Source organism: Melanotaenia boesemani, chromosome 18, assembly GCF_017639745.1.
Source record: "Melanotaenia boesemani isolate fMelBoe1 chromosome 18, fMelBoe1.pri, whole genome shotgun sequence".
NCBI lineage: Eukaryota > Metazoa > Chordata > Actinopteri > Atheriniformes > Melanotaeniidae > Melanotaenia > Melanotaenia boesemani.
The window spans coordinates 9,356,427-9,644,784 of NC_055699.1; the positions used below are offsets into that span (position 1 = coordinate 9,356,427).

Genomic DNA, 288,358 nt, shown 5'->3' on the forward strand with positions numbered 1-288,358 from the left:
AAGAGATAAGAAAGCTGCTAACAAGAAACATTGAGAACTTCACACAAGCCACCAGCAGATGTTTGTTATTGTAACTGTAACCAGGCATTTTTACGGTATTTTTGGCATCTATACAAAAACAAAGTTTTAAGCAGTAATATCATAATAATTTTTTACTCACCAGTCACAAAATTATCTGAACAAATTGTTGAATATTTTGAAGGACTCCAAGGTTGTCAGCATTAACATGTGTGATAGCTGTTAGCCAGTTATCACATCTTTCTGGACCTTTGTGTCATTTGAAGAATGAACTGTTGTCTGTGAAACAGCTTTATGGCAGCCAGCCACAATACAACTTTTCAGCATATTTAAATTAAACTAATCTATGAGGATCGACGCTGAAAATCCACTGGTTTTACGGTTTAGCAACCTTTTGTTTTTAAGGGAGAAAAACCTTTATGTAATGAAGTTTACCAATGTTCCCTTATGTTTGTGCCTGCCCTGCATCTGCAAAGAATCCTTTAAAAAAATATTCCTGGGTCCAGGTGGTGATCCGGATCACCCCCATTTTGGAGATTTCCTGAAAATTGATCAAAATCTGTCCATTACTTTTTTTTTTTGTTATATTGCTAACAGAGACAGAGAAAGCAACGTTGCAGAAAACTTAACCACCGCCTTGGCAGAGGTAACGATGCAGTCACTTGCATTAGAAGTGGCAAAAGCGAGGATGAATTCCAATCACCACTCCTTCATACTATCACAGTTAAATGCAAACTAAGTGAAAAGCTCAGAAGTTATGGTTGTGACATAGTTTATATATCAATTTCCATAAACGAGCGGGGGGCACTAACTGAGCCTTTTGAAAAAGCACTGCTTGAGTTTATTGAAAATGACAGCTCTGCATACTGTGGCTCGTTCAGCAGTATAGAGTGTATTGGGAGCATTAACATCACTTTCAGTTGTATCATCATTATTTGTGACTTTGAGCCAGGCTTTTGATTAAAGACTGCTGTTTAACTCTAAGATGAAACTTTATAGTCTTTTACTGTGGCCTACAAGACACAGTGTTACTTTAAGAAATTGTTTAAACTAAACAATGTGATGGCTTTAAATGAAATTAAAGTGGTTTTCTGGGCACAGAGACTGATGGAACATGATTCATGGAAAGTGCTTTACCATGTGCAGACAGAAAGATCACTTTGATGGGAGCAAGCAAAACCCTGTGCTGGTGTTTGACTCCAGAGGGGGCATACTTTTGCACACACTCCTGCCAAGTTGCATACCTCTCACATATGTCTGACTGTACAGTGGGCCTGGGAACGTAGAGTTAGTAGCTCACCTGCAACAAGTCTGAACACTTTGTAATCTACAGATTCTCTGCTTCAGGGAGTTGTGGAAAAAAAAGTCTCAACTCAAAAGTGTAAAAAAAAAAGATAGATGAGAAAGAATGTAGTGTGGGCAACAGAATTATATTACCTGGTGGGGAGCTAATAAGATGCAGTCACATACAAAAATAAAGCCACACGTGACACATGTGCACATGAGTGTGGTGGACCAGATCCTTTACATAAAGGGATTAAATGGCCAGCAATCTGAGCGGTAGTTTTAATTGAAGATTTGCTGATCAAGACACACTAAAGCTTAAATGGTCTATTTTTATCTCAACACACCCTCACAGACCTTTAGTTGTAAAAATACTGAGCTATAAACGTCAGAGCATGATATGTCAATGATATTGTACAATTAAAACAACGTCTGAAAGCTGATATTTTGATACAACTAACAGAAAGTACTGGTAGTTGTACCAGATCGAAGGCCAAGACAGTACAGGTGCATTGCATTTTTTAATTTGCATGAAAATTCATGTTTTTTTTAAATAAAAAAGCCAACAAACAAACAAAAACAGCATGTTAGTAGTCATGCAAAAGACACTAAAGTAAATGCTGTTCTTTCCTTTGGTCTGCGCATTTTGCAGTTGGGGTTTCATGTGTCACTGGGTGTTGTCATGGGCAGGTTCTCGGAGGACAAATTTGTGAATGAAGCTCCTTCCATTTATGGTGCTGTGTAAGTTGTTAGGAAAAGAGGAATGCAACTAGGTTAGGGTTTCCTCTCTTCAGTTTCAGCTGTCATTTTCAATGAATTATAAAAACCACTGATGCTTGAACACACTGTACCTGAATGCTGAGATAAGGAACTCATTTTGAGCAAGGAAAATAATGTTTAAATGTGTAAATGCAAAATTATGTTCAGGTAAAATGTTGCCTTGCAGTCACAGCTTGAAACAACCGGGGTTTCGTGCTCACTGCCCATAACTTTGTGAGTTTCTGTTCAGTATGAGTCATCCAATTATTGTTTCTGTGCCTTAAGAGAGATCTGGAAACTTCAAATGTAGATTTGTTAACGGTACTTTTACTACTCTCCACACGATAGCGGGATGGTGTTAAAACTGATCATGATCGCTGTTCATCATTTCATGAGTAATTAAAAAACTATGAGTGTATGTGTCAGTGAGTGAGTCATGGCTTCAGGTAGCTTGTGCTTCTCATTGTTCAACATTTGAAACTTTAGCTTTTATAATCATTTGAGTCAGAAGGCAACTTTCCCCTCTTGCAGTACAGTAAACTCAAACCTAACTCTGAAAAACCAAACAAGTACTACCGAGGTACAACTTCTGAAGATACTTCCAGAACAAAAAGGACAAAGGAGAACCTGTATATGTAGAGCAAAGATTTTTATCAATATGTGAAACCAAATAAAAGTGGCACAGAGCTGCCAAAGACAGCAGCTTATCAATTATCTCTTTGTAATTCATACCAAAAATTAAAAGTCTATAGTGTAATGACTGTCTGAGGGACTCAACGGGCCAGTGACAACAGAATAAAAGGATAATGTTTTAATTGGTTTAACAGATGCACAGGGCTGATGATCAGGAACTGAGAATACTGGTAGTGTTGGTGGGAAGGCGATTCTCAGAAGAGTCTAAAAACAGAGGCAATTTAGAGAAGTCTTCAATCGGATTAGAATTTACATCAAATTCTGTAGGAACTCACAGGTAGAGATGTGCTGTGAAGAAGGTATAGGTTGCAGGAATGCTGCAGCAATGGAGCAGGTTAGTAGCTGAGCCAGAGATCATGATGGGTAAAGTTCAGTCAGATGGCAGGGAGAACAGAGGGATATAAGCTTACAGAGATTAAACAAGGTAATGTCTAATGTAGGGTTAAATGGGTGAAGAGTAAAGAGTCAGCAGTATCCAAGAAGTGAAAACCGAGGTCAAAATCCAAGACGAGATTCAAATCCTTAATCCGTTAAACTCAGCCAAGTCCAGAAGCCACAGCAGACAGAAACAGATGACCCAGATCCAAATAAAAAAGTACTCACAGATCAAGGGTCAGAGCCAGGTTTCGCACATGACGACAATATCGATGATCAGTCAGAATCTGAACATCCACAAATCCAAAACTCTTTGTTCAAGAACGTTCAGGGGTCAGATATCAGAAGTCACAATATCAAGGGGGCCAGAAAGAGAGATCAGGGTTAGGTCTGGAACATATCTCAAATCAGACCAACATTAAGGTGCAGCATGAAGGCTGGAGAATGGCTAGCTGAAGACACACTTGCTGATAATCTGGTAAGGGACTGGGGTTGACACTCCTGCTTATAAAGAGAGAGAGACAAGTGAAAATGGTTTGGTTAATTAGTGGCTGATTGCTGTGAACAGAGAGGTTATAGAAGTGACAGGAAAGATGACCAAAAAAGGCATGGGCCAGGGAGCCAGTCTGGAAATATGTCAGCCAGCAAAGTTGACAATTTGATGATCTTCTGTTTTACCTTTTACAAAATAAGCATTATTATAACCTTGGGAAACAGGTTTATGACTAAAGTGAACTCATTGTAATTGATCAAGAAACCAGCTTGAGATGATGTGAGCTTTGTAACATAGTGCATTACCCTTCTGGAAGTAGCCATCATAAGATGGGTGCAGTCATAAAGGGATGGAAATGGTTAGCAACAATACTTAGGTAAGTTGTGGCGTCAAATCTAAAGCCTAATTTCCACCAGTGGGTGCAAACAGGATGGTTAGGGTGTGGATATGGTTTGTAAACTGTAATCTCGTTGCATTCCCACAGCCAACTGTAACCTTACCTGAGAGGTATCAGTCAGATAGCGAACGATGCCTCAGCTACGTAACAGCACGATGCCATTGCATCGCAACGCCTTTCATAAAGTATTACCAAACAAAGGAAGAGAATGGCGATCATCCAACAGTTTGTGTTCTTTCTTCTTGGCAGTGCTTCATAACGCCATTTTAAATGGTGACTTAATCAACAAAAAGAAAATATGTTGCCCTAAACAGGAGCCATTCCTGCTTTATTTTAATGCCGAGTCACACAGGAAGTGACTTTTTCCAACCAATCAACGGATTGCAGTGTCAAACTCCCCCCTTTTTGGTTGGATTGGTTAGATTGGTACCCCAATGGAAAGGTCCCAAAAAATTGGGAAGCTGTTTCACCACCACTAGCCTACTTTAATTCTGACCCTACCATTTGATTGTGGACATTCATCAGACCAGGCAACGTTTTTTCAATTTTCTGTTGTTCAATTTTGGAGAGTCTGTATGAAATTGTACAAATGAGGCAGTTAAGAAGCAGTGTTATGGTAAAGATTTACACCTTTAATATAGACTTCCAATCTTTGTAAATTAGCAAGTTAAAAAAAAAATTAAATACAAACAGTAATAGGAAAGTCTCAAATAAAACTTAAGAGAAACTAGCACAAAAAGCTTCACGCATCTGATAATGAGAATAATTAAGCGCCAACACTGTTGTCTCCTGAAATTTTCCTTGGATGTTACAATGCAATACACTTGCTTCAGATTTGTCCGTCTACTATTTGTTTAACATATTTTTTCTACTTTGAGGACCAAACAAAAGATGCCTGTTCTTATCTTGTCAACAGCTGTGCTTGTCACAACTCAATCTTGACAGCAGGAGGGAGAGGTCGGTGTATGACACAATATGTTGGAGACAACAGTACAATGAAATGGTCTTATGCAAGTTATGCTATTAGAACTAACCCAGCTATAGTTTTTTTTTTTAAAGGTTAAACAAGGGACAATTTAAGAAGGACTAGTTTTGGAAGATTCAGAGAGATAATTAGCCCTGAGGAGTTGCCATGTAATCTGCGGTCACCTGGAAGACAAACTGTGGCTCATTTTCATTTTAATGGAGTTTTTGAGTTTCATCATCTTCAGATTAACATTATTACCATCAGCATTTACTGTCAAAGTCAATTCATTCACACAAACAGACTTCACTGATCAAACATGCTTTGGTAAAAACAAGCACAGGGAAAACAAGTTATATATATATATATATATATATATATATATATATATATATATATATATATATATATATATATATATATATATATATATATATATATATATATATATATATATTCCTCTGTACACCAGAGCAGCTGCATGAAAAAGTTTAGATGCTCTAAGATAAAATGCAGGGTGTGGCCTTATTTGCTTTATTTATTAAGAACAATCTGGGGAAAAAAACAAACAATTAAACAACACAAAAAAAAAAAAAAAAAAAAAAAAGGGTGCTTAGAAAAGACTGAAAAGGCTTATGTGAACATCTGTCATCATCTGCCATTTTTGAGCTGGTGTAAATGAAACAATGATTTGCAAAGTGTACTTTACAACGCATCCTGTTTATTTTACAAATCTCCCTTGCAACATCAACACATAGTAGCTCCAGGAAGAACTGTCCAGTGTTGATGTGTGCTCATGTGAAACGACTGGACAGACACTAGCTGAATCATAATATGCAAATGAGAAGTCACACCTGATTTGAGCACAGCAGCTGCTGAGCGACTTGTGAGGTGTGAATGAAATTGCTTGTTTCTCACCTCCTGCTGTAAAAAATGCAAACAATGCTGCTGGTGCTGTCCAGCCAGAGTGAGGGATTTAGCAAGTGGGCAGATAGTTGAATGGAGGAGAGCAGACCACTGGCACTGGTGAACAAACAAAGCAGCCACATCAAAAGACAGAGGACGTGAACACTAGTGATGAGGTCAGACTGTCAGACATTTCTCTGTACTAAAACATCCTGGTTGATGATAATGATCACAATAAAGAAGGTTGTGTGTAAAATACCTTTTTAATTCCACTTAATAAATAAAATCGTGTTTTTTAAATAGCAAAACTATTATATATAATACGGATAAAGATTACTGACATTTTCACTGTTTTAAAGCTGGAAAGTCTAATAAATATTTGATTAAAATTGTTCTAACCCACTTTGAACTTCTATAAATTATTCCCAAAATAATATAAATAAAAAGGGATTTTAATTTAAGTGTGCATTTCTTCTTGTCCAATATACTCTTTGCCATTCACTCCAACCTAATCCCTTTCATGACCCAGTTAAAAAAACAAAAAAAGAGACATGTCAAGCATGTTTACATTTAAACAGGTTTACTGGGCTGTAAAACACTGGAGCACATTGTAAGCACAAGCGAAGTCACCTCAGCTACTCTAAAATTTCACTGTGTTGCAAGACAGATTGAACCCCTATCAAAATATGTATATATTTTTTTAAATGTATCCTTAGCGATGTTTGAACAGCTTTTTCAGATTTGTGGATTAGTTTTAGGCAATAAAAAAGTTATTACAAACTTTAGGATTGTGTGAAAACAGGTTAACATTTTCCAGTCATGTGTTTATTTAATCAAATATACTGTATGATGAGGTGAGACAACAGAGGGAAATCCAGTTATCCCTCATTAGCCGTCTTTGTTTTCAGTTTGCTGGGTGGGCATCCCCTGTTCATTCATAACCTGAACTCCTGCAGCAAGTCTGCGTAGGATTTGAAGAATGACAGCAGATTTCTCTACCACAAGAAAAGGGAGTGGGAGTTGACACAGGTTTATTTTAATGAGCTTTCTGTTTGTTTAACCTCCTTTCTGCTCATGCAGATACAAATCCAGCTTCAAATAAAAAGTGAGCTAAAGAGAGAGTCAGACAGCTTGACCTGACACAGTCTGTGGTTATCTTGTAGAAGCCTTCTTAGAACAACCAAAGTTTCTCAGTGTAAGTGAAAGCTGAAGCAGAAAAAATTGCATACAAAGTAGAATTAAAGAACAGCTCTGAAAAAAGGAGATTAAAGTGGAGGTGGGCATTCAGTTTAGTGATCACTGACTAACTGCTCAGCTAACCACATCCAAAGGTTTTGACTAGGCCAACAAGAGAGAAAATTATGTTTAGTGAAGTTAGTGATACATTTAAATCTGATCTGTAGTCAGACCTAGAAATACCAGACAAATAGTCAAACAGTTAGTATCAAAACAATACTGTGTTAAAGGGAGTTACTCAGCGATTACCAGAAATACACTGGCTTACTTTTTCTCTTAGATTCAGATAAAAAGCAAACTCATGTCTGTGCAGTAAATATGAAACCACAGCCTTTCGAACAGTTAGCTTAGCTTAAGCCCTAGAAACGAGAGGAAACAGCCTCTCTGTGTTCTTTCTAGGTTCATGGTTAGAGGCAGGCAGGCAGACAGGCAGACAGACAGACAGACAGACGGACAGATAGACAGATAGACAGATAGATAGATAGATAGATAGATAGATAGATAGATAGATAGATAGATAGATAGATAGATAGATAGATAGATAGATAGACAGATAGACAGATAGATAGATAGAGGCTTTGAGTGTATGAGAGGTTGGTTGACTTTAAATAACTTGTAAACTTCTTATCTGGACATTTTTCAATCCTAACCCTCTGGAAAGAAAGATGGTGACGTCTACTGTACGTGAAGCAAGATGGGATTTTTCTCCACAAACTATATGTTTATGTGCTGCTTTATTTTGGCCTGACTTGCTTTAATATAGTCAAGGACTCATGTTTTATTTCAGTATTTTCAGATTTATCTGCTGTGTAATTAGAAGTACAGTAGTACACATCTTTTCTGATTTTTATGCTAAGTAACTCAATTTATCCAGTAGTTTTGGCAAGCCCCCCAAAATTTATTCAATTGGATGCTAATATGTTTAGTGAAATCCTATTGCTCTCAAGAAGATGCTTTGAAACCATTTGTAGTTATGATGGGTGCAAAGGTAACATAAAAGTCCCTAAAATAAAGAATTAAATGTCTGTAAATGATCATACCAGGTCCAAAAATGTTGCTGCTGCTGATTCAGAAAAAGAAAGAGCAAAAAATGGCAGCAGCAATACAGACTCTAAACACATTTAGCTTGATTATTACCACCAGGCGTTCGAAAGTGAAAATGAGAGCTGCTGTAATATTTTTAATAACCCAACGTTGAAAAGATGCTATCTTAAGTATGGTTGTGGGTCAGTTATATATCTGTTAATTGACAGTTCAACATTGTTTCACCTTCACTTTCATTTTAAAATGTTTCCTCAGGCACATTTAAACATGTCTACAGTTACATAACTAGAGTGTTTCAAGGATTCAGAGGGTGAGAAAATCAACACAATAGCTGGTCTATGGTACACTAAGCCATTAAGATTTTACAAACAAGAAAAAAAAATTAAGTGTAAAGAACATGAACTCTTTACAATGGCAGGAACTGCTTGCAGAATTCTTTTTCTTTCAGTTTTTCCGGCCAATAAAACTTCTTATGTGTTTTTAATTGTTTGCAGTGACAACTCAGTGCTCCATTATGATAAACTTTTAACTTTATTTGAAGCATGTTTGAGTTTCTCAACCCATCTTTTTCAGTAATGTCACCACTTTTCTAGGATTATCCTTTAATAGCTTTCACTGGTCTGTGTACTGCAGGTTACTCTAATGAATGCACCTGACCAAATTCAGATGCCAATCAAGTTTGAAAATATTAATAAATTGTGCAAGCCACCTTGCAAGAAGATTGCAGAATGAATGCTATATGTTTTTGCAGCTGTAAGCAGAGACAACTAATGCAGAAGACTCAGTACTGGCCTCAGAGTAACGAACATAGTTTGCTTGTTTAGCAAATGTCGAAATAAATAAATAAATAAAAAAGAAAGAAAAAAAAGCACAGAAGATATGCCAAACTGAGAACTTTATTTAAGCAAGTGTGCAACATTCAACAATTTGGATGGCAATAAAAGTCATTCAGTATGAAAATATGAAACTAAAGATATATGTTGGGTTTTAAATTATGTTAAAGCATTTTTTTCTGTTTTTTTTTACCTCAAATCTGCAATTCAAGTTTAAAATTCTCACGATTCCATCAATTATACAGAAAAGATATCATTATAAAACTTAAAGAACATCCAACAATATGACCAACAGTGAAGGTAACTGAAAGTCTCGCTGTCCCTTTAAGCAGAGCATCATGACAGTTGTAACATTAGGTACTTCCCAACCACAAAGCACCACTGGGGCCCACTTAGGGTATAGCTGTGTCCTTTCTGAAAAAGGGGGAAGTAGATATTACGAAAACCATACAGTGCTGTGCGATTGTTCCAACTATAAGTCTGTGTGTTCAATTAAAATGGAGTGAAACTGAATCCAGTACTGACTGCTTCAGCCTTTGCATCCTTCCTATTCACACCAACATCTTTAGTCTTCATAGCACAGCAGCTGTGGGAAGATTCAGCCTGTATGAGGGGTCTACAACAGCAGTACCACCAGCTGCAGCAATAGCCTGCAAAGCACAAAGAGAACACAAGGACATGTCAGAGTTCTGATATGACTGTTGGCAAACCAAATTTAGTTTCATAATGCAAGTTAACAAAAAAACCTTATGCAAAAGAAGGGCTCCTTTCAATATGAGTTGAAGATTAAATTGTGATTAAATTCAGATAGGGGAAATAACTGAAAAAGAGCAACTCAGATGCACCAACTGTGTAAGTCTGGGTCATGTGTTAAAGATAATGATTTGGCCAAAGCAGACAGCCCATGGAAACCGTTTTATCATTTATAGTAAATAAGTAAGTGAGTAAGCAAACAAGGAAGCAAGTATGCAAATAACTCAATCAATCAATCAATCAATCAATCAATCAATCATAATGTTCTCCTCCATTGAGTGATGGTTTCAGTGACTATAATGAATGTTCTTAAAGTTTTGTAGAAGCAAACCTTACTCTGTACCGAGTAAGTACATGTTTTGTAATTACTTTTCCAAGGTGGGATCACCTGTTACTATTCAATTATTAATCATTATTTATTGAAAACTACTGGCTTTGGATCATACTTATGTGGAATGAGCTTCACAGTTCAATGTGTGGGTAATGCCCTTCAAAAATTAACTAAAATCCACCGAAATATTCTCCTATTATTCATCATCATCAACATCATCTTTATTTGTCAGACTCAAGGTCCATAAAAAGAAACATCAAACAAACACAACAACAACAACAACAGTTATAAAAGACACTTATACCAGTGTTTCCACAGAGAAGACTGGTAACGTTATTCACGCTTGGTTAGAGATTCAAGAAATGACACATCCTGATTCATTGCCACTCCGCTAACACTGAGATTTACACACACCTGGATAAAACTAACACAGAACAGAACTGTTGTAAATTCCTCTTAAGATTATAATGTTCAGTTATTCATTGTTTTGAAGTGGTGTCGGATCAACTGTGTGGTCATTTATCTGTACTGTGCTATAAAGACATGCATTATTTCAAAATATTTTATCCACATGCATTAATAAGAATTAGCGAAGAAATACTGTTATCTGTGTATAAATCAGTGTGTTTGTCATATAGTTAAAACTCTTATGCAATGCTGCATAAAACACTTTTTCACCTGCATAAGGGCATTACATGGACACATTTGAAATGTGAGTGAGTTATTTTCAACAAAACTTAATAAAAAAACAGCATTTCTGGAAATTTCAACATTTCAAGGATGAAACTAAAGTTCTTAAAGTTCTGAGGTTTACAGGGTTAAAGCCTTATGCAGAAAACACACTGATTAACTTAACGCTGTAAATCACAAGACATTTTAGCTCAGTGTTTATAAAGCTAAGGGTCAACAATTACAAGAGTTACCGACGTTGTAATGCTTTGCTTTCATTTGGAGCTTCAGACTGCTCCTCCTCCACTTCCTGCCCTTGCACCTCTAACACTGTTGGCCTGTTGTGAAAAGTCACTCGGGAATGTATGCTAAACATGTCATACGTGGGGGTGTTGGGCTGTGTCACACTTGAGTGGTTGTTCTAGACTTCAAAAATGACATGAGGGGACGTCACCTTGTTTATTGTGGAAAAACTGATGTTGAGCTAAAGTACTTATCAGCAGTCTATGATGACACAAAACAGGTGCATGAAAGGGAATTTTATATTTCACACAAATAAAACAAAAACGACAAAAATAATATCTTGATTGCTGGTCTTAAACATAAATATGGCTTCACTTTTATTCCAAATAAAATAGTTTTCATCAATAATTTTAAATCATCTTAAATCCCTTAAAGAAGATGTTCTCTTTTAAAAGCACCTAGTATATTAGAGATGCTGAAAAATTAAAGTACTCCTGTAAAAACCAGGTTAAGCTGATGCCTGTGTATTGAAAACTGTGTAACAGCAGATGATCTCCTTCCTCTGCTGACAGATTTACATCACAGTCCTCTCATAAAGGCATTCGCACAGAGCTTGACTTCTTGGGCAGCTGAAGTGGCTTTAAAAGCAGGGGCTCCATGTGTCGGGAAAGTGTATTTCTATGGAGTGACAGAGTATCAAAAAGAATGTGGGCGAGGTCGTAACTAACACGACCCAACTGGCACTGTGCCCTCCTCTCGTGATCTCACCCTATTTGTGGAGGTCTGGTATCTGAGTTCATCTCGGCTAAAACGCCTGCCGTAAGTCACATGGACCTTTCCAGAATGCAGAAGCTCTCCAGGACGAGCCAGTACTGCACGGTCATATCTGAACTTGCACTTTCATTTATGCACTGCTGCTATTTATACATGATAAGCAGAAACCAAACTAACCACGGCTAACAAACTGAGGCATGCAGAGGAGCTTGGATGACATTTCCCGCTGTGATTCTGGTGCACTGTGGGAAATCCCTTTTCATCTGATGCTGAATAAACCAGGTCAGACACTTGATAACAATGGCGCTTGAAGGCATAGTCTCGTCTACGACGGGTCATGCAGGGAGCTGGTTGGCTGCTGTCCACCAAAGACTGAAATGCCACCAGTGGGATTTCTCGGTGATAGATTCTGTATGTTAACAAACCCATTACAATCAAACCAAATCTAACTTTATAACTAAAAGAACTGGAAGACATTCATTTGGTCAGACAAGCAAAGGATTCCCACAAAAGCAAGAAGTGAAACAACAAAAAAAATGATAAAGGAAGGAAACAAAATCTGCACATGGTCATCATTTTCTCATAGAACATATAAATTTGTAAGAATGTAGTGGCTGTTTTAAATGTGCTTTATAAATAACTACAAAATAAAGATTTTTATGTTTTTATAAACGATCATTGAACTAGGTAAAAAGCTGAGATTTCACAACAGATTTCATAACATGAAATGACCTTTCTCAACTTTAGGCCAATCTTTTTGTCTTGCTGACACTTTTCATGGGATTTACAATATATGTGAAAGGTAAACTATTGGGTAAAAACCTAACTTCTTTTTATTTGACTTCCTAGCAGTGAGCTGTTTAAGAAATCTTTCAACCCTCACGCCCTCCTCAAATTTACTACACTCTGTAAAAATGAACATACACAAAATCTACTAAAAAAACATCAAACATAATTTTTCCTGCTTTTTTTTTCTTGAATACCTTAATAAACTTCAGCCCTGATAAATATGGTATTTGATACTTTTTAAGATTTTAACCCTTTAAAATGCCAGTGATTATATAAGATAAAATGATCAAATATTTTCCAGAAACTTTCCATGATCTGATATCTGATCAAAAGGAAAAAAAAGCATGTCTACACTCATTCTGATAGTTTCTGTGTTTTTTACATTTGTTCATGTAAACGTAGTTATTGATCGTCCTCAGTGGATATGGAAAAATCCTCTATATGTAAATGGTGTCAAAAGAAGAGCAACAAAAACACTATTTACTTCATTATCCTTCAAAGAAAACAGATAATCTAGGCTTACATTTAAAAAAGACAGATATCAGCCATCTCTTTTATAACTGAAGATGACATTAAAGGTGCTGTGCATCAAAACATCTCACAAACATCAAAATCTAAAGCTTTTGCAACACTGAGGACAACTAGGTTGCTCAGAGGATCATCTTTGTAGTTTGATATGGAAAACTAATATATAAAGTTTGAGTGATCTATGTGTACATATTTTGTCAGGGAGTCGTGGGAGGAGGACCCAAGTGCAGGCAGATGAGGCAGACTGGTGCATGGAAAAGGTTTTTATGACAAAAACAACTTTACAAAACAAAAGACTGCTGGACAAAACTCTGACATGGACTATGTCTAACAATAACAAATAGTAAGCAATGGACTGGCAAGGAAGCACAGAAACCAATGGACTTAAATACGCTGAAGGACAAACTAGACACAGGTGAGGTGAATAAGCTAATCAGACCTGGTGAACTAATGAGCAGGAACAATAAAACACAGAACTAAACATGACCTTTAAATGCCAAAAATATAAACCAAAAACACAACAAAAACCCAGAACATGAAACAACATAAGTAAACCAAGGAACATAAACCAGGAATCATGACAATATTTGCTACAGGACCTCGGCCTGGACTTGGAAGGCTTTATTTCTGGAAACTACATTATAAAAATGATTTTGAACATTTCTTTTCAAGCAGTGTGGAGAATTTAGAAACACAGGAAAAGCACCCAGATAGCTTTGACTTCCAGCAGAATAGCTGCTGTTGACACAATACTGAAACAGTGGGAATAAAGAAACAAGACTAGATATGTGGACTTAAACACGCTTTCTTCTACAGACTATGAATATTTCACACTGACGATTAAAAGCCATGGAACTCATGCCAGGCTGATTATGTTTGAACAGTTAAACTATCCATCACAAAAGATGTATTTAGTTCTTTTTGTCTCATCTGTATAATGTAACGTTCAGTGAACGCATCACGTTGCGCTGTAAGATGAGTTGTACATTACTACAAAATAGCCAATGACACGATAACATTTCATTTCAATGCAACATCTGAGAAACATTAGTGTCATTTAACCGAACTACTGAACATTTACCATTAGCCTAAAAAGCTGGTGGTTATCCTATAAGTGGTGAAATGTATTTGATGTATTTCCTTCATTTCTCTGCAACTGTTTATGTCACTCTTTACAGACTGGTAAGCCGTCCTCCAGAATGACACCTTAGCTTCTTTTCTTATTCTACAACAAAAAAACAACAACAACAAAAAAAGTCTGACGTGGATGACTGTTTGTTTGGAGGGAATAATTCTTCTTCTGCCACAGTGTCCCGCCCTAAAGGCCTTTTAATGCTTGATGCAGAAGACGACTGGACACTTTCATCTGTCTACTGCGTTGTAATTTGTGCGTTTTCAGGGGCCTTGCGGATCCGTCGCTTGATGCAGCAAATGGAACAATGCTGCCGGAAACCACGGGGTCAGTGTTGAGCAGTATAGCTGACATGCAACCAGTGAAAGGAACACACCAGAGAAGAAGAAGAGGAACAGGAAGAGGACAACAACAGTAAAGATGGCAAGAGCTTTTGAAGAAAGGCGGTGTGAACGTGTGGGGTGGTTGCAAATAACTTGCAGCGGTGCATTACTTGCTTCTACAACTAATAGGGAACTAGAGATGGGATTTGTGGCTCTTTGAAGGGAGCCGGATCTTGAGGGGCCGTTCCTTTCAAAGAGCCATTCAAAAGACTGGCTCATTCTTAGAATATCTTACAATATTTCACAATATACAAGAATGATAAACAGTCAAAATATGTACCTATATAAAATCTACGATAAAAGATTAAAAAAAACTATAGGGAAAACATAGATAAAAAAGGATAAACCTGAGCAGTCAGTGCAATTCTGTTTTGGATAGAACTCACAGTATTTTTTTCCGAACAACACTCTCTGCTCATAGATGCTTCACATGAATGGAGCGTGGCTTGATGTCAAAAATGTGATGAAGGCAGTGTGGAAAATTTGTTTCTAAAAAGAATGGCTCACAAATGAACGGCTCACAACTGTGACTTGGTTTCCATGGTTCATTTAAAAGAGTCGTTCAAAAGAATTGATTCGTTCATGAATGTCGTATCTTTACAGGTCACCAAAACAAAGCAAAATAAGCAGCAACACTTAGATGTGGTATAACTTTGTTTTTGTTCAGTGCGAGTGTTTTTTATTTTATTTATTTATTTATTTTTTAGAAAGTGACAATGTTGAGGGATCTTTTACCCCTTTTTGACCCATTTGACCCTTCTAAAAGTTTACCAGAGTATATTTTTTCATTTTTGCCTACTGTAGTGCCATTTTTTGGATAACTTTAATTTGCTATACATCAATACAGCCCTTACATTCCATATTTTGACAAGCTGTATGAATTGAGTCCATATTAACTAAAAAAATTGCTTAAAAAGAAAGACTCAAGAATTATGCACAATATGGTAGATGAAACTCTCCAGCATTTAGGAGGAACGATTTAAAGAGAAGTCTAACAAACAATTCTGTGCAGAAGATTGCTTCCGGTGTGTATGGATAATAAGTTTTACAGTTCACGCAAAACAGTAACTAATTTCTAGGTTGTCTACACTGAGCAAGCTCCATTGCTTCTTTTCTCTCATTTAAATTTAAAAACATTACTGAAAAAAAACGCCACCTGGGAAGGACTTGGGTGGATTCTATGGAGGCAAAAATCAACCTGAATCATGTGTACTCAGTTAATTTAGATGGAAATGTAGAAATTATTTTAAGGTGCTAAAAGTTATTTTATCTTTTTTCTACACACTTGAAGCACCAAGCTTGTGTTGTAAGATTTACATCCTCTAAAGGCAGCTTTGGAAAATCTCCTTTTTGTTAATCTGGATTGAGAGCTACAACAGAGAAACACAAACAAATCTACATGGCTAACTGGCTTAGGCCTCTACAGTCATTCAGTAAGCTCTTCTTTTCTCTGATAAATCCACTGCAGTGGGTTAATGGGTCAAGAAGGTTGGATCTGCTTCTAACTAGCTGAATCAAACAACGTTTGAGTCACCAAAGCAGAGCAACTCCAGCTGCTTCATATCTCAGCTGTAACATGAACCAACAGGAATGTGCAGCATTGCTGATGCTGGCATGATCTGCGACCCATCTTTCATCAACAACGAGCTCATTACCCAAAAACCTCTTGAGCTGAGCTGAGAGGTGCGGGGGGCACCTGTTGGCGGAAACAATCCTGGAGGGAGAGGTTGAAGGTCTGACCGATATTGTTCCAGATTTGACAGACCACCCCTGACTCATCAGCCTTGACAGTGAGATCTCAAGGCTTCTGTGTGTCAGAAAATATTGGGAATGAGCAGCAAAATCAGACAGCTCAAGCTGCAGATTAAATTTTGCTGGAAAACATCCCCGTGATGTTGTACAGGGTGATGTTTAGTTCAGGGCCAGATCTTCCTGAAGAGTTCCAGCCTCATTAGCAATCTGTATTTTAGAGATTTACCAGAACTAACCCACAGCTGCATCCGAGAAAAGCCATCAGGCAAACAGAGGTGCTCTAAGAAGAGGTGCTTCCTAAAAATCTCCCTTTTACAAAGCGAACAATTCTTCCTCACACAGAAACACTGTTATCCAGTGGAAGTGTGCTGCTTGCTTCTTTCACAGTCAAACCAGAAATAAATTGGCTCAGACTTTTCAGTTATGCTTTGTAATGAGTCAGCATTGCTAAAGTTTCTCCTCACACAGCTGCTAGCCTCATAAAAAGTCCATTTTCTGTTGCCAAGGACCACACATATGAAAAACCAGTCTCTTCCTGCCTCTCTTTGAGCCAAATGAATGGCTACAGATGAGGCCACAAGGCACAATGAACGTCCCTTTCTGCTTCTTTGAAAATCAGTTTAATCAGACAAAAACTAACAGCTGATGGAGTCACCATGTCAAATCAGGCTGCTATCAGGTTCAAGGTGCAGAGTGCCCGATCATCGTCTTTTTACAGAAGGAGCCAGCAAAGTCGCCACAGCTGCTGCCGCTCTGCCACAGATGCCGAGTGAAAGGTCGTCCCTCCAGCTGAGGGTCGTAAATTTAAGATGTAAAAACGGGGAAGACTTACGCTTCCCTTAACAGGTGCAGATCCAGAATGAATGGTCATCCGTTTCTTGCCTCCCTCTGCAGGAGCAAGGACAAAGAGTGGTGAAACAGGAGCATTCAGAGTTCAGAACTTACGATGCTCGAAGGGTCTTAATTAAAACAAAGATATTCTCTCATGAACCCTCTGCAAAGTTAAGAATTGGGTCACAAACTTAAGTTGTCTAGACTTATTTTGGAGCATTATATTTTTATGAATGCATGAATATTAATAAGACACCTCTACGCATTTAGCAAGCATCAGATCAAAAGTGAATATCTAGCTGAGGGACTGAAACAAAGAGAAAACAGTTCTCATCTGTTAGCTCCACTTGTCAACTTACTCATAATGAAAGATTTGACACATACGCTGCATCTTATAAACGTGAAATAGTGACCATGGTTGTATATCTCAGTGTAGACACCAAGACATGAATAATGCATGAATGCTTATTTTCTTGTTTGGGATTTTCTAACATAAATTTGCTTACTGAACAACATTAAATTTCCTTGCTATTTGACAGTTCAACTATCATTAAAAATCAGTATGCATGCTCTGGGGTATTTGTCCTGTCATTAGAAAACATCTTCAAAGTGAAAAAGATGTCAGTGAGTAAACTGTATGCTCTTCTCAAGGTGACACTGCAGACTAAATCTATCTTTTCAATATCAAACACTGACATTACTTCTCAGAGATCTGCTGTGATCAGTTTGCATTCACATCACTTAGCGGGTATTTTTAAAGCAAAACACCTACACTCCCAGTCCAAACTTTGGGCATACTTTCCCATCAAATGACTGGTGGTGTATATATAAACTACTCCTTTAGCACCATCTACTCCTCTGATTTTCACAATGGCACACTTAGGATGCACCAAACTCTCCAAGCTTGCACTTTTATGAGCATTTCATTCACATGATCTTAAACGGATGAGTGCAGTTCTTGTATTTATGTGCTGAAATCATTGAACACCGCTGTGCTAGCTAAATCATGATCTTTTCTTTAACTTAAACAAGTATTTTGGGCTTTTAAAACCAAGAAGTAGTGAGCAGTGATGTGGACAAAGAATCCCCTACACAGGTTGGGAAAGCCCAGTCCCCTTACAGAAAGTCCTGCACTTGAGTTAAACAGTCACCATACTGAACCTCCCTCATGGCCACCATTTAAAATGTGCTTTCTCATGCAACAGAGCTAGAGCTGCTGTGTTCATAGATACTCCTATAAATTTTTTTCTTTACGAACCAATTCACTGAGTAATCTTTTCTTGATTTTCATCATGCCTCATGAGTGTCAAAACAGTTTTTAAAATGCTATTACACATATACTATGAGACTTTTCTTATTTCTTGGTTAAATCAATTAAATCAAGGGTTTAACAGGAGAAAAAGTCCAAAACTATTGTTGTTTATCATTGGACTCATATTAGACACCTGAAGCACATGCTCAGGTTTAATATTTTTTGGACACCATTATTGCCTCAAAATAGAGCCTCTCACAAGATGTTATGCATGTTTTCAATTCCCCATTTTTCTAACGAAGCGAAAAGACCATACCCATCTACAAAAACACAACTGTGCTGGAGATATGAAAGAAAACTTCCAAATGTCATGACTTAAATGAAAAATCTGTCATCTGGATGAATATTATGATTTTATTACATGCCTCTTTTACATTTAACCTCAGCTTCTTTTTTTAAGTGAAACTGTCAGACAGTATGATTGTGAAGCAGCATTGTAGCCTGTAAGTGTATCTGGAAAGCTCTCACTGCTGCTCTTACAACAGTTATAGGGTAACACAGTACACAAAAGCATCATAACTAATACTGTAACAACCTAGATGTTGGTCATAGTGAAGCTAAGGAGCCACTGCTAATGACTGCTTCCTGTCTGGACCAGTGCAGAGCTGAATAGACTGACATACTTTGAAAAATAAATATTTAATTTAAAAATATTTAAGCGGTGACAGTAGAAAAATGGAGATTTTTTTTTTTATGTTTGGCCATTTAGACATTGGCTGGGACATAACAAACCAGTCACATTGTTTAGTGTGCTGCTTTTACGTACTTTCTCCCGGAAATGAGCACATTTGTCCAGAATCACTCAACAGCACAGTTTGTAAAGAAATATGATTCATACAAACTCAGTCATGTTAGCTTATAGTGATATTAGGGTAATTGTTCTCAGTGACATTCACGAAATTCCACCCAGTTTACTCTTCTTTCATCTCCACAACCAGGCATTAAGAAACATCCCACACAAATCCAATAAAGGAACAACAAGCCCTTTTTTCATTCTGATGGGATGGTATTTATTTCCTGTTTCAAGAATGACACCACTATCCTGGAAACCAGGATAACAATTTAATTTGGGTCTTTCCACATTTTCTTGGCCCCTAATTTTCTGCTAACAGTAATATGATGAAAAACTCAGCGATTCATTTAGGAGAAACATTCATTTTGAATGAAAGAGTTAAAACTTTAGGAGACATTTTTATGAAAACTTATTGCCTTTAAAGTTCATCTCTTTCTCGCTGATGGCTTTGTTGGTTGACCCAACCGTGAACCATCAGATGCTGTAGATAATAAAGATACTAATTATTTGATTTATTTAAATGTCACAAGAAATTGTAGTTATTAGTGCCTAGAGGGAAACAACGGAAGCTCTGCATGTTCTGGAGGAAATGGCAATATAACTGAAATAGTCTAGGCATGAGCTTCATACCAAAGTGACACCTGATGAATTTACTTCAACAGTATAAAAGATCCTAATATTAACATATCTATAACAAAGTATAATTGCAGCTCTTTATCTGCATCAAATATAGGGGAAAAGCACAACAAATTAAATATTCTCTCATCTAACATCATCTTATGTAGGTTTTTATTCATTTTTTTTTCCATTTGATAAAGGAATCAAAATGAGGAAGTCTAATTGCATAACATTAACTGCTACTCTGACTTTTAGAGGGTCGTAACATCTCCGACAGGGCTGACCAGACAACGAAGAAAAAAAGTGTAGCTGTTGTTCTGCCCATGAGAACTTTCCATATCCCTCATGCATGTCCTGTTCTGCTCTGTATCCCTGCACGCCTGTCATTTCAGGTAATAACCAATAACTAATCTAGCTGCATAGGATGGCGGAATTTGAATTTAAGGCACTGCATTAATCAGCAGTTCAGGTTATGTGTAAAACAGGAAGCTTTGTGTGCTCTATTCCACATTGGCTCGTGATTAATTGCTGCTTCTTGACAATGAAACAGCATGTTTAGTTGTGAAGTTTCTTTTGCAAACATTTAATTCAACTTCTATTATATGGATTGAAGAAGTTGCAGGAACTTTCCCCATTTTTTTTCATCAGTTGCCTTTGAACTCTCCCAAACATGGTAGGCTAAATATTTACAAGTCAGCCCCTGCTTGTTTAATGTTAAAGACACACTCACACAGCAGAGTAAATGAATGAAAAAGCTTTAGACAAAACACCTCAGGCGGCTGATGAGTACCAGGCCACTTTACAATGCTGGTCCCACAGGTTGAACCTCCTTTTCAGGGCATGGGAGACAGGGAGCCAGAGGTCTGCTTGGGGGCTCAGCGGAGAAGCACAGCCCTGCTGACACTGCTGTCTTTGTGAAAAGAGGCAATCTGTGCTTTTAGAGTTGGCTCAAGCCCAAAGAGATTAAACCGAGGTGGGCTGGATCACTATGTGAAGGCATTATAGACAAAGACAACAAGCTATCTGATCAGCTGAGAGTGCATTCATCATCACAAAACAATGAGCTGAACAAAGACGTGCGTAACAGAGGTTTTAAATTTCTTTCTTGATGACAGTTTGCTTAACCCCTCGCCAAACCAGTGTTGCCAACTTGACAGATTTGTGACTATATGTGACTTCTTTTCAGACCCTTTTCTCAGCGTTTCCTTCGTTTTTTCTTTTGTTTTTGTTTGTTTTCTTTCCTAAATAAGTTTTATGTAAAAAAAAAAAAAAATGCTGAAGTCATTCTGTTGCTTCTTACTTTCTCTCTGGATGATCAGTGTGCATCTCGGATGGCAATTTTCTCACACGATGGTGCCGTTAAATTGGGAATTTTTTTAATCACAGCAGAGCAGCAGCCTTAAAATGCTTTGAAGGTGATTTCAAGTTGACATGTAATCTTAATGGTTCACCTTTATGCTCAAATTACTTTGACAGTAAAATATTCAAATAAGAGCATTTTGAAAATGACAAGTTACAGTAAAATTAGCAGTTTATAAATTAAATTTATAAAAAAAAAAAAATATCCCAGCCACTGCAGCCAAAGATCAAACTGCCAATGTCCCCAGGTTTGGCCACCAATCAATTCACAATGCACCTGGCCTTGATTTCCTCCTCACAGATAGTGAGCCTGCATGGTGGTGGCAACCAGTGGCTTGGACTGGACCTGACCAAGACTCTAATGCTAAGGCTTGACCACAAGGTGCTCCACCTACAAGCTCCCTCTGGCCTCCCTCCAGGAAGGTCCCCCAATTTCCCTGTTCCGGGCAAGGTAGTTCATCTATCTTGGCACTGGTACAGTAGAGGCTTTAGAATTGCTCGTAGCCTGACCCCTCCCCTGAAACCACTTTGCCTTGCGAGATCCGGCCAGAGGCTGATACCCCAAACAACACAGCCTTCTGATTCACGTAGGTACTCAAACCCCTCCACCATGTTGAGGTGGTGATCCCTGGAGCTTCTCACATGTTTTCCCTTTTAGATAGGATGAGAAGCTTGCTCAAGAAGGGCACAGAGTAGAGCCACTGCTCCTTTGCATGTGATTAGGATGTCTCCTGGACGCCTCCCTGGTAAAATGTTCCGGGGACATCCCACCGGAAAAGGCCTCAGGGAAAGTGTAGCCTGCAACAACTTCAAAAATTTCCACAGAAAGGTAAGTTTATTTAAAGGCTGAATAATTAGGATTTTTTTTCCTTAAAAATTATTTAAAATGTTCTCATTTGCTGCGAGGGATAAAAGGAAGCTTCCCTACAAACAATCTGTCTCCTACATCAACAATGTCTTTGTCAAGTTTTTCTCCTTCAAAATAAGAGTTCCGTGCCAGAATAACTTGGGTGCACTGTGTTGCTCTTTCCAACTTCCTGGTTCCTAAACCAATCATATGCGACTTCCTACGGTTGCCTAACAACAACAAGGCAGCGTTTGGTATTTTATGTCGGCAAAAGAGCAGCAGCGTGCAGGTAAGGAAGCTAGTCAAAGAAGCGGACCAGAAATAGTTTCAGAAAAACCTAAAAAGCCTCGACATCCTGCTAAAAAAGCAAACGACCACAAACGGAATAAAACGAGGATGAATATTGGAGAATCTTTTGAAAGGTGGAGAAGTCTGAGCTGGCAAAGTTTCTCCTCCACAGGAAAGCACCGAAATTTTGCTTAAATTAACCAAAAAGTTTATCTTGATTTACAAAGATTTTAGTCTAATTTATTTCTCGGCACTCATTAAAAGAATTCATGTGACTGTATGGATGTATTAGTGGAGTAAATTGGTGGCCTGTTAGTTTACAACAACAAATCTAATGATATTTGGGCCAGATGAGTACTGTGTTTGTCCTTATAAACTTATGAAATTACTATCAAATTAATTTATTAAGTGAGACTAAGGGAAAACTGCTGCTGCGTGGCATTTGTTGATTAATGTAGCGTTTGTTTACACTATTTTATACTAACGTAAAATTAGTGCGTGAAATTAGCGCTAGCATTGCAAAGTATAGCAACTTACTGTGTGTGTGAATCATCTTTGTTCCTCATCATGATGTTTGCTGGCGCTATGTTCTTCGTCCTTCATAGGCTGTATATAAAAGGGCAGTCTTCTCACAAACTGGCAACCTAGTAAAACTCTTCGAGGGGGAGGGGGGGAGAGAGGAAGAACGCTCTCTGTGTTTTTCCTCTTTCGACTGCAGTTCTCATTTGAGACACTAGATGTCAACACTACTTATTTTGCCTTTAAATCTGCAAGAGCATGTGGAGGAACTTGAGATTTTTTATATTTTTTAAATACTTTTTTTTTCCAAGAGCCTTTTTTTATTTGTCTCAGAGTACATTTGATTCATATTAATGATGTGGCGAACGCACTGTGGTATCCAGCTGGGAAGACCCAGGACACAGTGAAAAGACTACATTTCTAAGCTGGCCTGGGAACACCTCAGGATTTTCCAAGATGGACGGACGGACGGACAGACAGACAGACAGACAGACAGACAGACAGACAGACAGACAGACAGACAGATAGATAGATAGATAGATAGATAGATAGATAGATAGATAGATAGATAGATAGATAGATAGATGGGTTAGCATTGTCCTTTTTTCGACTTGACTTTGACTTGCACAGACCTGTGATTCCTCATTCCTGTATGCATTATCTAAATATCCAGTGGGCAAATCTGAAGTTCCACAAGCCATTGAGCGTTACCCCCAGGGTCTCAGTCATCAACCCAAAGCTGATGGATTCTCAGATTGCTTTGAAGCCCTTGGTAACTGAGCTATAGGCTGTTTATTGTGTTTGGGGAGGGGGCTAAAATATTTTACAACACCTTTAGTGGTCACCATGTTGTACAGGCCGACACAAAAATCATTAACCTCATTCAACACACACAAACACAGACATGCACACAAACAATCACTGGAAATGGGATCATTTGTAAAACAGGAAATAATTTATTCTCAGTTTTGCACGTGCAAAACGTTTATTGTTAAAACATCTATTTCAATAATAAGTCTAAAGGGTGTTTTTTTTTATCACTTTATTAATTAAAATTCTTGTTGGCCAAAGGCACAAGGTACAAATAGTGTGGGAGAAAATCTGCAAAAGCATGTGGAGGATCTGGCTACAAGGAAACATTTTTATTTTAATACTTTCTTTTCTAAGTGCCTTTTTTTATTTGCACCAGAGTACATTTGATTCAGATTAATGAAGTGGCAAATGCACTGTGGTATTCAGCTCTCCTTCTTACATCACTGGTTACTTCCAAGGTCAAGGATCATTACCTTGTAATAAAACAGATTATGATAACGAAACCCCACTAAAAAGTAAAAGATGGTCCTGAATGTTACTGTGTGAAAGTTTATATTTTCGTTTCTCCTTCAGTCTGGGGAAGCGTACAAAGCCACATGAGTGAAAACATGCACTGTCATGTTTGTAAAAGTGTGCAGATAAAGTAAGAAAAAGAAGTTATTAAAATATGCCAGCAATTTGACAAAAATTATTCCGAAAAAGTTATTTTTGATGAAGACAAGGCAAGTTTATTTGTATAGCACATAATGTAAAAGACAATTCAAAATGCTTTAAAAGGGGAAATAGCAGTTTCTGGCACCAGGGTGTACTTTATTATTCACATGCATCACCCCTGCAGCACAGACAGTGCTTCAAACATGTTGAAATGGTTTTCTGAATCAATTCACATAAGTGTAGACTACAATAGAAGGGCAATCTGTTTTCCACAGCACTCATAAACTGATGAGCATGTTACAATTTTCAGTTGGTTTTTTCTTGTCTTTTATCATACATGCAGCCAGTTCTTGCTTAAGGCCTTTACACAGGGTTTTTGTTAAATCTGCTTTACCCACAGGAAGCAAAAGGATTCACTGGGTAAAAAATAAAAAGTTGCTTTTCTATACATATTAAGACTCTATTTTTCTAAATTTCTGAAGAAATTCAGAGACAAATCTGTGATTGAAAGTCTGAAGCTGTTACCCTCTTAAAAGCTAGCAGGTGCATCGTGGGTGACTCAGTCACAGCAGGGGCAGAGCTAGAGGGATAACCAAGGTGGCACTGGCCATCTCCGAAATCTGCTTGAATACGCCAGGTGCCACCTTAGGTAATGGACACTAGACAAGGAGGTCAGAAATGTCTTTGCAGACCTGCATTTATCACCAATTTCCTAATTAATCGTCTTTTGAAAATATTGACATTTGGCTGCACATCTCTAGAACAGATTTAGTCCCTGTTCAAGAAAAACTACTAGTATTATGAAAGACTATTAACTTGATATTAACATAAAGCTACTTAACAGTGTTAATCTAGTTATATGGTGGCACTAGATTAGATTTAAAATAATGTGGGGGAAACCATGTCACATTAAGTTTTCAGTGAGTAAATTTATGTTAAGAACTCAGTTAAGAAAGATTTTCATACTGGAGCTGAAAATAAACTAAAGAAAGCTTAAATAGTATCTCAGTATCTAAGTTACTACATGATCCTGTTTAATTTAAACAGGAGGCTAGTAAGGCTGCCAGAGAAGTATAGAAATCTCTTGAATCTAATACCTTTACCAAGTAGAATGCAACCAAACCTTCTTCTGTGACATTTTTTATCCAACAGTCTAAAGCACCCTTCAACTGGGTAGCATTGTTTTTTTTTTTTTTTTTTTTTTTTTGCTGATATCCAAAATAAAAAGGAGGCAAGACTGAGAGGATGAAGACAGTTGAACAGCAAAGGGGAAGAGCTGTGAAGGCAGGGTTGACTCATCTTTCTTAATCACTAATCTGTTTACATACAGACAAATCCAGCTAATTCTCTTTAAATGAGGGATGCCCAAAATAGGTCCTCAAAAGGTGCTGTCCTGCAGGTTTTCAATGTTTCCGTGCTCCAACACACCTGGCTCAAATTAAATGGATACACCAACCTATGAAGTTCAGCACAACGACTCATTAAACTGAGTCAAATGTGTTGGAGCAGGAAAACATCTAAATTCTGCAGGACTGTGGCCCTTGAAGACAGGAGCTGGACACCCTTGCCGTAAATGAAGCATCTGTTCTTCCTGCCACTAAGTCCTAAAAGTGTCTGGATCAGTTAGAGGAAACGTACGGTGTCCCAGAAGTGTCACAGCAACACTAATATATTAGCCACAACACTACACAATCAGCCACAACACAACACAATAAGCTGCAACACTACACAATTATTTGATGGCTCAGGAACCCAGCAGCCACAACACTCCACAATTAGACGCAACAACCCATAATTAGTCGCAACACTCCACAATTAGACACAACACTCCACAATTAGATGCAACACTCCACAATTAGACGCAACACTCCACAATTAGACACCACACTCCACAATCAGACACAATACTCCACAATTAGACGCAACAACCCATAATTAGACGCAACACTCCACAATTCGACGTAACAACCAATAATAAGACACAATACCCCACAATTAGACGCAACAACCCATAATTAGACGCAACACTCCACAATTAGACACAACAACACATAATTAGATGCAACACTCCACAATTAGACACAACAACACATAATTAGATGCAACACTCCACAATTAGACACCACACTCCACAATCAGACACAATACTCCGCAATTAGATGCAACACTCCACAATTAGACACAACACTCCATAATTAGACGCAATACTCCATAATTAGACACAACACTCCACAATTAGATGCAACACCACAATTAGACACAACACTCCACAATTAGATGCAACACTCCACAATTAGACACAACACTCCACAATTAGACGCAATACTCCACAATTAGACACAACACTCCACAATTAGATGCAACACCACAATTAGACACAACACTCCACAATTAGACACAACACTCCACAATTAGATGCAACACCACAATTAGACACAACACTCCACAATTAGATGCAACACTCCACAATTAGACACAACACTCCACAATTAGAAGCAACACCACAATTGGACGCAACACTCCACAATTAGATGCAACACTCCACAATTAGACACAACACTCCACAATTAGACACAATACTCCACAATTAGATGCAACAACCAAGAATTAGACGCAACAACCCACAATTAGACACAACACTCCACAATTAGATGCAACACTCCACAATTAGACACAACACTCCACAATTAGATGCAACACCACAACTGGACGCAACACTCCACAATTAGATGCAATACTCCACAATTAGACGCAACAACCAATAATTAGACGCAATACCCCACAATTAGACGCAACACTCCACAATTAGATGCAACACTCCACAATTAGACACAACACTCCACAATTAGATGCAACACCACAACTGGACGCAACACTCCACAATTAGATGCAATACTCCACAATTAGACACAACACTCCACAATTACATGCAACACTGCACAATTAGACACAACACTCCACAATTAGATGCAACACCACAATTGGACGCAACAACCAATAATTAGATGCAATACTCCACAATTAGACACAACACTCCACAATTACATGCAACACTGCACAATTAGACACAACACTCCACAATTAGATGCAATACTCCACAATTAGACGCAACACTCCACAATTAGATGCAACACTCCACAATTAGACACAACACTCCACAATTAGATGCAACACCACAACTGGACGCAACACTCCACAATTAGATGCAATACTCCACAATTAGACACAACACTCCACAATTACATGCAACACTGCACAATTAGACACAACACTCCACAATTAGATGCAACACCACAATTGGACGCAACACTCCACAATTAGACGCAACACTCCACAATTAGACACCACACTCCACAATTAGACGCAACAACCCATAATTAGACGCAACACTCCACAATTAGACGCAACACTCCACAATTAGACACAATACTCCACAAATAGATGCAACAACCAAGAATTAGACGCAACAACCCACAATTAGATGCAACAACCCACAATTAGACGCAACAACCCACAATTAGACGCAACACTCCACAATTAGATGCAACACCACAATTAGACACAACACTCCACAATTAGATGCAATACTCCACAATTAGACGCAACAACCAATAATTAGACGCAATACCCCACAATTAGACGCAACACTCCACATTTAGATGCAACACTCCACAATTAGATGCAACACTCCACAATTAGATGCAACACTCCACAATTAGACACAACACTCCACAATTAGATGCAACACCACAATTGGACTCAACACTCCACAATTAGATGCAATACTCCACAATTAGACTCAACACTCCACAACTAAATGCAACACCACAATTAGACATAACACTCCACAATTAGATGCAACACTCCACAATTAGACGCAACACTCCACAATTAGATGCAACACTCCACAATTAGACACAACACTCCACAATTAGATGCAACACCACAATTGGACGCAACACTCCACAATTAGATGCAACACTCCACAATTAACCGCAACACACCGCAATTAGACGCAACACTCCACAATTAGATGCAACAATAAAACAACAAATCATTTTCAAAACATATGTATCTATTAACAAACTAAAACACAGGTTAAAACATCAACAGCCAAGAATTTATAAAATCACCAAAAACAATTCAACCTTAAAAAGTATTGCCTTAACTGGTCTTAAAAGTTTAAATAAGTGGGTTTTAAGTAGAGTTTAAAAAACGGACATCGAGGAGGCCTGTTTTTATGTTAGAAGGCAGCTGGTTCCACAGCTTTGGTGCTGCCACAACGAAAGACCGATCGCTTCTGCTTTTGATACATCATTTAAACGTACAGGTCGGCAAAAAATTATAAAAAAAACCCCTTTTGTTTGCAAAGCAGACTTGCGTCAAATTCATAAATAAACCCTTTATCAAAAAAAAGTTGGTTCACATAAATGTTCGGACATTTGGAAAGAAGCGCAAATGAGCTTTACAGAGACCCCTGACAAAATCACATCACAGTCTGGCTTTAAGACTTGTTCCTGATACGTGTCTGGATGGTGCATCAAATCTTTGGCAAGGAGTACACAAGAGCACAGGCCGTCTTTTTGTTCCCCAAAAGACCTAGAATTCCAATTGGTCTGACCATAACACATATTTCTGTGTGATGGTCCATCATAGATGATTTCTCAGAGAAATCGAGGTCACCTCTAAACAAGGTTAACATAAGGTTTCCTTCTTGCACAGCTTGAAGTGCCATTTGTTCATAAAACTCTGTTTATAAGTGTTTCAAAAAGCTCTCTTACAAAAATCCTTTGTCCATGATTGACGGATGTCCAACTCAGGCTTGTACTGGAACTCCCCAATTTTATTTAATCATTTAATGATGATATACACAGTAAACGGATACGTATCCAAATCACTTTTGATCTATGAGGAACATTGTTGAATAAATTTTTTTTACACATTTGTTAAAAAATGGTTGATTATTTCTTCACTTCTGCTCCCAAAAGAATCTTTAGCATACTGTGTTTGCACTAAATCAGGTTAACAAGACATTCTAAAAAAGGGAAAAAATCATTTACTTATTTCTAAATTTGCCTGATAACTGATGCCTAAATGTTTCAAATCCCAACTTTTTTGGAATGAATGCCTGAAATGCAAAAGTAAATGAAATTTTACAATGCAGACTAATCTCGCAGTTGAGGACAGAAATCTAATCTGTGTTATATCAGCAGCAGCTGAGAAAGTCTCCTCCTGCTTCTCCCTGATAGTGAAAAGAACAACAGCCATCAGCAGGAAGAGGAAACAATGTCCAATGTCACAACAGCAGAGACAGCAGGATAAGACATGCTAAACGCTCAGAATCCCAGGCTTAAAACAAAGGACTCGGTTTGTACATGTGTTACAATTAACAGAGAGTTTCGAAATTGTCTCCTTGATCCAAGATGTGGAATTTCTCATGAAGCAAAGACAATCTGCTGTTTGAATGAAAGGCTCAGGAGATACAGCTGAGCACAGGCGCTTTGGGGAGGAGGCATTTCTCAGTCTGGTGTTGCATTTGTCTCATTTTGGCAGAAACTGATGATTAGATTCACAATCTGGCACAGAAAATGAAAATGCACTGAATGACTGTTGGATGGCTGATTATACAAAACATGCCTTACTAGATTCATTGTGTTAAGATTAGAAAATAAGTTATTAATTCTTTCAAAGAAGTATGAAATTCATCAAAATTATAAATGTTAGAATTTACTGTTTTTGTCTTATGTAATTAAATCAAATCTATACATATTTTGGACTGATATTTGGAAAGAAGTAGGCAAATAGATCAGTTGATAAAGTTATCTAGAGATCTAGTCTGGATTACCCTCATACCTATGCATGTAATTTGAACCTATCAAATGTCTAACCCCCAATTTACACTGGGTGCGTGTGCACCACATTCCGGTTCAGTTTCCTTCCAACCTCCATGGCGGGTCAGTCCACACTGGTAGTGTGTCAGGTGCGGAGGGCCCGTGTGTGCAGTCCGTCTAGCTGGATCCGTGAAATCAAAGAAGAACTGGAAAATCTTGTGATTCTCCAATTCCAGAATAAATGTCTTCCATCATGTTGTCCATGAAAAAAAAAAAAAAAAAAAAAAGAAAAAACACTGAGACATCCTAACCAGTTAATGTTTACATTGTTCAGCGAGAGCAAATCTACAAGGGGGCTTTTATTTTGAAAATTACTGGAGGCTTTTACACTGCTCCTGTGTCAGATTTCCTGTTTGCCCCTATATGAACTGCTGAATTTGACGTGTTCTGGATGTGTGCTCCTTCAAAAATAGGCTCGGCGTGTATGTTTAGTGGAGAACTACGACAAGGCGCTTCTGGTGCGCTTCTGGTACGCTTCTGACACGCAGCGAAGTGGGCCCAGTGTGAACCAACCCACTGACTAAAATGACCACTGGTAGCTGTGGAGGCCACAATGCACGTGCGCCTGCTGTATGCAGCGATGTTGCTAGGTACATGTCCTGCGTCCATGATGCATTAAAATATGAAAGGATGCAGTAAACTCACACTTTACTGTTTTCCCAATATAGCGGCTACTATACTGTTAGCGCTACGCCTTTAAAATGTCAAGAAATAAATCATTTCACATGAACGTCAAAATTTCTCAATAATACCTGCATTGCCGCCTCCAGAAGCACAGCAGGAGTAGGCTACTCTGCTGTCAACATCTGCTTTGCACGTGAGCAAAGTATGCAGAATGCTAATGCACTTTTTTCATAGACATGTTTATCGTTTCTTTAATTCCAAAAGGGCCACATTTGAAAACACATGCAAGAAAACAGACCGCACGCACAATAAACACTGGACACGTTTACGTGATACGAGCGAGTAAACTACTTCAGAGTGAAAACACACATCGCCAGGAAGCATTTCTGCACTGCGAGGGAATAACACAGTAATTGCAGGCAGAGAGTCACCCTTGTGAGAGCCGATGTATCCACTTTGTCCATTTGGACCAATGTCCTCGCAGTGATCAGCGTGCTCTCAATTCTGTCACCGCACGCTCGGCTAAACAGTCCTAATTTGCACAGGTGCTAGAGTTTTGAGACATGTCTTATCCTCCGATTGGTCAGTTTCTGGCCGACAACAGAGCTAATGTCAGAAAGAACTTCTCTTAAGTGTTGTCAACACATGTAAATAAACCACCGAGATTTGCCGTATGTGTAAAGGGCAATTCCACTGAATTCTTGAGAACTTAGACCAGCTTCTGGTAAAAAAAAACTACATCTTCAAATCTGGACTGAATTTTTGACAGGCAGGAGTCACACAGGTGAGGTGGAGGGAGCAATAAAATAATATAAAATGTCAACAGCCAGAATGCAAACTGTGTCACTGACAAATTTAACTTTATTATATTAAAAATCTAATAACATCACTGCTTCTTTTTAGTCTTCAGAGACTGGGGGAATAGATCAGATTTATCAGTACCTTCATGGTCATATTGGCACATTCATTCAGACAGGATAGCATGTACCACTGAACTGATTGCTTAGAGCAATTAGTAAATCAGTTAATAAATACAATAATTAGAAAACATTTTCTACAAACAGTTGAGGCTGATTTTTTTTAACAGTACAAAATTTCCCTGAGCTTTATCTAGCTGCTTTGATAAAAATGTATTCACTATTACTTGGCCACTGATGATAAAATGTTTGTGACCCACCAATAAAATTTCTTTATCTCAGTAAATACCATTAATTTCACCCAAACTGCAAAAATTTGTGACTTTTTTACTTTGTTCTTTTCAAGGAAGTACAATAAGCAGAATATTTGCCTTTTTTGTTGGGGGATTTATTTTATTAACTGTCTATTAATTAATTTATAGACAATTAACCAAATAATATCCAATTCTACATCACTTTCAATATGTAGAAAGTAAAGAGGCACTTTACAGATAACTAGATATATCTGCTGTAAAATTAAGTTTTGCCAATACCAAGCATTAGCCCTATACTATTTGACTTTTTCATCAAAGTCTATATGTCTCATGCACATGTATGGACCTTGTATCAGATGTGAGTTCACCATGGCACTAAAACTACGTTGTCCTATAAAACTAAAAATCTGATATACTGATTTACTGATTAGTAAAGTAAAACTCATTTAAAAACTTTTTTTTTTTGGTTCATCCAAGCTTCCTACTTTTGTTTCATTGTGATATCTGGTCTCTTCATTAACGTTCCATTTTAAACTAATTTGTCAACCAATCAGCATTAGTTTGTGAGTAGCATCACTAGGAGATGTTAGCATTTTGGAAGACTGCAAGTAATATAATCTGCATTAGGCCTCAACGATTAGGGACAAAAAAAATTTAATTGCAATTTCTGACAAATATTGCAATAGTGATTTGGTTTGTGATTTATTCTTTTAAAATTCAGCTTCTGTTTAGTTTTCACACAGAAATATATATATTTTTTTACACAAGATGAAGGATTACCACATGATATGACATCAGAATATGAACGGCTCTATATTCTAATACAAGGATGCAAAGTAGAGATATGGGCAGCTTCACTTACCAACTGCAACATGCAACCTGCACCCAAAAGACCGAAGCCTGAAGGTTACACTTCCTCTAGAACAGGTTTATACTTTGTAATGCTATTTATTGTATTTATACCACAGCACATCATTCTCTCTACATGCTTCTGTATTGCACATGATGGAGTTTCACCCCAATGTATGCACACACAGGTGAGCAAATGCCAATATGTTCGAAAATGTCACTGCAACCACTTAAAAAGCAGACAAATTATGTTTTTCAAACCCTCCCAGGGAGGTTAAAATAGCAATACTCGTGTTATCTTAAGAACTTCATGCCCATCACAAAGATGCAGCTGAATATCATTATAATAAACCGTCTTTATTGCAATTTTGATTTAAAAATGATCAATCTTTCAGCCCTAATTTTTGTTGGCTGAATACCCATAACCCTCCTCTTTGTGTGGGATGAAAGGGACGCAGATGAATACACATGTGCTACCACGAATCCAGCTTAATGTGTGTCAGCCTTGCACTGACCTCACTTTTAAAACCTGTCTTCTCTATAATCTTCATTTTGTTTCTGAGATAATGAGCAGCAGATGGAAAAGAGCAGTTATGTGGCGCAAATAATATAATTTCACCTTGAAAGCTAACATTTAAATTTGTGTTTAACAGCCACACACAAGATCTGTCACTCTGCTAGTAGATCTTTCTCCAACAAAGTGAAGATAGAAAAGGAAAGTGCAAAACCTGTCAGTCAGGACCAGAGTATACTGGAGTAATGAGCCACTGTTTTTAGAGTATCTGGTGACTTTGTGAAGGAGGACAGGTCAGACTGGTCCCCTGTAGGGCAGGTAGCTCTATCTAGGAGCCCATTTACTGATTAAGATGAAGGATGTGGAGCCCATAAGACTGTAGAGGTACAATTGAGCCAGGGGCCCTGGGGGGCCCATCTGTTGTAAGCAAATAAACGAGAGCTTTGGTAAAACAGCCTTAGCTCTTCCCCCTCCGAGGCCCTGCAGACAGCACCATTAATCAGGACCTGGATGAGCCTGCTGGGCTCACAGTGACAAGTCAGCAGTGTCCTCCTGCTCCTCCTCACACTGCATCTCCATTAGAGGCTGGAGGTGTCAGCTGGCTGCCACTCTGTTGCCACTATCAATGTTTTTGCAACTGTCCTCCAAGAATGGAGCAGGATGATTTACAGGCTGCCATTTATCCCACCAATAAATAAACATTTGCTATAGGAGAATTGTCACCTCGAAGAGACAATATGACTCCGGCTTTGACACTTCCTGAATAAAAGAAACCTACATTTGAATAAAATTTCTTTGAATTATTCAGTTGTGACTGTTTAATTAAATAAAAAATAATTAATGTTTGTTAATGATACTGTGATTACAGAAGCAATACTTCTGAAAAGCTTTTCCACTAAATTGAACCTTTTTACCTAAAACCAGTGAATAACTTTTTCTATTTTGCAGAGCTCTTTCACTTAGACATAAGTGATCTACTTTGGGACCACAGATAACTGTCCCTACTCATAAAATTCAAGTTTCAAGCTGTTAATTTGTCACATGCACATGCGAGATGGTAGTAAATTGCAGTTGTACATGTATCCGAGGCTATGCACACCCATTTATTACCACTAGTAAAAAAACAAAAACAGCAACACAGTAATAACTAAAAAGACAATAAATATAAATATAATGAGCCACAGTGCGGTGATGTTCATGATATACAAACTGAGAATATATATTTATATATACAATATTTACAATGTAAATGGTAGTGCAAAATATAAACCAACAAAAACAACTAAATATTTACCATCCTCTTAAACCTTTGAGGGTATGCTACTTTATACCTCTTCGGAATAATATTTCAATCACGATTGATTATGAATTCTGCTCCACAGCATTTATTAAAGTATTATATATAAATTGAATATTTTTAAAAAGTGTATAAAAAGTACACAAGTTTAAACCAATAATTTCCTACTGATTTGGCCTCTCAAATATAAAAAAGACAGTGTAACTAAGGTTATAGATGTCTGAGAGCTATTAACATCATTTTCCCTCTAAAACTTAAATATCTAGATTAGAAAAAAAAAGTTTAACAACTAAAAACAGATGTGTGTTTAGTACTTACTCCTTCCTCTGCTAGACGTCATCTCACAACCCCTGAAGGTTTATTAGATGATCCTGCCTCCAGCTACTATACCCTGCTTGCATGCTGATACTTCATTAGAAATTAATTACACTGTCATACACCGTGATAGTTCAGTCAGAGGGACAAAACCAGTACTTTTAACTTAAATACTTTAACATGGAGCTGCTAGTTAGGACTCGGCAGGAATTTTCACAATAGCTGTTACTAAGTATTTCTACATACTTGTATTTGTACTTTTCCTTGAGTTAAGGATCTAAAGAGTTCATAGACCACTGGCTGACAAACTAACAGCACTGACCACATGCATCTACATCAGCTCGTGATTTTTCAGAGAAAATAACACCTATGATGAGCATCAAGAGTTGATTCCATTTTAATAAACAGACTGTTTATGTGGATGTCACTATAAACAATCAGTAAAATACTAGCTTATAAATTATTTTCAACATTTAGTGGTAAAGCATACACTTACAGTGCCTTAATATGGATTTTATAGAAAACAAGCATAAACTGAAAGACTGAGTACATCAAGTCAGAAAACCTGCAATTAGCATATGTACATGAGGCAAAAACTTCCATCAACTACAAGTAAGCAAACATGTTTTCAAGGGGAAGTTTGATGCTTTGCCTCCTCATGAATCCAGTGTGAATCCACAGTAATGGCACTGTGGCGTCAAGGCATGCAAGGCTGAAAAAACACAACAGCTGATCTGGCTCACTTCTTGCGAAAGCGTCATCTAGGAATATCACAGGATACGGAGGGCAAATTTATTTTTCAACGTCTCTGTCCTTAATGATGTGAAGTTTACCTCATGCTAACTTTCAAGTACCCTCCTGTTTTATTAGAAAACACTGTGCCATGTTCTGGCATCTAATAGCCCTTAAAGTCTTTATTCAAATTAGACAGTTTGCAGTAATGCTCACGCTTTTGTAACACTGTGCTATTTTCAGCCTGAAAATGGCCTTAGCCCCAGTTGGCAAATACATCTCCTGCATCCCCAGCAGTAAGATAAGACATGTACCGCCCCCCCTTCAGCCCAGCTTCAGAGAATCGGGGAGGGTTCGAAGGAGTGACAGGGTGCAGGGAAAGATAGTGGAAAGATGGAAGAGCACTTTAATAGTATGATTCAGCAAAGGTATCAGTTCCCACAGATGGCAGGATGGCTCCTATTGACTTACATAGGAGGGGAGTAAGGAGGCAATTAAAACCACCCCAGGGACGGGCAGTCAGCACATCAAAAGGGAGCTGGATCAGTGTGCCCGAGGCTGCCCATCAGACCCAATTGGGAAAACCGAAGGCTGCAAAATGTGAAGCAAATATACCCAAAAATGCCACAAATCTAATCAAGCCAAAGATTCCACTTGAAGATACATTAGTGCAGTCTTTAAATGTCACTGTAAACAAAGTCAATCTTTCCCCTCACTGGGAGATATTCTACTTGACTTTAACCTCTACTTTCCCTCAACTTCTCACCGTCTGGGAGTGTTTATCCAGACAGACAACTGGAGATTGCAAGTGACAACCCGACGCCGTCTGAACAAGGTTGTGTTTAGTGTAGACCAGGTGTCAGAGGATGTCCTGTAACATCTTAACACACTATACAGACAGCCACGGAGATGCCTCTGGACCTTTGTTTCCACACTTGCTTGAGTAACAACAGGGGAAGGTGGAAGAAAAAGCTGAAAAAGCTGTTTCCACCTAAAGATAAAACACTTCAACACTGATATCAGTTATAGACTTCAGCAAAGCCCCAACAGCACATATAGGGCTAGGCTGACCCAGGATGGAAATTACATTAACCTTTTGCAGGTACTCTTAATCAGTCTAATGAACACTGCCAGACAGACAGCAGCTGACCTCCACCTCTTAATGAACAGCTGATGGAGAGAGTTGGCACCGACAAGACGTATTAATATTTGATTCATGATGTTGCAATGATCATTAAACTGCACTAATGGCAACATGTGATCCTCTGTTGTCCTGTCTGTTTCTATGTGTAATAAATACTGAAGAAAGTGAATGAAAGGGAAGAGTGGTGGTTATGTTTTGATATAATTATTACTGTATATTGTTAACTTTAAATAAAGTCAAATCCCACTAATTAAAAAAGTCATACTCAAAAGAAAATATAGTCTTCATTCCAAAAAAAAAAAACACAATGTAAAATGGCTAATCAAATAAAATTTTAAGTCAAATTAAATTTTATATATAAAAGCACATTTCAAAAGTAGCACAAAGTGCTTTAAATAATAAAATACACACAAAAACAATGAGAAATGAGAAAACAGAAAAGATTATAAAACCGCAATTAAAAATCCACACCTATCTTTCTCACACACACACATGGTAAATGGTAAATGGTCTGTATTTATATAGCGCTTTTACCCAAAGCACTTTAAATTATACATCACATTCACCCATTCACACACTGATGGCGGAAGCTGCCATGCAAGGTGCTCAACCACGACCCATCAGGAGCTATTTGGGGTTCGGTATCTTGCTCAGGGACACCTTGACATGAGCTCGACAGCCTGAAGATCGAACCAGCAACCCTCAGGCTACAAGACAACCACTCTACCCAATGAGCCATGCATGCCCAAAGCAACCCACCCCCATCTCTTTGGAAATTCCAGGACAATGTTAATCCAGGTTTGTTTTTTCTTTAGAGGTAATGTCGGATCCTGGTTGTCTGCAGGTGAATGTTTTGTTCTACTTTCTGCCATTTTGCTTATATGAGCTGCTATTGCTCTTGCCTTTTGTAGGGAGGGAGGGCTGAGGGCTCCGGGAGGAGAGAGGAAGCAGCGATTCACATGAATGTACATGAAAGCACAGCTGGACTGGCTGGTCAACACAGGGCTGGAGATCAACACGGAGAGACGATGTGTGATGTCATGCTATGAAATTAAACCTCCTCCAATTAAATTCCACTAATTGTCCCTTTAAATATGGACTGCAGGCAGGCCAGTCAAGCATCTGGACTCCTCTACTATGGACTCATGTTGTTGAAGTAGATGTAGTCAGCAGCCTAGCACCATCTTGCTGAAATACCGTGGTGTAAAAAAAGTGTTTGCACATTTCTGATTTCTTATTTTTTTGCATGTTCGCCACACTTATACGTTTTAGATCATCAAACAAATTTAAATATTGATCAAGAACAACACCATACTATAACCTTATTTATTTATATAGGACTTTTACTGTAAAATACAACACATGGTCGACCAAAGTGCTTCACAACAAGTAAAACACAGGACAGAAACTGAAATCAAAGAGGAAACAATACAATCTGAAAACAGTAACAGCAATGTCAAACTCACACTGAGTTAAAAGCTTGAGAATAAAAGTATGTTTTCAAAGAAGATTTATGAACATCAACTGGGGTAGCTTGTTTTATGTTTAAAGGAAGCTCATTCGAGAGCTTTGGGGCTACAACAGAAAAAGCTTGATCACCTCTCAATTTCTTTTGTGATTTAGAAACCCCCAGCAACACCTGGTCAGCTGACTGAAGAGAACAAGAGGCATGTAAGGGTGCAGCAAATCAGACAAATATACTGGCGCAACACCATTAAGAGACCCCAAAACAAATAACCTTAAAATTAACCCTGAAATAATAGGAAGCCAATGCAATGAAGCCAACACTGTAGCGATCTGTTCTCGTTTCCTTATACCTGTTGAAAATCGCGCTGCCGCATTTTGCCCCAACTGAAGTCGTGATAAAGTGCCCTGGTTAATTCCTATTAAAAGACAGTTACAGTAATTCAACTGGGAGGTTGTAAAAGCATGGATTACCGATTCCAAGTCGCGTCTTGAAAGAAAGGGTTTAACCTTTGAAGGATGTCTGAAATGAAAATAGGATGATTTTAATGTGGTTATCAAACCGAGGGGCATCAACTATTTTTAACACTTAAGTTGGTGACAACATACATCAAGTATGGAGTCAGAGCACCGGGATCAGCACAAGGGGCACTGATGGAGCAGTTGGGACCAAATAAAACCACTTCAGTTTTACATTCATAAAAATGAAAATGGTTAAGATCCCTCCATGACTTAATATCACTAAGACATCAAGAAAGAGTTGAATAGAGCATCAGACTGCTTGAAGGGGAAATAGATTTGATAGTTGTTAGCATTTAAGTAAGGAATAACGCCTGATGAGGTGTCCATTATCATAAATTAATGGATGACGCAGAGGCATGAACAGTCCGACGTGAAGCCCATTAATTAATGATAATGGACACCTCTTAGGGCATTATCCCGCTTATACCATGGTCACTTGCGAAAGAAAAAAATATTAAATAAATTATTAATGCGTTAATGTTGCGTTTTACCGTTAAAACCGTTAAGTTTTTCACAAGAAGCGGCTGAGTGGACTATTTCATTGTGTGCATCCAGAGGATGATGCAACATTTTGTTTCAAATAGTCGAAGTCCACAGATAGTTTCCTACATCATTCAAAAAGCCTGCATGCTGCTCTGATCAGCCGTGTCTCCAGCGGTGACTCTTAACCGGTTCTGACACAGAACCTGCAGCTCGGTCAGTCAGCTGTTGTACTAGACCTGATCAGTGGAGGGAAGGGAGATAATTGGTTAACGTTATGTTACGTGACACAAAGTATTATTTCAGAGGGCGGGTGCAGCTCTTACAGCTTGTGTGTGTCCAGAGGATGATGCAATATTTTGTTTCAAACAGTCAAAGTCCACAGATAGTTTCCTAAACTGTTTATTGCAAGAAATATTATCCACCATTCACTCAAGTATGTAAGTAAGGTAATCAAGACAGAGAGACAGGCGACGACCTATTTAAAATTAAGTGCAACATTGCCGTTGATCGTGACATTTCATAAAGATACTGGCATGTCCATAGTGCCGTTTGAAGGACGGAGATTTAGCATTTGTGGACCCTGACCACTGCTGGTTGGGACATTGCGGTATGACAAAATGTTGCTCCATTCTTGTCTCTCCTGGACTGACGGAGCTCAATAAGCCTGCATCTGCTTTCACAACAATGTGCTGTCACAGACATAACCTGGTGTGTCTGCAGCCCGGCGTCTGAGTTTCTGTTGCCACGGTTACAACTACTGTTTAGTCAGCGCAATAATTTACAACAATAAGTCTATTTGACCGGAACTTCTTTCATAGGTGTCCATTATCACTTTTTAATGGACACCCTCCGGCCAATCAGAATCAAGTATTCACCCAGCCCATGGTATAAACGGAATGAACACACAAGTAAACACAAAATGCTGTTATTAAATTAAGGTTATTATTATTAAGGGAGAAAAAAAAATCCAACCACGGCCCCCTTGCAAGCACACATTTCATCCATGTTGCATGGTCACACATGCATTTGCACGTTCACACGTGCATGCTCGCAAACGTGCTCGTCCTCTCCATCTGCTTCCAACTAGATGTTGCTGATGGTTGTGTGTTGGTACGTTTCTCTACAGGTACGTTTGATGACCGTTGTACTTTTTCATGTCATCATTATCCTATTTTCTTTATGATGTAGTACTGTGGTAGTTTATATTGTTTTTGTGAATACTGATGTGATTTAGGCAGCCTAAACAACATTTATTTCACCATTTCACTTCTGTCCTTTTTTTCTTTTTCTCTCTTCCTCTGTCTCTGACAGGGATTAAGAGTATAATAAAAATATTCCAAACATCAAGGGCAGCCATTTATATAACATGTCTCCCTTGGTAGAGCAAATCTGTCAGATTGCTGTTCTGTATGTTAGGATGTTGGATAGGACAGGATACAAATAAATAAATAATCCATGAAAAATTTAAATAAATTGATCCATGAAATACTCGTTTTGTTATTTGATTTGTTTGATAGGTTTTTGTCATGTTTCTTTTGTTAATGAAACATTGCTTTATGAGATTTGCAAGAATTGCTTTCTGCTTTTAAACTTCACACACAGTTCGAACATTTCTTTTTAAATGGAGTTATGCCAGAAATCTATTGAGTGGCCTCTGAGCAGAGATCAGAGTTGTGGTATAATCATTAGTTGCTCTTACGATGGTTATTCATCAGTCAACAAAGATAAACAGTCATTTAGGTAAAAAATTAAGCTTTAATACCCCTCACTAATGCGGTGAAACATTAGTTTTTCCTTCATAACATTGTTTTCATCATTCTCACAGTCCCACCACTCCCTCTTTTCTTATTACACACCAGGTGCTATTAAAGTTCCATAAAGTGTGTCACAAGACTCAGCGATTTTAAAAATCTTATCATGCAAATTTTTTTTTTATTATCACATACCACCATGTAATCTTACACTAGTCATTTAAAATTTGAGTGTGAATGAAAGCCACTCTGTTTGCGGTTAGATTACTCATGTCTGGCATCGCTGCAATGCATGTGGGCTTCACCTTTCACCGGTGAGAGCGAACAAAAATGTGTATCTCCGTCTCTTGCTCCTCCTCCACTCTATCAACTCAACAATGGAATTTGGAAGCCGCCTTTTTAAACATGTGGGCATGTTTCCTTTCAAACACGAGCCCTCGCTCTTACACAGTGGCAGGACACATAAACACAGAATGTAGGTCAGTTAAACAGTTTGTCTGTTCTCTCCCTCCACGCCTGAACTAAACTGAGAGCAAAATCAAACACATTGTTTGCTCTCTGTGACTCATCTCACCAGGATAAGCTAAGAAATGGAACAATGTTCATCTTTGCCCCCTTTGATGTTGCCCTCCAGCAGTTTGTGTGGGAATATTTGGCACATCAACATGACAGATTTTGCCAACGCCTACCTGTCCACTTGTGTGGCAACACAGCCGTCAGACTGTTTGAAAGCAGCTGAGGATCACATTTCCTATCAGCTATGACAGAAGGCCGTTGCAGAGGTCCTGTGTGTGTTTAAAGCTGCATGTCAATAAGTTTGTACGTATTGTAGTGAGAGAAGAAAGAAGAGAGAGCAGAGTCGTGGGATGAAAATAATTCAGTAAATGGTGCATTTAATATAATACTACAGCTGTACAGATCTGGGTTAATGGGTCTGTGTGTCATGTGCGAGTATATTGGACCATATCATCCAAAGTGGAAAACTGATTTTTCTAACTATGAATTGTCTTAAATAGGAAGCTGGGGGATTCCTTATGGAGTTAAACAAGTTAAAGTTAATGACGTTGTTGACCTGCTCATACTTTACTTACATTTCAAACTTTTCTGTAAATGCATACTAAACGTTGGTGATGGGCAGTTAATGAAATCAGATGCAGGAGTTGTCAGTTTGGGCACTGACAAAGATTTTTGATATTTACACCTGATGTAGGTCAGTGGTTTTCAAACTTTTTGAGCCACAACCCCCAAGATAAGATGCACTGGTGTTCGTGACCCCCATCCTCACGTGATGACTTAGTGATTAATTATGTGATGTATCAAATGGGTCATCTTACAGGATCCTTTAAATGTAAGGCTGGAAAACTGTCAGAACTGTCATAAATAAGGAGGATAAAGTGGTTTTTGGTAGATTCTGTTCACCACTGTTTACCGCTGTGATAAGGTACGTACATGCTCTAAATCAGCTTCTCTCGTGGAGGTTATGTGAAATTCAGATTTTTAAAATATCATGTGTATAACTTTGTTGTTTATGAGTTAATGTGTTAAAAACTTAAGGTGTTAATTTCAAAGATTCATCTCTTCATTAATGGTTTATTTTGACAGCTCTAGTAAAAATCCCAAATTTATTTGATAAATTTTGGCTATATATTTTTCAAAATTATCTGGTGACCCTCTGAAATTATCTTGTGACCCCCATGGAGGTCTGACCCCGAGTTTGAAAACCACTGATGTAGATGACAACAACAATAAAGATAAGTAGATAAAGAAAGGTGAATTTGGTGTTGAGAAGTTATAACTTTATAATTAAAGTTAGTAAATAAATAAATAAAGGTGCACCTTCTTTCAAATCTAACCTTTTACATGTCAAGGCATGAAAAAAGAGGGGCGGGAATAATCAGGTGTTTACCTGGTCTTAAAATGAAGTCAGTTAAGTAAACTAAACCTCAGATGATATATTACACATTATGTCATCATTAACTAAAGAAAAGCTAATCCTACATGAAAAGGCAGCATTTAAAAAACTAAGTACAACAATTCAGTGGCCTGAAGAACATTTTTAGCAGCAACAACAGAGTAATTTTCTGTGTGACGTTATCAGTCTTTCACATCGAACTTTGGCCCAGTCTTCTTTACAACATTGCTTCGGTTCATTGAGGCTTACAGACATGCTTTTTAAGTCCTGCTACAGCATATGAATCAGGTTAAGATCTGGACTTTGAGTCATTGCAACACCTTCATTCTTTTTTCAGTCATTCTGCTGTAGATTTGCAGCAGCGTTTGGGATCATTGTCCTGTTGCATGACCCAATTTCAGTCAAGTTTTAACCATCAGTTGACCTTACATTCGACTCTACAATACTTTATACAGAGGGGTTCACAGTCAACTCAATGACTGTAAGGTGTCCTGTTTGCTCCAAAACAAGCCCACATCATCACCTGTCCACCACTGTGTTTGACAGTCTGGTATGAGGTTTGTGGTAAAAACCAGTCACAACATGATGCTGTAACTTACAAACATCTCTACTTTGGTCTTGACTGACTGAACGAGAATGTTCCAAAAGTCATGTGGTTTGGGCAAATGAATCTTGAACAAGCTTTTTTTTTCTTTTTCTTTTTTTTTTTTTAGAGAAAAGAGGCTTTCTTCTGGCAACCTAAAAAAGCCATACTTATTCAGCTTTTTCCTGAGTCTGGGATATAACGCTTCTTTTTTTGCACTTCAACTGAGCATTTGGTTTGATGTACCTTGTTTTAAAATGATTTATCTTTAAGTCTTGTCTGACATAAAATTCCAAAATTTAAAAAATAAGCTTTCTTTTTCCCATGACTAATGGAATAGTTTTAATAGAAATGCTTCATATGTTATGGTGTTTGTTGAAACCAGCAAGAACAGTGAAATGTTTATACTTTGCACAATATCTTTAATCTATTTTTTGGCAAGTAGCACTGGTCTGTACATCTGCTACACACTCTATGCAATTCCAGAGAGAGAAACCAAATCTGTGGACACATTCAGTTCAGTTTCATAGTAATGGGACCTCTGAGATCTGTTTAAAGCTGGACAAAGTTAGATGACATGGGTTGATGCCAACTGTCGATGAAGCAACTCCACCATTTCTATGAGAGGGTATACCTATGTGAATGAGCACTAATAGATTAGTGCTTAGATTGTCTGCAGTGTTTCCTTGCTATACTTTGCCGGGCTCTTTAAAAGTACATAAGAAACACATATTAGTTTTTAGTCCCACAACAGAAACTTAAGTTACTGTCCATGTGTCACATCAGTAGTATTTTGGTACACAGATTAAAAGTCCACAACCAAGGTCTTTAACCAAATCTCTGGTGTTGAGAAGTTCATGTTAATTAACTGATAAACACAATATTTAAGACACTGAACCATTTAATAGCAAAGTGTGGAGCTATCAGAAGCACAACAAACAATGCTTTACATGGCCAAAAACAATAATCCTAAATATTTGATAAAAGTGATAAAAAGCATAAAATACAATTCTACTAATGAGAGTCTGGAATTGTTAAATATTTGTCAGTCTTTCATTATAGAAAAAATACCTAAAATGATTTACAAATGTGATTTCATCATGTCCTAATATTTGCTTTAATTTCCATTTCTTCCTCATATAATGTAAATTAGAAATGCTCATCATGGGAATACCTTACATAATAACGTCACCATATGAACTTCCTTAAAAAACATGTGTGTTTACTTTGTCTGCAAAGCAAGTACAGTACGACATTCTTCTCCTGTACCAAGACTTGGCTTCAAATCTGCCCTTCTCTTGGCCTCCTTTGCAGACTTCTGAACATCCAGCTCTAGCTCTAATCCAGCCCATCTGTCCTGCTTTGATGAGGATTTTGGGACAATGTAGTGTGTGACAAAACACTCTGCAGTCTGCTACAGTATGCATTCATGTCCTCTTCATGTAGATATAAAAAAGGCTGACGAGCAACAGTATTCAGCAGCTTCACCATCTAAATACAAGTTGACCAGCTTGTTTGCTATGTGAATACAGGCTGTGTATCACTCTGAAAGCTGCATGGTGGCAGAGAGATGCTATATGTGAGGGGAAATGAGAGTTTGGGAGATGTATACAAATTTGTTAATCTTGCTTTTTTATGAGGACAGCCATAAATTAATTTAAAAATTACAAACAAAAAGAGTACTTAAAAATAATTTTTATTAGATTATGGTTTTTCATCTCCAGTCCTTGAGGATCATTGCCCTGCAGGTTTTAGTTGTTTCCCTGCTTCAACACACCCAATTTAACTATTTAAGCTCTCTCTGGTTAGGATAGGAATTTTTAAAAGTTTTTTTTAGGCATACTGTCTATATGAGAAAAAAATGTTGAATATGAACCTGAGTTTATGATGGCAGTAACATAATTTTTCTATGCCCTCAGATTGGAAGCCATATTAGACAACATAACTTTCCCTATAAACTATGACTTACATATATATATATATATATATATATATATACATATATATTAGGGGTGGGATTTTAACAGGTTAATTAAGATTAATTTATTACAAAAAAATTAACGCCTTAAAAATTTATGTATTTAATCGCAGCTTGCGTTCGAAACAATGCAAAATGTTAGTCAGTGCACGGTTTCCGGTACACTAATTAAATTGATGAACAGTTCAGACCTGGGCTAAATTAGTGTTGCCAGTTTAACTACTTTGGTGCTATATTTATCGAGTTTTTTAGACCCATCTAGTGCTTCTATTACAAAGAAGCCACTAGCAACAAATCTATAGACTTTTTTTTATGGTGTTACTGGAGAATTTTGAAAACTGACGTGAAAGCACGTTTACCTCTTTTCAATACGCAGCACTTCCGCTCCTCACCCATCCATTAGCGCTCACAACTACAGTCAGAGCAGAAGACGCTCATCTCTGCTTTATGACCAGACTGAAAGTGGAACGTGCAAAGCTGCTGTTGGCTGATCCCGTCCTGGCTTACCATCAGATATTAATGTCTATTAACGAAGACTGTGGAGGAAAAAATTTTAAAAGTTAAAAGTATTGTAACATGTTGTAGACTCTTAAATAGAGAACAGCTGAAGCTGTTAGTTAAAGTACTAAAAATGACACTTCAACTTTAGGTCTGTTCATTTTGGGCAAGGGACATTTTCTATTTCTTTTTCTATTGTTTTGCTTTGAGATGCAATTAAATCCATTTTTCCAGACATTACTAGAGCTTGAGTTTTCAATATTAATGTCTGTGTCTATGATTTGATTGAGTCGTCCACTAAAATCAATTAAAATAAAACATTTTGCTTTTGGGGGCAAATATTCTTATGCAATTAAAATATGATTAATCAAGATTATTTACTTACAAAGCCTCTAATTAATTAGATAATTTGTTGTTGTTACGTCCCCCTTTACGTCCAGGGGTCAAAAGGACTGTAACACAGGAATGGCCGGACCAAGGGTAAATGAAATACAATAATGTTTATTAACAAAAATGGGTTCCAAAACACAAACAACCCTTAACCGGCAAATAATACAAAATAAACAACTCAAAGTGTCCCTGTCGGGTATTTAACAATTAGTCTTAACTCTACTTAGTAACAAAACAAACAAACAAACCAAAAATGTCCCCAAAACGGGCTACACGCACACAGGCGGACTAATTAACAAACAAAATAAACACACGCTCTCAGGCGGACTTCTATCAAAACAAAACCAAACTCCTAATAAACTAAACACAAAAACCTCCTTCTTTCAGGCAGGGACGGCACTAAAGCTCAGAACACAAAAAGGTATTTATCACTAAACCAAATCGCTAACTCGCACAGAGAAGTCTCTTAAACCACACAATCCACAATCTTTCTCAAACTGGCAGGCATGTGTCCCACAATCCACAGCTGCCCCGAATGATGGTGATGACTCTGTCTTAAAGGAGGCCTCTTCTCCGGATTGGACAGCTTGTTTGGGAAATGAGTGGTAAGGCGGCCAATCAGGGATCAGGGGAGGCGGGTGCTGGGCATCCTCCACTGTCAGCGCCTCCAGCACGCCCTGCAACTCTCTCCTGGCAGGCTGATAAGCCGGCGGGCGTCACACTCCCCCCCTTAAGACATGGCTTCTTAGACATGTCAGTCTTCACCACCTGCATACACCATTCTTTTTTTTTTCACACAATGCAAAGTTTAAAGCACACATTTTTCACATTTCTCTAAACCCTGGAGAGGGCATCAGCAAAGAGATTCTCTACTCCCTTTTTGTGATGAATCTCAATGTTGTATTCTTGTACAATCAGTGCCCAGCGCATCAGCCGCTGGTTGTGATTGTACATGCGACTCAGGAAGGTAAGCGGGTTGTGATCGGAGAATACGCGGACCGGCACAGGAGAAGATCCCACATAAACCTCGAAGTGCTGAAGCGCCAACACCAATGACAACGTCTCCTTCTCTATTGTAGAATAATGGAGCTGGTGCCGGTTGAACTTCCTCGAGTAGTAACTCACGGGATGGTCAATGCCATCAGGACCGGTCTGAAGAAGCACGGCACCCGCCCCCACAGCACTAGCATCTACGTCCAACTTGAAGGGCCGGCCCAAATCCGGCGCCCTTAACACAGGAGCGTGTACTAATAACGCCTTTACACTTTCGAATGCATGTTGACATTCTGGAGTCCACTGGAATTTGCGTTTGGGACTCATCAGCGTGGTTAACGGATCAACCACTGTGGCGTAATTTCTGCAAAACGAGCGGTAATACCCGGTGACACCCAAAAACCTGCGCAACGCTTTACGAGAGTCAGGGACAGGGTAAGCTGCCATAGCTGCTATTTTTGCGGCTATCGGTCGGACCTCCCCTTGTCCCACCTGGCGACCCAAATATGTGACAGTGGCTTTCCCAAATTCACATTTAGCTAAATTCAGGGTCAAAGACGCATCTTGTAACCGTGAAAATATGTCAGTCAGCGTAGCCATATGTTCCTCCCAGGTATCCGTATGAACGACCACGTCGTCTAAATAAGCACTACAATGGGGAACATCTCCAAATAGGGTGTCAACTAAACGCTGAAAGGTGGCTGGGGCGTTGCACATACCGAACGCCATCACAGTGTACTGAAGAAACTGATCCGGGGTCACGAAGGCAGATATCTCCGATGCCCTGTCTGTAAGGGGAACCTGCCAATAACCCTTCAGTAAATCTAACTTGCTCACAAATTGTGCTGAACCTACAGCATCAATACAATCATCTACCCGCGGAAGGGGGTACGCGTCAGGTACGGTTACCGAGTTCACTTTACGGTAATCCGTGATGAACCGGGGTGATCCATCGGGCTTCATCTCTACTAAACAGGGGGAACTCCAAGCGCTATGACTGCGCTTCGCCAAACCGTGTCTTAACAAATACTCAGTTTCATTTTTCATTAATGCGCGTTTAGTTGGATTGGCACGGTACGGATGTTGCTTGATGGGGACAGCACCTTGCACATCAATGTCGTGTTTGACAATGGTGGTTTGTGTTGGTACGTCATTGAACAAACCCGAGTAGTTAGAAACTAGACTTAACACATCGGCCTTTTGTTCTTTAGACAGATGCTGCAGCGCTGCCGGCAAGGCTTTCAGCATCTGGGAATTTGGCAGACGAGGTGTCAACACGGCCTCCACTCGCGAGGGTAGTCCAGCATCCGTTTTAGTTGAACCAGTTACCACTAACGCAACACTATCCGAAATATCACCAGAGTTTCGGTCGCTCACCACTTCTATTTCACGGGACCGGTACGGCTTAAGCATGTTGACATGGCAGACTCTCGTCTTCCGTTTCCGATCGGGAGTCGCTATTATGTAATCAGTGTCACTTAGCTGCTTGCGAATAACATACGGCCCTGAAAAGCGAGCAGACAGGGCAGTACTGGAGAGAGGGAGCAACGCCAAAACCTTCTCCCCTTCTCTTAAATGTCTAGTGACAGCTGTTTTGTCATACTTGCGTTTCATGGTACTTTGTGACTCTTTCAGCGTAGCTGCTGCGAACTCACGAGCGTGAATAAGACGATTGCGGAAGGTTGTCACAAAGTCTAGAACGTTACGGTTCGGAGTTGTTCGTAGATCCAACAACTCCTCCTTGAGGAGTTTGAGGGGTCCACGAAGGCTGTGCCCGAAAACTAACTCGGCAGGACTGAACCCTAAAGATTCCTGCGGGGCCTGACGAGAGGCGAACAACGCGTAAGGGACTCCTTCATCCCAATGTTTGTGGTCGGCACAACAATATTTACGTAACATCGCCTTTAATGTTTGATGCCACCTCTCCAGAGCTCCCTGGCTCTGCGGGTGGTATGCACTAGAGGTTACGTGACGAATGTTTAGCTCACGCAGCACCTGGGTAAACACTTTAGACGTGAAATTAGTCCCCTGGTCGGTCTGGATTACACGCGGGAGCCCAAATGATGAAAAGAACTTTACCAAAGTTTTAGTCACTGATCTAGCAGTTATTCGGCGTAGTGGGATGGCTTCTGGATATCGCGTGGCTGTACACATCAGTGTCAACAGGAAAACATTCCCAGAGCGAGTTTTTGGCAATGGCCCTACACAGTCGATTATCAGTCTTTCAAACGGCTCTCCTATAGCCGGAATCGGGTGCAATGGAGCTCGAGGAACTGGCTGATTAGGTTTACCTGCCACCTGACAGAGGTGACAGCTGTTTATAAATCGCACTACGTCTGCCTTCATGCCCGGCCAGAAGAAATGCTTCAAAACCTTCTGATGGGTCTTACGGATGCCTAAATGCCCCGACCATAGTTCATCATGAGCTAACTGCAAAACACGTTGCCGATACGCCTGCGGAATCACAATCTGTGTTTCTACATTCCAGTCCGCACCAGGAAGCACAACAGGACACCACCGCCTCATTAATATTCCTTCATGCACGTAAAAGGAAACAGTGTCCGCCTCAGCACTCTCAGCACTCACCACCTTGGAGTAGTACGAGCGCAGTGTGGGATCCTCCTCCTGCGCGGTCCTCAGCTGATCACGAGAGAGCGGCAACAGAGGGACAGCAGGGGAGATCAGGGCTTTCCGAGCTTTTATGTCGGGGTCCCTGCTCTCCTCCACTGGCTCTGTCACGGCTTCGTCCGTATCTGTTGGAACAAGAAAGCTGTCAGCGAGATGAATTTCATCATCACGATGGTTACGTTTCTTACGTGATCTTCTCGCTTGTGCGCGTGTTACCACACCAGTCGGTGCTTCCCCCGTTACGGCATGAATTTCCCCTGGATTGCTGATCACCTCTAGGGAAGGCATCACTTGTCCACCTGCAATGTCGTTCCCTAAAAGCAATGTCACATTAGCAACGGGAAGTTCATCACACACTGCCATGGGGAAAACTCCGGTGATTAGATCAGTACTCAAATGTACTCGGTGCACTTCACGGGGAACATAACCCATTTCCACACCTCTCAGCATAACACAATAGCCTTCGGATGAGGCTTCAGAAAACGGCAAAGCACCCGCCAAAATGAGGGTTTGTGATGCTCCAGTGTCACGCAACACCTGCACTTCTTTCTCCTCCTCACTCCTGCCATTCAGTGATATTTTTCCGGCCATTATAAATGGCTTAAAACAAGGATCTATGTGGTTACTCCCCCTTTTCACCACTGATTCAGCTTGTTTTATAAAACCAACTTCTTTCTGTACCACGGGGTTTTGTTCTTTCTTAGCCAACAGTCGACAGTTGGCTATTAAATGACCCGACTTCTGACAGTAAAAGCATTTTCTGTCGTCAGGTTTTCTCACTTTCTCAGTTTCAGTGGTTTTTCTAAATGTGGGTTTGGTTGGAGCCGAAAACACCACTTTGTGAGTGAGCACGTATTCATCGGCTAACGTGGCCGCAGAAGTTATGTTATCCACTCGGTGCTCATTAAGGTGTACCACCAACCCTTCTGGTAAGCGGTTCTTAAACTCTTCAACCAGTATAAGTTCTCTGAGCTTTTCAAAAGTCGTCACATCACAAGACGCACACCAGCGATCGAAGAGCGTGCTCTTCTCTCGCGCATATTCTACAAAAGTTTGAGAAGATTCCTTCTTGTGGGCACGAAACTTCTGTCGGTATGCCTCCGGAACTAGCGCATACGCTTTCAGAACCGTGGCTTTCACGATATCATAATTCTGGCTGGCTGCAAGAGGGAGCGCTGCTACCACCTCCTGAGCTTTACCAGTCAACCGGCATTGTACCAATAATGGCCAGCATTCTTTCGGCCACCGCAGCGCAAGCGCAATGCGCTCAAACGCCGGAAAATAGCAGTCCACATCAGACTCACCAAACACCGGAACAAAAGGAATAAACTTTGCTATGTCATAGGGGGCCGCGGGACTCTGAGACCCTGACGGGGCAGCAGAGATCCACGGCGAGGTGGCCTTGGCCTGGGCATCCAGCTCAACCTGCCGCAAGCGCACAGCTTTGTCGGCTTCAATTTCCAGCTTTCTGATCTCAAACTGGAATTGTCGCTGCTGGGCCTTCTCCTGGGCTTCCATGCGAAGTCTGGCCAGCTTAAGCCTGTGCCGTGCCCCCAACGGGGAAGCACCAGAGCTGCTGTCGAGTGGAAGAGGCTCAAAACGGGGAAGCGTGACAGGTGTCGCAGGCCTATCACCGTCCTCGCTATCCTCCTCCATATCAACCAGATCCAGCTGAGTGCTCTGCTCAGCTTCCTCTCCACCCCCACTGGTGGAGGGAACAGCCTCATCAGGAGAATCCTCCGATTTCCCAGCAACTGCAGGCACCTGAAGCACCTGCCGTTCCACCAAGCCTGCCACCACTAATGACATTAACTCCTTTTTCCGCATTTGTTTCGGCCTTGGAATGTCGTAGTGGTCAGCTACTAAGGCTAAATCATCCTTCCGACACGCCTCCAGACAATCCAGAGTCGGTTCCACTATGAACCGATCCAGATCAAACGGAGTGCGCCGCATAGCCATATCACAAAACTACAATTAACCTTACCTGTACAATGCCAACAAAACTGAGTTCAAAATTACCTACCGTGCCTGAAAAGAGCCACACAAACACGCAGCAGTAAGAGCAACCACTCTCACCACGAGGGGTACTCAAACCACGCGCCACACACACGTATCTAAATCTAATAAAGTGATATACAATAATATATACTATAATATTACAAAAAAGATCCCGGACGAGCCCCCACTATGTTACGTCCCCCTTTACGTCCAGGGGTCAAAAGGACTGTAACACAGGAATGGCCGGACCAAGGGTAAATGAAATACAATAATGTTTATTAACAAAAATGGGTTCCAAAACACAAACAACCCTTAACCGGCAAATAATACAAAATAAACAACTCAAAGTGTCCCTGTCGGGTATTTAACAATTAGTCTTAACTCTACTTAGTAACAAAACAAACAAACAAACCAAAAATGTCCCCAAAACGGGCTACACGCACACAGGCGGACTAATTAACAAACAAAATAAACACACGCTCTCAGGCGGACTTCTATCAAAACAAAACCAAACTCCTAATAAACTAAACACAAAAACCTCCTTCTTTCAGGCAGGGACGGCACTAAAGCTCAGAACACAAAAAGGTATTTATCACTAAACCAAATCGCTAACTCGCACAGAGAAGTCTCTTAAACCACACAATCCACAATCTTTCTCAAACTGGCAGGCATGTGTCCCACAATCCACAGCTGCCCCGAATGATGGTGATGACTCTGTCTTAAAGGAGGCCTCTTCTCCGGATTGGACAGCTTGTTTGGGAAATGAGTGGTAAGGCGGCCAATCAGGGATCAGGGGAGGCGGGTGCTGGGCATCCTCCACTGTCAGCGCCTCCAGCACGCCCTGCAACTCTCTCCTGGCAGGCTGATAAGCCGGCGGGCGTCACAGTTGTCTTCACAGCATGTCAGCTGGTCTGACTCAGAGCAGAGGTCTAACTAAGGTTGGGGGGACGTTGGAGCACAGAAAGTTAGCTGTAAGAAACTGCTCGTTTAGCGGTGAATGTTTTGCTACAAGATTTATAAATAAACACCATACAGTTTTTCTAGTTACAGTAGAGTCCTATGTCTGCTTCAGCGCTGCTGAGTAAAGTGAAGGGAGCTAACCCTGAAGCTAGCTGCAGCTTCACCCAGGAGTAATCATCTTGTTTCCGTTTCTGGTTTGGAGGCAGAAGCAGAAATGTTAAGCAGTTGTTTCTGTCAGAGTTTTCATCAACAGTGGAGGCAACAGACCAGGGCAGCACGGTTACAGTGACAGCTGTAGCTCAGGAGGAAGAGCAGTCGTCTTTCAACCGGAAGGTAGGCGGATCGATTCCAGGCTTCCACTGACTACATGCCGAAGTGTCCTTAACCCCACGTTGCCTCCCGATGTGCCTATCGGGGTGTGAATGCGTGAATGTGATAAGTAGTGTAAAGCACTTTGAGTGGTCCATCTGACTGGAAAAGCGTTATATACAAGTCCATTTACCATTTACTAAACCTTCACAGAAATGTTGCACATCAGGACCGAAAAGACCAGACGCAAAGCAAAAATTCCCCTTCAGAAAGCGTTTCGATATGTGACGTGTTTTCTCTGTAGTCCACTCTGTTTCACAGACTATGAGCATTGCCTCATCAGTTCTGTATGGTGTCTTTCAAATGTGATTTCCTCATATGAATTAAGGATTCACATGTCTGCCATCTTCGGCATTGCGTGGACATCAGGGACAGTTCCTCTGGACTGGCAAAGTGGGGTGGTGGTCCCCTTTTTCAAAAATGGGGACCAGAGGGTGTGCTCCAACTACAGGAGGATCACACTCCTCAGCCTCCCTGGTAAGGTCTACTCAGGGGTCCTGGAAAGGAGAGTCCATCAGATAGTCGAACCTCGAATTGAGGAGGAGCAGTGTGATTTTTGTCCCAGTCGTGGAACAGTGGACCAGCTCTACACCCTCTTCAGGGTCTTGGAGGGGGCATGGGCGTTTTCTCAACCAGTCTACATGTGCTTTGTGGACTTGGAGAAACCGTTCGACCATGTCCGGATGGAGAGCTGGACCCCCTTGTACGAGCTGTCTGGTCCCTGTACAACCGGTGTCAGAGCTTGGTCCTCATTGCCGGCAGTAAATCAGATTTGTTTCCAGTGAGGGTTTGACTCCAACAAGTCTGGCTTTGTCTCTGACTTTATTCATAACTTTACAGACAGAATTTCTAGGCACAGCCGAGACATTGAGGGATCCGGTTCGGTGGCTTCAACATTGGGTCTCTGCTCATTGTGGATGATGTGTTTCTGTTGGCTTCATCGGGCCATGATCTTCAGTTCTCGCTGAAGCGACTCGCAGTCAAGTGTACAGCGGCTGGGATGAGAATCAGCCCCTTCAAATTTGAGACCATGGTCCCCAGCCAGAAAAGGGTGGAGTGTTTTCTCTGAGTCTGCACTGTCTAGCCTGCTCTCAGCTCATTGGTCAGTCAATGAAACCCTCGCTGATTGGTTGTAGTGCCATGTGACAGCAACAAAAGTCGAACTTTTTTTTAACTTTTATGCAAACCCCGCGTACATGTCTATGTCAACGTGTGCAAATTTTCACATGCACAAATGTTGCCTGTTGCTTGGCTGAAGGTGAGCAAGGGATTTTCACCTCATCGAGAAAGTTCTATAGAAAATAACTAGAGAAGGAGTGCCTAGCCCATGAGTTACCAAAAATATTGGAGCTGGAAAAAGCAATTTGTCAGCTGAAGGCTTAAAGTTGTTTCCTTGAATGAAAAACTGGATGAATAACAGCTGAGTCATGATTTGAATCAAAGGAAAAAGGAGCGATTATGTAAAATCAGCTGCTATGAGTTTTAAGTCAGGCCATTTAAAATTATGTTACTGTCACATACAGTTAAGGGCGGGACAGATAACCTAAGCCAGACTTCCTTGTTTCAATAAGGAGGGACGAACAGAACTCTGACAATAAAGGATGTTGCCAGAAAGTGCATTTGTATCCACTTGTATTTCCAGCTGCCTTATAAAAACACAAGTGTGAATACAAAAAATAAAAGGCTGACATAAAAAAACAAAACAAAAAGACATTCTTGACTGAGATGAAAAAGTTTATTCTAGTTAATAATTTAGTTTAACTAATGAGCAATAGCTTGCGCACAGACTGTAACAGCCCTTAAATAATTACATGCAAGAAAGGCCATATTTGTGTCATATTCTCCCAGCATTGTCCAGTTGCAGCTTGTTTTCTTTTGATTCCATCATGCAGATATGCCCTTAATCAAATATGTTACTTAATACATCCCTACTGTGGCAGCACACAATATAAAACTCAGGGAACATAGAAATACTGAGCATTAAAAGTTGCAGATGAGTAAAAAAAGGTTTTAGAAATAACAGCCATTTTACCTATGCTGCTTTAACTATGAGGTCTGTTTAGGCAACAGTTATGAATAAAATAGATACTCCGACCTCTTACAGACATATTTTAATAATTTTACTGCCTCTGGGGTAAAACTCTTCTTGCTCTCAATTTTATAAGCTGGAGTTTTGAAATGCTCTAATTTTAAAATAGTCATCACATTTTAGCATGTTGTTTATGCTTTTGAAATGTAAATCAACAATGAATGTAATGTCTCAGAGCAACCTATAGAATTTATATGGAATAAAGAAGTATTATATAGACTAAGTAATGCTGTTGTTAATAACAATAATAACTATTATTATTATTATTATTATCACTGCATAACTCCATCATTGTAATTAATTATTGTAAACTTACAGATTATATCAACATAATAATATCATTATGATATTGGTATCACTATTATTATTACCATTGTTGTTGGTGGTGCAATTATTATTATTATTGTATAACTTCATGCCAAAAATGTATTCTTTAGGGAGATATTGATTGTATATACTGAGTATAGGGCGGAGTGGCTCAGTGGGTAGAGTGGTCGTCTTGTAGCCTGAGGGTTGCCAGCTCGATCCTCCACCTGTCGAGCTCATGTTGAGGTGTCCCTGAGCAAGACACCGAACCCCAAATTGCTCCTGATGGGTTGTGGTCAAGCGCCTTGCATGGCAGCTTCAACTATCAGTGTGTGAATGTGCATATGAATGGGTGAATGTGATGTATAATGTAAAGCGCTTTGGGTATCATTCCAGGTACAGTAAAGCGCTTTATAAATACGAACCATTTACCATTTATAGTATAGTACTAAATTTTTAAAAAAACTTTTAAGGAAAAGATGTTGATGATACATTCCAAATATTACAAGAGATAGCTTTAAGTTTTTCTTTTTGCAGCACCTGCTCTTTGTTGTTATGACCAACCATTGTTACAAACAATTTCCATTATTAATACCAGAAAGAGTTCAGAACCTCTATAAAATGAAGAAACACTTATTGGAGTATGAAGTACGAGTGTGGTTAGTGCTGCATCCACAGTACATGTCAGCCTTTCAGCAGCATACGCCTACATAGTCTTGGAATATCTCACAGGAAAACAAGTTGGCAGTAAAACACAGGTTTATCTCCACCTATCAAAACACACTGACAACACAGAAACAGAATGCATATTAATCAGCACACTCCCAAAGAGGAACGTGATGTCACTTGATAAAATTGAAAGAAAAGCAGAAACTGCAACACAACTAATGTTTTTAGGAGTTCTTTTAATCTATTCCAGCTTCTAAGTTGGGAAAACACAGATTACATAAGAGCAGACTTCCAAGTATTCCTTGGCCTCTTAGCCTGTGTGCAGTCGTTGTTGCGAGATATTTGGCTAGTTGAAAGTTTGTCTGGACATCACGCAGGTTTCTAAGTTACACTTAGGTACACAGCTTTAATGAAAAACTGCTGCAGTCAGGAGCACAAGGTCTCTGTGTATAAAACAAGCTCAGAGCTGATGTAATCTTGGCAATACAGAAAATAAAAATTCCTTTCAGTACTCGAGGAAAAGAAAATAACTGGCTCTGATTTGATTGCGACTCTGTCAGCATGCGATTTATATCAAGCAGCAAGAACATACTTAGTTAAGAGGTGCGACAATAATTAACTATCTCTTTCAGAACACTGTCAGCTGCTATTTTTCTGTTTCAGTCTTGAAAATGTACATGTGTTCTTCTAATGTAAAGAAAATCCAAACAGGTTTTAGGACTTTAAGATTTAGTAACGTGACTGATTTATTAATTTAAAAAAGTACAATTTTTCATTTCTAGTGATTAAACATGTATTTACTGAGTTTCTTTTCTTTTTATTGTTTGTTTTGCTGTTTTATTACATTTTTAGAATAATTTTAGTTTAAATATCATAGACAAAATATGAATGCAAACAGTTCAGATGAATCCCCCCCCCACCAAACAAATTTCATTTGGATTAAATGATGAGTAAAACAGTATTAAGTTTGCATCTGTGTTATGTGGCTAATCCTCCTTTTGTCTAATGATAATATTGAAAAGTAGCACCATCTGATAAACCCAAAAGCTTGTTAACACTTTCAGGGCCATCTGGAAGACAAAACTGAATCTGTTGCATAATATAAAAGTTTTTTAATCCATTTTAGATGCGTAGCAGCTGTTTCTGAAACCTGGACAGCTGTAACTATGGAAACAGAAGGTGCAGCCGATTAATTCTTTTATTCTAAAGAGGAAGTGTTTCAGGATTCATTATAATCTGTTACAAACATTTGAATGTATATGTACAACAGTCACTTTGCCCAAACATGTGAAAGAAATAAATTGTGGCAGCTTAAACGTTTTAGGTAAGGTTTACAAGACTAATCCAAGACAAGCCACACCCTTTCTACGGTAATGTTTATGGGGACAGTTGGAACCCTGGCAGAGTTCATTTGGGGAGCACTGTATCAGTTTGTTTATAGGAGGTGAAGGAAAAGAAAACCCAATATACAGTAAAACATGGTGGAGGTTCTATCACATTGCCTTTTCTGCAAGAGCCATTAAATATATAAAAAAGCAGTGATGAAAAAATAAATAAATCACGACATTTGAAGTGAGGATTGTGGGTTTTTCAGCAGGACAACAGCTGGAAGCAAACATCCAACACCACCAAATAATGATTAAGAAGCACAAATTGACTTTTAAACTGACCAGACAAAAGAAACTGACCTAGATCCTTTTAAAAAATGGTTTAAAAACTTTTTTTTTTTTGTAAAGCTTCTGCAGACCTAAAAACAACTTGCACCTTGCACCTCTTTGCTGGTAGAAATTACAAGTAGGTGCAAGATGCTTCTAGACGGCAACAAGTATCACTCAAACGTTGTCACGACAGACTTCAACCAAATTTGTGCTTCTATTTTTAGTTTCACAGATTTTTCCCTTTTATTTTAGTTACATAAAAAGATTAAATTTATACAGAACTAGTTCATTTGGATTCTTGGTTAAAAAATAGTATCAGTTAGATCTGATCAGCAGCCTTTTTTAGGTAATAGGATGATGTGAGGTGAAAATAAAACTGGGCTAACCTCATTGGATGTGTCTCTGACAAGCAGGTCCTAACTACATGCTTCAGCCACAGAAATGTGGTTTAAAATGGCTGTTATTTGAAACCGAAGCAGCGTAAAGAAAAAAAGAACAACTTTTCATTCACATCTAACCCAAATTAATGTTCACTGCCAAACTGCCGTGGTCTTTTGTTTTGTACAAATCCAAACTTCCTTGCTGAGTGTTGATCCTCAAGACTAAATTTACTTTTAATACTGCAGCTCCACCAAACAAGGATTTGATCCTTTACTGGACAACACTTACGTATGGATGGAAATATGCAGGTTACTTTGAAGCTTTGAACCAGGTGAAACCAGATGCAGCACACTTTCCCTGCTCACTTTCCACTGCCCTGCCCACCACGATAGCCCACACAATACATTTACACTAATCCCATCTTCTTTGGTCCGACCACATCTTAAAGAGGCTACACATCATCTTTCAGACATACAGCATCACCAATTTATCTTTTCATATATTTTTTTATCCACACAGACAATATAGGTTAAATAATTAAATTAATTCTAAGTATTTATTTGTTTCTTTTACAAAATATTTGTGCAATCCATGCAATAGCCCAAGATTTCAGGACCCATGTGCATTACCTGATGCTGTCACAGACGCCTTTTGTTATCCTCTGTTGATCATAACTGTAGGCTATTATCCTCAAACACTTAGAGTAGAAATCTTTCTCCATGGAAAATTTGGGCTTATAATTACACAATCTGAGCTGTAATATACAACAAACATAAAAGCATCTGATCAGTGTGACCACCTTAAAAAACAATAGCCTGGCAGCACACGTGTTGTAAACATCCCAGCTTCAAACTACAGTAGTTGGACAGACAAAAGAGAAGCCAGACGCACGTTTAATACTTGTCCTGAGAACAATAGTTTCTAACAGGTTGCATTACATTTACCGCAAATTAAATCTCTGCAGAGTCTCTATCACCACAACTATCATTATTGCCTTTCCGTGTGCAGATCTGATTATATAATCATGCTTATTTGTGCATCTAAAGGTTTGCGTCAAAACGCGACAAACGCCACACACACGGAGCTCTTACCGGGCTGCCCGGACTGCAACCGATGCTGCCTCGTTCTGTTTATATTCCGAGGTTTTTATCCTGTTCAGTTGCGCGTCTCACAGACACAAACCTCGACCTCACTTCCATGTGCTCGCGACCAGGACCCCGCGCTCAGTGGAGAGCTTGGGATATGGCGCATGACGTCACGGCGAGACTGGAGAGCCGTATGAAAAATCGTCACAGAATCAGCTGTGATGCAGGTATGGAGTCATTTAAAGAATGAACTGTATGTGGAATTAACTAAGAGGTCGTCTATTATTCATTTGTATTTTCAATACATAAATGGAATGAATCTAATACATCATCTCATTTTATCAGAGAACTTATCATTTCTGGTTAAAAACACACAGTTTGACTATGTAATTGTCTGCAGAAGAAACTTTAATGAACGTGGTAACACATTTTAAGCAGATGGTTTAGTTTTCATGCACTATAGTTAAATACTGACATGATCAGCATTAGATAAACTTTCCTGGACATTGTTGAACCATACAAGTAATGTAACTACTTTCCAAGCTTATGGTGTACCAACACGAAGCTCCAAAAACAATATTTAGGAAGAAAACTGTGAGATAGTGTACCTACCTACCTACCTACATGTGTGAAATAGGTTTGGGAGGAATCACTATTTATGTACAAAATATCAGTCAAATTTGATCACGTTGCAGCTCAGATTTATTGGAAAGGTTTCATATATTTATCTGCTTACCTTGTTTTCTTTACAAACTTGTACCCTCACATGCACGCTAAATATCCTGACTTTAACCTTTAACCTCCTCTGAGCATCACCCCAACTAAAAACTATTCAACCCTGAATATTTATTCAAATAATTCAGTTATGTGACTATACCCCTCTTTGTGTGAATGTATGTGTTAGGTCATAGAGCTGTGTTGAAATGTTTGACAAGTGCCTTTTCACGGTAAGAACAAGGACACAAATTCAAGAAAACATTTTATATTTCAAATGAAATCTAGGAACAGAATGCAAAAGAACAGTGGGTCTGAACATCCAGACAATTGAGAAAATACATTTTCTTAGGAAATATTATATACAAAACATAAAAACTTATTTTAGTTTGAGCCTTCAACAGGATAGACCCATTTTTACCGTTTTATTAATAAAAATAAAATTTTAAATATTTAATCCACCCATAACTTCAGCTGAGGCAGTTTTAACCTTGAAATCAAACAAGATTCCAAAGAACTTAACCCATTTTGCATTTGCATGCAACAACTGTACAAGTCTTCAACTTGCATGAAGGTAAAAAAAAAAAAAAAAAAAAAAGCTGAAAAGTCTGATTCGAATTTCAAGCGCGAGAGCCTTGCAGCTGTGCAAGTTTCTGCTTTAAAAGTTCACTTTTCCTTCTCAGCTGCTCTTTAATTGAGAGGAGTCTCTGTTCATCTGACTTCATGCTGTAGATGCACTCTGTAGCTTTCTTCAGGATCACCACTTTGGCTGCCTTCTCATTGTTGGCCACCTCTGGGATCTCATCTCGCAGGGCGAAGAAGCTCAGCTTGAGCTCATTCCTCCTTTGGCGCTCCAAAACGTTATGAGTCCTTCTCTTGTCATAGTCCTCCGTGTCCGATGTCCGGGGGCTTGAACACTTGCGGTTGCTGCTGATCTGTTTGAGGACCCTGCTGTGACTGCTGCTGCTGCCTCCGCCACCTCCTCCTCCGCTGCCATTCTCCAGCTTCAGCCTCTTGACAGCCGGCTGCTCGTGCTTCATGGATGGATGGGCGGCGTAATTATGCTGGTGGGTGGAGACGTGGCACCTCTTTAACACAAGTGGGCTGGGATGTCTTGTCTCCAGTGGGCTGGGGTCACACCGCTTCACCGCCTGCCTCTTTTCCACTGTGACCACATCAATCTCCTCTTCCTCTGGGTCCTCTTCATCATCGTCGTCGTCATCATCATCATCCCCATCTTCATCATCTACCAAACACACACACAAAAAAAGAACAAAACTGTCAGAAAGAGAATCCTTACTTTAATACATGTCACAGCAACAAGGGTCCCTGCTGTCCGCTTCCCTCTCTTCTTCCATGGGCTGATTACTTAACATGCACAACATGCTTCCAGACCTGCAAGCTAGCCACAGCAGTCCAACATGACATGTGTGGAACTGGCAGCATGTTTTTTTTCATCCTGCCTAGTAATCTGGCTGCAAATCACTTTAAATCATAAAGATTTTACCCAATTTTGATCATAATAGTTTACTACAATGATCCATGTCGTTTACCATCATTGCCTTCTGAGCAGAAAGGGAAACTCTTGATTGCACAGAGGGGTGTGTCTGCAGATGAATGTATGTTCAGCTTACCTGAGTCACTACAACTGCTGCTGCTGCTGCCACTGTTGGGCGGCGTGTCCAGCCCCAAATCTTTACTAGGAAGCGTCCCTGCGCTCTGCTTGGGCGTCTCCGCAATCGGATATGGAAAAACCACAGATGGATCAATGCACTCCGACGCGGATGTGTTCAGGTCTTGCAGGTAGCTGCTGTTAAGCTTCCATGAGGCGGGATCCGCGACGTCCCCGGCCGCAGTCTCCTTCCGCGCAGCGTGCAGGGAGGCAAGACGCTCGGAGACTACTTTCTTCAGCTTGGCCGCGGCGGAGAAGCCGCTCCACATGCAGTCCTGGATGATAATGGACTTGAGAAAGGTCTGCGAATAATCGGCGTCGCAGATGATGCTCTGATTGACCACGTCGTCGCCGAGGAACTCTGTCACCATCTCCAGCTGATCCGCCGTGGAGGGGAAGAGACTGGACAGGGACGGCCGTCGGCTCGGGGAGAGGGGAGGGGTCGGTAGTAGTTCAAATTTCTTCCAGATGTCTTCGCTCGGTGCCGGAGGCTGAAGCTGTTGAGGGTAGAAATCCTCCTCCTCGTTGTCATAGTAGAAATAAGGTTGAAGAGAGTCGTAGTCGTAGTCATAATTTTTACACGTCAAACCTGAATGCAGTGGCATGTCGTCCTTGGTGATGCTCTCCTTATGGTGAAGCTGATTGAAGAGGGGGGGAAAAAGCTCATTAGTGGTTTCTAGAAGGTTTGGGAGTTCAAAGTAGAGAGCTGCTTGTCACTGATCCTGCAAACATTAAGTGTAAGCAAGATCACATGGTCGTTCCAAAACATCGACCCTATGTGCAGACACTGCATGCACCGGTGCTGCAGCAGGTGCTCACAGAAATTGGGCACAGATAGTAAAATAACTGCAATAGGGGAAAACCCGCCTTTACTACTCAGCTCCTGACGTTACACTAGCGAGTTTCGACTAAATTACCGTGGGAAGCTGCAGAAATCCGTTCTCTCCCTTACCTTTGAAATTTTAGACTGTAGGTGAAAGAAGACGTAAAAAAACGGCACAAGAACGGGGAGCAGAGTTATTCCAGTGCGATAGTACCATTAATTCCTTCCACAGAAGCGTTGTATTGGCTTCCAGTCAGGTTCTGTGAAGCATGCATGCAGAGTTAAAAGGCTGCAGCAGCAACTCGGAGAGGACGATGCGCAGTCTGTCATTAGCGGCGTGACACTCACAGCTGAGCGCCTAGTGGGCTGCAATAAAAACAGCCGCAGCACTCCGCCCTGCGTATCCTTCCGCCACAGATTTTTTTCTTTCCCGCTAAGCAGTCGCCGGCGTTGAAGAGAGCAACCCAAATGTTTTATTTTAGTTATTTGTTAGCTTGCAATAATCTTTAAGCTAAACTTAGGTTCGACTTGAACATTTATGAAAGTTCACATTTAGTCTTTTCCCTCCCATATGTTTGTCTTTTAATTTTTTTTTTACGCCGGGTCCATTTACAGAAGTGGGAGGGGTCATAGTAGAGTATTGACGGCATGCCAAAAAAAAAAAAAAAAAAAAAAAAATTACAGAAAGGACGTTATTTTACTACCCCGCCAAAAATGCACATACTACACTAAATCTGTAATCTGTAAAGCAGACATCATTCCGCTCGTCACGGCTGGAGCTTATAGATGTATTAATCACTTTTACGATAACCTCAGCGTTAGTGTATTTTTTGTCTCTAAATAGCAAATGTCTGTAATTAAGATTTACGCTAAAAAACGTCCGTTTTGTGCATCGATTTAGTAAAAGCTCACAGGTGCAGAAGCTTACCTCGGTCTGCCTGCAGCCTCTGACACGTCTGAACCGACAGAAACAGGTGATTTCAACAACATTAAATGACTGCAGTTTAGTGAGTTTATGCAGGCCGAAATATATACAGTTAAACAAACTATCGAAAATCTGTCTGCCTCCAAATAATAAAGCTCGCTTTTAAGTTAAACAGATTGGCACCAATTAACTACAGGAAGGAAGCAATTAAAGGGATCAGATCGGTACCGCAGTTGGATGAAGAGTCCTCTTCCCCCGTAGTGAGGATAGTGAAGATTGGGCAGGCTTAGAGCGCCCTCTGCTGTTTGAAAGTCTGCAGGACTGGACAGTAGTCAGGTGGGTGTGTGGGTCACAACAAACTGCTCAAATCATGCGAAAACCTAGAGATTGTTAAGGAAAATAAAGATGAATGGCTGACTGAATGGCTAAGTTTAGCTCTTTATCAAGGTCTCCTCTAAAGATTATGGATAATTCATTAAATTATTTGTTTAATTACTCATAGAACCTCTTCAACTGCCCTTGAATGGAAATGGAAAAATATGTTCCCAAACAATTAAGTCATTCCTTTTTTATATTTCTTTTAGATTAAGATTTTTTTCATTGTAAAACTAAGAAATGTGGAAACCAGAAATTATTACAGAATCCATACCTCACTGAATGTACATTTAGGCTTATGAGTACTGCTAGAGACTCTTTGCAAACAGTAGGGCAGTGACATCTGAAGAAGCTGGTACACTATGTTGCTGCTTTAATTTTTTGTTTTCTTGTCTTTTTAAGTGCCCATCCAACAAACAATAAATGCCCTGTGGTTTAAATAGTGACAATAATACACTCCTATATTTAATCCATTATATGGGGTACCAGTAATATCTCAAATTGTCACTTAACATCAGGGAGTACGTGATTGTGAAACTAATTGTCTAAACAGACATATACTGATACTGCAGCCAGCATTGACCTATAATAACTTCACAACTTAATTATGCATGAACTGTTGCTTATACTCTAATCCACATTCAACATCTTGGGTCTAAAGGCCAAGAGTGTCCTTTGTAATGTGGTTCTTGAAACTTTATAATGCTACATCTAATAAGCTGTGGCATCATTTAGTTTCAAGAAACCCATTCTTTATTATTATGAAAATAATATCACTTCTTCTTTCCAATTATTTCAATATCTCAAATATTTCAAAAACATATTTTCTTGCATGATTTTATGAGGGATAGACATAAGCTGCAGATGACTTGAGTAAGGCATGAGCTCCCTGACTTTACCTGTGATTGCCTCAGCTTAGATAACTGATCATCAAACCCAAAACTTTCAAACCCGTCCAATGAAGGCAATGAGGATGAGTCTGAGACAGAAAAGGGTGATTTTTGTCATTCATGGACAAAATATTTGACTTGCAGCACACTTCTGTGCATATCAGAGGTGATTTAGAAGCTGGTGTGCTTATTGCAGGTTGAAAAATAAGTGGGTATGCTTCACATATACCCTGCACTATGCCGCTGTGAAATGACTGTTGACCATAAAAAAGAATTGTCACAGAGGAAAAGTATTTTGTGCTGTTTGATGAAGTGAAATCTTTTCTGAAATAGATTAAATTTACACACTAATGCAGGACTACTCATTTCAGTCCTACAAGAGCTGCAGTCCTGCAGGTTTTCCATGTATATCTCCAACAAACCTGACTCAAATGTGATGCTGAACATTGGTTATTGAGTATATTAATGCTGGAGATAGCAGTAAATTATCATAAATGATCTGAATCAGAGTATGGACACTGCTGATTTTTATGTGAGTGAAATTGCAACCATTGTTCCTCTTCACAAATAGTTTGCTTTTACCATTTAAACTCAAACCTACATCCTTTATCTCACTATGCAGGCTGTTAGATTCATTTGTGTTTTTGTTTAGTAAATGTTTCATTTTCAGCCTCAATTCAACCAGTTTAAATATGGATTAGCATTTTCTTTTAGCCATTAAAGAACATGTAGTTAGAAACGAAACACAGTAACAGTGCACTGTTTGACCTGTTTGTTTTATTTGATCTTTTAATTCATAAAGAATCTCATTAATAAACAGACCAATAGAAGAGAGCCAAGAGAAGGAGACCAGAGGAATGAAGGAGAGGGGAAGTAGCTGAGATGCATTTCACGAGTTTCTGTTGTTATCTGAAAGTGGAAAAGGAAATCCCCAAACTGAAATTACACCCTGTCTTTTTCTTCGACACTCACTCCTTCATCCTTTCTCTCACGCCTCTCCTTTCCTCACAGCGGGATGCTGGGAGGAGGATATTGATCATAACCACTAGATTCTGTGTTGTGGTCATGGTGCTTATCAGCTCCGGATGTTTCTTGTGTTACTGTGTTTGGGAGCGCCTGGAGACACAGAGGGAAGCTTTGAGAGCAGCTGGCATTATTTCCTCTGATAGGTGGAGACTCAGGAGAGACTGGATTGACCCCCCCAACACACACACACACACACACACACACTTCATTTTATGCTCCTGAATTTAAAAGCACATCATAAATTAATTTACTATATAAGCAAACAATATCTTTGGGTGAAAATACTATACAAAAAAAAAAAAAAAACAATTTTTTAATTTTTTTTTAACACATGAGCTATGGGAAATTAATTTTAAGTGACAAATTCATAAATCTGTTTTATCAAAGCTAAAGGACCACCATTCAAGTGGGTTTACTTCACTGCCTTCTTAGATTTCTTTTTTCTAACAAGGCAACGTGTCAACAAAATGTTTCTAAAACAGTTTGAGTTTAAAATTGTGGTTTGAGGCATTATGACCAACATTAATGGTAAAAGTGCAGCAAAAATTGTACACAATATTTTTTTATGGCATTCTAAGCCAGGCATACGTGTACATTTGTAGGGAAATTTATCCTCAAAGTTGATTCATAATGTTTTTATGAAAGGCATCAATGAAATGAAAAAGAAATAGTTAAACTTTTAGTATTTAAATATGTATAAAATGATAAAAGTAAAATTATATTGAGAAATTAGTAGGGATGGGAATTGATATAATTATCAATTGTGGCTATCGATCAGGTTCTTTATCGATTCCCTTATCAATTCTTAACCTAATTTTTCAAAGAAGAAAAAAACAAATATCTACAACACAGATTTATGGTGTCAAAAATTGTCTAAATATTTAATATCTAAAAAGAGTAAACTCTGAGTTTAGAATCTTTGTCAACTCCACACAAACAATGTAAAGAAAATTAATCAGATCAATAATAAGACATCGTTTCCTTACAGCAGCATCAAGCCAGATATCGATATTTAATATGCATAAACTGTTTTTAATCATGTAAAGCACTTTTTGTTGTCTTTGGTAGGAAAAGTGGTTTATAAATAAAATTGATTTGATAATATTTTAAAACTGATCTGGATGCCAAAACTACAGAACTGGTCTGAAAAGGGTAAATAATGCACCATTTAATATAAAAACTCTGTAGATGTTTACATAAAGTCAACGAGAATGCAATAAAATCAACACAATGCTGTATTGTGGTTAGTATTTCTAGGATATCCAGCCTCTCCCTCTTCATCTCCCTCATTTTTTTTCATTTAATCACCTCACTAAATGACCTGTTGTTTTTTAAATCATATACTCAACCACTGCTTTAGACTGCACCTCACAGAAACTGTCACGTTTCATTTTACCTGCATTTCAAATCTGTAGTGAAGTATTTTTATGCTAAATCTTTATTTTGTACACATTAGACATTTAATTTCTGTATTCATCTGCATCTTCAGTGATTTTCACTTGATGTAGATGTTTAACTTTTTCTTCATTTCCTGAATAGGGAAAGAAAAACAAACTACTTTTAACATCTTGTCAGAAAGTTGACATGAAACCTATCAGAACTGAACTCAAGTCACAAAGGACAAAACTCTGTTTAGGTTTTACAAGCAACTAACTTTTAAAAGAATGAGTCAGTTTAAAAACCTTTGCATAAATTATACGAACTAGAAATCCAAGGCACAGAGCAACCTGCAGGCTTTATAATTCAGCTCTAGATGCTGCTCCAGGTTTGAAAAGTTAAATCCAGTAACTGACTGAATTGATGTTTAGTTTTAGTTTGTTTGTTTGTTTTTTTTTAACAATCTATAGATATGATTACATTTTAGTTATGATTAATTGAAGTAGGCTTATTCCATCACATAGCCAATTTGAGTTTTCAGAAAGGTGTTCATAAAAGCATAGTTTGTGTTACTGAGGTGTCTTTACAAAATAACCTCATTCATAACTCATAAATCTTTTTGTGAGATGCTTTACAACAGCTGCATTTGATTGCACTGATGCATCTATTATAACAATAGAAGATAGAAAATGGTGTCTGCAACCTGCATGCCACACAGCTGCACTGTATACCTGCTACAAAACTTTTGTGACTCTAAATCAAACGGTGATGCTACAAAACCATGATGATTTAACAGTATGTAAAATCTACGCTCATTGTACTTTACATTTTATTTGGATTATAGGTACCAGGAAATGAGAAAAATACAACTAAATCAAAGTCAGACAAAGAGAAATCATCACAGTTGCATGTAAAAGTATTCATCACATTTACAGACGTTTTGCTCAAATTTCTGACCACAAATTGAACAACCCATGCTACGTGGCCTCACACATTCAGCACACTCTATTCACAGGAGATTGTGCTGATTTGCAAATGTTTTTACAGCAATGTTAAATCTAAGGGAACTGGTTACTTTTATTCTACGTCTCTGGTACACAATATAATATACATTCATTTTATAGCTTACAACATGTACAACATTTCAATAAAAGGTCAACTATCATTTGAGTGAGAAATTAACAATTCAGTATATAGAAAAAAAATCTATTTTTAACTGTTACAACCAGCTGCAGCATTTTTTTACAGTGTACCAGATACTTTGAATAGCATGGATGTAAGTATCTGTACCAGAGAAAGAGACACCCGAATAAAGCTGATGGTTGGTGATCAGTGTTTGACAAGCATGTGCACAAACTGCATTTAAAGCATTTAATGAAGAGACAGACTGAAACACAGCGATACAAAGGAAACTGAGCACATCAGCAGACACATATTGATTAATCGAGGGTGTGCTCCTCCTCATACAGCCAGGACACGAGTCAGCATGATGCCTTAGGATGAAGAAGAAAATCAATAGTTGCTCAGCTTTAGACAGTGAGAGCAGGCTGCCAGCTATGCAGTCAACAATAAGAGAATGGAAGATCAATCAGACTGCTCAAGAGCTAATTGTGTCATTAATTATTGACGATAACTACGGACAATTATTGACACAGCCTGGATCAGCTAACACAGAATGTTCACTCTAATGCAGAGACAGTTTTTATTTTCTTCTTCAGGAATGATTTGCTTTTTCCTTGCACTGCAAAAATGTGCTAAATTTATTTTTCTTTTACACAAATATTGTAAACTCACATTATAAACCATGTCCCCATTCCTTCTGCAGCATCAGCACCATATCCCACCCATGCTTCCACCCCATCTTTTTTTTGTGATCAAATTTATATTGATATTAAATCAAAGAAAGAACAGAAACAATAAAACCAAAAAATGCAATATTGATTTGGATTTCACATTACAATCCAAAGTGCAAAGAAGAAGAAGAAGAAAAAAGAAAACAAAAACAGACTAGGTCAAGAAGAAGGTGAAGAAGTTATAGACAATAAGTAAATAAGATGAATGAATACATTAGAGGGAAATCCCTCTGTTTTATAAAGCTTTAAGATCTTCTAAAGTTTGTGCCCAAAATTGTCTTATTTAGCTCCATGAAGATGTGCTGTACAACCCCACTCTTTTAAATTTCCTGTTTTAATTAGGAATAAAAAGTTTAATGAAAAGTCAAGCTGAATTTACACATTTGCCTAAATCAGTCAGAAAGACACTGTTTATTATATAATTAAATAAGTATATTATAACTGCGTGACATCCCTTAAATTCAATGATGGAATATTTTAAACAATAATATTCAAAAGATAAAAAAAATATTTATACAGACTTATTTATATAGAATCAAAAAGAATTTAAAAAGTGCAAAACAAAATATGAAATGATGAAATGTTTTTTCCAGCATGCTCGTTTTGGTTTAAAGCTACAAACTCATTTAACGCATAATTTAGTTTACCACTGTGTTGCATCATCGCTTTGTTGTAGTTATTAAACTGAAAAATATGTCCTTTCTTATTTGATGTCAGTAGCTCACTAGTTTTGTTTAGGACCAACATACAGCACATCAGTGACCGCTTGACCCAGAATGAACCTACCAGACCCCTCAGGAAACATGGAGAAGCTGCACTCAGCTTCTATGCTCCACATGTCTGGAAAAAAACTTCCTGAAAACCTCAGATCAGCTGAAACAATCCAGGTTAAAGACCCACCTGTTCTCTGCTGCATTTGAAAAGAGATCTTCCTTAAAAGTCCAAATCTGCATGGTTTCTTTTAAGCTTGAATTTTAAACGTTGATCATGTTAGTAATACTTTTTATCCAATGTTCTTTATTCTTCCTTCATCTTGATTTTAATTGTAAATTGTGCTTCTTATTTTCTGATGTGTGATGTTGTGATGTCTCTGTAAAGCACTATGAATCACCCTGTCGTTGAAATATGCTATGAAATAAACTTGACTTTTATGTTTATTGTGCCAAAATGTTTTCAGTGGGTGACAGGTATGACCCAGTCTAATAGCCAGACTACATACATACATATATTTAAAAAAAAAAAAAAAAAAAAAAGAATTATTCTCAATTTGGACATTTGTTTGAATATATTTTTTAAAGACACCTCAGCCTTAACCTTTGTGTCTGTGTATACATACTATGTACGTTCTGGTGTAAATGCTGTGGATTGAGGTCAAGAATCATCCTGCTGAACAAACCACAGATATTTGTAGACCTTTATGGTAACATTTATTACTACAAAATTCCCATATTCACCCCTGCATCAGTAATACCTTCAGAGGTATACAAGTCATCTGGACCATGAACACTGATGTGGCCTATACCATCACAGCTGGGTGGTTTCATCTAACACACAGAACCAGACACCGGTTTTCTTCTCAAAAGCAGCTGGAACATGAACTTATTTGACCATAGAAAACATGTCTCTGTCCAGAGAATTCCTCTTTACATATTACAGTCTGGGCTGCAGAGGCAAACTGGGTTTAGTGAAAGATCTTTTCCAAGGTACTCCTGAGGTCATGTGACTGAAGGCTCTTAGGTCCTTGTGTCATAGTGGACAGGGAAGAGGACCCCAGATAAACGGGCAGGAGTAATTTTAATGTGGCAATAAAGTCTGTAAACCTCAAAAAGCTCTAAAAAGTCTAAAAGTCATGCCCAACATCGGGAGCACCAGCGCACCTGACAGGATCGTGACCATGCACAACATCAGGAATGGTGATGATGCTGTTGGGAACGCTGGTGTTCCCATAGGTCTCAAAGGATTAAAGCTGTGTTTCTACTGGTATCTAATTGCTTTACCAAAACAACTGTTATATTTTCATTCTCTGAGAATGAGCTGTTTATATCTACTTGTCTGTTTCTTTACCACTAGATGTCAATAATTCTTACACACTGTAACTTTAAAATTAGAGGCTGGTGTTTTCAGTTGAAGAGGGATAACAATGGCATGAGCAAGTGTCCTGTTTCATTAAAAGAAGCAGGACCCATCAAAGCCTGATCTTATTGATAGTGTATGTGTTGTTAGATATGTGTCTGTGCATTCAGACACAATGCAGATTTAGAGAACTTGAGAATACTGTTAGAATTCAAGAGTAACTTTATAGAAACAAAGAGCCTTTCCTATTAATTAATGTTCATTGTTGTGAAAAAATTTAGCTGTGCAAAAAAATTAGGAAGGTAGTAAATTTGCCAGTTCAGTAACAGATAACAGTGAGCTTCCCAATCTGATGCTGTAATTTGGGTAATGTTGGCACTATTAAGAATATTGGAGTGGAATAGGAGAGAAATTGTTCCTGCATCCGTTTTTTTTATACTGCGAGTCCAAAAGTCAGAGAGAAAGCTGATTACAAAATATATTCATAAATGTTTTCATTAACTAAGCCTTTAATGAATTTAGGCTCTCTAGCCATTCTACACTCATTTTAATGCATGAAACACCGATAAACAACTGTTCTAATTGATGCAATTTGGGACTCTCTCTCTTATTCACTTGTTTAATAAAGAGCTCTCTGAGCATGAAACCATATTATGCAAATTACACTTCAACATCATTCATGCAAATTACTGAATGACTTAGTTATTTGATCTGCAAGACTTATAAAAGCCTCATAATGAGTTCTCATCTTGACTTGCAGCAACTGGAGGAGAGTTCATTGTTATATTGATGCTCTGAAGAAGACTTTTCCTTTTATTTCTGTCCATAAAAAAAGTTGCACAATGATGACTTTAAACAAACTTATGATTAAAAGATGAGGAACATGTCGAAAAAATGAAACTATGACATCTTTGATTATATGACATCTTTTTCTTTTGAATGCTTTCTTTACTCATTGACTGCTTTGCTTTAGTTGTCTGTGTGATACATATGAATATTGGGGTGAAGCTGGAGAAGAAATTAAATTTTCCACTGCCTGAAACAGATGTTATTGTGGTTTTGAAGGCCATATCTATGCACATATGCAGAGTTAAGGGTTGGGAAATGCTGTTTATGTGAACTGCTATACTATTTTCATTTTTTAACATACTTTGCGGGTTCTTTCAAGGATCTTAAAGAACTTGCTGAAGTTTCTCTGGATCCAGGCTGTCTCATGTTCTTCTGTCTCCTCGGGTTTAGACTGATTTCAGGATGTTGAGATCAGCTGCTGTAACACTCTTCTGCTCATGCTGCATAATATGTGCAGTGAGAGACATGCAGCATAATCTCATTTAAACTTCTGGGTGTTCAGTAAAGGAAATCTGTTCCCTCGTGTTCCATCACTGTTCCGCTGTGGGAGAATACTTTTTCAGGTAGCTCTTTTCTCATTTAAAAATTAAATTTGAATCTTATTCTCAAAGTAAAAGTTAAACCCCTCTGTCTTTTTGGTCATTATCTCAAATTATCTTTCTTATTTGGAGAAATCACAATGAATGTCATCAAGCTTAGTTTTTAAACAAAGCTAAAGGTTTCTTGAACATATCAAGGAGTTCATGAAAACGGTATGTGTTTCAGATGATAGACAGGCAACAGTAACTAAAATAATTCCATAACCAGAATATTATTTCTGAATGCACAACATATTGAACCTTGAAGCACATGGGCTGCATGATTGCCATTCCTGTCAGCTCAGAACAGGACACTGAGGCTACAGTTCACAAAAGTTCCCCAAATTGGACAAAAGCAGACTGGAAAATTGTTATATGGTGTGATGACTCTGAATTTCAGCTGCCACGTTCAGATGGTAAGGTCAGAATTAGTCATAAACATGAAAACATGGATTTATCCTGTCTTGCATCAGTGGTTCAGGTGGGTGCTGGTGGTATAATGGTGTGGAGGATACTTTCTTAGAGCACTTCAGGCCCTTTAGTGCCAGCTGAACATGGTTTAAACACCACAGCCTACCTAAATATTGCTGCTGACCATGTCCATCCCCGTATAACCACTATCTTTCCATGGCTATTTTGGATAATGCACCATGTCACAAAGCTCAAATCATCTCCAACTGCTTTCTTTAACATGACAATGAGTTCACTGGACTCCAACGGCCTCCACAGTCACCAGATTGCAATCCAATAGAGCAGCTTTGGGATGTGGTGGAACGGGAGATTCTCATTATCGATGTGCAGCCAACAAATCTGCAGTAACTGTGGGATGCTATAATGTCAATATGGAGGAAAATCTCTGAGGAATGTTTCCAATACCTTGTTGAATTTATGCCAAATGATTAAGTAATTTCTAAAGGAAAAGTGTTACAACCCAGTACAAGCATTGTGTGCCCAATAAGGTAACAATTGTATATTATAATAACAATAAAATGTGACAACAAAACTATTTTAAAAAATAGTTCCATGATGCTTTACCTGTGGAAATAAAAAATAATTAAGATATTTACTTCTGCCAAGACAGAAGTCATGTATTAGACTGCATTGGTCTGTCTGTCTGTTAGCAACATAGCTCAAAAGGTTATGGATGGATTTTGATTAAATTTTCAGGAAATCTCAGAAATGGAATGAGAAACAAGTGATTAGACTTTTGGGGTGATCCGGATCAACATCTGGATCTAAAACAAAACAGTGGCTTGGTGGAGGTCTGTGCTCTCTGGGTGCTTTTGGTTATTAATGAGACGAATAAAAGTTCTGTTCAGTTTCTAAATCTATCTTTAGAAGACTTCCTTTATAAAGTAAACAAATGGGTGACATAAAGTAATGCTCAGTAAGGGCTTGTTCCATTTGTTAATGTTAATGAATGAAATTAATATTACAGATAATTTACAGTAAATTGTGGAAATTAGCTTTTAATTGAAGAGATACTGTAGATACCCTCTATGGCCACTAGAGGGCAAAGTATATCAGCTGCTTTCATTGAATGTAAAAGCTTACAGTCACATAAGTGTTAATTATAAATCCCATTTTACAGTCTCATTAAATGATTTCTCCTTTTGAGTTATGTTAAACTATGAAAATGCTTTTGAATATTAACTTCTCAATGAGAACAGCTCTTTAAACATCTTCTCTGGGGACCCTCGGTTTTAAAAAATTACTTTCTTGCTATTTATGTTCCTTGAACATCCTTTCTATTAATGATACAGCGGCTACGTTTGCTCCGAATTAATGTCATGGAGTCACAAAAAATGCAAGCTTTTACCATCATAATAACAAGACAGAAAATGCTGAGAGCATGTAGATGTGTGATAAGACACAATGGCAAAACAAAAAAAGAGAGCTTTCCACATCACATCTTCAAAACATGCAAAGTCATGTTTTATGAGGTTTAATGATCTGGGAAACTTTTGAGCACCATTTTAAGCTGTGCAAAATAAATAACAAACTGGGAAAGATTACACTCAGAAGGTGCCAACATCAGCAAGTTGAAAGACAACTAAACAAAACCATACTACCATACCATGTTTTAAAAGGCACATTTAATCCTCTGACTTGAAGAGAATTTTGTATAGTTTACTTTCAAAAGAAAATTACAAGACTCTTGTGGCCAGCTAGAAGAAAAAGTCACGAGACAATCCTGACATATATAAAAGAAGCAACACACTTGAAGGTAAGAGTTCCTCTACAAACATGTGATTTGAGTTACTGCTGCTAAAGAAAGGCATGTCTGCTTGTAAAAATGTGTCAACTATTAAAACCACTGCAGATCCTCCCTCAGGCACCAAGCAAAGGTACAAGCTTGTGTTTTTGACTGAAGATTGCATGGAAAGGCTTCACTTGCAGTTTTCACTGGCACTTGAGGTTAAAGTAGGCAAAGGAAAGGAAATTTGGTAAAAACAACAACAACAAAAACAAACTGAATAAAGAACTTGACTCAACAGTAGTAACTATGATTGAGAAAATCTGGTGAGTTACGGTTGTTTTTGTGAAACTCTTGTTTTTAAATACAAAAATATATGTTCACTTTCAAACAAAGGATGCATGCATATTTGCAACTTACAAACCTTTGACAAATAAATAATTCCCTAGCAGTGTGAAAGATGCAAAATTAGCAAAATGGTATCTTCCTTTAGTTTAAGACACTTAAAAAGTCTTTTTGTTAACAGAGCTAATATATATATATATATATATATATATATATATATATATATATATATATATATATAGCAAAAGCAAAATAACTGTAAGTCAGCATTTCTTTTGTCAATGTTTCTCAAGTACACAATATGCATAAGACTTAAACAAGAGATGAAACACAACACAAATGTGGAAAAAATCTAAATAAAATATAAATATTAATAGTAGCTATTTCAGGTTATTGAAAATAAAAAGCATACGATGATAAACTGACAAGCAAATGTAACAAATTAATACATCATAATAATACATTTACACATAATGTTTTTTGTCATCATTTTCTTTTCATGGTAAATAATTTTTTTTGTTTTGGTTAATTTCTCAAAAAGCATTACTCCTCTTGTCCACGAGATGTCAAGCTTTAGCTAGTTATTCCTTTTTCAGGACTCATCTGTTTGTCACAAATCACTACTGATAGAATCGTAACTACATTTATAAGGCCAAAATTAATTTCAGCGAGAGAATAAATTCGTCCTATTATTTATTTATTTATTCATTTATTTTATTTTATTTATTTATTTATTCATTTTTTTTATGTGTTGCTAACTCATTGTTTGGTTTAATCGTACCAGTGTCCAGTCACATTTGTTTATTGACTTGAACATACAGAGGTAATATTCCAGAAATGCGTATGTTTATTCAGCATGGTGACCTTGCTAGTCAAAACAGCGCTGCTTCTGTGCCCCTGCTGTAATTTAAACACACGCTTTCATGTGTGTCGCGTGCAGCACTAACAGAAGCCAGGTTTAGACTGGGTGATGATGTCACGACCGAGATGCCAGGCCCACGTGCAGGCAGCAGCGGGTTCTAGCCTCTGGGAGGGTCGACAGCTTCTGCCCAACTCATTGCGCGGTCAAATGCGGAGCTAGGGAACTTATCTAGCCTGTCTGGATTACTGGTTTTATTTAACTTACTACCGGTGACGCCCCCGGTAAGCCTCCTCGTTCCTTGCGTCTTCCCAGCCGCCCGCCCCCCCTCGATGATGATTCACCAAGAAGATGCGCCGGTCTGAAATTTTCATTGACCTTCGGATCTTCTTTGCAAAACCAAGACATTGTGACACGCTGCCGCCACAGGAGCGCACCGGCTCCTGTCGCTGCCCCACTTAACCCCCACCCCCCCCGATCTCGGTGGAAACACAGGTGCTTTGACTACGTTCTCGCCGCTAATCTTTGATTTTCCTTCCAATCAATCAAGACCGAGGCAGATGCCCCAGCTCTGTCATCCCGGCTTGTACTATGGTGGAGTTTCCATCTCTCAGTCTTTACTGGCCTCTCATCCGCTTTTTGGTGCCTTTGGCAATCACCAATGTTGCCATCGATCTCGGGGAACAGGTAACGTCTCTACTTTGCTTGTTATTTCCAGGTTAGGTAAAAAACAAAATCAATAAAGAAAAATAATATAATGTCATCGACTGTTGTACCATTGCTAGCAGCTGTTAACGGTTTTAAGCTGTTATTATTCAGCCTATGAGAGAAGTGTTGTTTTTGTGCGGCAACCGAGCATCATTTTTAAAGCTTCTGAAAACACCGTCTCTCAGAACTGACACCGTCCATTTCGGCTTCTGTTTTCCAGGCAGCTAAAGCTAGCTTAGCCGGCAGGCTGTTGGGTGCTGTGTGGAAGCTTCCATTAGGGTTTATATACATTTATTTAGACGGAGAATAGGCGTGTGGACCCCGCACTCAGAGGAAGGCCCTTTTTTATTCTGCTTTTACAAACACCGTCGTCATTGCTGCTATAAATGCAGTGAGTTCTATTAATACTACCCCACCAGCCTGTCATTTGCCAATAAATCTTAATCAATGAACATATGTGGATGTATACATTCCTTATCTTTTGTAGACATTTTAAAGCTTGGACATTTCCTGCCCTCTCTTATCCAGATGACTAAACTGATCCCAGCATCGGGGCCATGAACAGATAGTGTGAGAGTATTAAAAAAAAAAAAAAAACAACACTCACTGAAGCTTGGAGTTGTCAGGATTAAGCTTATGTAATGGTTCTGTTAGCTGGTATAAATAGCACACAACCCTGCAAATGAGAAGGGCAGCTGTAGTATTGCTCTTGAAAGAAAAAGTGAATAAATATTTCTGTTTTAAGGTGTTGTGTGGGTGTTTTCTGTCTAGATATTATGATAGAAATAGTTGTTTAGAACCAACCAAATGTTTTGAATCTTTAATTAAGTCAGAAATGTTTTAATGGTTTTTATGCAGGACAGTTAAGAGCGTGGTGGGGCATGCTATCTGCTCAGATTTGACATTAGGCTTAGTCATGCCTCTACAGAACTTGTCTTTTTGCTGACTCACCTCTCCCCTCTTTCTTTCCCACCCTATAACATCTGATCCAGGCCCTCAACAGGGGCATAGCCACAGTCAAGGAGGATGCAGTTGAAATGCTGGCCAGCTATGGCCTGGCCTACTCTCTGATGAAATTCTTCACTGGTCCCATGAGTGACTTCAAGAATGTTGGCTTAGTGTTTGTCAACAGCAAGCGTGACAGGAGGAAGGCTGTATTATGCATGGTGGTGGCCGGGGCCATTGCATTTGTCCTACACATCTTGATAGGTGTGTGTTTACCCTTTGTTTGTGCACACTTGATGACACGCTGTGCTTAAACCGCATTCTGTAAATATGATGTTGTTGTATTTGTGGTGAACCTGGAGTTTTTGTTGTGGCAGCTTTTTTTTTTTTCTGGGAAAATTCAGTCTCTAGGATGCTCAAAACAGTAAAAAAAAAAAGATGTTTTGTAATCTTTTCTCACCTGTTTGTTTTTCCTTTTTCCCCTATAGCGTACACAGATTTAGGATACTACATCATTAATAAGCTCCACCATGTGGATGAATCTGTGGGGCACAAGACAAGAAAGGCATTCTTATACCTGGCTGCATTCCCTTTGCTGGATGCGATGGTGAGTGTACTGAACAGCAGGATTAAATCCACACAAGAAGACACAGATGTGAACACACCTGACCTAGAAATGGGTGGTTTTTAATCCTCTGGTCATGCTAGTATCAAGCCTAATGCATCTCCATTATATGGCCTGCTTTTCAGCTGCCGTTGAGAAAACAGGCAAAATCCAGCTTTTCTTTGTCACTTCTGCCTGCATTTGTAACTAACCTCTCTGTCCATTGTTTGGTGTGAAGGCCTGGATTCATGCAGGGATACTTCTTAAACACAAGTACAGCGTCATAGTAGGATCAGCCTCCATCTCTGATGTTGTTGCCCAGGTAATGAGATCCTGTTTTTTTTTTTTTCGGTTATAGTTCAATACAGAGAAGCTGTCTTTATTGGAAGCAAGTACTGCTGTTTCTGTTTTTGTGCTTATTGTCACTGTTTTGTTCTGCAGATTGTGTTTGTGGCCATTCTCCTGCACAGTAATCTAGAATGTGTGGAGCCTCTTCTCATCCCAATTCTTTCCTTGTATATGGGTGCCTTGGTCCGGTTCAGTATTGTTGGGCTGGGATATTACTGCAACATTCATGACAACATCCCAGACTCCAGTGGACTTGATGTGGGGGTAAATGCCTCTTTTTTTGCATAACAGGAAGAAAACAAAAGACATCAATACAGGAGATTTTTTTTTTTTAATTGAATACTATATGTGAGTAAAACAAATTGTTACCTTAAGAACAGCTTTTCAGTAACAATTTATTGATCCTTGCAGGGCGATGCCACTATTAAAAAGATGCTGAGTTTCTGGTGGCCCCTGGCCCTCATCCTGGCCACTCAGCGCATCAGTCGACCCATCGTCAACCTCTTTGTGTCTCGCGACCTCAAGGGGACCACTGATGCCACAGAGGTGGGTGTATCACAAATTTAAATCCACTTGTCATAACTGTACCTCATCATTTCTTCCTTTTTATGTGAATGTTTTATTTTCACATCTAACCTGCCTTTTATTAGTCAAGCTGCCACTTGTAGCGTACTACTGGATGTAACGGATCATAAAGACGGATTTTACAGCCATGTGAAGTCAGTTGACTAATTTTCCCTTCAAGTTATTACAGATGAAATGCCAGATGCTAACAAACTCCCTCTGGAGCTTTCTGGCTTAGAGAGACCCCTAACTACTAGAGACAATACAAAGCTGTTTACCAGAATGAACTGGAAATCATTGACAACACTGACTGCCAGTGGTTTGGGTGAATCACCATGTACATGTGAAACTCAGGGCATGATTACACTGAGTGAAAACATTCCTACGTCTCTACTGTTCCTGATGCTGCCTATTGTTGGTTGGGACACAATAACAAGCTCAAGGCTGTTATCCAGTGTTACACTTTTAAAAAGTACTTGGAAAGTAAGAGGGACACATGCTGCTTTCATGCTGGCTATTGTTAGGCTACTGTTATTAATTTAGCTGTGTGTGGTGCGGGTGGTATTTTCCAAGTTAAGATGGCGGCGTGCTGATGACTCGCCGTTGCCGTGTCTTTGTCATTCCAGGCCGTGGCTGTGCTCACAGCCACATACCCTGTAGGTCACATGCCCTATGGGTGGTTAACTGAACTGAGAGCAGTGTACCCTGCCTTTGACAAGGTAAACCTGACTCCCCCCTGCGATAGTTTGCAACAGATGATGTTTTCTGTCAGTGCCACTAATGAGCTTTTCTTACCGACAGAACAACCCCAGCAACAAGCTGAACGCTGGCAGCCCCATCACCAAGACTCATATCAAAAAGTTTATATTCTGCTGTCTGGCGTTGTCGGTCACGGTAAGATGAGGGTCATTCTTTCTCCTTTTATTAGCTGTGTTTTCAGAATGTGGTTTGTTTTGTTGTTTTTGTTGAAACACTGCAGAACTGCTGGCTGAAGTTTAGAGGCTTCTGCACTCTGTCTCAGTTACTGCTGAAATGTTAATAAGAGATCAGACACCTGATGAGCCTGAAGAAGGTTGGACAGACTGACATGCTTAAGTCAAATAAACCTGTCCGCAGCATTTGAAACAGTATTTAAGAGCTCTTCTTACAGTTTTTAAGTTGTAAGTTCTTTCAGAGAGATTTCCAAAAGATGCTGAAGGTGAATTAGAAATACTTTATTAATCCCTTTGGAGAGTCCTCAGGGAAATTATTATTATTATTATTATTATTATTATTACAAGTTTAGAAAAATAGGAAACCCAGCTACTGAAGATTTCACTTCCAGTCTTTCCAATGTGAAGATTTGCATCTTATCTCCTTAGAAAAGCATCAGGGAATTATAAATGGATTTTTCATTATGTTCAGACCCGATTGATGACTCCAGATTTGCAGGCTAATGCGTCCTGTTCTGTGCTCTGGTCATTATTTAAATTCTTATCTTGGATTACTCTGTATTTCCACCCATGTGTTCATATTCTCTCTACAGTCTGCAACTAAAGCCTGATCAAAAATGTTCATGAATGAAAGTTCATCCCATCCTTCAGCTACTTGCATATGTATACACAGATATATTTTTATATAGTTTATGTACAGCAGCCTAATTTTTGTTTTTGAAAAAAGAATGCTAAAATAAGCAAACTTATAGGTTCTCATTGGTTCTTGTTTCTGCATATAGTTCCCGTTATTTTCCTAAGGCACAGCACCAGTCTTGCAGTGTCGCTGTTGTTTATTAAACTGTTGTTTTAATGTTTTTTTTGTTTGTTTGTAATTTTAATACTTTTTTTTTTTTTAAATCTGTTCTATGTCATTATGTTTGTATTAGATTCCAAAGTGTACAAAAAACTCCCTGACGTGTGAAACGTTTTCTTGAAACCCTGGCTGTTGTTTGCAGTGTTATATGAAACTGCTGTACTGCAGAAGGCTTGTTGGTCAGGATTTAGTTCAAACACTGACTCAACCATTCTAGTGTTGTGTAGAAATGTTTCACATAGTTCCTGCAATATGCAAATGTGTCCCATGTAAGTCTGTTTTTTTTCCCCCAAAACAAATGCTATAAATTCAGAAAAATGTTAAAGAAACTTACACTAATGTTTAGAATGATGGGGGAGGGGGGTCTATGCGACTTAAATGCAGGTAGAATTAGTGTACCTTTACCTTTCGTGTCTTGGTTTCAAGTTGCCAAGAGAGAGAATGGAATTTGTGATGAAGCGAAGGTGCCTTTGTATCCCACTACAGTTCTTTCCAAACCTTCAAGCTTAATAAAGTGAGCATTCACATAAAACATATCAGTTAACACATTCCAAAAAAGCACAGGTTTGCTTTCTGTTGAGCAATGAGTGCTGCAGTTACAGTACGAATGCTGCTGCAGTGTTTTTCAGCTATGCCAAAAATGCTTTCAAAGGGAAAACTGTGAGCAGTCCTTTTCCCCAGTTTGCTGTCTTAAAGGCTTGGATAAGAAAAACAGGAAGTTTGTGGCAGAGGTTGGGTCCTGGAGGAGGAGGAGGAGGAGAATGGCACACCAGATGTGGAATCCCAGAGTTGTAAACAAGTATGTGTGTGAGGGTGTGTGCTGGGCTCTGTAGGTACGGCCTGTCGTCATGCTGAAAACTATCCTTCAGGCCAGCACTTGTTTGATTACAGTGACACAAAAGCAAGCTCGGGAACAACAGTACAGCAGATGTTGTATATTTGAGAACGGAGATGAGTAATGTTTAACAAATAATTTTACCTTTTAAGAAAACAGACTTTATTGGGGGTGTCATGACAGCGAGTGTGGATGTGTCACTGTGTTTAGAGAGGCCGCAGTTGCGTCAAGGGAGATGTTTTTTTCCACATGAGCTATACCAATTAGTCACACACATTTCCATGCCTAATTAATGATGGCTGGTAAGGTCATGCCACAAAACATCATCATGTAATCTTTACCCATGTTTTGATTCAGGTGATCAAAAGTCACAAACCACCTAAAAGACCTTTTGACAGCTTCTCCTAGACATAGAAGATATAGTTTATATCTTTATTGTTATTCTACCTCTTTCCTTTCTGTTCAAGTCATTTTATAGCAAATGACATTTTACTTACAGCGAAGTTGGGAAATTGACTCCATTGGTAGGCTAAAGTTGGTTTTACCTCAGAGCAACTATAGAGGATATGTTTTTATGAACATATCCATCTTCTCAATGACAGTAGGACTCAGTAATTGACACACAATGTATGTAAACCTGAAAAGCAGGTTAGTGGGCCTCATGTCGGGATAAAATCTGAATGAGAACTGGTACAGGTTGCTGTAGGAGAGGTAGAAGTTAGTGACAATACAGGGTTTAATTCAGGGTGAAAATGTTCTTAAACAAAAGGTAATGATAGTGTTTTTGACTTTGTGGCCTGTTAGTTTTAACTTGATGGGTTTAGAGTAGGGGTGGGCATTTTAGGTGATTTTTGAAGTTGTGATTTTACTGATGACATCATCATGACTTCATCAGTAATAGAAAAAAACAAACTTTACCTCCAAATAGGAAATTGTAAAATGTGTATGAGATGTTATTTATGTATTGTGTGTGTGTGTTCCATAAACTAGTGTTTTTTTTTTTTTTTTACATTGTTATATATTTAACATTCTATGGGTTCTTTGTTGTTCAGCAAGTAGATGAGAAAGTGAGTCAGGAAGATGTTGGGGTTGAACCTGCATTTATATGGCGGTTGCTATGCTGCGTGAGCAAAACACCACACCCACAGGAACGTTCAGTAACAACAAAACCAGTTTTTTTCCCTTATACTTTCATCTGGCCTTTTTGCTCCTGAAGCAACATTTCTAAAGGGTTTAGTAACCGTGCTGCTCTGGTCTGTTGCCTCCACTATAGGTGAAAACAGAAACGGCTGTGAAATTTTCCACCTTCACAAAGAGGTCGGGAGGTGGATGCAGGGTTATTACTCCTAGGCTGAAGCAGCAATTAGCTTCAGGGTTCACTTTACCCAGCAGTGGTGGCACAGACACGGGACTCGGATGTAACTAGAAGAACTGTGTGGTGTTTATTGCTAAAGCTTGTAGGAAAACATTCACTGCTACACAGGCACAACTTTCTCTGCTCCGTCCACCATTCGGGCAAAGTTGTTCTTTTAAAACAAAACAAAAGTCGACTTTAAAAAAAAAAGCTGTTGACTTTATGTGTAGCTTTTGAGTATTTGTCATGCACATCCCTAGTTTAGAGTGGCTTCTCCAACAATAGAAACCTGGATCTGCTTAAACTCTGTAGTATCATTGTGATTGTTTGATACACAAGATGACTGATTGAATTTCTATTTGTTGCAAATTAGAAAGCCCGTCTCATATCTCCTAACCCAGTCGCGTGCAGAAAAGCCAGATGGGTGGAAAGCATAGCTTGAGGTAACAGACTTCCTGGATCTTTTCAGGTTCCAGTGAGAGGCAGGAGATGACAATTTCCTGCCTGACCATCTGAGAAGCAAGTAGAAGAGAGCATAGGCTGTGGGAAAGTCTGGAAACTATTAAGATTTGGTGGCTGTTTTACATGAGGTGGAGACTTGTGTTTGACCGGATTATTGTGGAAACATGTTATGCTGGGAATTGTAGAGGGTAGACGCTGTAAATGTTCAGTGAGGTTTTTTTCTAACCTCATTCAGCTCTCTTTAAAACAGAACAGGCAGGTTGAGCTGGTGTGTTTCATTAAAAAATACAATGTGAAAAATTTACCTTCTGAACCAATAAATTTAACACACATCACTAGAAAATCAGCCCATTTATGGCCCTTATCTGCTAGAATTTTCCCTTTTGACATAAAGAAGTTCTTGTGGATGGTTAGCATAATTGTGCGTCCGTCTCTGAAATTGGTTTGCTGAAAATTTGACCTTTGCTACAGAATTTCCTCAGTTGTAAGATATTAGTTTTCTTACTTGTTCTGCCTATTTATGCTTCATACTTCCATGACCCTGATTCCAAGAGTCAAACTTTTTTAGTTTTTCCCCTCTAAGAATTTGCTAATTTGATGATGGTTATTATCCATTTGAAGCTGAACTGAAAGTAGACCTTTCTTTTTTTTTAAACTTTTGAGGATATAGCCTCACATTGTCTTTACACAGTATGAATCTAAATTAACAGCTAAAAAGTCTCACTCAAGCAAACCCAAGCCATAACTTTTCAACCTTCTGCGGGTTAATGCACAGGCTAACCTAAGCCACAGCCTAGTGGGCTACATGTGTAGGGGGCCCTTATTGGCCAGAAGATGTTTAACCTTGACTGCTATTGGCCCAATACAAACATTTTCAAAGACAACCCAAACCTTATTGGTCAAATGTAGCCAGATCCCAATAACTAGATCCTATTTAATAAATAAATAAAAAAGAGAGGTCCAGTTACGAACCTAAACAACTCAAATGACTGCAACTGAATTATTTGCTGAAACTTTGTCACCTAACTCTGGCCACAGCAAAGACGTTAGCTAAGATGGATGCCACAATGCCTCACAACCATCACTCAGGTCAGGTGTCTGGACTGACACTTGACCTGCATGAACCACTGCTAGGCTGGTCCACCACCACTCCACAAGTTAGCCATGACCCAGCTGTTGTTTGAGGGCCACTTAACCTGCTGCAGCTGATGGAGCACTGGAGGGCAACAGTCCCTTTATCTACAGCAGTGGTTCTCAAACTGGGGGTTGGGACACACATGGGGGTCGTGACATAATTTCAGTGGGTTGCCAGATAATTGTGAAAAAAAAAAACCAAACATATATAGCCTGCATTTAACAAATAAATTTAGGATTTTTACCAGGGTTGCCAAAATTAAACCATTAAAGAAGGGATAAATTTCAAATTAGCACCTTTTTAAACACATTAATGCATAAACAATAAAGTTGGTACACATGCCATATTAAAAATCTGAATTTGACGTTATTGCCACAAGAGAAGCTGATGGAGGTGCCTTGTCACAGCGGTGAAATGCTAAAAAGCGCTTTATCCTCCTTATCTATGAATATTCTGTTTTAGTTTTCCTTCCATTTAGAGGACGGCTGCAGGATGACCCATTTGATACATCACACATTAATCACTAAGTCGTTGCTTGCGGGGGTCGCGAACACCAACATCTGTAGTCTTGGGGGTTGTGGCTGAAAAAGTTTGAGAACCACTGACCTGCAGCACTGATCCTGGATGCAGGGATAAAATTGATGAAATGGATACAGACATATTGGATTAAAATGGCACCCGAAGCTTTTCAGAATGAAGATGCAAATGTTGCAGCTTCAGAGAGACAACACAAATACCAGAAGAGGTACTTTTCTAAAACCCTATTTAAAATGAAACTGGCAAATGGTGAAACTATACCAAGGGAATGATTTCTTTATTCCCCTTCAGAAAATAGTGTTCTGTTTTACGTGTTAACTATTCAGGGACAGCGATAAACAGTCTGCACTAACTGCAGGCAACAGCAATTGGAAAAATGCAGCCTTGAGAACATGAAGGATAAGAGAGCCACAGAAAGGCCATGGTTACTTTATGTTATGCGCAGTGGTGATGCTGGTTGTTGATTCAGACTGAAAAACCAATTTGACAATGAATGTCAGTACTGGACCAACGTCCTAAAGAGGATGGTTGCAGTGCCAGAACCCTGTACATGAAGAAGGAAAAACTAGAGAATTGCAATACTTTCATAGGGCAAGTGCCGTTCTGCAGGCAGTTAAACTCGATTTATGTACTGCTGTTCATTTGATCAGTTCGTTGAGGGATTATGTTGTTTCCCTCCGACATGATTTTGACAGCTTTGAAAGTTATGCAAAAAGCATGTCCCCAACTGTGTCCCAAAACTAGTGGACACACAGACTGAGGGGGGAAAAAAAACGGAAAAACATGGAGATGAGTCAAATGAACCTGAGTGTGAGCTGTCAGGCCGTGACAAGTTCGGAGTTCGGAAACAACAGTTGTTATTGTTATCTCTCTCTCTCTCTCTCTCTCTCTCTCTCTCTCTCTCTCTCTCTCTCTCTCTCTCTCTCTCTCTCTCTCTATCTCTCACTCTCGAGAGAGAGAGAGAGAGAGAGAGATATTAGGTGTTGATAAAAATTTTCCGTTTCTGATTTTCTTTTTTTTTTTTTTTTTTTTTTTAAATTAAAATCTGGATTTTTTTTTTTTCCTCTTTACACTTCCTTCAGCATTAGAACAGTGTTTGTCTAAAAGCTCTAACAGAAATACAGTGAAGTGAACTGTCAATCACGCCTGCATTTTAGATTTTAGCTGTTCATGTAACTGCAGTGACAAATGCTGCTCTCTTTGAGATGCAAAAGACAACTTAAACTCACAAACTCATGTTAAGAGATGATCTACATCAGGGAAATTATTTGCAGTGGATGCATACGACAGATAGAAAGATGCATTTGTGTTGCATATCTTTACAAGATATGAAGCCGAGCTGCACAGGGCTGCACAGAATATGAGTGTATATATATACTTTATATTCTGAAAATGATTCAATTTTGCATATAATATGTTTGAGCAGATCACTTTCACTGTAAGCAACAGTATCAAAGAGGATCATTTGTTTGCTTTGCTTGTTCAAACTTTGTTGAATACAAATAGAATATGCTTTGTATTTTGACAGATGGGAGTGTATCACTTTACAAGTTAATGAGTCACTCAAAACAGTAAGGTATCTTTGAGTTTTTACCTGTTGGGATCTTATCTTTAGTGTGACTAGTTAACTAAGAGCTGCTAATACAAACAGCCCTATCTTGTAAGCAAGCGGCGCTGTGAGTTAGAAAAAAAACATCTGTTATTAGTCTCAAGGCTGCCCAGTCCTCAATACAAGTCTGGAGTGCTAACAAGTTGACAAAAGGGCCATTTTATGTCAATTTCAAACAAACTAATGTTTTATTCATGATCACATCAGACCATTTGTACCTCTGTTTAATCCCCTTTAATGTTGGGACCACACAGTAATTGCTTTGAGATGTTATGGTAATACAGCCTGCACCTCGCGACTGTCTCCAGAAACAATAACATTGTCATACCTTCCCTCGCTTGTCTGTTTCTATGTGAGCTTCAAAGGCCCACATTTAGCCCTAAATCCCCTAATGAACAAATGAAATCTGCGTAATGAGGTGTGCCGGACAGTCTTTTTTTGTGAAATTAATTTGCCTTTGTTCATTTTCCAGTTTTGCTTTGTGTTGTTCTGGACTCCTCATGTGTCAGAGAAGATCCTGGTTGACGTCATTGGAGTGGAGTATGCTTTCGCTGAGCTGTGTGTGGGCCCACTCAGGATTTTCTCCTTCTTTCCTCTGCCAGGTGAAACTCATCTTTTGCACACTTTTCATCATCAGCTTTAGCTTTACTGTCGCTCGGACCGGTGGCGTGATGTTTCAACTTTGTGTGCGTGCATGTGTTTACAGTGACTGTTCGGGCTCATTTGACCGGATGGCTCATGACCCTGAAAAAGACCTTTGTGCTGGCCCCCAGCTCGGTTCTCCGCATCGTTGTCCTCATCACAAGTCTGGTTGTGCTGCCTTACATGGGGTAAGAGACCACTAACAGGGTCGGCGGTGTGACTACAGGCTGTTGTTGCTTCCTCCAGGATTCACTTCCATTCTGCTAAAACTATAAAGTAATTAGTTCAAAAGGCATGACATTAACGTACCACTTTGTGTTTCAGGGTTCACGGGGCCACACTCGGAGTCGGATCCCTCTTAGCTGGCTTCATCGGGGAGTCAACAATGGTTGCCATAGCAGCCTGCTATGTTTATCGACAACAGGTGAGAACACCTGGGTTAAGATATTTGCAAACATGACAACGCTCCTTATTTTTTACAGAAATGTTAAACCAGGTGTTTCCTTTACTAAAAATAATAGCTGTTTAGTTTGAATGGGGATGTAACAGAGTGGAAATCATCCCTAAATATGGGCGAGACCAAAGAGCTTTTATTGAGCACAGCTGTCTGTCTGCACAGCAGGTTCATGTTTTGGGTGCAGAGTTTGTTTTTATCACCGATGTTAGTATTTAAATGATAAACAGAACATTTGTACTCACCGTGCAGAGTGATTGTTGAAAAAGCAAAGCCTGTTCATTAACAGGACAGATTAAAAAACATAAAACACATGTTCCTCTTTAAGCAGCAAGCAAACTCATTTTCATGTATTGTAAAGGATTTCCTGAATACTTCTTTGTTGTATTTAATCAGATGAATTTGTTTTCCGGTTAGTTATTATGGAATGAAAAGCTGAAACTCTTGTACCAAAATTAAAATATTGTATATTCCTCTAAAATACAGTAAAGTCTAATAGTTTCCTGCATGTAGAAGGTTAGTGAATATATATATTGTTGATTTTCATAGTAATAAACATAAATCCTTTAGGCTTTATAGCTGGGATCTCCAACTCCAGTCCTCGAGAACTGCTCTCCTGATGTTTCCCTGCAGCAACAACACCTGATTCAATTTAAATGTGTCTTCAACAGCTTGTTATGTTCTGCAAAAGCCTCTTAATGACCCATATGAGTCTGATGTGTCACAGCAGTGATACCTACAGAACAGTTTCTCTCAAGGACGGGAGTTGGAGATCCCTGCTATAAATCCTACAGAATTGCCCTTCATTGTTGGGGCTTACCACAAAAATCATTGGACAGAAAGGTCGATCATTTCTACAGTCCAATAAAACGGGCTCATAAAATAATCAACAACCCAACACACATCCTCCATCCAGAATTTGAACTTTTACCATCAGGTAAATGATTCATTGCTAGTAAATGTAAAAGTAATCTTTGAATCTCTGTTAGCTTAGCATAGCTTTAATACTGGTAACTTAATCTGTACATGAAGCAAACTGAAGACCATTTCTTGGATTTCAGCTGGTTGAAGCTTCAGGATGAAGTCGACTCCCCCCTGCAAATTGTTTTTTTTTTTTTCAACAGATGGAACAAAATATGTTTTTTTAAACCCTGTTTTCCATAATAGCTACTCTACTTAGCTAACCAGTGTGCTAAACTAAGTGGCCACTGATTGGACAGAATGTGAAGTTGCACCTGTTTACTGTATTGTAGTGTTAATGCTCTGAGGCTGCCTTTCATATCTATAGAGCTATAATTCTTAGTTCAAGCTGGTGTTTAAATGCTCAGACTGTAGGATCAGTTTCTAAAATTGGGTGTCATTTATAACCAATGTTAAACATGTTTGCCCACTGCATCTTTATTATAAATCATAAAACCTGCTACATATAACTCTATTAAGTAAATCTCTGAATAGACTTGGAAATATAATTTATTCTACTCAATTATCTAAAAAAAAGAAAAAAAGGGAGGAGCCTGTCTTTGCCAAGATCAGAATTGGGCACATTACTAGTTAATTATTAGATATTGTGTTCAGCAGTGCAATTCAGGTGCTCCTGGTAAGTTCCATCTTCTTTTTTTTCTTCTTTCTCTATCACTTCCCTTCTTCACTAAGTTTGACCATTTTTAGCCAAATAGAATAAAAACAGACAACAATTTTCTTCAATGGAGGTAACAGGAAAGCATTCTCTACAAGGCAGCCCTCCCATCTCAGCAGGCAGCACCTTCATAATATAATGAATAAAAAAATATATATAAAGCTCCTCATCAGAAAAGCTAAATGTTAATTCTTTAACCCCAAATATTGAAACATTATTAACATTTTTAATTATTTGTATCTGATAAAAGCAAGTACCCAGTAAGTCTGATATCTTATAATTGACCATTTTTTTCTGAGTTTTGGAGGAAACTAAATTATTTCTTTTTCTTGTTTGATGTCCACAGAGAAACAGTGAGATGTCAAACGAGCTGGTAGTGGAGGCTGAAGACTCGGCCCCAATAAGCGCCAGGACTCAGATGGACGCAATTGAAGAGCAACAGGAGGAAGAGGAGGAGGAGCAGGAGTGAGCAGTCTCAGTGTGGAATTTTCCCAAAGAGGGGACCGCTAGGTGTTCTGGTGCTGGAGAAGGGAGAGGACCTGAGTTTGGTTAGGTTTAAGAGGGTCTTCATCACGTCAACCTATGTACCATTAAAACGCACACTGTAAAGAAAGCCATGCACCTGTTCATCCATCTGTGTAAATACCATCATGTCTTCCGACTTTTTCAACATTTCTCTAGTTTTTGCATCATCACATCAGCGGCTGTACTAAGCATTTTCACATGTTTACCGGTTAACAAGGGCATTTGACACGGGAGAACTGTTCCTCCTCAGCGGCAAGAATGATGTCTGTCAAGTGGTGGTGGAGTTGCCAAAATACAGATTTCATCATTATGTTACTTAACTATGATTAAACAGCAAGGCCTTGCTTGGATTCAAATATAGACATATTGTGGAACTTATTGGGATGTGCAATCGTATTTTACATACAACGGTGTACAGATTATTGTTGTTTTCTATAGGTAATGCATTGTGTATATTTAAATACCCGGAGGGGTCAGGAATCCCTCATATCACTGCGTGTTAAACAATACAGTTATGATTGTTCACTTTCCATGCAGTCTGGGAGTCAGATCTACTTTTGTTTTGCCAAGTATTTTCCTGGTAGTATTCAGACTGTTCTATGTACTGTATATACTGTATAGGGATTCTTTTTGGCAAATAAAGTGCTTTATAATGAATCCCCTTTCTTACCTGGAATTATTGAGGTATATTGTCCTACATTTGTTTTTGTATTGGGTGAGTTTATGGCAGTGAAGTCCAACCTTTAGACCACTTACAAACATTGTAAAATACCACAATCATGTGAGAAGTAAAGTAGTCTGTACCAATAGACATGTAGCATGAATATTTTGCAGCTGTAGCCTCAGCTCTCTAACATAATTACTGCAGATTTTTTAAAACGTTAACAATAAATGTTCACAATATGTATAAAAAAAAAAAGTCAAAACATTTCCAGAAATTTCCATTTTATTCAAATTCCTTTCAAAATTGACAGTGCAAGAACATTCCTGCAACTGGCATAATCAATGTTTTCCCCAGCACCTGCTCTGAAATTAAGTTAAGGAATAGCCTTTTATCACAAATTACCATCATTCAGTTGTATTGTGCATTATTTCTAAGGCAACATGGAGGACCAAGCGAGCTTTTTTTTCTAATAATTCCAGTGGCTGGTGGTTGAAGCTTTTGCCAGTTTCTGCAGCAAAGTTGGCACATTTTTTCTTCAGAACAGCTTGGTTAAAGGCAACATGTTACTTGAGTTTAACACACATCTGCAAACACACACTCACACACATTAAAACTCACTTCTGACACACAGGCTTCTATTAATCTTTCAAGTCTCCTGATCCTCATCTGGTGTTTTCACCTGATAAAATTTCAAACCCTTCATTGACTAATTGAGCCATTTCACTTATTACACTTTTTTTTTTTTACAATAACAAAAAGCAATAAATATACAAAAGTGCCCAGATTCCAGTGTAAACATAATTCTCTTTTTGCTGCTGTTAGCTCCACTGTGATCTGAGTGGAGCAATGTCAAACAAAAAGATTGTTGAGGAAATTTAGTTTTTTTTTCTTCTTTTCCCTTCATTCTGAGATTCAAAATGACACCCAGTAAACTTATCTGGATCTAAATGATATGTACACATAAGTAGAAAACTATACAGTACAGTGTGTACAAGAGCACATGAACCACATCTTGTACGGGTCTCAAATCAGCATATTTTCAAAGGAATATGTTGGCATTTTGGGACATATGCTTATTTAGCCACGGGTTGCCACAGAAAGGAGAATATTAGTGTGTCTTACCATAAAGACTACAAACAGGAAATTAGTCTCTTTTTTGTTGTTGTTGTTTAATTCGCCCCAATAATTTGAACTATTTTTGTGGCATTTATGCAAACAAATTCATTCTTTTACCAAAAACTGTGAAAACTACCTCAACATTTTTTCCCAATTTTCTGAAGTTCTCTTTTTTGTCATATTTAATTTGTTACCTGCTTAACACACACAGCTAGAAAATAGTTTGTAATGAAAAGGAGAGGATAAAGTACTAATAGATCCTGACATTTAAACTAAGTAATCATAAAGCTAGTTTGATACCACCTCCTCGCACCCTCAGCATTCAATCCTTGAAAAGCACACTGCCTGGAAATACAAAAGAGCCACCAACATTAATACTTGGTTTCGAACCGACTACGAAACAAGATTTAACTTAATCATCCAGTTTTAGAAATGATGACAGCTGGATTTTCTACCTGAGAACAAAGCCTGTAAAGTTGCTCTCCTTTACTTTTAGATTTTTATAGCTAAGCTAATTTGTTACACGCTTTGATTTGATCTTAAATTAGGCTTAATTCAAAAGCATGCTAACAAGCATATTTCCCAAAACTATTCCTTTAATTGGCATAAATCTATCTTCATTGACCTGAGGAGCGTTTGTGTGGCAGGAGGTTTCTCTGCAGCCGCAATCAGCTGGAGGTGAGCATTTTTTGCGGCTCTGCAGCTTCCATAACTGGCACATTGTAGTGGCGGTCATCTTCTGTGACGAGGCACACGGACTGCCACTCATCCTTATGGTCATCTGGGTAGTAGGTGACAAACTCCTCCGTGTCCACCTTGTATAATCTGTAAACTTGAATGGTGCACTGCAGGGCATAGCCAAGCAGGAACATCTCCACCTGCACAGACAGACACAAAGTATGGGGATAATTGTACAGTTTTAGAGGAACTCCTGCAGTCTACTCAAACAGTGATGTTTCATCAGCTGTGCACAAATATAATAATTATGGGTGGAGTGTCTTTACAGAAGCAGTGCCTGTAAAAGCTTTAATTAATATCCTGAGAATAACAAATCAGCTCATCCTTCCTGAAACCTCCTTTCCTCCAGGGCTGATGATGAAGAACAACAACTCAAAAACCTCACAAGCATCAGCATGTTTGGCTGTTCAGGTCCAAGATAATAAAAATGTTACACCCATCTCATGACATCTTGCATTAACTTCTATGTTTGCTGCTCAGTGGTTTACTCAAGCAAAAATTACTGCTGGATTCAGAGAAGCAAAAAAAAATCCTACTAGTTACTTTCCAATAGTTCATTTACAACAAAGCTATTAAGTTAACAAACAAAAAAAATGCCCAGTTTCTTTCTCCTACCTGCTCCAGCCCAGCACTGAGGCCAACATGCCTGAGGTGGTTGGAGAGGAAGGAACGTGGACAGTCGGATGAATCCCGAGCAAACAGCAGCCAGCAGAAGAGAGGGACATCTCCTCCTCCCTGCATGCGGCTGTGCAGCTCCACCGCTCTGTCCAGCATCAGAAGTTTGAGCGCCTCCAGCAGCCCAAGCTCCTCTTCTCCGCCCTGGAAAACTTGCTCACACAGCTGCTGCTGCTCGGCAGCAGAGGAGCAGTCTGCTGCTGCCTGCCACTGGAGACAAATCAGAGAAACACAGGTCATTTAGATAAAGCAACAACTTGATGACAGCAGATTAAAAGTCAGGATGGTTTATTATAATATCCACACTGGATTTTAGAGAAATTCAGCAAATTGCATCAACTAAAAAGGAGAATACACTGTATTTATTAGTCATAAGTCTTTGTCCAGTGTTGCAGCAGTTACACAATGTTTCATCCGACAAAAGCAACATATTTGACTCTCTGCTGTCATTTGTCTTTGCTCACAAAGAACCATTATTTCTTTATCTGTCATCAGTTACTGATATGTTTTTTTTACATAAAGGGCAAATATTTGGTTAAGAAACTAAGCTTTCTTTGTGTCTATGCATACTACATCTTCTGTCAACACAGTTTAATATACCAAGCAGATATTTTATTCAAGGGTGTTTTTTTTTCCCTGTATAAACGTACACACATTAGTGCACTTCACTAGCACAGCACAGGCCAGTGGCACATCATAGTCCTAAAAGCCATGCACAAACCCAGCATGCAGCTAATAAAACAACAGAGGTCTGACTTTTAGAAAGTCTGCAGTAAACACCAGGAGCCTCATTTATAAAGCTGGCGTAGGTACAAAAACCGCCGTATGCCAAATGCAGTCAAATTTTGGGATTTATAAACTTGGCGGGAGAATGTTCCTTCCTCCAGAGAAACTCTATTACTAAATCTGGGAAAACGGGAAACTGCGACACCACAGTACAGAATAATTTCAAGGAAATGATGAGGTGGAGAGCAAACATGTACCAGTTAGTACAGTACAAGTAAGCTTGGGTCATTCATTCTAAGACCCAGCAGAGTGGGATGCAGACTGGAGGTCTGGAAGTGATGCAACAATTATGAAACACACAAGAGGTGGATTTCCTTTATTTATGTATAACAGTCCTTTTCTAATTGTTGTCCCAATTTCTGTCAAGACAGTCTATTTCCCGCAACTCCTTGGCCACATTGTTTATAGTGGTGATTGTATCCCTATGCACTCTGAGTACACGACACACCTGGAACACCCAGGAACTATAAAGAAATATTATTTAACACTAAATAAACTGCTACCAATCTCAGATGTATCTGTACATATTTATTTTATACATTAAAACAAAAGACTACATTACCGGCATCATTACTGTCATTTAGCAGACGCTTTTCTCTAAAACGATTTACTGTGGGCTGTAGCGTCCTGCCTAAGGCCCTAACTGGAAGGTGTTAATATTCACCCCTGTGGGAATCAAACTTCGATCTCCCGCATGGCAGACGGATGCCCTACTGACTGAGATATCCAGCTGCAACATCGGATGCCTCTGGCGTGTCAGATGGCAGCATCTGCCAACTGCTGCCACTATTCTGCCTTTCTGACACAAGTAATGCCCACGCCGTGCCCACCAATTAAACCTTTTTACGTTTTCCAACATGGTCCATCAGGATCTCTGTCTCATATTCTGAAAAAAAATCTGCTTCTTCCTTTTTTTCCTCTCTCAAGCCATGATGGAAATTATATGATGAATATTTATTATCAGCTTTCACCTGACCTTTTATAGCCACCATGTGGGCGTGGCAAGGCACTCCCTCACGTGCGACCGCTTTAGATTTGATTCAGTTTTATAAATGTAGGACGTGCGTGCGCATGCTTTTATAAATCTGAAAGCTTTTGTGCGTTGCATTTTCTTTTTTCCCTACAAACGCCACCTGTAATCTGCTTTGCTATGCACACTTTTATGCATGAGGCCCCAGAAATCCTCAACCTACCAGTGGAAGTGATGGACTATAAATTCTGCCCTGGGCCTCAAACTGTTACTGTAAAGAGCCACTGTGCTTTTATCTGTTCAAACAGCTCTTCTGAGGGTCTGTCCATCCCTGCAAATCCTCTGAGATTTACCAGGCTGAGTTAATGAGCCAGAAGAAAAAAAAAAAACAAAACAAAAAAAACAAGTCGTGCAGCCTTTAGTAAACTACCTCCCTTTGACATACGGCAACAATCACAGTCAAATATCTCAGCTGAGGAATATCAATACCCTGTTGTGGTTTACTCATAAACCCACTCTATGACTCAGCAGATTTGCAGCCGTTACCGTATTTCGGAGAAGTTCCATGTAGCCTTTCAGCTGCTGGGTGGCATCTCCTGCGCCATCTCCAGGAAATCCCCACTGGCTCATTAGCCCTTCCTGTGCCTCCAGTTGCTCTGGCAGCTGTAAACAAAAAACGTAAAACATCAATTATATTAAAAATAATTGAGTCACTGAAGATTACAGCATAGCCAGTGCTGGAACTAATTCCTCTGTTTTTTATTTTTCACGAGGATGCTTGTATACAATATAAACATTACTTTTAAATTGGCACATTCAAGGTTTGCACAGCAGTTTTGTAGTCAAGTGGGTAAATGATTTCAATCTCCGGTCAAAGGCAAGGGTGTTACACAAGATTTGGTAGGGGGCGCTGTAGCAGGCAGCACATAAAGATGTTAGAGAAAACAAGGAGTTGGTGTTTTTTCTCAACTATGAACTTGCAGTGCTGGTCTGGTCAACCACATTTCTGTATGTATTTAAACAGCAATATGCTCAGTCAGGCTGTCTTCAGTTATGTAATCTGTTCATATCTCCAAAGTCTAAAAGTTTTGTATATAAGAAAAACAGCTCGGGAGGCAATTCTTTACTGTCTGTGTTTTACTCTTATGTAATTATTCTAAATGGGGAGTTTCAAGCTGCACATGACTGATGACACTAGCAAAGGTGTTCTCTGTTGCCAGAGAAACCAGCTCAGTTAAAATATGATAGTCAGTCAGTACATTTAGGTCATGTTTGAAAAAATTTACTACTTTGTTAGTTCTATTTTTTAAAATATGTAAATATATTAGTCAGAAACAACCGTTCATAGAGTCCTTCCCAACATCTGTGGCCTGTGGCTTAACTGTATATTGACTAGATAAGAGAAACGACTGACTGAACACATAAATGTAACATCAGCACCTATCTAGTTACAAAAAAAAAAAAAACCTACAGTAAACACTGGTAAGCCTTTCTCGTATAAACACGGGTTCTTATTTATTTTTTTTATTCTTATCATATTTACAGTATAAATAAAAGATGGGCAGAGTCTAGCTCAGGGGTGGCCTTCGTCGGTCCTCGAGAGCCACAATCCTGCAGGTTTTCCATGCATCCCTGCACTGACACACCTGACTCAAACTAATGAGTCATTGTGCAGATCCTTATAGGCTGTTGGATCCATTTAATTTGAGTCAGGTGTGTTGTTGCAGGGATGCATGGAAAACCTGCAGGATTGTGGCTCTTGAGGACGGATGTTGGCCACCCCTGGTCTAGCTCAACTGGTTGAGCAAAGGCTACAGCTCCTCAGTGCAGCCAGCCCTGGTTCGAGTCCCTCTGCTTCATGCAATTCCCCACTTTCTCTGACCCTCTTTCCCGTCAAGCTACTGATGAATAAAGGCTACTAGAGCCCAACATAGACCAGAGTCTACCAAGAAGGATGTTGACTCGTCTACCTGCTAATCATGGTTCGCTTTGTTGTGGCATTTTCCTTCATCGAATGAATAGACAGCTAATAAAAGACCTTTGGGTAAGGTCACACCCTGATTAAATGACTTCTTTGACGTATATATTTTGTTTATTAAACTTACAAACCTGAAAACAATACTATATGGGATAAATGTTTTCCCTTGATTTGAGTATAAATGGTGCTTTTTTTCCATTTTCCACCAGTGGAGATTTAATAAAGAACTATTAAAATACATAAATTGCATTAGAAAGTCCTGTGTTGTACGTACAAATGAAGACATGCTACTGGGAAATGGTGGTTCCACCGCCTGTACCAAACTGATTATCTGTTAATCTCTGATGTTCAGAAGAATGAAGCAAGCGTGGAAAAAAAGAGAACAAAACAAGGTCAGTATGTTTGTACATCTCTGCTCTGTGGGGTCTAGATAGTTTAACGGAACTGCATTGGAGCCTGGAAAACACATGATAAACTCAGGCTGGTCAGGGGTACTTTCTTCTGTGAGAGAATAACTCTCTTTAATGTGGTCTTCTATGAGGAAAAAAAGGCCGTTTAACACATAAGTAAAACGTTCACGTTATCAGCCTGATGCTTGATGGTATTTTCATTATAGTTGAAAAACAGTTTTGAGTCAAACAGACCTCAAAACTGTTTTTACCTTACCAAATGCAGCACACCCAGAAGAAGAGGATACACCCCGGACCCCTGACTGGGACATGCAGCTAATGTTGTGGCATCAAGCTTTAATTACATTATCATGTATAAACTTTTCAAAATCTTTGCTCAGTGAGCTCACTTAAAAATATATATATATATTCTTAAATCGGGGGGTCCCGGACTTTTTAATTAGAAGTAATTCTTGCATGCAGTCATGCACACATGCGCACTGATCGGCCTATCAAGCACAGGTAAAACAGCCACAAAAGGAGTGCAAGCACTTAACATTATCTGAGGAAAAAAAGACTCGTGTGTTCATTTAATTTTTTTCTGTGGTGATTGACCATGTTTAAAAACCATCAAAATGGAAAATTTCCTCTTAATATTCTTAGATATTCTAAGAAGCCCCTTAAACTACATTAACACTGCAGACAAATATAACTTTTTTGTTACATATATCTGACTTTCTTTTCTTTTTTTTTGTCTGAAAAGGACAAATCTATTGTTCATATCAGATCCAGTCTGCTTACTGGGTCGTCCTAAATCAGATTTTTTTTTCCAGTAACTTTTTCAGTAGGTGAGCCATGGTTAAATATAAACAATGGACAAAACATATTACATCATGACTTTGTCGGCTCTGATTGCACAACAGCTTCAAAATTGATATACACCCTAAAGGTTGGTGGGGTGTTAGGTGACTTGAATGTTAGAAAGACAGCAATGGCTCAAAAAGGATGAGAATGGTAAATGGTCTGTATTTATATAGCACTTTTACCCAAAGTGCTTTACAATATACATCACATTCACACACACATTCACACACTGATGGCGGAAGCTGCCATACAAGGCGCTCAACCACGACCCATCAGGAGCAATTTGGGATTTGATATCTGGCTCAGGGACAACTAGACATGAGCTCGACAGGCTGAGGATTGAACCGGCAACCATCAGGCTACAAGACGACCACTCTACTCACTCAGCCAGGCCAGCCCTAGATGCACCAGTTTGAATAAAACTCTGAGACTAAACATTTCCATTACCCATGTACACTAGGTTTCACTTACCATAGTGATATCATCCTTTTGCAACCACCCAGGTAACTGGATACTTTGGGACAACACCTGGAACAATGTGGCTCTGAGGGCGCAGTAGTTGTCCCCCCTGACTCTCCTCACACTGCTGAAGCTCTTCGACATCTCTTTATAACCCTGGAGAAACACCACAGGAAGAAACATCAAACAACTGTGATGTCAATCTGACACACCTTTTCTTCGTGTACCAACCTTTTTGATGAGAGCACTTTTGGCAGTATTTCCTTTCCACTCTCTCTCACTGTAAAACAGAATATCCACCGCCGGAGACAAACTGCATCTGTCCTCCACTTTCAGACCTGGAAGGAGAGAAAGTTGTTACGACCAACAAAACAAAAGGACAAGACAAACTGATACTGTAGCAGCTTGACATCTCTGGTGCAGTTTGTTTGCATAAATGTAAAGAAACCACTGAGAACATTAGGTTTCTAAGTCTGATGGTTCATTACTTTGAGACGCAGACAACTCCTCAGCTCCTCTGTACAGATCTTCTTCACTAAAATGAAACATAAACACACATTTAATGCATGAAACTAGTACACACGTTGGTCTGTTTTCTTTTACTATCATCCTATTTCTCAGCACTGTAGAGATAATTCATCAAAATCTTCCATTTAATAAACAACCACCTACTTGTGCGTCTGTTGTAATTAGTAAAAAAACAGATAAAACGCATCTTTTTCAAATAATAAAACAATAAAGCTTTATTACTTTCTCTGACTCAGTCTTTCAATAGATAAAAACAGCAACTAAATGCCATGCTGAAATCCTTTATAGGACTAAATGATCCTTACAGACCTGTCTCCAAGATCATCTTCCTCCTCTTCACTAGCAGGTTCAGCATCAGCTGTTGCATCTGTGCTCCCTGCCATCTGATCCTGTTTTCCAATCACCTCCTGAATCTTGGCATCTTTCTCAGCCTGAGGAGTTTCGCTCTTGGTTGGAGCGCCCTCCACGTTTTCCTCCTTTTTCAATCCATCATCCTGCTCTGCTTTGGGCACATCTTCAGTTTGCAGTTCCTGCATGGTTTCCTCCACAGCATCCTGTTTGACTTTCTCCAAGGAAGTTACCTCATGTAGGCTTGCAGGACTTGAATGCTCAGTGTCTGGATTTGCATCCTGATCTGATTTTAAGCTGTGGAGAGAATGCTTATATGTCTCTTTATATACATACTCATGTTTACTACAACCATCTTCAATTAATATGATAAATCTATTACAGCAAAACTTTATTTTAAATAATATCTTATATTAAAAGTTAAGTTCCTAAACTAAATCAAATGAGCATCTGACAAGTCCAGCAGTAACTTCCCCCCCCTTGTGGCCACAATAAAAATATATAAAAAAACACAAGAATGCAGTTTATGTAAACAAGCTCCTTGTTTTGATGTAACAAACACTTTATTCTCTAACCTGTTGTCTGCATCTGCTGAATCTGTGGCTTCTGGCTCCCCGACAGAACTGGCAGAGTCCTGTTTCTGCACACTGTGGTCGAGTCCTGTGGGCTCCAATCCAGAGGAAGACTGAGAGACATCATGGCTGTTAAGACCTTCAGAACCATCGTGTCTGCACAACGGAGAGCCTCTGTGGTCTGAATCGACTGACAGAGTACTGTACAAAGCAACCAGAAAGACAAATATTACTAACTAATGTGCAGCAGGTGAATAATACAGGATCACAAGATTTTTATGCCAAAACATGATATTGTGACACTCAACATTTTATAGATATGTAGATTTCACAGATGCTATTTCATACCTGACAAATCAAATCAACAGTAGCAATAGTAAAAATAAATAAGTGATTCCAATATTCATACTTTATTAGACTCTGTGAAGTTTAAAAAAATACACAGCAGATCATTTAGCCTGGCAGATGCTCAAATTTAGTTTTGAGTACATCATTTTGCAAATATCACCTGCTCCTTACAGTTCAACAAGCCTACTTAATCCTTTATATTTTCATCTGTTTTTATTTCTTTTCATTCATAAAAATATTTCAACCCTATTTTCTCTAAAAATCTCTCCAATGCCTCACCTTTAACTTGTTTATCCAACGTGTCTATTTGCTATAAGATTAAGCCTGCTTCACAATACATTTAATTAAACTTTGTATTGATTATGACTGAGGACACATTGTCATATGATGAAGAAAGAATACCCTCTTTCAATTCTACCAAGTTTACACTGAGGAATACAATCTGAGATTAAAATGCCAAACAGCAGAAGCGGAGTGAGTGAAACTAGGGACAACCTGTGATTCAATAGCTTGTAGATTCATTTTAACTGTAACAACTCTTTATCTATTAAGAGTCTCTCATACATTTTGAGGAAATTTTGCTCACTCTTCAGGTTGAGGTTTGCACTTTGACAGGATTGACTTTTGATACTTTGATTATTTTCTTTTTCAATGATTCTGTTGTTACTGCTGTGTTTGGGGATCACTGTCCTGTTGCAAAATCCAATTTAAGACAAGTTTTAGCTGTCAGGCAATTAATGTTCTCACACATACTGATGATCAATTAATCAAATGCATTTGATTAATAGCAACTCCCTGCTGCTCATCCTCTAAATTCTGCCTAGTTTTTCCACACTGCTTCTGCATTATGGCTTAGTTTTTTGTTAAATAAATATGTCATCTGTTGTTCAACTGAGGGTGTATTTTTCCCACGGTTGTATTCCCATTCAACCTCATGGAATAAGCCGTTCCCATGTAACTTACCAGCTCATAGCCTGTGTGTTTGTCTCCTGACTGACCGCAGAGATGGACGCTTCCTGACCTGCTGCTGCAGCAAGCTGAGTGTTTGGCACAGATAACGCTTCATTATTTTGAGTCAACTCCCCTGATGGTTTGGCTACGGTGCTGATGGCATATGTGGCGCATTCTTCTTCAGCGCCATTATGCGCTGTTGAGTTCTCTGTTGAGTTTGAGGCCCTATCTTCTTCTGCTGGTTCTGCAGTTGAGGCTACAAGCTCACTATCAGCTGAGGAGTTCAAAGTGCATTTAAGATGTTCAGTTAGTCCATTGTCTCCAGAAATGTCTTTTCTTTCTTTGTTTTGTGGTTGGATGGAGTTCTCTTTGAGTTCAGATGGTTTATTTGGAGAAGGCGCCGCTGCATGAATACTTCCCCTCTGCAAGGGTCCATTTCCCTGAGTGTTACTAGGCTCTGCTTCTCCATTCTCAGAACTCTGTGCAACCTCAGCCATCTTTTCAGCTCTCCTAAATGAAATAACACATCATGAGCAACGTCACAGAACACTATAAGTCACCTCTCAAATTATTTCTGAACATAAATTTAGAACAAGTCAAAATGTGATTTTGCCACACAACATGTTCCATGCAAATCAAAGGGGGGGCAGTTTGATTGTTAATTTACTCTGAGGTATTTTAATGATTACTGATGTACCTACTTTGTATTCGAGAAAATACATTTTTAAGATAACTTTGCTTCATAACATATGGGTCAAAAGATTTAGTAGACTTAAGAAACACTCACCAAGCACAGACAGTCTAACATTCTTCTGATACTAATAAGTTATTGCACTTAAGAGTTAAAATTTATTTTTCTCCCTGGTTTTCCCCAGTATCATACCTCATGTCATCATCTCTTTCAGGACCACAAGCGCCAACCACTACTGCTTCCCCAGTGCATGTGGCCTTTGAGTCATCTTGCAGCAAACCATTTCTTTCCTCTGTACTACCACAGGGACTTTCAGGGCGACAGCAACAGTTCCCCATCTGCTTGCTCCCTCTGTCCGGGAGGTCAGACAAGCTGGATGGTGGCCTCTGGTTCAAAACAAACACAAGCGACCTGATGAGTCGCTAACGCCTGCCGTTTTTAGGGGTCCATGATGAAGAAGATCAAGCTGTAAACAAGAAAGCAATAATGGTTATCTTGAAAAAACTGTAGACACCCAAAGGAAGAATGATTAACATCACTGAATTTGTAAAACATTTGCTATGTAAAAACAAGTTATTTGACATCACAATGCATTTCTTGACTTTAAATTGCGATGGATAACAATTTATTAATAAATAATAATAATAGGCTTATTAATAGCATATCAATAGTGAAAATGGGTTGTGAAAAAGAGTTTAAATTCTGTCACAAGAACATAATGTTTACTAAATATAGTCGTCTGATGTATTGCTGCCCTACAGACATCCAAATACTAAAGGCTCACAGTGTTTGGTTGGATATTTTAATTTCTTAAAACACCAGTTTTATATCACAACACAACATGCTGTTATGTATATCAAATAAAATAATAATGTAGCAGCAACACAGATTACAAGCATAACAAACCTGATTCGATTTGATCGTTTTTACCACATCAAACATGTTCGTCAAAAGAGAAAGCAACACCCCATTGTTAATATCCGCACAAGGAAGTAACATTAACAATGACAGCGGCAAACTTAACTGTCAATTCAATCAGAAACTGTAACGATGATAACCAGACAAACCTTGTTTTAGTTTAACTGCAGTCAACTCTCAAAGCTTCAAATCATGAAGCTACTGCACTTGTGTCACTTTTGGTGAGCTGCTTAGCTAGCTAGCTGCGGTAAACTTAAAATACAAATAAGCACTACTACAGAGTGACCTCCGCTAAATAAATTATCTGCTGCCGCAGTGGTTATTTATCTTCAAAATTGCACACTTATAATTTGATATGGAATTTTTAATAAAAAAAGAAGGGTATTTACTGTATTTGCTGCGGAACATCTGTTTGTATAGACCCCTAGCTTAGCCAGAGCAGCAGGTCACGGCTCGGTCCGAGCGCATGACGTCATACTCGTGTGCGACGACAGTGTTAAATGTTCAGGTGCTCCTCGGAAAATTGAAACTTCGTGTAAGAGTGCATGTTTAAACGTTTACAACACAATTAGTCACTTTAAACTAATCGTTTGCTGTTTAATCACTAAGGCACAGCCATTCAGAAGCCCCGCCCTCTAAAATATATTATATCTTATTTTTATGTGTCATAATGGATATATCTTGAATTGTTCAAGGGTGACTTAAGCAATGTGAAGTTATCCTCAGTGACTGCTGGAACCCCGATAACAGCAATAATTGCAGTTAGTCAGCAAAGGAAAGAAAAGTTCACCTCATAGCTTAAATATTTCCTTTTCACCTGCTTTACGATGCAAGGGAATAGTACTTTTAAATAAGTTAATTCCATTTTATGGTATCAACATACAGTGCATGATCTAAAAGAGAATTATTATAAACAGTTTAGTCACACACAATCATCTGAACACTGGGCCATTAAAGGTTTTATGAAAAGTTTATTACTATCAAACCATATTCACAGCTCCTCGTCTCTTATTGACATGGAAATGTCAATGGGAGACTATGAGTCACTCTTTGAAAAAACCCCCTCTAATTTTATTTGTTCCGTGTAATGGCTGTCACACTGTTTCCAAAAATGCTCTTCCTTTTTAACAATTCTTGGGTGTTAAGCTGATATTTAAATAGAGGAAATATAAAGATATAGATATTTAGACAAATACAAAATATAATACATTATATACATCAAATACACTTCATTTTTTTAGTTTAAAAAAGTCACATCAAAACCTGCTTTATGTCACAGTTCAAGTATCATGGTTCAAATCCGCTGAGATCCTGTTGCCTGATCACTTCATGTTCCTCAGCTCCTCTATGTGACCGATGAGCCCATGTGGTAGTCCCAGTTCTGACACAAGGTCAATGCAGTGCTGCAGGAGGAGGTTTAGATCTTCACTTGAGCAGTCATTGGACCCTGAACAGAAATGTTGCAGCTGGTGAGGATCACCCAAGTCTATTTCTGCTCTCCTGCAGCAGTCTGACTCTTTACATCCTTCTGCACAGTGACCTGGTGCTTTTTCCACCTCCAGATCCTCCATGCTCTCTGAGATGTCGCTCACACTTGGAGGAGGATTCTCCAAAGCCTTCCTGATGCCATTTAAAATTTGGTCTTCATGTTGTGTCACCCGCTGCAGGAGGTCAGTCACTGAGGCTGGGATGGGGTTTTCTGGATGCTGAATTCGGCACCAACACCATATAGCGCTGTGAAAGGAGACACAAAGAGGCAACAGTGTTGCATACAATGGTACAGAGAAGTGACTGGGACAAGCATCTACATGAGAGAAAAAAAGACTTCAATTACTCCCAGAACAAAAGAGACTCAGGATGTTTCTCTAAAGGAAAGTGGCTTTAAATCTTTAGATGATTTCAGGTGATTTTTGAAAGTTTGTAGAATTGTATAAGAAAAAAATGAAATCACCAAAAAACATTTTAAAACTATCCGACAATGGTCAAATTAACTGTAGAATTGTTATGAGTCAATGTTTCAGCACATAAAATAAAAGATTAAACAATGTTTCTGCCTCTAAAGTTATATGTGAATTGCTTATGATGGTTTAAAGCTAAGCTGAGTGATGTTTCTATTAAATTTAATACTGGTTCAAACATTTTTATCTGGAAGCACAAATCGATTTTATCCAATGTGAGATAATTAATGTTTATTATTGTTGTTGTTTTTGTTTATCCCCTTTTACCTTATTATTCCTTTGAGACGACCCACAGCCACAGTCTGAGCTGCTCCCTCTCTGAACCCCTGGTTGAATCCGACCTGAAGTGAGGCCTCCTGACCGGCATCAATTCCGTCTACATAACCATCCTGTCCACAACACCAGCAGCATTATTTAGGAGTGTTGTTTGATGAATTCGTAATATTGTATTTAAATAAAATGACTTACAAAAAGCTATTAAAATTATAATAATAAAATATATATATATATATATGCACTGCCTCTACCACTACATGACAACACCTGGGTCCAACTGGACTCACAGCAGTCTGACTACCACTTAATTTTGATGTCCCATCTTGTTTGAATTCTTGCTTGTGTTGTTCTTACTCTCAAATGTAAGTCGCTTTGGATAAAAGCGTCTGCTAAATGACTGTAGAGTAGAGTAGAATAGAATAGAATAGAATAGAATAGAATAGAATAGGAGTGCGCGTCACAAATTAACCAAACACGTGGCGTTACAGCTGCCACACACAAATATGACCACGAATGTGTATACTCTGAGTCACAGACTAAATAAACCTATAATAAAACAGAGCAACTTTCTCCGCAGCATGCTTATGTTATTTACTAAGGTACGCTAATGCTAACTTTACCTTGATTCGTTTCTTCATGTTGGACGTCCACTCTTTAGTTTGTAAATTAAGTTCGTCTGCATTTTCGTCGAACACATCTTCACTAGTGGACGACGCAGATTTAACCCAAGACATCCCGACCTTAAAATAATACTCTGTTTCTGACACTAATTACGTTTTTAAGTCCTTTAAGTAGTCACAAACAGCAGCCAGCTTTGCTGCCTCAGCACCAGCTAACAGCGATACGTCATCGATGTGCGACCGAAGAAAACTTCAACTAAAATGGGAAAATTTGCTACAGAATAAATTTTAATCGTACTCAGCCCTTATAGAAGGAACCTGCCATATGCCTTTTTCTTTTATATATATCAGCACCATTTAAAAATAAGAAGTGTTTTATTAAATATGTCCAGATTTAAACAAATTTCTATCTATCTATCTATCTATCTATCTATCTATCTATCTATCTATCTATCTATCTATCTATCTATCTATCTATCTATCTATCTATCTATCTATCTATCTATCTATCTATCTATCTATCTATCTGAATATGAACAGCGAAGGTTTAATTAATTTAAAAGCAATGTCAAATTTTAGGATGGGATTCTATTTTAATAAAATTACTTCTTCTGTGGTGTTGTTAACGATAATACCTACTGCCATCTAAAGGGAATACACACCAGAACCTGCAGGTGGCGCTGAAGCCTCACTGTAAAACTGAAAATGGTTCAGTATGACATTACATCGTCCTCATCATAATCATTATCTATAAAATAATTTTCTCTTTCTCGTTTGCTGTTTTGTTCTGATCTTGTGCTTATTTTTCTATTAAATTTCGGTGTGATATATTTTTGAAGCATCTTAAAGCAAGAGAGGCCATTTTGTATTAGAAATTGCTTTCGTTAATTTCAGTAAAACTGGAGCAAACGTAATATAAACCAGCGAGACCCTAATTATTCATTTACACTTTATTCTAAAAATGTGTATTTTTTGTAAATGTTTGCAAAAAAGTTTATATCATGTTTCTCATGTTTCGGATCATATAGTCTTTCTGAGATAAATTGAAACATTAAAATATAGTTTTGGACAATACATACATGCACGTCTTATGATGTTAAAAAATAAATATGTATAATTAATGATAAAATCAAAGGATTAAAATAAGCCTGTTTATTCTCTGATGACTCAGTAATGTTTCTGTAAGCATCTCAGACAGATTCAACAATTTATAATATGGCTATAACATGTTTATTACACAGATTAAAGCAAATCCGAAATTAATTATGCCCTATTTTCATCCATCCATCCATCCATCCATCCATCCATCCATCCATTATATATACTGTTTCGTCCAATGAGGGTCGCGGGGCAGCTGCAGCCTAACCCAGCATTAAGCAGGTGAGAGGCAGGTACACCCTGGAAAGGTCACCTTAGCCAAGACTTGAACCAGCATCCTTCTTGTTCTAAGGCTAACCACCACACCACCGTGCAGCCTGCCCTGTTTTCAATCAATCATTTTTATGTCTGAGAAATAAATAAAAAAATAATAAATAAAAATAAATGAATAAATAAATAAAAGAAATTGTACATTACATCAAAAATAAAGAAATGTGGACCATAATGATTTGTTGAATAACTCACATTCATAGTGTTGGCAGGAAATAAAGTTTCAGAATGTTATGAAATGGGAACCTTCAGGTGATCAGCAAAACTTATAAACAAATGCATGTCAAAAAACTCCAAACAAAGGTTTCTATTAGAAATGTTAAAGTGTCAGAAATTGCTGAAATACTTATAGAATCATATAAATGTGTTTATCAGGCTGTTCAAACCACTGTCCAGTGAATTTTTTTTTACATGTTTTTGTTTTAGTGTTCAACCCAGGAAATGTCATCTGTCATGACAAACACATTATTCACTCATCAATAATGCATCTCCCAAACCTTTTTCTCACTGTTGAGTAGAGAGGGGAAAAACACTCCCCCTTGTTTTATTTTCAGATTCTCTCATTCTTCATGCCATGCTTTATGGAAAACACAGGAGAGAGTGGACAGTGGGTAAATGCATTTCACCTTGGTGAAGTGCATTTGCAGCCGTTGGACAACAATGGCCTTGAGAATACTAGGAGGCCACGGTGGAGTTGTCTCTGTTCTGGAAACAGAGTCCGGCTAGAGGCCTGGTTCGTGGCAGCCACACCTTTAGTCCCTTCGCTTGAAGATTCAAAACAACCAGCCAGGGCAATCACCTGACACATTTCCATCCAATTTCCACTGCAGAATGTGTTCATTTTCAGGCTAATGGCATGTCATTTTGCAGGAGCCTCTGGTCAAGAATTAATCCTGGAATCAAAACAGATTTTCCGGGGAGCAATCTTCCATCAAGTATTGATTTTTTTACACTCACGGAGCCTGTACTCCCTAATTTAACCTGACAGCTAGAAGCACAATGGACTGGGAGCACCTTGGCGTCTCACAGAGGGAGCTCTCCTCCTCCTCCTTCTTTCCATGAAGTAAAAGAGAGATTGGGAAGGGGAAAAAAGGGACTCCCAGATGTATAAAACAAAGAACATTGCTTACAGAAAACAGAGAGATAAAGCTTCCGTCTTTTTGTTTTACCTCTAATTATCTTTTCTAGGATAGTGCAACTTGGGCAGGTGAGGCTGAGAGGGAAGAGGGGAGAGTATTCTGGGGCCATCAGCTATCATTATGTGCCTGTTGACATCTCCCTGTCTTTGAGTGATTCTCATCTGTGATTTCCCCTGGCCATTTTCTGCAGATGCACCAAGAGGGGTTTCATCATGGTCCCATAAAAAGCGCCCAAAGTGTCCGTACAGGCCCTCACTAATAAGAAAGCAAAGATGTGTCTGACCATGTCACTCCTCTCTCATCCATATCTGCTCTTGATGCCTTCAGATATGCAATCATTCTCTTTTTTCTCCTTCTTCCTCTCCCTCTTCCTCTCTGTATGTGCTGTAAGTATACTATACCCTATGTAGAGGTCAGCAGGATGAGAGGATGATGGAGGGCAGGACTGGTTATTTTCCTCTAGCTCTTAAAGCTGCGATGACCCATGTGCAGTAGAGTTGCACTTTGCCAAAAGGTTTTTCGTGTGCTGCTTACAAACTACCTAAGAGGAGGGAAACTGTTTCAAGTTTTTATCTGCTGCTTTTAACCCATAATCATCCATTTCCGACAGAATGTACCACGATGATTCTGTTCAGTAACTTTTATGGATTAGGTATAATATTTTTACAATGCATTTTAAGGCATTAGGAAAAGTAAATCTTCACATGCAGGACATAATCCTAATTCAGACATTCAGTTGTATTTATGCAAATTAAAAACGGCTGCATCAGCAAAGATTTTTAAAACTCTGTTTATATGTTATTTCCAGTATTCATATATTTTCTTATACTTGTAGTTATTAGAGTGACTAAGGTTTGGATTTCCTTTTGCTCCAAGACAACGTCTCATTTGTACTGAATCATTTTGAATGACAGACATTAGATAACAAAGGATTCGACATTTCTTTTTTATTTATCTGATTTATTTGTAAGAGCTTGTGTCATGAGAGAAATTCCCAGTCTCATAGTCACAGTTCCTGACTTGTTTACTGAATATTCATAACTTTAAGAGACTATGAATATATTAAGGTGACGATATTAGCTTTTTATTCGGTATTTGTTAAATTTTAATGTTAAAATTGCACTTTTTAATAATATACTTTATTCAATACTCTTTTTTTATACTTCTATTTCATACACAGCGAGCCATAAAATGTCATTTTCTGACATTTTATGCATAATGACAGTGTATTTGATTGTGTCCACTTGAAATTTACCCATTTTGTTTCCATTATTGAGACCACAACAAAGTCAAAGTCATTTGCACTTCACTTTCTTGTGCCTGGTGTAAAAAAACACCATACGGAGGCAGAGGTCAGGGAATAGTTTGAAAAATGTAACATCAAAAGTTTTTATTTGTGTGCAAATGGTCTTTGGGAGCCACAATCCTGCATTTTTTCCAGATTTCCCTGCTCCAGCACATCTAACTCAAATTAAATGGATCCAACAGCCTATAAGGATCTGCACAATGACTCATTAGTTTAAGTCAGGTGTGTTGGAGCGCGGAAATTTAGAAAACCTGCAGGATTGTGGCTCTCGAGGACCGACATTGGCCACTCATTTGAATTTTGAGTGTTTATGGAGTTTGAATCATTTCCCTGTGCATGTATGGCTTATCTTTGAGTACTCCAGAGTCCAAAACAGTCCCAAAACAGCATGTTATCTTAATATATGGTTTCTGCATCTGTGTGTGTAAATCAAGTAAAGGCAAGACACTTAGGCATGTAGTTCTACATACTACAGCTGTGCTTCAACATTACCATGACTGACTTGGTTTAAAGGACACTGTAGATGTATGAACAACAGAGTTTTCCTGCAAAGTCTCTTCTAAAAAAAAGTGTTCATGTTGTTCCTCTGAGCGTCATCTTCTTGGACATTGGTCTTGATGCATTTATAGCTGGCATTTTTTTTTATCTGCAGTTACAAATATTTGTGTGCAGAGGACATTGTGGATCATTGAAGAATAGTGCAGGTTATAAAATGCACAATATATATGTGAATAAATATTTATTTCTGCAGGACTCTATCAATCGATGAATCAGTCAAATTTTATTTATAAAGCACTTTCATACACGAGTATCACAAAGTGCTTTACATAAGGAAAAAACAACGTTTGCATACTGTACAGAATATGAAACAACAACAATTAAACACACTCTTAACATAGGCAGATCCAGGAGCGGAGCTAAGGGAGGATTGGTTCCTTTGAAATATGATTGACCCCTGAGGTGCCCCTGTCCAGTCTTTGATGATGAGAGTCTTTACAGCTTATAAAACTTTAAACGGTGGCACTGTGAACTATATGGATGCCTTGTTTTTATTTTGTGGAAACTAAAATCATAAATTAAAATAAATCCACCATGGATCTTCCTAAACAGCATATTGAATAAAATTCAAATGCAGCTGTTCTGATCTGACTGAGATGCAGCATTATAGTGCACTCCATTTAAACTGCAAATCTGGACCCTATTCCCATTTATAAAAATCAGCAGGAAGATTTCAGATTTCTGAATTAGAAATTCAGAGAAAACTTACAAATCCTCATTTTAAAATTCAACATAACTTTCCCATTAAAAAAAAAGAGAGAAAAGACGATAGCTGCAGTGCTTATATAGCTCTTTTTTGTGTTTATTTAATCAGTGACACAAATAGCATTGTGCAACATTTGTCTGTTAACATATTTCTTTTAGTATTTTGGTATATATTGGCTTACATTGCTAATAATAACTTGGTCAGTGAGCACAATGAGCAAACCCTACTGGTTTTCTAACTTGCAACTCGAGCATTGGCATCTTGAATGTGACATCATTCCCAGCTCTTTGAACACTGATGTAAATGGAACACAGCATCAGACTGCAGGGAGAACCCAGTAAGCACTTTTGCCAGTTTGCAATCCACTAAAGGGGTCATAGTATGCAAGGACACTGACACTACAGACAAAGGATGGCAGCACGGTAGGACTTCTAGCCATGTGCCAGGGTGAATGATATCAACATTGAATCCAATTAAATGTAAAACAGACTCTCATGAGCTCTTTGAGGAAACTGTTCAACTTAAACAGGCAAACATAATAATTACTCCCCTCAATAAGCAAGCTCAAATTGTAGAAGCAGCAACATGCTGTGGCACTTCCGGCAGTTTCCACGGCCTGCTGGAGCAGTTGCCATGAGCTGCCACAGCCAACACACGGCTGCTTTTGTTGGTGGAAACAGGTGTTGACAAAATTAAATGAAGAATTCTTTAATACTTTGATCTTCCAATGACTGCCATTTCCATCTATAATTACTAATTAATTGACCTTTGATTGTGCTACACACACACACACACACACACACACACACACACACACACACACACACACACACACACACACACACACACACACACACACACACATATATATATATTTTATAGAGATAGTTGTTATTTTCATATGATGAAATGATTTCAGTTTATCTGGCACATGAATATCTTTAGACTGGTACAAAATAATGGGACTCTGTTAAACCAGTAATCATGTCTCTGTCTGTCTCTCTCTCGCTCTCAATGAGCAGCAGGTTGCCAAACTAAAACGGGTTATTATTCAACATTAATTGAGCAGAAGAAGAACTCAAAGTTTCTTTTCAGTTCTGTAGCCAGACTAACAGGAAGTCACAGCTGTTGAGACGTGTATTCCTTTAACACTTAGCAGTGATGATTTTATTAATTTTTTTTCACAAACAAAATAGTTTTTATGATCCATGGCATCAAATCCTCCTCTTGCCTCTGGTGGGTTATCTAGTCAATTAGTCTTGGTTAGGGGTGCTGAACCTGATCTGTGTCCGGATCATTTTTGTTCCATAGAGTTCTCAGAACTAGCAGAAACATCTGAACCTTCCACTTGTCTTCTAGAGCCTATTCCTACAGGAGATTGTCTCAATTAGCAGTCCCTTGTTGGATGTTATCACTCTATTCTGATCAACTGGCTATGTGGCTTTTAAGGCTTTTAAGGTTGCTTTAATTAAACCCCGTCTTGATCCTGGAGTCATTTCAAATCAAATCTAATTTTATTTATAGAGCACTTTTCATGCACAAAGCAACACAAAGTGCTGTAGATAATAAAAACAAAGTATGCATATTAAAAACAAAATTTAAAAGCCTTCACACATCAAAGAATAGGACAAAAAATAAAAAGGCACAATCACACACAAACTCACACACATACAAACAAAGCACATGTACCTCATTCTGTACAAACATGAACTCCCATTAACAAAAACTGTCTCTGAACTGAAAGTGTCTGGCTTGACGCTGCTGTGAGGAAACGATCCAGTCACACCGGAAGCCAGCCCACCAATGACCACAGAGGGCACCACCACAGGAACCACCCAGCCACACCCCAGCCACAGGGCTGCAATGCAGGACCCCCGTCACCCAGACCAGGGCAGTCACCATGGCAACAACCCCACAAAAATTACTAATGATTTTTTGACAGTCTGTGATAGTGGACTTGTGTCTATATTTGTGCTATTCTACCTCAGTGCTGTGATCCACACAGTTGACAACAAAATTCTATGGCAAAGGCTTGAAAATGTTATTAGAATTAAAGGAACCCCACCTGCTAGGCTCTAGTTTGTCTGTGTACATGACAAGTCGTCTTCTTACGCCAAGTACGGTGTTCCTCAGGATTCAGTGCTAGGTCCATTGCTCTTCATCTTACATAGATATATCTCCACTGGGTGTCATGACATGTCATCAACTTTAACTGTTATGCAGACAATACTCAGTTTTACCTATCCATGAAACCAGACGAGAGCAATAACTGGACAAGGATGTCTTAATGACGAAAAGAACTGGATGACCACAAACTTGTTGCCATTAAACTCAGACAAAACTGAGATTGTTGTCCTTGGATCTGAACAACAGATTGTTGAGTTACTTAGTTTCTGTGGATGGTCTCACTTTGACCTCCAGCCCACCTATGAGAAACCTTGGTGTTGTTTTTAACCAGAATTTGTCCCTTCAGCCAGTGTTTCTCAGTCCTGGTCCTCATGATGTCCTGTCCTGCATGTTGTAGAGATAACCATACTTTAACACACCTGAATGGAACCAGCTCCCACTCAGTGTTTGGGATGCCGACTCTATGTCTACTTTTAAGATCAGGCTTAAAAGTTTCCATTTAAAAATGTCTACAGTTGGGCTCAGCTTAGATCAGAATTTACTTTATGTCTTTTGCAGCATTTTGCCATCATTTAATTTTATTCTTTTTACTCTTTTACTTTTTAATTGGATTTGTTTTAATCATATTGTCTTACTGTATTTGCTGATACATTTTCATTGTAATTATTAACTTTTAGCTGTTCTGTTGGTCATTTTAGACTATTGTAATGTTTAATTACATTTTAAACAGTTTTTCTTTTGTGTGAAGCACTTTGCAGTTGCAGTTATGCTTGATAGGTGCTATATAAAATATTTACTTCCTCATCTACTTTTACTGGACAAATACTTGGTTTCTTTTTTCAGTGTGATCTTTATTGTCTGGTCTGTTGCTGTAGCCAACCTTTTTCATTTTATTAGGAATCATGAACTAGCTAGCTGTGCTAACACAAACTCTCCACATAAGGCACTCATTAAAAGTGTTAATGTAATATTATAGACCAATGTTTCTCAATCCTGGTCCTGGGGACCCCCTCGCCTGCAGGTTTTAGATGTTTCCATACTTTAACACACCTGAATTAAATGAATGGCTCATTAATAAGTCTGCAAAAACATTTATGAAGAGGTACATTAATCTGAATCAGGTGTGTTGGAGTAGGAAAACATTAAAACATGCTGGGCAGGATGGTCCCAGGACCAGCATTAAGAAATATTTCTATAGACAGCTGATCTCCTAAACGGACACAATTTAAGACAGTAGTTTCCAACCTAGGGTCCAGGACCCCCAAGGGGGGTCACTCTAAGAGAACAAGGGATTGAGGCTTTAAACATTCAGAGCCATTATGATTAATGTCCACCTATTGTCCATATTTTAAGAACGAAGTAAAAAAAAAGTAAGTAAGGCTATATGTTGTTAGCTGCTTTAACTTTGGCTTTATCAAAGGGCAAGACTCCACCAGAATACATTATTTATGGTGTGAATCTCACTTTTAAAAGCATAAACCCAAGCATGGGTTGAACACGGGGTGGAGCAGGGGGTCCATGGCTTTTTAGTATTTGCAATAGGTTGGGAACCACTGATTTTGTTGTGTGGATGAATGAAATTAAATTTGAACGTGCCTTGTTGTAGAGAGAGGTAAGTGAGAAATAATTAAATGTAAAAACTTGCATGCGTTCTTTATCAGAAATGTGTACAGTACAAGAAAAATGCTTTGTAGACATTTAGTGTCCAAACCTTTGACTGGTGCTAATGTGCTTTCCTTTCCTTTTGATAGCTTTAGTTCAGTAAAAATTAAACTGTTATTATTATTAAATTAATCACAAAGACATTGCATGTCTGAAATTAAACAAAGTATTGTTTGAAAAGAAATTATATGATAATTAATGATAAGATTATATTTAAAGTTAATAAATATATTTTTTGTTTATTTCATAGATTTTGGACACCAAAATTATTAAGTGAAATTAAAGATGGCTAAATGGATGAAGGCATACTTGTAGAATACTAATAATAATAGTTTATGGCCCTCAATGTCAATGGAAACATAAACTATATTAATCGCTATCTGTGAGGGGTAAATACACATTTTATTTTTGTACTTACAGTTAAACTATTAAAACCATGCACTGACTTAAATAAACCTTTTTTTTTCTTATTATGATGAATGTTTTTGTCATGTTCTTGTGTACGTTTGCTGCATTCAGAGGAAATGTATTTGCACATCTAAAAGCCTGTTTGAAAGAGCTGGATGTGAACTTTTAAATAAAGTGTTATTGATCGTTTTCTTTATTGACTGTGTTTGTGTGAGGCAGGTGTGCAGCTGCAGCCTCTCACCCATTTTGCTGATACTTTGGTGAAAAAAATTCCTGTGCAGGCTGTTAGAAAACAGAGACGTCAGAGCCTAAAGATGTGCATTAGAAAACTGGGATGCTACAAAGTTAAATGGACTATGGAGCGATGCAATCAGCTGCTCAAGTCAGACAGGTGTATCCGTACAGGCCTGGGCTATTAACACTTCTACCTACAAATACCTAACAGTGTGTCATTGCTAATAATGCTGAAAAAAAGACAGAAAAAACAGAAACAACAGTGAAAGCAAAAGGGATCATATGCATGGCCAACCTCGATTGCATGTGAGGATTGGTAATTGCACCCCTAGAGGCATCTGGGTGTGCAGAGCAGCAAAGTGGGAGACGCCTGAGCAGCTTGGGCTTCACAGTCAGTGTACCAACATCTCAACCCTGAGGAGGAAGTGAAAACAAGAAGGTGGAGGAGCGGAGGGTGAGGGATGTACAGACAGTTCATTTACCCAGAACATCAGCCCACCGCACATTGTCTGAAAGATAAGGAAAGTGAATGCTTCATGCCTGATGGAAAACAAAGGCAGCAATTTAAAACCATCTGCATCCAACACATGCACTCTCTCTCTCCACCTTTCTGTTTCTGTGTCCTGACTGATATTGAAACATAATCCATTTGGAGCGCCGACATGTCATTATATTTCCATTCGGTTTTCCTCTCCCGATTCAGGACAATTTCAGGTGGTTGTAGGTTGAACAGAAATGTTTTATTTCAACAAGTCAGACACTCCGAGTCTTCATAAAAAATATTAGAGATGGAGGGACAAAAAAAAAAAAAAAAAAGAGAGTTTACTTTAAATGTATCTTAAGGAGACCTTAACTGCCCCTGTTAGCCTCTGCAGGTTCAGAAAGAAAAGAGAAAAGAAAATGAATCACAAAGATACAGAGATCAAAACTCATCTTTACTGCGCAGCTGTCTTTACTAGAAACATCATACATCACACAGGCTTGGGTGTAACCCTCAGAATACTGTAGACTGCTCTTAGATCTCCTGTAAGTAAAGAACATAAGAAGAAAAATGTCGGTTTTCCAAGACAGTTTTCTAAGAGTCTAAATTTTAAGTCAAACTTTGTGTTTAAGAGTCTGTCTTTATTTTATTGACGTATTTAATATTTTATGTGATTCTGTACTATTACAGTTTGTAGGAATAACTTTATTTGTTTTTATGTTCTCTGCGTTATTGTGTTATTTTGTGTTCTGTTTTATTGTTAAGCACTTTGTTATTTTTATCTTGAAAGGCGCTATATAAATAAACATTTACTTACTTTCTTACTTACTTACTACTTATTGTGCTTAGGGCCTATTAGTTTAAAGGGATACCCATGACTATTTCTAATCAAAATTAGTTTGATTTTAAATTACTTCTGTTTGAGAGAAGTGCAAAAATGGTGTGTAATGTTAGAAAAATAAATGAAAACATGACAACTTAAGAACTGAAATAAATGCTGCTTGACTCAATAAAATTTTATTTTCATTATACATTGACATAAGAAGTTGATATATTCATTGTTATAGAATGCTATTAAACAACCATAGTGAGACCTTAAGTTGTCTTCTTTTGTCCAGCTTAAAAAACAAACAAAACCTTAGTAAGAAAATGCCAGAGAAGCAATTCCTTATAAAAGAGTGTTTTTTTTTTTTTTACAGATTCTCCTGTTTTAAAAATCTTCATCACTGAGGTATTTAAAGACATCTTGTAATCTATAAACATGCAGCACTAATTTTAGACTATGTCTCGTTCTGAGCAAGTACTCCCACTGTTACTGCATTTTATTATCCTGTAAATTGTCCTGCCAGAAAGAGTCTAAGATTAGAAGTCGTTTAAAATTTACATGATGCTGAGAAAAAAAAGTTTCCACATTCCACATCCATCATTTTCCAAAATAAATAGCAGGAAAAGAAACATCTTTATCAAACTCTGTTTAATGTTATTGGTCTATTGATTTCAGCTGTTCAGCACATTTTTATATATTTTACAAATTATTTAAATGGATGGCAGGTCTGAAATGTTGGCAGGCTAATTCAGCAATCAAACTAATTTATGGAGTTATACTAATACTGCTAATATACAAATAATGTGGTTTGGCTTTGTTTTGTTTATTATAATTTTAAGTTTATAATTCAGATTTCAAGTGATGTTCCAGATGTGTTTAGATGATCTCGTTTAGATCTTGCTTATGTTCAATTTAGAGTTCAAAAGGTTTGCAAGTCACTGCATTATGTTTTATTTCATATTACCTGTGTTTAACCTTTATGTAGAAAGTGGGATGTGTTTACTATGTTGTTTTCACATTTTAATGTGCACAAGGTACATGAGAAAGAAAGCATTATTATTAAAAACATCATTATTGTCAGCAATGCCACTTTCAGTGTTATGACTTCTATTCTGTTTCCTCTGCTCTTACAGCTTTCTATATTTCTGTCACGTCTATGTCATCCCAATTTCATATTTTGTCCTTGATATAGTAATAAAAGAGAAAAACAAAAACAAACAAAAATGTGCAATTTAAACTCTTTAGACTTTCACTTTTCACTTAACTGTTTGAAAGATGTTCATGCATTCCACAATTATTCAGTGATCAATATGTGTGCGGGTCGTCCGCAGCAAATCTTGATTATTTTATATCCTGAAATATTTTCTTAGTTTGAGGAAATTCCTTTTGGAAATTGCTTTGATCAATTAATAAAAATATTTCATGTGTGTAAGATCTCTTGACATAGTTTGAGTTTGGCACATTTACCCAAGTAAAAGTGTGAAGAACATTCACAAAAGGTATAATCAGGATTCAACTTTATTGATTCAACACTGAATACTATAAAACTTTAAATTGGACTCAAATATGAACAAAACTTTTCAGCATGACTTTTTTTTCCCGTTTGTTTTAAACCAGAGTCATATTCACAAATGACTGATAAAAAGCTCAAACCCCAACATTTACTCACTAGTATCTGCATTGGAACTCCTTTCAACTGAACTGTTACTCTTCATTGAAAAGCTCTGCTGTGGTGCTGCACAGAGAAAATGAAAAGTAAACTGTTATCAGCAGCAGAATACAAACAGTTTCACAAAACAGATATGGGCCAGAAGCTGCGTCTGCACAATTACATTGTTAATGGCAAAGACAATGAAAATGGCACGGATAGAAAACAAAAGAATATCAAATAACTCACTCGAGCTGCGTATACCTCAGCCATCACTGCTGAAAAGTACATCCAGTGTTTTGAAATGAAAGGCGAGAAGGCTGAAAGGAAGACGAAAAAGCATCTTGAACATCAGTTTTCAGTCTAATGTTAATAATTTATATTGTCTGTGCTTTTTATTATTATCATTTATTTATTTACTACTTTCTTTTCAGCAGTCTGCCCGTTTTTCAAAGGCATCATGGACAGAGTAGCTGGATCAAACTTTTGAGTTTAGTTTCAAAAGGCTTTCTCCTCGTTTATTTATATATATCTTCTTCTTTACACTTGTCTTGTTGTTATTTGGTGAGGCAAACACATGAAGCTTTGATGAGCAGCAAACCTGACATGTATTCTTTTCTACTGACCCAAAGGAAATTTAAATAAATGACCAAGACTTATAAAAAAAGCATGCTGTCTCATTAAAATACTTCAAATGGACAATTAAAGCCATTCACTCATCTTTCCACCGAGATTCTGTCAAACAAGTCAAACTGTGCACCACAGTGTTTTACAGGGGGATTTGAGATGCACTTGACAATGACCTTGCAAAGATAGAAAGCCCAGGAACTTTATTTTATTTTACACTTTCAATAACTCTTTTTGTGTATTCATTTTGAAAAGATGAAAAGAAAAGGGATGTTTTAAAAGCATTTGTATTGGATTGAAAACTCTGAACTCTTGTATCCTGTACATGTGTAACTTATGTACTACATTTTTATCAGAAATTCATCAGTAGGAAAGTTAGAGCTTGTTTTGTTTGAAGTTTTCTGGAGAATATAGAGTATCAATAATGTCTTTGGAGAAAATTGGCTTCATTCCAACTGTTTAAAGCATGTTAAAGGGAGCAAATGTCTTAAGGTTAACAGAGAATGCTGCAGTCATTTATTTGGTTTCCATACAAATTTTGACTGCAGATAAATGCAAATTTTGCATGTACTCAACCATTACTTATACTAAAAGGTTATTTTGCAGTCTTCTCCAAACAATTGCAGAATTTTTATATTTTAACAGTAATCTGAAGTATGAACATGCATTTTATAATTTACATTCATTCATTATGTGTGATGTAGTTTGTACTCCAAGCAGATGTGGTGTATTGAGCAAATGTAGCACCTAATGAATCTTCTTGATACAGGGTGTTATTTGACATACAGCTGATGTTTTATTTATCAGCTGTGACAATACTTGACACTGGATATAAATGCTGCCTTCAAATGCAGCTCATGAGCTTGCAACTGTGATATAAAAAGCCATGCAAATAACTCCTCATGACAACTTTAACATGACTTTCATTGATTTACCAGAAAGTTCAGTTGAAGAGACAGGAGGGGTGGTGGTGGAAGACACTGAGTTTTTTTTAGACCTGTGTGAAATTGTTGGGAGAATAGTTAGGCAACAAAACTATTTGGCCAGGTTATTTACAAAGATTATGTTTTGGTTCCAACACACACAATTTCACAATGAAACAGTGTGCGTGTGTGTTTTCTTTTTTTTTCAATGATTAAATTAAATCCCCTAAACAAAACAATGACAAGATATTTTTCTTGTTTTTTTCTTTTCTTCTTTGTGACTGAATTTAGTTGCTTTTGCATGTAGTTATGTGGTGTATAAGAATTAAATTAATGGGAGTTAATAACACCGTCCATCCATTTTTTGCCACTTATGCAGGGTCGCGGGGGCAGCTGCCTAAGCAAGGAAACCCAGACTTCCCTCTCCCCTGCCACATTCACCAGCTCGTCCGGGGGGATCCCGAGGCATTGACAAGGCAGCCAAGAGATGTACTCTGTCCAGGGTATCCTAGGTCTTCCCTGGGACTCCTACCGGTGGTACGTGCCTGGAACACCTCACCAGGGAGGCGTCCAGGAGGCATTCTGACCAGATGTCCGAGCCACCTCATCTGGCTCCTCTCGATGCACCCATCCCGGATCATCAAGCTTCTCACCATATCTCTAAGGGAGAGCCCGGCAACCCTGCAAAGAAAACTCATTTCGGCCGCTTGTATTCGTGATTTTGTTCTTTCAGTCACCCAGAGCTCGCGACCATAAGTGAGGGTAGGAATGTAGATTGACCGGTAAATCGAGAGCTTTGCCTTTTGGCTCAGCTCCTTCTTCACCACAACAGACCCATGCAGAGTTCACATCACTGCAGACGCTGCATCAGTCTGGCTGTCAATCTCCTGCTCCATCCTTCCTTGACTTCCTTGACCCAAGATACGTGAACTCCTCCACTTGGGGCAGGACCTCATTCCTGACCCAGAGAGCGCACTCCACCCTTTTCCAGCTGAGGACCATGCTCTTGGATTTGGAGGTGCTGATTTTCACCCCAGTCGCTTCACAGTCAGCTCTAATTGCTCCAGTGAAAGCTGAAGATTGCGGCCCAATGAAGCCAACAGAACCACATCACCTACAAAGAGCAGGACCCAATCCCGAGGGCACCAAAATGAATCCCCTCAACACCTCGGCTGCGCCTAGAAATTCTGTCCATAAAAGTTATGAACAGTATGAGGGACCGAGCTGGTGAAGGACAAGGACACAGTTGGTTTTAAAAAGGAACGGGTTTTATTTACCCCAAAAAATACTCACAAAACAATTTGGGGCCCTTAAAAGAGGTCAAATGAACAAAATTAAACAAAGGTAAAACAATAACTCAGAAAACTTCAAACTAACTGTTTAACATGTAACTCAAAAGAAACCAAACTAACACAAGAACCAAACTGACCTAAGAAACATGAAACAAAGGGGCACTTAAATACTGGCTGATCAGACCAGTCTAAAACACATGAGGGGTTAACAAATACTAACAAATACATTAAACAATGAGAAAAAAAAACAAACTAAACAGTAAGTTCACTTATTACTTAACAAAAGGAATTACCAAAAATTAAACAAGAAATCAAACTAATCAAAATCCAAACAACAAATCTAAATTTAAAGATATGGAGGCAATTGCTCTCCCCTCTGGAAGGAGCTGGCTTGGTCTAGGCCCATGGCATGTCCTGCTCCTTGGCTTCTACCAGTTGTGCTCACTTCTGCCCCAAGTATTCGTAAGACTCCCCCAGCACCATTAACAGAAGAGAATATATTTTAAATACACAGAACTTAAACAGAATTGAAAATACAATGGTGCTCTAATGTGCACACTAACAAAAGAGAACTAAAGCATTTCATCCTAATTTAAACCAAATATATAAACAAAATAGTGTTAACTCAAACTAACATAACTGAAATGTGTTGGTGTAGTGGGGGTTACCGCCTTTAAATGTGTGGCTGTAGGTACGGCCATCACACCCCCTGTACTGAACCACAAACCGGAATGGCTGCATGGCGAGGTACCCTTAAGTAATCCTTCCATTCGTATCTTTCATCCTGTCCAGCCACTGCAACACTTTATGGTCTGTCTGCAAGATGAACTCCCTCCCCTGCAAGTAATACTTAAAAGAGTCCAGAGCCCACTTGATAGCCAGAGTTTCCTTCTCCACTGTGGCATAACACTATTCTCTGGGAAACAGCTTGCGGCTGATGTAAACAACAGGATGCAGATGCCCTGGTGATCCCTGCAGAAACACAGCTCCAATACCCCTCTCAGAGGCATCAGTTTGCAGGATGAAATCCCGGTCAAAATCTGGACTGTGCAAAACTAGGTCCTTACTTAGCAATTGCTTGACGTCGTGGAAAGCCGCCACTGCCTCTGCCGTCCACTTAACTTGGTGAGGGTGCTGGTTACCTGTCATATCAGTCAGGGTGGCAAGTCGCAGAGAAGTTTGGAATGAAGTGATGGTAGAAGCCAGCCATACCTATAAAAGATCTTAGCTGCTTCTTGGTCTGTGGAAGAGGACAGGCTTCAATTGCTTTGAACTTATCAACTTACGGTTTAATGACCCCACCTCCAATGGTGAAACCAAGGTACTGTGTCTCCGCTGGGGCCAGGACACATTTTGCTGGGTTTACTATGAAGCCGGCAGAACCCAAGCGGCCCAGGACCTCAGTAAGATGTTCCATTTGCGCCTCCCAGCAGTCACTATAAACGACAATGTCATCAAGATATGCACAGGCATAAGCAGCAAGTCAATCCAGGACCTTGTCCATCAATCTCTGGAAGGTGGCCGGGGCGCTCTGGTATCCTGTAACTCATACGTTTTACTGGTGCCTCAGCCTTTAACACAATATCATGTTCCACTCGATCTGTGCAGCCAGGGTATTCTTGAAATATGTCTGTATTAAGCAAAGATTTTACCTCAGACTGTTGTTCTTTGGTGAGATGGCTCAAAACCAGGTCAGCAGCAGACAGCGATGGTAGATATTGATCCACCTCTTCTTCTTCCCCCACACCATGGATGAGCAGCACTTCTGCCCCTTTCTCAGTGCGTGGGACCCACTCCTTAAACAGGTTAACATGGAGCACTCTACTGGATTGCTGAAGCCCTGGAGTGGCAACTTGGTAAGTAGTAGGGCCTAACTTCCTTTAAACTTCAAAGGGACCCTGCCATTTTGCCAGCAGCTTACTATCTGCTGTCGGTGGCATTACCAGTACCTTTTGGCCTGGCTCAAAGTTTCTCTCTCTGGCTGAACGATCATAGCATGCTTTTTGTGACTGCTGTGCCTCTGTCATGCATTTCTGGGCTAACTCACTCATCTTTTGCAGTTTCTCTCTCATCTGGATAACATATGATACCACATTCACAGGTTCATCCTGGCCTTGGTCTCCTTCCCATGTTTCCTTTAACAAAGTCAGACCTTACCTCATGACCATAGAGAAGCTCAAAAGGAGAGAACCCAGTGGAAGCTTGAGGCACCTCCCTGTAAGCAAAAAGCAGATAAGGCAGCCACTGATCCCAGTCAGACCCGATGTCATCCACAAACTTACGAAGCATTTGTTTGAGGGTCTGACTGAAGCGCTCTGCAAGCCCATCTGTTTGGGGGTGGTATGGGGTAGTCCTCATACTCCTGATGCTGAGCAGCTTATAAACCTCTTTCAACAGTACAGACATAAAGTTCGTTCCCTGATCACTGAGAATTTCCTGGGGGAATCCAACCCTGGAAAAAAAATGTATCAGTGAAAAAGCCACAGATTTTGTCTTTACAGATTTTAATGGAAAGACTTCAGGATACCTGGTGGCAAAATCTGTGATGACCAGCATGTAACGGTTTCCAGCTTTGCTTTTCCCTACTTGACCAACAATGTCCAACCCAAGATGATCAATTACTGGCAGAAGTTGGAGTGGAGCTCTTGAGGGGCCTCTTGCTGATGTCTTCTGACGCTGAGGGCAACTCCTGCAAAATTGTGCTACATCTGAGCGCAGGCCACGCCAGTGGAAATGTCATCTAATGCGAGCAGTGGTCTTGTGTTTCCCTAGGTGGCCAGCCCAGGGAACAGAATGGCCCAAAGTAAGGACTACATCTCGGACTGTTTCAGGGACCACTAGCCGCTTAGTCTGAAAATGATAATGATAAAGGATGCCGTTCTGAAAAAAGTATTCCACTTTGCTTTTTCCTGTCTCAACCTCAGACTCTCATTCTCTAGCTCTCAACAAAAGGCTGACAATGAAGGGTTATTTTGTTGCATCTCAATTATGTTAGTTGGGATTTTAAATCCCAAGGGAACCTCCAAAGCAACCTCAACTTGTAGTTTGACCTCTGTGTGCTTGAATTTCTCTTGCCTTCTCTGACTGCGTGCTTTCCTAGATTTCCTGGGATTTGTTTCTAGGTCAGCGTCAAAGAAAAGCAAGGCACTGAGACTTGGGAGATGCTCATTTTGCTTAGCTTGGGGTCTTGTTACAACATTACAATTGTATACAGGTTTCAGTAAATCATACAGCACTGGCAGATCTTCACCCAAAACTACTGGGAATGGCAAGTTGTCTGCAACACCAACATTCAACAGCTACGACTGTCCTTGCACCTCAATAAAAATGTCAGCAGTAGGATAAGGCTTTTCATCACCATGCACATAACCGATTGGGATGGTTTCAAGAGTACACACTTTATTATTTGGTACACACTGTCTGTGCACCAGGGTCTGAGTATTGCCAGTGTCTATCAAAGCTTTGATTTTTCTCCCATTGATTTTCACCACAGTCATTTTCACTGACAATCCATTTTCAAGTCGTCAGCCTCTCTTGGTACAAAGCATATTTGTGTGAGTTTTAATGGATTTCTTGGGCACACGGGCTTAGTGTGACCTTCCTGCCAACAGAGGTAACAAACTGGAGCTCTTTTACCAGGTTTGGCAAATGATTTTTCTTGATGATCCTTCCTTACAGGGGCTTTACTCACACTTGCTGCCCTCTGGTGGTATTGAGGTGGTGGTGGCCTGTGGGCATTTTTCTCCTTCATGGCAGTATTACTCCATGGCTGGCCCTTCCGCCTAGCAGCCACAAACACATCAGCAAGTGAGGGAGCTTCAGCTGTAGATGTAGGGTTGTGTTCTTTAATCCATACCTGAAGCTCAGGGGACAGCATTCTTAAGTATTGTTCCATAATTATCAGTTCACCAATTTTCTGTACAGTTTTACCTTTGGGCTGAATCCATTTTCCATATAACACATTCAACCTCACGTAGAGTTCTTTGGGGCTCTCATCAGGCTGCACATACAGGAACCGGAACCTTTGTCTGTAAGTCGCTGGGTTAATGTCATATTTTTTTAATATGGCTTCTTTCACATCATCATAATCCAGAGACTCATCAACATCCATGTTAACAGAGGCACTCCTTGCCTTACCGGTGAGTAAAGGTATGAGGTGGAAGACCCAGTCTGTTTGTGGCCATCTGCAGGCAGCTGAAATTCTCTCAAAGGTAACCAGGGAATGCTCAATATCATCTTCACTGGTTAACTTTTGCAGTTTTGGTTCATGAGAGATTGGTAACTGGCCCGTGTAAGGGAGATGTGTGTGCCTGCATTTCCATTTGCAAAAGCTGAAACTGGTGTTGCAAGGCTTTAAAAAAATTGTCTTGGCGTGTAAATTCATGTTTTAATTTTACCTGTTGCGCCATGAAAGCCTGTAAGATTCCAGCCAAATCTGTCAGCATTGGTTCCCTGACATCTTCACCCTCAGTGTCTGCGGCCATTTTGGGAGCTCCGTCCTCCATTTCCTCCTCGCAAGCAGTTAGTTCATCCGCCATCTTTGTCTCTGGCCTGTTTTTCCTTGCTCCACGATGCATGTCTCAGAAAAAACAAAACCCAGTAGGGTAGACAAAAAAAAAAAATATTGCTGAGAAAAAAACACCTTTGTCCTTATTTAGCTGATCCCACCACTGCCACCAAATGTGAGGGACCGAGCTGGTGAAGGACAAGGACACAGTTGGTTTTTACAAAGGAATGGTCTTTTTTACACAAAAAAATACTCAAGAAACAATTTTGGGCTCTTAAAAGAGGTCAAATGAACAAAACAAAAGTATAACAATACCGGCTGGTACCGGTGGTACCAGTTGTAGAGGGACCGGACAGCTCGTACAAGGGAGTCCGGCACTCCATATTCCCGGAGCAATCCCCACAGGAGTCCTCAGGGGACACGGTCGAACGCCTTCTCCCATTCCACAAAGCACATGTAGATTGGTTGAGCAAACTGCCCCCTCCAAGACGCCGAAGAGGGTGTAGAGCTGGTCCACCATTCCACAACCGGGACGAAAACCACACTGCTCCTCCTCAATCTTAGGCTTGACCATCTGACGGAGCCTCCTCCCGGACACCTGAGTAGACCTTACCGACGAGGCTGAGGAGTGTGATCCCCCTGTAGTTGGAGCTCACCATCCAATCCCCCTTTTTGAAGAAGGGGATCACCACCCCAGTCTGCCAGTCCAGGGGAACTGTCCCCGATATCCACGCAATGCTGCAGAGGCATGTCAGCCAAGACAGTCCTACAGCTTCCATAGCCTTAACAAACTCTGGGTGGACCTCATCCAACCCCGGGGGCCCTGCCACTAAGGAGCTAACCCAATAACAAAACACCGCTCAGATTCAGATCAGGGATTCAGCCCAATCACACCCCTCCAGGTATCACTGTCACTGCACACGTGAGCATTAAGTTCCCCCAGCAAAACAAGGGAGTTGGAAGGAGTGCTCTCCAACACCCTTTCCCCTGCTGTTCGGTGCATAAGCACAAACAACAGTCAGCACCTTTCCCCCCCACTTGAAGGCGGAGGGAGGCTACCCTCTCGTCCATGCCACGTCAGGGGGCAATGAGTATGTCCACACCTGCTCGGTGCATCTTACTAGGAGCAACTTCCTTCTCGATGACAGTGGTTCCAGAGCCCAAGCCGTGCTTCAAGGGGAGTCCAACTGTATCCAGCCGGAACTGCTCAACCTCACGGACCAGATCAGACTCCTTCCCCGCTGGAGAGATGACATTCCACGTCCCTAGAGGTAGCTTCTGCAGCTGAGGATCAGACTGCCAGGGTCCCTGCCTAGCTCACACTGCACCCGACCCCTATGGCCCCTCCTGCAGGTGGTGAGCCCAGGGGAGGGAGAGCCCATGTCACCCATTCAAACTGAGCCCGACTGGGCTCCATGGGCAAAAGCCCAGCTCTCAAGCGCTCGCCTCCATGCCACACCTCCAGTCCTGGCTGCAGAGGAGGGCCCCGTTGACTCACGTCCAGGGAAGGGAAACCTGCGTCCATAGTTTTTCGTTGTCATAGGAGTGTTTCGAGCCGCGCTTTGTCTGGTCCCTCTCCTAGAGACCTGTTTGCCATGGGTGACCCTACAAGGGGCATAAAGCCACCGACAACATAGCTCCTAGGATCGTCTGGACGAGCAAACTCCTCCACCATGGTTGGGTGGCGGCTCAGGGAGGAGAGTTAATAACACATTTTATACATTGACCTATATAATTTACCACAAAGTTATTGTAGGACCTAGATTGACTTAGACTGAACCTTACACTCTACTGTGGATACCTTAATGAAACCTACCTGGATAAATTCCAGAGAGTCAAAATGACAGTTAACTCTTAGCCATTAACTATTAGAAGAAGCTACTATTAATTTTTTCCCCAGCCTGTTTTGTTCATGCTTATGTGGGCTAAAACACTAGTTGGCAAGCTTTTGAATCTGGTGGGTGGTAGCAGAACATTATGCAATTTATTTTCATAGCTGAAGATAGCTGCTGAATCATTTAGCTCTGTGGATTAAGAAACAGGATTACTGAGATTGAAATCAATATTTAATACAATATATATAACGATTCCTAAATTTAATTATGTTATTTAGATGTAACTAAATGAAAACAAATTACATTCCACTATAGAAAATGTGAAGTTGACAACTCGCTGTGTTGAATTTTGAGTTATTGAATTTGTTATGGTCTATCTATGAGCAATATTGGAAGAATCCTGTTACGGGGCTCTGCATACTAAATTTCAAGACTATGCTTTTATGCACACATATGTTCACTGCAAGTTTAAAACAAAATGTTTTAAACAAGTTCCAAAATTATATTAAATTTGATTAATCATAGCCACTGACTGGTAAAATAAAAAGAACAGTTAAATGTATTGCAAGTGCTAGATATTGTTTACAAAATGGAACAAACAGTAGGTCAATTTTTGGAGGGATTCCAATTTTGGCACAACTTTGGCTTGTTAATTTGCAGATTTTACGCACAGTCAGTGTAAAAGCATTTGTGAGCTTCACTAGATTGTAACTTTTGAACCAATACATCCACTCAGTTCAAAAAGTTTGCTATGTCAGGACTCTTGTCTATTAGGGTCAGTGATTTTGTCCAGCATATGGATCTACTGTATGTTTCTCTTACGTTTTTCTTGGTAATGCAATTAAATTTTCTCTACTTTTCCCCTTCTCGATCACTCCTTATCTTCATGAAATTAAATGATTTGGGTCAAATGAAACCAAAACTGCTACTAAGCTAAGCTAGTTACCATAAGCTGATGACTGGTCTTTTTTCTATTTCTTAACCCCAGGTTTTAGTTCAACTAGCATGTCGATGTAATGACAACTTATAACTATGATTAATCATGCTATTCATAATATTATAGGAAGATTAATCAAGCTAAACAAGCTAGAAGTTAGAAATCAGGGTCTGCACATACAAAAGACAGGCCTGGAACAGGTATTAGCTTGGTGACTTTAAAATTGAATTTAGTAAATGCCACCTAAATTAAACAGAATAGCTCAGTTGGAATTCCACTTTGAAAAATAGTTTTAATTGAAGCTTAACTGTGACTATGCAGCTTTTACTTAACATCTCTCTCAGGCTTCAGGTCTAATCTGCTGTCATTTAGGACTTGTGATCTTGATGAAGACATGCTCAAAGTTGTTTTGGAAGTTATCAGTCTTATTGTCTCTTCTGAATAATCCTATTTGAGGACATTCCTGTGTCTGACAGCTTCTTTTGTAATATATAAAGACTACAAAAGTTAGTTTAATAGCAACCCAGATTAAAAAAATTACAGGTTTCTATCTACTTTTTACCAAATGTTTTCAAAGTTACTGTGCTTTTGGTTTTATATAAGAGAAACTATCATGAAAAGTAATTCCACGGGAAACTTAACACAAATTTCATGTCAAACAATTGTTTATTACTAATTATGGTACAAATCAATGTGACAGACTTGATGCTTTTTTCTTTCTTTCTTTTAAATTTTTTTTAGAAATACACAAAGTGCTGCTTAACTGACCAAACAGATATTGCTCTATAGATTAAGTACAGTTTTCAGTCAATAAAAAAATGAAAACTAACCTTTGCAGGCTTTTCAGCTTTGGTTTCTAGTTTTTCGACTATCAACAAAACTTCAACCCCAGTTTGTCTACGTTGTTAAAATTTCACAAATGATTTTTGCAAAGGTGATAAACTTATAATTCCTAATTGAGTTTAGAGCGTCTTTGCTGTTGTGTCCTTCTACACGGAACTACAGGGCTGTGACAACCAAGAGGCAAACTTACATCACACAGTATGAGAAATAAGTCTACAATAACATGAAAACAAAATGAGTCACATGTGGTTTAAGAAAACACTTCATTAAAGTAAAACAATTGTGTGTCACAAAATAAAAAGAAAACACAAGCCTCTCCCTCCATGAGAGTGAACATCGACACAGTGCAGAGTAACCCACTTCTCCTCTGGCCTGCAGCTGCTTGTATGGCATTTGTTTGAGTCTCACAAGAACAGCACTGAGGTAAACCTTGGATGATCTACTGTACATTTCTACTTCGATTCTTCTCAGATTTTAAAGATTGTCAACATTGTGAATCTTATTTCTCTGTACAATGTGCATAACTATAGAGCTTTGGTCCAGCATTGAAAAGTTGAGCAAAGGCATAACTCTACTGTGTGTCTTCTATGTTTTTGTTTTGGTAACAGCTTTATTTTTTTTTTTTTGTTAAGCCTCCCATCTGATCCACTGCTGTTTTTTTTGTTTTTAAATATATTTATCTCTGCAGACATGTTATTTTTTTGTTGTTGTTTTTTTTTTAGGTTCTTGCTGAAATAAGATTTTCCCCCCTTGGAATCAAAATGAAAACTCACGAAATTGCTAAGTTCAGTGAAAATAAGGTGAATGTGCAGATGTAAATTTAGATATAAATCACTATGACCTGTGGCTGTCATTTTTTTTTCTTTTTTTTTATAGCATTTTTACAACACAAACACTTAAGGCTTTGTTTAAAATGTGTTTTCTAACATTTACAATGTGTGTGCATGGTTTCCAGGCGATGGAGAATACAGCAGTGCACAAGAGACTAAAAAAAAACAGATATCCAGAGTGACATGGAAGGACATGTATCAAGCAGACACTTGATTCCGAAAAAATTGCATCACATTTCACCTCACTTCAAATTGAGTTCACTCATTCTGACATATGACACTTATTCTCAGCATTCACTTCTTTCTCTTTCCTGTAAGGGATTTTGTAAGAGCCCAATATTTGTAGTGACGGTCTGAGAGTTTGTTGTGAAGAGTGACATTTCTGACAAGAAAACACCGTGTAAAACTAAAATTGCAGTGCACAAACGAAGAGTGAATTATTTGAAATAACTCCCATAATGCAAATTATCCTAAAGATAACAACAACAACAAAAAAAAAAAAAACACACACACAAAATATTGAGGATGATCATTTAAATAAAAAGATAGAAATAACAATACAGAGCTAAATAAAAATCTAATTAACATCTGTGAATGTCATTTAGCTGAAATGAATGCAGACTATAACAACTTTAATAAATTATATTTGCAGAAATGCATACCTGGTTTGAAATATTCTGGTTACAAAAAAACAGCTAAACTAAAATGAGCTCAGTAGTTCGGTCAGTGGCAACAAAAATCCTTCACCATATTCATTAATTCAATTTTAGGACATAATTAAAATATTTATCAAGTATCATGTCAGGGGTTTATTTTTGGTCATATCATAAAAATTCAGGTTATCGTGTTCATTTTGGGATGTCAGGTGAAAATCCATTAAACAGTTCTCAGTGTTGTTGGAGTTGAAACATGCAGAGGCAAATCTGGCTGAAAGAAAACACATTTTACATTTTGCCGTGATAAGAAATTACAAAAGACACTGATGTAGCTGTTTGACATGTTTTTTCTTTTTTCAACACAGAATAAAACACTTTAGAAAAAGGGGAGAAAGCCATGTGAACAAAGAAATAAAAAAGTTAAATCTTCCCCAGTCCTTGAGCTGAAGTTTGTGTGTTCTTTGGCTATCAGGCTTTGGCAACAGAATGACACAGTAGCTCGAAACAAAGCTGCAGTATACTTCACACGGAAACCTCTCATGGGCATCATTATTAAGTGACAGTCCTTTGTTTTCCTTCCTTTTTGTTAATCCTCTGTAACAATCTCATGAAATTATTAATAAATACCTGTAAAAGTTGTACAAAGTTACACTGTGACTGAAAATATTTGCAAACAAAACACAAATCAGAGGCAAATAACATTATAATCCAGTTGTTAAACAGCAAAGGTTCATTTTTTGTTCAAAAAAGAACTTTATCAGTGTGATTCAATCTGTAGACAGCTTTTTTTTCTTTTTTAAAATATTTACATAAAAACAATGAAGAAAAAAGAAATTGGGACAAAGATAAAATGTACACTCAACCTCACACATATAGCTTAGATTTTGCCAGTACAAATGTAGAAATTTAGATCACATTTACATTACAAAATTATTCTTAGTACTCAGATGCAACAGACTTTGGTAAATAGTGTTTTGATTTGGTATGATCTCTTTACTAAATCCCTCCTCATGGGAACCAAATTTTGGGCGACAATCTGGTCTGTAAGGCCAGAATCTAAAACTCTTTAAAACAGCACGCCGTATGTTTTTTTTACATAATTCTCAGATATTAATCTCTGTTTTTTTTTTTTTTTTGTTGTTTTTTTTTTTTTGGTTTTGCCAAGGTCATTTACATAACTGTGATAATCACACTGACAACACAAAGTTTTTGTTTGCAAACTCATGACTGTCCATCCAGGTGACTTGGGAACGTTTTCAGTTCTCATTGCAAGAGGAGTTTGTCCATCTTTGTTGTTTTTAATGGCTGCCACTTTTCCACTCCACTGTTTTGTCAGAGAGCTCGTTCATTTCGGGAGCTCCTCCAGAGAATCGGTGAGAGGGTCCATTGGTGCAGCCACTCCGAGTTCGGGCTGTTTCAAGCGCTTTATTGTGTTTTTCAGTGCTTGTCTCTTGTTGCAGAACCAGACACGCACCACCTCCCTGTCATAGTTCAGTTTCTCTGCTATTTCCGTCATTTCCTGTCCGGAGGGGTGTGTGTTCTTCTCAAAGTGGCTGTTGAGGATCTCGAGTGCCTGTGGGGTGAAAGAGGTCCTCCGCTTGCGTTTTTTCGAAGGTTCGCTGCCGATAAACTCAGTCAGGTTCTGCATTCCGGATCGGTGGCGGGCTTCAGCCTCGGCCATCCAGCGCTCCAGAACGGGCTTAATCTTCTGGGCGCTTTTAGGGGTGATGTCCAACTTCTCAAACCTGGCAGGATATAAAAGGCCAGGGTTCAGTTTGCCTGTCAGACTGCTACCTATAGTGTTCTCTTGGGCTTCCTGTGGTAGGAAAAAGTGGCTTCTCAGGATGGTGTGTCTGGGGAGAATTGAGAAAAAAGAATCTTACTTAGGTGCCCTGCTAGAACAAGGGATAAGCTGCCTGCCTTTTAATCTCCTCAACCAGAATGCCACAGGGACTGAGACTAACATGCAGATGCTAATCTGAGACAAACACCACTGTATCTTGCACCTGGAAACACCCCAGCTGCAGCAGCAGAAGGTGTGCTGCAAGTAATGTGTTCAGTTATTATTATTATTTTTTTATCATTATTATTTTTCTTTTGGGTGAGGCTGTGGTGCTCTGTCCCAATTTGGCAATAGTGGAACAAGGAGATATTGCCAATGGCTAAAAATCAGGGGCAGCTGAACTGAAAACATACCATATAATTATCTAAATGGTTTAAAGACCATACTTAAAAGGTCTCATAAGCAACAAGAAAACAAATGGGAATTACCCCATATATCCCATTTCTTTCCCTCAGGTGTTATGAACCAAAATATCCACTAATGCATGCAGTTAAATATGGCACCATCATTTATTTACAAAAAACAGCTTGAATTATTAATCAAAATGTACATTTAATACATTTTTCAAACTTTCTTTCAACTTCTAACAACCACTTAATTTATATTTAATAGGAATACATTTACACACTCTATTACTGAAAACTCCTGCAACTTTACCCATAATTTAAACTTCACATTGAAAATTTCAGTAAGTCACAGTATAAACAGAAAATGATGTAACAACTGCTACTTGGCAGCTCAGTGACTGTCAGGTGTTTTTGTGTGTGAGATGAAATGAAGTATGAGATATGATGAAGCTTTTAATTAGTCTCTTCTCATTCCTGTAATGTTTCTTATCATCATTATTTGGTGGACCATGCTTTTACTATGTACTGAGTCTTCATGGGAAAAAAGAGAGAAACAAATGTTCAATCATTTTTTTTAGATGATTTCATGCTAACAAAAAAAAAATAATACCGCATGGTTGTTTTAGACAACTTATATTTTTGGTTTTCAAATACTAATATGTAAATAACATGGTAATTCTTTAACATTGAAAGAGGAACCTCACCATCCAACAAAGGGGTTTTTGTAGTGATGCTGCTCATTTATGTCATAATAATCTTGAGTTGATCCACTAACAGTAACTTAGTGAGAGGCCTGGATTGTGACAGGAACACTGCGGTTACTTGTTCAATATTGAGCAAGACAACAGTAAGTATGTACAGGTATCTTTACCAAAAAATTGTATGATCCAATACTAAATTAGGATTAACAACAAACAAATAACCATATTCTTCTAAAAAGCTTCTAAATGCACTGGAATAAATATAAAAATGAGTGATAAATCTTTTGGTTAAATAACTTATCAAAAGTTACAATGAAACTCTGCTCTCTGTGGAACAAACATTACCAAAAAGGTTGTTTTTAATTTCAAAGTGAACTTAGGGCGAGATGTCCATGCATGCATAAACTTCCTCTGTCTCTACACCTGGTTGGTGCATTCCTCCTTGTCGACAGGCGGTATTATTTATAACCCCATCCTTCTCCTAAACAGTGGAAAGAGGAGGGCTCCATACTGAGGGGAATACATTAGTAAATATGAAGAGTCACCAGAGACAGGACATTTCATGGATCAACAAGAACCGCAGATACTAAAATGAGTTGAGAGCTGCTCAGCTGGCAGAATGCACTTCTTCCTCTAGTGCATCAGCACGAGGGGGGAAGCCTCTCTGGCTCTTCTTAAAGTAGCTCAGGAGTTCTGCTTAGACATGCTGCTGTATGTTTGGCCTGAGTTACCAACTGCCTGAGGGTTTAAAGCCATGAACCACAAGACAGCTATCTGAAAGGTATGTTGTTTAAATAAAACTGAATGATGTGACCTGAAAGCAACACAGAGTTACCTGGAAATTTGGCTTGCCTTGACAGTACTATAGTTTCTTCTTGTGCTATTTAAGTGATTGAAGTGTTTAGTTGATTGACTGTTGACTATTAATACAACCCCATTTCCAAAAACGTTGAGTCACTGTGTAAAATGTAAATAAAAACAGAATGCAATGATTTGGAAGATTCCCAAGAGGACACAACATATTAATGTTGAAACTGAAAGTGACATTTTTTACCATTCCATGGAAAATATTAGCTTATTTGGAATTTAATAGCAGCAACAAGTGCTGCTGGAACAGGATGTTTAGCATTGTGTAGCATCTCCTCTTGTTTAAACAACTACCTATAAACGTCTAGGAAGTGAGGAAAACTGTTGCTGGAGTTTTAGGAGAGGAATGTTGTCCCATTTTGGTCTGATGCAGGATTCTGGCTGCTCATCAGTTCCAGACCTTAATTGCTGGATTTTTTTGTCTCACTATATGGCAAATGTTTTCTGCTGGTGAAAGAACTGCAGACAGGCCAGCTCAGCACCCAGACTTCTCTTGTGAAGTCATGCCGTTCTGCTGGATGCAGTATGTGGTTTAGCATCGTCTTGTTAAAATATGCATGGTATTCCCTGAAAGAGATATTGTCTGGATGGGAGTAAATGTTGCTCTAAAACCTCTTTGCAGCATTGATGGAACCTTCATAGATGTCCCACACGATGGGGGCATCTGTGCAACCCCACACTATCACAGATGAAGGTTTTTGAACTGTCTGGTGATAACAAGCTGGATGGCCCCTCTCCTCTTTAGTCCACATTACACAACATCCGTGGTTTTTAATTGTGATTAAGTTGACCATAGAGCAGATTTCCACTTTGCCTCAGACTGTTTAAAATGAGCTTTAACCCAGAGAAGTTGGCAGCGCTTCTGGATCGTTTTCATCCGACTTCTTCTTGCACAGTGAACTGTGTTTACAGACACCAGACCCAGTTTTGATATTTAGCCTTGTCCCATGTGCACAGAGATTCCTCTTGATTCTCTGAATCTCTTGATGAAACCATTATGTAGATTAATGTTTTCAATCCCTGTCCTGAGGACCCTCTGCCCAGCATGTTTTAGAGGTAACCCTAGTTGAACAAACCCGAATTAAATGAATGGCACCCTAATGGGTCTACAAAAAAAACTTGATGGGGAAGTTCATTAATCTGAATCAGGTGTAAAGGAGTAGGACCATATCTAAACCTTACAGGGCAGTGGGCCCTGAAGATCCTGGATTGAGAAGCATCAATGTTGATGGTGGGATCTTCAAATTCTTAGTAATTTTATGTTGACGAACATTTTTCTGAAATCATTCCACAATTTTCAGACACAGTTTTTCGCAGGTTGGTCAACCTCTGTCCTGTTTTACATCCTTGAGGCTCTGCCCCTCTGAAATGCTCTTTTTAAACCCAGTCATGTTACTAAGCTGTTGCCAAAGGCTCCTCCAGTGTTCAGTCTTTTCTGCCTTTTGAGAGATGTGTTGCTGCTGTCAAATTCAAAATAAGCTAATGTTTCAATGAAATGGTAAAATGTCTCAGTTTTGACACCTGATTTGTTGTTTAAGTTCTTTTGGGAATAAAATTAAAGTTGATAACATTTGCAATCATTGCATTTTTTTTTTTTTTTTTTTTTTACATTTTACACAGTATCTCAACTCTTTTGGAGAAAAAAAACTTTACTTGTATTCTGCAACATGAAAGACTACGATGAAAATAACATTTGAGCTCAGTCTTCCTATACTGTCGCTGGTTGGGTCACTCTGCAGCCACATTCAAGATGTATGTGGACAAAAACAGGTCATTATGAGTAAATTCTTTTAAATTAATCCAATGGCACCACAGGAAGTGACTCTAACATCCATATTTGTTTTGACAGAAGAAGTCAGACAGTTGACAGAATCGTGTCTTTTCTGGTTGTATGGATTGCATTAGTCTATTTCCTAAATTCGTACAGAACACTGTACTAATATGTTTATGTACTTCAACTACATTAACAAATACTGTTCATTCACCATTAATGTTCTCCTAGCAGAGCTAATAAAGAAATCCATTTAGCAGCACTAGCCTCACTAGCAGTCTGCTTGCATTACATGCTCAGTGCGCATTTATTGGAATTTGAAAAAGATGTATTATGGAATAATGAATTTTTGAATGATTAATAATGTGCTGATTTAAGTTGAAAACAAATAAAGAAAATAAAATTAATATTTTATTTAATCTGACAATAATTTTTAAATAGATTTAAAAAAAAAAAATAAATTAGCTCACACCATTTAATTCTGATCTAGTATCAAATGGTTAGATTCTGCTCACATTTATTGAGAATATTGCTTATTCAGACCACACTTGGATAGTTTTTGTCATGCTGGTTTATGTTGTTATATTTGCTCTTCTGATAGAAAATTGTGAAAAACATTTTCACCTTTTGAAAATGGCATCCTGGCATGACTCAGAGTGTCAGTAATTTGATAAAACTGGTTTATTGTCCAACTTTAGTGGGGCTGCAGACGAAAAATGGCTGAATCTATGAAATTACAAGGTTGCTGTTTATCCCTGTTTCATCCCTGGCTGTCTTTATGGTCGTCTTTAAACAGGGAGAAGATAGATCAGGATGGCATGTTGAATCTTCAGCAGACCTTATCAGTGATTTCTTTCCCCAATCATGTTATTAAAGGAACACATATTACGCTTGATTTTTACTTCCAAACAGACTTCTAATAGTTTTGAATTCATTTCACCAAAATCAAAGTTAATTTGACCTGAAAGAAGATACTCAGGTACATCATTGGTTTGAAGATACCCCCGTGTAATGCATGTGCCTGTTTAGATAAACTAATAACTAATGGAAACGTGGTGAGCAATGAAAGCAGACAAGATGGAAGCATCTGTCAGTGTCTGTTCACTGTCTGGGTTCAGAGCTGGAGCCCCAGAGCTACAGTGACGGTACTCTCCTCAAACTTCATGTCTATGTTGATGTTAACTAAACTAAAGCATGTGAAGCCTGCCCGCTACTTAAAACATCAGGATGTCATGTCCAATGTCATATATAAAAAAAAACAACAAAAAAAACCCCATCTTAACGGCCTGAGTAATAGCCCACTGAGTGTTTATTTTTGAAGCTAATGCCTTTTAATGTATGTTATAAATATTTGAATTATGTCTGGCTATAAATATTTCATGTGTGATTTTTTTTTTAACTTTAAACAGTAGTCCAGGCCTCATAAGAACCCAGACTCCTGTACTATTTCACATTTTATCGGCTGTTTGATGTTGATGTGATGAAAATTTTAAAGGTGCGTGACAGTGCTGTGTCACCTAAACAGTACAGGCCATCAACAAAGTACATACATTTCCAAGGTGACATTAAAATTAATATAGCAATCCAGTAGAATTACATATGCCAAACAGGCTTCAAGTATTTAAATGTCAGAAAAACACCTACCATTGAATTCCATCTTCTTCTTTAACGAATCCTAATGCTTGAAATATTTTCTTACATTGTTAATGACTTTTCCATTTAGTTGTCTGGAAAAAGTAATATTTTTAAACCATGTGGCCCAATTATTCCGACTTGAAAGGCAAATGTGGCTCATTTGGTTTCTTCATGCAAAACGTTAGTCAAGTGGAAAAACAGGACGAATGAAACATTGATTGTCTGATTGTCTCATGAATATCTAATGCACCATTTATAACTAAACTGTCCTCATGGAAGCAGTAAAACATGGCAATCTTATTAACAGATCATCGGCGTCAAGCTCTCTCATGTTCAGGCAAAGGGAACAGCGATGCGCCTTAGTAATTATTAAATGCTTAAAGTGCTTCTGGTAATACTTGTGTATGCATTTTACATAAGTAACGTGGGCTGTCATGTCAGTGGGTGAGAAGGAAGGGAGAAGAGGAAGGGTAGGTAAAGCCATGTCAGTCAATTATGTATTTTAATATCTTAATAATGTCTTTTAAAAGATGAATGGAAATGAATTGGAGCTCTTGACAGCTCACTGATGCTGCATTGCTACATCTACTTTCACTTGACGGAATGAGGACATATTAATTAGAAAAAAAAAGCGCATGATTAATTGCTACATTTTTGCCTTTGTTTTGCTCTTACCTGCAGATGGCAGACTGGCTGTATGCCGGCCCTTCGGCCGCGCTGAGTGCCTGGCCCACCTGAGTCTGTGTCAGACCCAGAGACAGCCGGCGGATCTTGAATGCTTTGGCGAATTCACGAATCTCCTCTAGGTTGACCCCATCCACCTCGCTAGGGGCAGTCTGTGGGTCTACAATACAACACATACATCTCATTTTATTAGCCCTCCATCACCCTGTTTTTCAGAGTGAATGAGGCAAAAATGGAGCCATTTGCGACCATAATATCTTAACAACTTTAAAAAAACATAGTCCTGCCCTGGGTCAAAACTTGTTATTTCTCTTTACTGTAAACTACACATATCTGAGAGATATTTGCAGAATAAATTCCTCTAAAGTTTGAATACAGGCTGTCATGTCTTTGACTTGAAGGTGTTTATCTTTTATTTTTACAATTTATAAAAGCATATGGACAAAACACCAGTTTGTTGATTCAATAGAAAGAGAGGAAGAATCTGTGGAGTTATTGCTTTCTGAATGAATACACATACATTCTGAAGCTAGCTCTCTGAGATTAGGCTTAAAGATGGTATAAAGACATTATTACATCCATATGACCCTTTGTTAAGGCAGTTCAAGCCTTCAAAGAAGCAGCAAGCCGCACACACAAACATCATAAAGCTTGTTACTAAAAAGAAACCCACTCACACAAAGAAAAAAAAGGTTGTTTGTGAACCCCACGTTTGTGAAAAACTTCAGTGAAGCATTTTAAAGAATTTCCCTGCTAATAAAAAGTGATTTCACATTGTACATCAATGTCAGGTGCCCTGGCATCCTGCTTACTAAAGCAAAGTTTGTGCCTCTGAATTATTCATACTGGTCATTATCAATGAATTATTAAAGGAATCCTCCATGCGTATTTAAGCAAAAATCTATGAGGCTGCCATCTCGTTGTGCCTCATAAGTGACGTGTAGCGTATGCGGCGTGCTCCAGACGTGTGAATGCTGGGAGGATGAGGGACTGCAGACTGAGCACTCACAGCATCAGGCCTCATCATCTTCACCGTGATGAGCATTTTTCATCACTCCCAGTGGAAGCTATTTACTTAGCCTGGATTGAAAGACTAATGGACCAGTTCTCATCTGAGCTGACTCTGGAGCCACAATTTTCTTCAGACATTAGGTCAAGATTAGGGCAATTTAAAATTTAAACTCAACTCATTATATAAATGTTGGAGAAAAGCTTCATTAAATAAACAGAATAATGCATAAAATTTTTCGAAGCCAAGTTAAAAAAATAGAAAAACAACAAAGATGACTTTAAGATGTCATTAATTACAACAGGACAATAACAAGTTAGACACTCAGTATCTTCACTAAAGAGAAAAATTTTAAATGATATGCTCCCTGACCTCCTGCGAAATAGAACTGCTGTTAGACCTGTTAGAATCATTATCTTGAGATAACAAAGACCATTTTCTCGTGATAACAGAATAATTTATCTCGTTAGCTCGAGAAAATTAAGTTTGTTTTCTTGAGATAAGGAGATGATTAAGGTGGACTCAAAAGTTAGTGGTTTCTGTGTTACATTTTCATTGATCAAAATAGACCGCATGACAGTTAGAGAGGGTTACAGCCATGAGGTATATTGACAACTGGTAAAACATAATAGACACATTACAACTTCAGCCTTTGTCAGAGTTGATAGAAGTAAAATCAAATGTACTGATCGGTGATGGATGTTCCTCGAACTGATGTCAGCTTGCAACTATTGCTGGCTTGTACTGAGGCGTCCCAGTACAGAACAGCTCTGTACTGGGACGTCCCTAGGACCAACCAGTTGAGGTGTTGGGAGAGAAGACGATAATGGCTAAGCTCTCATCCATGTTAAAAGACAGTCCCCCTCCCCACTGCCCCACACACTTCCTGAACACTGATAGCCCTGTAGAGCGCCTTCAGACACAGACTGCTGCATCCAAGGTATGATAGAGCTATTGCAGGTCCTTGATTCCTGCAGCAGTTAGACTAGAAACCAGCACTCTTCCAAGTAGGCCACAAACACTCTCAATAAAATCCAATATAATTTATCATAGGGCTGGGCGATATATCAGATATACTCGATGTACCCCAACAGGTTTTACGTGGGATGTATAAAATGTCTATATTGCGAACATCGCGTACAAACAGCAGCATTTAAAGCATCTACAAGTGATTTTCTTCGTAGTTTAGCTTCTCTCACTTACAGCAGACAGCTCACTACCCCGCCCATCCAGAAAACTCTCATGTTCATATGAGACAGGAAGAAGCAAAGAAGCATGGAGTCAAGCAGAATGTAGCTAGCTAGCTAGCAAGCTAGTTTACGATCATTAGGACATGGAAGCTCAATGTGAGACGTCCATTTTATGCAGTGATATGTCTCAGAAATGACAGTGACAAGGAGACTGATTGTTCAGCTGTGTGTGTTTCCCGATGGACATGACGTTCTTAGTACACTGGAGCAGGGAACTCCTCCACCTGCTTCCCCCCAAGATAAGAGCTGATTTTAAATCAGATATTTTTGTCTGTTTTACAGGTGGGTGATGCAACAGTTTCCAACGTGCACGCCATCTCTGCTGATGGGAGTGTAGCTCACTAGTGTGTGCAGGCAGCATGGCATGTACAGACATGACATGACGTAATTACATCTCAACACGAGAATAAGATAAATAAATAAAACCAGGCTGTTTAATTCTTATAATAAAAGGAAAAAATATAAACCTGTTGTTAGATTGCTTCTGTTGTGATCTGGTGCAAAATTAAAATAACTTCAAAAATAAAAGAATATTTAAATATAAAATATAAACAATATATCATATATTGAGTAATTAATGGACATAAAATAAACTTGTTCTTCTAGGGTTGGTGGGAGTTGTTAGGAGGTTGGGGCGCCCCTCTAATATAATGGTGGGGGAAACACTGGTTTTTCCTGATTCGAAATAAAGGGTTTGTTGAAAGGTAAAAATCACAATAAAGATAAATTAAACGGGGGGAGCTGTGTGGAGTTTGTATGTTTTCCCAGTGTATGCATGGGTTCTCTCCCAACTTCCTCCCACAGTCTAAAGACATCAGTGTTAGGCTGATTTGAGTCTCTAAACTCTGGCTAGGAGTGAGTGCCAGCCTGATTGAATGTTTGTCTCTGTGTGTTGGTTCTGTGATGGACCAGAAGCAGCTCAGTCCCATGGTGACCCTGAATTTGAATAATCCATTATTTCGAGAAGACAAAGTTTATTTTCTTGAGATAATGAGATAAATTATCCCATTATCATAAAAAAACTGTTTAAAAACAAATGTCGGCTTCTGTACCTCTGTATTCAAACATGGTGTTGAAACATTTCAAAACCACATCTCATTATTAAATCCCTTTCTCTGAGAAAACATGCCACAGTACCCATTGTGACTAGATGTGGGTATAATGTCAACTTGCTGGAAGAATATTTCTCCTGAGGTAAATATATTTAGATGAAATATAATCAGATGCACTGTTTACAACTTTTCAAACTTTTAAAGGTTTGATCAGCTGATAATTCTTCTTATAATTTAACATTTAGCTGTAAAAGACATTGAAAATATGCAATTTTCTTTTTTTCTTAAAACTGCAGCAGGTTACAGGGCCTTCTATATCTGGAAAGGTCACAAAAAATTATGAAAACTTAAATTAATTTAAAAAATAGGCATTTCTGCTAAATCTGATAGAAAATAATTACAGTATATCCCTCTTTAACAGGTTCTTTACCATTTTCTGTTTTTTTACTTGTCTAAAACTATGACTGTAGATTGGAGAAATGCTGTGTTGGAATTTCTACAAAAGAAAACCTATGTACATGGTACTAAAAAGAAAGGAAAGCAACAAGGTAACTTTAAGTTGTCAACAAATGACGATCCAGTGCAATTACTTTAACATTTTATCACTAAACTAAATTATCCCTGTTTTGTCATTAGATTGCCAGTTAATTTTCTTTTCATTGAGGATATTGTCAGGCAAGCTAAGAGCTCTATTTTCCTCTTATAGATAACTACAAATAACTGGTTTTGGGTCTTTACTAAACAAATATAAATTATACATATAATTATATAAAAAAAAAGATTGGAAAAACTGTTTAAAAAATGAGTAGTGAAAAAATAATCAGGATGGTGGGAGAGTTGACCTGTCGATCACAAGTAAGAGCAGGTCAAGCTGAAAATGGGACGATATTAATAACCTGTGAAAACCTTCAGACCTTTTTTATGGTGAGTTTGAGCTCTTTTGAACAGCTATAAATGTTTTTGGCAGCAGTTTTCTGTAAGAAAAGAAAAAAAGCAACTGTATAAACCCAAGCAACTATGTCTTGGTGAGAAAGCATTTATTAACAATGATTATTTATAACTTGTGTCTTTCTTTCCACAGACAGGATGCTGATTGTATGTTAACTCTGTGTTTAAATGGAGGTTAAATATAATGCCACCGAGCAATGCACTTTAACACCACATTTAATTTACTTCTAATTTAGCTGGGAAACAGCAGGAATTCTCAATTGACTTCATCCAGTTTAATAAGAGTAAAAAGTAAAAACAACCTCAATACAAAATATTACTTGTTTCCTCTTGATATGATTGACTTTTCTTCATCTGATTATTAAAAGACATTCTCAGCTTTTCAATCTGTTTTTGACGCTTTGTTTGTGGCCAGTGGATGTGATAGCATTTCATTTTCTGTCAGGCTGACAGTCAGGGGATTTTTCTTTGCGTATGTATACCGTAAATGATATTGAGAGGAATAGATATGGCTCGTACTCAGCATAAAACATTAATTCTATTACTGGAGACCTGAGCTACTATGATTTTGTGCAGACTCAAAAATGGTTTATGAGATATTTTCCAAGCTAGAAGTAAACATAACTAAACGCAATGTCTACAAGTTGATCAATGGCGACTTGTTTTTTTATTAAATTCAAGGGAACTATGGCTGCCTTTAAAATGAGTTTACATGGAGTTTAGGAGAATCAAGTCTGACAAATAAAATTTATCTGAATAAAACAGAGTTTTTAAAGGCAGTAGCTGCATGCTGACAGGCTGTGGCCCAGTGATTTATAAGGCCCTGTCAAAGGCCAACGCACAGGGAGAATAAAACTTATGTTCATTATATATAACATACGCCACTTTGGATTGTCTAATAAACCAAAGAAATGGCAGTCAGGGGAAAAATAAAACAATCAGTCAACTACTGTCCACACAGACTGTCCACCATGTTAAATCTCCAGCCAGTGATATTAAAGTGCAGTTTACCAGAACTACAAAGAACAACTTGCTGATTATAACCATACAGATTAAGTTTATTATTTTTTTAAAGGTCAGAGATATAAATTTCTGTGATTTGTGTTACCATCCCTGGTATAGAGAAGAATACCAGAATTATATTAATGAAAACCAGCAGTGGCGTCACACTCAAAGAATAGTAATTGAATTTTCCTAAGATCTTAATTATTTACCTGAAACACATTCAAATGAAAGGTAGATTGTACCAGCTGGTTTAAGGATATATGCAATAAATATCACTCTTGCTTTAGTCTGTATTTAAAAGGAAAAAGTAAAAAATAATAAATAATAAATTAATAAATTAAGTTGATTTGCATCAATAACAAATATTTCCCTGGCACTAGCAGCTTTTTCTATTGTTTTAAAAAATTTCAAGGTATTTTATTAATAATTTTTCTTACTGTCAACAAACACCTGGAAAGACCGAGAGCAACAATGAACCCAGCTTACGACAAAGTATTACTTGTGCAGCCAAAGCCTGATATCAAGTTTCTCTGTGACACAGAGCTCTATTGTCATCCAGCAACTAAAGAGAACACAACAAACTATATTGTTGTAGTGGCTGACATGTTCTTCCATAATAGTGAACACACACACACTGTTGTTTATCTTTGGTCATTCTCACATATACTGTCCAGCTACTTATTGGAACACCAGATGTGTTTAAACTCTCAAGTAAAAATTTGCTCTAAGTGATCAAAACTGGAGTGATTTGCTGGTTTAGGTGTGTTAAAGCAGAATAAAAAAATATATATCAGCTCCACCTTATTGAACTTGGATGCCCATTATTCTGAGAGAAACCAAATCCATCTCCATGGCTACATTCCCCCGGTAAGATGTGGGGACAATGAGCTTTTTGTAATCTATGTATTTCATGCAACTGAAGGCATGTTGCAGCTTTGTGAAATGTGTCGAACACTTACTGCTGACCAACTGCCCCACGCTGAGAGCCGAGGAGGAGGAGGAGGTGGAGGAGGAAGAGGAGGCCTGGTGGAGAGGACTCTGTCTGTGGGGCATGTGGAGCAGGTTTGGCTGAGACGATGCAGTGCCTGTCTGACCCTGCTGAGCCTGAGGCAGCTGGACACACAAACACAAACACAGAGAGCTGACATGATGTATTGACAGCAACAAGCACAGAAAAATATCCATTATTCCTGCTACACATCATTATAACAATCATAATTTACAATAATAATCATGTCATTATGGTAACTGGACTACAAAATTAAGATCTCACAAGCAAATCAACAGCTCAGCTGGCCACTTAGAAGCTGGATATAATTAGATTTACCTTGTACCTGACTGGTGTAATTACTGCCTGTAGTTTGCAGACTGACAGAGCAGAATTTAGTGCTATTAGTACTATACAGTAGAGGTTTACTATTGCAGTAAGTTTAAAAGTAAGTGCATCCTGGCTCAGCTCAGGTACTCTACTGTCTGTGAGCTTTATAATTGCTTTTCAGCAGAAATCAATTGTTCAAAAAAAGAAAACAGCTCATGACAATTAGACTTTTCCTTCTTGTCATCTCACTTGTGAGGATTCTAATAATGTCAGCCTGAATGGGAAATAAAAACCTGTGGACACAGCAGTCCCTATATCAAACATAATTCATGATCCACCAGCTACGTGCTCTGATGGCAAAACACTATGTATTTTCATGTTTTATGCACATTTGGATTGCTTTTACAAGATCAAGATGGTATGTCTTTACTTTTAAAACGAAAAGCTGTCTCCACAGTAAACTGGGCTGCCTTCTCCACTCCTTCTTTGCTATTAATTATTTTTTCTGTGGCATGTGTTTGTTTGGATGGTGAGGGGGGTGTCAACAGCGATGCACACACTGTCAGGACTGTTGACAGGCTCGGAGAATTATCTAGCTTCACTGGAAATATTCTAGACTGCAGGCTCTGACAACCGTAAATTATGCCTGTGGAACAATGTGTACATGCTGGCTTTGAAGTGTAGACAAAAGCATAAACAATATTACAAATGCATTAATTCATTCGAGAGTATGATCTGCTGTTTCGGGTGCCACAATTAGGTGTCCATCTGCAGATAGAGTTCATCTATTCTGCACTGCAGGGGCCTTCATTGTGAACCTTTACCCTGTAATTCTGCAGTGGCATCATCATTATCAAGTCAATAACATTTTCATTGTGCATGTGTCAGTGTGCATGCATCTGCTGCTACATTTATGCATCATATAGATCACCAAACTGAGAGGAGAAGATGTTTGCTCAACTTACAGTTTGAACTCAAATCAGGGGTGCAAAACAGAACAATATTAAGCGTTTTATGTGCCGTTCCCTAAATCAAAACAAAATTCTTCTTGTACAAGTCAGAGAGGATAAATCAGAAGGTTGGAGAGTCTGACTTAAATAGGAGAGGAGGAGGGAGTGAAATGGAAAGAGGTGGAAAACCGAGACACAAGTGTTTGAGTTTTAGGGTTTTAAGCAAGGTGATGAATAGTGTTCCTTCCTTTTTTTCTTATTTTTCTAAATTTGTGCTCGGCAGAGGTTTAGCAGTCTTGCCAAGACCGTGTCTGAAAGGCTGGTTGACAAATACCTTGCAAACATGTGCACACACGGAAACACACAAACACACACACACACACACACACACACACACACACACTGTGATCAAATGTGGCAAAAGCTACTATTTTTTCCAAGTGGCATGATGCAAATGAGTGTTATGAGGGCTGAAGCAGGAAAAAATAGGAAGTGTTTAGCATCAGAAAAGGACCAACTTCATGAAGTGTTATTCCACTAGGTGTTGCTCATTCCACAATTTTAAAAACAGCCTTTGATCAGTTTTGGGTTGTGAATTTAAGGATGTAATAAGTTGCTCTAAAGGTGATCTTCTTTTGTATTTGTGTGTGTTTGTACGTGAGTGTATATGTTACCTGCTGTCCAGGCTTGATTGGTGACAGCGTGATTCCCTGGGTGTTGATGACAGGCAGGATCTGATTGCCGATCACTGTGGCGATGATCTGGCCTTGAGCGTTGGTCAGAAGCTGAGGTGTAATTGGCTGTACCTGCAGTGCTGGGTTGCCACCCCCTGATTGGCTGGAGGACCCTGCAGAGTTGGGCATCAGTGGGATTGTTCCAATTATCTACAAAGGGGGCAGAGCGGAGATGAAATCAGCTGGGTGGATTTAAAAAGGAGAAAGCGCAGAGTGGGCAAATGCTACTGGAGGTATCAGTCAAAATTCTATCTGCAGCTGTGAAAGTCTTTTTATTTATTTATTTTTTGGTGGTGGAAGGAATGGCATGAGATTGAAACTTGAGATCTTTTGTGTGTTATGAGACTAATTAGAGCACTTTGCTTTTGAGTTGATGTATGTGTGTGTGTGATTCTGAGAGACAAGCATGCTGAAGTGTCCACTGATCGACTGTCACTGATGTGGTTTTTCAGGTTGAAGCAAGTGAAGCCAAAGCAGACTGCTGGGAGCGCACTGCAAAGGTCAGTGCTGAATACCTGTGTGTGTGATGGTGCACACCACTGACTGTATTATCCATCACCAGGCCAAGACCGAAATGAAAGTGTGTGTGTCTTTGTGTGTGTGTGTGTATTTGTGCTTAAGTGTCTTTGTCTGTCTCTGGTGAGAAGGAGTGAGGCTGCTGAGAGGCACAGACCCCCTTTTCACCCACTCGCACACACAGGCAGGAAGAAGTGCAAAGAATGAGCAAGAAAAGAAACAATAAGAGGAAGAAAAGAGGAGCATCAGAGAGCAAGACAGGACCCTGTATCTCTAAAATTCAACTCTCAGGGTCCCAGGGGTACTCCACCCCTCCTCGCCCCCCCTTCCACCCCTTGCTCTCCCCTCCACTGTGGCTGTAATCAGGAAGGGTAGATCAAAGGGGGTGGCAGAGTGTCACTGCAACGTTTTAGCTCTCAAAGCTGCCAGAGTGTGGCCAAGAGTGGCGCTTTAGGGGGGACTTAGCGCCTCTTCACTATGATGAAGGTTAATGTCATCTGGGGACTGGTTTTGAGTAGCCGTCGCCCTGACCCCCCTGCTGGCAGCGCTCCTCCACCAAGCCTCATTACACCAGAGAGCAGCTCAACATGGATGAGACGGCATCATTTGAAATTCTGTTATTTGGCAACTGGGCGAAGAGCTACTTCTGCTGAAATTGCAGTGTCTTGGACTCATTCTCTTTATGTTTGTATTCCAGTCAAAGCTTCTACACTACTGCCCAAAGCAACACAGAACTACAAACAGCCTCTTTTTTTGGTTCCCTCATCTCTATTGCCACCACTGCTAATGTGTTTCAGTGGATGGTCCAATTCTCCCACACCCCCTCCCTTCTCTCCCCCCATCTCTTTGACATAATAGGGAGGGATCTGTGAGATAAAGGTGGGCCGACAATCTGTAATTCATCCCTGCCACGGCTCATTTGCTTACGTTGCTTCGCATTAGGGGAGAGATAATTTATCTCTCTCTCTGCGCCGGCTCTACAAATTCCCTGTAATGCTCTCCTGCCACTTAGCATATTTTATTGCCCTGCCTGACGCCTGTGTCTCCTGAGTCCCACTGATCCAGCTCTGCATGCCACTGTGGCAGAGAACTTGTTCCGCTCAATTATTCATCATCATTGGACTAAGTGGTTGTTCTATAAGCATAATAAAGGAGCGGGCAACTGACAGCTTAGCTCTCATCCCAGTGTGCAATGTATCTTTATCTGAATATCCCTGCAGATGTTTCATATTAATGTCACAGAGCTCCACTTAGGCTACTAAGGGTATCTTGGAGGTCTGAGTTGTCATGTTAAAAGTGTTAATGGTAAAAAGGAAAGGCTTTCAGTAGAAGTTAATTACTTTTTATTCAAACATAATCAAGACCTTACTATTGCCTGTTGAACAGAAAACAATGATTTATATTTTACTGAGACAAAGTTCATTACTCAATATTAACGTGTCACTTTGTCACAGTTTTCTGAGTGAAATAAAAAGCATATAACAAGTTTACATTACAAAAACTAAAGTATCAAACAATGTAATGTTACTTCTTTCAAGTGTTAACAAGTGTTTGCAGCTGTATAGAAAGTTGAGTCCTTAACATAATTGGATAAATGTGCATGTTGCATTTGTTTAAAAATAAAAATATTTTAATAAATTTCATTTTGAGAGGTCCAAGCTTCTGTTTAAACCCTTGTCATGTCATATGAGTATAATTTCAAGTTAAGTAAGTCTTTATTTATATGAAAATGCAAAAATTCATTTAAAGCGCTTTCAGCATCATGCTAATATTTTAATGAATTAAAACCAAGATTGATTGCTTTTTTTCTATCACTATCAACATTTACATATGTTTTTTCTTTGGGTTTTGTAGATTGTCCTTCCAATGTGCTGTAAAATAACCTCCAGGAAATTCACTTGGCGAGCAACAAGTAGGAATTTGATAAAAACATGAAATCATGATTTCCATTTCCTAACACCAGATTGTGTTTCTTAAGATGCAATTTCATCACACAGCTATTTCATACATAAGCAGCCTTTGTGACCCCCCTCATTCACATTTCAAAACATTTCCCCGCTTCCAGGTTTTTCCCCTCCCCATATTTTGCTTTTTGTTTTTGCTTCCCACTCCAGTTGTAGCATGGCATGTGAGTAACGTGCCTCTCTCTACCCAGCAGAACTCATTAAGATTATGCTGCTCTTGTTTCCACAGAAATGTCATCTCATCTCTCCAGCCAGGGCAATCTGTGTCTTTAGTTATGGTCACCAGGCAATATCTCTGCTTATTTTCACTCCTCCACTGTTCATGCAGTGAATTGACACCCGCAAGGGAAAATGTTTGGGAAGTCTGGACTTGTGTCAATACACAAGTCCAAAGAGACTAAAATTCAGAACAAATCAAAGCCTCACAAAGACTCACTAAACAGAAGATGTTTCTTCTTATCCAAATTTATTTTTCAAGGAAGCATAAAACACGAGTCTTAATTTTAAAAAAAAATATGAAAGAAAACAAATATTAGAGATGAAAAAAGTGGGTGATAATTAAATAGCGTAATTATTTATGCAATAGAATAATTAAACATGAGCCTTATTAAGTGAGAGAATGCTGCTTTAATGCATTTGATATAATTATATATGTATAATGCTTTAGATTTTGAATTGTTGTTGGGACAAAATAACTAATCCTGGAACTTGTATGGAATTGACAGATTTATTGATCGCGAAAAGAATCAATACCTGAAGCCACACACTACAATTACAAGGGCAATAGCAGTTTACACAGTGGTTACACTTGATCTAAGGGCCGGAGGCCTCCATCAATATACAGATGGCTTGCTTATGTTGTAGTTCAGCCTCACCTGCTTTACAGGCCAGCTTGCTTGCAAGTGTACAGGGAATGTGATCTTTACTTGTCACTTTCATTATCTGGCCAGCGGGTTTAACACTTGACTAAAGGGTGAAAATGCTGGGAGAGAATGGGAGGAAATGATTTTCATGGACAAAGCGGCATCATTTGGGTGAACCTAAAAAGTAGTTTTGGATGTGTCTACACCTTTCCATATGCATAGGTTAAGAAAAAAAAAGGCTGCCTTTTACATCTCTGTAGACTGATACAATATTAATCACATTTGAATGCAACAGGAAAAGTGAAAAGTTACACTAAAGAGAAGAAAAAATGTCACTTATTTATAAAGACGAACATTTATATACATATATCTTTGGAGTGAGCCTGACTTAAAAATTGTGGCTTTTATTCACAGCTTTAATCACTGATATAGAGGTGCTGAACATAAAAAAAGTCTTGTTGAATTTCTTTGGAGAATAATAAAGCAGGATTCAATATAATTAAGTTTTAAAAAATATGAAACTTCAAGGTTCTTGTACTTCTTCCTTATGAAAAGGTCTTTTGACAGAACTGTAAAGGAAATTAAGAAACCAAAGAGAGTATACTGTTTTCTTAATTCAAGAAAGTGTGGCTTTTTAGATGCGAATGCAGGGATGATAAAGATTGCCCCTACATTGAAATGAAACACAGCCCTAAAAAACAGAAGCCATCCAGTAAGTAGAAAGTTGTGTCTGCTTTATGAGAGGTGTGTATTAGCCAGTATAATATCTTCGGTGTTTAGGGTAAAGGAGGGGCAAGACCTTCTGATAGGGAAGTGCATATTTCAGAAGCCTCTGCCTGAATAATGCTGTGGAATAATAAGGTGGGGAGCAAAGGCTGTAGCCCAGGGCTTTGACCATCTCTGTGACCTGATTATGTCAGGGAGTGTCAGCCACCAAGACACTACAAAAGCACAGAGCATCCCATCAAGTCCATATCCACAGTGATCTATTCCCAGTGCTCCAGGCACCTTTTGAGCCAGGGAAGTCCATACTGTCTCATTAGCAACGTTTAGGATCAAATCCTCGCTTTCGCACTGCATTTTCCTTTACATAGTCAAGCATGGTTGAACCAGTAAATGTAACTATGGAAGGTTGCATTAAAAATCAAGAAGTCTGTATGTATTTTACTGAGAACTGCTTCCAGCTGCATCGATGTCTTTATGTTTTTGTGAGGTCAACACTTTAAGAGCAGTACAAGCCTTAAAAGATAAAACAGGGGTTAATGTAAATAACACAAAGAAGCACAAAAGGGCTCAATGTCCACACAATCTTCCTTTAATATGTGCTGTGTGCACCTGAGATAAGATGATTCATTAGATAGAGCTCCACAATGACAAGCATCATCGTTCAAGCCTCTGGCTACTGATGGAACAATTCTGCAGCCACCCTTAAATATGACAAGGTCAGCGCTTTACTCCGACAGGCGCATGTGGATAAGAGAAGGAAGGGTTTACTTATTCCCAAAATGCCTAATATATGGGCGGGTGTGACTGGACAAACTGATTCAAGGCAACACAGAGAGCCCTAGCTAGAAATCTATGGAAGAGATCAGAATTACTATACAAGTGGTTTATTTGGTTTGTATGTCCATACCAGATAAATTAACTTGCAATGGGCTGGTCACCGAGGTAACTGTTTTCTTGCTGTAGTATTTTATTAGTTTTACATAAAAGTAATCAATCTGCATGTTATTAACCTGTGTGTTGCACTAACCTGTCCTTGTGCATTGGTGACAAGCTGCCCGGTGGCCCCTTGCAGGTTTGACAGGGTGTTACCAAACACCTGAGAGCCGGCGATGGATCCCATGGCTGCTGCTGCTGCTACTGCCGCCTGGTTGGCCAGAGGATTCAGCTGGAAAGGGCAAAGGCAAAATTCATTAGAACTATGTCTACTAATGTTTTCAGAGCCGATACTTTGAATACAATACAGCTTCCAGAAGAAGCCAGCTCACAGGGTTCACACTTTTGTTTTGTTGTCAGGGCCAGAAGAGGCTACTTGCAGAGAGGGCTATGCAGTCCATCATACAGTTCCCAGAGGTTTATGCTCCTGGACCCAGTGGGAGGCTCGAGGGTAGGGAGGAGCAGTGAAAACTGGAGGGAGGCTGTGAATAAGTGGCCATTTTACCACTCTAAGTGCTTTCCCTGGCCCCTGGGGTTCCCCATGGGCTGAAGCTAGTCTTTCCACCTGCACCAGCGGCCCACCCACTCCCTGCTCTCACAATAGAGCCAGGCAACACGGCTATGCATCACTGTATCGTCAGTTGCTTCAATACCCTTCGACTAAGAAATCCTCCTGTGCCGTAAGACTCAAACACAGTGATACTGTTGAGGCAGAGGAAGGCTAAAATGACCATCTTTACCCCCGTTGTAATGGACTCATCCGGTTTGGCCTGTGGTTATGAGGAAAGGCTCCTTGCATTGAAGGGAGGTTGGAGAGCTCCGCCACATTGCTGAGATTACCCATATAAATCAAGCTAACCACTTATTAGGAGGCTGAAAATGCACTGCTTATTTGGTTGTAGTGCAGCAGAGCAAAGTCTTATTAGGTTGAGTAAGTAGATCAAAGACAAAAAGAGATAGGAGACCTCCCAATTACTCAACAGAATAGAGAAATAATAGAAACACTGCTTCGAAGCTGGCTGCCTGCTCCCTGCTGCTAATGCTGGTTACTTAACTCAAACAAGACGGCTGAAATTAAAAGTTTATATACAAGACTAAAAAAAGACTGCGCTGCAGCAGAAATTCTTCTCTGAAATATCAACTTTTCTACACTCGCAGTCCTCTGCTGAGAATTTAGCTTTCTTCATCTTAGATCATTCAGTTGCCATTTATCTTTTATCTTATCCCACCACCATATATTATTACACTTTCTGAAATCAAATGATGAAAAAATGCCACCAAGCGATCAATACTTTTTCATTGACAGTAAAGGTTAAGCACATTAAGAATGACACTGCATTTGTCTTATGAAATCATATTTCATGTTGGTGGCCTCAAATTGGCCGTGATTGATATTGCCTCCTCTCGTCTGAAAGTCATCCAGTTTTTCCTCGATAATCGCAAGATTGTCTTTTATGTGTTCAGCGGTCGTCCTTCAGAAACCATGAAAATCCCAAATATTGGAAAAAAAAAAAAAAAACAAACTAATGAAAGCAAAAACAAAACACGCAGTCTGATTTTAAAGTTAGCATCATTCAGGCCAGAGTTATAGTAATTCAGGCAGACTAATACTAACACTGGTCTGCAAGCTTACCATGGTTTAAAATGTTGTAACAGGGAAGAACATTGCCATTGAGATTCATTAAACTCTTTCTTTTTATCCCATGGCACACAACAGTCTCTAAAATGTCCTAGTTTTGTATTGTATTATGATTTTAGTATATTTATATTATACTTGATTTGTTGTTGGCTGACATAGCTTGATCGCTTAATACATTATTCAACTTGCTATGATTGTCAATAAAAGGATATTTTCATAAATTTGTCTTGCTGTAATATTTGTTTATTATCACTCAATCAATGTATGTCTTTAAGAGCCTAAGCTGTATCTATTATATTTAAAAATATATATAAGGCTTAAATTTTTAATAAAAAAGAACACAAAAAGCTGAGAAGGTATAATTGTATTTACTGTAAAGCCAATATATAGAAAATAGATATTTCATTATTCTATTTGACGAGTAGTACATTCAAAGCTTAAAAACAGCAGATGGTTGTTGTGAAATCTAAAGATTATTTGGAATTTTTTTTTAAATTAACTAAAGGCAATGAAATGAAAGCTAAAGCAGCTCCTCCACCTCATGTATGGGGCCTCTACTGTGTCTTCTTGGTTGTTAAAATGTGTGTAATAATAATCAAGATCATATCCCATTTTGTTATGAAATCGTTCTATAAGAACTAATTTTAACAAATCAATCCTTTTATATTTTTTTTAAAAAAGCAACATTATGATGCATATCAACCCTTATGACAACACTTATAAAACACTCATTTCAAACAAAGATGCAGCTCATATGATGAGGTAAAAGATTATATTAATGTCAGTCTGGAATTGAAAAGAAATGAAAGCTTCTTTGGTAGTTTAGATGAGACAGGCTATGAATACAAATGACTGACCTGAGGGATTTTTAAGTCATGTTAGTGAAAACACGCTATTGCAGGTGTTGTGATAGTGGAAGAAAAGCCAACATGGTCAGTTAAGCAGAGTTAAACAGAGGCCACAGATAAAAAAAAAAAAACAGATAATGTGGAATGCTCAGGTGAGCACACCTAGAGTCTCCCTGAAAATCTGCTGTGTTTGGTGTCATTGTGTGAGTGATAGGTTGCTGGTGAAGCCTTCAGATTTATTTTGAAATATTATCATTGAGTTTCAGTCGATGATAGCCTTTCCAGATGCTATGTTATTCTGGTAAATCTAGGTGAAAAGAGAGCAGGCTTTATTGCTGCATGTCTGGCACTGGGTAATATGGATAGCAGTTAGAAGGAGAGCCAGGAATAAGGAGAGGTGAGGCTGTGTTCAACACCTAAACAGGTGATTTTCCGCCACGGTGACTCCTCTCAACACCTCGGCAGGAGGCACAAAATGACAGACCTGGCCTGGTATTTGTACTGATTGCATGTGTTGGTGGAGATAAACAGTGATCTTCCAGTTTGTAGAGTCTGCATGTTAACCATTGTGATTCTTTTTATTCACCATGAAAAAGGCATCACAAGAGTTTCTGTCTTCAGACTACCCTGGTCAGCCATTTCACTTTTAGGGTAACACAAATACTAAAATAAACCAAAGTCAATGTGTTTGTAGGAAAAACATCGGTGCAACTTTATGGTAAAATTCAAGGAAGAAATGTAAAAGTCTTTTTAGATCCTAATGTTTTGTAGCAGCAAACTGCCACAGCCTCCATTATATTATGTGACATGATTTTATCACTTTTGACTCCCTATAACAGCTATCACTCACTCCACTATCCCAGTTTAATATAGCCAAATATAAAGGGTCACATGGGGATCAGTAAACACTAAATAAATGTTTTTGACAGGGAAAAAAACAACCTGTAAAAAAAGTAGAAAAAAAATGAAGGTGAGGGAATGTAAACTCTGCTGGGCTCTCAGTCGCCTGTTTGACCATGAGGGTCACCAGGTGCAGCAACCCGTGTAATCTCAGGAATAGAGGGAAAAATAGTGTCCCCGTAAACCGTGGAGAGACCCCTGCAAACTAAAATCATCTGACACAAACTAACTGCAGTTTATTCTTGATTTTTCCCTTTTCGTGTGGCCATTCTGAACTTAATTGCTTTCTTTCTGGGCTGATGTGGGACAAAAAAGAGCGAAGATAAATGGACAGGTAGCCCAGATACTGGCAAGGGCGCAGGTTTGTTGACGCTCAAGCTTCAGCGGTGTGTAAAAGATATTTTCTGCTCATCTATGAGTCAAGAGCAAAGCTAAAGGTTTATCTGATTTTGCAAAGAACACTGAAAGGGACTATAAAACCATACGGAAGAATTTAGGGAAGCGGTCAGCAGTGTTTTTAATTGAGAATAAAAGGAGGAACACATAACCCTTTTTCTTTTAAAAACGTGACTAAATATAACTAATTACAGGCAGATGCAAGCTATGACAGAGACATGAAATTCTAAGATGTGTCAAAGCTTTATATAAAAGTGTGTAAAAGTGGTTCTCAACAGGGTAAATTAACAGTCAATACAGCTCTTGTTCCTGTATGAAAGGTATGCCTTTTATCTGAAACAACATGAAAATTCCCTTCGACCAACCCGGCCCACCATCGCTGTCTCCTCCCTGCTCTTTTCCCACTTCAGAGTGAATGTAATCAGCTGTGACATGAGAAAACACGTTCTCTGTCTGTCAGGACTCTGCTAGTCCTCTGCTGACAGTCCTCTGCTAATTCTCCTCCTCCCCTAAAACGGCTTCTCCCCCACCTTCCTGCCTCCCCTTCCTCACATCCACTGTGCTTATGAACATCAAAATGCCATTAGGCCCTCCAAAACACCTCTGGTCCCTTGGTTGTGGGCCTCATACAGCAGTTGTGCTCTCTGAGCCCCGCAAGCTCAGCCTATTGCTCACCGCTGGGCCTTAGCTGCAGCCGTTGTGAAAAATAAAACCCAAAAAGAGCCATTCTTGAGGAAAAATATTGGGAAGTGAAAGACAGATAGAGCAACTGGGGCAGATAACACTCAGCAAAATACAATAACGCTGCATTCGGTGACAGTTGGACATTGTAATTGCTTAAGGCAGTGGAGGGATAGGGGTGGCAGCGGGTGTGGATGAGGAGGTGGCTGGGGTGGCATGGCAGGTGCTAATGGAGTGATGTCATATGAAACTCCAGAATGACAGCTAGTTAACTGAGGAGGTTTGGCTGATCAAATAAAATGCATTAACTCCAGGAAATGGCTATCGCAGGCAGTCCCAGAAATGGCTACACCTAATGAGGCAAAATGCAAATGAAGGGAGGAAAGAGTCGTGGAGACGTTAAAACTAACTATAAAGGGATGATGGAGTGTAGGACAGTGGCCGTCAATCTCTTCACTCATTACCTTCATGTGAAATTAACAGCAGCTTTAATCATTACATAAAATCTGCTCAAGCCCATTTGTTGATAATTGTGAAGAACAGTGGCTCAGAGTGGGTTCTTTGTCATCAATCACAGCAGCAGTATATTTCCTCTGGTTGGGGAACACTGCGAGTAAAAATATAAGTTATACCACAATCTTCTTACACTATTTCTCTTCCTGAGGAATGATCTATAATATTTAGCTGTTTCCAGATGTATTAAATTTCAAACTATGTGGTGATTAAGTATCTACAGGAAAGTGCTGACCATTTCAGCTCATGATGTGACATATTTGGTGCAGTTATTTCTGTATCATACTGGTGCTGGGTTGGGAATCATGGCAGCAACCAGTGTTGCAGTAAATCTACTGTTTCCCCAGCTATGATTTTAAAGTGAATACCTGGCTATGGTTTTAGTTGCTGTGAGAAAATCTGGAATAAAATCAGCAAAGTCTGCAGATCAGGCTATGAAAACATAAGAAGACTATCATTATGGTGTAATAACAAAGACTCTTCTCGGCCTTTATATGACTATTACTACAAATATTAATATAAGATAAAGCATGTCTTGTTTTAACTGGACTGATTACATCCCATTCCTTTTCGTTTAGGAGGAAATGGCATCTCTTTTCACTCTGCTGTTGTTTGACATATAAATATAGCATTTGAATGACTTTAATATCCTCCTAATCAATGTCCAGTGATCTTTTGATGTCCTCAATTCAATATAGGAAGGGTCATCCATGCTGCAGCTTTATAAACACAATAAAGGTAAATGATTACTCTCCTCTGTGGTGTCCAAAAATACAGCCAGTAATGAAGAGAAATGGAGGAGTTTGAGGAGGAGGCCTGTCATGTGTCATTGGGCAACTCTAAGCCCCAAGATTAATCACAAGAGAGGGGCTCTGTGGCTAAGATGTGGTCACCCTTGATCGATAAATCCACCATCCTCCCTCCTCTCCTCTTGTGCCTCTCTGCTTCACTGTCTTTCTCACTTTTCCCCCCAAAATACTCACAGTCGTTGCACAAGCTAAATCAGTAAAAGTGGAGAGATGAATTGATGAAATGTACGGCCATATTTGTATTGATTGCTTCAGTTTTGACTTCAAAGACTTCTCCATTGGAGGAGTTGACTGAAGGAAAAACACTCTTCTTGCATTCTAGTGGAGTCTCATTACAAAATCCATCAATGCACATTCCCACTAATAATGAAAAAGGACATAAAATCAACTATCAGATAAAAAAAGGAAAAAAAAGCTCCTTATAAAGTACAGAGCAAAAGAGAACAGTTTCAGAGAATTTCAGTTGACACAGAACGTTGGACATCTGAAAATATGTACCACATTTATCTTCAGCTAACCACAACTAAAAACACTATGGAGAAGAAATTCTCATAATATTCTGCAGGGACCGCAAATGGGACTTTTGCCTTGGTCTATGAGGAGGGCATAATGCAATAACACTGCATTAAAAGGGTCTTTTTACAACGTGGCAGTGCAGCATGGTTGTATTCCTTGTTTGAGACCGGTGCTCTGTTTGCGGTCACTAATGGGCATCAGAAATTACAGGCAGTGGAATCGCGCCCCGCGGGGGGACTGGCCTCCTCAGCGGAGCGGAGCACTTAGACGGTGTCTGAGAGGCTGCTAGAGGAGAAAGGGGGGAACTCAATGTCACAGCCCTGCCTCATAATTAAAGAAACCCTATTCCTTATCCACTGTTAGGTGAGCCCTAGTTCGGTGCTCCATCAGAGGGCTCCCATGTGGGCGTCTAATGCAAGTTGCCCCCAGTGTGCATGTGGGTTGATCGGGGAGCTGAGCCTTTCTGCAGGGTGTCGGAGCTGGAAGCCCTTTGCACACTTCCAGAGTAACAGAGCCAGGTTTAGAAGAATTATAGACCTTGAAAAGTAAAGGAAATATCATCTCTGTGATGACAGAAAGCTCAGAAATCCCGCAAAAGCCACAAAGTAAGTACATGGTGCAATGCAGGCGCAATTTTAAAAGTGAAAGTGCCTTCACAGTTTTCCAAATGATCCTTCTGAAATATGATAAATGTAAGTTTCTTCTTATTTAGAAATTCAAGGCTCATCTTTAGTCCTTAAGTCGTATATTTTCTCCCTGCCTAATCCCTCATTTGAAGTAAATAAAAGTAGTAGAGCTGTCATGGTCAGGTTGTTTTCCTCATCTAGCTCCCATGCTTTATAATTATTCATATGAAATGTGGTGCTGTTGATGGGCAACAGTCTTATTTTCTGCTTCAGTCAACAGTGCACATTTGTATTTCTAAATTGTGGAGCGCTTGTTATGTAAGGCAATTTTCTGCCTTCTTAAGAGCCGGATCTCCTGTGCATTAATAAGAGGCCAGGCTGAGCTGCTAGAGAGAAGGCCTGTTCATGCACCACACAGCCACAGCAGTCATTTAAACACAGCCATCACATATATACATGTATATTATGTATATATATATATATGTATATATATATACATATATATATATATATATGTTTGTGTGTGTGTGTTAGTCCTTAAAGCATATAAAACCAGCTTAAAAGGAACATAGCAAACATTTTTTAAATAAACTGCCATGCACCCCCCCAATATATATATTATTTATATATTTTCCATCAATTTTATCGCCTCAAACTTTCATACAAATAGGAATATAATCAGGCAAATACACATCAAAAAGTATTTTTAAAAAATTAAATAAAATCCTGGCTTTTTTTAAACCACAGACTCTAGTGTTCTCAGGCATGAAACATAATGGACTCTTCCCCGTTAACTTAAGTGTTGCCATTTTTATTGACAAGCCACAGTGTGAGCCACTGCATCTACATTTGAGCATGTCATTTTAATTTTGATTTAATATCCCACAGAATGAGTGCCCTCCACTTTGCTAAATTGAATGAACATGGAGCTGATCTGGAAAAATCAATTAATCAATGTGTGGGGCTCATTTACTGCACATGTTAATGTAATGGGAGAAACACCCAACGTCCGTATTTTTTTAAAAAGAGGGACGTTTAGAGAAAATTGGATAGTGGTGATTCTAACAATGGTTGACATAAGTAAAAGTGCACTGCAGCGGAAAACAGTGACATGAGTGTCTGAAAGGGCCTCAGTTGGAGACAAAAGCAGCAGAGTTGGGCCTAGGATTTGAGGAAGAGGAGGACAACGACAAATGGAAAGATGGCAAGGAGGTGAGGAAAGATGGAGAGTGCAGACAGTCAGGCCTCTGAAAGGCCGTTGTGGTTGGCAGCAGCTGACCTTGGTGACGATGGGTTTTCACCAGAGGCTTCTAATGAAGGCTGATTGCCGGGGAACAGTCAGGGAGCCACACGAAAGAGAGGAGAGGGAGGGAAAGGGGAGTGAGAAGAGAGCAGGGAGAGAGAAAAGGATTGAGGAGAGACTCAGGTAATTGCAGCACTTGTGGGTTGAGGCCCTGCGGTCCTGTGATGTCGGGGTGCAGCAAGGAAGAAGAGAGATGTCTGTGGACGCTTTGGTGGTAAATTGTGGAGCACAGGGATAGGAGGCAGGCCCCTAGGCTGTAATTACCCCTATGAGTGTGTGGATGGAGAGTGGACAGACCCAGTGTGGGGCTCTGACAGCGATCAAGGAGAGGACTTTAAAGAGGAGAGAGACAGACGGCAGGAGTCTGACAGACGAGGAAGACAAGACACCTCCACCTCTGCCAAATCCCCCCAAAAACCAGCCAGCCAGACACTGGACCAAGGTCAGAGGCTATTAGTGAACATACAACATGCTGGTGACAAGACAGCCATGACAAGAACAGCAGAGCTGTAGATTATGCAGTTTCTGGATGGAGAAAGACATAATGTAAAAGAAAAATGGGAAATAAAAAAGCAACTAATTAGATCAGAAGTACAGAAAGGGATGCTAAGGCTTCAATGGATGGCACAGCTGGGTCAGGATGGTCCAGGCATACACACTGGAATAAGAGATTTGATAGGCTGGCCTAAGCTTCCCTCTGCCACGGATCAGTATGTACTGCCTCTCCTCTCCCTGCCTGGGCTGATGTAACTCACTGGAGTGGCAAATTACACCAGACCTACAGCTGTAGCCCGACATTATGATTAATTTGATCAGTAATTTCTCCTGTTTTTCATTTTAATCGCCGCGACCATTCTGCTGTGGCAGGTCTTTCAGATCTAATTAAGATCAATTCCGGTGTAACAGACTTGGCGCGCCTTTACCCAGTCAAATCCCTGAGCTCTCCGGGCGTGGAGAAAACCCGCAGCTCTAATCAATCAACTTCCAGCAAAATCCAGTGGGCTCCCACAATCAGCCCATTAACACACTTAAGCAAATTTCATAATCTCCCCCCTGTCTACTTGTCATCACTTTGGTAGCTATTTCAGGCCATACCCAACAACATTCTGCATGTTAGGGAGCAGAGCCTGTAGGAGGTATAGAGGAAGGTACGATCTCTCAACATTCGACCATATTAGTTGCATTAATCTAAGTGTAGACCTTTGCCTCAAAGGGACATGATCTGTTGTGGTAGGTTTGTATTCTGATAAGGTTATTAATGTGCAAATTAATTAATTTTGTCACACAAATTAAAAACAGCACAAGGGATGTAATGAATACTCAGGATTTCCTCGGTATGAGTTTACAAAGATCACACACCTCCCATAAGAAGAGAATTACAATGAGACATTAATTGGAACATAATGAGTGTTTGTCTCTCTGCAGCTTTGCACCGTATTTTTAGCAAATAGTTGACTGGCTGAGTGATTTTACTTGTCTGGATAATGACAGCAGGAAATAGGGGTGTTATCTGCCTAATGCTTATTGTATTATGATAATTATGACTGCACTTTACTGCATAGACCAGCTCCTCTGGGTAAAACAAAACACCAAAAAAGCCATCCTGTGTGTTTAATTAGAACATACAAATAATCAACAATTCACATCTGTTTATAATTGTTTCTCTGCTCAGGGAATTTTCTTTGAATTGTGAATCAACCAATGAGCAGTTGAGTGGTTCTGAGGCTAAAAATTCATCCACTGACCCAAATGTTGGAGGGAGGTGGAGCTACTGTTTAAATCCTAATGTAGCCTTGGGAGGGTGCTGAGGGCACGGCCTGTCCTTGAGTGGGCTCCTCACTGGGCGATACACTCCCAGCGAATGACCCAAAGAAACTAAGCCTTTTACGTCCATTCTGTGTCCCTTGTGCGCACACATACACACTAACACTACACCACCCCACCCCCATAATCCTATTTCATGAGGCAATATCTTAATGATACCTGATATGGCCTCTTTGCCCCCCTAAAGGAAGTTCTGTCCTCAGTCATCATAATCACCCATGCTGCTTCTTTTCGAAGAACACAATCTATAAAAACCAAAGGGTCTCAGTCTTGTTGATGCAGTGAACTTGTTCTAAAATAACAATACCTCTGCTGATGTTGGTTGAAAAAGGATGGTGTGTTAACCAAGAGATGGTTTCCAAGCAAATCAAAGACTTCGAAACTGGAGATCCTGACTGAAGAGTACTTCAGGTCTTTGGACACGGCCTAACATAGGCTTAACATGAGAATCTGTATTTTGGTCACTAGCTTTTGTATCAAAGGTTGCAATGAACACACTGTCCAGCCTGTTCAGTGAATCTATGGATACAACAGCAATGAGGATGTAGGGGCTAGCCTTTGGAGCCCATTAAAACCAGAGGCTGTTTTTCCTGCTGAGTCTCACTAGGCTGTGACAGGGCCAGAGAGGGCTGCAAGGGGAAACAAATAGCCCAACTCATCCTGGCCATAAAGAAGCTTGCACCACAACCCAATAAGGGTCTGACGCTGATGAATGTGACCAGGGACAGGAAGGCGACCCTGGCCAGTTTCCACCAGAAATGAAACCACAGGGATATAAAATAGGTTATTATCGTCACACAGTGACAGGCAGACGGACAGAAAAGCTGAGATGGATGGACAGACAAAGTGACTAAAAAGGAGGTTGAGTAGGAAGAGCAGCAAAGATTAAGGAGCTGATTATGTCTGGAAAGTCTAAGGATAGATAACCTCTGAAAGAGCAGCAGGAGGATGTGAATCATGTCTTGGCTGGTTGCTAGGTTCAATGTGCTCAAGTGCCTCAAGGATTCAGTGACAAGATGCATATTCTAATGGCTCCACATAGACAGGGAAGCTGGCAGCTTCCATTCATACATACTTGTGAATGTCTAATACTTGAGCACTATACTTAACCAAATCATTTTATCAAGCATGCCACTATTTAGACTTTCACTTCAGTTTTTGAAGTATTTTGATTTTACAATGCTAGTCTCTGCTCTCAACACAAATATAATAAACTAGTTCCAAAAAAATGAAGTATCTGTCAGTTATGACCAATTTACATTAAATATTATTGCGCTTTTAGACTCACCTGAAGAGGCATGGGTGGAGTAACGGGTGAGGGAAGGCTGTGAGCCGGTGACTGGTTGGGCCTGTGAGGTGGGGACTGCTGCGGTTGTCCAGAGGTGGAGGAACAGGCAGAACCTGGAGAGGGGACAGAGGTCTGCTGCTGGTTGGGTGGAGTCATGTGATGCTGGGATGACAGCTGGTTCTGAGCGTGGGAGTGGGTCTGTTGGTGATGGTGTTGCTGCTGCTGCTGTTGGTGGTGTTGCTGCATCTGTTGGAGCTGCTGCAGGTGCTGGAGCTGGGAGTTCAGTGATGAGGTAGCTGTCGGTGAAAGGAAAATTGCCTGATTCTTCTCTTCATCTGACATCATAACTATCACACAAATAGCACAACAAACACAAATTAGCATTGACTGACAACCTGACAACATGTGTTTTAGCACATAAAAAGAAAGTCCTCATTATTTGAAGAATATTCTAACACCTTGAATAGAAATACATGCACACATGGAGGTGTTGGAGGCATAGGTAAACAGTGAGAGACACATGTAAATTGTATGGAGACACAACAAAGTCTTCCGGGGTTTTTAAGCTGCACGATAGTCAGTGAATTTAATTTAGCAAGTTGGAGGACAAAGCTATCGAACCTGACTGATATAACTGCTCTCTCTGGAGCCAGAAGTCATCATAGTCACTTGAAAAAAGACACAATCTTTGGTTTAATGGCTTTAAATTTCATAAGAAAAAGACATCCATCTTCTCAGGGATCGTTTAGAATTAAACCCATTAACTAATTGGATCCAATAATGGCATGCTATTAGAAATTAATTTCTACATTTAAATGCTTTTAAATTTTAATGCAAGGGAAAAAAAATCAGCTAACACTCAGACAGCAGCCTCACCATCCATGCAAATATAGCCAAGAAAGCAGAATCTAATATTTAAGATAAAAACATTGTGTGATCCTATGATGCTGTTCCTCAGTGCCAGTGTATTTCTTTTGTGGTCCCTTAAAAACATTTGTGGAATAAATAAATATATATGTATATACATATACATATACATATATATATATATATATATATATATATATATATATATATATACAATGACAAAAATTACTTCCTTTATTGTTCTGAAACTGTGTCGGTGCTGTTTAAACTAAATCTAATAAAATTTTATATACAGTGAAATAAATCAGCCAATGGCCAATTTAACAGACTGATTTAAGTGAATTTAAAAACATAACAGACATGGTGGGAAACTACTATCAGAATATTTGTCTGTATTACACAAGGCATATAAACTCATATTTGACTTTAGAATACTTTGGCATACAGATGAGGTCATGGTCAACTTAGTGACCACAAGGTGTCCAGGTCCTGTGGCTGCAAAAGAAGTCCAAATCATCACCCCTCCACCACCATGCTTTGACTTATGAGGTGCTTGTGTTAATATGCTGTGTTTAGTTTTGACTAAATGCAAAGCTGTGCGTTATGGCCGAACATGTTTGGTTTCATGTGCTCCAGTAATCTTGTGGTTTGTTCAGATGTAATTTGGTGAATCTAAGCTGCATTGCTATGTTATTTTTTAGAGAAGAGAGGCTTCTACTGGAAAAGCTTCCAAAAAAAACTACATTTGTTCATTTTTTTTCTCAAATTGTTGTCATGAACTTTAACTTGATAATTCAGGTCTGTGGGGTCTGAAATATATACATATATGAAACATATATATTTATTTCTCTGAGGATCAAAAGCTGATTGTAGAAAAAAGAGGAAATATTTTTCCTCTTTTTTCAATTATTCTTCAGGTTTTCTTCACTGACTTCAGTGAATCTCCACCAGCATTACAAGTACAAATTTAAAAACACATTAAAAAAAGAGTCTTAATGAAGTGTTGCACATAATATATTTATGTAACAGGACACTTTACATCATAAAATGATCATAAGGGGCCTCTCATCACCTGTTTACTATTACAATGATTTACAACACAGAGGACTGAATAAGAAATACTGGTTTTGAAGAATGCTTGTGAACATCTATTGATAATGTAGCCCAGCAATTGTGAACACAGCGTAGACAAGCTTGTGTACACACTGAATCAATGCACTTAAATGATTTAAGGAGGCTTGTCTCATAAAAGATGAATAAAACATCAGGGCAGACAAGCCTTTGATTAGCAGGGTCACTTCAACACTAGGAAAGGCATGGATGAACATTTGATGAAGATCAGATCATCCTCTTCTTTCTTAACTCTGCAGAAGCTCAGCCAAAGGAAGCCGGCATCTCTTGGCCAGTAAACAGTGCACTTTTATATTTCTTCTACCTCTTGACACATTGACACCTCTCTCACACCCCCACCATGAATTATATATCATCTGTGCAAACGGCAAGAGTCCAATTCTCACTTGAAATGTTGGGGCAAGTTGTCTTGCAAGTGCCAAGCCCCTGACAGGACCGGCTCTTTTCCTTCGCAACTTCACAACGACAAAATGTTGAGGCCTATTTAAAGATGGAATAAAAGGGAACAAAGATGGAGAAAACAAAAGATGGTAAAATGAGATTTCTGTCAAAAAATTATCGAAACCAGACGAAGATCAAAGACAACCGAAGAATTTCCTCCAGCGCTAGCCATTACGCCGAGGAACAAGAGGCACAACAAAAGAATAAGAGGCAAAAGAAAACAAATACAGAGGGAATATGGAAGAAGCCCCATGTGGCCTTATTATAAGGGCTACACTGCAGGTAACTATATTCTTTAACAGCAGTGCTTTATAAATTCTGTCATCTTGTTAAGACTGTCAGGACCACTGACCCTCCACTCCCCTCTAACTGGGCAACTGGCATTCTGAAGCTCATTCTTTTAACCACAGCTGTCTGATTGCTTTGGTTGAGCACATAATCCAAATGGCTTGTCTCAGCTAATTGTTTATACTCCTTCCTCCAGCAGACACTGGACAAAGTATAAGTGTGAACTTTATTTATGATGGAAAGAGGGCAAGAGGGTGCTGGGTTCCTATAGAGCTCATTATATCTCTGACTGTCTTATTGTTGGGTTTAATATTCACTTGTCCTTTTCTACTGAGATGCAAGCGGTGCTCCCACTTAGCTATCACGCCCCAGAGGTGGAAGAGCAAGGGACTCTCTTTCACTGTTGTTACGACTTGCTTGTGTTAATGTTTATAATGAGAAATGAGTAGGATCTTGCTGTTACACAATTAGATACAAGCTGAACTGTGGCATTTTCTGCTCCTTTAACACATTTAACAACAGGCATTGGGTAATCTGAAACACCAACAGAGAGTATTTTAAGGCCTCCTAACTCTGTGCTTTGAGAAACTCTCTGCTATCTTTCAGTCCCTGCTTTTTTTTTTTTTTTTTTTTTTTTGTTTTAGTGTCACAGAAGAAATCAACTGTTATCTTTGACTGTCCCGGCACAGGATTCTGAAGTGCTGGAGGACGAAAAAAGACTGATTGTCAGAGGTCGAAAGACTAGGTCAAAGCAGGCTCGTTCGTCAGACAAAATGCTATTTTTGTTTCCTGTGTGGTTGAGGAGTGAGGTGGGCAGCCTGCTCTCTCATTACCAGTGCTGTCTCAGTAGTCCCTACCTACCCCCCATTACAGCACTTTTCTCTCTGGGGTTGATTCAAGCTCAGCTCTTCGTTTTTTCTCAAAGTGCTCAACACCTGCCTTTACTACAATTCACTGTGATATATACTGGTGACGTGTACATGTTTGTGTATGGATGTAGTCTAGTCCAAAGTGCCTAAGATAACAAATATGCCAAGTGCATGAATGTAAATGAGTGCAACATGTTATGAATTCTAGGTTAGGGTGTGTTGAATAAAATACGAAAACGGCCTTTAATGCATTTAATCTATCTAAAAAGAACTAGGTGTGCATCATCCATGGAAGAGCCTCAGCCAAGACTGGCATGAACAGTGACAGCAGTGTCACAGTAATCAAATCTACACAAAAGGACTTTGACTGCCTTTCATTCTATCAAAATGTGCTTCATGTTCCATCAAATATAGTCAGAAGAAGGCGGAGATGATCATCTCATGGTGAAAGAATTCAAGATATCTGGGCATCAAAAATGATGTTTTGAAGACCTTGGAAGAATGTATTGAGTTGACTGGAGAAAATGAATAAAATCTTGGTTTGATTGTTTTGTTATGTGAATGTAGACTGCTTTTCTTTAAACTCATTTCATTGTTTTAGATTCTGCAATAATTCCAGTACCTGCTGTTGCTGTGCAAATTTGTGCATCAATGCATTAGTTTTGCTCTTTCAGAGCAATCATATAATTTAACAACTAGCAAAAAAAAAAAACAAAAACAAAAACAAAACAAACATTCATCAAATAGATGTTGCCTCTTTTTAAAGTCTTTATCATTTAGGAGTTCTGTGAATCAAAAGTGTATCAGGAACCACAGATGAGCCTGTTTAGGTTTGTTGGTATCATCCAGCGTGACCCACTTGGTATTGTTTTTTAGGAACTTCTCAGATCTAAACACAGTTGTCATTCTTTAATAAAAGAGGTGAGAGGGGACAAACAAGCTCTCCATTACTGCTCTGCCTCACGTTCCACCGTGGAGTCCATAAAGCAGTGTCTCAATTGCCTTTTCAGTGAGTCACACTGATAATTACTCCACTGGAGGTAAGGAGATTTAGACTCTATGAGATCTGGTAATTATGAAGGTGGTCAAAGGAAGGTCATTTTTTACTCTGTGGATTAGATTGGAGCACTCGCACACTGATGAGGGAGATAACATCACTGACTCTGAACCTACCTCCTTTGTTCACTGTTAACTTTTATTACTCTGGGTCATTGGGAACAGTTGTTAGATATTAAAACTCATTTTATTATTGTGTCACACTCTTTACTTTTGTTGCACTTACTGATTAATCTATGAACATTTACCTTTAATAAGACTTCTTAAAAGAGACAGGGAGGAAAAACAAGAAATGCATTTGGAGTCTGTTGGTATATACTTAATAGAAAACTATAAATTTGTGCATTAAATTTTGACATGCTTAAGCAGGTCATGCATTAACTAGATTTTTCTTCTCAATCATGGAAGAAGTCTCAAGATCATTTACTTACTTGAAGCAGCCCTGAAACTTTGAAAACAAAAATTTTGCTTTAGGTAGCAAAAGATGAAGCACAGTAATAATGGCTGTAACAATGCATCACATTTTATAAGCTTGTTATAGTGAATTCATTGAACCTGTCAAATAAAGATGCAGAGAAAACAATTTCAAATCTGTAAATATTCAAATATCCTTGTTCCAATCAAATCTCATTGTTTAATATAATTACTTATTTGTTCTTTTGTTTTTACAAATAGAACACACTCAAAGTAAAGTCAACTGAGGGAAGAAGTGTTAAAGCACATGCTCCTTTTGGCATGTTTTCTGTTTACAGATGGCAGCATGTTTTGTGCTACACTCCTTTTACTTGCAAGTCTGTATGATCAGTAATCACGTTTCAGGAATGGAGGATATATTCTTGCCTTAGTAATGGCTGGAATAAACACAGGGGAAAATAAAATGTTAAAACAACTGGTGAACCACTGAATAAAAACATTACTCAAAGGCCACAGCAGACAATATCATTCCTTCTACAGGAAGAGCTCAGGGTGACTCTGCAAAAATACCCTGCGTATATATATATATATATATATATATATAAAATAAGCCTCATGCTAAGGAAGTTAAGATCTTAAGATTTAAACCACATCACTTGTAGGGATCCAGAGATAATGCTTTCACTTTGTGATGCAAGGCAATATCAAGCACTGTTGAAGAATTCTCACTTTTGGGGGAGCATTTCAAAGAATGAAATCCTCTTCATGGAGTTGTTAGACATACAAGAAAATCCCCATGTACTTAATAATGTTGCCCTTTTGGTGCTGCTTACGCTTTGTTATTGATTTTCAAAGTGTGGTACAGGAAATTCCAGGGGCTGCTTACAAAGATCCAGAGGGTTCCCAAGCACAAAAAAAAACAATTTTATGAGGAATTTTCTTCCAAGAAAGCTTGAGTTTTAAAGGTTTAAATGTTAAAATAACCACAGCAGTCTGTACCAAACAGGTGTTAAATCCAAATTAATTGACAAATAAGGATATTTTAAAATATCTCTATTTTCTTGGACTTATTTTTTAGTTTAACTTGCATTTTAAGTAGAGCTCAACACAGAATGTGTGCATTTCTGTAGAACCCAATAAGGAATCTCTTGCATTTGTCCTTCAGAGTCCAGAAGGTGTTGGATACCCCCCCTCTTTTTTTTTTTTTTTTTAAAGAAAGGAGCCTGTCTGCCTGGCGGGACAGACTGGGTTATTACAGCGTGTTCATGGTCCCATCATGTGTCGTCAGACCAAAGCGGAGGCCGCGAGTAAAAGCCTCATGCAAAATTTATGTTCATGCGGCTGTTTCAGTGGGTGGAAAAATCAATATTGCGGGCCTGATGCACGGAGATGACTGAGTGCTCTCTGACTGACAGTAAAAGCTGAGAGAGATTGAGGGGCTACATTTACTGTGCTAGAAATGGAGTGGAGTAGAGTTGCCCTAATGCTCTAGTTCACCTAAAATTTGAATTTTATTGTGGAATTTTTTTGGTAGCAACTTGGAAATTGAAGAGTTGAAGAATTACACCATTAGATAAAAAGGGAGCAAAAGAGCACTAAGCAACTTGTTTTCAAATAGACTAAAACACATCTTGCACAGTGGCTTCTGAGCAGCTACAGTATTGTATATTATGGGGTTATTAAGCCTTCCCTTCCTTCCCCTCTTACACAGATATAAAATGATTGTAGAATAATCAAAAGACAATGTGGGTATGAGGGGGACATCATACGGCTTTTGTTCTGCGCTGCTTCGCTTACATATGCTTTTGATAACGTGCCACATACCCACAGTGCATTTGGGGAAGAATGTGAGAAGAGAGCGAAAGAAAGTGAGAAAAAAAAATCAGTGGGATGAAATAACCCCAAACAATGGGATTTGCTTTCCATTCTTCTGCCTCCATCTTCTGTCTTTAATTATTCCCTTTGGTTGTCTGAGGGAGCGTGTAAGCACTTTCACACAGCACAACATGCCCAGCAGCACAACACTGTCTGCCTTAGTGATGTGGAGACTTCTGAGTGACACTGAGCCTCTTGTGATTATTAATGCTGTTTAATACAACACAGAGCAGACACTATGACTGAGGGAAAAAACAGATTTTGAAATGCATGCATTCAAATGTGCATGCAATGTGAATGGAATTATGTTCTACATGAGCCCTGCACTTGAAATACATTTTCCCCCTGCTACATAAACAAAGTGTACACCATCAAATGAGCGCTAATGTTTTGTAGATGCAACAAAGAAAATGTGTATGTGAACACCAAGTCTGCGATGTTTTGTACACAGTGTTTAATGGACCCTTAGCTGATCCTGGTGGGATCCTTTGTGCCGGTTTAGTAGTTTCTTCCTGAATCACATATGAGATATTTGAGAGCCCAGAACGATGTATGATGAATGAAGTAGCATGCTACTTATACGCTTATCGTGCTCACTGACTAGCAACAGGTTCAGCAAAGGGCAGCGGCAGTAAATGAAATTCCGCACCGGGACAATATATCATCAAAAGAAATGTATGCACCCGAAACTTACAAGCCTTCTTCAGATGCGGACAAGGTGCCTGACGAGGTTGGGGGAGGGGTGAGGCAGAGTGGATGGTAAGAAAAAAAGGGGGAGAAGTGGGGGAGTTTTTTATTTATTTTGCTGCTGGATGGAAACGGAGCAAGCACAAGAGAGCAGCAGATTTTGTTGAATCAGTCCTATTTTCATACTGGCTGGTCTGTGTCTTTTAACCATTTCACTGCAGCTGGAAAATGAAAGCACCGGGGCTAATTTCACAGTGAGAGCTCACTGAACAAAACTCCCCCACGGTCTGTGGAAAAAGGTGCTAAGTCTACTTTGTCATTGCGAATTACGACGGTGTAATTCAGGAAACGGTGTTGTGTATGAGAGAGAGGAGAGGAATATATGTTCAGCAAAAAAGCAAGAAAAGCTTTTCCCCTCCTCTTAGTGAGGATTTCTTCTGATCTGTAAGTAACAGATACCTCTCTCCAAACACACTGTCCTGTACTGATGCCACAGGATCCATCTGTGATGTGTCTGCAGTTAGTCTAGAAATAGCACCCACGGGACTTACACACTCCTCAGGCCTCCAGCGGGACCTTTTAAGCTGCATTGATACTGATAAAAGCCCCCACAAATCTGGCCCCAAGAAACCTCTGCCATTAATTAAGGTAATTAGGCTCTGGTCAGCAATTAGTAACCACAGAGAGCTTTTAGCAGTGGCTAAGATGTCCCTATTGGTAAGGGGGTTCGGTTCCATACCATCTGCTGACAAATGTCACCACAGACTCTTTGGTTTCACACACTGGGAACTGGAGAGCTGTGTTTAAAAATGACCTCTGTGTGGTCCAGGCTGCATCCCAGATTCCCACAGCTTCTGTGCTGCAGCATCGCAGCATTTATTCTTTTCATTTCTTTGGTTCTTTTCTCCCTCAAATGTGGAAGAGCAAGGTCTATGAAAATCCATACATGTTGTACACCACTAGAGTGGGAAACAGGAAACAGTCAGTGCACCAGATATCGGACAAAATTAAACAGCTGGACAGCGTCAGAAGTATTGATTAGAGCGTAATGCCAAATTGATTTGCTTGTATTATTAAATGCATTATAGATCCATACTGATATGTTAATTAAGATTATAATATAAACAGTTTTTTAGAAAATGAGGATATATGAAATATTGTTGTACATGTAGTGTTTTCAGTATGATAAACCACCATACAAGTTGGCTACTTTTTATTTTTTGCAACAGAAGAGTGTAAAACAGTGTCCGTGATATAAAAAATACATGGGAAATTATTACAAAAAGCAAAGAAATGCAGAATAAATGTGAGAAAAATTTACGAACAAATGTGGCATTTTTACTAATATCAAAATACAGCCGCTTGTGTGTTTCATCCTGCAGGAAATGTGAACTATAAGGAGCTCTGACTAGAACAGGCTGATAAAAACAGGCTGAATACACACGTTTAACCTCCGACGGGAGATCGTGCAATAACTCACATTACAGGGGAATAGGAAATAAAGGATGCAGCTGTACTGCTTTACACAATTCTACATTTGAAGCAACCAGTGATAACACCATTTTCATTCCAGTTCAGTCCCATAAAATTACCATTAACATTACAACTCATGCAGAACACAGATAAATGTAATATGTCACCCAGTTCTGCCAGGCAGGAATTCCAGTTCCACAAGATTACCATCTCTGTCTGCTTTCTCCCACTGCACCTTGTCTAATATTTCATTTACAACATTTCATAAGTTCATTTTCCCCTCGCTGACCATGTAAATCACGAATCAATTTTCATTTAAAATGCTTGAGTACAGATTGTTGCTGAAAGCCTCTGAATTGCGCCTCAGCAATATGGCAGACCTTTAGCAAATCTTTCGGATACAGTGTGGCCGGAAAACGGGGGGGCAAAAAGTGAGATGTAATTTCGACAAAACAACCCTAGGGTCAAGCGGTCAAGGCATTTACTGGAAGCGCTTTACAAGCCCTGAAATATCATTGAAACAAAACACTGATATGTGCTGTAATTTATAGAGAATTCAATACTCCTCATTTGCTGATAGGTCACTGACTGGTTCACTCAATAATAAAAATGACACATTACAATGAAAAGTTTAATTCCATTGATTATGCATAATTGTTGGGAACACTTAAATCAATTTTTGCAACTTATTTTGTATCTTAAATAAGAAAAAAAAATATGACTCCAGGGCACGAGAGGATGATCAGTTAAATAAGGCTCATTTATATTGTGTTTATTTGCCTACCTGAATCCAGTAGTTCGCAGTGTGAATAATGCATCAAACTAAAAGTAATCTGTTGTTGCTGAGGAGTTAAAAAGCAAATGACTATGTCAAAATCAAATAATAATGTATGTCATGATTCATATAACTGGAAGCTAATTTCAACCTTGGTCATACTCTAACTTGGCCTCTTAACTTAGAAAACTAACCTCTCCACAAGCACACTGCTTTAAAGTCACCTTGAGTAAAATCCTTTAAAATAAATGCACTGTACTGCCTGTACACACAGGGCAGACAGGCAGTGTGTAACACACAGACTGTTTGTTTATGGCAGCAGGTCTGCAAAAACCCTCCCTCAGTGTTTACCAGTGGGGGCAGATGTCAGGGTTTGCCGTGGAGGAGCAGCCACAGCCACATCTGATTAACAATATTATTGTCCTCTCCTACACTGCCATAAAGAAGCAAATGCCCCCCCCCTTCTTTTTTTTCTTTTCTTTCTTTCTATTTTAGGCTCTGGCAGCTTTCTGTCCTGTGGCATTGCACTGCCACCATCCACATGAACAAAACACGAGTCTAGAGCCAGAAGGTTAAGACAAACAGCACTACTGCTTCTTACCAGGCAGAACACAAACAAAAGTCCTGGGATACGTAGATTAAAAAGTCATGCTGATCATACAAAAACACTGTGGATCATTTCTGCTGTTATTTTTGTGCAATTAAAATAAGTGTGTAATCTCAATTCAGAACAAATGATCAATGTGACTGCAACAAGTGAGACAGCAGGAGGTAAAATTTACTTACATCTTAGCTTCAAAATAGACATGAGAGTATAAATCAGTCACCTGGGAGTGTGTGTGTGTATGTATGTGTGCATGTACAGTAAACCTGAGCCTGACTGTAAATTTGGTTGTTTGATCCTCATCCTCTCAATGCTCCTCTGTGCGTTTTGATTGGTGGTTTTTTCTCTTCTTTTCGTCACCTAACTGTCACGACGCCACTAACCCCACACATTTCCGAGCTGCTTATTGAAGACAAACAATAAACCACTGGCAGATATCAATGGCAGAGATGAGAACCCGGGTGCCATATCTGCGGGGACTGCCTGGTGAACCTGCCTCAGCCTGCGCTTCATCTCCAGCAGCACCTCTCACTCTCAATTATTTGGCTGCTGTCACAACAAATCAATCAAATTACCGCTCCAGGACTGTGTGCAGCTGCTCCTATTGCACCGCTAGTTGCATTAGCTTTGAAATGTATGAGGTCTACATTTTATCACTGTTATTTATTTAATGCAGCTCTCTCCCCTGCGAGCCATCTTACAACCACAGCAAAGTTAAATCATTAAAGGACTACGTGGAATGCATACTGTTTGAGAACACCTTAACTTAAACAGCGATTAGGGAGAAGGGATAGGTTTGGCCTGTAGTGTGTTATGATGACAGATGTTAAGTTGAGGAAGTGTGATCTGCCTGCACATGGTCACTGTAATGTACCCACAAACAACCACTCATTCTTTTTCTAATCTTAAGATAAATCAAATGTACACAATAAGCTGGTAGCATGGTTATCATAAGCCCAGAAAGGATGCTTAATTCTCTACCGCAGATAATGTAATGGGTAAAGGGACACAGAGGCTTTGCCACAGCAGACAAAGGTTAAGTCAGTGGCCCGTCCCGGTGAGCTAACCTCTTAAAGGAGCAGCAGTCAGCTGAGGCAGAAAAGATCCAGTCTGACATGTCTAACTAGTGTGGAAATATTTGGTTCTTCCCCCAGGAGCCCAGCCTTTGGTGGTGTAATGAGCAGAGTGATTTCCCTAATTTGTATCATGCCAAAACCCAAAACCAGAGAACGACACCGCTGAGCATTTTCATCAAAACGGCAGACATGCCTTTGATTGGCACTGACACGAGGTCTCATTACTGCAGGTGAGTGGGATGCCGACCTTTATGAGGAAGCCTGAGTGCTGTTTTGTGTTTCCTGTGGACGAGTACAGAGGAACAATGCTCTCTCTTCACCATTAGAACTCAGCTCTCTGATGTGATGTGCTGCCTGGCTTTCTGCTCAAAGCAAATAAGATAGGATATGCTTATTAATATGAAAGTGCTCCAGTAAACTTGCTTCTTGCATTACCTTTGAGTGAGTCATGGAGGAGAGGAGTAGACAGATGACTTTGTTCTGCTGCCTCCCATTGAGCATTACATGTACAGTCCTTTGATACAGCTAGTTTTACAAGTATGGTAATCATTCTTTGCTTGTTATAAAATCATGTGAAATGAAAACCCATTTAAAATGCAGAAGAAAGTTGGCATCACATCCGAGAACAAACATCTGCAGATGTTTTGTCTGTATGAGTCACACATACTTATAACTGAAATTGTGAAAATCAAGTATGATTTTTTTTGTCTCAACGGCCGTCATATTTACAGACCTCTAGCATGACCCAACCTAGATTCGCCTCTGTGAAGTCAGCTAGAATTGTGTGCACTCTGTCACAAAAGATAACTTTCCCCCTTGTTTAGTTTCATTGGGAATTTGTTTTTACTGCATGTTTGCAGGCATAAATCATTCTGACAAATAACCAGTTACACTGGTGCCTGTGTTTACTGAGTCTGCCACAAGATGCTGCTCAGTTTTATTTAAGCAACTGCTCCAACTTTATAGCACAACCCCATTACAGTGATAGTTATTCATCACAGTCTGAAAGGGCTGCCCTCCTAAAGCTCACAGAAATCCAGCCGGTTCTTTTCCACCAACATTTATTATCACAGAACCAGCTTTGATTAGCTGATCAAAACATAAAATCAAAATGCTCTGTTCTGTGTTTGTTTTTTTTCCTCTTTAGAGCTTAATATGGAAGTACGCAAAAACCAAGAATAATTAGATTTTATTTGACTGTGCAGATTGAACGTGCTATCAAAGCCTTCAAACATTCTGGCTCTTGTGTTAAGAGCACCATTCCTCCACTCCACACCACCCATTCCACGAGACAAACAGCCTTATTAGCTGGTCATTAGCTGCATCATTAGATTTAAACATAGCCATTGGCTGAGCTCCTCCCAGAGTCTCATTACTGAGCTTCACAGTTGTCATGTGTCTGATCTGATGCTAATTAGCTAGCAGCGTGAGTGCTGTAAAGCACACTTGCTCCAGAGGTGGTGAAATGAGCTGACTGCTCCCTGGTGACAGCGCGACACTGTATTTTACGTGTGATTAATCAGGCCTGGAGCCCTTGAGCGTCTGCGGGGGGGGGTTGGGGGGGCACACTGGGGCAGAGGCCAGAGCTGCAGTTGTCTGACAGAGGTGCTGTGCCAGCAGGCCACATTCAACAGAGTTGTGATGAACTCAGACAGGGGAGAGTGGAGGAGCGCATCATGGCCAGAGGGGCCTGGACACAGTCAAGACATTTAGCTTCACTTGTGACTTGTGTCACTTTCTCTCCACGGAGGTCCCTTCAATGCACCCCCTTCAGATAAGAGGACGTGCGAACAGGCAGTCTGTCAGTCCACTCTCTTAAAAAAAGATCTGTCACTGAGGCATTTCTCTGCAAAAGTGTTTTCTTTCCCTCTATCTCTCATGGCTGGAGAATTTCATCAGCTGGATTCAGACTGTTTGCTGGTTTGTTTGGCACTGGACAATATGGATCACTGAGAGGTGTTTGTTTTGGAGTTCTGACACCGTGACAATGTGTTTGTCGATCTGTTCATCAGATCACTGAAGCCTCGGGGTTGTCCCTCACACACCAGGAGGAAGATCTGTTGACGTGTGAGTCGGACGAGCCTGCTGGGCCCATTATCATCCACTACTGATGGATACGTTGAAGAGCTTGCTGGATAGATGCGAGTTTATTAAAAGCTCTGCCCACAGCAATGGCAGCTGTTATTTATGCATGTTTGTGTCCATTAGGCTTCTACCTCCACATTTCCTCACTCAAGGCATCTGTCCATCCATTTCCACACATGATGGGAGCCTTGCCTGCACTTTGTGCTGCACTGGCATTAATATAATCGGCATCCTAAAAACACACTGCTTTACATGTAGCCTGGCATCTTTTTACATTAGTGCATCTCTCATCTAAGATTTATGACTAACGGTTTTCCCATCCATCCCTCAATCTAATGGTATAAAAGAGACAATGTTTTAAACATTAAAATGAAAACCATTTACAACTATGATCAAAAGAGAACACTTGGACATTAAAGTTTAAAAGGCAAGGATAAGTACAGCCATGTGGATGGACAGATGAGGTTGAAAAGAGATAAAAAAGTGAAGTACAGTGCACTCTTATGCACAGGAAAGAGCCATAAAGTGCTTTTGCGCTGCACTGCAAAACGCTGACCTGTAATTAATACGGTTGTTCCTCTAGGCAATTTGACGATAGCTGCTTTTTGGGATACAAGCCCCTTAAGGATTCTTACCTGGTCAAGACCCCTGAAAAGCATTTTATTACAGTAAAAAATGCTGTTCCTTGTCAGACAATGAATGTAAAACTCTTAGTGGGGACAGAATTTGTTATTGCTAGTACATTGATAATAGTTTTTGATGTCTAGTACTCAATAAATCATCATGTATGATACAGAGACTCATTCATCTGTTTTGTGACAATAAGACACATCACCATATTTCAGTTTTTGCTGGCTATTTTCTACTTTTTTTTCCACAGACATCATACTGATATACCGTGCCCTTTTGCTCACCTTGCAGGTTCTGAAGGGGGAGTGTCATGATGCCCCCTGCAGCGGCAGCAGCCACCAGGCTCTGGATGTTGGCTGTGGGCAGAGAGAGCACTAGGCCCTGCTGCCCACCCAGGTGTCCGCCTGCATTGAAGGGAATGAGGATGGGCTGGTTAATGCCTGGCGCCGCCCCCGACATCACGCCACCCACAGCATTAGCCAGCTGCTGGGCCACCAGGAGAGACTGGAGAGAACACACACGTACCCATAAAGACAGATTACACACATTACATCATTGGTTATGTAAACATTGAAAGTTTGTGTTTCTTTAAAATGTGCAAAAATATGAGCAGTTATGGGTTTACATCACCCAGCCTTTTTTTTTTTCTTTTTTGATGGTCATGAAATAAAATCTACACTTATTTGGATTACTTGTCATTACATCAGATTGACCATTTTGAGTACTAGAGCTAAAAATATACCTGCACCACATTTAAAACATACTTCAATACCAAGCTTTTATTGTAAATGACAGTAAAGATATCTTTGAAATTGTTGTATTGTATAGTTTTGTAGCATCTTATCAGGAAAAAATCCTCATACCAGTCATTTTCAATTCAATAATATTTAGAAAAATTATCTCCACAATTTAACAAAATGGTAACATAAGATTTATCTGTACATGACAAGTGAATTTGGTGAATGAAATCTAATTAAACTTTCTGTTTTTAGAATGTGGGGACAAGGTTTTTATCTTGTTTTCACCTGCAGCCCCAGCAGAGTTAACCAATCAGGTTCGAGTAGGCTTTGTTTGCCTGCTACTGGATCAAATAATGCAGACATAAAACCACCAGCTATCATCTAATAATTTTTCCTATAAAAATTCACCTCTGCTCAAATAATGAGCAGCACATGGAACACACCACCTTAGTCCAGATAGCACCTATCTAAACCGTCACTGCACACATAAAGAACAGAAATATTTATCCCTGGAGGAATAGTTATTAGACTAGACTGCAGACCCAGAACAAAGTTAATAAAATATATCACATATTCATGATCAGTACAGGCAGCGATGTCTAACTGAGATAATTAAAGCAGATGCTAGTTGATTTCATCACTAATCAGTGTGTTCTGGCGGATGAAGCAGTTTGCAGCTGAATACTCTGCTCTGCTGTGTCACAGACTAACACTCAAAACAGACATCACACTTCCTCTTTGTGAAGGAGCTGAGAATCTTTCTTTCACAGAAATGCAGAGCAATTCAGGGTTCATCCCACTGAACAAGTCTCGCACATCAAAGAATAATGTGCTTGAAATACTCTGTACTTTTTTTAAAAAAAGTAGCAGTATTTTGCTCTTTTGATGAGGAAAATAACGCATCATGCTCGTCTCTTCTTGGGTTTTTTCATTTATATTAGTCTAAGTGAAAGCAGTGCAGTCATACCCGTAGAGGAACAGATATGTTATCAGAGGTCTCTCTGAGATATTTTGCACTGTAAAAAGACTCTTGAAATGTATCCTCTAAGGGAACGGCTTTACACCTACAGATATTTTATCTAGAGTTAAGAGCCAGAAGTGCAGCTGTCTGTACTACGGCTGAAATCGGGATACCTACACAGGGAATGACATCTTTCATTTAAATCATTTTAATAAAACCTTTTTCAAGTTATGTCAGCATTTGAACATGTCACTCTGATTTGTATAAGATACATGAGACAAGAGATACTGAAGATGCTGCAAAGTCCAACAAAATCACAGTGTAAACATGGAATTGAATTGTTTGGAATAAAATAATAAAAGCATTATGTCAGCTTGTGTTGTCTCCACAGTAAAGCAGGCTGCTTTGGACGTTGCTTTGTAAGCCTGGCTACGCTGGGTTGACTCCTCCGCTGCGACTAAAGTTCACAAGCCTTTAACTGCAATTGTCAGCTATCTGCTTCGTTTTGCATGGTGTGTCTGCAGCTTGTACGGGATACAGAACAGGCTGACTGGTGCGAAGCGCCCACCCTGCTCTCAAGCCTGGTGCTCTTAGGTGACAGGCGTGTCACTGTGATAACCCTGCATGGTGCAGAGAGCCTGCATCCACTCCGACATACATGTGATCACAGCCAGATTTCAGGCCACAATACCTGCACGCAGAAACAAATGAATACCTGTTTGTGTTTCTGAGATGTTAAAAGGATAAAATGCTTGGAGAGGTGAACATTACTGGCAGGATCGTTCACACACACACACACACACTATAAATGATGCCTCTATCTCAACATTTGCTTTGATACACAACAACCGTGCATAACAAATGACAATCTGACGCTTCTGAGAGCATTGCAAATGACATTTGCCATTAACTTGAAAAAATGAATTAATAATTCGAGAGCTGAAAGAATCCTCAAAGGACACTAACAAAGGCAACGTGTTTGCTAGCTGCAAGTGACACATGTTTAATCTTGCTTTTTTAACTAAATTTAATCTCAAATCGAAGCGGCACATAATCAAAGGCACTCTTCGAACATTTCATCTCTGTATCAAACAAAATGAGATTGCCCGGCTTGACAGCAAAGACAGCCTCACATGGAAGGGAATAGCATTAAAAGACAATTGTACAATTATGAGATGCAGCCCTGATTTATTTATTATTACAGGCAGCTTTGGAGATTCAGGCAGATGTTCGACACAGAGGCAGCTGCCAAGAAAAAGCACAGTGGAGATCTTTTTAAAGCTCCTGGTGTTAATGCTGCAATTCTTCAGCTAAGTGAGAACACTTAATGTTCACATACAAATCTGGGATAATGAGCTAAACTCAAGCATTTGCTGTGAGAATACCATCATTTCTCATCTGGATTTAAGAGCAGTTTACTTTTCACCTTGTAGTCTGAAACTTTCAACCCTCCTCTTTATGGGTGCTGCTGGAAAACTGCTGAACAGTGTTTGGCAGACCTGACAGGAGAGTTTTGAGAAGTGGTCTCCTAGGGGCCACACAGATACACAGACTGGGTGTGTGTTGGGCTCTGGAAGGCAAAGCAGCCCCACTTGGGACTGGATATGGTACCCAGCCTCTCTACCCATCAGGGGAGCACAGGCTCCTCTATCTGCTTGGCAGCTCTGGCACTGAGAAATTGCCCATAATCACCCAGATAGCGGACTTTTGTCATCCTAACTGTGAGTGGGAAACAGAGGGAAGGTAGATTCATGTTGGGTAAACTACCATTGGATAATGGTTGTTCGAACAATATCCGGCTCTGGAGCGAGAATCTATCAAAACATATTGATCCTGGAACAAGAGAATTGGGTATGGCATGTGGAGCGCCTTTGTTTCTGAAAAGTGTTAGCTTCACAGAGACTGTACTGACAGCATTAATATATTAGATAGTGACTGTTGAGAGCCTCCTGCTGAGGCTCAGACTGTAGCTGCTGCCTGCTTCAGCTACTCTCCCTCTTGTGTTTATTTCTTATCTGTTACCAAACAGCTGCTTTGACCAGGTATGTGTAATCAGGAAAGTGCTTTTAATTAGAGACTTTCTTCTCTACATTTAACAGCTGAGAATTTCTCCCCATTCAAACAAGGCCGGATAAACGGAGCAGTTCTCTAATTTTCTCATGCTTCCTCTCTTATCTGTCCTGATGAGGATTGACTGTCATTGAGTAACACTGAGTGCAGGGAGGATGGCCTTATTAAAGAGGGTGGAGGAAACCTGATGCTCTGTGAATGTATGTGCGTGTTAAGCAGTGACATTGAGCAACACTAATGAGATAGATGTTCATTAAACATCACAGAGGCACCAGGCCAATAAATCCAATCAGATAGGACAATGCCTGATTGAGCTATTAACAAGGCTGCAGGCTGGGGCTCTTTGCTCCCCTGCTTGTTTTGACAGGGCATGTATTGTCAGCTTGTTAGTGCCACAACTCAATTATTTGAAGATGATGTGTGATGACTAAATAGTTTACCATTTCACACTGGAGCATTTACGTTGGGTGTTTGTGTTTCACTCACCACATGCACTGAGAGAACAGGCTCGTAAGAAGACTAAGGAAGTAAGTTTCTGACAGAAGCTTTCACACAAACACCACAAACTTTCTTTAATAAAAGCCGTAAATGTAGCTTGAGTTAAATTGGTTGGTTTTCAGATTTTCCTTTTGATGTTCACAACTTTGGTCCATTCCTTTGAGTGTTTGCATACTGCACATCCTCAGCAAAAAAAAAAAAAAAAAAAATGTAGGGCAGATAATTTGTCATTTTAATAATAATAATAATAATAATAATAATAATAATAATAATAATAATAATAATAATAATAATAATAATAATAATGAGGGTTGTTCAAATAAAATAACACCAATCAACCTTTTTTATGTAGACTCCAGAAAGTGTAGCTGCTACTTTGGTGGCAGCTTTAGCGTCTGAATAAAGAAGAAGATTAAAAAGAATATGGAGCAACAATGGAGACCCAGTAAAAAGTCCATTCTCTGATTTTAAAAGGTCATTTATATTATAGGAAAAAATGAATCCCTTAAAATGCAAAAAGAATCAATGTTTGTGTAAACTTTCACTATGGTTTTGTTGTTTCACCTTTGAGGCTTGTATTTTAAGATTTCAATTTATTTCCTTTTTTCTTTGTATTTCTCTGTGATCAGGGTGTATGCATCAGTCAGAATCCAGTTATATTATGATTAACAGTAGCCATCACAATTAATTAAATTTGATCAAACCACACATATAGTCATAATAAAGCATTTTAAAGTGAGTATGTTATTTTGGGGTTTTCATATTATCATTATTTTAGCTATGTAATTTGTACAGAACAGTACAAATTACAACAAGAAAATAAGTATAATTGTGTTTTCATCACATCAGACTATTGTTTGTCTGTAGTGCCACAACAGTGGGGACTCTTGTGTTCTTCACATATTGTTGCATTGCATGCTTTTTATGCCTTCTGTTGTTTGGGATGTCAATTTGGCTGCAGCTTGGGAGAGCATTTAAGCATAATGCTTTTTAAACCTTTGTAAGCTTCACAAAAAGAAGGCTAATTACCATAGTTGAGCACAACAACCCGTGCACCACATAAACATCTAAATAAAATTTTAACATTGTCAGCATGTGTTATAGATGTTGGACACCGTTTCTTCATCATTCCACTTACCTGTGGACCCATCGGGTATCCTGGGTGAGACTGGCCCAGTAGACTCTGTTCGGAGGGACTGCTGCTGGCGTCTGACTGAACTGATCCGTCACGAACTCCTGAAAGAGCAACAGGCAGAGATGTATTTAGAAAAGTACAGAAAAAGAGAGTAAACAAGGATTCGACCTGACATCAACATAGACTATATAAGTAGATAAGCGCACACACTGCAATGCTGAGCGAAGGAGGGAAGCTGGGAGAGAGGGGGGAATTTGTATTTAAGTGCTTTATCAATAACTACTGTGGCACTGAATAAATTACTAACCAGCGGAGAGGCTCATTGAAGGCGGATGATGCATACTGGCGGGTCCCTGATGGCCTAGATTACCACAGGGAGATAGAGCTCCACCACAAATGCTGGGGCCATATTATTCAGCCATTTACATCACTGAGTATCACTCATCTCAGCCCACTCCCCCTCTACTCTGAGCCACAGCTATGAGACACAATTAGACCTGTTTGCTATGAGGGCAGAGTGGAGCGGAGCAGACATGGACATGATAATAAGCTTGCTGATGGCTGCAGGGAAAATAAAGGCCACCAATGATTGGTTATCATAGCAATCCCTATCACACAAAACCTCTCAGCAGTGCACACAGTGTAGGCCAATCTGAAAAGTCAAAAAGGCTCATCTGACTCTTAACTTGGACCTCAATGATAATGATTTCACATGATGATCCATTGTTGACAGTAGGAATGTTTTACCTTCTAAATCTGAAGGAATTTAATGTAAAGAACATCAAACTATGCTACGTCTATTCTCAAATAGTACTGTGAACATGGACTAATTTTTGATACTCTACTACAACATTCTGGTTGATTTGAAAAGAGAGGAGTAAATCTGAGTTTTTTAATAATAGTTTACACTCAAAAACACCATTAAACAAACTGACGGCACCTTGTAAACAACCTTTTATTGGATTTCAAGAAAATACCACAAATAAGGGAGCCAAGAGAAAGCTGAAGTGGTTTCATGGTTCAGAGGATTAATGTCTTTAAAATAAGTTGGTTGAGACGAGGAAACAAATCTTGCGGAAGTATGTGCTTTTACAAACAAAGATCATCATTCTTTTACACACATTTTCCTCAGAGATGAATCTTAAGGACTTATTCAGGACTTTTATTAGCGATGTCTGTTAATGACCTTTGGTTACCTACCTCTAATATTAAAGCTTTTTATTTGAAGAGATTTTCATTCAGTTCTCTTTCCATGGATTTTTACATTGAGCAACACCTAGAAGTAAAAAAGGGTCATCTTGTTTGTGTTGTTTTTTTCTGATTTTGGTGGAGTTTTGAATGTAAGAAAAGTACTTTTCTGTGTCGGTTAATGCTACTTGTCAAAGCCAATCAGTCTTGTATTTACTGTTAAGTTTTGATTTGGTAAAATCTGCCTCAACCCATTCAGCTATTTTCATGCATTTTTCTGCAGGAAATATTTACACCTTTGAGTGGAGATGTCTGCTTAAAACTGAAAATACTTTGGGATGGTGACTGTGTGGCGTGATACAAAATGTTAGCTGTTGACATTGCAGTGTTTATCTACAGCATGTTGATGATGGTGAGACCTTTAACTCATTCAGGATGACATTTTTAAATGTTTTATAAACAGATATAATTACAACACAAATTATATCAGAAAGGACAACCAGTGAGAAGAAAGAAAGGCCAGGAGAGAAGAATGTGAAGCAGTCAATTTGGTCAGCATACCACTCACCCTGAGTTCTTACTCACACTTAGATTGAGATGAGGTCTGTTGCACATGTTTGTGTTCTCACAGCTCTTCCAGAGAATGTGTAAATTTCAGGGTTGCAGGGCAATTCCTTTAATTGAAAATCTCAGAAAAACCTGTCTTCACCACTTACCACTGCACTGTAAAATCTATAGTTAAAAAAGTATGCAAACTAGGAGGTTTTAGAAAAACTAGAACTAACTGGAATGATTTGGGTCTGTGGAACCGAAATTAACTATAAATCTGAGGGCTGTGCAAGAAATTTGATGTGATCAAATTCATATAAGTTAGAGGTGATGCTTCACATGCTGATTTAAAGTTTACCTTACTTAGATTAACTGATGAACTTAAATTGTTCTTTCCCTTGCTTTGCAGCAGGGACTATGTGCGGATGTGTTTTCTGCTAAAATAATCACCACTGACCGCTTTATTATGGTCCAGCAGGTGTCTGTACAATTAAATTAAAATACAGGGATGCCAACAATGTAAATACAAAGTTTTAAATAATAAATCTTGAAGAAATTAAAGTTACTCAACAGTAAACTGAGAACAGTCACATGCAACAACCAAAGTGGATCTAAAAAAAAATCATTCCCTTTCAAAATGCACACATAGAACTTATTTGAGTGTTAATAACAACTAAATTAAAGTTGAGTTATTTCCACTAAATATATTCTACTTAAGTCAATGTTACAGTTTACGGCGTGTATGGGAGAAGTCTTACACCAAAACATTACTTCATGTCTTATTTTCCATTGGTTTGTGTTTAAAGTGAGGATTTGTGTGGGCAAGTGATTAAATGTGCTTAAGATGTCTTCATGCTTTATATAATATATCAAGTGCATTTCATCATTAAAAGCACCCTTTTTTAAAATAGATATTTTAAATACAAAGACTGTCTTACACTACAGATGTATGCCTTGGGACCTTGTCATTCATAGTTACAAAGCCAATTTACATGCACATCAATTTTGACTTTTTTAAACAACAGAGAAGACAATTGTGCTATGTGATGTGTCATCTGTGATTTGATAAAAGTCACCCCATTCTGAATGCAAGATATAAAACCTTCAAAAAGAGTTCAAAAGAGACTCTCTAAATGTATTGCGTCCCTTATTCAACAAGTCTTCCCTTCAGTAAAATAGATTTTGTAGATTAAATCAAACCAACCATTTAGAAATGCATTTGAAGGCCACAAAACCTTGTTTAACTGCACAATATTGGCCATGAATAAAAACAATGAAAGAAATTTAATCACTTTTCGACTGTAAGATTGATTTTCTTAAATTGAATATTAGTTTTTTTGCTTGTTTTTTTTTGTTTATTTAAAAGATAAGGCAGTGGTTTCTGGTCTATTTATGAAAGCTTCATACAAAATGTACTATTCAATAGACTTGTCAACAAGATCTCATTGCCTGTCGACTATTTTTATGCAATACATTTTAAAACCCTCTCTGCCAAATAAAATCATTTCATCTTTGCATAAAATCCAAATAATTGGTGAATAGCATGACCTACCTAATGAACCTTGAGCGTTTGATGGTTGATGTGAAAGCCCAAGGGGAAGCCTGTTTTCTAGCTGGTTACTACCTCTGGCTGGATGGCCCTGCTTCTCGATAAAGGTCCACATCCTCTCGCTTATCAGCCTTACAACGCTAAGGCTGTTTTGACAAGCCAGTCTCTTTTCACCAATTATTTCACCCATTACAGATCACGTTGTGCCCAACCCCACCCTGCACACTCACTATCTGGAATTAAGATCAATCGGAACATACAGGAAACACTTTGTGGCTGTATTAGAATTAATATAAAGCTAAGGAAAGGGCACAATATCACTGAAATCTGATGCATAATTTTTCATTTATTTAAAAAAAGCTGAGAGTGAAGCAGTTATTTCTGAGTTTGGACATTATCAAATTGACACATCTTTATTTTCACAGACATGAAACAGTTTAATTTTCATTTACTGCAACCTAAACTTTTTAACTATCCCAAAAGCAGCTCTCAGGATACAGCTGAAACATTGTGATAACACTAATAAACCTGGCAATGCTGCTGAGGAAGTTCAAAGTCTAAGAATTACTCAATTACAATCATAACAAAGTCAATTTGTGAAATGAGGATATTCAACTCATAATAAAAGAACAGGGCTTAATAAATGAATCAATAAGCTCCAGATAGAAAAGCTGATGACTGTAGTTGAGGTATTGGTTATAAATAATGAATTCTATTTGATAAACAGTGAGGGAGACTTACTGAGCAACGATCCCTTGATGCCTTTCATCGCATCATTTCACAATAACTTAGAAGGTTTCATCCCCTTGCAAATATCTGTAACGCTAACATGTTTATTGCACAAGAAAAAAAATCTATAATAAATAAATACACATGGACATCTTCCCTCAAAGGATTTGTGTAATTTCTTTAACTAAATTAAATAGCTGACCGGAGAAATACCTGAGAAGTCAATCATCAATTATTTTATGTTTTCTTTTTCATTACTAGAATCTTTTTTTTTTCTGGAAATAAAAAAAACTACTTATCCAATGTGAATGTGTATTAAATGGATTTCCAGATGGCGATTAATACTGCATAAAGAGGGGGAAAAGGAAACTATCTCAATCAGACCTTTACTCAAAAGAAAATCTTTTGATGTTGTGAATTATACACAGGTCACACAATGGATAAAATGGAATGAATGGTTATATTGATGTGAGGAAAGATGAAAGAAGAGGCCAAATGGATGAAAGAACAGGCGACGCACATTCAGCATAGCTTTACATTTATCTAGGGCATTCAGGGTACATCTCTTTTTTTAATTTCCTAAGCAGTTGCTGTCATTAGAGTACAAGTGCCCTTAAAGCCAAACAACAAACGCACCCTTTTATACCATAAACATACATATATGTGTAGTTTTTATGGCCTTGACTATTCACATAAAACACGTTTTATACAATCCAGACTCACAGTGACAGTAACATGATGAGATTTCCAGTAAATAGACTCTTTTATGTAAGTGAAATAATTATATTTATTACAGGGCACACGGTGATATTTGATGTGACTTATGTCATGGAAATATTGCCAATATCCACCACTAAATAAATTCTCTCTCATTGATCACCAAAGTGGTCACTGGAGAGCGACTTTCAATGCCACACAAGGCAAAAGGCCTCTCTGCGCTGAGTGTGCTGGGGGGGTGAAAAGAGCTATATCTATTTGACTTCATTCGGTTTGTCTTAATGCAGGGTGCCCCAAGGACTACACCACAAAACAATTAGCCTGGTTTTCATAAAGCAATCAGCATGCCACCTTGTCTAAAGCAACCACTTCATACATTGACAGTCTGTATAAAATGGTGTTATTGAAAGCTTTGTGTTCACGTTAGCTTTTGCCTCAGTGCATTTATGAATCAATTTTTGCCCATAAAAGAAGCTTTAACACTTAAGCTATTTTAGTGGAAATGCATTATGTAAGTTGTCAAATGTACGGGAGAAGCCTGGTAACGATTCGGGCTATTCAGAATGAACAGCCAACCCCCATTTTTATAATGGTCCTTTTGAAAATGTCTGGCTGAGTGCATGTGTTTGCTATTAAGATGTTGTCAATCATTTTTCTCTTGAAATCTAATCCATAGAAAATAATTTCACATTTAAAGAGACTGGAGAATATAAATTCATCTCTCAAGTTGTTTGCTAAGTTGACTTACTGCAGCAGTGGTAATTACAGTGCAAAAATATGCGATATGAAAATATAATTCAGATCATCAAAAGTGTGTATTGATGTTTGACAGAGAATCTGGGAGCTGCTGGAGTATAAAGGATGGGCCCAGACAGACAACAAGCCACATCATACACAAGGTTTAATTCCATCAATGCAAAACCAATTGTCCCAGATTGTTTGACCATTGATTTTGTTAATATCACTTGGAAAGTTGATGTGGCATTACAGAGAGCTGAGAGAAACGGGTCATTTCACTTATCATTATCACTTTAAAGCAGCTTGAAATACAAACCAAAACACACAAGTCATAGTGTGTCTAGAAGAATGCAACCTCTAATATGAAGTGTGTGCTTTAAAGTGATTTACTTAACTCCTCGCAGAATGCAAGAGAGCCCAAATCACTAGTGATTTAGCTCAGTTTCATTACCCCCACAAAAGCCCTCGACAATAACACAGGGCATAATCTGCTGCCAATAACTCCAGGTGCTCTTAGTCAGATGGCTCCCTCTGGATCTAAGTAATACTCTGTTTAGAGGCTGAGGTGGACATGCTGCACAGGATAGGTCAATAGTGTTTCTAGGGATTGAAAATCACCAGAGACTCACTTTTGAGTGTCTGCCTGTAACACTATTAGCTACATTATGGCTACTGCTGCTAGGAGAGCTGTCATTTCCTTAATTAAGAATGCAAAGGGCAAGATGGAGAAGAGGCCACAGCAATCTCCAAGGGCCTCCAACATTAAAGACTGAGTCCTATTGCGCAAGGGCGTAGACCTTCCAGGGGAGGGAAAATCTATCTCATTCATTATTCTGGCACAAAGTGGAATTATGGAGTTAGGGAATTACACAGGAGGTGGTGCCATGGAGTGTGCTGAACAGAAAGGATTTTACACCTCAGCAGTTCTGTGACTATTTCTGAGGTGATTGTTAAGCCTCAAGCAGAGGAGGGAAAACTCAGAGGACAGAGGAAGAAGAACGAGGACAGGCATAGTGGAAATGGATGCAATGGAGTGTATGTGTGTCCTCTGGTGGGAGTTTTTAAATGTAAACAACAGAAAATAGTATACTTCAGTTTGAAGGAAGCTGCTAGTTTCTGATGAATGGATAGGGAATCTGCATGAAAACAAAGCTTGCAGCAGTAAGTGTGCTGTGCGCCGACACTTGAGTTCTCACTTGTGGCCACAGGTCTTCACCAAAAGGCTCTCTGACACGAGAGTGCTCTGCTCCACCTCTTACCTGTCTCTCCCTTGATGCTGGAGGAGAGCTGGAAGCAGAACAAGCACAAGAGGGACCAGAGGGAGGTAAATAGGTGAGAAGAGGCAATGCCCATTTCAAAGGTCAAGAAGGAGAGATGGTGTGATGGAAAGAGAAAGATGGAGGAGGGGAAAATAGGGCTTTTGTGTTCATCCTCACAGGGGACTTTGGACACTTTGCACATGAGCACATCTGTTACAAAGCGTCCACATCATTCCCAAAGCAATGTCAACCTGATTAGCTCAGGGTTGAAAGAGGCGAATAACAATCAAAATTATTCTTCATCCTTTTACAGCCATCAGCAAAGGTGGGGCACTGTGATGAAGACTAGCTTTAAGCCTTTTAGGAGATGCCTGCTTCACTATTGCTCTTCCTCCTAAATTACTTAAATGATATTTGCTGTAAATAGGATTCTGCTGCCTGCAGCCCACAGTAATGAAAACAAAGACCTTCCTCTCTTTGTCAAACACCTCTTCTCTGTTTAAAAATCTACTGATCTTCAGGCTAAAGTTGGGACTTTTTTATTATTATTTTTTTATTTACCCCAAAAAATGACAAAGGTCTGTTGCTCTAGCTTTTTGAGAAATGTCAGATGTCATATGTTATATATCTCTGGGTAGTTGTGGCCACTATTACAGTTTTGTATGAACGATGCAGTTGGGGATGTAACTAACAATGAATCTGTTATACCAAGAGACAATTTTGTTAAATACTTAAATAAATTATTCATAGTTTAATTAATACACAAACATAAATAAATAAAAATTTAATGCTTTCAGTCTTTAAAATATGAAAAATTTCCTGCTTTTTAATCTAAAGCACATGAATACTTGATTTTTTACTTCATTGTTACTGTTGCATTGTATTGCTTTTTTAAAATATTTTACAGAAGTTAAAATAGAAACATAATTAAATTACTGGATAATGGAGAAAATCAGTGCCTATTTGCACAACCAGCTGCAACTTCTATGTTTAAACTGTAATAAGGTTAAAAACAGCGTTTCAGATTGTGTCCGGTCAACTGCAGGACATTCAGATGCAGCCGGTGGGGTATGAGGCCAGTCCAGTGCAGTGTGTGTGTTTGTGTAGGTGGGGGGCCAGACACCCACATGTCATGCCTGACACATCAGCTTCAGCCCCCCAGGCAATCCACCACTAATGCTGCCTATCTCCCACTTTCTATCCCTTGCCCCTCAAAACCCTTCTCTCCTCTCCCCCTTACTCACCCGTTCCTTCTGTCACAAAGGTATAATAACAATGGATCACAGCAGCACTGCAGCACAGCCTCAATCACCATAGGATAACATCAGGTGATGCAGGCTACACTGGAATATATCTTACCAAGACTAAACCTGAGCTTAAAAATAGTTGATCTAAGAATGAACTTGTCTGGAAAAAGTACTGTATTAGTTGTAGCTGTGTCCCCTGTTGTGGTTATATTTGTAGCGCTGAGTGGGTACAGGGGGAAACAAGCAAATAATCATGTAGACAAGACACCCTAAGTCAGCCCACTATTCCCAGCACATTATTCCAGAGCAGACTAATGGTGAAAGGAGGGATGTCAGAAGTAGTATTGCTTTGAAGTCTATAACTTTATTCTGGAGAAAAGAAGCATCACTGTGTTGTTCCACATCCTGAGATATAAAAGGAAAAAAACATAATAACTTCACGATAGCCTGGATCTTCACTGCCCTATACTAGCTCTCCCCCTTTTCCCATCCACACCCCTGCCTCATCCACCATACACCCACTTCTCCTGCCTCAATCTTTGGTTTCAAAGGAAGCGAATCAGCCAGAAGGACAGAAGGTTATGCATTAGTACTGGTCATTGCTCAAAGAGCGATGGTTATAAATAATAAAGGCTTGTGAAGGACACAAGGGCTGTGGGATGCATCTCTGGTTCACGCCACACAAGTCAAAGACAAGACTGTAATTTCTATTCCAAAAATGTGACCCTTGCAGCTTCAATTACATCTCAACAACACCAACCGTGTCCATGCAGGAGACCTGATTCCTTTTTGTTAGCTCTACATAAAAGGCATGCTGTTATTGGTTATGGAGCACATGCTACACATACATTTATTTTTTGAAAATTATTTCCCAACTTAAAGAAAGTGTATTACTAAAATAAACGAATAGTGAAACTCAATTTATTTTCTCCACAGCTGTCCACCTACACAACTTGTAATGCTCTTTTCTTTGGAGTTGTTTCTACTCAGAGTAAAGAATAAACTCCAACCTTAAAAGAAAAAAAATCGGCAGAACTATCTCGTCTGTAGTTTTTTTAAGTTTTATTTGTAGCTCAAAGTCATTTCTGCATAAACAAGCATCTGTGAAAGCTGATGACCTTAGCTGTTGTTTGTTATGAAAACATGAAGTCTACTGTGTACTCATCTTCCCTCTCTGTCCTCCATGCCACACAGTAATTGTGTTGCTGTAGCCATGGGCACTGCAGGCACATTAGCAAATGTATTACACCTCCTTTATAGGCATGCATTAAGCTTGTTTTCAAGTTTGCGCAGACAGCTGAAATCCCCATAATGAGATCCACCTCCTGGGTAGAAACTTGTTCCCCCTCTGTCTCCTTTATCCTCTCTTATTTACTCAGCATGGCCCATTCAGCACTGGGTTTGCGCCACTTTATTACTTAACCTAGCCACACAACATTACGAGGCTCTTTGCATCAGCCAGCAGCCTATCCCACCATGCATCCTGCTCACTAAGCTGATTACACAAAAATAATAAGAACTCATGCCGCAAGCAGTGCATGTTTGTGTGTCTCAATATATGAAAGAAATTTTTACACAAGAGACAGTACCATATCTACCCTATGTCTTAGGAATTTTGTTTTAAAATATTGTAAAATTTACTGCTTTGCACCAAGATGAAACAAAGATTTAAAGTTTAGGATTTTTCTGTTTTTTCTATTATTAAATTTTTTTCTCTTTGTGAGCCACTCCATGTTGTCGTTCATGCATTACAATGTAGAACAAAAGTGCCCAAATCTAAAAATGCATACATACAAAAATGCAACATTTATATATTTAAACCAAAACTATGTGACACCAAAAGCACAGAGAAAAGATTTTTTCTGATTCTGAAGTTTTGTATTTTAAAATTAAAACTACATTTAAGAATAGCTGCTGCAACATTTCAAGCTTTGCAAGCATGTGCTAAATAATACAGATTAAATACTTTTCACTACCCAAGTTCAGAATCTGTAAATGACGCCTAATGAGCCTAAAGCTGCATTACAGCAGTTGGTCGATCTGGATTGGACTTTTTGTTCTAAATGACCTCCAACACCAGGAATCAATGAAGATTCATTTTACTCTTTTGGGAAGAGAGGGGTCTATAGGTGACCTTTGTGAAAAAGTACCACCATTTTGGCAGAATCCGTATAAGTGCAAACCATTTCATGCAGACAGTAAGTGTATGAAATGAGTGCTCCTGTCATTCCAGCATGGCTCTCTTTGACAGCATGATGATAGAAGCGTCACATCCTTGGTAGAGTAAATGCAAACTGACAAGAGATGAGTCTTTGGTTGCTGAATATAATACGGAATTGTGCTCTGAGTGTCTTATTATCTTGTCTGTTGATGTCTGAAAGGGGAGATTTGCTTGAGAAGAGAAGACAGAAACTGTACGCATCCAACACCATCTTGTCCTTAAAAATAAAAAAAAAGGGGGGAAAAATTGTTGCCCCACTAACCACAGCTTTCCCGCCTAATGTCCACTTCTACTTGGAATAAATACAAGGCAGCAGGATGTTTGTGGTGTCTCGTAGCCCCTGTTACTTGAAGTGGAAGACTATTTGCACAGGCAAGCTTTTAGGAGAAGAACGACCCTTTCACCACTGCAGTAAGCGTGTGGAGACTGGCGAAGGTTGACAATATACTGTAGACAAACATGACTGTTACTGCTATTGTCTAACGCTGTCTCACTCCGTCTCATACTGCCACAAACTCTTAGAAACTGTGTCGGGGCACTAATGGTAAAGTCGTGCATCAACTTTGTGGAACACAAAAGATGTAGGAGATTCTAAACGTAAAAATACACGGTTGATGTTTCAGAAATGTTGAAGAAAACAGCTGCAAACAGAAAAAAACAATACAGTTTTAACATGGATATAAACTTTCCACACAAAGCATTTATCACATATTTAATATAAAAACCAAAGACGACGAGAGATCATGTACATCTTTATGTATTTTTTGGGACTATAACTTTATCTGTAAGTTCACCTTAGCAGTTACAGACTATGTAAAAGTCATTTTACTTCAGATTCTAAACACACTTCCAGGTAGCTTGTTGTGAATACCTGTATATATGTGTGTGTGTATGTGTGTGTGTAATGAGATGACTGCAACTGCATTAAGGAGCAGTTTTCTGTCTCTGCATGATATAGTCATACTTACATTGCAGCAAGTAAATGTTTATTCGTTTTAGTTCCTTTAAAGTATTCTCTGATATTTTTTCTTTGTTTTCATGTGATAAGCTTGTTGTTGTATTTTGTGACTTAATCCTAAGACTGGACCACATCATCAAAGTATTTTTTTCTGTTTTTAATTTAAAAAAAAAACAGAAAATGTATCTGTTGTTTGCCAAGATGTGAAGTATACTGTCATCTATTGCTTCAAAAAAAGCAAATATGTAACTAGTAAAGCTCCTGCTCTGTCCAGAACCACATAAATAAAACCATATAATGATGTAAAGCATTGTTCAAATCACCCGAAGAGTTTTTCCACATATAAGTAGCATTTACGTTTCTTTTCTAATCTAGTACAGCCACTGCAAAAGCAGAAGAAGAAGGGGGGGAAAAAGCATCTGTATCTCAATTAGCAACAACAGTTTTTCCAACAAAAGAACAAAAAAGCTTCTTTTACAAATCAACCATATTTAAAGATAGACAATAGAGCTTTAACTGATTTTTAAAATAATTTTATAAAACTACCGAGAAATTAAATAGGAAAGCTTTTACCTTAATGGCCACATATGTTACATTCTGCTGGTTTAGAAAAAGCTTCCATGAGTTTCTGCATCTGGGAGGTAAAATAATCCATCATCTGCATTTCAAAATGTGAACATCTTTAAAATGTTCATCCAAACTGTTGACATTGTCAACACTTTTCTCTGTAATCTGGAAGCTTTAAATGTTGTGTCTCTCTTTTTCAGTGCCCCCACATTTACTCCACTGTGTGTCACACCCCCCACAACAGGACTGTGCCACTCTCCTTGCAATTCCCTGGCAAGACATGTGGGCAGCAGCGCCCAGACCAAAAATGCTGCTGGTTTAGGCCAGAGTTCTGCCACTGGGTAGAAACAACCATCCTACAAAACTCACAGCTGTGAGTGGAGTGGCTCTAATTACTCACTTGCAGAATGATCATAATCCATTAGTAAAGATGAGGCAGAAATTGATGCAAATGTTTTTAATTTTAAGGTTTTGTAAAAATGCTTGAACTAAGCATGGTTAACCTCAGTCAATTAATAGCTAATTAGTTAAGTGATAAAATAGTTTTTTTAAGATAGTAAACAAATTTAAACTAATTTTATTGTATTTTAAAATAGTAAAGCACTAAGTAATATGAAAATGCATGAAGGGGAAAAAGAGAAACAAAAGGCAGCGAGTGGGAAACAGGAAAGGAGTCAAATAAAAACTGATCAGAAAGGAAGAAAGAAACAGATTTGATGCTTATTAAACCAAATTGCAACACTTTTCAGATAAATCCTGCAGTGCACAGTTCCTGTTTAGAACTAGCCTAGGGTTATTTGTGAAAAAAGGATTTAAAAGACATCTGAACTCTTAACTGATTAAGTTTCAGACAATATTTGGCTCTTCTGCTTCCAAATTCTTTCTTTCTTTTTTTTCATTTATTTAATTTTTTTTTTTTTTTTGTCGCTAGTGTTTGGCAAACTTGTTCCAAAGGAACTTTGCCATACTTTTTACCACACACACACACACACACACACTCACAGTAAGCCAGTAAATAAAACACGCTCATATTCCATTAACAGCTTTCATCAAATCCAAACAAACAAACACTGTTTACTGGATTGTAAGTAAATTCCAAATACCCAAACCACCCCCCAAAAATAATTGCGTATCAAAATCTCTGAAACTCAAACACACTAACAGCAGGCAGGCACGTACACAACTAACAGAGATGGGAGGAAAGTCAAACAGATCATTACAGGCTGACATAAAAGTTTATATAAATATTCAAGCCAAAAAATCTAAAGCAATTAAAGAGGAATCGTGTCACTTGTCATTTTGCATCCACATCCATGAAAAATGAATAATAAGAAAAAGAACAAAACATGACAGAAGAGGTTAAATATACAAATAAGCTCTTTAAGTCCTTCAGTTATTTGTTTCTACTTCCCATAACATTTTATCTCCTTTTAGACACTTTCAAATAAAATTGAGTAAAATAATCTAATAATTTGGCATGTAGAAATAGTTGAGAATTTATGATAATGAGGATAAGAGTACATCATTTTCCCAACATTAAATATTTAAACTTATATTTAGTAAAAAGGCATATATTTTAGTTCTGCAGCTGTAAGACAATGGCAATTTAAATATATTTTTGTTTGGTCTCTCTTTAATGAAATCATCTCAAGATAAAAACTTAAGGGCTAAATTGCCTTCTGCTTCCCAGATTCTAATTAGAAGATCTGTTAAATGATTATTTCAATCATTATGCTTATTATGATTCATAATGAGGCTCGTTAATTGAATTAGTCCACATGACTGAGCTTATTTAGATATAACTAAAACAGTGTCAACACTTGATTAATGAGTTAACAGCAAAAAGTTGTCATTTTGAATATAACTGGCAGAAAACAAAAATATATGGTTTTAAGTTATGAGTTAATTGATAAATATTTTATTAAAATTTACCAATGCAGCAATGTTTAAAATATTATAAATATTACCTATATTAGAATTTAAGAAAAATTATATGATATTGCAAAATTGTTGAGCACCAGTAAAGCAAAATATCTTTATGGCTAAAATGAGATTTTTATAACTACGGTTAAACTTTTGTTTTATTTTAAAGATTTTGTGTAATAAAGGCTCATGCAAATCTAAAACCACAAAACATACAAGTAAAATTAAAGCAAAAAAAAATTTATATTACTAAGTTAAAGGTGTTTTAAAAATGCACAGCAAATTAAACACCTGTTGCCTTGAGTCAAATAAACTATCACAAACTATCTCACTGTATGAACAAAGTGTTTCTCTAAACAACAACAAAAAAGTCTGTAAGTGGATGAAAGTATTTAACACGAGTTTCTATGCTAACTATCTAACCATTAAAAGAGTAAAACTTGCTCATTCATACACTTAGTTTGTTGCCTGATGCCTCTGACACCTGTCCCAGCACTGGAAGCTCCCCATTTCCACCTCACAGCTGGCTAAACCAGACCTCAGTCAGACCACATCCAGCAGCTATTCGATGGAGAAGGGACAGACATGGGATGTGTGGACTTACCGTACAGCTTGTTGGGAGTATCTTCTCTGTCTGTGGACTCAGAGGGCAGGAGCAGGGGCTCGTCGTTCAGATCACTGTCTGGGGTGGCCGCTTTGTCGTCCGCCCGGAGTTCTGCTGCGCTCATTTCGCTGCGCAGGGAGAGCAGCGGCTTGCTCAGCTGCCCTGTAATCATTGGATCCTGAAGGGAGCTGGGAGCCCAGGTGGGAAACAGGGAGGAAGAGGGGGAAAAAAAAGAGAAAATGCCCCTGGTTAGATGTGCTTCAGCGTCTCACCCTTACCGGCTCCTTCTCTATGTCTCTACTCACTCCCTCTCTCTCCTCATCTTCTCCTTCCTATCGCTCACTCATCACTCTCCCTCTCTCTCTCCCGCACCCTCCCTCCTCAGCTCCCTCTTTTATCTGAGGCTGGTGCTACCCCACTGACACTGCCGGCTGCTGCCTGGTGAAGAACTGTTACGGATCGCGTGACTCTACCATTATACCCTGCAGCCCTAAAACGGTGATACATCCATCTCCAAGGGCTCATTACTACCTGACATGTGCCTCATCTTCGGCAAACACTAAGCTGACAGCGATTTTCAATGAGGTTCATATGCTGTGCACTGATAAATAAATCAAAAGAATCTAATTCTACATCTATGAGAAAGATATAAGCAAAATTCAAACCACTGATTATATCAATTTTCACTTAGTTGGGGACACACAATCAGATTAAAGGTGACATCTTGCAGCAGTGTAAGGCAACATGAACTTACAGCCTGATTTAAGCAAGACATGAAGTCACTGATGTTACCAAATTTTTAACCCAATTATTTACATTTTTTATCACTGTGTAGAAACAAGATAAAGCAGCCTCTACATGACATGATTAGAGTATTATGCCGGCAGTGTGTGAATGCAGCCAAGTGGAAAATAAAATGAAATATCAAAACAAGTTTTTAGAAGCATTATGGATTTAAATAGTTCCAGCTCATGAGCAAAACACATATACATATATTTATCTTTAATTTTAGGAATATTAAAAGGAAGCTTCCTATAAGGATAAAAACTTCTCTTACCTCAACAAGCTCCAGAGGACAAGAATAATAGTTTTCAGATACTCCAACTGTTGAAATCAGTCAAACTGCAGCTGCAACATGCCACCACTGCTACTGCATGCTTTCTGCTGAACCACAAGCAGCTTCCTCAACCTTCCTGTATCTGAATGGGGACCAAAGATTCAAGCCTGAGGTTACTTCCTAAGACAGACCCTGGAGATTTCACCTCCTCCCTTTCTCTCTCCCCCATACACAGGCTCTCCCTCCTGCTTTCACTCCCTCTGTCTCTTCCCCCTTGTGTCTTCTGACGAGAAAGCTCCTCAGACAGTGTTAACCCCACCTCAGGCTCTGAAGCACAGACACAGAGCAGCAGGACTACGGCCCTCTTTCTTATTTATGAATCAAGTCCAACCTAAATATGTCTAAGCAGGGGACAGGTGACCAGAACATACATAGACATGGAAAGGAAAAGGAGGGTGAGACTTGTCTTACCCTGCACCCATCAACAGCCCGTCATTTCAATCAGGGTGGTCGATGAATTGCTACCCAGAGGGGCCTTTTTAATGTGCCCATCAAGGGAATGTGCCCTCTCTGATATGACACGTGATAATCTATGAAAATGTTAATCAATAGAAGTAGTTTAAGCTGTCGTTAAAAAAACGCGAGCCAACTGGTCAATACTCATATCCCTGCTAACAATGTCACTAGTCATCAGAGCTTCATTTGTGAAGCACTTAAATGTGGGACACTGCACATCAATGCTCCTCTCTGCCCGCCGAGGTAAACACATTTTCCCCTCTGTCTGAGCTTGGCCACACTCTGCATGCATTTGGGCCCACCCCCACCTCCTACCTCCTCTCTTTTGAGTTGCTTGATAGGTCCACTGGAGGGCAAAATTAATACCTAATTGAATCTTGCAGTCATCAAAATAATCAATAGTTTTTTATTATTTATTCTTCACAGTCTGTTGACTGTTTGAAAGCTCAGAGGGACAGCGGAGAGTACAGACAGCCCTGAAATTTCTACCGTTTCACAATGTAATTTTCACTGGGGCATGAGAGTTTGCAAGACCTATAAAAAATGAGAGCACTGGTTTTTGTCAGGAGGTGGGGAAAAAAATAAAGAAAAAATGGGAATCTTTGCCCCAGCAGCTACGATGAAAAATAGAATAAACAAGCTACTGACACTTCAGAGAAGGGCAGGGTCCTTTCTGTCCATCCCTCCATCTTTTTCCCTTTTCCCTTTTCTTCTTATTTCATCATATCAGGAGCGTGGCGGTACCTCTCTAATGCTGGCATTTCTCTTCCTGACAGACTCCAAACAAGTGCTGGGAATGAGATCAGGGCTCTAATCTTCCTCTGGCCTCAAAGGCTCAAGGATAAGAAGGCGACACATCTCTCACTATCTTACCCAGCTGATAATTACTTAAAAAACACACACACACACACACAAAAAAAAACCAAAACAGCTTTAGCTATTTGCAATCATGTCACCAAATTGGATGTTTTTTTAATTTAAGTCATAATGTCACTAATGAGATAACTCATAGTAAAAATGTGATATTTTTAAAATTTCCATAAGAAACATTCTAATTGGTTCTAATAGTGGACATGACTGAATCAACTACATATTTCAAAGTTACCTCCAACCCTTGATTAGAACAATAATTTGTGCTTCTAACTTTTTTGGAATGGCTGGAGCAAACACAAGAGAGAAGTTGTCTGTCTCTCTGTCCCCTCAGTCTAGCCACAAATCAGAAACAGGTTGCAGAGACAAGAAAAAGCACTTGATGCCCCCTTTTACCTCCCGTTCACCAAATACCTCCAGTGGCCAAAGAATCGGCGGTTAGCAGAGACTCACTAGTGTCATCAGATATCCAAGCACAGGTCTGAGTGCCTCAATATGATGGGGCACAGGACGGGGGATTGCAGGCTGTGACTATAATACTTATTCTGTCATAATATAGTTATAGCTCATTCACAAAGATTTATGACATCAGTTCATATTTATGATAGGCCCACACTACATTATGTGTCTCTGACAAATAAAAATAATCTTCTTCACTGCTCTGAATTAAAGTGAAGGAAGTAATACATTTACTATTAAATTTGTTAATTAAATAATTTTTAGTGTGAAATTTAAGTGGACAAATAGATGTTGTCGTTAAAGGGTGTAAAATACACATTTGCCTTAGAGCAGCTATGGTTTAATCAGTTAGTTAATAAGAAATAAATCAGTACCTGTTTCAATATTCATCCTTTTAGTCAAAGAGAAAAATATTTCCAGCTTTCTAATTGTTGTCATAAATAGCAAAAAAGATTTAACACATTTGGATATTTAATTGATGCTCTCTTATATCAATAATGCATATATCACCATAAGCACCTTAGAATTTTATAACAGGCATTATTTTCCCAATTTCAAGAACTTTCACAGAAAAAACAATTAATTGAGAAAACAACAGGCAGATAAATTGATTATTAGCAGCAGTCCATCATGAAATGAAACAAAACTTACTTTGGTATGACACTGATAAAAACAAATTTTTGTTTTTGTTTCTCTTCAGTATCTTATTTCATATTTTAACCCACTAAGTACAAATAGTGTGACTCGCTTTGGTTTCTGTTTTTGTGCTTTATTGAGGAGGTTTAGAACAAAACAATAGTCACTCAGAAATGAATCATTCTCAATAACACACATATAACAGATCATATATTTAAAAAATGGTATATGTCTAAATATCAAGTGAGGATTACAAAGTTTTTTTTTTAAATTTTAGGATCTCTTGGTACTCTGGTGATGATGAACCTGTAGTTTTTGAATCACATGTCCATTCCAGGCCTCTGCAGACTAGTGACCATAAACTAGAAAATCCTGACGCACCTGAGATGAAAAAAGCTTTTTAATTTAGCCACGATTTTTTCAGGTTTTCTGTTCTTAAGAAAAAAGGATCAATGTAATGTTAAACCTTGTGTTTGCTTCATTAGTTTCTGGTTTAAATAAAAAAAAAATATTCTAAGCAGACTTGTGAGATATCAGTCTGTACCAACTTCATTACTTTTTCCAAGTTGGTATGTAGATGGTTTGGTTTGTTTGTTTACCATTTAGCAGGATCACTCAAAACAACCGACAAACGATTTTCTGGTGCTGCTTGAAAAAAAATTATGAATATTTATTTGTATGACAAAAAAAGAAGGGGGAGGGGCTCTGTCTTAGCAAGCCTGAGTGTCGTAGTGCCTAAAAGATAAAGTAAATACCATCATTAATTGTTTTTTTTGTTTTTTTTTTTTTGGAACAAAAATTTCCCCATTCATGGCGCTATGCAACTGTGGCTACTTGGGCAATGCAAGGACACAAACGCTGACAAATACAATAAGAAAACAGTCATTACAAACTCTGTTTTGATGACTATTGTAACAAAAATAAATAAATCTGTTTTTCTCGATTCTCCTGCTCAAATTTTCTTGAGTAACAACTCAACAAAGGTTATGGGGGGAAAAAAGTCAAATTAAACAAACATACTTGCGTTGTATGATGTATTCTTATCTCAGAGGTACAGTGTTTATTAATTAGTATTTATTGGCTTTAGAATGACTGCAAAAAATGAAGTAGTGCAACTTCAATAAATAAATTAGATGCTGGATATCAGCCTTGTGTATTCAGAGTAAAATCAACAATATTCAATGAGCATAAGGTAACATAAAATTACACTAATGTGTATTTACTTAACTGAGTGAACACTGAGGCGCTGATGTCTAAGATGGCCTAGTAGATGATGATTTGTCTCCCCCTTAGGGTTATTAATCTAAACTGTTCCCCTACCTAATGGTGCATGCAAACAATTTTTGTGCACAAATTTACAAAAGTCTCCTTATTCCTGCCAATGTTTACTAGTGTTACTTTTGTGATTTACTCATGAAAACAAAGGTTTGCATTACTTTCTATGTGAAATATGCTAATCTGATTCCTTTGTACACACTCTGGAAGACTATGCCTGTGGTGAAAATAGTCAAAACTCAAGATTAATTTTTTGTTTTGAGCTGGTTAATATGATCAACAGTTATGCCTCTCTCCCCAACTAAAGCTAAAATGCTCCCCAGCGAATGGTCGGCGGGTCAGTGAAGGCTGAGGGCTATCAAAGCAGTGTATTAAAAGGAGTTCTTTGAAGCTTGTAAACCACAGTGCCCAGCAGGTCCACAACAGATAGGCTCTTCTTATTGGTCAGGTGTGTGTGTGTGTTTTTTGCTCAATCGATCCACAAAGCTGACATTCTGGAGCATCAAAGCTTTCAGTGCACTAATCTGACTCGTCCTATGAGGGCAAGGGTTGTTTATATTATTTTTCCATTTTTGTCTATAAGATGCTTATACTTTAGAGAGGCTCTTGCATGCTTATGATATGAAAGTGGGTGTGTGTTTTAATGATTTGATATGAAATCAAGCTCAGGTTGTATTTATCAACCAATAAATAATGCAAAACTATAAAGAAGGATTGAAAAGCAGAGAATCACAGGAACTATCCACTGGACATCCACTGGCAGCAAAGGAGTGACACCGCGGAGATTCACACACGGCTGCTCCTCAAAGTCAGTTTCCCCTCACAACGTCCCCGGAGACCTGTGCCACATACACACTCATGAAAGGTGTGAAAATCTGATTTCCCAAAAAGGATCGGTAATTCTCTGTGAGGGTGGAAGCCGCAATCAATAAATCATTGCTAAGCAGATTGTAAAGAAAAAAAATAATAATTCCCCCTTGGTATCAGTGCATTAGGATTCTCCTGAGGATGGATGAGGCAAGACGGAGGTGTGAGACAATCTCAATAAAGAAGAGGCAAATCATACCTTTGGCATTCATCTGGACTGTGGCTGTCAGCAGCGTGAAGAAGGACCAGAGAAGCCGACTAATATCTGAAGGATTCTTTCTTTTGTGGAGGAAAGAAACTACGTTTAAATAAAGAAGTGACGGATCCCTTCTATTTTATAATAAAGTATTTTATACATTTCACTCCAGAGCATATAGGTAGTTATCTCACAACTAATTAAGATTAAATAATAGAAAAATGGTCATGCTGCGCAGTTTTCTCACTTTTATTCTAATGGACAAAGATTTCTGTATTGTCCTGATTTAAAATCAGTGGATGAAGTAAATACAGCCTTTACCTTAGCAAAAATATCTAAATAAAAACACTCTTAAATTGTTTGGCCACAGACATGATTAATAGAGACACAAAAGAACCAGAAACCATACAGATAAATTTTGTGGTCATTTTGCATTTTTAATCAGGCACCTTGCAGATGTTTTGCATGATTTGAAGTCTCATTCTAGACATTTTGAATCTCATCCTTTCTTTCTTACATTTTTCTTATTTGTATCACTCAATTCTGTTTGACTATGTGCTAATTTGCATTTAGATTTGGCCATTTTTGTATCACATTCTGACCTTTCTACAATTGTTTTGTAGCCGTCATGTGTCTCTCTGAGCTGATTTTCTATCCCTTGAATGTTTTTTTATGCTTTTGTGTCAAATTTTTTTCTTTCTCTTTTTTAAATTTTATATATATTATCTAAATGGTCACTTTACATTTTTATAGCAAAGTTCTGGGAAATTTATATCACATTTAATGGTAAATTAAAAAGCCCCTTGGCCTGTCCCTTGTAGACCCCACTTATCTGTTAATTAGCAATTGTAGTGAAGGAAAACATTTAAACGATAGATAGATAGATAGATAAATAGATAGATAGATAGATAGATAGATAGATAGATAAGATAGATAATGTCCCCTTAATAAACGTCCTCAGGGCTGGTTGCTTCTTAATATATTTGTAAACTATACAAGCTAAAGAAGTTGAATGAATAAAGTTGTCGTAGAATCATGATTTGTGGTTTTACATACCAATGATTGCAGTGGTCAAGAGTGTACACTTCAAATGCAGCCATTTCGTTATGAAAAATTGGTCATATTAGTTGAAAATAAGAAGAAAAAAGAGTTTTAAACGTATATACCGTTTAAAGACAAAAATTAGAACCACGAAAACCGAAGTTAACCTACCTCTTTTACAACAAGCACCCGCTTTTGTTGCCCTTGTTTTAAACTTACGGTGACATTGCTGAAAGACTTCAATACCCATAGTCCTTCGCAGCTTAGAGGTAGTCATGTGATTATACTGATGACAAGGAACAGCTTCGACAACAAACATCACTTTGCTATATAGTGTATACCTTTATAAAAGGCAAACCTTCCGGGGTATTACACATATATTTCCATAAACAGCACTGAGATATGATAGATATTATCCTTGTACATAAGACTACTTAATTACAATGGCGGAAGTAGAGGTTCAGGTAAGCTTGTCATGCTAAAGCTAGCTGGCTGATTCTTCTGTTTTTCTTGTAGTTTAATTAATTCATATAAATTAATAAGTCACTGGGGAATATTATTTGGCGTGTTTTAAGCTGATTTATTTATTTATTTATTATCTAACGACATCGTAGCATGGAAGACAACAATTTAGGATTACATTGAAGATTTGATATTACTTGTCTGCATGCAATCGTTAGACATATTGCACGTTAAAATTAGGTGTACTACAGCCCTTGATATCTTAAACCACGATTAACTTTGGTATGTTACTGTATGTCGTATTATTTTTGTTTAAAGCAACTCAGTATATTCATTTTTAGGAAAGAAAACCAAGTGAAGAATTTACAGATGAATCTGAGGTAAGGAACGCACCATTACATCATTTTTTTGTTATTTTTTCTTAAAAGAAGGAGACGGGAAGTGAACCTTAGAGCTATTTTGTATGGACGCAAGGGGAAAAGCAAAGCAAAACAAAACAAAGGCAAAAATGTCATTCAGTTGCACCAGTATGCCAATGTAGAAATCAACAATGTATTGTTAGTATCAGGTGTGTTCATGATTCTGTCAAGCTTTTTTTCTTTTCTTTTTCTTTCCCTTTTTTTCATTCCTCAAATAAAGCTCTGTACCTACTGAAAGGACTGTAATACATCAACACAGCTTGATCCCTGAAGGATCTTTGTCAGGTTTTCAGAGGTGTCCAACACTCATGAATTACAGATAGCTTTCCAGATCCATCAATATTATGACTGAACTTTGGCATGTTGTAGTACACTTCTGCTTCTGAGAATCACACATGGGGTAAATAAAATATAGCATTACACACCAGCTTGGCAGGAAGTGGAAATTTTCTTTATAGGAAGCAGAAAGTAAAACAAATAGGAATACGGCATTGAACACACTTGACTTCTCTTACAAAGCTGTAATGTTGAAAGAAATCTGGAAAGAATTCTTATTTGTTATTTGCATCTGTTTACTAAGTATTTAGTGCTGTATGACACAGACTGAGGGATTATGTGTCTCCTCCTTGTAGGTGCAAATAACTGATTATTTGTTCAACATACAGCAGTGCATCATTGCTTCTTTGGGGTTTACTGCTGTTGTGTTGACAGCAGCGATGCGTTTCCTGTGCACTCCACACCTCATTGAAGAAATAAGCAGAACTTGTCAAAAGTGGGACTCTTTTTAAAGTCGGATGCAAACTGCTTGTTTGTCCAATTTACAGACTGGACTTTTTTAGAGTCAAAGTCTCATTAATACTAGAATTTTGGGTCAAGTGCTTATAAAAATTTTGATTCTTACGGTGAAAAAAAGAAAACATTAAATGAGAACAAAATATAAACAATTGTTGTAGTGCTTGAAAATTTGGGAACCTGTTAAATTTTTTTAAATTCCTGTATAAATATTATATTTTTGAACTACTCTATAAAGTTGAAATTAAAAACTCTTTTAAGGCCCTTCCTCAACACTTCTGTATAATTGAGGTCAGGACTTTGACTTGGCCATTTCAAAACATTAACTTTGTTCTTTAACCATTCTGAGTAAAAAAAGACTGGCACGATGAGGGTTGCTGTCTTGTTAAATCACCAAACTCCTCCTGAGATACAGTTCACAGAAATATTTCCAGACATTTAGAAATTTTCTATAAATCATGATTTTTGTCCCATCAATGGTGTGAAGCCATCTTAGTACATATGCAGCAAAACAGGCCCAAACCATTTCACTGCCTGCACCATGAAGAAGGTTCTTATACTTAGATGCAGTATGTTCTGTTCTTTAAAGGCGATGTTTCCAACTTTTGTTTTGGTCTCATCTGTCTATCTGTTCCAAAAGCCTTTTGGTTTAATCACATGATCTACAGCAAATTGTAGAGATGCATTCATGTTCTTTGTGGAAAGCAGCATCAATTTTTCGCTCGACTGTTTAAATTTCACTTGTAAAGTAATTGTTATTCTTAGAAGCTTCTATACTTCAGCCTGTAATATTAGATGCTTTTAGTCTTTAATTAAATTATTGGGAAATAAGTTTTAGTTTAATTTGTTTAACCGGGTTCTTTATTTTTACTTGTAGAAATTCTGATTTCTGTCATTTTTTTTCAGAAATAAGCATACTTTCAAGACACCAACACGTGTTTTATATAAATATTTGACCTATATGTGATGTTGATATAAGATCATTGTACTGTCACTGTAACTAAATGGGCCACAGTGGTCTGATTTGTAATGAGATAAGAACCACTGCAGATATTAGTCAATCAACTAGGCGGATTTTTTTAATCAATACAAACGTATTAAGACAAAATCCATCCCAAAACTTTGTTTAAATGTCTTTTTTATGATTTGCATGTATTAAAATATAACTTTTCCAAATTTATAATTAAAACAAAATGTGCATAAAATCCCCAATGGACTACTTTCTTCAATTTATTCTGGGGGAAAAAAATATTAAAATGATATTGTTATATGTAAGTTGGCTCAACCACGTCTTAATGGCCTGTGAGTAATGTGGCAAAGAAAAAACATGATATAATCAAAACTTCCTTAAAAGAGTGAAAAAAAACAACAAATTAAGGCAAATTAGAAAACAAGTCATGATGTGTATTTTATGAGTATTAAGAGTATCTCAGAAAGTTGGCGAATCACACAGTTCAAGTCTTTTTACCAAAACACTGCAAGTTTCTGCAGTCATTCTTAATATTAAGGCATATTCAATAATTTGGTTTTTTTATGATACACACATACACATTTACTTGTGTTTTACACATACAAGCATTTGCTTGGTTTATACATTCATTTAGTCAGATTCTTTAATTTGCCACTTACAATATCTACATGTTCTCTTTGAGATGGGAGCAGTGGTTGGCAAGAAAGTGCATTATTTTTTGCTGTTGAAAGAAACATTCCTCTATTTGTCATCCTAACAGCCTTTGACTAGTGTAGTCTTCCCTGTGTACTTAAGGCAAAGTGTTATCCTTGATGTAGTCACATTGAATGGTTCAGCTTGTTGTATTTAAGCTGTCAATAAGCAAAGAAAATGGCATAAATGGTTACAGCATAAAGGCCACTTCTGTAGTTGACAAAACAAAGAGCAACTTACAAGAGATAGCAAAAGTTTAAAATGGGTATTTTCTCTGTGGGGATGAAGTTTGCCTTTGTTGTTTGATACGCCTTTGAAACCCGTGACAAATGCCCTCACATCAGAAATCTCACAACCAGAATACACAGGAAATAGCCTAGATATGGCGTTGTTGAGTGGGAAAGGATTGTTTTTGAAAATAACATTTTTTTCCACGCTATTGTCCCCCACCTCCAACCCAGTAGCACATAATGGCAGACAATGTTTTGAGTTGATTCACCCTCTGGGCAGCCACAGACTGTGCAGCATTGGTTATAAACCGAATTATGAGTAATATTCAGGCTGTGACTGACCGCAAATGTTGACTCATGCTGGAAAGTGTAACATAGTAGAATACCTTAAGTGTGCTTTATGAAAACAATAAATTCATGTATTTGGCTGGGGATAAACAGCACCAGCAAAGATGAAAATTATTTTATCAGGTATTGCATGCAAGGTAATGGAAATCTGTATATGTGCATACAGTACATGTACATGTGTACAGATTAGATTAGATTATTTACTTCTTTTGGCAGTAACATGTATATGTACATGAGTGAGAGGGGGCGGTAACATCTGAAAATGCCATTCGTTGTTAGCAATTTTTCTTATTTTTCTCTTTATTTTTATTACTTTAAAGTGTTTCTCTAAGAAGAAAGACACCCGAATAACATATAGGGAAGATAATCAGCAGCCATGAATGGATGTATTTTGTTAGCATTAAATGAAACTGGTCTCATTGTCCATCTATAAGTTGAAAAATTAAAAATATACAAATTAGAACTAATTAGGCCATATATTGTCTTATTCTCATACTACACTTTCACTGTCAAATCACTATTTTATCCCTGGTATATTATAAAAAATAAAGTTGATGGTAAAATAAATGCAAAGCTATCTGTAGTTGCATTTCTGGTGTAAACTTGGCATCTTGATGAATGATAAAAATGCTTTGGAAATAGTTTCAACAAACAACTGGTTATATACGCAGACCTGTCAGAGGTTTTACAAGGACTTGCAGATGCAACACAGTATTAGTTGTTAAAGAGTTTCAGTTTATTTTGCTGTGTTTTTAGGTTTTTCATTGTTTTAATCTTACTTCACATCTCTTCTTAACTTGTTAGGTTAGAGTTGTTCCATTTCAGTTGAACCTCTATTAATAATGATGATAATAATTAAAAAGCAGATGCAAACAGTCTTTTTTGAATTTACATTGTAAATAAAGTGCATGATAGGTTAATGGGTGAAACGTAACGCTTTAAGAAATTAAAATTGTGGCATTTCTTTATGTTAGCTTATTTGCTTCAGACAAAAACGTGTAAAAAGTTTGCTCCATTGAGCCACTAGTTTCTCAAAGTCATGATGATAATTAATTGTTAAATTTTTTTGTTTGTTTGTTTGTAAAAATAAATGAATAAATAAATAAAGCTAAAAGGGCAGATATGACAATAAAAATAATCATCAGCTGCTGTTTTCTGTCTCAATTTATCAAATTAGAACTGAAATCTGTAGATGTGGGATTTATTCATATTCTTGTAAGATTGGTACTATTAGCACCTTTGACCACAACCATTTCTGTTTGAGATCTAAATAAGAAAATAAAAGGAAAAAAAAAACATCCCCATCTCTAAATCTGCTCTAGATCTCCTTCTGCTTCTGAGTTTAAATTCAGGTTGGCCCTATTTGTGCTTTGATGTTTTCTCTCCATCTGATTTCATACAGGTGAATAAAGTCTAAAATGAATTTTATTAGCTCAGTGGGAGCATACATTATGAAGTTAAATGACCTTGTAGAGCTTCTTCATACAAGTTTTATGAAAGATCAGGTTCGAGTACTTCAGAGTAAATACTTGAGGAAGACTTGCATGTTTCAGCTCACTGCATGCACGGTCATAGCGATGGCTTTCTGAAATTTTGTGAGGTGACGCTGTTGTAATGACTACCTTTAAGACAGCTTTCAAGTAAGATCCCATCTTGCTCTTTCAAACAGGAGGAGGACAGCGAGGAGGAGCCCAAACTGAAGTATGAGAGGCTCTCCAATGGGGTGACAGAAATCCTCCAAAACGACGCAGCCAGCTGTATGACCGTCCATGACAAGGTAAAGGTGATAATCCACCACCCACAAGGGCATTTCAGCTTCAAGTCCAATCATCTCCAGATGAGGTTTTACTTTATATACATTTGAAAGATGTCATCTTCAAAGTTGCTTTTCATCCCTTCTGCTCAATCTGCAAAGGCAGGCCATTCTTTTCTCACCTTTCCCTGCTTTTCCTCTCAGGGAGGTGCACCAAAAGGCAGCATTGTCTTTTCCTCTTTTTATTCCCACTCCTACTTATTTTTCACTCCTTTTCCCTTGTTTGCTGAATTTCGATATTTTTAAGAGGGCCACTCTCAGATGATGCTTAATCGTCGTGGCACCAGCAGCACACTTGCACGCCTGAGCAGACCAAAAGTCATACCTAGTTACATCTCCTCACCTGATGTTTTATTAACTACAATTGATTTTCATTTATTTATTTGTACTTTAAGGATTTGGTTTTCTTTTCTTTCTTTGCCTCAAAACAGACACCACGCCACACTGAGAGGCTGCTTTGCTGAAATTCCAAATTTGATCTGACTGTTTTTTTTTCCTCCTTCTTATGATTTTTTTTATTTATTTATTTATTTTTTTTGGCTTATGTACTCTCAGCCATCCAGCTACATGCATGGTCACACCAGCCCCCACTGCTGTGACAAACTCCCACAACCTTAAAGCCACCAGCAGCACATATTGCCTTATGTTGCCTCATATTTTAAGTGTCTGAATCAGAATTTCATTTGAACAATTCCATCCTGATAAATCCCTTTAAAAGTCGCTCCGCCTCACAAGGTTGAACCCTTTATTTATTTATTTTTGGTTATTTTATTTGGGGAGATTGCAGGGGCTCTGTCTGACATGCTCAGCTGTGCCTGTAAATATAAGCATTTCATTATAGACTGCACTGAAGCATGGTGGGCTCACCGCACATCCACATGCTGGTCTAGAAGGGAGGGGGATTAGGAGGAGGGCATGGAGCAGGGGCTAGAGTGGAAGAACACACACTTAATCTAATGCCAGGAGCCTCTAGTTTCTATAATTTTTTTTGTCCCTGTGGACTCGTGCACACACACAAACACACATGCACTTCTGCTGGAGCACAAAACAGAAACTAGTTGCTGCTCATAGAAATAATAAGACTGCGCTGGGCAAAGAGGTGATTGGGTTGCATGGGGAGCATGGGAAGAAGTCAGATGTACAGTGCATTTATTATGCTTCAGCATTTTAATTTGGGGGAAAAAAATACTATTTCACACTGTCTGCTTTAATAAATAGGGCTTTTCCACCCCCTGCAATTTCACAGTTTTGCCTCCAAGCCCACCCAATCCCCACTCTGTCCATGTCACTGCAGCTCCAGGACATATATTTTATCCTCTCCCACAGCTTTTATGAACACAAGTTTTTTCTTTTTTTTTCTAAAATCTTGAATTAGGTTCAAGTATCTTCTGGTTTAATTTGTCTCTTTTCAGTTTCTTGCTCTAGGTACCCATTTTGGAAAGGTCTACCTGCTGGACATCCAAGGAAATGTTACACAGAAGTTGGAAGTTGTGAGTATCTTAAAAAATATCTTTAAGGACTGCTTCAGCATATAAATACGTGACTAATACATGTTTATCCTTTTTAAAGTGTCATGTTAAGATGGTTAGCATAATTAACATTATACTTTTCATGCATATTTACAATAAGTAATAATTATATTAGTATGCGTGGTCAGTAATTTTTAGAACACATGTCATCCTGATAGCCATTCATAGATGTCTGGATGTGGGCCCTTTCAATAAAGTACTGATCTGGTCATTAGATGAAACGTCAATATACTATGGCTGTCAAAAGTAACACATCTACAGTGGTATCTAATTTATGTAATTAATTTGGGTAAAATTTGTAAAGCATTTAACGTATGCGCAACATCCATCATTTATGCCAGCGAGACATGGAAGTGTCTAAAGATGAGCCCAATCTATGGATGGATTTGGAGGCATCACACCTGTGGTGGATGAGGATGTTTTAACACCCACACTTTTCCCACATTTAAAAAAAAAACAACAACTTTTCACGTAGTTTCCACAAACGTCTCTGCTCATCTCTGTGTCTGCCCAACCCAGCGTGGCAGCTTTGTCACTAGTACCATCTCTCTTGTTGCGTTGTTTATTGTTCAGTTCAAAAGTAGTAAACTAGCAGTTCATGGTTCACACTGGTACATATTTACCCAAAAGTATTGCTTTTGGAGGCATTAGCAAAAATACTAAGCTACATTTATCAGTCTTGTGTTAATCAGACCCATGTTACTGTCACGTGAAGCTGAAGAATGTTGATAACAGCCTATTTTAGTTAGATATAGTTTTTATTTCATATTACTTTTTAGTATTAATGAGTTTAGCTAGTGAAACAGGTGTAAAATCTACCAGTCATCAGACAGCCATGCACACATGTATGAAGACAGACCAGGCTCAGATATCTAGTGAGAGTGAAACAGCGAAAGGAATAAATTGCTTGCGCTGTGCAGATTGGAGACACAGAGCTGATCATTTAGGGACCATGAATGTGATGAGAAAAATTATGAATAGGTTCTGAAATACAAACCAGAGCAGGACCCTTCTCTAAAATAACAGCTGACAGGTGGTAGAAATGCTTTGCAGGCTGGTCTGGAAAAGTTTTGATGGTAGGCCAAGGTAGGGGCACTGACCAGGAAAAGGGGGCACATGAGATTTTTTATTTATTTTTTAAGGTCTTGATTTCATGTAATATTGAACTGATTATTATAACTAAAGTGCTCGTCTAATGTAAAAATTAGAAGAAGAACCTAACTGATATTTGGCTGCTTTTTCTGTTCATTCAATACAGTAAAAAGAGGCACAGTTTAGGCACAGTCATGAATGGTGATTAATAATAATTAATTAATTTGTATATATATATATATATATATATATATAGCTTCACATCATAACCTACCCTCTCCTCAAGGTCTGAATGCTATTTCAAGGCCTTCTTCATGTTGTTTCCAGCATTAATGGAAAGTAGCCTAAAAATATTAGAAAAATGCTCCCATGCAACCGTTTGGTAGAATAAACTGAAATTATATCTCATTAAAAATTTGCTAAAGGAGACCTCTCTGAGTCGTCTCTACCTCCTGTTTATGTAGGCCTAATGCAAGTATATATTTTATGCCATTATGTTGTGTTTTTAAACTTTTTAAAATAAATGACACCTAAACATTTTGTTTTCTATAAATCTTATGTGAGCTTATATAGTTATTTGTCTCATTTGTCTTTATATTGGCCCTACCAAATGCCCTACCTGCTCTAGCAGCTGCCCCCCAACCCCGCCCCTGCAACCCTGAATTGGATTAAATGGGTATATAGAGGATGGATGGATGGAAAATAAGTCTTCCTATTATTGCCCCAAGGAATTGAAAAAATCCCTAGAAACAATTTTCCTTTGATTTTTTTTTTCCTCTGTGTGGACATTAAAGTGTAACAAAATAACTCTTATGTTTTACTCGTGCAACAAAAAAGCACCTTTAGATTGCACAGGGAAGCAATAAGAGATGTTCTGGGATTTCACAGAGTGCACTGAAGGAAGCTTTCAACTAAATAATGCATTTGCCAAATTTGTAATTAAAAAATTATTTTTAACAACTGATTCAGCCCCACGGTTTTGCTTCATCCTTATATTTGAACTCACATGCTCTGTATGGGATCAACTCTAATATTTTAATTGGCAAGTCAGAAATTGGTAATCAGGACTGACTTGCTTGGCACAAAGGAACAGTTTTAAGTTACATATATTACTGTACATGCACTGGTGCCTTTAAATTTAGCTTTCCTGCTGAGCTTGTTGATTCAAGTGCTTTTAACCCAAGCAGCTTATTGCCAGTTATTGGTCTTTGCATGAAGGAAACATGGAAGTTGAAGCCACTGTGGTCTGGCTCTTTGATTTGTGACATAGTTTGAGAGTGTGATGATCAGGATATGGTGAAAAGATAATTACGATTTGGTCTATTCGTAGACTATTTCTGCAGGAGATGCAAATGTACAATACAAGCAGTTATTGTCTACACCTTGGGAATTTTTTATTTTCATTTAAAAGCAAAAGCATCACCATTGAAGGGGATCTCAGTACAATTGCATGCTCTTTGCATTGAAAGACATGTATGAGGTCATGCAGCTATTACTAAATTGCAAAGAATTTGCTTTTTTATTTTCCTGGGATTGCTCTTAGGTTAAAAATGTCAACCAGCAACATTTGGCCTGTCACAATGATATCCCCCCTTCTCTTAAAAAAATGCTGTGATATTCTGTATTTGCAGAGTTCAGTAAAGATCAACCAGATCAGTCTGGATGAAAGTGGAGAGCATCTGGGCATCTGCTCCGAGGATGGGAAGGTGAGATCTGTCTACCCATCACTGCTGGTTACTGATCCTTGGGCCTCCAGCTAAGAATCGCCAATCAGTGTTTTCCATCTTTCATAATTCCTATAAACTCATCTTATCGGCCTCAAACTTTATGCTAATGATTCAGAAGTTGAGGTGTTTGTGAAAGAGTTTTTAGAAGGAACTTCTTCACATTCAGAGCATTAACCTGAAGTTTTATCTTCACCATATCTACACAAAAACCCACAATTTTTTTTCACAATGTTGGAATTTCTAAAAAGCTCATAACAATTTTGAAGAGTAGGGGAAAGGATTGTACTCACATCTGTTGAGCTGTCAGTCAGCCATCAGCCGCTCTATGGATACCCTCTCCATGTTCTTGCTGTTATCTTGTCTCTTCTCATCATTACCACCATCCTTCATGGATTTTGCAGTCAAGATATGCTTTCTGATATCGCCCTCCCCCTACTTCCAGCACTCTGGTGGTAAAAACAAGATCTTGTCGCACAAAAAGTGGAGCAGACAATTAAAATCAATGTTACAGCAATTGTTTGCCCCGATCAATTCAGTCTGCTGTTAATCCTTTGAAATCTAACTTAATCCTTAATCACTGATGCGGTTCAAGAAAAGAGATAGCATCTTGAAAATGTTTCTCCCTTTTTGGGGCCTTCAGATAAAGGAAAAGTGGGTGTCATGTCCTGTAATTCCACATTACAATTTACTGTATCAAAGCTGAAGATGTGGTCAAGTCCAAGATTATGGCTTTTGTTCTAAACCCTGCAGGCTTCAAAGAATCAACTTGTCCACTAATTGGTAGCCCAGCGGAGAAGTAGGACCAATCAAAGTCTTCACTGACCGCACATCCCCCCGCCGACCTCAGACAGTTTCAGAGGCAGCAATTAAAGGAGAAATTTTCAGTTATTCACCTTTGCTTGTTGTTCTGCTGCTTCATCTGTTTCAGGTTCAAGTATTTGGTCTCTACACAAGAGAGGGCTTCCATGATAACTTTGACTGTCCCATAAAGGTAAGTTTTTCCCCATAAACTTTTAAAATGTTTTGTCACATATGTATTGTGGCTTAATTAAAAAAAAATATTTCAGCCTTCTAAATAAACTTCTTTTTGCAGGTGGTTGCATTGCATCCTCAGTTCAGCAAATCAAACTACAAACAGTTTGTCACTGGGGGCAACAAGGTAGGCGTGAACAATACTTTCTCCTGGTGCAGTCATTACAAGCAGTTTTTATAGAAGTGTCCTACGGAAATAACTTGTTCCGATTGTGTTGGGGTGAATCCGATTCCTGAGAAAACTGAGTCACTTTGGCTTCGATGAAGGCAAAGCCCAGTTCTTTGTCTGGTGTGAAAGCCTCTTACTTTTCTGTCTCTTTGCTGGAGTGCCCTCGGCAGAGCTGCCCATTTTCACAAAGTGCTGTTCTCTCAACAGTGTTTCAAAGGCAGCGCTTCACAAGTGCAGCAAATAGACGTCATTATAAAGAGGATACATAGTCTTCAAATTTCAGCTGCATACAGTGATCTCTTTGGGAGGCATGTATAAGGTGAAAAGAATTTAGACCTTAGATTTGTCTCTTTTTTTTCCCCCTCTGAAATAACACCACTGGCCAATTTAACAAACCAGCTATGATACTATAAACTGTGCTGATGTGGCGTCATTGCACAAGCATCTATAAATAAGGTATACTGACATTTATAAAGCCCTGTGAGGAAAAACTTTCTCCATGAAACTCCATTATTAGTGTTACTTTGCCATTTTCTTTCAATTGGCGCTGATTCCTCTCAGTTCCATGTTGTGAAGGCCTCCACAAGGTGCCTGTGATGAAAATCAATAAGCCTCAACGGGAGCCACATCCTGTCAAAGGAAATTCAATTTTGTCTCCCCAGTTCTTTTGTCATATCATCTCTTTGTAGAGCAAACTGTTTATTAACATAGCCCAACTGCTGAATTAAAGAGCTGTCTCCAGGCCTCCTTGGTAATATTATGCACTTTTAGAGGGCTTTTTGTACAACTTAATACAGTAAGGACAGTAACAATGCCGGGAATGTGGAAGAAAAGCCACAATAGATTAAGTCATAGAGAGGCCATCAATTCCACACACAACACAAGCCACATGCAGCCCTCAAAACCTTTACCACACCTCTGTAAGAAGACAGTTCAGTGAAAACATGGCCTGAAAACATAATGAAGACGACTTTTAAATATGTTTTTTTTTTTCAATACCATACCTTAATTTTTGTAATAAATGGTGTGTAGCCTAAAGAAGCAGTAGCCCTCATGATGAGAGATGTTAAATCACGCCTTTAACACGTCTTTTATAGCTTCCACATCATCTCCTACTTGCATATTTTTGTTGGCCATGTGTATCTTTAAAATGACTTCTTCTTCCACCAGTGAACGTGAATCTAATATGAAGCTTTTCTTGCTTTGGTGGAGTCAAATGAACAATTTGTCTTAATTTTCTTTGAGCCAAAATGCTCTGAAGTGGAGTTAAGTCTGCACATGAGGAGGAAATGCAGTTTTTACTTCATTATTTGCAATTTAACTTAAATTGTACATTAAAAGGCATCTACAGCTACTTAGCTGACGCAGTGGCTGACTGCTGTGTTGGAGCAATAAGCTATTCATCTACTGCCCTCTGTAGGTCAGACTGCACTACTGCACACATGCTGTCTGCTACGTGAGTGCATAACGCCATCCTAATTTCTTCCCTCAAGCTGGTTCTGTATGAAAAAAACTGGATGAATCGCTGGAAGACTTTGGTTCTACATGAAGGCGAGGGCACAATCACTAATGTCCAGTGGAGAGCTAATCTGATCGCATGGGCCAACAACTTGGTGAGTGACTTCTTTCTAAGTGAAGCTGCATTTTATGTCCAATGTTGAATGTGAATATTCTTATGATTCTCTGCTTCTTTTAGGGAGTAAAAATTTATGACATCAGTACAAAGCAGCGGATCACCAATGTGTTGAGGGACAACGTCGATCTGAGGCCTGACATGTATCCATGCAGTCTGTGTTGGAAAGACAACACCACTCTTATTGTTGGTTGGGGTGCATCTATTAAGGTTTGTTTTATGTTCATTTCATCAGTTATTAAAGGCACCAAATGTTGAAGTTCATAAGTGTCATCTTGCTATTTTTTTCCTCAGATTTGTGTTGTGAAAGAGCGAAATCCCACTGAAATGAGAGATCTGCCCAGCCGCTATGTGGAAATAGGTATAAAACACTCCACGCATATAGATTACAGTCATTTTATCCTCATAATATTTAGAGATTTGTCTATTTCTTGACATTTGTTGTTACATTTTCCACATCTGCTGTGACAAAAGTACAGGGATTCATGACGTTAAGGAATAATGTAACAATAAAGATTTTGTTAAGTGACATTAATGCTATAACAGGACATTTCTACAGGGCTGTCAGGCTTACTGTTAAAAACATATTTACATTTAATGCTCTTATCCAAAAAGACTTAGAAGTGAAGAACACCATTTAAGATTTAGTGGTCTGTTTCACTTTTGTGGAACCACAAAGTTAGACCACCCTGGATTTGAGCTGACTTGTGCATTAGAGATGGCCCTATCAGACGACTTGTACTGTATGACCAAGTTTAGATAGTTGGGTGCAGACCTGGCTATGACTCTATAAACAGCATTATTACTTGAATTTGGTTCAGGCAGCTTTTTGGCCGATCAAACAACAAAATTGCTTGATGATCTTTAGGGGTTTTGCTATGCATGCTGGGAGCCCTGCTCAAAGAGCATTGCTGTAGTTAGGGTGAGAGATAATCATGTCCTGGAGCAGCAGTCTGGGATCGCAAACAGAATTAGATGCTGTTTTTCTTTTTTGTTTGTTTTTTTTAGTAAAGTGCCAAGTTGGGTGACCTACAGACAGATGCAACATGAAGATAATGTGAATTTTCTTTTTTCAGTTGTCTGTGATGACAAATAGCTCTGTCTTTAGGGATGTTAGTTGAAGCTTGTGTTACTTCATCCATGTAGATATGTTGGCCATAATGATGTTTTATATCCAGCATTTGGTGTGTTTCTTTGTGAGCTACTGTTTTAAGGTAGTGATGCAGCTTTGTAGAGATGTCTTTAAATATAAAATGCTCCTTCTGGCTAGATTGTCCTTAACCACATATTTTAAGGAGATATGCTGCAATTGCTTGTATGAGGGTGGTATTGTATGGTGACATGCAATGACAATTCATTCATTCATGTTAGATGGTCTTTTAGGAAGCCTGAAAGGCTAACTTCTTTCATGTGAGCAGCTTTTTATGTATGAAGAAGGACTTTGGAGTTCCAAGTCCTTAAGTCCCCACCAAAGGATTTGTTCTGTCCCACAGAAGACACTGCTTCAAAACTACTGGGGGAAAAAAACTCATTTGTTGTCTAGGCTTTTCTTCCCTCACTTTTTACTGATCAGCTGACCAATGGGGGATTTAAAGAAAGAGAAATTAGGGTTCTCAGATAAGTGGTAGCAACAGGTTCTGCTTGTATGTTCAGAATAATTTAGTCTATTTCTTTGTTTATATAAAGTATGTAAATGTATTTTGATTAATCCAAAATTAAATTGTAAACTTGTATATGGCAATGATATGAGAATTTAAATGTTCTGTTATATAAATGCTATTACTGTGGTGTCAGATTGTGTTAGTCTTGGTCTAAAATAATGTAAAGAATCCAGGATATTTTTCTAATATGGTTTCAGACATATTTTGCTGAGCAGTAATAACAGGTTCATAATTACTCAGTTTGATGTTATAAAGCTAAATAAAGTTTTACACAAGTACATCCCACCGCAGATCTCTCCATATCTGACTCACATTCTTTAAAATGTAAAATATTCTGATTCTTTCAGTGTCTGCATTTGAAACGGATTTTTTCATCTGTGGTCTGGCACCGCTGGCAGATCAGCTGGTCACCCTGTACTTTGTGAAGGAGAACTCTGATCAAATGGTATCAGTGACACTTTTAATTATGTGTATTAAAAGGACATATATTTTCAGCATATTAATACTCATCATGCATATGTTCAGGATGAGGATTTTCGTGCACGACCTCGCCTGGACATCATCCAGCCGCTCCCCGAGGGCTGCGAGGAGATCTCTTCAGACGCTCTGACTGTACGCAACTTCAAGGACAATGAGTGTAGAGACTACCGCCTCGGTGAGAACATAAAAACCACCCACACAGAAATGTCACGCTGTCTTTTACTGCGGTCTGATTTCATTATGCATCCACTCAAATGTCAGCTGTAATGTGCAGCACGCAGAACCATAAATGTATTTTCATTAACAGAGCATTCAGAGGGAGAGCCGCTCTTCTACATCATCAGTCCCAAAGACATCGTTGTGGCCAAGGAGCGAGACCAAGATGACCATATTGATTGGCTGCTTGAAAAGAAAAAATATGAGGTTTGTGTTGTTGAACTTTAATGAATTTTGCAAAAGGTTACAGTCTATGATGTCAGAGTTTAATTTAGTGTCCCGTAACTTTTAACAGGAAGCACTGATGGCTGCAGAGATCAGCTTCAAAAACATTAAGAGACACGACGTTCAGAAAATTGGAATGGCTTATATCAATCATTTGGTGGAGAAGGGAGACTATGACAGTGCTGCAAGGTGAGTCTTATGTGCTGCAGGTGTAAGTGATATTTGAAATAGATAACATTTTGTTTCTAACACCTCCAGGGTCTGAAGTACAGAAACTCTACTCTATATTCAAAACATGTGAATTCATTAGATGACATCACAAAAGGAATTTATTTTAAGGGGCCATTTGTATTAATGACGATTTTACTTTTTTTGTTTTTGTTACAATTTCAGATTTTCCAGGTCCCTCTGGAAATTTGACCTAAGCACTAAAATTTGAACAAAAGCACTCCCAATTAAACAAACGTAACAAATCTATTATATTTGATCATTTCATTATTAAGGAAAATTATAAGGTAGTTAAACTCTTAATGGTAAAAGTATGTGATCCATGAGGATTAACATCTAATTTAAAGGTAAAATTAGAGTCTGAATTTTTTTGTTTAAAGGGTCACAGTTAAGTGTATTTGGATGCTTAAAATGATCAAAATAACTGAGTTTTGTCAAAATCTTATCTGCATAACACTTTGTGGAAATGCATATCAAAAGGAGCTTTCTGAGGACCTCAGAAAAAGAGCTAGTGAGGCTCATCAGGCTGGAAAAAGATTACCTAACCATCTCAGTCCACTGGTCTTTAGCTTGTGAACAAATGGAGGAAAATCTGTACCATTGTTTCCCCAGGTGTCTCCCCAGGTGTGGTTGACTACAAACATCACTCAAAAAGAGAGGTGTGCATTTGTCTGTGAGGTTACAAGATTTAAAGTGAGCTGTTCATGTGAGAAAAAAACACCAACATCCCAGAGTTGGAATTGTTAACTGATTAATGATGAAGAGTTCTGCAGCATAAATGTGAAAAACTGATCGTTATTTGAACTGTTCCTTGGTCACTGCAGCTCAAGCGGGTCACCCATGATCATCAAAGCAAAAGTTAACATACTTTTGCCACTCTCATGTTGGATCTTATCTGTCTACCTTTGTTATTTCACCTCATGTAAAACGTTTGTGAAATTCTGTTAATATTATTCAGAAATAAAGAAAACTCTTAAGCCAACGCATGATGTTGGTGCTGGAGGACTCTAACTGCCACAAACACGTCCCAAATCAAAAAGCAAAATCTTATTTTTGTTCTTTGTATTATTTAAGCTTTTTTTACTTTTGATTTTTAATTCCAGGAAGTGTCAAAAGGTTCTTGGTAAAAACATGGAGCTGTGGGAGAATGAAGTATACAGGTTCAAGACAATCGGGCAGCTGAAGGTTGGTCTGAGGGGGGGGGGGGGGGGGGGGGGGGGGGGTCTGTCTGTTAACACTGGCATTATTAAAGTATGATGAATGACATTAAATCTGGCACATTTTTCTTGGAAAATAAGCATTTGTTCAGTATTGGTCTTTATATTTCACCACCTCTCTGCAATTTCAGGCCATCAGTCAGTATTTGCCAAGAGGAGATCTGCGCCTCAGACCAGCCATCTATGAAATGATCTTGCATGAATTTCTAAAAACTGACTATGAGGTACTATTTCTTCTGTGAGTCTGTACTTGTTGTGACAAACCCAGCAACACAGTAATCCATCAGCTGATGATTGTCCACCTCTCTTCCTTCTTTTCCCCAAAGGGTTTTGCCACACTGATCCGGGAATGGCCAGGAGAGCTTTACAATAACTTGGCCATTGTTCAGGCCGTCACTGATCACCTGAAGAGAGATCCCACCAACAGCACTCTCCTCACAACCCTGGCTGAGCTGTGAGTGATATTAACAAACGTGTCACGTAATTTTAGACATTTTATGAATTAATTTATTGAATAACCTCCCCTGTGTCAGGTACACGTATGACCAACGGTACGACAGAGCTTTAGAAATCTACCTGAGACTGAGGCACAAAGACGTTTACCAGCTAATCCACAAACACAACCTTTTCTCCTCCATAGAGGACAAGATCGTCCTCCTCATGGACTTTGACAAAGAGGTAATTCACTGAAAGCATCTTCATCTGTATCACAGTCAGCACACCCAGTTGCTGTTATGTCTATTTAAGTGATATAATGTGTCATTTTTATGTGGATAGAAAGCTGTTGACATGCTTCTGGACAATGAAGATAAAATATCTGTAAGTACACTTTACTTTCTTGAATCTTTTCACCCTTGTTTTGATTAAAAAGAAAATTGATGCCTTGTTTTTCACTCTTCTACAGATAGACAGGATAGTTGAAGAACTAGCAGACAGACCCGAGCTGCTGCATGTGGTGAGATGAGTTTGCATCTGAATTTCACAGTTTAAACTAAGATGTAATCCCATAAGAACTCTTAATAATTCTTTTCTCCCCCACAGTATCTCCATAAACTGTTTAAGCGGGATCATCACAAAGGCCAAAAGTACCACGAGAAGCAGATAGGCCTGTATGCCGAATATGACCGTCCAAACCTCCTGCCTTTCCTGAGGGATAGCACACACTGCCCTCTAGAAAAGGTACACAGCATCTTGTCCCTTTTAAAATCAGCAACATTTACAAAACATCTATCGTTTTCTCTTACTTTCTCTTTGTGGTTTGTACTTAGGCTCTTGAGATTTGCCAGCAGAGGAACTTTGTGGAGGAAACAGTCTTCCTTCTCAGTAAGTGTTTTGTAAAAAAAAAACATGTCCATTATTAGAAATTAGTAGAAACTAACCCAGATTGTTGCTCCCAGGTAGGATGGGGAACTGCAGAAAAGCCCTGCAGATGATCATGGAGGAGCTTGAGGATGTGGACAAAGCCATAGAGTTTGCTAAAGAGCAGGATGATGTAGAGCTGTGGGAGGACCTAATCTCTTACTCCATCGACAAGCCACGTATGACTCTTCCTCTCCTGCTAACTCACTTAAACCAAACCTCTGTGTTTTTATCTTAAACAATCTTTTCAAGACTTCTCTCTTTGTCATTTTGCTATCGTTTCTAGCGTTCATCACCGGCCTCCTCAATAATATCGGCACTCACGTTGATCCCATTCTCCTCATCCATCGCATAAAGGAGGGCATGGAGATCCCAGACCTCAGAGATTCACTTGTAAAAATCCTTCATGACTACAACCTACAGGTTAGTGGTTTTTTCGTAGAATAATGGTTTTTCATTTGATATCTTAGAATTGCAAAAAAATAACTTAAATTTAGTAATTGATCCAACTAATAATAGTGAACATAAGCCAGTCGGCTCACCCAATACTTCCAGTTGACGTTATTTATTATTATCATTCTGAGAAGATTAATGTAAAAACTTTCAACTAGTTCATAGGATTTGAGGAAATCTTTTACCTCTTTATCAGGTGTTCATTTTTCACCCGACTGGGTTGCAGTTAATACTCAATATTTGTTTTGAATCTATTATTTTTTAATTCTCTCATGTTTTCTGTACATTTTGATTCTCTGCAATATTGATTTAGATTATGTACGTTTTGGTTTTGCATTTACACAAATCATCTCTCAAATGAGCTGTTTTCACTCCATTGTCTAAAAAAAGAAAATATCTTATTTTAAATATACTTAAACATTTTGGTTACTATTTGATTCGAACATAACTATTGGTCTTTTATTTGTTTATTTTTTATCTTTTTAAATGCTTAATTTATCTACTTTTCACTGGATTATACAGAAACTAAATTAATTTGCCCTGAAAATTAAATACAAGGAATTATGAACTTTTTAACTACAGTGACATAACATGAAAATTCTAGTGTTGGTTTTTATTATTTGACATATCATAAATACATACTGTATGTTTGACAAATGCATTATACTACAGTTTGAAAAAATAATTGTACAAGGAAATTATATTTTATGTCTCTACAATAAACAAAGTGACTTTCACTTGAAGTTGTAAGGATTGTAAGCCGTCGTGGGAAAACACAGACAAATTGTTTATAAAGCTAAAAAAAGTGTTTTTTAGCTTTGAGGGTGGATTTGGCTAACCTGGTCGTAACCTGGTAAATTGATTGTATTTATATAGCCCTTTTCTTGTGTTAGTTGACCACTTAGAAAACACTTTTTACACCATAAGCCACATCCATCCAATTATACACTCATACATCAATTTTTAAATTATATGAACAATGCTTTCTTATTTATTATTCACACACACTGTAAAACATTAAGAAGAAACTTTTTATTTGTTAAATTATCTTCATGATTTAGTAGATTTTGTAGAACACACTCAAGTCTAGGGTTAGTTATAGATAAGACTTATAAATAATCCCAAAACGTTTTCAGACATTGAACTTCAAGGACTAATAACTTGAAAAATAGTCTGAAGTAAAAATGTATGATTTTGTGAGGTTCAGTGGATGTAATGGGAGTTTATTATTTTTCCCAGTATGACGGTTAGAATAGCTTCCAAAGTGTTAAAAACCTAGTAAAACTTAAGCTTTATTTGGAGGAAGGTTACACTGAAATTCTTTTACTCAAAGAGCTGTGTCACACATTTTTAGTACAGTTAAAGTGTTTTATTGAGGTTAAACCATTTTTTTGTTTTGTCATCTGTAAGATTCTTTTGAGAGAAGGATGCAAAAAGATCCTGGTGGCCGACTCCCTCTCTCTGCTCCAGAAGATGCATCGAACACAGATGAGAGGAGTTAGGGTTGATGGTGTGTACATATCTTTTTTTTTTAACATTAATGCAAGTGTGGTGTAGATAAAATATATAAAACTGAGCTCATACATGTCTTGATTCTGTTGTTCTTTCAGAGGGGAACATTTGCGAGTCATGTCATGCTACAATATTACCCTCAGGTGGGTGGTTGATGCACTTGCATCCAGCTGTCGTAATGTTCTGGTTAAAAGCACTCCTTATTTGCCAATGTTTGCTTAACTTGTGTGTTTCAGATATGGCCAAACCCTTCAGCGTGGTGGTGTTCCACTGCAGACACATGTTTCACAAGGAGTGTTTACCATCTCAAGGAGCAGTAAGTCACATCCTCATAGTCTGTATCACAGCGCCTTACATTAGTTCTTTAATTTAATGTTACTCTATCGGTGAATTCCAAACATAAAACAATCCTTACCGAGACTTTTCTAACTTTCCCTCTTTACTGTCTCAGATTCCTGGGGTGCAGTTTTGTAACATCTGCAGTGCGAAGAAGCGAGGGCCTGGAAGTGGAATCCTTGAGATGAAAAAGTAGCAATTGTATGTGCACACAATGTTATTACTAAAGCTTTTGCAACCCCTCCCTCCTTAGTGTTTTAATCAATGAGAATCACTTTCTCTCAGTCCCTTAACTGTACACATGCAGAAATGCTAAACATTTCTTATTGGACCATTGCTGTATATTTATATCTAAAATGTAAAGTGCTGTGCTGCTCTGCCTCAAACTAATGTGATTTGGTGATGGAAAAATAAAATCTCATACCCAAAATGTATCCATGGTTTTTATCTGATTGCTATTCATGTCTCCTTATTGTGGCTTAGCTCAATCTTGACAAGTCAATTAGGTCAAAATATATGAGAGTTGAGTAAAAGAATATGCTCTCTGCAACTGAGCAGCAGTTAAATGTCTTTCTTTTATGATATAAAATGTAGTGACTCAATATTTTATCCATGAAAAGGTTGGGAGAATATATTCTCACCAAAGATTCAATTAAATGATTTTAAGGAGAACAAAAGAAGCTTTATTTAATTTTTACTGATTAAGATTTTGTATGCTATTTACTGTGGTATGAACAGGACATGACTTGGGTCTTTTGCTGAAAATCATAAAGAACAATGAATGCTGATGAACTTGAGTTTATTTATGTAATCAGGCTAATTTTTCATGTTGCTTTCATTACAGTTTGAAAATTGAGATGTAAACACTTTAGGCCTGTTAGATGGACACCTTGAAAACACTGCAACTGTAATGGCATTTTCAGACCTACTGTTTGGTTTTTGTTTCGATTTTCCAAGATTTCACTTATTTTATTTTATTTTTTTCTTGTTCAAAACAACTACAGCCAGGCAAGCTTTTATAGCGCTCTGGAAAACGTCATGCAGAATCCATCCACACATGTCGTGATTGGCTGTAAATCTTAAAATCTTTTTGTAATTTGTTTATTAAACTATGTTTTTTTGGTTTAAATTACAGTTATGACAGCTTTAGATACAATTGGGAACATTTGCATCACAATGAATATGTTTTTGTTTTTATAAGCTGCAAATTTTAGGGTCTTCGCCTTCTATACCTCTGTTATTTGTTTTTGTTGATACCTGTGAAAAATTTTTACCCAAAAATATATTTGGTTTTACTGAAAACTGTTCATGCAAATTCTGATCCTTAAGCTAATTATTGGGATAAATCAGAGGCTATGCCACTATCTTCCAATATATTGCAGAAGAAAAATTCATAGACAACTATTCTGGATAAAGTGTCACACAGCTTCCAAGTTTTACAGAGTAATCCCCAAATTTGCAATTGGTGAGTTATCTAATGTGACACTGTCGTGGCTGTTGAGGATGGACCTCCCAATGGAAAGGAAAATCTGGTCATCCTGTCAGATTTTGGAAAATATAGAGAGAAGAGGTCAATTTATACTGTTTGAGGTAATACGAATGTGTTATCTCTCTAGTGAGACTGGTCAGTTTGGTGACTGCATCAAAAATCATTTTGAGACTATGAAAAACTGTTAAAAGACTCATTTTGAAAGACTGGAATTATGCGACAATAAAGACTGCTTCCTGTGAGAGTATTTCACGTGCTGGGATTATTTATGGACTTTATTCAAAACCAGCAGACTTTTTACATACACTAACAGCACCTGTTTCCTCCGGATTGCCTGAATGGCTACAATACATCATATACAGTATTTTTTTTTCTAAATGACTGACAGAAATATCCCACTTAAAATCATTTATATCCGACTTCCCAGTTTTATTCTCATCTGCATTTTAAGTTTTTTTCAAGGTCTTTTACAGTGTAGTTGTTATTATAGATTCATTATTCATGGACTAAATTATAAAACAATGCATAACGAAAAGTTGGTAATGCTATTTTAAGAAATAAGATTTATTTATTTATTTACTGTAACAATATATTAGTAATGCGAAGTTTCTTTGTGGACAGTAAAAATAAGCTAATAACACAAACGTTGATTTTGAGTGCGCCTCAAGCGCAGTTACGTCACATCCGCCGTTTCCCTCCGGAAGTACAGTTCATTTTTATTCACAGGGAAAAAAACAGCTGTTGTTGAAGAAGAAAACATCAAAGTGAGTTTCACTGACGCATGGCGCGGCTTTGCTTTTCGACTGATGTTAGTATCGTAAGGGTAGTTTTGTGGAGCTTCTGCTCTGTGTGTTTGGCTGCTGTTTAGGCTGATTTAAGCAGCGAGTCTCTCTTCGCTCATTTGTTGCGAGTTGGCAGCTGCTAGCGTTAGCTCCCATCACCGTGGACTTCCAGCTAGCGTGCTAGCGGCTCTAAGATAGCTGATAGCTAACTGACCATTGCTGACTGTCCGCTCAAGTCACAGTGATAACTACATCTGTCGACTGCTGGGCAGTCACTTATGCTACTTGCATGGATAGTAAATAACTAAATTAATGCAGATTGGACATTGTGTGACTTGCTGGCCATTTAGTTTAACACTGATTTGTCTGTGTTTATGTCCACCGTTAGCCAGCCTTGGTGCATGCATAAAGCCAGGTAACAGTGCAGTTTGAAAAAGATTGAGATCATGTATTAACGATGCATTTTAATACAAACGTGTAATGTTTGTGGTGGCATTTGATTTTATTACTTTACACACACATAAAAAAAATAATAAATACATAAAAATGACAGAAGATAATATTGCATGGTGCAAGGCAAAAATTGGCAATAGGAATAAGTTCTTAGTTATATTTTCTGATGTTCATTAAACTTTTGTGAACAATTTTCACAGAATGCCTGCCCCAAAGAGAGGAACAGCTCCTCATGACTCACAGCCCAAGATAAGGAAGTTGGATGAGGATGGAGAGGCTCTGCCATCCAAAACTGCTCCAGCGACTAACACACTCAAAACAGGAAATATGCTAGAAAAGACGGCAGCCCCTCGGACTAAGAAAAAACGGTCTTCTTCAGTGGAACAAGTGAATAAACCAGCCAAATCACCCATACAGAGCTCCCCCTCAAAGGATTGCATCAAAACCAGCTCTGACCCACCTGTCAAAAAAGCCAAGCTCCTGAAAGCCACAAGTGCCTCTTCTGGAGAAGCTCACTCACAGAGAGCCAACTCCAATGCTTCCTTGAAGCGAACAGCCTCCACTGACTCTGACGATGATGCAAGTAGCGATGGTAGTAAAGTTGACTTCTTCAAAGAGAGGGATGATGAAGACAAGGCCCGCTGCATCAGAAAATATTCAAACAAAGTGAAAGCCAAACGCAAAGATGAGCAGGCGTCTTATGATCCACAGGAAGCAAGCCAAGATTTACCATCTACATCTATGGATCCTATACACATTGACCACAGTTATGGTCGATTTTCTGAATCCCCATGTCTTCAGATCATGGGGGAGGGTAATGAAAACAAAGAATCTGGTGAGCTTTTTACTGAAGACGAGAGACAAAAAAAATCAGATAATTCGACACAAGAAGTGTCAACAGGAACCGGGATTGCTGAAGAAAGCATTACATTTAAATCTGCACCTGAAGAATTGCATATAGATAATGAAATACATATATCTTCAAGCGATTATGTGGATATCAATGCAGAATTCCCTGTCAGATCTCAGACCAAGGAAAATGAACAGAAGGATAAAGCAGAATCCATCAAAACTGAAAAGGATGTTGATAGTGAAACACTAGTAATATCATCAGAGAAAACGCTACATTCTGTTGCTGGAAAAGTAAATTCAAGTGGTGAAGGTGAACCGCATGTAGGTGAAAGGACAGATTCAGCTTGCAGATCAGAAATTAGGACTGACCTGAGCACACAGTTTATTTTAGAGGAAGAAGATCTGAATATAAACTGTAAGACAAATGAGCTTGAGCTTGATGTGCAGGGTGTAACTGAAGAGGCAGGAACCTTTGCTGGTCACAGTGATGGTGAATTAGATGAAGCATATAGAAATGAAACAAATTCTGCTGAGGGAAATATAACGAGAGGAGAGTCTGCTGATAATTCAGAGACTCAAACAGAACTCGGAGTAATTTTCAAAGAGCAGCTGAACTCTGCAGAGATACAAGACCAGTTGTCAGATACAGTCAGTGGCTTGTGTGATGATGTGAACAAAACGGCTGGAAAGTCTCATGAAAAGCTTGAAGAATGTGACAAAAAAGAAGTTGATATCCAGTCTTCTCAGACTGCTGCTGGTCCGGAAGCTTTAGTTGAAGTACAGTTGAGTCATGGCTTACTGACAGCTGACAGCTGTGCTGGTACTGAACCTCAGTGGACTGCTAACAATGAGCAAAATCAAGAAGATGGACTTTCTGAAAGTTTCATAATTCCTGAAAGTAAAATGACACCTGCAGTGGATATACAAAGTCGAGAGAACCACTTGCTTAATGACGAAGTACTTACTGAAGCTAAAGAAGATTCTACAAACATAGATACAGAAAAGGACATCATGCTTAAGAATGCTCCTGCAGCAAATGGCCAAATCAAAGTGGATATACAGGCTTCATATCCAGACATTACAGTGGAAACACTAAGCCAAGATGCTCATGAATCTACCACAAACCCAACTACAAATTCCCATGAGAGTTCTGCTGGAGAAAATTGTGAAATTATTGAAAACAAAGAAGCCGTGAGCTTGGAATGTGGTAGTGGAACTGAAAACAAAAAAACAGAGACTGTAGCAACGTCAGAGATCTCTCATCTAGGGCCTACAGTAGAAGTGCAAGAGCAGGAAATCCATGAGGTCCATGAGTCAGTCACAGATGTGTCTACAGAAATTTCTGATCATGTTACAATTGATAAACATGAAACCATGGAGACCCATGAACATACACATTATTCTGAGGGCCAAAGTGGAATGGCAGTGCAAGCTGTCACAGCGTTTGTGCCTTCTAAGCCAGAAGCTGAGATGGAAGCACAAATACAGGAGAACCTAGTCAGTGAACCCACCACAGACATTTTAAATGAATGTCAAAAGGATCCAGAGACTGCAGATTGTAAGAACATTGAAAAGGTAGAATGTGTAACTGCAGCTGTCGAGAGTGAAAGAGAAGTGGATTTACAGGCTACAGCTACATCAGAGGAGGTCTGTAACATGACACAGATAGTGGAAACACACTGTCAGATGAACGAGGTGGTCAGTGAACCTACTACAAGCATACCTGATGCAAGGGAAGAAAATCTGGAGACTGTACACTGTAAAAACAGTAATGATACTGAATGTGTTGCTGCTGCCAAATGTCAAATAGAACTGGATGAACAGACTGCAGCTACATTAGAGGAGTCCTGTAACACAACTCAGAAACATGGCCCAGTAAGCCAGGTGGACAGGGAAGCTACCACAAGCATAACTGAAGTTAAAAAAGATCTGGAAAGTGAAACCTGCGAGAAGAGCGAAGATGCTGAATGTGTTAATACTGCTGCTGAGAATCAAATGGAAGTTGATCTGCAGATTGCAGCCACATCAGAAGAGGTTTGTAATATCACACCAATAGTAGAAGTACACAGCCGGATGGGCAGTGAACCTGCAACAGACATATCAACTGAATTTAATGGAAACCTTGACCTGGAAAATCTAAAAACTTCTGAAAACAATGAGGTGAAATTAGAATTTGAGGCCAGAACGCACGATAAGATGGAAGTAGGAATGCAGGCATCATCTGTGATGGAGGTTTCAGATCTAGCCCCTTTGGTTGAAGTAAATGAAAGTCAAACAGAAGTGACTGTGCAGACACAAGAGGATAGTTCCATCATAGTATCTGCTGTGGAAATCCAGAGTCAGAAAAGCCAGGATGACAGTGGACATGCAACAGGCAACATATTGAAAGAGATTCATGAAGATTTAATGACTGGAAATTCACAAAATGTTAAGAACGAAGATAAGATAAAGTCTGTGCTTGTGACTGTACAAGAGAATGAAATTAAAATGGAAATGCAGATCTCATCAGCATCAGAGATTTCTGAAGCAGCCTCTTTAATGGAAATGCAGAGTTGGAAAAGCCAAAATAAAGAAGAAATACAAACTGCAGCACCATCAGAGCAGGATTCTACCACATCAGCAGTGGAAATAGACCAAAATGTCCAAGAACAAAGTTTAGACACACCATCTGTGACTGTGACAGATAATCAAAACACAATGGATACACAAACTGAATCAAAACTGGAGATTTACGTTTCCACAACTTCAGCTGAAACGCATATCCAGAAGTGCCTGGAAGTCACAGAGCCTGCAAAAAGCATTTGTCAAAAAATTGAGGGACTTTTAAGGACTCCCACTGAAGAGTTTAATGAAAATGAAAACGGGGCTATCACAGTGTGTGTCAGTACTGCTGAGCGGCCAGATGAAATGGAAACACAAATGGCAGAAGAGTTACAAGAGATTTCTCAGCCAGCAGCTACACCCCCAACACAAAGCAAAACAGGTCAGGAGGTCACTGCAGTCACCACAAACACTGAAGTTGAAAACGATTACATCAGTACTGAGAGTAAACACAATGCTGACGCCGAGATTCATGTTGAGAAGGACGTGCAGACATCAGTTACACCTGAAGAGATTTCTGATTCAAGATTTGGTCTAGAAATCCCAAACCTGGGAAGTCAGGAGCAATGTGAATTAGATAAAAACGAAGAAAAGGCTGCTTTAGAACTTGTTCCCCAAAGACAAGCCAAAATGGAAACTTCTGCAGAGGAGACTTCTTACCCAGCAGCTATAACAGAACCACAAAACCATGTGGCAGAGGAAATCATTAAGCACGATGTGGACTTACAAAATGAAATTCAGAAACTAATTTCCATTGATAATTTGGAAAATAAGGAAGATGACAGACCGGCTGAGCCTGGTGCAGAGGATGTTCAAGGGAATGTGGATGTAATAAGTGGATCAATAGAAAGAGAAGATTCTGCATTAGGAGAGGAGATGAAAGAGCAAGCGATTAATGAGGTCAAGGCTGACAGATCTGACAGTAATACTGAAGAAGACGGGGCTGAAAGCAGTGAAGTAATCGTTTTTGTTTGTGGCCAACCAGATGACACTGATATTGTTATTCAAGCATCAGAAGAGCAGATCAAGTCAGCAAATCAGCGAGAGATTGAGCTTCAGGAAAACCAGGTAGTGTATGAGCCTATTAGCAGTCCAGAGAGTGATGATGACAGGGGGGTCTGCACTACAACAGAGCTGCATGAAGGAGTTTCTTTACTGGACATACAGAGCACTGACACCCAACACATAGACGGGGCTATATCAATTTTTTATAATGAAACAAAAGAAATTGCAGACCCCAAGCTGGATTGTGAAGAAATTTTAACGGAGGAAGTCTGTGTGTCAGAAAGCAATGCAGTTGTTGAAATGGAAGAACAAACTATGAGTGAACTGCACTGTCCTACACGTGCCGAGTTGGAGCAGAGTAATGCAAATGTGGATGTGGAACAAGTCACAGCAATCAGCTCAAGTGATGTTATCAGTGTGACAGATGGCTCTTTAGAAGATGCCACAGAGCAAAGTCAAAAAAATGCCTTCCCAGAGTGCATCAGAGCTGCAGAGTCATCCGAGCAGGTGCAGGAGGATACTGGACTTCTGGAGGCTGCAGACATTACTGTGACCGCAACTCCAGCCACAACTGAAGTCGAAATAAGAGATGGTCCATCTGAGGAGTATGTGATCTTAGAACCAGTCCCAGAAAATGATATTGATATTGTCACTCAGGCTGCAGCCGAATCAGGTCTGTCAGCCTCGCTCTCAGAGGCGGCCAGTTCAGGTGTTGTTTTGGTGGATGAAGTGGCAAATCAAAGCATTTTAAGCAGCTCTCAACAGACTCTATTTGTTGAAGGAGGAGCACAGCAATGTGAAACAGCTGATGGAGTCAAAGATGCTGAAGTGACCAGCTCAAGCGAGATTGTAAACCAGGAGACAGAGATGGTCATTCTTCAGGAAGTTAAAAATTCTGACCACTTATCTGGTATGGTGGACATGAAGACAGTAAACTCTCATACAGGGAGTGACGCTGTGATGATGGAGAATGCAGAAGGTAGTTTGGAACTACAACAGGTTCAAATTCTGGAAGATATGGAGATCGGTCATGAAATTGTTGTTGCAGAGGAAGAGAATGAGGAAGACAGTGACATAGTGATAACAAAACCACTGGAAGACCTTTCTAAAATGTCTGAAGAAAAGGTAAATGAGAAAAATAAGGCTGGTGCCAGTGAGACTGTGAAGCAAAACAACTCTACAGAAAAGACTGAAGAAAATAAAAAGGGACGAGAGGTAGAGAAACCCAAGAAACAAGAAATGAATACGCAAGCAAGAACCAAAGCTCGTCTAGCAGCTCTGGCTGAGCAAAAGGCTGCAGAGTCGAAGAGAGCAGCACACAGACAGCAGCTCAACCTCTTAGCCCTGTGTCAGGAAATCGCAGAGGACATTGCCACAGACAGCATGTTGCTGAAGAGGATAGAGGAAGAAAAACAAGCAGCAGCGGTGGCTGCAGCCAAGGCTGAAGGCAGCAAGAAAGAATGTCCGCCTGTTGATGCACAAGATGCAGACCCTGTTCATGTTGCAACCCCTGCTGGACCAGAGGGGTCCTCTGCTTCGGTGGCCCCTGCACCGGAGCCTCCAAGCACCAAACCCTCGACAACTACATCAGCTGAAAGCAAGTCAGCTGCAGAGCCTCAAAAAAGACGCTTCTTTATTTCACAGGTTTCTGTGCCATTGAAAGCCCACGAGAAAAAGAAGCTTACTCGATATCAAAGACTAAGACAGGTTGAACTGCAGAGAGAGAAAATGTCTTGGGCTCGTGTCAAGAAACTGAAGTCTGACCAAGCAAATCAGATGTTTTCAGATGTGGACTGGCAAGCACCTTTTTCTGCCAGCTCTCTGTTTTCATCAAGTCCTGCTCCTGCAACAACTCCTCCTGCAGCCAGTCCATCAAAAACACCCCCCACAAGTCCTGCCACAGCTACCAAACCTGCTCAACCAAAGGCAGATGCTCCCAGGGCTGAGACTCCAAAAGCTGAGCCAGCAAAAACGGAAACAACCAAAACTGAACCTACTAAATCAGAAACTGCTAAAATTGAACCAGCTAAAACTGAAACTTCCAAAGCTGGACCTGTGAAAGCTGAAACTACCAAAACTGATCCTCCTGCTGCTGAAAACCGACGAATTACAAGGCAGAGTAAGGCTCAAGCTTCCAAACCTGGAGCAGCTCCAGAACCTTCAAAAGTGACCAGATCAGCATCCAAGAGAACCCTCCCGGCAGTGCCTCCTCCCATGCCCAACGGACTTAATGCTCAAAAACCGAAGCTGGAAGTGGAGTACAAGCCTTACCGGCCCAGGCCCAAGTACTCGCCTGATGATTTTGAACTAGATGATGACCCATTACCAGTTCATCCTGCAAAGCCGAGTCATCTCATGCAGCCACCTCGACCTAGGCCTCAGTCCAACCCTGCAGCTCAGTCAAAACCCACAACTCCTTTAAAACCCACTGGTTCATCACCGCTTGCCAACCAGACAAAACTCAAAGCTCAGACCACACCTCCTAGACAGATCTCAGGTCAGTCAAAGCCAACTGTTGCAGCTCAAGCTCAGATAAAACCTGCACAATCAAAACCAACTCAAACAGCGGCCTCTCAGTCAAAGGCTACGACTGCAGCTCCATCAAAACCTGTTTCTTCAGGCCGCGTTCAGTTAAAGTCTGTTGGCTTGACTACAGATCAGTCAAAAGCTTCTTTGGCTCCAGGTCAACCCAGACCTGCTGTTTCCACCTCACTCCTGTCAAAGACAGTTGGAGCAAGTGTAACACAGTTGAAACAGTCTGCACCGACAGCAGCGCAGCTGGCTGCTTCCGACACGTGTGCAACAAAGACTGATGTTGCTTCAGTGCCTCAGAAATCCACAAATCTCCCATTGAAGGAAAAAGACTATTGCAAGGTAAGACTAAATAAATGAGAGATAATGAATAAGTGTGTGGTTTTAATTCAGTTTGGTTATATACTTGGCTATGTGAAGACTTATTTTTTATATTGATCTTGAAATTATTTTAATTTGATGGTTAATTGTTATGTAAAAGCTGCTCTTTGGTATGAAAGTTATTTGATTTCATGTGATTTAAATTTGTTGCACAAACAACTTTTGGAGGACAATCCAGTTATTTATTGTCTTTTTTTTATACACAGAATACAGCATCAAATCCTGCCTCTTCCCATCCCGCTGTGGAGAACTCCAAAGTGTCTGATGACTCACAGAAGTGTGAAGAAAAGCCTGCAGGTATTTGTTTTGTGTCAAAATCTGCTGTCATTGAATCATAAAATGGTACTAAAAGTTATCAGTTTCTTTTATCACTTGTTTTTGTAGCAAATCTTTCATTAATATGTTTTTTTTTTTCCTTTTTTTTTTGTAAAATATTCTTAACTGCATGTCTAAAATTGTAAAACTCCTCTGATTTCTCACAGTTTCTGTTGATCCTTCTCAAGAGAATAAATTGGAAACAATCAAGACAGAGAAGTCATCAGAAAAGCCTTACCAAGAGTAAGAGGCTTTTCCTTAGTTTAACACATTTCCCCTTTACCATCTGAAACCTGTAGCAACCTGGTGTGTATTTGAATCACAGGCAAGCAGTGAAGCCTCCAGATGGTGTGACTCCTCTTTCTGATGCTTGCCTGCAAAAAGAGGTCAAGAAACTAAAGGAGGCTGACAACGATAGCTCTCAGACTATTATTGTAAGTGAATCAATTTAATTTTCACTCATTTTATAATCCAGTGTTGTTGGGTTGCAGCACCTGCCTGCTGAGCGATGGTCATCAGTGAGTTGTCTGTAACTGTTTATCCGTGTAGAGAATGAGGAAATTGAATCCTCACTCATTTGATCTACATGTTAAAGGGAAATATGCCCTTTTTTTTTACAAGTTGAAACAATTTGCTGAGGTCTTAATAAAATGTCTGACGTGTTTCGGTCACCACAGAAATACATTACAGGAATAAATAGGTCTTTTTAACCATGAATTTTCCCCTCTGGTCGTATCAGCTAGTTTTAGGATGTGGAACAACCCACTCACTTCACCCTGTCGCTCTATTATATACAGTTTTCTGCTGAGATTGGTAACACTCAGGTACTCTTGAAGACTACAGAGACTGTAGCCTGAAGGCTCATTCTAGTGCAGACGGCAGACTGGGCCTTCAGGCTACCACATGGTTAATGAGGGCTATTTAGTTGGGTCCCATCAGGACCACAGTCCTGCAAGTTTGTGTGTATCCCTGCTTCAGCCCACCTGACTCAAATTAAATGGATCCAACAGCCTATAAAGTTCTGCACAATGACTCATTAATTTGAGTCAGGTGTGTTGGAGCAGGAACACATTACAAACCTACAGGACTATGGCCCTCATAGGACCAAAATGAATAGCCCTGTCCTAAACTGACTAAAAAATACACATGGTCATTTCATGTCAACTGGGAAACTGGAACTTCTAAATTCTGTCTAAGAAAAGAAATATAACAACCACAATTAGAAATCCAAATTCTTAGTTGGGATGTAAAACATTTAAGATTTTAAAGTGTTGCTGGAAACATTATAAGGTTGTAATAGAATTCAACCTTCCCTGTATGTGAGAAGCTCCATAAATTTCAGGTGGATACCTCTACCACCACCTGGATTTATGACCACCTAACAAACGGACCAAAGTTTGTGAGACTGAAAGGTTGTGTGTCTGAGATGGTGGTCAGCAGCACTAGAGTGCCACAAGGGGCTGTACTCTCACCATTTCTCTTCACACTGTACTGCTCAGACCTCCAGTACAACTCTGAGTCCTGTCATCTGCAGAAATACTCTGATTACTCTGCAGTTGTGGGATTTATCAGATGGACAAAAAGCTGATTAACTGGTCAGTCAGTTTGTGAGATGGTGCGGATCAAATCCATTCATCTTGAACACAAACAAAACAAACAATGGATGATTGTTGACTTTGAGGAACAGGAGTAAACAAAACTCTATTTACATCCTGGGAGAAGAGGTGGAGGAAAACAAGTAGCTACTTCAGAGGTCAGCTGAACAACAGACTATAGACTGGAAATGCAACACAAAGAGGAAAGCAAGATCATTCAATGTCTGCACCAAGATGCAGTCAGCTTTGCAGCATCTGTTGTGGCAGCAGCATCAGAGCGAAAGAGACCGAACAAACTGATTAATAAGGCTGGTTCTGTGCTGGTGATAACTGGAGCTGATCCAGAAAAGACTGCTGGACAAGCTGTTGGAAATAATGAACAATTCCTCTCATCCTCTACTACACAACACAGTTAGAAAACAATAATGCATGTTCAGTAAATCTAATACAAAACAGAAAGATACAGAAGCAGCCAGCACCCTCTGGAACAAGCCATTAACATCTAATTAAATATTGTTTTTATTTTAGAGTAGACAAAAGATTCTACCAGAACACTGTAATTGCATATTACAGTTAATGGGAATAAGCTGTTTACAGCTGGGTATAAAGCAAGAGTTTTGACTTCCTCCTTCAGATGATACATGCAGAATAATTTGATGTTAAGTTTGGGTGGACATAAAGATGAGGTGACTGGGTAATTCTACTCTGAGCAGAACATGTAGTGTAGAAAACCCCTTTAAAAGATAAATTATCACACAATGAAATGTATTTAAACCTAGAACGGCTCCAAACTAAGGGCCAGAATTGTGTTTTTGAGACACTTGTGATTTTAGAAATATATTTTCCCAAGGACAATTTTGTCCCATTTCATAATCCCTTAAATATGGGAAGGGTGACTTGTCATCTTTTTATTTTTTGCTTTACAGGATGCAGGACAGAAGCATTTTGGAGCAGTGGCCTGCAGTGTGTGTGGCATGCTCTACTCTGCTGCCAACCCTGAGGACGAATCTCAGCATTTGCTCTTTCACAACCAGTTCGTCAGTGCTGTCAAATATGTGGTGAGAGATCAGATGCATGCATGCATAATGATTTTCAGGAATATTCAAGGCCTTTAAGGGCATTCGTACCAAATGGTTAGTCTTTTAAAGAGCCTGATTTTCATATGATTTTACAAATTAACAGAAACACTGAAAATCAGAAACTCAAAAAGACGCATTCTCTAATAATAAAAATAATAATAATGGCTTTTATTCACAAACCACTTTACACTTAATCTCAGTGCTACAAGCAAATCACAATCAAAAGGTGATATAAAACAAATAAAACTACATCAACACACAGCCAATAAAGCAGTTTAAAAATTAAAATACTCAGACTTGTTGTGTCTTCGCATTCCCATTAAAAGTAGGTCAGCTCTGCTTTGTTTGATTTAATTACTGCAAGTGTGATCACATTCTGAGTTTGTAAAACATTACTATTACTGTCAGTATTAAATGGATAATGTTCATTTATAAAAGAGGTTATTGTATTTGGATGATATCATGCTATACTGGCCAGGAAACTGGAGGGTATGTGACCAGGAAATGCTGAACCAAGATGAAGGTGAATATAGTTAACAGCACTTGATTAGATTACAACTAAAACAAAAGCAGCGCAGTTGAGTAAAAACTGAATATTTGTCTAGGCTGTGACACATAGGGAGGTATTACAACTGATGAAGAATACGAATGCTTCATTAGAATTCAGGAACAAACATCTATATTTGTTTATTTCATTGAATTTAAGAAGGTATTTGACTAAGTTAATAAGTTAATAAGATGCTGTTCCCAATAATTTGATATGACACAGTTAACGTGTTTGGATTCCAGTATTGATTTCTGTTTGTCAATGATTACGTTTTCCCCATTAAAGCTTTTAACTTGAGGGCAAGAGGTCTAGTTGTTTTTGAGGTTCAGTGCATTAGTGTTATCGTACACTTATCAGTGTAAATATGTCGCTTCAATATAAGACTTTAACAGAAGCTGCAAGGGTTTTTTAATTAGTGGGTAGACCAAAGGCCTCTGAAATGATCAGACTTGCTATTACATGTTCATGCACAACTCTTAAGTCACTCGTCCCTTGTTTCTGACTACACCTCCTGTGTTTTAGGTTTTAATGAACATACAAGTTGTAACACTTGTCATGAGATAGTCCATTTGGAAATTACTTGTGTTTTGGTTTTCAGTGGAGGCGTTGGAGGACAGACATTCAAGAACAGATTTATGAAGATGCGATACTCGTTAAAAATATTTTTAATTTGGTCTTCATTTGTAGAGGTTGTAATTATTTTCTAGAACAGCATCATTTCTGAAATTTTACAGACGTGGAAACAAATTAAGTGTTTGATGACCACAGCTGCACCTTTACAGTGTGCACATGATATAAAAATGAAGCAAAATTCAATAAGATAATCAGATCCATCCATCCATCCATCCATCATCTATACTGCTTCTTCAGATAATCAGATCAGTAAAAAGATATTTGCATACTTTCTATTTTTCTAGGGATGGAAAAAAGAGCGGATACTAGCAGAGTACCCTGATGGCAAGATCATTCTTGTCCTGCCAGATGATCCCAAATATGCTTTGAAGAAGGTAAGTATGCAGAGATCCAACATTTGCCAGAGCAAACTCTTAAAGAGATAAATGTTGGCTAACTGTGCAATAACCGTCCCACTCAGGTGGAGGAGATCCGGGAGATGGTGGACAATGACCTTGGCTTCCAGCAGGTGGAGTCAAAGTGTCCCTCTCAGACCAAAACCTTCCTCTTCATCTCCGTTGACAAGAAGGTGGCTGGATGTCTCATAGCCGAGCACATACAAGAGGTATGAAACTGCAACCTTATATCAGTCAGGACACGTGTTATTTCACTGCTGAGTATTTATCATGATACACACTGAATCTTGTGTATGCTAATAGGGGTACAGAGTGATTGAGGACCCTCTCCCTGAGGGATCAGAAGGGGAGAAGGTGATGTTTGAACGTCAGAGAGCTTGGTGCTGCTCCACAACACCAGAGCCAGCCATCTGCGGCATCAGCCGCATCTGGGTTGTCAGCATGATGAGACGTCAGGGCATCGCATCGCGCATGCTCGAGTGCCTCAGGTTAGTACAGCCAAACAATTAATGTACCAATTAAAAATACATTACACATAAATTAATGCACTGCTTTCTTTTGCCTCACAGGAATAACTTCATATACGGTTCCTACCTGAGCAAAGATGAGATTGCTTTCTCAGACCCCACTCCCGATGGAAAACTCTTCGCCACACATTATTTTGGCACCTCTCAATTTTTAGTTTATAATTTTGTGAGTGGGACTCGCTCGTCCCAGCCCAAAACCCATGCAGTATGATGGCCTGTGGGAAAGGGGAAATGGTGGATTCACATGAGACGTTCACTGATGGATGAAACCCTCTCTCAGTAGTTTCCAACACTGAATCTTCATCATGTGTAAATATACAAGCTGTATATTACTCTTTGAAGATATCACTCAATGGTATAAATCTCAGGATGAAAACAACGAGGTGTTGAAAAATGTCATGAATTCACCTTTTAATCCCTGCATAGTATTTTGGAAAGATTATAGTATTTTCTTTATACAGTTTTAACCGAACTATTGGTTATATTAGAAGAATAGTTTACATGCATGACTTGACGGCAATAGAAACGAAGAGCATATCATGTTTTCATCATGCTGAGTTAAACACTTATTTTAGTTTGTCCTCACTGTTTTAACATTTTTTAAACCGAGTAACACGGAGGGGCACCTTTGGCAGGGATGCTGTCATCATCTCCAGTTGTGGTTTTAAGGGCAAAACTGCAAAACAATTTGGATGAAGACTTGTGGGTTAGGACTGTAGCTTGGGCATTTAGCAAGTGTTCTAATTTTTTCTTAGATCACCTTGCCTGAGATGTTGTTTTCCAAGCCGAGCCATTTACTGTACACCTTTTAGCAGGGCATTGTAGCCTTTACTGTGTGAGCGTTGTATTTAAACTTCACCGAGTTTGTCTTTTCCTTTGTGCCTGAATGACTTCAGATGTTGATTTGTATTATTTTCTTTTGTCATGTTTTTTCTGAGCAGAATATGGCTTTTTGTTCAGTTAGTGTAGAGTCATCTTCTTATTCCTTAGTAGTTAATTAAAATGTATATCAAATAATCATGTAGATTTACTCATTGTATAACAAGATTTATAATGGGAGATGAGCAAGGCCTTAAGGCTCGAGTTTTAAGTGGTATCTCAGTGGATTAACAGCATCATTATAATCCATCCCTTATTTTTCTTCCTCCTTGTTAAGCAGTCGCTTTTAGAGAGATGTGTTGTGTAAGAGAAAAGAAATTTGATTTATACAAAGCTGTTATGTAAATATTTATTTAAATAAACAATGTAAAACATTTTTGCTGCAGGTGGGATTTGTGTTGAACAGTGCCATCTAGTGGTCATTATAGATATCACCACATTAGTGATATCAAAGCGTTTACCTTGCAGATTCAACAGCATATCTGCTTTCAATATTTCTAAATTGTGGGAATTGTCTTGCTTGTCATGTTTGTCTTTGTTGCTGCAGATGTAAACACTCGCCTTTTAGCGCATTCCTCGACGCTCCTGTCACAACACAAGCCGGCTCAGTGGCAACTTCTGAGAAACAAAACAGCCTTAAAACAACATGAAGACTTCCTCAAACGGGGGTAGAAAACAAGAGGTCTCAGCTTGCTCCTTCTCGGAGATCTGATACAAATTAAGAGAAAACAACTTAGAGTTTTGCTTGTAAAGACAACACCAACCCTTTTGATTTTCCTTGCAGATCCAGGGTCATCTCAGTTGATAGGAAAATGTCAGGAGAGCAGGCATTTGTAAACACACACTTTTATTCTTACACAACAGTTTAAAAAGACACATTTTACAGCTGCCTTATTGTTAAACAGTTTATACTAACAATAAATGGTAGGTTATTGCAAATATATTTTAAGCTACTTACAGAAATCTCTCATTTACACTTTAGACAACCAATATACAACCATAGTATTTACTGAGCCCTTCTAAAGTCTGCACACCAAGTTCCTTTGCACTGTAAGGGAAGCCTAATTCCAGGCCAAACCTCAGCTGCAGTTAAAAGCTGACCAGTTCACTGAAGTGCTGCTGGGACTGGCCTTCTGCCTGACATCTGCAGGGGCTTGATCTGTTTAAAGAGTTTTAAAATGAGATTACAGTAATTCTCTGACTACTTCTGTTGACAGTAAAGCTATACGTGGAAAAAAAAAGCTGCTCTGAAGTGTGCATGGCGAATACACAATCACGATGGTACCTATTTTTATACAGAACAAGGAGCATGAACTGACAAACCATCTCCAGCTCTTAATTCTTTGACACATTATATTGAGCAGATATTTTAAATGAGTTTACATATGATTAGTGTATTATGCCAAAGTAATGGCAACACCAAAATGTAGGCACCAAAGAAAATGTATACAACTGTGGCCCAATGATGTGCACGTCTTTAGGTGAAACAACCCTCAGTGGATGTTTTGTGATATAAGTTGACAGGGATACTTTCACAGTATAGGACAATGTTCACCACAGAAATTATACAGTAAGTCTAACACATCAGGTTCTTGTAGTCTTCTGTTAACAATGGCCTGACCTTTCCTAGGCTGCACCACCACAACCTCACCATCAGGGGGGAGCTCTATTAGTGGGTGCACTTTGTTATCCTTTATCTTAAAGTCTGCAGCACCAACACTAGGCAGCATACCATTCCTCTCTTCCCATGTTTTGGTGTCCTCTGAATCATCCTTTGCCTCTGTGACACTGTCCCCTTTCTCGCTGCTCTTGCTGACGGTACTGAGGTCATCCTGAAAGACTTCAGACTCGCTAGCATGCGGTAGAGAGAAGTAGGTGCATTTCCTGGGTAATGGCTTAACCTTTTCTTCCAGTTCTGGCTTTGTGCTGAAGAGAGAATGCAAAGTGTTGTCTTCTGTATCTTTATATATTCCTTCATCTTGAGAAGTGTTTGTAAAAGTTTTGTTTATTCCAACTGGATCTGAGACAGACTTTCTGATTAGTGTGTTCTCTTTGAGGAGCCATCGCCCATTATCTATAGGAACGCTGTCTCCAGGCCCCACTTGTGCATTGAAAGCAATGCATCTTGTTGCTTCACTGAAGACGTCCAGTGCGTTAGTGGAGTTGAAGTACGACATCTCTGACATTGCTTTGGATCGGGCTACATAAAAGGGAGAGAAGATGCTTGAGTGCTCTTTTCTTCTCTGGTTTGGCTCAGATGGGGGTCTCTCGCTTGGTTCCTCAGAATTTGTGTCTTTCTTGCCATAAAGCCGTTCAATTGTTCTCCTCACAAAGCCTTTAGTGATGGATTTCCGTGCTGAATCATCTTCACCGCTAGACAGTTCACTTGAAGTCTGAGACTGATAACCACCGCTGCCGGAGGTCTCTGCCCTTAATCCAGACTGCTCTGATGAGTTGGAGCTCGGAAAACGCCTCTGCTGGATGTCTGTAGCGCTCTTTGCCATGAACATCTCCCTGATGGATCTGACCCTGCTGCCTTCAGGTTCTGTGGTTATGACGCCACTGGAGTCATAGCTGAAAGATAAAGATGACTGAGGAGCTGATCGAGTGCAGAGAGCCCCATCAGATGTTGGAGATTCAGAGGGTGTATCCTCCTCATCTGACTCCAGAGTGGCCTTTCTTTGTGAGAAGCATCTGAAACTCTGTGGCGTTGTTTTCGCTTTCTGGGCATCAGCAGCCTGCTTTTCCAGAAGGATCACTCTCTCTGCAACAGATTGAGTTATAATTTCTTCACACTGCTCTTTGAGCTCCACCACAACCTTTTCAGGTTGTGTTGTCACTGGAACGTCTTGATATTGTGTACAGCGTTTCTTTATGTATGTGGCTTGGTCCTCCTCTGAGCTGGACTCTTTTTCATAGTAGCTTAACTCTTCTTCATTTGAGCTACTAATTTGTTCATCTTCTACCTGTAGTTGCTCTTCATCTACATGTTCCCCACAGCTGCTGTGGTCATTCCCACTGTCATCATCTGGATTAAACCTCAAACCTTTCTCTAAACTGTCAGATATGATCAAACTGCTGTGAAGAGGGCTTTTGCTTTTTGGCTTGTCATCATGAATGTCTTCTTCTGAGCTAACCTGGTCTTCCTCTGGCTCTTCTATTAAAGCTTCCAATTCTCTACTTTTTTTTGTTTGCTCCTCAGACTTTGGAAGTTCATGAAGGGACTCTTCCTCCTGCTCTTCCTCATTACCTGACAAGCTTTCCTCAACAATAACCTGCAGTTTCTTACAGGGAACCGCTGGCTGCTCTTCCTCTGAAGATGGCGGGTTTGAGTTTTCTGTACTGTCATCAGTACTGACATTTTGTCTCATACTACATGTTTGACTCTGCTGTTGCCTCTTTGAGAAATTGCATTCACTCTTGGGTTGTTTTTCTAATAATTTTAGATTTTCACGGAATGGACTGGATATGCTGTTCTTCCCTCTCACATTCATTTCTACATAAATGGAGCAGGGTTGTTTGTTATCCTCCTCCTCAGATTCACTTTTAGGTTTGGACATGTCTTTATCTTCACTACTGTCATGTTTTAACTTCTCATGTGCAACTTCTGCCTCTTCCTCATCTAAACTATGCTCCCCACTTGCTTCTGAACTCTGATAACAGCTTTCTTTTTTGTTTAAATCCACATTGGCACTTGACATCTGTTCTTTTTCATCTGCTGCCTCATCATGGGTGAGCTCATTTTTAGAGATGCTTTCCTCACTTTGCATCTTTAGCTGCCTACGTTCCACATCTTGGTTCTTAGTATTGAAACTTTCTTTTTCGAGGTTTTTATTGCTGCTTACCTTTTCACTTGTGTGTGTTAATTTTTTGTCTTTGTGGTCCTGCTGCTGTTTTTCTGTTTCTTGATGTTTCTGTTGTCCCACATCCCTACATGACTGTAAGTCAAGCAATGTACTGTAAAGCTGCCTGTCTTTAAGAATATGCTTTGAATCCGGTTCACCTGGTGGGCATTCGGTCACCAAATCCGGCCAATCTCGACTATTTTTGTCTTTAGTTGTCAGGTCAGTTGGTTTGTGCTTTGCCGCCTCTGTATTCACGTTAAGACTGTCTGTTCCAGGTTGTTTTGGCTGGTTAACATCTGTGAATTGTTTAATGATGGACCTCACATCAGTGTTAGTTTTATCATCCTGAGAAACAGCATCTTCTGTGGGGAGGTTCTTTGTAATTTCGTAGCTCTGTTGTTTTCCTGACAGCTCCAGTCTTTTGGTAATCCTGGTTGAAAACTCTTCTTCATTGTCACTTTCATTTTTTGCACCATCTGAGAGTGAAGCCAGCTCTTCTTTCAGCTTCTCAGGAATGTCTAGATTATGCATGAGCTCGTCAATAATATTTCCTTCAATGCCACAGTCTTGTTCAAGCCCAGTCACGCTTGCAAGTTCTGGTTTGGAAGAATTTGGCGTTGAGCTACGACTTGTGCCTCTTTCACTGAGCTCCTGAAAATCCTTCCAGCTTTCCAGGAGCCGCTTAGAGGCTGATTGTTGTAAATTTGTTAAGCTATTTTTCAGTTTTTGGGAATCCTCAATGCTGGCAATTTCTCTGAGAGAATCGATCATCTTTAAAGCCTCTGCACAGCTGACATTGTTTGCATTCAGCTCATCGACATTAAGGTTAGTTAAACCTTCCCTTAGGGTCATGACAGCCAGGAAAGCAAGAAGGGCTTTGGATGAGGATCCAAATGTTGAGGCCACATGAGAAGAGAAGTCAGGCAAGCTGTTGGATTTTTCCAGACACGATGGACGTTTGTTCTGAGTGATTTGTCTGATTGACTTTATTGAGTAACATATATTCTCGAGGACTGGTTTCATGTTTGGCTGGTTTGCTATCTTAAAATGCTGTGGCATGTCTATCATGGATTTATCTTGATCTGCAGTTAAAACCTTATTTTCATCAGTCTTATCAGCTTTCAGGGGAGTGAGAGTTTCACAGGTCAAAGTTTGACCCAGTTCAGCTGTTGATCTTCCAGAGGCCAGTATTTGATGACTTTTTGTTTGGGATGATGTTTTCTTTTGTTTCTTACTGGTTGGTTCTGATGGATTGTCTAAGGATAGGTTTCTGGAGAGCACCTTGCTACTTGATTTGTGCTTGACAGGTGGTGACACCATGTCCAGGGACTGAGAATATGGGGAGGATATCTGTTTTAATTTTGGTTTATAATGTTTTCTCTCAACTGAGGGGCTGGGGTTTGGTGTTGCATGTTTTTGTATGCTGATAGTTGGAAGAACAGTTTTATCTGGAGGATGGCTCTGCAGTGGTGGTAATTTATTTAAGTTATTTTGAAGCTCAGCAGATGACTTCTTGTTTTGGATTTTCCTCTCTGGAGATGGGCTGCTTTTTGCTTTTGCTCTTTTAACTAATGTTTCAGGTGACGGTGCCTCTTTTTTAAGTACTTTCATCATTTTGGTCTCTTTAAAAGAAGATTCACTTGATGAAATACTGGCTGAAGACATCCTCTCATCAGATGTTAAACTAACAGGGGACACAGAAGTACAAACTGACGGAGTGCACGCCAGACCTAAGACTGATTGCTGGGTGTCCTCTTGTGGGGCTTCAATAGGACCTTGTGTCCCTGTTGAGTGAATGCCATGTGACGACATTTCATCACCCACAATATTGATGGCAGTAGACGATGTGGCAGTCTCTGGAGTGGCATCATTACCTGTGGTATATTTATCCAGACAAGCCTTTTTGAGAGACATTTTACTTTCAAGAGACAGATTACTGATCAAGGGAGCCTTCTTAAAAGATGGAGTTCTGGATAATTCTGTCCCCTGCTGTGTGGAGGAAACGTCTGTCTGAGCAGATGCTGCTTTTTCTATTGTATTGTCATCTGGTGTTCTGGCATGGTCAGATGTAGGACTCATGGATAATGCATGATTATCTGATCTTTGACTGCTTATTGCTGAGAGCCTGTATAAGGGACTGCTGCCTACTGATGATACATCTTTGGAGGAATATTCAGAGTTCAGTAGTTCAGGTGGTGGCGGTGGTAGCTCCATTGAAAGTGTTGCTTCGTCATATGAGATTTCAGCTAGATTCTCCACATCCCCACCCAGTGCCATTTCTTGTAAGGTCTCAGTTGTCAGTGGAATTATTTCAGAGCAGATCCCATTTGAAAGACACTTTTCTTCTTGTGCATTTTTCTGGGATAAGCTCCTGTCCTTGTCTGTATTAGTTGTGGTTGCATAATTGTGAGGACTCTGTTGACTGGCTGTAGTTTTCTCAACTGTAGGGCTCAATTTGCTTTCCAGAGACTGGACTCGTAGCTTGACAGACGTTGCTACCAGGCTTTCTGGTTTTTGTTCAGAGATGTGACAGGTTTGCATTTCTGATGTCTTATCCACAAATGCAGCATGTTCTGCTGCAATAACAACACCATGCTTCTTTTCAGACTCTCCATACTTGGCATGTTCTTTTTGTGCAAGGGCAACTGCCTCTAGTTTTTTAGGTTCTTTCTCTGGAAAGGATGGAGGGTTTAGATGGGCTTTCTCCAGCCAACTCTCTACGTACTCTTTAGTAACAGAGCTGGAGGAGTTAAAAGCAGGCAATGACATGCTTTCACCTAAATCATGTGACTCCTTTTTGCTCTTTCTCTCCATATGCATGGATGTCTGCTTTGTTAATACTCCCCGCGGTGCGTTAACTTCAGTAGGAGAAACTCTCCCATCTATCTTTTCTTTCAACACTGATGGCATGTTTGAGACTTGAACACTAGTTTTAATTATATTGTCGCACACTGGTGAGCTCATTGCTGTAAAGTCTCTCTCCTTCACTTGGGTTGGCATCTTTTTCTGCTTTTTAATACGTTTTGTTGGTTTGGATTTAGGTCCATAAATTCTTTTAATAAATCCAGCACTGGAGAAAGTTTTAGCTTTTTTACGTATGTTGGCTGCTTCTCCAGAAGGCTCTTTTGGTCTTTTTCCTGGAGTCACAACCCGCCGAACATGTTTGTGTATTAAATTAGGTTTTAAGGAAACTCTCACATCTTTACTAACCTTTTTTTGTTGGGGCTTATCTTGACCTTTTTTGAGGTTTTGAATTGCACCAGTCCGCATTGATGACAAGTGAGTATCTGTTGTTATTGACATACTCTCAGCCCTCCACATACTAACAGACTCAGAGGCAGTTGAGGGCCTCAAAAGTTCGAGTTCTAAATCATTATTTAAGGACAACTGTCCAGTTTCTGAAGTAGCTGGTCTACCAAAAGCTATTCCAGATGCAGACATACCGTGTGCACTAACATTTGCATGGAAATTATCCTGGCAAGTCTGCTGTTCATAAACGTGTAAGACTGTTTCAGTCAACTCCTCCCCACTGGATTCCTCCTGCAGCATTTCAGTCTTTCCTACTGATTTGTTGGCATCAACAGAGTTGAATGTTCGTGGCTTGGGTACTGGTCGGGTGGTGCTTTGCTTCACCATGCAGTACTGCTCTGTCATTGTTCCTGTTTCTGTCTGCTGACTGTAAGAATAAGATCCCATCGTTCCTTCTTCAATGCCATCTGCTGTTACAGATTTGATGCTTTCAACAGAAGCTTGTTGTTTCCTAAATCTTTTGTATCCTGGTGTAGGGATTCTTCTAGGGGATGCTGCACCTGTGTGTCTTTTGATATCATCCTCTTCAAGACTACTGTCACTGAAAGCACCATTGCCCAGTGATGGTGGATCATCATCATCATCATTGTTGTCTTTAGTTTTGTCCTTGATGGTGTCAATAGAAGCAGCAGGACTTTGTAAGTTGCGGGAGTTTGACTTTGATGAGCAGATCTTCTTTTCTGCCTCAGGCTCTGGTAAACAGGTTGCATTAAGCAGATCAGCTACACTTGAACGCGTCAGGGTGGTCGTCCAATGAACTGTTTCTTCCTCCTTAATCGTCAGCCGCACTTTCATTTCCACTGTCATGCTGCCGTCCTGATTCACCCGAAAGGACTTCTCAATGTTGTCCTCACTGGGCAGAGAGCAGTCCCGCCCTTCAGCCCCATCACCAAGGCAGGTATCCCCCTCCGTTTCTGCTACGGACGCCAGTAGACGATTTGAATCCAACTCAAAGGAGTTAGTGGGGTGAGTGGGCAGGTTACATGAACTCTCTGCGATAGTGTTATGAATCTGATGAACAATATATCTCTCAGAAGATGCAGAGAAATTCCTTGATTTGGGCAAATATGATAGAGACTTCTTTTTACCTTTTCAGTCAGTCCAAAGAGCCAAATGGTTAAAAAAATGTTCGAAAAATAAAAAGAGCAGTCCGGATAATTCAGGCCAGGATTGGAGTGGATTCCAGAGAAGCATGAATGGAGAAAGAAGAGCAAACAAGATGAGTTAGAAAGATAGAATAAATAAACCTGCTTGTCCAGACCAATAGCCAGCAGCCCAGTAGACAGGACATGTAGGTCATCTACAGTATTATGTAGAGTATTATTGCCTCAGCACTTTCACAAGCTTTATCCCATGAGAGGAGATAGATTATTGCAGACACATCTTATGTGTAAGTCTAACAAAGGACCATTGGACTGACACACTTCTTTATAATGTGACTATAAAATGCTGTCATGAACTAAAGAAAAACAATAAGGGTGTTCACAGTTGTATTTAATATCTAAATTTGTATTTAAACTTACGGTTCAATGCCTTCTGTCTTCTAAACCCGGAGGGGTTGAAATGCTGTCTTGTTGAAACTGGTGATTTCTGTGCACTGTACATTGCAGGCCTAAAAAGCTCCCGTCCTACAGCCACCACAGCCCCAGAGCTCAAAATCAAGCCTGGAAGACCATCAACCTGCAATAAGCAAGGAAATAAATTAATTAGTCTATTTTAAGCAGTGCCATGATCATTATTTCATTTTTAAAAAAATTATCATTAATTTTCATTCAAACATTATGTAAAAAAAATGTTAATTAAATGTGTATGTGTATTTGCAGGATGTATTTTTTTTACGATTTTTTTTCAGTACCAGCAGGCCTTTAACAGATAATAGATGTCTGACCCAATGCCTTGTAGTGCAGTATTTTAGAAGGCCTGTCTGGGTGTTAGGTGAGTTAGCAAAGAAGCTTAACACTTTCTCTGCTCATGTGACTTTCATGCCAGGGTTAAGTCAGTCCTTTATGGGTCAGTAATTATTAGTAAATACATTTAGGATTTTCCTTGCAAGTTTTCTTGTAATTTTTCTTAGAAATAACTGTGTTGTGTGTGTTGTAAAGATAGGAGGACACTCACACGTCTGCCATCAAGAGTGTATAGTTTAACCACATGGAACCGCATCAGCTCTGAGATGTAGTCCAGGATAGACTCATAATTAGGTGTAGTCTTCTTGTGAAGTACCACAGTATGTTTAACGGAGGGATCTCCATTACGATAGACCACAAGCTTCCTTGGTGTGCGCATAACCACTGACTCCTGCCTGTGCAAGCCACGGCCGGGTAAAAACCTGGCCTGCTGCACAACCTGGCGACGAGAACTAACAGGTCTGGCGTGGTACCAAGGTGGCAGCTTCTTCCGAGCCAGGGCCAGATTGATGGGTTTGACTTTACGGCTGTCCGAGCAGATGTAGGATTTCCCATCCTCAAGTTCAGCTAAAGTGTGGATCCCGTGAACCCCCCGCGGAGTTGTAATGTTCCGCACCCCAAATGGCAGGGGAACCTTTTTAGAAAGATTGTCCAGGAGCGCATCGAAAGTTTTAAAGGTGCGGTTGTTGATAACCATGCGCAGGCCATTGAACTGAGGATCTCCACTTTTGTAAAAGCAAACTCGCTTTGATAGGATGGGGTCGATGACACTTTGGTGGTGTGGGGTGTCAAAAGTGTGCCCACTCCCTGATGACTGGTCAGGGAGAGTCCTTCGAAGCCCTGCTTCATTCATTATCACGGACTGGCTGCAAAGGGACAAAAAGAAATCCAAGATTAGATTCTCTGCAAGAAAAAGGAGGTTTCCTCTTTTATCTTACTTTGGTGCTAATGCTCAAAACTCTTAGGTTCCAAATGTAAATTTTAATAGTGCCCTGGCTTCCTGAGCACTTGCAGTAGTATTTCTTTGAAGTAAAGAGAGCTGCATTTTATTCATGCTGTCACACAACATAACAAATGCTCAAGGCAGCCAATCATGTAACTGAATGACACCTTGAAAACTCATGTTGTTAACTCTGTTAGTTTGTGGCCATCGGGTAACATGATCTATCCTCCACAATGACAAGAAAGGCGTCTTCAGTTGTGGAATTACTCACCTTTTAACAACATGGCTGAATTCAATTTACAGAAGGTGCTGAAGGATAATTATCTCTTACCAATATTTCTTTTAGCCCATACCAGTCAGAGGTTTGGACATTAGATTTAATGGGAAAGTTTGTCCAAAGTTTTTGCTTGTGCTGTATGTTGGAGTATGTCTAAAAAACTTTAAGGCTATCCATCCATCTATGTTCAGTATCAGAAGCTGTTCAGAACTGGAGCCTATCTGAACTATTATCGAGCAACAGGGGGTTTATACTTATGATTAAATAAATGTTTTCAGATTTCTATTTAAAAATGATTGATTACAATTAAAAAAAAAAACAAAAACACAAAGCCAATTTTAAATCATTGTATAAATTCTTAAAAGGCATTTTAGAAGTTTTATTTAGCACTAAATATCTTACAGTAGCAGTATTGGTATCACTTTTCTGTAGAAACTTCTGAGATTATAGGTTTAGTGTATTAAATCCAATCACTTGTTGCGACATGCGTATGAAAAATAAAAGCAAAACTGACAACACAAATCTAACACATGCACTGTACGAGGAGCTAAACAACTTAAACAAATTTCTGCTTGCCACAAAAATTATAAACAAAACTGCCAAGATTTAAAGACTAACTCACCTTGGCTGGCATCATATAATTCCTAGATGTTTTAAAAAAGATCCTTGGTATTGTATTCTGTGCTCTACATCATGTCTGTTGTTGATCTAACTGCACAGAAACAGTTTATTTCAGGAGACAGCATCATTGTTAATTTGCTTAATCTTTGCTCAGAGTTAATCTTCCCTGCAGGTGCAAAGCTTGGAAATCCTCTTCAAGTAGGTGTGTCTCACGGATGCATATGGAGCTATCAAAACAGGTTGTAGAAGTAACCTAAGGACCTCAGATTTATTCATTCTAAGTTTAATGTTAAATAATAAAAACACATGCAAATATGCATTTCACCAAGGAACACATTGTCAGGAGTAATTAGAAAATCTTGCAAAACTCAAAATAATCTACAATGCTTTAATCATGTTTTGCTGTAATTACTAAGTTGCTCCCTTTTATTCCAGCCTAAAAAAAGGAGAATATACATTTTAAAATATGAACAGGGTTTTCTATACCAGTAACAACAGATGGCAAGTTGGTACTCACTTGTAATATTCAAACAGGGTTGTAATCTCATTGAGAACCTCTTTAGGTAATGAAGATTAAGTAGTTCTCAATTCTATGGACCCTCAAAGAAGAACACTTGTTTACAATGAAACAGGGCAAAACATTTACATTTTTGCTTTAAAAAAGTAATAAATTAAATTATCATAGATATTATACATACTTTATAATAGGTTCTATGATTAAAATAATCTCTTTCTGCTGACTGTGTAAACTAAGGACAAATGCTTGATGGCACCCTGAACAAAGAAAAAGTTCAAAATAACATGAACTTTCTCATAAAATGAGATGAATGCATATAGACTTTTATTGTCCGTACAAAAAATACACAGAACATATCAGTGCTTGTTCTAGAAATACAATTGAGTTCAGAAGGGTAGTGGACTCCACCAGACTTAGTCGAATGGTATCACTAAGAGCATTAGCTAGTCATGTATATGCTTAACTGTAAACTATCAGGAGTTGCATAACAGTTCCCAAAAGCAGACAGAACTATTTTTGTAGTAAAAAGGATTAGTATACGAAGGATGACTTCATTCCACAGTAAACCTGGGGCTGAACTGAAGGAATCAAAGGCAAATATAAATGTTATCAGGTTTCAGCTCAGTATAAAAGGATAAAGTGATTACACTCTGTCATGTTTAGTATACTGCTGTAAAAATATCTCAGGTGTGTATGAAACAGATGATATGTGCTGTAGGAAAGAATTCCTGCTGAGCCCGACCAGACAGACATTCAGGAATGCCACAGGAGACTCCCATGATCCCAGTCCATGTTCTGTTCCCAAAACAACAAGAAGCACAAAAATGTGAAAAATCCTGCAAAGGAAGCTGAGGGGGGAACAGTGGAGGAAACCCTCAGCGTAAACAGGTAGGCCTGAAGCCTGCATGCCCCTCATTCCAGCCCTCCACCCCAGAGATAAGAAACAAGACAATGTTGAAAATGAGAGGGTAAGAATGGCTGGCCACAGTGACAGACCAGCACAGGTCCTGCCAAACATACCTTAATCAGACTGAAAATAGGCTTGAGTCAAAGCCCTGCACTCAGTATATAATAGTAGGTAATGGTAACAAATGTCTGAAGCTCAGTTTATCTCATAAACTTCCCGTTACAGATGTAACAAACCAGGTGGTGATATGAATGCTGCCATTTTTTCTTCACATGATTACAAGTGAAATCACACACTGCTGCGTTCCGGGTGTATTGCCACTTCAGCCGCATTCTATTTTTGAGCTCTTGCGCCTATACTGCAACTAATTGGCGCCAAGTTAGAATCAAACCTATGCTGTTAATGGGAAAAAATGTGTGATATGTTTTGGCCCTTGTGTTCTTTCTATATTTGGCCCATAGTCCTCTATGCAGCTGCTCCTCCAGATCTGTCTCCCTGTGTTCCCATCAACCACCTCTCTTCAGTCTGCATATATTGCCTAAATTCAAGAGGCAGTCACTCAGCTCATCTTTGAAGTGGTTTGAATTCCCAGAACGACATCTGTTAGAAATACAATTAAAGGTGACTGTGTAAACAAATGTTGATATTTGCTTCAATTTAAAGTCCAGCAGCTGATCGAATAACTCTGATCTCATTTGAACTTTTGTTGTGCTACAAATCATGTTTCATTCCTCCAGAAGTTTTAAAAGAGTTAAAATTCTACTTTTCCTATGGGCTTAATTTAGTGTGGATTATAAAGAATGTAGCTTGGCTCAAGCTGAGACAAAATATGCTTTGTATTCAAAATTCCATTCAAGTTACATGATGTTACATCTATTTTCCCCTTTCAACTTCCAGTGGAATTCCCATATTCTGAATGAATCCCTGCCAAACAGGATTCATAAGGTCACACCACCAACCATCCACTCCCCTCCAAAACTCCTCACACAGCAGTCCGAGGTCCCCACCCCATCCATTTTGAGCTCTCCATATCAGCTGTGCCAAGCTTTTAATCTGCCTGGTGACATCCCAGTGTTTCCTGCATAGGACACAGGGAGAGATAAGCATGCTCCTTTGTGTGGTAAATCACTCTGCACTCCCACTCGTTCACTGATATCACCATTATTCAATTAGGCTCCACTCAAACACACAATGTTTTCTGGTAATTACAATCTGAAGCTTTACGGCTGTTCGCACACCATTTTTTCATGCTCTTAATCATTTCCTGTCTTTTCATAATTATTTTTTTCCTTTCTCAACTGCTCTGACTGTTAAGTGACATACATAAATATTAATGACCAAGAATGTTTTGAGGCAATTGTAATACTTGTAATATATTTTTTAATATAAAATGCTAAAGAAATTTTGCATCTATAGGGTAAAAAAACAACAAAAAAAAAAGAACAAACAGAAAATTAAACTGCATTGTAGAAGTGTAATCTGGAAAGCTGCAGTGTTTTCATTCTCCTGTGTTTCCATGTCATAAAACCTTAAAGACACCTCAAATTTATAATTCATTAAATTAGTTTGGTGATTAAATGTAAAGTATTTGAGCACTGGTTCTTTTTTATAACTCAGAATAGCATCAGATAGCAAGTGTGGGAGTTAACTCACACACCACCCTAATTTTACTGACATGCCTGGGGCGACTACAATTATCTGATTGGCAATAACTTTAGATAATTAAGCCAAGCCTGCAAAAAAAAAACAAAAAAAACAAACAAAAAACGTCGATCTCTACTTGCAACATTTTTAAATGTTAGGTGGAAGGATTACAAACCAAAGCTTGGATCTTTTTTATATTGTCTGTTTTCATTATTCTATGTAATTCATGCAACAACTCTAAGTGGGATCAAACAGAATTAGAAATGAATTTTCTAACATATTGCTTCATCTAGATTCCATTTTCAATGTAAATACCTAACTAGATTATTAGGTATTTGTATACTGAGTAATGTTATAGTTATTTTAACAAAGTAAAAAAAAAACTTAGTTCTTTTACTTTTTCTCTCATTGTACTGCTAACGTAGCATTAGGTAATGACTTAAAAAAACATCAAAAAGGATGCTTAGTGCTAACTTGTAAGCAACAGATGCCCACAGTTGATTTCCACAACAACGTTCTCAGACATTATCAGGACTTCAGTGACAAGTTGCTGGTTGGCCTCGGTGTGATTCTCTGAATGAAAAGTAATTTGGGCTTTCTGAATTCTTGTCTTCCACCACCCTTTTTGGAGAAGATGGGGAGTTTTCATCGATGTTTATACATGTTTGACTGTGTGTCTTTATGAGTAGCCTACATAAATACAACAACTTACTGTAACTGTATTGTTATGTGTATTGAAATACCAATGGCCAAACTAATATCTATAAATTGCAAAGTAAGAATATAAATGTACATATGTCTAAACATTGGCAAGATAGTGTGTTTGACTGTGGTGCAAGAGAGAACTGGGGGTCATGCATGTTCTCTGCAAGTTGGCTTGAAGAGAATTTTATCCTCTGATTTTAATGTCTTGCAAAAACTGTCTCTGTGTCAAGAAGTAAAACCTACAAAGGACAAATAGCAGATGTTCCCCGGGGAACCTTAAATGGATGTCGCAGGGATGTTGTTTTTTTTATTGGTTGGATAATTTCTTTTGGTGTCTGTGTAACTCCCCTTCTGAGCATTTGCCACTCACATCAAGCAGAGAAACACACAAGGGAGTGTCAGGCCTCGCTGCTTAGTCGGGTGTAAAGAGGTCATGGTCAGTTCATGTATTTCTTGACGACCTGACGGTCATTGACTGTCTAAGCACTCCTCATGTGCTTATCTGAAGTAATCAGGCAGTTATAATATAAAATGCACATGTTGTATTGTAAACATGGGTTAAAACCTGTTACATTATGTGTTTTAAAGCATTATTATTGCTTATGATGCATTACAAGCAATGTTTTTCATTTACTCCACTTTACTGACTTATGACTAATTAGCTAATGTTAGCCATAGCTGACTACTATATAAAACAAATGCAAAGATATTCTTGTAAAGCTGTATATTTTAAATATTAAAATACTGAAACACAAGAAATCGATTTACAGGGGTTGAAAATTTCTGTTTGCAGTTAAAACATTTGTAACATTAACACATTAACTCATGTCAGACTATATATCCAGTTTGAGTAAATTAATGATTAACATATGAATAGAATGTGATTTTAATGGCACAGATTAATTTGGTTAGATATTATTATGTATTTTCATTTGCTCTAAGGCTGTTTTCTGTGTCCTGACCCAGTTCTATATCCTTCCAATTCTATATATTAATACTGAAGAAAAATTCTGCATAAGACTTTGAATAATAGTAACTTTTTATGACTTTTTATGAAAATTTTGTTAATATTATCTTACTTTGCCCCAACTTGGCCATAGACACAGAATGTAAGTCTAATAAGAGTAACAACCCACACCCAGGACTGTATTTTAATGTATTTTCCTTTTCTTTTTCTTTTTTTTTCTTCTTATTTTATTTGAATGTTATCACAGCATCTGTTTTGTGACACTGGCTCTGCCATTAAAGAGAAATGTGAATTTAATATATATATATATATATATATATATATATATATATATATATATATATATATATATATATATATATATATATATATATATATATATATATATATACATACAAAAGGAATAAAGGAATAAAAATATTTAGGAAGTCTGTGTCTCTTCAGTGTCTGGTGATTGTGATGATACAATACATCAACAACCAAGCTTCTAAACAGAAAAAATAACATGCAGAGAATGTGAACTATTATTCTCCAAGGGACAGTGGCAGGCAGGGTCCTCCTCACCAAAAGGCTCAATACCACAAGGCTGTTAGCTTTGGAGGGTCCATGGCTCAGGGCCAGTCCGCTGACGGGACAACCTGGCTACGCATGGCCCAGATAGCAGCCCTGGGTGATGAGTGATTTATCCGTCTGTGTTCGCATCAGGCAACCTTCCTCTGATTAAGGGTCAGTCACTGAGCAATGAGCTGAGCGGAGAGGGCGAGACAAGCAGCCTCCGTGAGTGAGACACTGGCATCCTGACTGCCACACAAATGGACTTTCCAGACACTGCAGAGAGCACATGTGCTGTGCACCTACAATTACTGCCAGTGGGCACTGGAATGTGCACGTACTCCTTTTTTTTTTTGTTGCTGTCTCTCATTAATTCATACATACTTTATAGCTAACACACACTTATACACACACATACACGAGTACACACCAAAACCAAGATAAAGACTTAATGAGCTGGCCTTGACTTTCTCTCGACCTGACAACAAAAGGATGTGGTGGACCTGAGTCGCCCAGTGTTTGACTTGTCTCTGTGGGCTTTTAGACATCAGTGTTTCTGATGTTCAGGGTTCACAAGCAGGTTATACCCTCCATCAATTATGGTGGAAATGTGTCTATTGTATGCATGAAAGGGAATTCAGACGGGGTGACAAGGATTAACTTTACTTTCCTTAAGCAGTCTAATTTCTTTACTCTGTTTTATTCTGTCTTCTGTTGCTTTTTTATTTGGATCTATTCATATTTTACTAAGCTTTGTAATGAAAACAACAATGTGGGTTTTGAAAGCTCTGCTGTCAGTAAATACACCCCCACTAAAACAGTTCACTGATGTTTAAACTGATTAAATGTTAATTTTATTGTTGAATTTCTTCAGTCTGGAGACATCACAGTTTATATATTTAACATTTTCTTTTATGGATTTTTTTTATTTTGGTTTAGGAAAGCGTCTCAGATTTTTGTATGATGGGAGAGGTTGTAGCCGCTGAAGGAAACTGAAAATGGTTATCAGTGTAGCTAGAAATCTGAACAATAGTCTTCCAACAATTCTCTAGTTGTCCATATTTTATGGCAATAGTCTCCATCTGATTTTCACAATCACTACAGCACTCAAGGAAATAAGACAAAACCAGGAAATAATGATGTCAGATGTAAAAATGATTCAATATTCACACAGCTTTACTCCATTTCTTCATAAGCTATTAACAGATTTCAGGTCAGAGGAGTACATCCAGATGGAGTATGATGCCATTTTTACAGTTATAGATCTCAGTGAAATCAAATTCCAACTGTTTAAAACACTGGATCACAACACCAGTATGTCATCATATAGGATAAAAAAAGCAAGCAGGGTGTCCACACACACCCTCCCACATATACTGTACATACAACTCCAACTCCACTTTATTTATATAGCACTGTTAAAACAACACGGTTGACCAAAGTGCTTCACACCAAAATAAAACAATAAAATTATTTAAAAAATATATACGATAAAACAGTAAACAGTATAAAACAGTAAATATGTATACTCATCAGTCAAAATAAACAGTCAAAATATTCAGTCAAAACCAACATCTCAACCAGTGTTAAAGCCAAAGAGAAAAATGGGTTTTAAGCAGTGATTTAAAAACAGATAGTGAAGAGGCCTCCTTAATATGTGGAGGCAACTGGTTCCACAGCTTCGGCCCAACTACAGAAAAGACTCGATCAGCTCTAAGTTTCCTCTTGGTTACTAGGTTACACACTCATATTACTTTACAGAGATTTTTCTATCGTGTAGCTTATATTAATATTTTTAGCAGTAATAGACAGCTTCTTTTAAAACCATGTTTGTAGCACAAAAGACAACCAAAACAGTGTTTATCAAAGCAGGACAGTATTAGCTGATTCTTAAAATACTAGGCTGTACGTCATCCTGGCAGGATTTATGTCAGGGATTACTAACTCACCTGGTTCCATATGGAGCTCCCAGCAGGCTCACGTGCTCTCACCTCTTTTACACTCTCCAACATTTCACCCAATGACTACAGTTATCCTTGTCTGCAATTTCAAAGTTACAGTTATAAATGTCAGGGGTGGGCCTCATTTCACCCCTGAAGCGTCTATGAAACCTTTGCACTGAAATAATTTTATGAGAATCATCACACCACTGCAATGATTAGAGATCACATCAATCGATATTTTACTGCTTCCTGACACACTTGTTTCTATTGTCCAGTAGCAGTGTCTAAATCCTGATATTTTAAAAATATATTAATAAAATGTTTATTTATGATTTCCATAAATTAAAGGAATATTGGAAAACATCAATAAAATGTTTTCTTAAATTAATAGATAGAATAGACAGAGCTATACCTTAAAAATGTTCCATTTGTTATTAGTGTTATTTACATTTATTTGCTCTTCTTAAGTAAATGTTACAATAAATTATATGTGCAATATCCAGAGTGATGACATCTAAAGCAATTTATTATTGTTATTATATGCTGTTAGAGCATGTGAGATTATAGTGTGGTAAAAGAAATGAACTTACACTTTTAAGTTATTAAGAGCTACTTGTTTTCACATACAGACACATACACACTGGGTAAATACTTAGTTCATGTAGTCCTGTGCACAGCTGACCCCTGGTGGTTTTAACCAGCATTGCAACCAACTTGTTTACAGCCTCTAGAAAACCCATACACGCTTGCAAACTTCATATTTGTAAGCTTTACATCTGAGAACGCTGCATGGTTGTGTTGTCGGTTGTTACAGACGAGCCGGACTAGGCCCACATTAGAGGACATGCTCTCAGCTTCTGGGGAACTGGAAGTAAACTGTTTGCTATTTCAGTGGAAATGTGTTTGATATTTGTTTGAAGTTCATAATCCAATAACACAAGCACAAATGCTCTTCCTGTGCAAGAGACAGCCGTCAGACTGATAGCTACTGAAAAAAGAAACACCAAACAGTGTCTAGACATTGTTGGACTTTAGTTTATAAAAACATTTATCTAAAAATATGATTCAAATTCATCCTTTAAATGCTTTCTTGCTCAATTTTACATAGTCAAATTCAGCTAAAACTACTTATTTTTTATTTTCAACATAAAATAAAGTATAATCCACCAAATAATTATTAATTTTATTTGATAATCATTATTAAACAATATAATAATGAAATCAAATCATAATATTTCTCATAAAATATCCTCTGGTAAGTTAGAAAAGCTAAAACACATTTAAAAAATGACAATAAATTCAATTTGATGAATTAATAAAAAGCAAGGTTTGTTGTTAAATACTGTGATGAGACCAAAAAACAAATGCATCAACTGCTTACACATACAAACACATGCACACACATTCAAGTACGCTCTTATTCACATTGAAACACAATGAGACAACAAAGACACTTGACCCAGGTCATGACACTCTGCCCTCTCCCCTCTTAATTTAGACTATATTTTTTATGTATTTGTATTTTTTTAGGAAGTCCTACCGGTGATTCCCAAAATGGGTTGAGTGGTGTGAATTTCACAGAGCATGACTTCCTCTCTGATAGAGGATGTTCCCAGCCAATCTTTCATGGATGAAGCAAACAGGAGTCATCGGAACAAGGAAGTGAGGACAGGTGCTCTCTGGAAGATTCAAAGATTGAGAGACAGAGAGATAAAAACAACAACAGACAATGGTCCACATTTATCTTTAGAGGACACACAGCTGAGCTTTTCACCATTAATAAATAAATCCATTGAGACATGAACATCAACCAGCCTTAAAGCAAATGTCTAAAGTGTTATATTCAACATTTTTGTTAGATTGTAAACTGTAAATAGAGTCTGTCTGTGGGATGTGTAAATTTCTCACTATTCTTTTTTTTCTTTTTTTGCTGACTACATCAACTACATAAGCATGATTGCTTTCTTTTAGCTGTTTTCAAACAGTTATCACTTCAGCTTTCCATTTCGTCTGACACTGTAAGTTTCTTTTTTATGCTCATCTTAGTCCCCTTCTGTTTGTTTATTTCAGCCATTTTCATTCATATTAGCTTACTAATAGCACAGTCGGCTCTCTGCTTATCCAACATTTTGAACTACCTTACCAAGATTTATATAGACATTTATACTACTGACTGTTATCCCACCCCACATGGAAAACATATGTGGATTAATCCACGCTACTTGTGGCACTAATGGCTCAGCTATGGCCCACATTCATGCTGAACAGTCTTTGAGGGAATTTTTAGCAAGCTTTTATATCTGATGTTTTTATTAATTTCCTCACTTTCTCCAATATTTTCAAGATATTTAAGAACAAACATTAGATATATTCATATATCTGTATCTTTATATGAAATTAAATGAAAATTAAAAAAAAAACAAAACAACTTTACTAACCATTGCTCGGTTTACTCATACTCTTTGCTATTCATCAGCATTGCTCACTTTCCTCATTTGATTCCCAGGAAGGGAGGTCCATAGTCAACAGGGAATTCTGTAAAGAGGACATAAGACTTAAAGAGAGCAAAGTATGGTTGTACTCTGCCAACACCTTTAAGCCTCCCAAAGAAAAACACAGCAGAGAGGAAGCTGACTGCTGATGTAGTCATCTTACTCGCTACCCGCCTGGACACAAGCTAAAAATTGTCCTGAATGCCACGAGGGGATTCAGACAAAAGAACAGAGAGTGCTGAGCTGATCAGGCGAGCTGTGGAGTCGATTCAGCTCCCTGAGTCAATTCCTGACTATGAAACAAATGTACCTGTCAGCTTGAAAAATGGTCTTTACTGCCAGTCCACTCCATAATCAATCCTGTTAGTTCTAGCTTCCTTTTACCTTATTGTACTAGTTTGTGCAACAACACTCGATTGTATCTGCATATTTTTACACACTCTTTTATTATTTTTTCCCCCCATATTGAGCACTTTAAAATAGGATATATTTATTTTCTGGTCTAGTTTTAAAACTTTACTTTTAAAAATGTTTCATTAAAACCAGGATGTTTACACAAAGACGAACAATATAAAGTCTGTTGCTTACAGTTCATATTTTTTTATTTCAAGATAATTTAAGGTAATTTACAGTCTTTAATTTACAATATTTTCTATTTGTACAATTGTATGACTATAAAAATCAAGTTGTATGTAGGAAGGGAACCTTTCTCCTTTGTTGCACGTGGAAAATGGGCACTTCTTTGTGTGAGAAGAAAATAAATTAGTGGATGGATGACTGAAAGCTTTTACGTTTCAAAATTAGAATTAAAAAAATGCTCTCGGATAACATGATATGGTAACTTTCCACAAAGAGGTGCATACAGCTATTACACTTTATGATAACGCTGTGGACTTGCAAATGTAAAAATACTTTGAAACTCATTTGTGAGTAATCTGTGTGAATTTTGACACACAGCTGACATACTAGCAAAAAAAATATGTGGGTGCCTGTTCAATTGATCAAGTCACAGGAAATCTAATTCTAACCAAATGTGATGAAAAGAGAGAATAAAAAAAAGTCTTGAATCAGTAGAATGATAAATTTTTGAGTCGCGTATTGAGCACAGAACTGAAATTGACTGTATCTGTGAAACTATATATAGTGGGGCACAACTGGACGGTGGTGTGACAGGCAGAGGCCATAAAAGCGATCAGACCAGAGAGGGACAGCATTTGCCTGGGATTATGAGCAACCAGCCCTGCTTTAGACAATGGACACACCCTCTCCTGCAGCTGTTTCACATGCTGTATTTGCAATCTACTATCAATGACTTAATCAGTTTGGGCCAAGCAGCCTCTATCTGTCTGTCATTCTCACTGAAACTGGATCATCACTTCAGCATTTTTACTGAAACCAACCAGATTTTAGAGATTTCAGAGCTAAATATCTTGCTTTTTTTTCTAGAAACTATCCCTAAACTATACCTTTGTTATGCCCTTTTTGATATAAAGACAACTTTATTCTTTGAGGTTTATGCTTCAACTGAACACCACATTTAATGCTGATTAATCTTTTTTGTCATTGATTAATTATGAAGATTACCAAATGGACATAATTATATAGATGTATTCAAAGCTCTCACAGCACATACAAAAAGTTAAAAAGTTTAAAGATGTTATAGAAAAAAAATTAGAACTGGTTTTAAAATAAGTGAAAATGAACCAGATGTTTGTAATAACAACAACAACAACAATAATAATAACAATTCAAATAAGACATTAATATTAACTACTTGTGTAGAATGTAAAAAATCTCCAATTGTGTGTTTATAAAGTCTGAAACTTGTAAAAAGTTGTGAATAAACTGATAGTGTCCTGCTCCTTTACTGCCTGTTTCCATGAAATGGTTCACCCTGAAGCAAATTCAATGTGTCTTTTAAGAAATTATAAAATACTTTTACTTAAATCTGTGACAAAATATCGAAACCAGTCATTAATAAGCTTTTTATTTGTTCTCTTTATTCTTCAGTGATGTAAAGATGGGATAACTGGATAACTGCTGGCACCTGGATTCAGCTAATCTGTGCAGTACATTCATTGTTTATTCAGTAAATTCAACCTGCACCGATGCTTTCATGACATTATAATGACATTAAAATTGCTACTAAACCCTCTCACTGAACTTCAGTGTGTGAGTCTGTCAGATACAGCTGATCTTGCTGGTTTGTTAAATTAAACTGCAGCTGACTTTGTGGGTAAATGAAGCTGTGTTTGTCGCTGTGTTTGTGAAAGGCAGCTACCTGAGATGAGATTAGGGCAGTGCCATGATTAAGTGCTGCTGTGTTAATGTAGCCGCCCGTGCTGCTGTAATCTCCGAGTTGCTCTCTGCACACTGCTGGCGGCGAAGCCTCAGGACACACAAACACACACTCACACACAAGCGCACCGGCAATGGGAACACCATGAAGGGCCTAATTTCCTCTGAGATGTGCTTCCTTTACTGTGACTGAAATTCTTGCTTTTATCTGGAAACATCTTGGTACATCTGCTTGATAGAAACTCACTTCTTTAAACAAAAGAATGGCATGTTCCTTCCATCTGTGGAACAATATGGAAAAATCTGTGGATAACCTGTGTAAAATGAGGAGCTGTTTGTTTGTTTCTATTTAAATATGCAAAATTCATCAGTCAGTATATCCTGTTTAAAACTGAGTTAAACATAAACAAAACAAGCAGATAAAAAAATCACTGCAATTTTAAAATACAGATTCTCTTCCTTTTTATGTCTTAGTAATAATTTCTGAGTTGTTAAATTTAAGTCATTCATTAAATTTTGCTCAGCTCTTCCTCATCAGTTAGCCCAGATAAATTAGTCTGTAGAGATAATATCACCACTGACATGGGGGGTCTGTCTTGCCCTAAGTCCATGCAGGTGACCACCACCCAGTCTGCTGAAGCCTTAGGGATCGAGGCCTGAGCCAGTTGTTATGCACCCATTAGTTGTAACAACAACAAGGATAAACCTGCCACTCAGCTCCAGACTGAATTTAAACACATTTACCACAATTACAGTGGATTCTCCTACATGGCCCAAAGGGAAATTAGTCTGTTTGGGTGATAGAAGGAAAGCTAAAACACGTACAAACGCCTTCCACATGTCAGACATGCTATTTTGACCTAAAGGGATTTATGTCCAGATAACTAAACTGTTTTAATTCATCACAAAAAAGACCATATAATAATTATTATTTTATTTTTATTTTTTTCTTTAATAATAAGATCGTGGGAAGAGTCAACGGTATTTACCTTGACATCAACAGCTTCTTCTACATAAGAGAATATTTTAAAACATTCAACATGAACAAAGCACATGAATATATACACCTCTGAAACATGTTTCCTCTTAAGTGCTAAAAATGGATCAGGGGGTCAGGGTTATTGACCCCTCTGAGAAGAACCTCTTCCTTTTAAAATAAGGAAAATCTCTATTTATAAATTGGGACTCTTTCAGAGTTATAAATAAAACCAATTTTTCCTCAAGGTTCACTCTGAGCTCTCAAAGATTTATGCTTGATACATTTGATTAATGTCAAAACAACAGATGTGGTTCAGTGGATAAATATATTATAGTCATTTAGTATAGCCACAGAAATAAAATGTGATGTCATTGTTATGTTATTAAGCACGAGTGAAGGATAAAGACTGAGATAAACCTCACGTTCTGCTGTGTAAATATGCAAAATAATGCATCACTGTTGTTCAGAGGAGGCGTAGTTGGCCACGCTGAATTTTAATGGTCCCTAACATTAATCAAAAGAGGCTAAATAATTTACAGGCAGGATGTCCGGAGCATAAACTCCACTACCATGCTGCGAAAACAAGGCGCCATGTGTAAAACACACTGAAATTATCTTCATGCCGTTTGGGCCAGGAAGCCGGGTCTCTGGCGTCCACTGCCCTGCTTCCAGGTGAGTAAGTGTTGCTGCTAGGAGACCATTCAGGAAAAACAACCCCAAACCATAAAACACAGAAAAACCTGAATGAAACATTACTGATAAATGTTTAAATTAGTACTTCTTCATTTTAGAAAATTCAAAGACAGTTCATTTAGTGAACCCCTTTCACAAAGTGAAAGCGTTATCAAAGGTCATTAATTTTAAAGAATATAAAGAATAAATTCAAGTGAAGACAAAACTTTTTGGAAACATTTATTTTTCAAAAGTGCAAAAGTATAAAAAAAAAAACATTCAGTATATACATACATTTTTAAAATAGTGACTGTACAATATTTATTATCACAAATTTACTCATATCCCTGCAAGAGAAGTAGAGAAAAGTTAAAACCAGTGTTCATATTAAAATATTTTATGGCTTTACTAACTATTATTACACAGATACAGTTCAACGTCAGTGTTAAAGCTGCATTTAAAAGCTCAGCAGCCTCCTGTATCAGTAGTAAAAAATAAAAATAAAGAATTTTTTGTTCAAATTTAGCAACAGAGGTTTGAGGTCAGATCATGTGTCCTTGCAGCATGGCCAGGGATGAGGTTAGGAGTTGTTGTAGCTACAGTAATACACAGCTGTGCTTGCGTCTGACAACACCGATGATATGAGGCTCTCAGGTCCTTGCATGCCAGCCTCATGTGGTCCATATGGCAAGCCTGTCATGTCCATGCGTGCTGAAGAGGAGCTCAGATACTGCTCAAACTCACTGCGGTCCACCTCCAGAAGCTCGGAGTGGTGCATCTGCTCCACGTTGTCCACTGTGTGAGAATGGGAGTCAGGAGGTGGGGAGAGCTGTCCTGCCCCAGCAGGATGTCGTTTGGGGTGGCTGGGGTTGCAGTGCTGGGTGTAGTACATGGCCAACGGATTGGGGCATCCCATGTAGGAAGGAGGGAGGGTGGCAGGTTGAGGGGGCTGCTCTGGAACTGAGGCTGCATGTCGGTGCAGGATGGCATTGCTGTGATGGTTGGAGAGGGGTTCTTGGGGTTGAAACTCTGCCACCTGGGAGTGGTAAGGGTATGCAGGCATCATGTGACAGTCCTCTTGTGAATGTGCAGGAAAGAACATAGAGTCTGATTCTACAGCATCCAGAGGAGATGTGTCAGGCGTGGGGAGGCTGTAGGATTCATAAGAGGGACCCCCAAGAGCCTGAGCATCCCTGTAGTGACTGAGTGGCTGTGGAGGAACCTGAAAGCTGTGCTCGTGGTAGCCAAGGCCCAGACTTTCCACACACACTCTGCTGTCCACAGGCATTGTCTGGGCCTGATGATCAGACACGCCGTGAACCAGAAAGCCAGAGTCCAGCCTCTTAATCCTCTTCACCTGCTTTCGCCGCCGGGGCCGGTACTTGTAGTTGGGGTGATCCTGCATGTGCTGAACCCGCAGCCGCTCGGCCTCCTCTACAAAGGGCTGCTTTTCTGTGACAGGAAGGGCTTTCCACGATTTCCCTGCAAGTCAAGAGGAGGGTGCACATCAGTGATATGTCAGCAGATACTCTATGCAGTCTGGTGATGCACACAAAAATAGCCTGTTGCCATTTTAGGGGACAGGGACAGGTTTTTGAGGTTACATTTGCTTCCTAACTCAAAGTAACTTTTACACATCACCTGTAGCTTTAAAACAAACCCCACCAAAAACTAATTTAAAGTCAATTTAACATAATGAAACTAAAATTAATCGTAATCTTTGATGAAATGTGTAAAAATAAAGCTGTAACTCCATGCCAAATTATAGCTATCTGTCATATAAGTAAAAAACAGTTTAATAAAATTTTAATTCACTTACCCAGCATTTTGCTAAGCTCGGCGTTGTGCAGGTCCGGGTTTTGCTGCGCCAGCCTCTTGCGCTCATCCTTCGCCCAGACCATAAACGCGTTCATGGGCCGTCGGATCCGGGGTTCGCTCTTCCCGCGACTTTGGCTGCTGGAGCTGGAAGCGCACGGTTCGTTTTTTACTTTGCTGTCCCCAAGAGGACTAAGAGGGTCGGCCCACTGGCAGTGTCCCATTCCAGGCATCATGACTGACATCGCACACCTTGCCTGGGTCTGATCGTCGCTGGCGTAACCCGCATCGGGACTACTCATCTCTGTCCAGCTTGGAGGGTTGGAGAGCGTCCGAACAGCTCGTAGAGGCGACAGCACACCACTAGTAACAAAAATCTTATAAATAGATTGAAATGAAAATTCTAATTATTGTAGATTTTAGGCTGAAATGAAAAACAATTATTCACATCCATTCGCTTCTCCCAGCGCTCCGCAGGACCGAAGGGTAGAGACAAGTCAGCACTGAATGTAGACGTTGTTTCTCTATAAATGCTCAGGCAGCCAATCATCATGTGGAGGGAGTGCCCGCTACTACAAAGGTGTAAAAAAAGTTGAGAGCACCCCGCCTCCGATCCTTGCTGGGAGCGGTGATAGCCACCGGGGTGCAGGTTCAAATAACCAGAAGCATTTAGTATAAATTCTTCATCGAGACATAACACGTGTCTCACAGTTGTCGTGTATTATTTCACCTACTTTTGGAAGCAAAATGAGTTGAAACTCTTCCCTCTGTCTAGTTGAGCACAGCTCCGCGTTTGTGCGGTTTGAAATTCTCACACCTGCATTATAAAGTTAGGGATACTCAGACTCCAATACACTTGTTTACCAGCCTGTGTATTGGGTCGTGGACTGTGTCAAAGGCTTGAATATCAGGTTTGATGCGTAAAGTAAACGGCTCCCTTGTTCGCAACTTTTACGCACCGCTGATCGTCACGATGGAGACTTTCTTTGATTGAAGATTAATGAGAGCCGCTAGACAAAAGGCAGTAATTGGGAATTTAGGATTTTAATGAGTGAAATCAACAAGAGAAAGTTTAAATAAACAAGATGAAAACCGTAAACTGATTATACTGAAGCGTTTTTTTTCTTAGGTTGACTTTTAAAAGTTTCTGGTGATGTGGATACACTGTCTGTAGGCGTCAGGCTGGAAAGTAAGGGAAAGAATATGCAGAAAGATTAAGGGTCTAAAACACATTAAATCACGATGATAATGTTTGTTTTTATATGAAAGTGTCTTTGGATAGGTATACCAAAAATTAAGAATGGACAAGTATATTATTTAATTTAAGTTCCAACCATTATAACACTTTCAACAACTCACTCAAAACTCTTTAACTAAAATATCACGTTTTTCAAAAATTACTTTTACCTCATTAGATGCACAGTCAATTCATTGTGTTTTTCAATCCTTTGTGTGAGTATCAAATAGCTAAAAATAAGCCTGATTCTGAATACATTTTTTTTTTTTAGATATTTATAGCCTTCCTCTTGGAGACGTTAAAGGTTAAGGCTTTAAGGCTGAGCTTGAAAGGAAACTTTTCTAATACTTCACTGAGCAGCTTCAAACTCCTTGATGACATCAGCCACTGGTCAAATATAAACTTTATTAACTGCCATGGCACGTGTGTGAGCCATATATGTGATTCTGTTTCCTTGTTTTGGGAGCAGCTGTCCCAGACTAGAATAATAACACAAAAGAAAGGTTAAAGCAACCTGTTGCACCTGAAATATCAACACTTTGTGTGTTGATGTTGCAGAGAATGAAGCCCCTGTTTGTGGGCAGAAATCCAAACATCACCCACAGGCTACTGAGCTTCTTATCAGAGCCAGCAGACCCTGACTTGTCAGCTCTGAATTTTCTCGGACTATTCTCATCTTGTTGTAGTCTACTCTTATGTCAAAAGGGGCTGACAGAAATATGAGAGATGCTTATGCAACCTTTTCATGCCCTGAGCAGACACCAGCAGGGACTACAGAGCATGACCTCTGGGGGTTAGGGGGAGGGGAGTGTGTTGGATGGAGGTACATCCAGGCAATGCATGGGACAGGATCTTGACTATAATACTGTCATCGTCTATTTTGCCACTGATGACCTGATAGGGTTTTCCCCCTTCGTTCCTAAGAGAGCAGAGAAAGAGGGACCCTGTGTGTGTGTGTGTGGTGTCTTTGCGTGTGTGTCTCTATGAATGCGTGTGTTGACATGGGCGTAGGTATGAGCATGCCCTGGCCGCCTCTCACTCTGTGTGGGAGTGAATAATCCTGGCTTTTGATGGGAGAAGTCATGAAGTCTGGAGTCTTAGCCACATTTCCTCTTCAAGGTGAGGTTCAGAGTCAACCAAGAGGAGGGGAGGAGGTGGTGTAGGCGATGAGGGGCGGCAACACGCCTCATATCCCCCTCTCCTCCTCTCTCCATTCCTCCCCCTGTCCCTTTACCAAGTCCCCCACCCCGTGCCTGGGGAGTCTGGGGCTGGGTGGGGGCCAGGGCTCTCGACGCCAGCCTCTGGACTCTGTGCTCAGGGAGAGGTCACTTGGCTTGCTTACACAATGGCATTATCTCAGTTCCAGCCTCGGCTACTGCAGCGGTGAGCACTTCCTGTCCCTCTGCAAGCACTTCCTGTCCTTGGCGTAGCAGCACAAACTGTCCGCCTTCCAAGTGAGTTTTGAAACACAGTTGAGCTGCTGGTCGCCAGTCTTGCTATATAAATGTCTGTGGGTGGTTTTCTTGGGAATTGCACAATGTGTGCTGGCTCCTTTGTGCTGAGCTGCGAGGCAGCAATATTAGTTTAAATCACAGGGACGGAAGGTGTATATATGTTAGCACTCTGTGCTGACCTCTGAGCCTCTCGAGGTTTACAGGCCTGTGCCTGACAAAGCCACAGAGTTCAAACAGTAAGCTGCTAATTGGCAAGAAGTGTTGAAGGTATTTTCCTTATTCTGAAAAAAGCGTTTACCAATTTTGAAAAATGCATATTCAATTTAGAAATTATGCTATATGAATAATTAGATTCCAACAACAAGACATTGTGAAAAGACCTTTTTAAGGAAAGTAATCTTTTCCTAACCCTAACCAAGTACTTTTTAAATCCTTAAACTAAACCAAACAATCACTGAAAGCATGAGTAAATGGCAAAAAGAAAGCCTCAAACTACAGTAAAATGATAAAAAATGGGACTGGATTGTAAGTCAGCTCAAGTGTTCTGGCCGTCAGTCATGATAAAGCTGATTCATTTCTATGCCAAATGAACTGAAACTATATTGCTCAGAGATTGCCAGGAGAGATTCATGTACAGGTCACGAATTAATGACATTCCTTGACAGTTGACCTTAATTATGCAATGAATGTAAATGTGGTTTTATATGCAAAACTACAATTTTTGCAAAAACCTAACCAAGTACTTTTGATAAACCTGGCATGAGAATATAATAGGAAAAGAACCCCAGTGGTTTCATGGTGGACACACTCTTGCACGTAATGTGTAATACTACACATCTTGGCATCACATCAACTTGCTTGGTGAATAATGAGCACACCATTGTGCAGAATAAAGTATTTGCACCATAAAAAAATAAAATAGTAAGCTGAGAAGGATAAAGGTGTTTTACTCTGTTGACATGGTACTGGTAATGGTACTGGTACTGGGACGGCAGCAGTGGGAGTCATAGGTTGCAGGTGAGGCATGCATCTGGCTCATTCCAGCATTCCAGTGCATCCTGGAGATGCACGAGAGATTTCAGTTTCTGGGGAATTTGGAAGCCTGATTTTAAGCCCATACTCCCACAGGCCCTTTTGAGCAGTTTTACAGTGTGGCAGGATGCATTGTTCTATTAGGGAAAGCTGCAGCTAGCTCTAATTGTATTCTTTTCTTGTTTGTGACTAAATGTGAACTTACATAGAATAGAATAGAATAGAATAGAATAGAATAGAATATACCTTTATTGTCCACCAAAGTGGAATTTTTTCTTTGGCTTACTATTACAACCTACACCCACTTCTAAGTTATAGTACTGCAAATGTGCAATAATACAAAAAATTCAAATGCAAATGCAACAGAAAATACATTTAAAACACAAAATTATTACTATGTTTTTTTAGACAGGTAAGGGCTACACATCAAGCTGTAAAAAACACCATCTAAAAAATTGAATTAACATTGAGTCATATTTTCTGCTACCTGATGGCACTAGATTCAATGGACACCAGAGATGGGGACTCAAGTCTGGAACTTGGACTACAGTTGCACTTAAGTCCCATTTCCAGTGACGTGAAACTTGACCTGGACAAGCACTCAAAAGATATGAGACTTGACTCAGACTTGCGATTTGAGACTATTTTTGTTTAATGATCTTCTCTCTGTCTGTTGTCATTTCCCCAGATGTAACACTGATATAACATCACACAGATGCGTCCGCAAGCACAATCAATCAAAAAATGGCAGCACAAACACATCTGTTGCTGCAGCATAGTTGTAACTTTTGGGTAGTAAAAACCTGATAGAAGGGGTAAATATGAGACCAGCAAACTGCAATCTTTATGGTATAAAAATCCAGAAGTCTGAATTCATCACATCTATCTTAAAACACAGCTTTATAGGTTGGTCACTGTAATAGGAACGCTTATGTTAGCATCTATATTAGCAACGAGCTTAGCACCACAATGGTGTAAACATTAGCTTGTTAATATCTTTGTACTAAAATAACATAAACTCCATAAGATTTCCTCTGCTGAACGTGTTAAGAACAAGAATGAAAATTGAGCACAGTTTCCATAAACTGTGACCATGATGAAGTTAAACTGGGACCAAACTGGGATCAGACCTACAGTAAACAACACGATTTTGCTGGATCTGTTTATTAGAAAAACTACCACTGTTGCTGATTTAGGATTGTAAAGAATATGTATTGGACCTGCAAGTGTTTGGGTCTAAATTAATCAAAATATTTAGTTTGTTTTTTCATTTATAAAAACATTTAAATTAATATAGTCTGTACTCGTCTCACACAGTTTATTCAAGCCCTTTAAAAAACATAAAATATTTTTTCTTTCTTTTCTAGGGCTGGGATTACGAACCGAGGGCCTCTTAAAACCACTGCCCTGCAGATTTTACATGTTTACCTGCTGCAACACCAGATTAATGGGTCATTAAGAGGCTTGTGCAGAACTTTACAACGAGCTGTCATTTAAATCAGGGAAATGTCTAAACCTGCAGGACAGTTGGTAATCCTGCACTAAAGTGCACCATGTTGGTTCTTCAGGAAAAGCTGCTGTGAACTGCAGTATTCATTTTGAAAAATTCTCAGTGGGTCAAGATGAATTTTTGTACACATTATAAACTCTTGGACAAGTTATGTTAAGAGCATATTTACTGATCTGAATAAATTTCCCTGTTCATTTACAGGTTTTCCAAATTCAGTGAAGCACAGATATCCAGAGAAGAGAGCCGGATCATTTGTCACTTGATATGCTTTTACAAAAAAATGTTGATTAAAGGGTGAATATAGATTTTAAATTCCTTGGATATTATAAGACAGTCTTCTAAGCAGACTAGATGGCAAGCATTGCAACGCAGATTACCCATTACAGCTAAAAGTGACTTGAGACTTGTCTTGGATGTGCCAAAGGACTTGTGAGCATAGCAAAAACTATACATTGTCACAGAGAGGGAACTCAGTTTGTCCAATAGAAATATGTTTAACCTTATCTGCAAGATAGTTGGTAACTTTAAAAAATGCTAAACTAATCCTTCAGCTCTAAAGTAAACATCCATATGTCCATCCATTATCTGTACCTGCATTTTGAGCTTTTCACTACATGCTTTAAAATAAAATCAAACAAATTACATGTTTATGTACAGTCAAATCAAATTTGGTTGCAGCTTTACTTCAGGTGTTTATATGCACTGCTGCCACTGACACATTGTCAAAGCTTGGACCTCTTTAGTGGTATACAGACATCTCTTATTACCAGAAGTTAGATAGGGATTGTTTAGATTCTCTGATTAGACTATGACTTCCTCTGACACCTGCTCTGGAGAGCAGGAGGTGTTTCAGGATAGGGGGAGGGGGTTCTGAAGCTCCTTAAAAAGGAGGTTGAGGAGGGGAGCACATAGCAGGTGTGTGGGATAGAACAGAGGAGAGAAACATCTTGTAAGATATTGATTCTGTAAATAGACATTGCACCTTTTCCTGATGTTTTGACACTAATAAAGTCATGCAGGAATTATTTTCTGCTGCCAGCTGTCAGTTAAACTCTGCAGAAGCCTGCTCAGACATAAAGTTTTACTCATCTAAAGATGACAAATTACCGGTGGTTGATCTTTAGTAACTTGAAAATCACCCCACATGAGAGACTGCAGATATGAGAGATCATCCACAGGCTGAGTGGTTAAATTAAGCTCACACACAGGATGTGAGTCTTTGTTGGGTTATGTTTTTTCCAGACACCGCAATGCAACACATTTTGGCCACACAAAAGAAAAAGAAAAAAGATTATTACACGTGTGAAACTTTGCCTGTCACTCACATGCACACAGATGTTTTTTAGGTGTTACAGCTAGTATAGTATTCCCCTTCCCTCTGGGGATTGCTGGGAAAGTTTCCTTGCCCGAGAGCACACACACCAACCTTGCAGAAAGGGTAGCTCTGGGATGTTGTCTGCCGCAGACTAGTGGGGACACAGAGGAAGCTGTCTCCACTCTTGTCCCATTGTTCTGGAGGCGTTAATCTGTCAGAGATCTGCTGGGAATCAGGTGGGAATCTACTCAACCCTGTTGTGTTTATAGGCTGGTTCATTCCACGTTTAGCAAAGAGGACATTTCGACATATTCTCCTCATAGCCCTCTGAAGCACCATCCTGCCCCCACCTCATGAAGATGCTCCAATGATGATAAAACTATTTCTTGTTTGGCACCTCAGTTTGGAGATGAGCACATCCGGCCTATCTTCTCGTCTCGTCCTCATTCTCTCTATGTTTTACAAAACTAGAGCTCTGGTCCAAGACAAATCTTAAATATGTCTTTATTCATGCTAACAGGAGGATGTTTGGAAACTTTTCACCACAAGTTGTGATGACCTCTGGGTTTATGCACTGCCAGAGGTCAGCCAACAATAAAGCGGAAGTAACAAGTAAAATAATCAAAGTCCCTTTCCTGAGAACATCCATAGAGCTGTAATTTTACTCAGGCGACTAAAAGGGTACAGCAACATTATGCTAGGCTTTGGGTCAATGGCTTCAGAGGTAGAAAGGGCTTTTTTCAATCTTTTACTGCAAAGAAGATGCTAATATTACAGAATTATAATTCAAACATAAAGAGTAGGAAAAGAAGAAAAAAAGAAGGTAGTTTAGGTTCCCTTACCTTAAATACCTGTAGTTTGCCCTTTTTTACATAACAAGTAATGTTTTGTTTGTCCATGTTAGTCTTCGCCATAGTCTTTGGTCCCAGGAGCTGGCATCGTGATGTATCTACAATGATTGTATAGGCTGTCATACTGGTGATGCAGAGTGTTGATCTGTGTAAAACTTAATTAGAGTTTGGAAAAGTCACGACTTGGCTTTTAGGATCCCCTTTTTCTATTAACATTGGCATTAGCTTTACAACTAGCAATATAATGCTAAAGTGTCGTCAGTGTGTCACATTGTTACACGGGGTTCTGGTAAAACATATGCTGTGTTGTTAAAAACAAGACAGAGCACAAGTTATTAGCAGATCATTTTAAACAGAGTAAGGGTAAATATTTTTTATTTTCAGCTAATCTTGTAGTATTAAGTTTGTAGTGTCATATTAACTTAAAATCGGATCAAGAAAGTGGATTAGCATTTTAGTCTCACCAGAAAAACGGTAATTGCTATGTTAATATGTCCGAAAAGTGTCACAGCTTACGGTTACAAACTGCAATGTAAGACTAAGCTGTTGTCAGTCTGATGTTGACTCTTGTTTTATCTCTTACTCTGTCACCTTTTTTTTTTTTTTCTTTTCTTTGTTCTCTCAGGTAAAGCATTTCTTTACTGGATCAGCCATGGTGCACATTTAAACTTGCCAGTATGTTGATATCCAGTTGCTGGCACGTAGTGTGGTGCTGTAAAAAAAAAATTGTGCTGTCAATACAAGTCAGAATCACAGTTTTGAAATCAGTGTAGAATTGCATTAATGTGGACTGTTGATGTGAATGTTCAAGACATTCTGCTTCTTACTGTCTCTGTGGGAGATTATTGTACATCTAAGCAGAGCTGCATTCACTGCACAGACATTGTCTTTGAGTGATACGTGTGGTGTTTTTGTCAGATGATGCTTCAGTTATAAAATCTGGATTTTGTGAGAGCAAAGCAAAGATCTGGAAATGTTTTACAGGACCACAAGTTGATGAGTGATTTCATAGTGCTACTGTTCAGTTACAATTTCTGGCACACTTAGAGTGCTGTCAAAACAACAGAAGAATATATGAATGAGAGCAACTTTATTGGGCTTTTATGGGCTGCATGTGTGGTGCATACCTACCCATTTTAGTTGATTTGAGTAGATACATGCAGAAGTAATTTGAGTTCCAATCACATTATCAAGATATGTTTGTCCATGTTTAAGGACACTGATTTCATGTGATTTCAGGTGGACTAACCTGTTTGCATGTATTTTAAAAGTCCAGTTTTAGTTGGACTAACATACATATTCTTTTTCTTTCTTTCTTTATTTATTTATTTAACCATATTTTCTTTATACATTTCTATCACTACCAAGTATTTGCTAAACATATACATCAATTCTAACCCTTCTTAGTCTAACCATTTGCAGGTGAGAGCAAAACAGAAAAGTAAGAAGTTGTTATTTGAGGGGGAAGTAAAACAGTTAAATGACTATAGAAAACCTGTAGGTTAAGTCTCTGACTAGGAATAGCTTATATGTGAGTCAGTGAAGGTTAAGATTTGTATCACAGAAAACGTCAAACTATCTGTCCAACCAGCCTGGTCTTCAGGCACAACATGAAACCATACTTTTATCATCTTTTTGTAATTGATATGCATTCTTCCTACATTATTTTTTCTTTTTTAAAATTTGGTATCATTTGGATATGGGCAAGGTGCAATTTCTGTTGTGAGCTTGAGTTATAGGAGGGTCTATTTTAAGCCATGAAGTGTACTTGCTTAACTTTAAACTAGCAGGTATTTAAACCTAAACCTCTCTATGTTATCAATATGCCTAACCCTAACCAAACAAGTAAAAACAAAGAACTCAAGTTTCATAGATGCCAGAAATACCTTCCATATTGTTCACTGCAGACTTTTTTCTGTGCAATTTGAAATTTATTTGTCCTCCATGAAATAAAAAACAGATAAAAACAAAACACAAGTCAGTACACAATACTTTGTGATCGTTTAACAAGCTAGAGTTAAAATAAGACAAAAATTTTCCCTGATTGCATCACTAAAATGACAATGATAAAAATAGGTATGCACACATAACTATGACAAACACAGTAGGTTAGAGTTAAACCAAGCAGGATAAGATGGATGCTTATGAAAATCTGGGTAATAATGATAAAGGAAACCTTTATCTTCTGTTAGCAAACTGCTTATTCTAACCACATTTTGTTCTTATGATAACTTTTTATTATCACAGCACTGCAGAGAGGAGAAAAAATATTAATAATTTTCTTAATTGAATAATGAATCACTATTAGCATCTGGGAGAAATGGAAAAAAATGTCAAGGTTTCCTTAATGAAACCATCACAGAGGTCAAAATCACAGGAGCGCAGACCCTTTCATCTCTTTACTTTAACTGGGCCGACCCTTATACTCCCCACAGACGAGCAGTTCATTGTTCTAGTGGAGGCTAATTGAAGCCTCTGTTTATCATTTTTATGACTTTATCCAAAAAGACAGAGGTATGGTGGACTTCCTGTTCTTTAGGTTGCTTGACAGACCAGTCGCATTATTAGGGTCAAGCTCAGCTCCCATTTTGCCTCGGCATTGTTTCCATTGGTGCTATGACCATTCCCAAACTGATAAGACTTGTCTATTTTAGGCCTTTCTTTTCTTTTGTTCTTGGCATAAGAGTATGACCCTGAAATAACTATTAATTAATAAAAACTTGAACTGGATGATTAACAATTTCTTTTTTCGTCAGTCTGAGTCTGTGAATTAGGTTCAAAGTGCAACTAAACAACACTTGTTTACTTCTGTGCCAATAATACTTAAAACAGTGCATCAAATTTTTAGCTCTGTCACCATTTCTGCCCATGCTGTTTGTCTTTTCATAGAAAAATAAGGAACTGCTTTATAACTATTGGTGAGAAAACAAATGATTATGTTCAGGCCACATTATTGTTTTGCTGACAGCCACCAGCCACATAAATACTATGCATACAACTTGACCTGCTTTCGACCCCTCCACCCATAGAAGTCCCTCAATTCACCTAATCTATTTAGCAGTGACATGATGGTGCATGTTGAAGAGATTGCACTTTCATTCTGCTGTAAATGGAAATCAGAGTGATATCAATAGCTTAAAATCAGCGCTTTCATGATGAAAGTTGGTCAGTTAATTACTGATCAAACTCTCCAGACTAGAATTTCAGGGAAAAGACAGTGAGGCCTTTGTATATGACAATCTGAGTGTGAATTGATTCCTCAGTGGCTCAAACACTCTGAATCCTTTCATGTGTGGCCTTTGCCTTGTTGAGGCGCTAAAGCGTCACCACAGAACAAAATGCTGATACCCTGAGGGTGCTAACATGTTGGTCTAGGGTGGCCTGCATCGATCAATAGTAGTGTGTGTGATCAGTGGCATCACAGCTAGCAGGAATCTGGATCAATAGAGGTAAGCAAGGAAGCTTTAGACACAAGATAAGAGAAAAGATCCTGAAACTTCTCCTGAGCTGTGGGGAAAGAAGATCATAAGACTGGTTTGATATGGGACTTTTTATAGTTTTTCTCTTGTGGTTAAATAGTGCACTGTCATTTCTAGAGATTACAGAACAAATACTCCCAAACTCATGGCTGGAACTTCCTCATAGACACAGCAACTTCTCCTTATTTGACTGTGGTTAAAGCTCCTTGTAAATGTTTCCCCACATCAGCTTTGATATTTGACCATGTTTTATTGATCCAAGCCACGTAAAATAACCTGCAAAAGCAATCAAAAAAGAGTTTTAATCAAGTTTAGTGGCGTTACATCAAATGCTGTCCCCTAATGTGCTAAAGTGAGAGAAATGACTGAGGAATGCACCTCATGTTGTTTTCACTCGCTGTGGTTTTATGGAGGAAATGCACTATGTGTGTGAGTGCTTCCTCCCTGCGTTGTTCCTTTTACACAAATGCTGTAAAGAAACAAGTCTATCTGATAGGAAGAGCCGACCCACCATTAATCAGATTCACACATATTTTCTGTCACATTGCTTCTTCAAGTTGAACAAACACCTTCTCTCACTCAAATTAATGTCCCGCCACACTAACGTGCACTCACAAGGCAGATGGATGGGTGTCAAGGTAACAACTGCGTTGATTTGAAAAAAAAGAAGAAAAAAAAAGTTAAAAAAAAAAAAAAACTTCCTCAGGTGAGAAAACTTTTCTCACCGTTCTTTTAAGAAGAACTACATAAGACAATTACATGACCTAAAACACATCTTTAACATGAAACTTATCTGTTTTAGCCCCACTCATTCACATCACAGTGAAATGTATACCATGAGATCACTTCATCAATACTTTATCTCCCATATCTGGCCCTATCTTAGACTTCAAGGAGTTACTGTGTTTGAGTAAACTGTGTTTGTGTTTGAGTTCACCTGAAGGAGATTATCTCCTGTGTTCATTTACACACAATGCTCTGCATCATCAATATCCACTCACTGCTGACATGATGTTATATTGCACCATAGAGGCACTGAAGCTCCACTTTGAAGGAATATTTGGGCATTTTGGGAAATGTGTTTATTTTTAGGGCAAGCAAAGCACTTACATGAGGTGTACAGCTTAATGCAGGAAATGGTGGACACAGCTTTACTGGTGAGAAAGGTAACGAAATCCACCAACTAGCAGGTTTACACTGTAAATATATTGTTCAAGACTAGACTTGGCTATTGGATTGGAGCTTGGAGCATTTTTGAAAAAGTTTTTATATATTTAGAAGCATGTGGCTAAACATGTCTGACCACAACGCAGATACATGAAGTGACTCATGAACATTGCCATTGCTTGAAAAGTACAGAGCTGGTCAAAAAAATAAAACAAAACAAAAAAAAAGTTAGTTTCCCTTCTGTTTGCACAATATACAGTTTCTATCAAAATGGAGGACAACAATGCAACTTTGCACTGCTTTGCAAATCGTATGTGTAGTGAATCAGTTCCGGGTGAAGTGCATTAGGAAAACCTTAGTTGAATACCAAGCATTGATCAGCCAAAACAATAAAACCACTCAGGTAAGATGAGTGACATTGCACATCTAGTTCTGCTGGGAAACCCTTCATCCTGACATTCACATGGATGCTACTCACTTACAGCAGCAGCCTACCCAGATTGCCAAAAGTGGGTCCCACAAAAACTACTGAGGAAGAGCTCAAAACACATGAAAAATAGTGAGATGTTTTAAACAACCTCCAAACTCCCCAGATATTATCAGTGATGACATCTTTAGTAAGCAAGCCTAATCCACAAATACTTCATCCTACAACCCACAGAACCCGAGGGATTAATTTCTAATATGCTGGAACCGGACACGCCAAAATACTCTCAGATGCTTTTTGTCCATGCTCTGTTGGAACTGTTTTGTTGGTTAAAGGGGGGCCTACTCAGTATTGAGTAGGTGGTGATTTTGCAGTGGATCACTAATGTAAAAAGTGTATCCAAGTTTTTAATACTAAATACCATACAACATCTCATGATTTTGCTCTGTGGCTTGCACTGATAACTTTTCATTGAGTTTAGTTTGAAAGATGTTAGAATAGGTTTTAAGGTACTGTGTGATACTTTGTGAAAGAGGACATTTCATGCAGATGTACATCTGAAAAGACTTTCAAAATATTAAAACCTAAATGTTCAAGCATTTTAAATATGTAAAGATTAGACATTTCCTTAATGTTTGGACATTTTAGTAGAAAAGAATGTTGTTATTTTGGGTGCTGAGACTATTATTTGAATTGTCCAAATTCCTTTCAGATAAGTGTGCAAACCTGAGATACATTCGTGTTTCCAATTAGTTGTGTATAATAAATTGTTTGCAGCATAAGTTGTATAAACATAGAAAAATTGTCAAATAACAAAAAAACTTACCAATCAGAGTAAAGGAGACTCCACCTTATACAATCAGCCAGTCAGCTTAAAACCACAAATTATTGCTTTTACACTTTAGTCAACTTTTGAGTAGATTAACAAACATGAGGTAAGGTGTTAATCAATAAACTTTAGTTGCTTTTTAGGTGCATTTTACCACCTTTAGACTGAGTCAAACATGCTGTTTTCCCATTTTTACATTCTTTATGCTGAGCTTAACAGCTGCTTTATATTTACCTTGCAGATATGCAGCATCCATATGTGAAGAATTTCAAATTACTCATGCTTAAATCAGTATATAGCTTTGTAGATATAAGTCCACAATACACACTGTGGCAGTCTAGGCAGGTGATTAGCCTGCCTGTGATTATTCTTATATGATTACCTGGGAAAAAACTCCAATCAGGAAACCCAGGGAAAGTCCCATAAGATACCATCACTACATACATTCAGACAAAAGCCTGCAACCTGCGCTGACATACTGCAGCATGTGAAACAATGGAGACCCAAGAGAATGCTGTACTTGCAGCTGAAAAAGGCCATTCAGATTTTTCTGATCAAGGCCCATGCTGTGGACTTTGCAGTGATTGTTGCATTCGATGCAGCAACAGGTTCAACTCTTCTGGCCTGAAACCATCCAAAACATGTGTTATCGCTGCAGGCTATGGAGCATGAGCTCTTATCAGATGGCCTTGTGGCCTTACAATAACACAGGCTCTATCATGCCTCAGCAGACCTCTATCTGGCAGCAGTGTCATAGAACAACAACAAATACAACCCAGAGGCCATGCACCCAATGTTACTCAAGATGCTCTGCTAAGCTTGGACAGATATTTAGGCACTGATCAAATAAAAGAAGCTTGAATAGATTTCAATTAGTAATTCAGTTGCCAACTTTTTTCTCTGATGACTAATTAAACTGCTGATCACATGTCGTAATGATAAAAGTGTCATCATGAGCATGATTTTGCATATTTTTACAACAATCTACCTTTCACAGCCTTGGCCTTGGGCGATCTCCTGTCTCTATCACAAGGCGCAGATTTACAGAGTAAATCAAAGCAGACAATTTCCTCAGCTCAGAGGAAAACCCCTCAGAGGAGAATGAGTTGATAATGTCCCAATGTGCCCACAGCTTCCTCTCAGATAAATAAATGCATAAATACAAACATGCCTGGGCTCTTCAGATTTATTGTTCCTTTGCAGGCTGTGAAGTAGAGGCTATATTGTTTATAATAAATAAGTCCATTAACAGATTTGGCCCAGATGGGTGACAGGGGCCTCTGTGACATCCCCTCACTGCCCACTATAAGCACCTAGATCCCTGTGGGGCCAAAATTCTTCCATTTAAGGCAGTGATGGCCAAGGGAAAAAAAGGGGGGACTTTAGAGGTTAGTGCTGGTTTGACTGGGCTGAGACTGTGTCACGTTTTCTGGTGTGATAAGAGCAGTAGCAGGAAGCTGTGAGAGGGCAGGAAGGAAGAGAGTTTAGGTCTGGAAGGAGAGAGGGGAGCTGTGGAGATGGTGGTGTGAGCATTGTAAGAGAGGAGAGCAAAGGCAGCATAGAAATAAAACTAAAGAAATGACTTCAGCATAACCAGAATACTTACTTTTGTACTACTGGTGGTATATGTTCTCTACAGAGTTTCATGCATGCAGGGAGGTGGGAGGGAGCTTTGCTGGGAAACGCAGAGGGAACCTGGGGTCCAAGGGGAAGTGAGTGGATGACTAAATTTGGTCTAAAAGGCCACACTAACATACACCTGCTTCCCGCTATCAAACAGGCTACACAATGATGACAGTATCAAGCATAAGGCTTTTGTCTGCTTCTACTCTGCAGTTCAAAGCTTCACGTGACTTGGTATCAACAGTGAGCAGTCCTTTAAGCAATATTACTTTTCTTGATTATTTCTGCTACAACATGCTAACAGTCAAACTAACAACCAAACACCAAAAAAAAAAAAAAAAAACAACTAAATCTACACTTTACTGTCCAGCGTCATCAGAAAAATGAAAATTAGCACATGAAGATTTGATGGGCTCATTGGAAGTGACTGAGATACCACAAAGATATATTAACAGGGATAATTTTTTTTCTTTTTTTGTATTTTTCAACTCAAACAAAAGAATGAAATGCTGCTATTTTACATTTTCTATTAACTATGGATGCCTCTAATCTAGTCTCATGTTGAATTGTCACAACATGTTTGGAAGGACATAAAAGGACCTTAATGTTTCTCAGTAGAAGTTATAGCAACATGCATGTTGCATGTTCAATTCACTGTGAAACCACTTGTTTCTTTTAAGCTTGAATTTTTAAACTCAGTCATGTTTTAATACTGTTTTCATCTAATGTTCTTATTTTTTTCTTTTCTATGCAGTTTTTAATTTTAAATTGTGCTTCTTATTTTCTGATGTTTCACCCTGTCATTGAATTGTGCTATACAAATAATCTTGCCTTGCTTTGCTTTGCCTTCATTTCATGGCAAGTCTGGAGCAAAAATACGCCTACTTGAAATGAGAATCTCGTTATTGCTGACTTACATGTTAGAGGCCTTTAGTGATATTTCCATCATGGAAATTTAAAGTTCTGCTGTAGTTTCTTCTGGTTCTGGACACAGAAACTCTCAAGTCTTTTCTTTTCTTTGTCATAGTGAAGATGAGGTATGAGGTAGAATTCCATCTCTTAGTTCAGGTAACAAAGATTCACAACTTTTTGACATTTTGCACATCAAGGCAGCAGCTGGGGTTTAATATTTTTGTTATGGTTAGCAAAAAGGTTCCTGGTTTGAATCCTGGCTGATGCTTTTCTGTGGTGTTTGCATGCTCTCTCTGGGTACTGCCATCACCTGATGGCAGTTAGGATAACCCACCATTTTTAGTGCATAATATTGCCTTTCAGAACCTGATCGTCCCTTACAAAGCATCAAATGAAAAGTCTGGAAAGCTTTGTTTTATGTATTTTTAACTGAGAAACTCTGAGATTACTCTCCACTCCTTCTTCTAAAAAGGTCCAATAATATATTTTAATTTTATATATAAGTTGGTATTTCAGAATCCACTCTTATGATGTCACACATTTATGCATGTGTGCCAAGGCAATTTACATGTAGACGGCAGCACTGATATGTTCTAGAAAGGCTCTCGTTGCCCACAGCATTTAATCCAAAGAACAGCTAATCTTTGAGTGTGATAGCAGCTAATCTTCTTAAGTGTGCATTCTGGTAAGATTTGCTGTCCCAATCTCTTTCCTGCTGATCTTTATACAGGTTTCCACAAACACCATATTGATGTTAGCACTACTAGGTACATAATCTGCTATTGTCAACATGTTGTAATGAAAACATTGGTTTCTGCCTTCTGGATCATGTCCTGCCCATTGTGCACAGATGCTCCTTGCCCCCACTCTTTTGCATTTACAGCTGTGAAAGCTCATCTTTGGTTTAAAAAAATTAAATATCTCCCACTTTAAAGTAGCCCCTTGACATTGTTGCAGAACACTGGGTTCATGTTTTTCTGTGGTGTTGAGCTGAAATGGAGGTATGCAAATACAAAATCCCAAACAGGTTTTTAAAAGGTACCGCATGCCTAACAAAATCTCCTCATAAGCACCTCCGATGCAGCAGCTATATTAACTGTTGCTCCTGGAGGTTTTACTCCAGCTTTTAATTTACAGCCACTGCAGCACATATTTGTGTTTTGTTTGTTTGCTTTTTGTACAGTTTAAACGTCTGAAACATAATTTAGTTAACGTTAGAGCTAGACTAGCCGTTTGCTGCTGTCTCTAGTCTTTGTATTCGGCTAAGTGGATGTAACATGCAGATTTAAGGATAGTATTAATCTTCTCATCTGACTCTCAGGGGAAAGTCATACTGAAACACTCTTGTACCTAAAAGCTGTGGGACCAACCAAAGTCTGCATATGCCACTATGAAATAGGTAAAACGCTCAGTTTTACACACCCCAAATAATATTTTGGTTTTTGGGGGATATAAATTCATATGAACAAGAAAAACGAGGAAGTCATCATCATCATATTTGTGAAGGAAAGAAGTCTGTCACGAATGTTCAACTGTACTGAAACTCAGGTCAGTAAAGATAACTGAGCTCCACGTTGATGTTCCACATTTGAGAACTCTCAGGTGAGAATATCAGTCGTTTGGTTCCATCACACACTCATCCTTCCCCCTTTTTAATCAACCTGTTCATCTAAAAAGGATTTCTCTATTTTGAGATTTTAATCCAGCATCTGAGATAATCTCTGAAACTGGGGGATTGGAGGAACGGAACGGACAGGGCATCAAAGCCACTCAGTGTCAGCCCTGCTCTCACAATTACACCCAGAAGGCATCAAGGCGACCAATAAATCACACTCTCGTAATACCTCTCTGAAAATTAATTTTTTGAGGCTCCAGGCTCCATCATGTAGGTCAGATAGTCAACTTTGGTTTGTTGATCAGTCCCATTAAACCAAGAAATGAAACAAGGGTAAATGATGATCAAGTGTGTGTTAAATTGCAAAGAGACACAACAGATCATTTAAACATAAACCTTGAGGTTTAATTTTCAGAACAGGAACATGGAGGAAACACCTGTGCATGCTAATCAATTACATTTCTAGAGCTTTTTAGGAATGACATCTATTCATGTCTGTCTGACATAAAAATGTAAATGCATTCATTATTTTATATATTGTTGTTTATCTTGTCAGTATATCTTCTTTGTTGTGTTTTACATATAATGTAGAGCTGATATCAGTTTGAATAGTCAGCATAACAGAGAGAGCCCTCTGCTGAAAGTCACAGGTATTACATCCCATCACACAGCTCATGCTGCCAGAGCCTGGAGCTCTTCCAGAAGTTTCAGCTATTTTCACTTAACAGAAACAGATTGTGGTTATTTCAGTTGCACAGTTATCATAAAGATGTAAAATTAACTAGGACATTTTCAGAGGTGTTTGAAGAAACAGCATTTTACAAATATGATAGCACTAAAAGTGCACAATTTTTTTTTAAACAGAAATGTTAAAAAAATGGAGGTATTAAAAAAAAGCAGAAATACATACATACACACACACACATATATATATACATATGTTACATACCAAACTAACCTGGCAAAATTCAAATTTTTTAATTTCAAACTCCAGAAGAGATGGACACCATGTCTGTGACTAAATAACTCAATAACCGCCTCTATTTTTTTTTTTTTTTGACTCCTACACAAATGACAGCTGGACTTTTTGTAGACATATTTAGATGCATGAAGTCCTTGTGGACTTGTGATGCATTTACACAAATTATTGTTGCCCTTTAAAAGAAAAGTAAAAAAAAAAAAATGATAATAATAATTCTTTATTTGTAATCAAGACAGCACTAATGCAAGAGAACTGTTCTTGTTTATAAATAAAAAAATATAATTCTTATGTTGCTTTGAATTCCTTAAAATGTTCATGTCTTCTCAACAGTTTCCGTCTGTATCACTTTAAAATGTCCTGTACCCGGGTCCGAGCCACAGAGTCTAGCCTTTACTTGCCCTCTGAGGTCTTTATTAGCCGTCTTTTACTGTAGGGCTGCTATCAGCAACTGGGGGGTTGGGAGGGTCTCCCTGGCTGCCACTAAGCAGTAAATAAATATGAGCCTATTGTATTCCTCCAGCCTCACTGTCCTTGCTCTCCCATGCTGAGTAAACGCTCACGTACAATGGGAGGCCGGACTGCCTTGTCATTCCTGATCCCCCTTGCTTTGCTGCCTGGGAAAGCAGCAGTGGAGGAAGGAGGAAGCAATGAAAAGAGGATCTGACATTAGATCATTACAAGGCGTCTCATGGCAGAAACAAGGCTGGTGTGAAAGTGATTTTCAGTTTTCTCTGGAGCATCAAAGATGATGATGCCAGATCTTATCTGATGACTAAATGTGAACCAAATTATCTTTGTTGAATGCATAAATTATATTCAGAACGCTCCTGTTATGCTCTCCCCATAAGTGTTTCATTTGGCTTATACTGTCTTGTATTGTTACATTTATTTATGCAGTGTAACAGGTTTTTTTTTTTTCAAAAGTGAGGATTTATTCTATAGAAGTAAAATTTTCTTAAAATGAGGTTAAAAAAAGACATCATTTTAACCTGTTTTGAGATAACAAAAAATAACTAGGAAATATGTTTTATTTGAACTAAAGCGCCTGTTGTTTTCTTACACTAACTGTATGGGAAGAAATAAAAAAAATAGAAAGTTATGGATGATCCTGGTCACCTCAAGCTGCCTGGGGGAGCTTCCTCTCCCATTTCGCCACAGGAAGAGTGCTGACTGGGCTGCACAGACCCACAGAGTTCCTTGCATAGAAGCAGGAATGAGGCCTTGAGCGAAGAGGCATGAGGCAGCGTCGTCCCCATGGGACAGTATTATTATTCAGACCTTCCCCAGTCCTTTGGGCCCGTGCATAACGCTGCTAGTACCAGGCACAGGCGGACACAGCCATCCTGTAATCACTGATGACATACATGAAGGAGTTTTCCAGATCGGTTTTCCTGTTCTTCCAGCTGAGTGTGGGGCAAACAGCACAGGAAGAATAACACCAGTTGCAGCCCAGCTCAGGGAATGTGGCCTTTACAAACACAGCACAAATAAGAGTTAAAAGGCATGCTGCTCTCCTCCTGAAAGCCTCTGAGTGAAGGAAGTGAGGCTACGTCCTGAAAGAAGGTTCAACCTTCCTCAGCTCCCCCACATGCTCAACAATAACCTGCCAATCAAACCAAACGCTGTTTACGCTGAGTTACCTGCCAGAGTTCCAAATCAAGACCACTTTTCTAGCTTGTCTTGAATGTATTTAGTCTTATCTTTATCTCACTCACTTCTGGGTGTTGAATCAGCTTTTTCCTACTAATCTTAATATTTGCTAAGAAAACTAACAACTTGTGGAAACTTTGCCACACTTGAAGGAGTTGATCACTCGTTGTGGTGTTGAAAGTAATCATTAGCGGTTTGCAGCGTTTGTGTGTTGAGCCAAAAAATAAGGCAAATCATAACATTGCCTTAAAGAAATGTGTTCATGTCTGCATGTCTGCTCTCCCACTGTGCCTATTGTGTCATGCCCCCTCAGTCTCTTGACCCTTTGTGGGGGTTCTAACACTGAAGACAATAAGGCTTTTTCTTCTTTTTGTCACCTTAACTATAATTTCACTGCATTATAAACAAAGTGGTTTTACAGCAGCTGCAGCTTAGCACACAATGTGTTGCAGTCAGGTGCTCCCTGGATGCTTCATGCACACAGTCCCCTACCTGCTGAGAGGCCTGGCGAGCTGTTAGGATTTGACCTGCTAAGTCACAGCCGAGGTGTCAAAGACACCATGCCAACACAAACTTGGAGGGAGGTGGATGCAGTGTGACTTGTGTTATCTCTACCTTTCAGAATTTCTTGTGGACTCAACTTTCTCCTAAAACTTCCAACAATCCCTAACACATGCTTAGTTCCACTTCTGAACTTGAATTTGTATTCTATCATTTCAGTACATCTAAATAGATTTAGCAGGGTTTCTTGTT

At 38.7% G+C, this 288,358-nt stretch overlaps 9 protein-coding genes across 12 annotated transcripts; 3 read left to right on the plus strand and 6 right to left on the minus strand.

The window, feature by feature from the left end:
* Window positions 1-60,610: 60,610 nt before the first annotated feature.
* On the minus strand, window positions 60,611-64,094 carry myca (MYC proto-oncogene, bHLH transcription factor a). 3 transcript variants are annotated; one of them, XM_041968765.1, is made up of 3 exons: window positions 64,007-64,094; window positions 61,993-62,668; window positions 60,611-61,604 (listed from the first exon to the last, which is right to left on the minus strand). In XM_041968765.1, exons 2-3 carry the CDS (start codon window positions 62,633-62,635, stop codon window positions 60,979-60,981), a joined length of 1,269 nt encoding a protein of 422 aa, XP_041824699.1. In that variant the 5' UTR covers window positions 62,636-62,668; window positions 64,007-64,094; the 3' UTR covers window positions 60,611-60,978. The 3 variants fall into 3 exon arrangements, with proteins under 3 accessions (XP_041824699.1, XP_041824698.1, XP_041824697.1); XM_041968764.1 differs by lacking the exon at window positions 64,007-64,094 and adding an exon at window positions 63,782-63,977; XM_041968763.1 differs by lacking the exon at window positions 64,007-64,094 and adding an exon at window positions 62,983-63,196.
* A 12,248-nt stretch (window positions 64,095-76,342) lies between these two features.
* On the plus strand, window positions 76,343-91,003 carry ankha (ANKH inorganic pyrophosphate transport regulator a). Its single transcript, XM_041968985.1, has 12 exons — window positions 76,343-76,887; window positions 77,901-78,117; window positions 78,342-78,460; window positions 78,696-78,779; window positions 78,899-79,069; window positions 79,217-79,351; window positions 79,996-80,088; window positions 80,171-80,263; window positions 87,562-87,691; window positions 87,796-87,919; window positions 88,056-88,155; window positions 90,168-91,003. Exons 1-12 carry the CDS (start codon window positions 76,792-76,794, stop codon window positions 90,288-90,290), a joined length of 1,485 nt encoding a protein of 494 aa, XP_041824919.1. The 5' UTR covers window positions 76,343-76,791; the 3' UTR covers window positions 90,291-91,003.
* Window positions 91,004-91,437: 434 nt separating this feature from the next.
* On the minus strand, window positions 91,438-103,838 carry LOC121629094. 2 transcript variants are annotated; one of them, XM_041968615.1, is made up of 11 exons: window positions 103,731-103,838; window positions 102,616-102,889; window positions 101,745-102,242; window positions 100,437-100,634; window positions 99,823-100,158; window positions 99,474-99,520; window positions 99,217-99,323; window positions 98,998-99,141; window positions 95,842-95,958; window positions 93,480-93,749; window positions 91,438-93,004 (listed from the first exon to the last, which is right to left on the minus strand). In XM_041968615.1, exons 2-11 carry the CDS (start codon window positions 102,759-102,761, stop codon window positions 92,795-92,797), a joined length of 2,073 nt encoding a protein of 690 aa, XP_041824549.1. In that variant the 5' UTR covers window positions 102,762-102,889; window positions 103,731-103,838; the 3' UTR covers window positions 91,438-92,794. The 2 variants fall into 2 exon arrangements, with proteins under 2 accessions (XP_041824549.1, XP_041824551.1); XM_041968617.1 differs by having other exon boundaries at window positions 103,491-103,825.
* A 460-nt stretch (window positions 103,839-104,298) lies between these two features.
* Window positions 104,299-106,431, minus strand: otulina (OTU deubiquitinase with linear linkage specificity a). Its single transcript, XM_041967464.1, has 3 exons — window positions 106,196-106,431; window positions 105,567-105,688; window positions 104,299-105,075 (listed from the first exon to the last, which is right to left on the minus strand). Exons 1-3 carry the CDS (start codon window positions 106,307-106,309, stop codon window positions 104,664-104,666), a joined length of 648 nt encoding a protein of 215 aa, XP_041823398.1. The 5' UTR covers window positions 106,310-106,431; the 3' UTR covers window positions 104,299-104,663.
* Window positions 106,432-131,032: 24,601 nt separating this feature from the next.
* On the minus strand, window positions 131,033-198,697 carry pou6f2 (POU class 6 homeobox 2). Its single transcript, XM_041967504.1, has 10 exons — window positions 198,609-198,697; window positions 197,552-197,739; window positions 183,306-183,403; window positions 178,183-178,402; window positions 163,628-163,923; window positions 152,379-152,516; window positions 147,223-147,432; window positions 145,240-145,393; window positions 139,008-139,176; window positions 131,033-133,021 (listed from the first exon to the last, which is right to left on the minus strand). Exons 2-10 carry the CDS (start codon window positions 197,721-197,723, stop codon window positions 132,514-132,516), a joined length of 1,965 nt encoding a protein of 654 aa, XP_041823438.1. The 5' UTR covers window positions 197,724-197,739; window positions 198,609-198,697; the 3' UTR covers window positions 131,033-132,513.
* Window positions 198,698-204,742: 6,045 nt separating this feature from the next.
* Window positions 204,743-225,494, plus strand: vps41 (VPS41 subunit of HOPS complex). Its single transcript, XM_041968621.1, has 28 exons — window positions 204,743-204,932; window positions 205,272-205,310; window positions 210,052-210,159; window positions 211,608-211,685; window positions 214,448-214,522; window positions 215,472-215,534; window positions 215,637-215,702; window positions 217,238-217,357; window positions 217,441-217,587; window positions 217,672-217,738; window positions 219,386-219,483; window positions 219,564-219,693; window positions 219,826-219,941; window positions 220,030-220,148; window positions 221,291-221,372; window positions 221,536-221,628; window positions 221,731-221,858; window positions 221,938-222,082; window positions 222,182-222,223; window positions 222,309-222,359; window positions 222,446-222,583; window positions 222,673-222,727; window positions 222,802-222,942; window positions 223,050-223,186; window positions 224,627-224,726; window positions 224,827-224,871; window positions 224,965-225,044; window positions 225,180-225,494. The coding sequence occupies exons 1-28, from the start codon at window positions 204,912-204,914 to the stop codon at window positions 225,258-225,260; spliced, it is 2,565 nt and encodes an 854-aa protein (XP_041824555.1). The 5' UTR covers window positions 204,743-204,911; the 3' UTR covers window positions 225,261-225,494.
* A 1,792-nt stretch (window positions 225,495-227,286) lies between these two features.
* Window positions 227,287-241,503, plus strand: LOC121628702 (protein MLP1 homolog). Its single transcript, XM_041967931.1, has 10 exons — window positions 227,287-227,317; window positions 227,989-235,120; window positions 235,366-235,456; window positions 235,642-235,717; window positions 235,800-235,908; window positions 237,996-238,127; window positions 239,613-239,702; window positions 239,789-239,932; window positions 240,027-240,211; window positions 240,293-241,503. The coding sequence occupies exons 2-10, from the start codon at window positions 227,990-227,992 to the stop codon at window positions 240,459-240,461; spliced, it is 8,127 nt and encodes a 2,708-aa protein (XP_041823865.1). The 5' UTR covers window positions 227,287-227,317; window position 227,989; the 3' UTR covers window positions 240,462-241,503.
* Window positions 241,504-242,208: 705 nt separating this feature from the next.
* LOC121629212 (oxygen-regulated protein 1-like) lies at window positions 242,209-251,043 on the minus strand. The gene is made up of 5 exons (XM_041968822.1): window positions 250,402-251,043; window positions 249,807-249,963; window positions 248,418-249,200; window positions 242,751-244,442; window positions 242,209-242,288 (listed from the first exon to the last, which is right to left on the minus strand). The coding sequence occupies exons 1-5, from the start codon at window positions 251,041-251,043 to the stop codon at window positions 242,209-242,211; spliced, it is 3,354 nt and encodes a 1,117-aa protein (XP_041824756.1).
* A 14,955-nt stretch (window positions 251,044-265,998) lies between these two features.
* sox17 (SRY-box transcription factor 17) lies at window positions 265,999-268,015 on the minus strand. Its single transcript, XM_041967452.1, has 2 exons — window positions 267,527-268,015; window positions 265,999-267,189 (listed from the first exon to the last, which is right to left on the minus strand). The coding sequence occupies exons 1-2, from the start codon at window positions 267,822-267,824 to the stop codon at window positions 266,288-266,290; spliced, it is 1,200 nt and encodes a 399-aa protein (XP_041823386.1). The 5' UTR covers window positions 267,825-268,015; the 3' UTR covers window positions 265,999-266,287.
* Window positions 268,016-288,358: the final 20,343 nt, after the last annotated feature.

Excerpts from the sequence above, each read along its gene's own strand:
- myca (XM_041968765.1), bottom strand. The coding sequence starts at position 62,635 with ATGCCACTGCATTCAGGTTTGACGTGTAAAAATTATGACTACGACTAC. Across the intron at positions 61,605-61,992 it reads CAGCAGTTGTAGTGACTCAG|ATGATGAAGATGGGGATGAT; the intron begins GTAAGCTGAACA and ends TGTGTTTGGTAG.
- ankha (XM_041968985.1), top strand. The coding sequence starts at position 76,792 with ATGGTGGAGTTTCCATCTCTCAGTCTTTACTGGCCTCTCATCCGCTTT. Across the intron at positions 78,780-78,898 it reads TCTCTGATGTTGTTGCCCAG|ATTGTGTTTGTGGCCATTCT; the intron begins GTAATGAGATCC and ends TTTGTTCTGCAG. Across the intron at positions 80,089-80,170 it reads TGTACCCTGCCTTTGACAAG|AACAACCCCAGCAACAAGCT; the intron begins GTAAACCTGACT and ends TCTTACCGACAG.
- LOC121629094 (XM_041968615.1), bottom strand. The coding sequence starts at position 102,761 with ATGGGGAACTGTTGCTGTCGCCCTGAAAGTCCCTGTGGTAGTACAGAG. Across the intron at positions 100,635-101,744 it reads AACACACAGGCTATGAGCTG|TACTCTGTCAGTCGATTCAG; the intron begins GTAAGTTACATG and ends TGCTTTGTACAG. Across the intron at positions 93,005-93,479 it reads TCAGTGCTGGGCTGGAGCAG|GTGGAGATGTTCCTGCTTGG; the intron begins GTAGGAGAAAGA and ends CTGTCTGTGCAG.
- otulina (XM_041967464.1), bottom strand. The coding sequence starts at position 106,309 with ATGTCTTGGGTTAAATCTGCGTCGTCCACTAGTGAAGATGTGTTCGAC. Across the intron at positions 105,689-106,195 it reads ACATGAAGAAACGAATCAAG|GATGGTTATGTAGACGGAAT; the intron begins GTAAAGTTAGCA and ends TGTTGTGGACAG. Across the intron at positions 105,076-105,566 it reads CGTCTCAAAGGAATAATAAG|CGCTATATGGTGTTGGTGCC; the intron begins GTAAAAGGGGAT and ends CTCCTTTCACAG.
- pou6f2 (XM_041967504.1), bottom strand. The coding sequence starts at position 197,723 with ATGATTACAGGGCAGCTGAGCAAGCCGCTGCTCTCCCTGCGCAGCGAA. Across the intron at positions 152,517-163,627 it reads CTCCACCCATGCCTCTTCAG|CTGAATCCTCTGGCCAACCA; the intron begins GTGAGTCTAAAA and ends TGCCCTTTCCAG. Across the intron at positions 145,394-147,222 it reads CAATCAAGCCTGGACAGCAG|CTGCCTCAGGCTCAGCAGGG; the intron begins GTAACATATACA and ends TTGTGTGTCCAG.
- vps41 (XM_041968621.1), top strand. The coding sequence starts at position 204,912 with ATGGCGGAAGTAGAGGTTCAG. Across the intron at positions 219,484-219,563 it reads AGGAGAACTCTGATCAAATG|GATGAGGATTTTCGTGCACG; the intron begins GTATCAGTGACA and ends GCATATGTTCAG. Across the intron at positions 222,584-222,672 it reads CACACTGCCCTCTAGAAAAG|GCTCTTGAGATTTGCCAGCA; the intron begins GTACACAGCATC and ends GTTTGTACTTAG.
- LOC121628702 (XM_041967931.1), top strand. The coding sequence starts at position 227,990 with ATGCCTGCCCCAAAGAGAGGAACAGCTCCTCATGACTCACAGCCCAAG. Across the intron at positions 235,121-235,365 it reads AGGAAAAAGACTATTGCAAG|AATACAGCATCAAATCCTGC; the intron begins GTAAGACTAAAT and ends TTTTATACACAG. Across the intron at positions 239,933-240,026 it reads TAGCCGAGCACATACAAGAG|GGGTACAGAGTGATTGAGGA; the intron begins GTATGAAACTGC and ends GTATGCTAATAG.
- LOC121629212 (XM_041968822.1), bottom strand. The coding sequence starts at position 251,043 with ATGAATGAAGCAGGGCTTCGAAGGACTCTCCCTGACCAGTCATCAGGG. Across the intron at positions 249,964-250,401 it reads ACACTCTTGATGGCAGACGT|GTTGATGGTCTTCCAGGCTT; the intron begins GTGAGTGTCCTC and ends TGCTTATTGCAG. Across the intron at positions 244,443-248,417 it reads TGCAAATGTTAGTGCACACG|AGGAAGAGCAGCCAGCGGTT; the intron begins GTATGTCTGCAT and ends CGCCATCTTCAG.
- sox17 (XM_041967452.1), bottom strand. The coding sequence starts at position 267,824 with ATGAGTAGTCCCGATGCGGGTTACGCCAGCGACGATCAGACCCAGGCA. Across the intron at positions 267,190-267,526 it reads CGAGCTTAGCAAAATGCTGG|GGAAATCGTGGAAAGCCCTT; the intron begins GTAAGTGAATTA and ends CTTGACTTGCAG.